Source organism: Nothobranchius furzeri, chromosome 9 (genome assembly GCF_043380555.1).
Source record: "Nothobranchius furzeri strain GRZ-AD chromosome 9, NfurGRZ-RIMD1, whole genome shotgun sequence".
Classification (NCBI taxonomy): domain Eukaryota; kingdom Metazoa; phylum Chordata; class Actinopteri; order Cyprinodontiformes; family Nothobranchiidae; genus Nothobranchius; species Nothobranchius furzeri.
The window spans coordinates 56,758,729-57,047,078 of NC_091749.1; the positions used below are offsets into that span (position 1 = coordinate 56,758,729).

The 288,350-nt window shown below is 41.7% G+C and overlaps 9 protein-coding genes and 1 long non-coding RNA gene across 14 annotated transcripts; 6 read left to right on the forward strand and 4 right to left on the reverse strand.

Moving 5' to 3' along the window:
• Positions 1 to 10,466: 10,466 nt before the first annotated feature.
• Positions 10,467 to 11,087, forward strand: LOC139071685 (uncharacterized). Its single transcript, XR_011521524.1, has 3 exons — positions 10,467 to 10,602; positions 10,787 to 10,880; positions 11,002 to 11,087. It is a non-coding gene; the product is annotated as an uncharacterized lncRNA (long non-coding RNA).
• Positions 11,088 to 93,397: 82,310 nt separating this feature from the next.
• On the forward strand, positions 93,398 to 221,355 carry LOC107395763 (chromodomain Y like 2). 2 transcript variants are annotated; one of them, XM_070554961.1, is made up of 8 exons: positions 93,398 to 93,760; positions 151,476 to 152,076; positions 198,728 to 198,945; positions 213,993 to 214,041; positions 214,126 to 214,165; positions 214,251 to 214,461; positions 214,541 to 214,684; positions 214,773 to 221,355. In XM_070554961.1, the coding sequence occupies exons 1-8, from the start codon at positions 93,737 to 93,739 to the stop codon at positions 214,929 to 214,931; spliced, it is 1,446 nt and encodes a 481-aa protein (XP_070411062.1). In that variant the 5' UTR covers positions 93,398 to 93,736; the 3' UTR covers positions 214,932 to 221,355. The 2 variants fall into 2 exon arrangements, with proteins under 2 accessions (XP_070411062.1, XP_070411061.1); XM_070554960.1 differs by having other exon boundaries at positions 213,993 to 214,165.
• Positions 108,804 to 113,012, forward strand: LOC129156210 (interaptin-like). The gene has a single exon (XM_054735809.2). The coding sequence runs from the start codon at positions 110,160 to 110,162 to the stop codon at positions 113,010 to 113,012; it is 2,853 nt and encodes a 950-aa protein (XP_054591784.2). The 5' UTR covers positions 108,804 to 110,159.
• Positions 185,788 to 188,602, reverse strand: LOC139071809 (uncharacterized). Its single transcript, XM_070554959.1, has 2 exons — positions 188,472 to 188,602; positions 185,788 to 188,411 (listed from the first exon to the last, which is right to left on the reverse strand). Exon 2 carries the CDS (start codon positions 188,008 to 188,010, stop codon positions 185,788 to 185,790), a length of 2,223 nt encoding a protein of 740 aa, XP_070411060.1. The 5' UTR covers positions 188,011 to 188,411; positions 188,472 to 188,602.
• Positions 221,356 to 223,198: 1,843 nt separating the features above from the next.
• Positions 223,199 to 224,734, reverse strand: cmc2 (C-x(9)-C motif containing 2). Of its 2 annotated transcripts, XM_015975211.3 has the most exons (5): positions 224,083 to 224,734; positions 223,898 to 223,939; positions 223,586 to 223,702; positions 223,430 to 223,501; positions 223,199 to 223,332 (listed from the first exon to the last, which is right to left on the reverse strand). In XM_015975211.3, the coding sequence occupies exons 3-5, from the start codon at positions 223,664 to 223,666 to the stop codon at positions 223,249 to 223,251; spliced, it is 237 nt and encodes a 78-aa protein (XP_015830697.1). In that variant the 5' UTR covers positions 223,667 to 223,702; positions 223,898 to 223,939; positions 224,083 to 224,734; the 3' UTR covers positions 223,199 to 223,248. The 2 variants fall into 2 exon arrangements, with proteins under 2 accessions (XP_015830697.1, XP_015830698.1); XM_015975212.3 differs by lacking the exon at positions 223,898 to 223,939.
• A 2,003-nt stretch (positions 224,735 to 226,737) lies between these two features.
• cenpn (centromere protein N) lies at positions 226,738 to 230,907 on the forward strand. Of its 2 annotated transcripts, XM_054734795.2 has the most exons (11): positions 226,799 to 226,817; positions 226,914 to 227,054; positions 227,250 to 227,295; positions 227,682 to 227,741; positions 228,752 to 228,825; positions 228,906 to 229,079; positions 229,178 to 229,279; positions 229,398 to 229,452; positions 229,526 to 229,626; positions 229,730 to 229,853; positions 230,552 to 230,907. In XM_054734795.2, exons 2-11 carry the CDS (start codon positions 226,941 to 226,943, stop codon positions 230,671 to 230,673), a joined length of 972 nt encoding a protein of 323 aa, XP_054590770.1. In that variant the 5' UTR covers positions 226,799 to 226,817; positions 226,914 to 226,940; the 3' UTR covers positions 230,674 to 230,907. The 2 variants fall into 2 exon arrangements, with proteins under 2 accessions (XP_015830704.1, XP_054590770.1); XM_015975218.3 differs by having other exon boundaries at positions 226,738 to 227,054.
• Positions 230,908 to 231,280: 373 nt separating this feature from the next.
• atmin (ATM interactor) lies at positions 231,281 to 241,831 on the forward strand. The gene is made up of 4 exons (XM_015975215.3): positions 231,281 to 231,938; positions 238,592 to 238,717; positions 239,218 to 239,417; positions 239,502 to 241,831. Exons 1-4 carry the CDS (start codon positions 231,426 to 231,428, stop codon positions 241,285 to 241,287), a joined length of 2,625 nt encoding a protein of 874 aa, XP_015830701.3. The 5' UTR covers positions 231,281 to 231,425; the 3' UTR covers positions 241,288 to 241,831.
• A 4,380-nt stretch (positions 241,832 to 246,211) lies between these two features.
• Positions 246,212 to 250,980, reverse strand: c9h16orf46 (chromosome 9 C16orf46 homolog). Of its 2 annotated transcripts, none has more exons than XM_070554540.1 (3): positions 250,868 to 250,980; positions 248,880 to 249,085; positions 246,212 to 246,987 (listed from the first exon to the last, which is right to left on the reverse strand). In XM_070554540.1, the coding sequence occupies exons 2-3, from the start codon at positions 249,069 to 249,071 to the stop codon at positions 246,256 to 246,258; spliced, it is 924 nt and encodes a 307-aa protein (XP_070410641.1). In that variant the 5' UTR covers positions 249,072 to 249,085; positions 250,868 to 250,980; the 3' UTR covers positions 246,212 to 246,255. The 2 variants fall into 2 exon arrangements, with proteins under 2 accessions (XP_070410641.1, XP_015830702.3); XM_015975216.3 differs by lacking the exon at positions 250,868 to 250,980 and adding an exon at positions 249,218 to 249,347.
• Positions 250,007 to 251,207, forward strand: LOC107395766 (protein phosphatase 1 regulatory subunit 3E). Its single transcript, XM_070554541.1, has one exon. It carries the CDS (start codon positions 250,142 to 250,144, stop codon positions 251,024 to 251,026), a length of 885 nt encoding a protein of 294 aa, XP_070410642.1. The 5' UTR covers positions 250,007 to 250,141; the 3' UTR covers positions 251,027 to 251,207.
• An 18,403-nt stretch (positions 251,208 to 269,610) lies between these two features.
• On the reverse strand, positions 269,611 to 277,706 carry LOC107394546 (interaptin-like). Its single transcript, XM_015973522.3, has one exon. It carries the CDS (start codon positions 275,549 to 275,551, stop codon positions 272,240 to 272,242), a length of 3,312 nt encoding a protein of 1,103 aa, XP_015829008.3. The 5' UTR covers positions 275,552 to 277,706; the 3' UTR covers positions 269,611 to 272,239.
• Positions 277,707 to 288,350: the final 10,644 nt, after the last annotated feature.

Sequence of the window (288,350 nt, forward strand, 5' to 3'; positions counted from 1 at the left end):
TAACGTGAAGAAAAATTGGAAACATTGGAACAGCATCAAATTTAATTGTGGCCATCATCAATCTACAATAACGTATGCTCCATTAGTTTTAATGAAGTCTGTCTACCCAACAATTTTCTCCTCGTTTTCAGTTGTATGACACAAACAACAAAAAAGCCACCAAAAATCTTCTAAGTCTGAAGCTTTTCTGTAATCAAAAGGTGGCCATTATGAAGCCCTCCTCTCTTCTTTTAGATTTGCAAATAATGCAGATTTTCTTTGCAATTCCACACACCACCTGCCTTCTCCAAGAATAGTCTAATGGCAGCCCTAATAATGTGTTATTTTACAATGCGTCTGCAGTGAAATGTAAGCCTTTAAATTTCAAACAATTATGCCGTTCTCATTATGCAGTTCAGCAGACATTTAACTGTAATATTCTAACTTTGTAAAGATGAAAATATACAGCTTTAGCATAGTTAAAAGGTATACACACGTGTTATTTTTCCCTTGTCTAACACAAAATAAAGCTGTGGAAAAGTTTGACTCAAACTGTAATTTCATAAATAAGCAGAAAAGTAGATTAAACAATGAGTTTCACTAAGTGAAGAGGAGATGCAGTATTAGAATGTATTTCTTTATTTTGTACACGTAAGGTGATTATGAATGAACGCTATTTGACATCATTATACAACAGAAATAAATGCATTTATTTACCTTTAAACATCTCCTTGAAACCATCACCTTATCGTGGTGGAGGAGTTTGAGTGCCCTAATGATCCTAGGAGCTATGTTGTCTGGGGTACTTTGTGCCCCTGGTAGGGTCTCCCATGACAAATTGGTCTTAGGTGAACGGTTCAGAAGATCTTTCATGGATGTACAATCAAAGAGTCGGAGTACCTGGCCTAGAGGGTTACCGGGGTCCCACCCTGGAGCAGGCCTGGGGTTGGGGCCCGTGAACGAGCGCCTGGTGGCCGGGCTTTCGCCCATGGGGCCCGGCCAGGCCCAGCTCGAACTGGATACATGGGCTCATCCAACTGTGGACCCACCACCTGCAGGAGGAACATGAAGGGTCCGGTGCAGTGTGGATCAGGTGGCAGACCGAGGCGGGAGCCTTGGCGGTCCGATCCCCGGACAAGGAAACTGGGTTTTGGGACATGGAACGTCACCTCGCTGTCAGGAAAGGAGCAGGAGCTCGTGGCATTGGCTGAGTGGTAGCGGCTAGATTTAGTCGGACTCACCTCGACACATAGCATTGACTCTGGAACCCAAGTCCTTGAGAGGAGTTGGACACTCCCCTTTGCTGGAGTTGCTCCGGGTGAGAGGCGGAGGGCTGGGGTTGGCTGTTTGTTAGCCCCAAGACTCTCTGCCTGTGTGCTGGGGTTTACCCCGGGGGACGAGAAGGTAGCTTCCCTGCGCCTTCGGGTAGGGGAATGGGTCCTGACTGTTGTTTGTGCTTGTGGGCCAAATATCAGCTCAGAGTACTCACCCTTTTTGGAGTCCCTGGGACGAGTGCTAGATAGTGCTCCATCAGGGGACTCCATTGCTCACATGGGCAATGACAGCATGACCTGGAGGGATGTGATTGGGAGGAATGGCCCGCCTGATCTGAACTCGAGTGGTGTTTCATTATTGGACTTATGTGCAAGCCGCAGTTTGGCCACAACGAACACCATGTTCAGACATAAGGATGTCCATCGGTACACTTGGTACCAGGGCAGCCTAGGTCACAGGTCGATGATAGACTTTGTAGTCCTATCATCTGACCTGCGGCCATATGTTTTGGACACCCGAGTGAAGAGAGGAGCGGAGCTGTCAACTGATCACCATCTGGTGGTGAGTTGGATCAGATGGCAGTGGAAGATGCTGCGTAGACCTGGCAGACCCAAACGCATAGTGAGCGCCTGCTGGGAACGCCTGGCAGAAGAACCTGTCAAGACGGTCTTCAACTCCCATCTCCAGCAGAGCTTTGACCACATCCCGAGAGCAGTGGGGGACATTGACTCCGAGTTGGCCTAGTTCCACTCTGCGATTGTTGAGGCGGCTGTTGCTAGCTGTGGTCGTAAGGTGGCTGGTGCCAGTCCAACCCCCGTACCCGTTGGTGGACCCCAGAGGTTTGGGGAGCCGTCAGGCTGAAGAAGAAGGCTTACAAGGCGTGGCTGGTCTGTGGGTCTCCGGAGGCAGCAGACAGGTACCGGACAGCCAAGAGGGGTGCAGCAATGGCAGTTGCCGAGGCAAAATCTCGGGCGTGGGAGGAGTTTGGTGAGGCCATGGAGAAAGACGATTGATTGGCTCCAAAGAGGTTCTGGCAAACTGTCCGGTGCCTCAGGAGAGGAAGGAAGCACCTCGCTCACATTACAGGTGTGTGCAAATGCATTGCAATTGCACACACCTGCTGCTATAAGTTTTGTATATTATTAGCGATATTTACCTGTTTAATATTATCTTATTGTTAGGGATGTTTTTTTGTTTTTGTTATTGTTGTGCATCTGCACTTTATGCTAATGTCTACACATGGGACAGTGTGAAACGTAATTTCAATTCCTTGTATGGCAAGCACATTCGAAGAAATTGACAAATAAAGTATTCTATTCTATTCTATTCTACAGTGGGGATGGTGAGCTGCTGACGTCAACTGGGGCTATAGTCGGACGGTGGAAGGAATACTTTGAGGAGCTCCTCAATCCCACCCATGCACATTCCGAGGAGGAACCAGAGCCAGGAGACGGGGATGGACTGTCCAATCTCGGGGGTAGAAGTTGCTGAGGTAGTCAAACAACTACACAGCGGCGCCCTGGGGGCGGATGAGATTCGTCCTGGGTATCTCAAGGCTATGGATGTTGTAGGGCTGTCGTGGTTGACACGTCTCTGCAACTTTGCGTGGTCATCGGGGGCAGTTCCTATGGAGTGGCAGACCAGGGTGGTGGTCTCCATCTTTAAGAAGGATGACCTGAGGGTGTGTTCCAACTATACGGGGATCACACTCCTCAGCCTCCCTGGAAAGGTCTACTCCAAGGTACTGGAGAGGAGGGTCCGATCGATAGTTGAATTATGACCGTGTCCCTGTGCACCCTGTGGGGGACGCTCCAGGAGTATGGGGTGAGTGGCCTTTTGTTAAGGGCCATTCAATCCCTTTACCATAGGAGTGTGAGTTTGGTCCGCATAGCCGGTGGTAAGTCGGACCTGTTCCAGGTGAGGGTTGGACTCCGCCAGGGCTGCCTTTTGTCGCCGGTTCTGTTCATTACCTTTATGGACAGAATTTCTAGGCGCAGCCGTGGTGTGGAGTGTGTCGAGTTTGGTGGCAGGAGAATCTCGTCTCTGCTTTTTGCGGATGATGTGGTCCTCCTAGCTTCATCCAGCTCTGACCTTCAGTTCTTACTGGGTAGGTTTGTGGCTGAGTGTGAAGCGGCTGGGATGAGGATCAGCACCTCCAAATCTGAGACCATGGTTCTCGACTGGAAAAGGGTGGCTTGCCAACGCCGGGTCGGGAGAGAGGTCCTACCTCAAGTGGAGGAGTTTAAGTATCTCGGGGTCTTGTTCACGAGTAAGGGTAGGAGGGATCGGGAGATCGACAGGTGGACTGGTTCAGCATCTGCAGTGATGCGGATGCTGAGCCGACATGTCGTGGTGAAGAGGGAGCTTAGCCAGAAAGCCGGGCTCTTGATTTACCGGTCGATCTACGTCCCAATCCTCACCTATGGTCATGAGCTTTGGGTAATGACCGAGAGAATGAGATTGCGGATACAAGCGGCCAAAATGAATTTCCTCCGTAGGATGGCCGGGCTCAGCCTTAGAGATAGGGTGAGGAGCTCGGACATTCGAGAGGGACTCGGAGTAGAACCGCTGCTCCTCCGGATCGAAAGGAGTCAGTTGAGGTAGTTTGAGCATCTGGTCAGGATGCCTCCTGGACGCCTCCCCGGGGAGGTGTTTCGGGCATGTCCTGCCGGCAGGAGGCCCCGGGGTCGACCCAGGACACGTTGGAGAGGTTACATCTCCAATTTTGTCCGGGAACGCCTTGAGGTCCTGCCGGAGGAGCTTGTGGAAGTGGCCGGGGAGAGGATGGTCTGGAGCTCCCTAGTTGGGATGCTGCCCCCGCGACCCGGACCCGGATGAGCGGAGGAAGACGACGACGACGACCTTTAAACATTTGTAATTGAAATGTGCCGTATTGACAGCAGCAAGTAAATGTGTGTGTGCGTGCGTACGTGTGTGCGTGTGTGTGTGTGTGTGTGTGTGTGTGTGTGTGTGTGTGTGTGTGTGTGTGCGTGCATGTGTGTATATGTGTGTGCATGTGTAACATCACAATATTTGCTTTTGTTGTGAATTTTACGTCATACTGTGAATCAACTTTGCTGCTGTGACAATTTTCCCACTGAGAGACAGTAAAAGGATATTCTATTCTATTCTATTCTATTCTAATATCAGCGACAGTTGCAGCCCATATAAATACTTGCTACACATGGTTATAGCTAAATATTATACAAATCTAATTATAAATAATTCCAGTTACCCTGCAATGGACTGGTACCCTGTCCGGGGTGTACCCCACCTGCATGCCTGGAAAAAGCTGGACATAGACACCAGCCTCCCCACGGCCCTGCGAGGATAAGCAGGTAAAGAAAATTGATGGATGGCATTACTTATCTATTATTTTCCCAAATGAAGCTTTTCAGAGATCTATTACAGGCAGGACATTAATTCTTAAAACATTTCTATAGTTATCAAATGCTCTCAGCGGCTATTCAACCCCTTCACTGTGGTTCTTTCTCTAAATAAACTCTGGCTTAGTTCCTATTTACAAACTGAATTTCACGCCAGCCTTTGAAGGTACTTTAAGATAGCCCTGATCACTCTGATTTCAAATTTTTAAGCTTTTTCCATGGAGAACAGTGAACAGGGGTATCAAAATATTTTGTGCCCCAGGCAACAATAAATTCTAGTCCAGCTCTGCTGACGAAATGTACACGTTCATGCACAAGAAGGGATATTACACTTTCAAACAGCCAAAGCACCCTATCACAGTCCCAGTATGTAATTATAAACGGATTAGACTGCATTCAAAGGACAAATGCAAAAACTTTTATTATTATACACTTTTCCTAGTATTACTGCCACATGAATGTTTGTCCTGATCTTATCACTGGTTATTTCAATTTGCAAATAAACAGAAAAGTGTGTAAAAGAAGGGGGGAAAGCCCTGAAATGGTGAAACAACACTTTGTGTTTCTAATCCATGGAGCTTCAAAGTGGTAAAGTCATAATGGGCTGCAGGCAATAAGAGCAAAAAAATAAAAAAGAAGCTGAGTGAATTAATCAGTCTGGCAAAGAGAGAGGAACCCTGTGTTCACCCTGTATGGTTTCCAGCGGTTCCCCCACCTTTCTGCCAGCTACATAATCACCGGAATCACTAATTAAGACATACCAGAACAGATTCTGTCTTTTGTTACAGACATCAGAAAAACCACTTAAAGGTACCGTATGCGGTGCAACTTTATCACATTTTAAATCCTTTTCTTAAGCCAGTATGTGTTAAAATGACCCTTTACAGGGTTAAGCCTAATTTATACTTCTATGTCTGCATCATTGTGGAGACACGCAATGCCAATATCCATCGGTGCAAGAGCTCTCCGACGGGCTCGCAATTTTACCTATCCGTCGAAAGAGACAGAGACTGCTTGTGATTGGTCTGGATGCTACTTCCTGTAAATCCTTCAACTGCACCGCCTTTGCCCCCTCAAAAAATAGATATCTAGCAGCAGACACAGAGCAGATTGAAGAACGCATCGTGGGATAAGTATGAAAATATGAACATTTATTCCTCCATGACTGAAGTAGTACAAATATATCCGGCAAATGTTTTATTGATGAACAGAAAAGACAAGAAACGTGGGTTTAGAGGTGCAGATTGCATGAAGAGGTGGACTGGGGACAATTCTTTTCATGTTCAAAAGTTTCTGAAATACATTAAAACAATGTTAACACAATTCTGGACTGGATACATGACGGTAATGGTGGCAGGATACTTCAGAATAGCTCTACGCCCTCTGTTGTCCTGGCAAGGAATTGTTTTGCAACACTCCCAGCTGGCTGAGAAGTCTGAGAGCAAAATGTCTCTATCAATGCGTATGTGTCTAAATTAGGCTTTAATGACATGTCACTCAGACCCCCACAGCCCTCTGTGGCCAGTATATTGCACTTGCAACTTCAGAATGGTGGTCTGCCTTCTGTTGGACTTAGTTAAGTGGAGCTTACATGCCTGGTGCCACAGTCTCCTTCCAGCCCATTTCCTGCATGTTGTTCATGATCACAGCTGATTTGTTTGTTTTAGTCATGAATGACTCATGTAGACACTAATGAAAGCTGAGGAGACATTTCAGCTGTTCGATTAAGGTGTTAAAAAGACAAACACACAGCAAGGAGATACATCTCACGTTTCGTTTGACTAACAAACACTAGGGGGTGCTAAAAGCAAGCCAACACCACAAAGTGTCTCTTCAACTAAAAGTGAAAATGGAGGATATCCCCAGTTTTTACAGGATAGATTATATATATATATTTTTACTCATTTTTTCATTGAACGAAGATGGTTTGTTTCAGTGATGAAAACGTACATTTTACAGTCTGTAAAACGAACTACAAATATCAAGTAACCATTTTTTACATAGTGACATTAAAAACATTTCACAGACCAAGTCTGGTCAGCTCATTTAACTTTTTTTTTTAAATTATAGAATATTTCCCTAATATTTATAGATTAAATTGACACTTTTTCCCCTTTTAATCAAGAAGATATACTGCTAAAAATAAAATACTTGAGCTTGAAGTGTTGGTGTTATTGGTACTGAGGAAGCTTTCTGGACCTTCCCAGAATGTGGAGGTTGGAAGAGCAGACCCTCGTCATCCGTCCAATATGGAATAGTCATACCAGAGACAGAAATAATAACTGCACCTCCTCAGAAATGGTGCCCCGTGCGCCCAAATGCAGAAAAATGACAGGAGGTGACGTTCCCTGCTGCATTACTTTTGAGTTACGGAGATGATTTGCAATTCAAAGAGTCTGAGGAGTGCTGACCACAACACTAACGCCTCCGCAGGCCCACTGAGGCAAATAAGACCGGGAGCAATTTGCAGCTCCCTTTTGCTTGGAAACACTTTTAGGCTAACTCATGTAAAATAAAAATATGATAAATACCCCAACTAATGAGGCCAAATTTTGTTTTGTGAACTAAAAACAAAGGTGGGGTAGAGAGTTCATTTAATGTCAAGGATACATTTTCCTATTGAAACAATGTTGGCCTTGAAAATGTTGCTAAGTGGTGGACATGTATAAATTAATGTTTTGCATATTTGCTTAACTGGATGAATCCCAAGTTAAGTTTTCTCATTATATTTAAATCATTTTAACAGCTCAAAGGGTGAACTGGTGATTAGGCATTTCTGCAAAAAAAAAAAGCATTAATAAAAATAAAAAAATAAAGCAAAACTTTTATCTGTTATCTTTCTTTGCTTAAGCCAGAGGAAAGTAGGGGTATGGTACTTTTCCATGCAGTCCAAAAGGCATGACCTTAAACTGGAGCTAACCCTACAGTCCAGCAATCGGAGGGTTGCAGGATTGATCCTGTTCTTGGAGGAGAGTGCTACTGTTGTGTCCTTGGGCAAGACACTTAATCCACCTTGCCTGCTGGTGGTGGTCGGAGGAACAGGTGGCGCCAGTGCCTCACCTCCGTCAGTGTGCCCCAGGGCAGCTGTGGCGGCATTGTAGCTCATCCCCATCAGTGTGTGAATGTGTGTGTGAATGGGTGAATCATACACTGTAGTGTAAAGTGCGTTGGAGCCCTCATCAACTCTAGGAGTCAATGTACTCTTTGCTTCTCCCAAGATCTCCCTCCCATCTGTGACTGTACAGTTGATGAGCACCAGATGGATGCTCTCGCTGGGGGAAACAGGACCCCCCCCCCCCCCCCCCCCCAAACACACACACACACACACACACCACCACCACACAAACACATCTTCCTATTAGAGTCTCATGTTCTGTTGTGTTGTCTGAAGTCTGTTGCATATATGTTTGAGGTGTTTTTTGCAGAGCAAAGCTGCCCTCCCGGTGGAGGGTAACTCTGAACCAATCCTCATGTAACCCTCTTATCTCTATTAAGGTAGCGCGACTCGGGTTGCAAATGACCACAGTCACCAATTATTTTCATGTGCCTTGCCCATGTATGTCTGATCTCTGAATTGTGTGTACTGAAACTCTAATTTCCCTCTGGGATTAATAAAGTATTGATTGATTGATTGATTGATTGATTGATTGATTGATTGATTGATTGATTGATTGATTGATTCTGAAAGGCGAAATACAATTATGTAGTGGTACCTGCCCATACCCTTTACAGAGATCTACTGTTAGATATCTAGCCTTCCCAAAGGCGCTCAACCATATCATCAATGAGGGGTGATGAGTATGATTCAAACAGTGATATTGCATTCAGACACCTGAAGTCTACGCAGAGCCACATTCTACCATCCTTCTCTGGCACCAGGACCGCTCCTATGGCATTTACACACTAGCATCAGCTCTACCCTGCCTGGACTGGGTTGGGAGTGTTCTCATTCAGACTTTCTAGTGATACCGTCAGGTCGATTTCCTCCTTCAGTGAAATGAACAGATGCTCAGATGTCCAGTAGCTAATTTTTCTCACAGTCTTCACATAGAAACAAGAAAACCTAAAGTTGGCATTAATTGGTGAAAGCTAGGCATGGTAAAAGGGGCTTAAATTACATGTTTACATCTTTAAAATGCTACGTGCATGACTGTTCTGTATTATTGTGTCCATCACAGCTTTGCAGAGATAATCTAAATTATTTAATGGGCATTTCAGTAAGAGACATTTTTGAGAAGAAAAATTAAAAAATGTATACCGTAAATCCTCTAATATTGGCCTGTATTCATTTAATGGCCGGGTATCATATTTTGGCCGGTGTCGGAGTCGGCGGAGGTGAATAATGGCCGGTATTTTATTGTGGCCGGGTGGAATGTGGTAACAAGCAAGTACGGGGGGCGGTTGTGTCATCCGTCTCACTTTTGATTTGCCAGTGACAGACCGCGATTTGGCAGGTGCGGAGACAAAAAGGAGGTGAAAATTTGATATCAAGTTCAAAGAGAACGTGCTCATTATGCTGCAGAACACTGGGGAGCAATAGGGGTTGTATGAACTAGTCGACTTCACTATAGTGACTTTTTATGCCTGTCATCGACTAGTCGCTGTCACGCGATAATGACCGGCAAGATGCAGCCCCCGGAAAAGACAGCAGCCTGCTGTCAGCAGGTGACAAGCTCCTGCGCGTCGGGAGGGGTGGGGGGGGGGGAGCAACGCCCTGTGCCAGAGCGTCGGTACTGACACCCGCTGTAGAACAGACATTTAACCAAATTGTGACCTTTTCCTTCTTGCAATTTAACCTTCCTCTCACCCCATCCTAACCTTAACCAGCTTGCGCATGCAAAGCTCTGATTGTTGACGCGCTCCAGACATCTGCGTCCTGAGCACGGCCATAGTAACATTATCAAATTAGGTGTCGCCACCTCAAAAACTAATTTAACACGCGATCGTTCATGTCGGCTCATTTCCTTTTATGTTTTCTGTCTTTTATTTGCGCCTGATGCGTTTCGCTGCTGTGGAGCAGGGCGCATCACCTTGTCCTCCGGTGACGCACCGATCACTGATACGGCCGGCAAGCAGCGAGCACTCCGCTGTTTTTGCGGTCGGTAGATCTTTTAGAACTGCAGTTCAAAGGTAACTCATAAGGTGAATATATATGAACCCAGGTAGCAGTTTTTCTTTAGGATTGAGAGGAGATGCAGGAAGATAATAAACAGATACAGGACAGAAAAATAGTTAAATAAAAACAAGTTTGTTTTTGTACCTGCTGGTAGCAACAATCAGACACCATTGAAGGTAATCAGAAGTGAGGAACAGAAAATGAAATAATTATTTTAATGTTTAGAGCAGCAGGAACTCTGAGAGGCTGCAGGCGCATCAGTGAGTTTGCGGCCGCTGCGCAGGGGGAGGGGGAGAGGGCTGAAGCAGAAACTACCGTTGTTAAAAGAAATGTGTTTAACTTTGAAAATGTGGGCGCAATTTTAATTGTCAAAAACTCCAGCGAACCATTAGTTCATTTTGCTCAAATAGAAATAGAGGCATGCCTCTAATTCTGGTCCTCCTTCCAATAAAGGCCTGGAGCTTGATGAGCTTGAGTCAAATACAGGCCCGGGCCTGTATTAGAGGATTTACAGTAAACTTACTGTACTTACTTAAATTTACTCGGCTTCATTTCTTTTCCTTTTTGACAATGGCTGTGTCTCAATTCAGGATCTGCATCCTACCTTGGCCGGATTCGTCGGCCGGTTACGTCACAGCGCCGCGACTCGGTCTGTCCCAATTCGAAGACTCCTTCAAATGCGGTCGACGAATGCGGCCTTCTTTTCGCCTGAATGAAGGATGGGTCGGGTGTATCCTTCAATAGGTAGCATTTCCCAAGATGCCTTGCGGGCCGGCCGGCAGAAAAACTTAAAAACAATGGCGGACAGTGAAGCGGGAGCTGTCGGAGAGGATTGCGCATATAAATGTAAGTATAAACTTGAAAACTGTCAGTTTAAGGACTTTTTGTGATACATGAACGTTATTTTAGTTAGAAATGTTACAGTAAAAGTGCTTGTATTGCGGTCTCGGCTCGTATGTTCGGCCGCGCTCGGTGTCGTACTTCTCCCGCTTCGTTTCCCCCCTGATTTTAATAGAAGTTTGTATTTTAGGACCAAAAGAGAAAACCAGGGAATTTATTAAGCTTAGGGCGGAGATGGACCACATGATCACCGGAGCAAAGTATTCGGCGGCTGTGGCATGGAGGTACAATAACATCTCATATTTTAAAAACTCGTTTGAGTATATTTTTTTCTGCGAAAACATGAAAGGAATAACCCATTGTCCTCTTTTCTCTTCCTGTTTCTTTTCTTACATGTTTGTTAAGACTATTCTGGAGAAAATGGGCATCCAGGGGAAGGTGCCAGCGATGAGCTTCTGGAGCTGATCTGGGAGGACATAAGGCTGCAGATGGAGGCAGAGCAGCAGAGGGCACAGGAGAGAAGGAAGAACTTTGACAGCTTTTTACTTTGCTAGAAAAAAATGGTTAATGAAGATTAAACATGTACATGTAAAAGAAATATCTAAATAAAATCAGTTCTGCATTAAACTCTTGAATTTTATTTTTGTTTACAAATGAGAATTGTTTACTAGAGGGTATCCGCTGGGTCTTGAAAAGTCTTAAAAGGTGATAAATCGGTTTTGGTCAAAGTAAGACCCTTAGAAAGTATTAAAAACTATTATCACATCTTTGCTCAGGCTCAGCTAGTCTAAAGTATTTTCTCTGAATTAGCTCTCCAACAGTCAAGGAAATGATTAACCCCCAGAGACCCACGGTTGTAATATTACAACATCAGATTTAAGTCTACAAAAATAAACCTTCCCCATTTTTTTTCTTTTTAAAACCACATTTACATTTCTAATAGGTCCTATTCAGTTCTGCAACACTATTGGCTGTTAAAATGTGTAAATAGGCCCGTTTATCTGGCCTCCTAGAACAACATGTGAAAGGTTAAAAAATATTTTGCAGTTGTTTTCTAAATTTGGGTTTCTGGGGGTTAAAAAGCTAAATAAAACGTCGAGCTCCATCGTTTAAGGTTCCTTCTGCCCAGCGGTTCCACGGTTGCTAGGCGACGGAACGTTCGCCGAGGGAGTTCATGAAGGCTAGGCCTGTCCAAATTCACAGCCGTTAACATCCGGTCTACCCGGCCGACGGAGGACGCAGCCCACGTCGGCCGGGTGGGCTGGGTCCTTCGAAGGATGCAGACCCTGAATTGAGACACAGCCAATATGGTGCATTTATCTACCACAACTGTGAAGACCAGGTTCTTTTTTTATTTTCTGTAGATTTATGTCCACCGAGATAAAGACTTACTTAGTTTCAGTGATTCTATTATCCTGTTGTAAAATATGAGTTTAATAAACACTTAAGCATATTACTGGACTAATAGTTGAATTGAAGTTAAAGGGTACAAGCCACATATTTAAGCAAATTGTACACTGAATGAAAAGCACTGACAAATGTGCAATATAAAAAATTACCTACAGTAAATAAGAAAGATGCGTAATATTTGCAACTTGCAACTTTTAATTGAATTCTCTTGGAATCAGTGAGTGGTGCAATGAGGAAAAAAGGCATGAAACTGGATAGTTTGTAGTTTGAAAGTTCAGAAATTTAAAATTAAGCTGCACAGTGGTGCAGTTTGTGGCTCTTTTGTTTCACTTCTAGAGGATCACCGTTTCTAATTTCTTTTGCTTAGCCTTTTTGCACAAAGTTAGCATTTTCCCCCCGAGCATGCGCTGGCTTTTCTGGGTTTTCTGGCTTCTTCCTGGTGTGGCCCTATTATGGACTGAAGACCTGTCCAGGGTGTCCCCCCTTTTGTCTGATAACTGCTGGCATAGGGTACCAGATCCCCAGTGAGGATGAAGTTGTTGAAAATGGATTGATGGATGAACATTAAAAAAAGATTTTATTTTTTTTATGTTACCCTAAAATTGCTGGCTGCATAAAAATAAACAAGTGAATCACAAAGGTGTAGATAATTATCACATCTAGCAACTTCCTGTTTATTACTATTTAGCAAAAATGTTTATTCAATATCATTGTGATTTCGTTTGACTATATTTTATTGACTATACTATATTTGAGGCAAACCATGTGAAGAGCCCCTGAAACATGGTGGAATTCAATTAAAACCTATGTTCTGCCTCACTAAACTGGAGGATTTCCAATAGTGCATTTTACACACCATAAACACTCCAGGAATCTTTAAACATTAAAAATAAAGAGGTGCTGCCAAGCCGTTTGGATTTATCGCTGAGCGTGTTTTGAAGTGTACAGAAAATAACAAGCTGTTTTGCATTTGAAAGCAACGAGACACTGAAATGTTCAGATTTATAGTTTCAGAACTCAAATGTTTTATTTTGTTTGTGTTTTTTATCAGGATATTTCACACTGGCTTCAGAAAAGCAGAACATGTTAAAAAGCTAACAGAGTAGGTGGAAGAAAATATATTGGAGTAAGGTGCACGCACACACACACACACACACACACATGCGCACATGCGCACACACATACCTAAACATAAAACAAAGTTAAATTGTATGATTTGAGCTACAATAATGATTGAAAAGAGGTATACTGAATAATTTTGTTTGCGTCAGAATATTTTATTAATAAATAATCATTGTCATCGAAGCAAATCCTGCTGCTGCTCTAGATCTGTGGTGAATTGTCAAAAGTTCTGTGCAACAACTTGAAAACAACAAAAGAAATTATGTTTTAGAGCAAAAGAAATTAAGTTAATTAAATACGTACATGCGTTGCACGGTGACTTAAATGACATTTTAAGTAAATGTATGAGTACTCTGTTATATTTTATACAAGTTGGCCTTTTCACTGTTGACAAAAAGTGCTATAGTATTATTAAATAGATTACAGAAATACAAACTTTACTGAAACTATAGTTTTATATAGAATGTGTTTCACTAAGTTCAATTTATGTTTACACCAGGGAATGTAAATATTCATAGTAACCTGGGTTACACCAATGGTTAGCTTCTACTAGTCGAGGCGTTGTCTGCTGTTACCTGGACACTAAATCAACAACAGCCTTCCTCATCGTGGGTCAAGATGGATGAGAATGTTACGTGACTGTGTGATGTAAATCTGTCAGGGTTTTCAAATCCTAGCGTTTCACCGTCTATTTTCTGTCAGAAAAACAGAGAGACCGATTAGAATCAGAAATGATAATTAAAAATGTTTTTTCACTGTTCCACACCTTTAAATTTTTATTTGATATTCATTAAAATTCTAAAATAAAGACACTAACTCTGTATCAGAAAAGCTCCTGCACTATCTACACCTACAATGTCTGTTTATCTGTTTGAGGACATTATGGAGACAAATGTGCATATATACCACCATACAATATCCAATCCTGTTAAAGCTAGCAGGGAAGACAGGTTCTTTATTCATAATTTCAATCTCTTAATCTTCACTCGGCAGTATAAGCCCGCACAACAATAAACTACATAAATGCCTTTGATAGGGTTTATGGTCAATGGACATGTGATGCTGAGAAGTGTGAATAGACTAAGTGAAAGATAAGCACTCAAAACATGCCAAATAATGTATTTGGTCAAAAGTTGAGAACAAGTTGTTCTTTCTGTGGATCAGACGTAATTCTTTCTGATCCATAGCAGGGTTGTGGTTTCAAACTGAGATTTCTTTTGGGTCAATTTCTAGAACATTCCTGTGCTAAATCTGACCCAATAAACAACCATCTTTGTTCTTAATTTTCTAATTAAATGAAATCTTTTAGAATTTAAGCAGGACTTTTTCAGAATCAGTTTTCCAAATGGATTTTAAATAAACTGCCTGTGCTTTAACTGTTTGCCATTTATTGTTAGCACACATCTACCACTGGCTTTCCCGTGTTTGCCTTGGAGTGAAACCTGCCTTTTCCCACATGGTTACAAGGCTCAGTGGAAGGATTTAAATCTGCTGACATCTAGGAATACCAGGCAGTCGTCATATTTACACCAAATGCCATTGGGTGGATTCAACCCTTTACAACAGGGGCTGAAGAAAGATAAAAAGGACGGACCCAATTTTGTCTGTCATGTTGCGTTAGGAGAGAAATTCTTCTAGTGAATGCACACATCTACACTTCCAAACAAGCCCTCCCTCTAAAAGAACTATTGCTCTGTGATAAACGGTCCTGTGTGTCTGTGGGACCACCTACCCTGCAGGAAAATCAGGTCATGCACCTGGAAATGGTCAGAGACACATGCACTAACAAACGCTGTGTGATTAAGGTTGGATATTACCCAGGACTTTGGCCCACAGCAGAGTCAGACAGAGATGAAAACAGGAAACACAGCGTGTTAGGAAAGGAGGGATGCCCTGCTCACCTCATTAGAAAAATAAAAAATACGTCCCCAGGTATGAATCAAGGTCAAATATATAATACTTTTGGCTACTTCAAAAGATTGAGATGCATTTGTAGCACTGTCAACTTTCTTTTGTCTACATCAGTTTACAAACTAATCTGAAGTTGTTTATGAAGGATCGCTTCATGTTGTTAGAGATGCCCCGATAAAACTTTTTCACTTCGGATACGATATTGCAGCCTTCAGTACTGACCGATACCGATATCAATCTGATACAATATCAGCACAAATCATACATACTTTTACCTATTTCGTAGTGTGGAAAGTATGAAAGGCTTGATCAAGTGATATTACTCAATCGGAGAACAAGGGCCAATAACAATAAGTACGAAAATAATTAAAATTTGCTTCTTAACTCATTCACTGCCAGCCGTTTCCTGATCAGGAAAGCCCTTTGCTGCCAGCTGTTTTCAGCATTGTCACTGTTTTTTTAAGAGTCACACACGCTAGGATGATGTCAACGCCAAAACTACCAAAACAACCAAAACAAATAGGAGATTCACCTCTTAAATCAGGAAGAATTTGCGCATTTCGAGCCTTATCTGTTCTTTCATAATCCATTGTTGCATTGTGATCGGCAGAAACTTTTCCGATTCGCTCCTCACTTCTTTTTACAGCAGCAGCCCAAAATGATCTCCTAACACATGAATTTTCTGCTTCCTGATTGGGTGACGTGTGACCTAAGCGGATGAAGATCGGCTTTAGAGCTGCGATGTTTGTTCTCACGGTGCGGGGGCTCGTTCGGACGCCCACACAGTAAAAAATGCAAAAGACTACTTTAGTCATCATTGGCGGCTAATGATTTAACCATTGGTTGCAAAAATGTGAACCTTAACAGACTGCTTATGTCGCAGATTTTTGATGCCATCCGATAAAATCCAATACACTGTTTTGGGGCCGACATTGAATTACTTCCGATATCGATACCGGAACGGGACACCCCTACATGTTGTACCAATGTTCCCAGGTCAGGGTCACTGAGGTAACAGGTCCCAAAGCTCAGGTTGTTAGGGATGGGGATGTTGGTTGAGGCCATCACCATTAAACAATTACTATTATGAAGGGTCATTTAGGTTTACACCTTGGTAGGCGCACAGGTCATAAGACCAGCCTGCTGTATACAGGCCCTCCAGGTTCACAGTCAAATACCCCTGCTGTAAAGGGTCATCTTAGCACATACTGGCTCAAGAAAACATCTCATATGACAGCTGGAACTTCAGCTGTTTACTACCTCACCTCTGTGTCATGTGCGTGTGTGTGTGTGTGTGTGTGTGTGTGTGTGTGTGTGTGTGTGTGTGTGTGTGTGTGTGTGTGTGTGTGTGTGTGTGTGTGTGTGTGTGTTATAAAGCTCCGGGAATTGACGTAATTTCTCCCGGTATGCAACATTTCAAATCAAAGCAGCGCCATCTTGGCAGGCAGAAGCCCGCAGCTGGGCTATTTGTTATTGTCAGAAAACTCAATCAAACGGGAAATATGGTAGACTCCTGTTGTGCCCCAGGATGCCAGAACAGACGCGGACAACATAAGGAATGAGCCACCTACAGGATTCCCCAAGATCTGAAACGGCGCAAATGTTGGATCATCGCAATGAAACGCGCTAGTGACTGGGCTAAAATGAAACTGTGGGATCCCGAGAGTAATGCGACCACTTCATATCAGGTACTTAAATCAACGTTTCCTCAACTGTGTATGGTATTTATTTTAAATGCTTTTATTACAATTCTTAGTGGGCTTCCTAAACTTATTTTGGCGTGGCTTTTTCTGTCTTATTACTCACAGCAAAAAGTAAACATCACGTAAAACATTGCCTTGTGATTTCTGCGTGCTGCCGTTTACGTGTCTCATGATCACAGCAATTAACCGGCTAAGCTGTATTTCATTTTTAAGCAATGGTTGATCAGTTGTCAGATCACACATAAAAAGCACTTTGGATTGCTATTATCTGACTCACTGAGATAGATCTCAGACAGATCCTGAGACGCTCCTGCCTGACATATTTATTTTATTCACGGAAAAAAATCAGACTAGTGATCAGACTCTTGGCGTTCAGTTTATACATTCAAACAGCACAGCACTCTATTTAAACTTCCTACATGTAAATCTATGTTATTTGTCCATCCATCCATCCATTTTCATCCGCTTATCCGGAGTCGGGTCGCGGGGGCAGTAGCCTAAGTTGAGAGGCCCAGACTTCCCTCTCCCCAGCCACTTGGACCAACTCCTCCAGGAAAATCCCAAGGCGTTCCCTGGCCAGGTCCGCTCCGACAGCTTCTGGCATTTTTAAAAAGTATCCCAGGGGCACGGTAAGGGTCGGAGATGTTTAATCTAATTAATTTCTGACTATATAAAACAATTTCTTCGGTTTTAAAGTGTGAAGTATACTCTGACGGGGTAAAATCCAAGCCGATCCGTTCATTTTGTTTACCTTTGTCTACTCTCTGAGAGTCACGTGACGTCCGGAGCTCTATTTGCCCTTATTCTGCTGGGTTAAAACAGCAGCCTGTTAATTAGTGTGAGCGCTGCTCCCACGTAGTGACTGGGGGGTGGTTTTGCATTGCAGAATGAAAAAAAAATGCTAAAAATAATGGATGCTCCTGCATCTCACACCCATATTGCCCATCCCCATGCCTATCCTGGGGGGCATGCCCCACTAATTGAGGACCACTGCTTTAAGCTCATTTCAGTCACTGACATCCAGGATTTTGTTCTTTCAGTCATTCTCTAAATCTCATGGCCATAACTAAAACTGAAACACAGACAGACCTGTAAATCAAAAGCTTTGCCTTACAGCTCCTTTTTTACCACTACAGACCAAAATCAATGGCCTTGTTACTGAAGATGAAACTCTTATCTGTCTGCCTTTTTCTTGCTCCACCCTGCCAATAGTTATGAACAAGACATCTGTTTGTGTGAAATCCCTGCTTTGACGTTATTCATTCAGGAATAAGTTTGCAAATGATTGTGGACCTCAGGACATAGTTGGGCTAGCACAGATTCAAGGATGGAACAGAGAGCAAAGGGTTCAGTTATTGGACCGCAGATTAAAACGAGCAGGTTGTTTGCTCTGTAAATCACATTATGCTCTATAACACCCTCCAACACTGTACCCACACCTCCTACTGTGACATATTAATTATAACTTCCTGTATACAGCCGATCCCAAGCCATGAATATGTAATGTCCAAGAATGAGTCGTACTCACATGGAAGACATGAAGTAGCGAATAAATACAACTAATCAATCAAACAGTGCCCAGTGAAAAATTAATGAACACCAAGATGTGACATTAGAGGGCTCGACTTAGCAAGCAGGAGTGGAAATTATAAGACTTAATAATATTACTATACTTTTTTATTAGCTTTCAGAGCAACCCAATCATGATGTCTAAGGCCCAAGCACCTGTAAGTGGTAGACTAAGACAAAGCATGTGTCAAAATAGGAGCAGAGATCGAGCAAGTATACAGTATCGTTATTGTGGAAACAAGGTGTTAACATGCAGCCTAACTATAATGCTCTCTCTCTCTCTCTCTCTCTCTCTCTCTCTCTCTCTCTCTCTCTCTCTCTCTCTCTCTCTCTCTCTCTCTCTCTCTATCTCTCTCTCTCTCTCTCTCTCTCAAGCCTTTACTGTCTTTCCTGAGTATGGTGAAAAATGCAGCAGGAGGTGGCAGGTCATTCATCTCTGATGTCTCGGTGGGTGGTGCTGGCTACAGGTTGACTAATGGTCCTGTTCAAATGCTTCAGATGTCTGAATAATGACAAGCTATAAAAGCTAAGCTGACTATAAAGTCAACTGGCTGTTTTCTAGTAGTGAGGGCTGTTTCGATTTTAAAATAAGAAAATCATAAAGGTATAGCAGTTGAGAGAAACTGAGGCTTGGTGCTAATCATTGCTAATTACAGAGAAAATGGAAGGACAAACCAGAAGGAATTAGAGACAGAAATGTCAAAGCAACACAATTCTAAAGGTAGAAAAATACATTTTGGATCTATCTTTGAGCTCCTGCTAATACAACTTCCCTACTTCCAGCCCCCACCCCCTCCTTTGTTACTGCTCCTTCTGCTCCTCATGTCTGTAAAGTCAGCATGACATTTTATGATGCCTGGATATTAAAACGCAGCTTCTATTATGTGTGAGAGGAAAGTGGAAACAGCCTTGCTCATGCTATGTAATTAGGGGAAGCAGGCCGAGGGTGTATTTATGAATACGGCAGGGGGTTGGGTGGGGGTGGGGTAGGGGGGCAAGAGAATTGGTGTGTAATGCCCTGCTGTCAGAAACAGTTTTCTCTTTAACTCTGCAGAAACAGGTTGGGGGGAAACCACCGTGAACCTCACTTAACACCCCATGATTCTTTAGATATAATTTGGGTCATTTGTCTTCAGCGATAAGTCCAACACCATAATGCCAATTACAGCAATGATGAAAGCAGGGCTAAACTGTTTTAGCAAATAGGTCCATGGCAGGAGAGATTTGATTACACCTGATGAGATGAACACAGGGGGGTGACACAAGTAAACAGTCAGTTTAGTGTTGTCAACAGGACCGTTACATCAGCGAAGTCTGATTCCTTACATAAAAATAGTTGTAAGTATACCATGTTATAGAATTCCTGCAGCAGTTTAACACAGTCTGATGTCAAAGCAAATGATAAAATGTAATACACAGCGCAATTGTCAGCACATGCACTTCATTTATTTTTTTCCTTCTGCTCTTGTATCTGAGCTTGATTTCAATCATACAGGCTATGACAAGTTCTCTGAAAATGTTTATTCGCTTCTTGGGTCATTTTGAATGAAGATGTTGAGAGTTCATATTGCTCCTGGGGCCTTTAAGTATTTGTTAAATTACTCTGAAATTTAGTTTGTAGAACTGACTTGACTTTTTGTAAAGGTACATGCCCCAAAAGCCAATCATTCTGCAATTATAACCATCTTTTTGTTATTACCATAAGAATTTAATGTTTCCAACTAGTACTGATCCACTGATCATTTACACAGAAAAATAAAAAACTAATTAAATCCATTCAAACTGAGTCAAGAAGACTGATCTGATCTCAATGATTTGACTGTAAATTAATTGAACTGACTAAGAAATGTTGAACTGCATGAAGCTTCATTTATTCTGGCACCATAAAAGTGTACACAATTAAACTTCATATTCTAAACTCCAAACTGGCATCTTTCAAAATACAGACAATGAAACCTTTATTTTCTCTGTCACTTTTCAAAATCATTCTTGAGATACTAGATTTGACTTTTTGTCCCAGCAGACACATGACTATAAACTCATTGTTTGTCCTGATCTGGCTGGAATGTATGCATCTGATATTTACTGAATATTTCCAGTCAATGCTTTGAACATAGTCTGTGCGTTTTCATGCACATCAGAAAACCGAAGTATTGCCCCAAAAAAGACTCACATAGTTTTTTTATGCATGTAAACACGTTAGTCTGGCTGATAGCGGAGTGGTACTAATCGAGCTGTCGAAGCACCCAGATGATGCAAATACATTCTGCATGCAAACAGGTTAGTCGAACTGAACTGGTTGGACGTTGTTTTCTGGAAGTGACGAGACTGATGACAAGATCCTCGTCACAAAGCAATGCACATAACATCATAAAACAGGGCATTACGTACCAAATAAGCTGTGCTGCAACATTGTTTTTATACATTCTTTCGGCCATCGTGCATATCCTGTTACAATTCCATCTGCTTCACTCCCGCCAGGCTCCGTTTACTGCTTGTGTTGCCATTAGCTAACCGGATGAATTCCGATATGAAGAAGCATCTGTCGCCACCTACTGTACCAGAGTGGAATTAACTTTATTTAGAAGCCTGTGTTCTAATGCGCATGTAAACTAGGATAAAGACTCCCAGCTTATTACAATAAGATCAATCTGGATGGACTTAGATGTTGGTCAGTGCGCATGTAACCACACTGAGTGTCATCCTTCCATTTTCATCCAATTTTTCAGCGTTGGGTTGCGGGGGCAGCAGCCTAAGCAGAGAGGCCTAGACTTCCCTCTCCCCAGCAACTTGTGCCAGCTCCTCTAGAGGAATCCCAAGGCGCCCCCTGGCCAGACAAGAAACATAGTCCCTCCAGCGTGTCCTGGGTCTTCCTTTAGATCTCCTCTCAGTTGGACGTGCCAGAAAAACCTCACCAGCAAGGCATCCAGGAGGCACCCTAAGCAGATGACCATGTCACCTCATCTGGCTCCTCTCAATGTGGAGAAGCAACGGATCTACTCTGAGCCCCTCCCAGATTATTGAACTTCTCACCTTATCTCTAAGGGAGAGCCCAGCCACCCTGTGGAGAAAACTCATTCTGCTTGAATCCACAATCTCTTTCTTTCAGTCACCACCCAAAGCTTGAAGGTGATGTAGATTTATCACTAAATTGACAACTTTGCCTTCTGGCTCAGCTCTCTCTTCACCATGACAGAACAGAACATAATGTCATTTCCACCTAAACCAAATTTACTGTAACATGAAAACAAAGTTTCTAAGTCGCAACTAATTCCCTCATTGTGATGCAGAGAAGAGACTTTCTTTTTAACAAAGAGAGGTAAATATTGATTAAACCTTCACTTTTCAGTCTTAATTTGTATTCCACACACAATTTAAATACCCACATTGTCTGAACTGCATCCACTGCTTTGTATAGTCAGGGTTGTGGCTGTGGCGCTGTGCAGCTGTACTGTATCTTGCCTTTCTCTTGCCCAAGAACATTACACAATATTTTCAGCTGCACCCTCAAGGCCCCCAGCTCAATAACAGTTTGAGGGAGGTGAGTGGAGGTGGTTCAGACACCTCAGAGCCTCAGGACCTGCTCAGGGCTCTCCCTGGGATCACAAAACAGCACAGGTCACTCTCAACTTTGTTGCTTTTTGTTTTGTCCACAGCTCAGGGACAAAATGAAGTCTTAACCTTGTAATCCATCTAGTGTGTCCCCCGGTAGCACTCCTGGATTTAAAGCTGGGAAATCACACTCCAGGTGTAAGAGGTGAGGTTGGTGGGGTGTGATTTTGAGACAAGCTGACAGAAGATGGCAATTGAGATCAAAGAACCACAAAACATGAAGAAAACATGTCAGTGTTTAGACTAGTTTAAACTGCAATGATGTTTCTAAGAAAAACTTAAAGTGTGCAGATACTTGAAACAAATACCAACAGTGGAGCTGGGTTTATTTAACACCATTTTATCTTTGATGGGTTTGTTTTGAAAGGTAAGGTGGGCTGTAAAGTGACAGGGGTCTTTCTGCCACCTGTCACTTTGCGGTTTTGAGGAAAAACAGCAATGTTCTTTCTCTCTAGAGCCAACTCTCCAACCCACTCGGTCAGCTGCACAATCAGCGCTCTGTTCGTGACTCTGGGTGGGTCCTGCTCCTTCTACCAACACTTCTGTGAAAACAACCCAATCTTAAATTCTCTCTCTGGATTACCCAAGTGTAAATACATTCTGCTAAACCCACTTCTTAAACCCACTGCCCACAACAGCGCAGTGGGACCTAGGTGAAACCCAACCCCATTCCTGCCACTTACCATTATATCCATGCCTGGCCGCCTAATTGAAAACACATGCAAGTGCGTGCTTATTGCAAACATGCATGTAAATTCAGGTCTGCGGAGGTGTAACTGCTGTGATGTTGGGTGTGACTGTGCACACAGATTTGAAAAACGTGTAAATGTTGGCAGGATTCAAGCCATTTCATGCACTCACTCCCCGGCCTTGATCTTTTCTTGCACCACTCAGACATATTTACATTAGCAACCACTCTACAGAAAAAAATAAATTCTAGCGTGCCATCGTCTGAAAAGTTCAACCAACTTAAATTAATACAGTCATTTCAAAACGTGTCAGTCATATCTGAACAAGCATCTGTCACCTATATGGCCTCATAAGATTTCTATTAACTGCACATCAGCTGCTCTATAGGAGGTTATGTTATTACAAAGGCTGCAGCCACGGGGAAAAAATTAAATCAGAACTTTGTCTTCTTCTACTTTTTAAATAATATTTAAATTAACTTTGAATATTCTTTGGCTTTGGACAACTACAAATTATTTCTAACGGGACAAAAGATCATTAGCAAGAATATAACTTTTGTTTCCATGTTACAATGACCAGGAAAACATAGTTTTTTTCCCATTTTGAATGGGATCCTAATTTGAAAACTGCCTTTTGCATTTACTCTGATTGTATTTGTCTGACACTTAAATTTACTACAACCACTTTGCACTTGATTAGAACTCCACTATGCTCTCCAACCATCACAACATGGCTAAATTATCATAACCTTGTTGATACACCACTACCATTACAATAAACCACAATGTTATAACAACAGAAGTTTTGCGCATGTTCAGAAAGGCACTTTGTCACAAATGTATTGGTGTGTAGAGCCCTACAGGCATTTTCACTTGGAGCTGATCGTATTTGCATCTAAAAACACTGAAAAAGACAATCAGCTTAACCCTGCTGAAAAAAAACAGCATATGTTGTGTTTTGGATGCTGGTATGGTGGTCCGGCATGGGATGCTGTTAACTGGATGCTGGGAATGCATGATGGACCAGCACGTCACCCCTCTGTTCATTGAGCTCCACTGGCTACCGCTAGCAGCACGCATCAAATTCAAATTGCTAACACTAGCATACAAAGTCCGAGATGGTACGGCTCCCATCGACCTGAATCCTCTGGCAAAGGCTTATGTCTCGGCCCGGCCACTTCGGTCATCACAGGATCGTCAGCTAGCAGTGCCTACACCACAAGGACAATCCAGACTCTTCTCATGCATTGTTCCACAAATGTGGAATGACCTACCAAGCACTACCAGAACAGGGATTTCCTTTTCTATTTTCAAGAAACTCCTGAAGACCCTGCTCTTCAGAGAGCATCTTCTAAACTAGCACCCTCCCTGCACCCATCCCCCCTCTCTACTGTCCACTCCTTGTTCCCTCCTCTCCATGATTCATCATGCTGCCTCACTGCCACCTACGACTGACTGGAAATTGTTTGTTGTTGTTGTTATTGTTGTTGTTAGCCTCAAGGGCAGCATGCCGATTATCACTTGTAAGTCACTTTGGACAAACGTGTCTGCTAAATACATAAACATAAAGGGAGATCCAGTACGTGTTGGAGGGACTATGTCTCTCACCTGGCCAGGGAACGCCTTGGGATTCCCCTGGAGGAGCTGGCCCAAGTGGCTGGGGAGAGGGAAGTCTGGGCCTCTCGACTTAGGCTACTGACCCTGCAACCTGACTCCAGATGAGCAGAAGAAAATGGATGGAAAGATGGCATGGAAAGGCTGCATTCACAAAAACAGGGCAGGCATGTCAGAAAAAAATGTTAATTGTCTTCACTTCCGGTAATGAGTATCAGACACTTTTATATCTACAAAAAATGGTTTTAAATGAAGTAGAATAGCTTTGTTGATATTTTACAAAACCGTGTGATTTCAGAGCCTTTCAACAGATAGTGTTGCACATCCTAAAGTTAACAAAAAGATCACCAAATGATTATCTTGCAGGAAAATGTGTGTGGCAAATGTTTCCCACTGTGCAGCATAGACATCTAAGTCTTATTTTTACCATAAATACATTATTATTTTAAACATGAAAAGATGTAGGGCTGCTGTAGAAAGAACAAAGTGCCTAATTTATTTTGAAAAACCAAGAAATGTTTTATCTAGTCAGGCAGAAGACCGGAGCAAATTTGTCAGACCTGTTGAACATTATTAGCATGTTTTCACCAACAGGCCAAGAAGGAAGAGAAAGAATGACAATGACGCTCCAAAAATAAAGCACAAAGTAGAAGCAGCTTTTGTTGATGAATCATGGCCCGAGGGTCAAACTTTCACTGTAAGATTAAACACAATTGAAATTAAAGCCAGAGGAAAGAAATTCACTGCATTATTTCCCTGTATAGTCACAAAGTTCATTGTCCTACTTGTGAATAACAGGGACTAATTGCCCATAAGTTATTGTATGTTGAGGCATAGAGGAATTTCCTAGTGTGTAATGATGGAACTGTGCAACTATGAGAAGAAAAGGTCTTTGTCTTCCACTAAGACATATATGTGAGCAGACATATGGTTCAGTGTATTCCACTTGATGTTGAAATATTATAAGTTGAACCTCAGTGGGGTTTTCCACGAAGAAGACGCTTGTCCTAACCTCAAACTATAGATCATCAGAGACAGAGCTTTCCCTCAGTGTGTGCATGCTCCTAAAATGGGCTTTCTCAGTCTGAAATTTAGTAAAAAGAGCTAAATCATATTACGTTCATGAAACATAAGAGTTTGTGTGTGGTTTAAAACCAATGCATGCACATGAGCTTAAGGGCAGGTCAATATCCTTTTCTTAGACCACACACGCACACGTGTATATATTTTATATATACTGACATCCATGCATGCTTAAACACACATTTGCCAACCTAAACACCCAAACAACACAAAATGAAATCCACAAGTCTAGAAACACAAGGCTGCAATTTTGCCATCTGCTCTCAGAGCAAACAAACCACATTTTATTTTCTGTCTGGAAGCTTCAGGTAAATGCACTCAGAAACTGTGTATTTGATGAACTTTGCTAAGTGACACAATAATTACATTTGCCAGAACACTTACACCCCCCCCCCCCACCCCCCACCCCCCACCCCCACTAGCCCAATGTCCTCAGGGGCGACCCAGCCAAATAAAAGGATCTGGTTTCTAATAGCGCTGACTTGTAATAAGGAGTCATGCTGAATCAAACCCTAATGGAATATAATCATTGATCTGGTACAGTGTTGCTCTGCTTGACATTCCCCGCTCAAAACATTGGTATTGTTTAGGGATGAGCGAGTCCACCACTATCTGCATCTGTTCAACCATCTAAATTATCTGTATCTGTACTCAGAGTGGGCGTGACATAACGCGGAAGTGGGCATGGTTTATCCGGAAGTGGGTGTGGTTTACATCAATACATTATCTTAAATCTGAAATTGATATAGATTGATCAGAAGTTGCTATGTGTATTTTTTATTTGAAAACTATTTACAGAGCAGCCTCAGAATTGAGATTAAATATTTTTGATCACAATAGTAAAGGAACTATTACAGAACAAGTTTTTCAATAAAATCAGAACATTAATATTTAAGTGCATGGATTAATACATCTGAACTCATGCAGTATGAACTAGGAAATATGAAATGCTAGAACCAGACACAACTTTATATATTTTCTTTTATTCGATTTAATTGATCTTTTCTTAATGTTCTTGGCATTTTTCCCCACACAAAGTTAAACAAAAAATGTTGATTAAGGTGTGTGTGTGTGTGTGTGTGTGTGTGTGTGTGTGTGCGTGTGCGTGTGCGTGTGTGTGTGTGTGTGTGTGTGTGTGTGTGTGTGTGTGTGTGTGCGCGTGCGTGCGTCGATGGGCCGGACGGACTGAGCTCCCGGCTGCAGAATTTGTGTGTAGGGAGGGGCGGGCGCTTTATGTGACTGGCCAATCACAGAGCGTGACGACAGTCAGTTACCCAATGAGGATTTTCCTTCAGCACGATCACAGATATTTACGAGTTTTACTCGTTTCATGCTCGTATTCATCAAAAATGCTTTATCCAGCTCATCCCTAGATTGTTGCTGCTGGAGGTAGGAATCTTGTTTACACTACCTTTTAGCTATGGTGTCTCTTTTCTGAGAAACACACCAGAGGAGTTTGTGTCACCAAAACATCTTAGACAGCAAACTAGACTGAGAATTGCAAAATATACACAGGATAAAGCTCTCACTGACAGGCCCTCGCACATAATAGCTCGATTGATCACTTCTGCTACAATTGCATCATTCAACCCATAACTCACAATAGAAGTACAATCATGAGATCCGGTGGTGCACTGTCTTAATTTTAAGACAATAAAGAAGGGTGATTTTTGAAAAAACATAAAAGCTCACCAACTGGCTTGTTTATTTATTTATTTATTTTTCCATTACAGTTTTGTTTCTTTTAGGTAATATCATTGTCAGGAGTGTTGTCCCAGTAGACAACATCCACACAGACTGAAATTATTGTTTATGATCACATCCCATCTCCAAAATCTTGTTACTGTCCTTGATATTAAATATCGTGCTTTGCATGAACTGAAATCATAGGTCATTTTGGTTTTTGTTAACATTATTGTTGTTGCAATTCAAATTCAAAGAAGCCTATTATACTATCAGGTATTAAGCTATTTTTATTACTATTAATTTTTATTTATATTTTTTCCAAACCTGCATCATCTTATTCAGGATTATTGGGACTTATCTGAATCCAGCCATTGGACCAGAGGTGGGGTTCGCTGTGAAAAGATCACTCATCACTTTTGCCCTTTGAAGCTGTCCTAGAATATGTTTTTTTTTTATTATTGGAAACTGGAAACACAATAGGGAGCCTAAGTCACGCCCATCTACTTCCAGACCATGGGTCCCCAGAAGAACGAAAATTTGAATGCAAGTCAACGGGGCTAAAAACGCAATTTTCTAATTCCGCTTGTTTTGTGCCATGGATTTCACATATATCCAAGAGTCGACCGGAAAGGGAGGACTTAGGCTCCCTATAACGCAAATTAAACTTGGTTGGGGCTCACAAAGGCTCAGGAGCCCTGGTAAATGTCCAAATACAACTCCAAACCAAAGCCCTAATAGTGAAAAAAAAAAAGGTTTTGTCAGACCACTCAGCCAAAACATGAGTAAGAGTGTTGCTCTTTTGCTGATTGGCCAGTTCACCCCATGGCTTTATGCCTGCCTTAGGCTAGTAATTTTGTATACTTGGTGTGTGTGTGTGTGTGTGTCCGGGGGGGGGGGGGGGGGGGGGGGATGTGAGTGGTGCTCCAACATTCTTGTTGTTTTTCTTCTCGTCCAATAAGGACATAAGCAGCAGTGGGTCAGGAGGTAAAGCGGGTTGTCCAATAATCATAGGGTTGTAGGTTTGATCCTGGCTCCTGGCAGAGAATGTTGCTGTTGTGTCCTTGGACAAGACACCTAACCCTCCTTGCCCACGGGTGATGGTCAGAGGGACCAATGGGGCCTGTGCTCAGCCACCTAGCGTTAGCAGCTCCGTTTAGCCTTTGCAGTATTTCTGCCTAGTTGATTTATGGTTAGCATTTCTGCAAACAGCGTTTATAAAGCTGAAACTGAAGTGGGTTAGAGCATGCAGACAGAAGGAGGTGTGTCTTACTTATTACATGATAGCCCAGCTTTTTAAAAACTGAGCAGTTTCTCCCTTGTCAGCTCTGACTTTTTGATATGCTTCATTTGACCACCCAAGCTGCCTTTATTCAACAACAACAAGGTAAATGTGGCTTTAAATTGTACGACCCCTGTGTAGTTAAACCTGTTGGCAGAATGATTAAGAATAAATATAAGACCTGGTTTTAAATAAAGATTAAAGAAAATCTAATCTCTAAATGTTGCATATAAATTACGTCATAAAGGTTTACCCAATAAGACGGTTCACTTAGACCACAGATATTTTGATTACGCTGCATACTCCTTTATATACTCAGAGGTTAGAGTGTGAGCACATGTCAAATAAATAAATAAATATGGTTTGGCTTATAATTCTTAGTATTGACATATTTGAAGAATCCTCCATCTTCTTATCTTTCACCTTGTTTTGTCTTCCTTCCTCCCCAGTAATAAGCACCCAAATGCATAAAAGAGGCTGCTTAAGTCCTTCCTGTTTATATTAATGTTTTATTTAGTGTTTTGTATTATCATAATCAAAGTTCCAATAAAAATAACAAAGTGGAATAAAATATACATATCAAGTGACAGCCTAGTTCTGTAACCTGTCCCGCATGGAATTTTGATGTTATGTTAACAAACAAATTAGCATTTAAATGAGTCCTGCATTTTATCCTTCAAGGTTATTTTGTTATGGATATTAAATTACAGTATGTGGAATTGCTTGAGTGTGCATGTGTGTAACTGTGTGTGGTCCTTAGGCTGCCAACCAACAAGTCCCCCTGAGAGGTGTTAGAGCAGGTTTGTTTAGGGTTGGCTTGGGAGAGATCAGCATGGAAATGTGCACCTTCCAAGATATAAGTGTGTGTGTGTGCATGCATGCGTGTTAGGCCCATGCATGCTTAAGGGGAAGCCATCCGGACGTTTCCTAACTGTAGAAAATGTAATTCCCATTTCTCCTAATGGGCAGAATCATTGCACCTAAACATTTCCTCAAAGCCATTGTGTGTATTGCTTCTTTCCATTTAAGGGTACAGTCAACGTCTTGTTCACACAGTCAGAATGGTTTGTCCATGTGCTGGCCGGGTCAGGACTGTTATTACGTTGGCTGAGCTCCTAGAGAAGCAGTAAAAGCAATGAAAGCATTTGAATTGTTATTGCAGTGGTGCTACAGTGTTTAAATAACAAGCAATACTCACAGCATGACAGCAGCCGCGGGCTGGAGGGCTCAATTGTCAGTTAATAAATGTAAATTACAAAAAATAGGTTTTTAAATGGGTTTAAACTCCTCATCACAAACCAAAACCTGTCAAACTGCACTTGATGTGTCAAAAGGAAAATTTAGTCTAAATTAGTTGGTTTTTGAGCAAGTGATGAGAACCTCCGATCTTGATCTCACAAACAGCTTGGGTTTCGCAGCTACTCCATGTAACAGTTATAAAATGCTAAGTAGCTAACATCTTATCTAACTAAACACAATATTGTGGGAAGGTTGTTTTTAAAGTCCTAAATCATTCAACATTTCTGCACAGCAAGCCTGATGCATTTTGATTTAATATTCTTGAAAGGTGTTTATACAAGCTGAACAAATTAATGATAAAGCGAGAACGGCTGTGTAGTCCTTCAGCCACCAGGTCTGTTTATTCTTGAGAAGACACTCAGAGCCATGACAATTTCATAAATTTAAATGAAAGAACTTACCAAACAAGATCAAGTGATATTACCAAGTTTAGCACCCTGACAAAATCTACCACCTCTGGATGTAATGCCTTTCACTTTGCAGCAGCACAATCCATACCAGAACACCCTCAAACTTACATCCTCGATCCCAATCTCCAAATCCAAGCAGACCATCCAAAATACAATAGTTGACTGTAGTTCCTGTTGGCAATACTGAAAATACACATATAAGCTATTTTACTTTTATTTTATATTTACCTCTATTAATGTAAATGTTTGTGCTTCGTTTTATATTGTATGCATTGTCTGTTTTACTTATTTATGCAGTCTGTTTGCCAGGTCTTGTTTGTAAATGAGAAGTGGTTCTCAAACAATTTACCTGGATAAGTAAACGGTAAATAAAAATAAATAAATGAAAGCAAAATGATCCTGTTTCTACTTGTATGCATTTATGTTAGTAGGTCAATGATACAGGCTAACATCCTGTTGAAAATATATGGACTACCGTAAATCATCTAATACAGGCCCAGGCCTGTATTTGACTCAAGCTCATCAAGCTCCAGGCCTTTATTGGAAGGAGGACCAGAATTAGAGGCAGGCCTCAATTTCTATTTGAGCAAAATGAACTAATGGTTCGCTGAAGTTTTTGACAATTAAAATTGCGCCCACATTTTCAAAGTTAAACACATTTCTTTTAACAACGGTAGTTTCTGCTTCAGCCCTCTCCCCCCTCCCCCTGCGCAGCAGCCGCAAACTCACTGATGCGCCTGCAGCCTCTCAGAGTTCCTGCTGCTCTAAACATTAAAATAATTATTTCATTTTCTGTTCCTCACTTCTGATTACCTTCAATGGTGTCTGTTTGTTGCAACCACCAGGTACAAAAACAAACTTGTTTTTATTTTACTATTTTTCTGTCCTGTATCTGTTTATTATCTTCCTGCATCTCCTCTCAATCCTAAAGAAAAACTGCTACCTGGGTTCATATATATTCACCTTATGAGTTACCTTTGAACTGCAGTTCTAAAAGATCTACCGATCGCTAAAACAGCGGAGTGCTCGCTGCTTGCCGGCCGTATCAGTGATCGGTTTGTCACCGGAGGACAAGGTGATGCGCCCCGCTCCACAACAGCGAAACGCATCAGGCGCAAATAAAAGACAGAAAACATAAAAGGAAATGAGCCGACATGAACGATTGCGTGTTAAATTAGTTTTTGAGGTGGCGACACCTGATTTGATAATGTTACTGTGGCCGTGCTCAGGACGCAGATGTCTGGAGCGCGTCAACAATCAGAGCTTTGCATGCGCAAGCTGGTTAAGGTTAGGATGGGGGTGAGGGGAATGTTAAATTGCAAGAGGGTAAACGTGACAATTTGGTTAAATGTCCGTTTTACGGCGGGTGTCAGTACCGACGCTCTGGCACAGCGCGGCTGCTGTCTTTTCCGAGGGCTGCATCTTGCCGGTCATTATCGCGTGACAGCGACTAGTCGATGACAGGCATAAAAAGTCACTATAGTGAAGTCGACTAGTTCATATAACCCCTATTGCTCCCCAGTGTTCTGCAGCATAATCAGCATGTTCTCTTTGAACTTGATATCAAATTTTCGCCTCCTTTTTGTCTCCGCACCTGCCAAATCGCGGTCTGTCACTGGCAAATCAAAAGTGAGACGGATGACACAACCTGTGGTACTTACTTGTTACCACATTCCACCCGGCCACAATAAAATACCGGCCATTATTCACCTCCGCCGACTCCGACACCGGCCAAAATATGAGACCCGGCCGTTAATTGAATACAGGCCAATATTAGAGGATTTACGGTACTCACAAAAAAAAATTTAAATAACTAGTTTTTAATGTCGTTGACCCAAAGCTGCATCTAGCTGCATGTTTAAAGTAGGAACACACACACACACACACACACACACACATTATATAATTAGTTTTATTATCATCTGCAAAGGCATTCTAATAACTTGAACTTTACTTATGAGATCCTATACAATCCTGATGGCACAATGGCTGCAGCTCAAACAAAAGTCACCAAGAACCAGTGGAATCACTTAGCCCGTCAGACCACCCAAACCCATCCATCAATTAATGTTATTACATTTTATCATTTCAGCTGCTCAGAGTTGGAGAGAAGTTAGTGGGAATGGATAAAACAAGAGTGTGATAAAAAATATATATATATAGCTGCAAAGAGGCAAAAAAGTCTACAGGTGGATGCAGAAAACTGTCATTTTCTCTCAGATTTTATTTATTTCACATTTTTTATTTAAGTCACTTTTCATTTTTTGTGAATTAATTTTCTGACTTTCTGTCCAAAGAAGAAAAGTTATAGAACATGGGTCATAAAGTACTACAGTAATAAAGTGCTACAAGCAGCCTAAATGAATAAGCAGAAAAACAAAGAAAATAAACAAAATACTTTGTGACTTGTGTTTCAAGCTTTGATGCTTACCTCATACTAATGGTGCATTCCCCTTGTATTCGGTTGCTGAGAAGTCTAAATTCTGAGTAGAAAATTTTAACTGGAACATCCCCAGAGTCGGATTTCCCACTTCGAGATTCAAATGTTTTTAATCCCACTTCAAGATTCAATATAGCCTCTGCTTGTAACACAAGTTGCTGTTGAGGAAACGTGTTTATTTTACAAGACACACCTGCAAGGTTGCAACTAAAATCAATGTTACATGGAGTTGAATTTTCTTCCTATATATATGGAAAGCACCACAAGTCACGTTGTTGGGAGCATAAAGATTAAAGAGTAAACTGCATTGATCGCTACTGACTATAGCACCTATAGGCAGCCACATTTGCAGGGTCTACTCTTTATAAAGCCTATGATGTGTTTAGCGAGGGCTTTAGCTCCACGGAAATCCAGAACACCGAACAGCGAGAGAGCGCCATTCATAAACCCATTCACAAACACCAGAGGAAGCAATCTCACTTTACCGTTCATCAGACAAAATCCAAGCAAGTTCAGTTCACGTTCACAAAAATGTGAAAGAGTTCAAGAATGATCATTTAATGAACTTGTTCAGGGACAACACTGGAAGAGGGCTGCTACAAATTTGTTGTTCAAAACCACATAAAAATTGAGATCATGAAAATCTCTTTTTTTCTTACCGAAACCTACTTTTGATTATGGGTGGATGTAAAAGCAGTAAAAAAAAAAACCTCCGTTTTCCAGAGTTCCCTGAAATGTTTCACAACTGTTTGTAGATTGGAACAACTTCAATGCACTTCTGTTTTTCATAGATTGATAAAGACTTACAAGGAAAGTCAGCTACCTGCTAGCAAACCATCTAATCAAACTTGTCCATTAGAGATTTTTTTAGAAAGTGCTGGGTCACACTCATACTGCAAAATTTCAATCTGCAAATTATAACATGGTGAGTTCACACTTAATCTCTGAGGCAAACTAATCTCCCCTTCAGTACAGATCCTTCATGAACCTGTTCAAAAACATGTTGCTTTTAATCTACCCCTTGCTCAGCTCAGCAGTTATAATAAAATGTGGATTAACTCGTAAGAAGGGCAATGTGTGGAGTTTGTTTCTCCTGATTCTCATACCTGAGCATCTTCTGTCTTCAACAATAAATATGTATGCTAATACTGTTCCCATAGTCTTTTTTGAAACACCTTCCTGTAATATTATGAGCACATAAAACCTATTATAACACATACAAAGGCTGTGTGCTGAAACACTCTCTAAGCACACAGTGATAAGCTTAGTTTCTTCACCATTCTGATCTCCACAAACCCATGCAAGTTTCCTTCAGATATTGAGACAAATTGATATTTTCTGACTTGAACTTATGCAGACAGATCTAAAAAAGAGGTTTCCTGTTACTTTTATTTAAAATGTGAGCTTTTTTAAGCTTCCGTCTTTAGGAGTTCAAGAAAAAAGCTAGGTGGAGATGTAAATTATGTCATGTGTACAATGTTTCTTTAGAAACATTGACATGCTCTTTGCTTACACAATTTAATGTTTTTTTTTTCTTGTGGTGAACTAAGTATTTCTGTGGTCCACCCACGCCCCTTTAATCTTTAGGTGGTGTCTAGTGATTTGATACAGCAAAGAGTTTAATTGATCAAGGCCATGTGGGGATAGTTACAGTTGGGGCGACTCCTTCATGCCGGCTGCCTATTAATTCATCTGAAATTGTAGCTATGCTAGATCGCCATTCAGACATTCCGAGAAACACTGATCCATCAATGGGATGTCAACTTGGAAGCATGCACTCAGACCCCCAGGAAACCATTTCCTGGAGCCTACCTCCGCCCATTACCCCAGCCAGACATTTATTTATTCAGCATCGACCACCTGTGCAGTTTGGGTCATTTAAAAACAGAAAAACTGTATTTGGAAATTAGCAGGACAGACTTGGTTTCAAATAAGGCTTGAAGTGGAATGTCTGATATGTTTTTGTGGGTTGGTGGCAGAAAAGAGAAATTAAAAAATGAAGAGGGAATCTCTTTGGAACTCAACAGTTTTAGTAATGTTATTGTTTTTGAATGAAAAATCAGCCACCAGCCAATAAAATAATTATATTGGAGCACATATTAATAGGTAGATTTAATGGAAGGGGTCTGTTTCTAACCCATCAAAATAAATGTAGCAACAAAACACAGATAGATTTACACATCTTCTGAGACCAACAACTAAGCCATTAAAACTATAAAACCAGCAAATTCAAAAAGTACCATTAAGTTATTGCAGCAGTTGCAGCTATGGAAGCATTGATCAATCATAACATTTACAGTCAGAGATAAATATGATTATATATATATCCGAAATGTTTTAAACTTATTTTACTTCATTTAGTAAAATAAGCTCTTTTAAACTTAAATGTACTCTATTACGCAGACCAGACTGTAGCTGCACAAAAAGGAAAACAGAAAAACAATGATTTGCCATTTTGAAGACGATGCCATGAAATTTAACAGCTTTTATTTGTATGATTTTCTTTCCAAGTTTTTAATTTTACAATTTATCATGTAAGCAGAGGGGAGCCCATCTCGAAGGGCTAAGGTCCAGGGACAGGCTGCCAGTCATCAAGAATCTGGATAAGTCAACACGTATTTTAGAATATGGAAAAGTTCCATAGGAAGGAGAAAGTTGAGCTGCTGATTAGTGTAAGGCTAAAAAAAATAAACATTTAATACCAAGTTGACTATCTTAATCACGTTTCATATAGCACCACATCACAACAAGTGTCGTCTCAAGCCGCTTCACAAAGTAAATATTCCAATACAGTTCAGGTCATAAAGCCAATCGGTAAAAAGTTTCCTATATAAGAAACCCAGCAAAATGCATCGAGTCACTGACAGGCATCAGTGACTTTACAGTAATTCTCATACTAAGCAAGGGTGTAGCAACACTGGAGAGGATTGCAGTGGTCTCTAGCCTAAATGAATGCCTTTTGTGTTGATTTCATTGGGGGTAAAGCTCCTGCGCTCCTGTTTCAGAAGGTAGAAGTTAATCAGAACACAGGTGAGCAGAAGACAACAGGACTTAAGAGTCGTATTTCCTGAAATCTGAACATCTTGCCTCTTATTGGCTAAAAAAAGTTACCACTGATTTCATTTGCTTCGCAATGTTGATGTTTTATCTCCACCAATAACTCAAGCTGGAAGGAGTTCTGCCATGTTGTTGAATTGATAGCCTCTACTAGCCAGGATGTGTTCTGCTCTCTCCTGGATGCCAAATCAACAACAGTTGTCATTAATTTTCAATGTGACATAGATCTGGCTGGCTTTTCTAATCTGAGCACTTCCCTGACTATTTTCTATCTGCGGTTAATGCAGGAAATAAGAGGGGAAGACAATTTTCACTTTAGTCCTGCACGTGATTGTTACGGTCAGAGGTGAGTGAACACACCTAACATGCTTTCTGAGTATTTACAGATGGGCGGACCCGGAGTGCGGCCAGCTGTCTGCACCCAAGCGGCTGGCTTCTTAAGGAGCAGGGAGACACACCGCAGCGCTGGATGATTACTCAACCTTGGTAGTGTTACCTGAGTGTCACGAGCCCGTATTCTCCAGTACGACCAGATTGTCTTCCGAGTAACCTCACATGCCTTCTCCCTCTCCTTACAGATCCCAGTCTCCACCTACAGAACCTACCATAACTCTAGACTCACACCTGTCTCTCAGCTCCCCAGCCATGTCTGACCGACTGGCTCTCCTCCACCCTCTGCATCCTCCCGGACTCCGTGGATCTCCTGAGTTTCTTCCTGCCCCGCTCTGCTCCTGCCACTCACCTACCAACCGGACATTCCTCCTTCCCGAGTCCTGAACCTCACTCCTAAGAAGTATTGGACTACTGAGACTGGACAGAGTTTCCAGATATTCACTTCACCTTTTGATGGTGCTCTTTTAGTTTACCTTAGATATTGTTCACTCGCCGTAATCCCTGTGTTCTGAGTTGATCCAGAATGTCCTGGGTCAGATGGCTAAAACCCAACATGACAGTGATAATGAAGTGACTGAGCATATTTAAAAATAACAAGTGAAAAACAGTTTCTGAATTTATTTTTATTTATTTATAGGCTGTTTAGAAACTGAGCAAGCAGGGTCTGGGGATTTTAGGTAGGGCCCTACAATCTCTGGTGCTGAGGTACCCGAGGTGGTCAAAAAGCTCCTCAATGATTGAGATCATCCAGAGTTCCTTAAGGCTCTGGATGTTGTAGGGCTGTGTTGGCTGACACCGCTCTGTGGACATTGGGGGCAGTTCCACTAGATTGGCAGACTGGGGTGGTGGTCCCCCTATTTACAGTTAAAAGGGGGTCCACAAGATGTGTTCCAACTACAGGGGGATCACACTCCTGAGCCTACCTGATAAGGTCTTTTCCGGGGTTCTGGAGAGGAGGGTCCAGCGGATTGTCAAACCTCTGATTCAAGAGGAGCAATGTGGTTTTCATCCTGGCTGTGCTGGACCAGCTCTATAACACTAGGGGAGTCGTGGAGGGTGCACGGGAGTTTGCCCAACCAATCTACATGTGTTTTGTGGATTTGGAGAAGGCATTCGACCTCATCCCTCGGAGAGCCCTCTGGCGGGTACTTTGAGAGTATGGGGTACAAGACCCTCTGATACAGGCTATTAGGCCCCTGTATGACTGGTGTCCGAGCTTGGTCCACATTGTCAGCTGTAAGTCAGGCTCGTTCCCAGTGAGAGTTGGACTCCGCCAAGGCTGCCCTTGGTCACCAATTCGGTTCAAAATCTTTGTGGACAGAATTTCTAGGTGCAGCCAAGGTGTTGAGGGACCTGTTTTGGTGGTCAAAGAATTGAGTCTGCTTTTTGCAGATGATGTGGTCCTGCTGGCTTCATCAGAACATGATCTCCGGCTTTCACTGGAGTGGTCCACAGCCGAGTGTGAAGCAGCTGGGGTGAAAATCATCTCCTCTAAATCTGAGACCATGGTCTTGTGTCGGAACAGGGTAGAATGCCTTCTCGAGGTCAGGGAGGAGGTCCTACCCTAAGTGAAGGAGTTTAAGTATCTCAGGGTCTTGTTCACAAGTGAGGGAAAGCTGGAGCACAAGATTGATAGACAAATTGGTGATATGTCTGCAATGATGTGGGTGTTGTACGTACCAATCTGTTGTGGTGAAGAGAGAGAGAGCTGAGCCAGAAGGCAAAGCTCTTGATTTAACAATCGATCTACGTTCCTACCCTCACCTATGGTCACGAGCTTTGGGTAGTGACAGAAAGAACGAGATTGCGGATACAAGCAGCCAACATGAGTTTTCTCTGCTGGGTGGCTGGTCTCTCCCTTAGAGATAGGGTGATGAGCTCGGTCATCCAGGAGGGGCTCGGAGTAGACCCGCTGCTCCTCCACATCAAGAGGAGCCAGTTGAGGTGGCTCGGGCATCTAGTTAGGATTCCTCCTGGATGCCTCCCTGGTGAGGTTTTCCGGGCATGTCCAACTGGGAGAAGACCTAAAGGAAGACCCAGGGCACACTGGAGAGACTTTGTCTCACTGCTAGACAGGGAATGTCTTAGGATTCCCCCGGAGGAGCTGGTCCAAGTGGCTTGGGAAAGGGAAGTCTGGGCCTCCCTGTTAAAGCAACCGCCCTTGAGACCCGACCCCAGATAAGTGGCGAAAATGGATGGATGGATAGGCACATGTCTAACATGCTCTTGAATGACTTACTCTGAATCTGATCAGAAGTTTATCAGGTTTTTTTTTGTAGAGATTATCTTCTTTTTTCCAGCCTGCTTTTGTTCCTTTTACCTTTAAAATCTAATCCTCTTCTCCACCCACGTCCTGCACAAATACAAACACCAACACACACACACAGTCAGCCACACACACACCATGAAAGTCTGGCTTATGGTTTTTGAACTCATCATTACAAGCTCCAGCTTAGGGATCTGCAGCCTGACAGCCTTGTTGATAGATTGTAATCGTATGTTCACAATTGATTGACTGCACCTTGGTCATTATAATATGCATTTGTTAGAGGTTATAGGTAAAGGAAGAGCCAATAATGACTTCCCTCCTTGTCCTTTGGTATATGACCCTGTGACGGACACTCACCCATGCTATCCATGCTAAAGGAAGGAAGGATATGTTTGTGTTCCACCAGAGATTCTGCTTACCAAGCAAAAGAAAGATCTGTCCCCCCTTTTAATCAAATTTCAGTTATTTCACTGCAAAGGAAGAAACATGCCCATTTTGTGGCAGGTTTTCTCTGTTTTCTTTAAATCCCGTATTTTTTTCCCTCCTGCACCACCAGGTAATTAATCATCCATACATGTTTTAAAACATCAGCGACTCTCCTCGTCTGTTCTCTTACTCAGTACTTTGCCTCTGTTGTGCCGGTTCGTGAGTGATTACCACCAAACTAAATATATTACATATTCAAAAGTGTGGAAAAAACACATATGGCCTATTCTTTGAAGCTGTGTTTTAATTTGAGCATAAGTGGGGGAAAACACAAGCTCAGTGAGAGCGACTTCCAAAGTGCAGGTACGGCTAACAAAGTTGCAGGAAAAGAAAGAGGAATAATGCAGAAAGTGGTCTACAGCTTTTATGTTTTTTAATAATAAAAATGCAAAAATGAGGAAAAGATGCTTGTTAAACTGTTGCCATTATCAGCCATAAACTCACTGTCAGGAAAACGTCTTGTTTGTGTTTACCTAATAATTTGTACCAGTTTAAGTGTTTGTGATGTTTATCAGATGGGATTCAAAAGCAAATCTTGCACCTTTATTTTTTATTTTTGCACTGTTTTCCATCTTCCTGGATAATCAGGCTGAAACAAGTCAGTGTAATTCATTATGCACCAAGCCTGCAGCTCTCGCCCAACAGCTGTTGGCTTCTACCTGTCTGAAACAGTTGCTGCCATTGTGTGGGACAGTGACAAAAAGCTTTGAGGTTTTATAGTAAAAATGTCAAACTTAAAGCAGAATTCAACTCAGGATTCAAACTTGAAGGTAGAATCATTGTTATTCTACAAATAACATGTCAACTAAAGTTCCTTATCTCTAATTTGGTTTTGTTGTTTCATAGTGAAAAGGTGGTGAAGATAATAAAAAAAATTTATTGTAATTTTCACAATTACATTTTATGTGAGCAAACATATATATTCTGAACTGAACTATGCAAAGAACAAAAAGAGAGAATGACCCTTAAAGATGTTTTCATGCTGTTTACACCAGAATGGCATTTAGTGAACAACCTAAAGGTACCATTTTTGGACCCTTAGCTACATCTTTGGAGCACCAACATTATATTAAAACACTTCCCTTGCATTTTTTACAGACAAAAACCATTACAATCTTTAAAAATGCTGATTGTCCCACCAGTAATCTCGCATGATCCTATGTGATACTGCCACCAACATAATTAAGATTTTTTTCTAATGTTTTTTTGGTGGTGTGCATACTTTAAAGGGATGGTCCATGCATGTGTTATTGTTTTTGATCTAGTGTCATGGCAGAATCACAGCTTTACTTTCAGACCTGACATTGTTATGAAGTATTTTGTTTTCTAGAAATTATGCAGTGTTTAAAAGGACAGTTTCTGAATGGACCAAAACATTTTTTTTTAGAAAAACTGCTTTAGTCAAAGTCTTAACAAAAAAGGCAGTAGTTTGCATAGATTAATTGAATCACTTTTCTAGTAAAACTAGTTTTTAAATTCCATGTGGTGTTGTATGTAGACATTGAAACTAAGAAACTCTTGGTTTGTGGGTTGTTAACATGCACCTTACTCCAAATGTAAATAAACAAATTAGAAGAACAAGATATACAATACGAACCAGAAACACACAAAAAAATTGAAACTGCTCCCGAGAATCACATATATGAAGTTGGTGTGGGAGTTTAATGTGTTAATTATGATTGATTATTTAATTAATTAGAAAAAAACATGTTAAAAATGTACCCCTTTGAGGTTGAACGTTCCCCAATTGTGGGCCAGAAAAGTTTAGCATCAGAATTTATGCCCTATATATCACAATCATCAAGCTGCATATATAACAGGACTGCAGACCATATAATACGTGCTTCAAACACAACTAAAACTACAATTAAATGAATCATAACAAATCACTCTTTATGAAGAAAAGAAAGGATGCAAGAGATCTACTATTTTTTACTATTCTGTATTCTAGTTGATAGAAAGCAGGCAGGTTGTACTTTTATCCATATGAACTTTATAACAGCAGGAGGGACATAGCCTAGTGAACTAGACCAAATTCTTGCTTTGCAAAGTTTGGTCTAGGCATGCTCCATTGGAACCTCCGCAGCTCCTACCAGGACTCTGGCTAGCCAATCACAGCTCTCTAGAGGGGTTTCAAACACATAAAAAGCTGTGATTGGTCCATAATGGTGGGCCAACCATAGTGCTCTATCTGCTTAGTGAACAAATCACAGAGCTTTATCCTCTTTGTGGGCCAATCAGAGCACTCTATATGCCTGGTGGGTGGGATGATGCAACAGATTGAAACAAGAGGATGTCACATTCATTGTCCAGTGGAATGCGGAGATCATTTGAAAGACAACGGTAGAACCCGCCCCACAATCGAGAGCCGTCAATGGAGCGTGGCCAGGCTAGGAGGGACAAGCATACACGTAGCATTCATCAGCAGAACTCCCCCTGAACTCTACACTACACCTCTATATATTAGCAGGGCTCTGCTGCCACCTAGTGTTCAGATCAGTACACAACATTTGCAATGTTCCATGTCCGTTTACACATCCTAACAAGCCCCACAATTGTTACCTTTAAAATGAGACTAAAGTAATTAAATAGACATTGTAGTTACAGATAAATACTCACTAAAGTGTGGGTTACCTGTGCCTCACTGACATTTTTTTTTATTTTAAAAATCGCTTGAGCGCAAATTTTCTTGGATGATTAAAATGTGATTAATTAAGTTTAAGTACAAATCTTCTAATTAAGTAGATTATTGCATGAATCCTGTACTACTCCTAATATGAAGAAATGCTTTGTATTACAGTTTGGCTTTCCGTGAGCAAGTTGTCCAGTGAAACACTCAATAAAAGTGGTTACAATTTACGTTTTGACTGTCAAGGACTCCCATGCAGACCTGTGTCAAAACCAATCTAAACTCAACCTCCTATGTGTCTCTGATAGACAAGAAAAAACAAATATGTGTCATCTTTGTAGTTTGATGTACTTTAAATATGAAGTTGTGTTATGAATGTATTTTTTACAATTTTTTTCACCAAGGCAGAGTCCGTGTTTTCTTTTCTGTTTGTGTTTCACTGGTATTTTCACAAAAATATTTTCATCTTTTGAACATGCACGACAGTTACAGCTATGACAGGAAAGTGAGGCACAATAAATCAAATCTCCTGAGATTCACCGAAGCTGTGCTCCTCTCGTATAACAGAAATGCTCCCTACAGCAGATTGTATAACAAGCGCATACGGAGGAGACACATGGCTCCTTCTTACTGATACTCGCCTACTTTGCACACAAAGTTCCTGTCAATACCACCATAATTCTTCTGTTTCATTGAGCACAAGCTTGTGGAGCAGAGTGGATCTAAATCAAGCTTCTAAAAGCTGCAGATGAGTCTGAGATGTTTCCTGGGTTATCTGACAAAGACAGAGGACAAAGTGAGAGACAGATCAGTTTCACCTCCATCTACTTCCCTTCTTCCTCCCTAAGCTAACGCCTTCCCATCTCTCCACTCGTTATCCGGAGATACAGGACCCATACCCAATGCACAGCCGGAAGAGACCTGGACGGTCTTCCTTCTAGAAATAGAGAAGGGTCATTAAAAAAAAAAAAAAACTTTTGCAGACATCACCATATCAGAAGGACATGGGGAGGAAGTGAGAAGAATGAAGACCTAAAGAAAACAGTTTAAACATGGATTTTGTTTTGCAACTGGCTCTTATAGTCTTTGTATCTTTATTGTTGATTGTATGCTACAGGTACCATTAAACTGGCAAATGTTTGTTGACTTTGTGCAAAAGTCAAGCAAAACCAGCAATGAAAATACAGTCAGACATATTATATAGGCATGGACTGATTGGACATTATTGTTTTAAGCTTTGGCCTCCTGCTCTTCTTTATGGGTCTCGGAGGATGGCGGGCACTGAGTGCTAATTGGTTCCAAAGCGAACCATAAAACAGATTCCACCAACGACTGTCCGCCTTCATCACCACAGGACCGTAACGAGTGTTTTGCAAACAACACAGTGGGGCTGATAAGAAGCCAGGTGGGTAATTGATGTGGTTACTAAGTGGCTGATTTGCATTATTTACGCATATCTAACTAAGCAAGGGAAGAGATATGGGTAAATTAGGCAGAGTTGGAAAAAACCACAGGCATAAATGATGACAAATTCTCAAATTCGTGTCTGCAACTTTAGCCGGGATGTAATGTTTCATGATTGTTAAAACATGTAACATATTTGCACGTCACATCTTTTTGCTCTAAATTTGAGAATTGTTGTGTTCACTGTTGATTACTAATGCTTTAAAAGAAAATCTGAATTTTCTGACGTCTTAAGCAGAGGTTGGACAGAATTATTCACAGTGTTGTTGTTATTAAAAGCAGCACCGATTAAAGGCCCATCACTGACCTGAGCAAGACACTTGCGATCTGAAAGAGAAATCTGATTCTAGTCAGGAAACAGGACTTTGGTTTTAATGTTATTGTTTTTTTTTTATTGAAGACAATGGTGAAAAGTTCTTTATGAACCCAAATATTTTTTCTCTAATTTAAATCTCAAGGTTTTTCGACATGTTCAAATGCCAACTTTCTTTTTTCCTCTTATTGAAAGTAATAACGTTTTTATCAAATAAAAAGTATTATAGTGAATCTGCAAACAAGCTACATTTTGAACGCAAACATGGCCACAGAACACTCACCCCTCCCCTCGAGTATCTTCTCTGATACGCTTCAGCCATAACCGGAAACCCACATTGCTGGAGGACACGAGAAAGTGCTAAACAGTCGTTAGTTTTCTACGTCCAAACGACTTTTATTGTCTTTGACTTCAAATGGTGCTTTTCTTTTTTGAGACTCTGGTAGATTGTTCTAAAGTTGAAGTGGTAGCAGCTGGCTGTTTCTCCTCTGATATTATTGAGCCACGAGCCTCTCACACCAGTGGTGTTTTGTTGCTAAGTACTTGAGTGTGTAATGAGTGGAGGACCCAGGGAAGTGTGGCGCTTCTGCAAGATCAACAACCGGATGGTCCAAAATGTGTTAGACAAATGCAAGAGAACCACTTTCTTAATTTATATATATATACATTTTTGCATTTTTATTTTAATCTCCACAACATATTTATAGCTACAACATCCTATGTTGGAACGTTGCTAAGAGACATGAAAAAAAAAACTTGTTAGGCTAATAAGGTTTCCAAATTTGCAATTACAGCCTAAAAAGCATCTCTGGTGGATTCTTCAAACATCTGTACATTCATTCTGTGTGTTTTGTCCAACTGCATTGCGGTTCTTTTTTAAACACAGCAAAAGTGTTATTTTCACTTTGTTTTTGCTGACATTTTGACTATTACTGTAGCCTTCCTCAGAGTTTTGCCACCATTGGTGGCGTCACATCCTTCTCCGTTTATCAGCGAGCAGCAGAGGACGACATCGCCCTCTGCTGCCTGCTCTCTCCTCGTTGATGACACAGTCCTATGCGTGATCCAATGTGTAGATCCCATCGTCTCTGGTGGATTCTATCTCACAAATAACCATTACATTATTTTTCAGGCCAAAGCGTTAGTTATTGCAGACTTTACAATCCTAAATGCCACCAGCTATGTTCAGGAGCCACAATATGTGCAAGCAAACAGAGCTATTGCTTGTTTGGGCTGAGCTAATCAACACTAACAGTAGAAATAAAAGTAGGTGACGTTTTGATGTCAGTAGTTAAAATAGATATGTGACTTAAGTCAGTGTAGAACTGATATGATCATACCTACCTGAATAATCTGGCCATACTGGGACAGCTGGACGTACACATGTTCACACATTAATTAGAAATGGTCTGACGTTCCTCCTGGGTGACTGTCAGCGATCAGATCTCAAATGTATGGAGGAAACCAAAAAGCCTACATAACCATCAGCTGCACTGTTTCTGCAAATCCACAAATAAGGTTAAAGACACAGACTTGCTTCAGGTTCACCTGAATTCATAGCTGAGTTATTTATAAACATTTCAACAAGCTCATTTATGTAACGGTAGCAATATGAGAGAAGTGAAGAGACATAAAAAATGATTTGTAATCTGACAGAGCTCAGTGTCAGCGTAACTCTGTTGTTAAGTACACACACAAAGAGAGAGAGAGGCTTTAAACCCCTTAGATGTTGATGGCTCACTAGTGGACCATTAGCTGTTTTTCATGCACCTTTGCAGTCTTCACAAAATAAAAATAATTGTTATTTATCTGATGCAAGGTATTTTGCCACAATATTAGTGCAGTGGTTAAAACAGCAACCAACATAAAGGTAAACTTTAGACGATAATTGAATTTACCTTAATTACAGCTTTTACATAATTTTTATTATCGATAGTCACAAACAGGCCGTTCAAAAGGTTTCAGACATCAAATGGTTTGTTGTGTGTTCCTTCCTTTTGCTGTTGCAATCTTTTCTTTATTATTAATAGACACCTTTTAAAAACAGCAAAAATAAATATATAATTAGATATTTTATCTGGAATACTAGAAAACAAGAAAACATTTCATCTGTTGACTTTGATGAACCTTGTCAGGTCATTGGATGGTTTGTGGCTCAGGAGCGTTTTATTTCATTTGCTTAACTTGGTGAGAGTGGATCAAGAATAAAAACTGTGAATGTGTCCGTAGCATTGATATTTAAGTGTTTCATCGGTCTGTTCTGAGTCTGGTGTGTGTTTAGGGCTGTTTGTTAGGGTTATGGTCATGTTAGGATTGGAGTAGCAACTGATCAGTACCTGCATCATTTAGAAGAGGTCATTCATGTAGCACTTTTCACAGACACAAGTCACAAAATCCTTCACAAACAAAAAACAAACATGTACAACATAATTATAGTGACACATAAATTACTAAAGCTAGAAAATAACAGCATTACAATAAACTATCAATGATCCATAAAAGTCGTAGGTGGTGGGGAGGGATTGTGGAAAAGAGAGCCAAAACTAGAACTAGGAGGCTAAACGTGAGTGGCAACCCGTTTGGGGAGGCTGTGGGTGGCCAGTCGGGGGCAAAACTTGTTTTTATTACTGTAGTTGCACATTTTTATTCATGCAATAAGTTGTTAATTGTCTCATTAGTCGGTTTTGCAGATATCATTAAATAAATATCATAGGATGTCTTGAAAATGTTGAGAATAACTTATTTCATTGTGGATTTCAGACACGTGAAACCTGAAATTAAAACTCTATAAAAACTGTGGATAAAGACACTGACACTTTGAGTTGTGGTCCAGTGACGTGAGTTTTATTTAAGAACAAACAAAAATGTCTCATATGGTCCCTCTGTTCGAACGCACTCAGAATTAATCTGGGGTATGCTAATGTTTCCTGACTGAAGGGGAAGGATCTGATTTGTGACGTTTTGCAGACTGAACCATGCACACAGATTTTTCCAAAATGTTCTGACTCAGTTTTTACAACTATTCGTCTCAACCTGTTTACTGTCATGGCTCAGAGGTTGGCATGCTGATGTCTGCTCTCAGTCAGGAATACATCTACCCCTTTTATGCTCCAACAAACAGAGGCCACAGGAAAACGCTGGACAGCCACTGCAGACCAAACCAAACGAAAAATAACAACACTCGTTAGAAGTAAAAACCCATGTACTTTAAACACAATGTCTTCAGTCAGAGCTCATAATGGGGTTGCAAAAATGTTGAAGGCAGCAGCCTGGAAAAGCAGAAGATCAACAAAAAAAGAGACTGAGATAGAAAGCAATTCAAGGAAGAAATAGTAAAGAGCCGTGCTGTCAGCTCCACTTCTGGTGTGAAGAATTGCTGTGTCTCTCTGTGCCAGATGCTGGCTGGTATCACTGTGTGTGGCTGCAGGAAAAGGTGCTTACCCAAAGAGAAGATCTTGTCCAAGCACAAGAATCTCCCTGGTACTCTTAAGTTAACAGCAGAGCGCTGAGCCTCGCATTAACCGATGAAGCTGAATAAAACCAAGGCAGTTTATCGGTATAGCAGCCATTCGACTTGTCACACTTTGCCGTGCCTCTTCTCTACGACACGATGAATTCTCAACAGCCCACACAAGTCTTATCCTTTTAAGTTAAAAGGGAAATTTCTACAGAGGAGCAGGAATATGACTATAGTGTCTTAGGTTAGGGTATTTCACACATTCTCACTCCCAGCGCATCAAAAACAAACGCTTGGTCAGCCACCCTCCACGTCAGACCCCTGACGCCAAAAGTGCCCTTTTTCATTACGTATGTGCGAAAAGGGGTTTTTCCCTTTTCTAACTGCAGATCCCAATGCAGCGTAATACTGACTTGATGAGATCCGCTGATGCGGCACCGAACCAGCTCGTTCAACCGCACCTAAACCTTAAATGCGGCTGCATTGGGATGCAACGGTAGCGGACATCCCATCACGTCGGTTTTACGCTGCATTGGGATCTGCAGTCAAATAAGGGAAAACCCCTTTTCACACATAAGTAACGAAAAAGGGCACTTTTGGCGTCAGGGGTCTGACGTGGAGGGTGGCTGACCAAGCGTTTGTTTTTGACGTGCTGGGAGTGAGAATGTGTTGGGTATTTATATGGAGATCAAGTTGGGGAATTGTTTGATATTAAAGTTGGGGCACATAGTTTAAACTATTGAAGTAACTTCAAAAATGTGACTATCTGACCTTGTTCTTTGACATAAATATTGCCCTTAAGTCCCACCCGCTGGCCTCAACAGCTAAACAGATCATTTAAGCGAGCCTAGAACGCTGACAAATAGATTTGGGTATCCGCAAGAGCAGGGGCGTGTCCAGGGCGTGGCCTGGGGTAGCATATGCCACCCTTGGAATCCGATTGGCCACCCCAGGCACCACCACACTAAATTACCTTTAAATAGGCTTGTCATTGTCCAAAAAAGGCTTGGAGGTAAAACAAAAATAGCATAACCATTGGTGCCACCCATGCACAAAGTTGTGCCTCACCTGGGCCACCCCATTTTAAAAGATCTGGACATGCCACTGCGCAAGAGGGAGTTGTTAATCAACGAGAAAACTACCCAGTCCCCAGCATGTGCTATGAGGTGATGCACCTTTTTATAGTTATTTTTTAATAATATTTAAATATTTTTGTTTTGTTGTTGTGAAGAACTGCTTAATGTTTTATTACCATAAATCCTCTAATACAGGCCCGGGCCTGTATTTGACTCAAGCCCATCATGCTCCAGGCCTTTATTGGAAGGAGGGCCAGAATTAGAGGCAGGCCTCTATTTCTATTTGAGCAAAATGAACTAATGGTTCGCTGGAGTTTTTGACAATTAAAATTGCGCCCACATTTTCAAAGTTAAACACATTTCTTTTAACAACGGTAGTTTCTGCTTCAGCCATCTCCCCCCTCCCCCTGCGCAGAGGCCACAAACTCACTGATGCGCCTGCAGCCTCTCAGAGTTCCTGCTGCTCTAAATATTAAAATAATTATTTCCTTTTCTGTTCCTCACTTCTGATTAATCAATCAATCAATCAATCAAAGCTTTATTTATAAAGCGCCTTCCGCAACCCTGTCAGGAAGCCCAAGGCGCTGCTTGATCAGCAGATTACCTTCAGGTGCAAATAAAAGACAGAAAACATAAAAGGAAATGAGCCGACATGAACGATCGCGTGTTAAATTAGTTTTTGAGGTGGCGACACCTGATTTGATAATGTTACTGGCCGTGCTCAGGACGCAGATCTACCGACCGCAAAAACAGCGGAGTGCTTGCCGGCCGCATCAGTGATCGGTGCGTCACCGGATGACAAGGTGATGCGCCCCGCTCCACAGTGAAACGCATCAGGCGCAAATAAAAGACAGAAAACATTAAAGGAAACTAACCGACATGAACGATCGCATGTTAAAATAGTTTTTGAGGTGGCGACACCTGATTTGATAATGTTACTGGCCGTGCTCAGGACGCAGATCTACCGACCGCAAAAACAGCGGAGTGCTCCCTGCTTGGCGGCCGCATCAGTGATCGGTGTGTCACCGGAGGACAAGGTGATGCGCCCTGCTCCACAGCAGCGAAACACATCAGGCGCAAATAAAAGACAGAAAACATTAAAGGAAATGAACCGACATGAATGATGGAGTGTCAGTACCGACGCTCTGGCACAGCGCGCAGGAGCTTGTCACCTGCTGATAGCAGGCTGCTGTCTTTTCCGAGGGCTGCATCTTGCCGGTCATTATCATGTGACAGCGACTAGTCAATGTCAGGCATAAAAAGTCACTATAGTGAAGTCGACTAGTTCATACAACCCCTATTGCTCCCCAGTGTTCTGCAGCGCACGTTCTCTTTGAACTTGATATCAAATTTTCGACTCCTCTTCGTCTCCGCACGGTTAAAGTTACCCTCGCGGTCTATCACTGGCAAATCAAAAGTGAGACGATGACACAACCGCCCCCCGTACTTGCTTGTTACCACATTCCACCCGGCCACAATAAGAGACCGGCCATTATTCACCTCCGCCGACTCCGATACCGGCCAAAATATGAGACCCGGCCGTTAATTGAATACAGGCCTGTATTAGAGGATTTACGGTATCTTGAGAGTAACTACATAAAAAAATTCTTCTCAGTCAGTTTAGCACACCAAGGAGGAAGAAGAAGCCGAAGATTTGCAATGCAGGAACTAAAACGAGTACTGAAGTTACTGATTCCTCTCAAATTCTAAACAATTTAAAAGTTCCTCTGCAAAAGTCACCCTGCGTGGTATGAAGCGTGGCTTTGAGCTCCTTCCAGATAGGGAGGAGCAACAGGGGCAGGAGCTACAGCTGTTCAAATTTCAAAATCTCCTCCTCCACTTCTTGATGAGGTCACATTACCGACCACAGCTTTAAAACATAAATGGTTTTTATGCAGAAACTTTGGAATCGATGCCTGTACATCACAAATATGCAATTTTAAAAACGCATTCAACTTTTTGATCAAGTTCGCATGTCCTGGTCAATGCTCCTAGGGCTCGTTATGCTGTGTTTGTCGCCGGGATCTGTCAGGAGTTAAAGAGCAGAAAGAGTGATCCCTGCTGTAGCTGCTGCTCCCCTGTGGCAGATTTCACACCAAACACACAAAAGTCAGAGACAGATTATTTTCAGCAGACTTCTCCTCTCCAAGGAGCGATATGTTTGTGTTACAGCAGCGGTAGTCACATGGATTAAAGCTCTGCTGCAGCGTGGGGAGTTTTGCGCCATAAAAACAAAAAGACATTCCAAAGTGCTTTAAAAGATGATCTGTTAAAATAAATGAATAATTATGCTTTCTTCTTTTATCAAGCATGAGTTTTACATAGAAGACAAATCAGAGGAGGTTAAAACCCCAGAATGTTGTATAATAGATGAAGTGGTCTCATGGTGGTGCATTAAACACAGCTGCAGCTTCAGAGGCTTGGTCATTTTAAGTCCTCACATGTGTTGTTTATTTAAATATCCTTTTGATTCCTTCTCCACTCTGAAACACTAATATGCTAAAGTGTATTGGTTAGGTTACGTTATGACTCTGCACAACACTCAAGATCATGTAAATATTTAAGCCAATAACCGACAAGCTGTCCTGAAATGATCAGCTGCCCTGCAAACGTTCCTTCAAAAAGAAGCCTCCTTCAGTGTCTCCTCTCGTTAACTGAAAATCGATACATCTTCTTGCTTTTTCTTTTTCTATCAGGCCATGAGAAGAAACTGCATCAGTAGTGGGGTGGGCAAAGCACTGAGTATGATGGTCGTGCCTAACAAGGTCATAATACACTGCAAAATGGCTCTATCTGCTGGGGAAAGAGTTCTCTCAGCAGCCCTCCAGGCCATCGCCTCAGGTCTCAGGTCTATTTCACAAAATATTCTCAAGAGTGTCAGAATCAAAAGGTTTGATCACTGAACTTGATTGTTTTTTAAGGTTTGCTAACAGGCACATCATCTTTTTTTTCTCATTGAAATGACCCCCATTTACAATCATAAACAGGTGTAGTTTATCATTAACATTACAGCATCAACATGCATGGTGCATGCATCTGGCGTGGTGCGCAAGAATCAGTTAAGAACCAGAAACTCCCTGATTTGGTCAGAAACGCTGCATCAGCATCTCTTAACACCCCCCCAAAAAAAGTTTAGATAAAAACAGGAAACTTCTCCTTTATTACATTTTATTCTATTCCCTTTTTTCCAGCGAGTGGGTCTCTGAGGACTTCTAGCATCGATTGGTGATTTAATGAAAGTGTCTGTTCTTCTTCCTCGTTCCTCACTCCTCTAAGTCACTCTGGTTAAAACGTCTCTGTAAATCAGATTTCTGTTAAAAGCTGCAAATAGAATCAGAGGTTTTTTTGCCAGGATTCGCTCTGTGATGTTGTGGCTTTTACTCTGTCATTTGTTTTGAACAATATTCCCAAGTGGTGAGGTGGTGGGCTTCACTTTGAGGTTCTGCTTAATTAAGCTCTTGTGGAAAAAATCCAAAATTATAAGTAGAAATTTGATCAAATGAAAAATGTTGAGAAAGCTTTAGAGTTTGTTATTTCTGATTATTTTAAAGGTATTTGATGGATGGCTGAAAATCCTAATCATTTTCATTAGTGTGATGTCTGATGTGATTTATGTTTTGTTTTTTATCAAGAGAGAGAAATAAGGAACCAACTTTCGTCAAGCTTTCTGACAGGTCTATTGTTCTTTGACCTTTATGTCCTTCCCCCCAAACCACCCTTCGTCAAACTTCGTCATTTCAGATGCTGAAGGACTGTTGCGTCAATATCAAAGAACTGTGAGAGAGGCCAAAAGAAAACACTTATCGGACATTATTTTGTCTAACTGCCACAACCCGCGTGTTTTATTTAAAACTATTAACTCTGTTTTTAGTGCACCATATGCTGACTGTATCGAGCCCTCATTAGAAGCCTGTGAAAATTTGTTACTCTTCTTTATTGAGAAGGTCTCCTTCACAAGGGCTCAAATCTGTCGTGCTCATGACCCCTCAGTCGTTGTTTCCTGCTCTGCTGTCTTTGACAGGTTTGAGCCTGTGACTCTGTCATGTCTACAGGAGACTGTTGGTCATCTTAAGCCTGCAAGGTCTCCAAATGATGCTGTTCCTCCTCGACTTTTAAAAGAGGTGTTACCTACAGTTGGTCCTTTGGTTCTTGAGCTGGTAAACCATAGTCTGATGTCAGACGTTGTCCCTAAAGATTTTAAACATGCAGTAGTCAAACCTCTGATTAAAAAACCTGCTCTTGATCCGCAGGATCTTGCGAATTACAGGCCTATCTCCGAACTACCTTTTCTTTCTAAAATTCTTGAAAAGGTAGATTATAGCCAAATATTGGCCTTCCTGGAAAAGCAAAATGTAGAGGTTTTCCAATCTGGTTTTAAACCCTTTCACAGTACTGAATCAGCCCTTTTAAACGTTTTTAATGACATATTTTTAGCAATGGATGCTCGGGACTGTGTTGTTCTTGTGCTTTTAGATTTGACAGCTGCTTTTGATACTGTGGATCATGCTGTTTTATTCTCTCGTTTAGAGCACTGGGTGGGCATTAGCGGCACAGCTCTGGAGTGGTTCAGGTCCTATTTAGCGGGGCGAACATTTTGTGTCAGTCTCGGTGACTATGTGTCGTCCTCCGCTCCTCTCTTGTGTGGTGTCCCGCAGGGCTCAGTTCTAGGCCCCCTCCTCTTCTCTTTGTATCTTCTTCCTCTCGGTTCTATATTGAGAAAGCATGGCATTGCCTTCCACTTGTATGCTGACGACAGTCAGATCGATGTCCCTCTAAAGAAAAAAGGCAGAAACCTCATACAGCCATTACTTCAGTGTCTTGACGACATAAAGGCTTGGATGTCTGTGAAATTTTTAAAATTCAATGATAAAAAGACTGAGGTGATGATTTTTGGTAGTCCTACTGAGACCCCCAATGTGTTTGTAGATTCCTTGGCCCAGTTTGTTAAACCAACTGTCGCCAACCTGGGGGTCAAAGTGGACTGTGATCTCAAGTTTGAACATCAGATTAAGGCGGTGGTAAAATCTGGCTTCTTTCACCTCAGGCAGCTGGCAAAAATAAAGCCAATTCTTTCACAGCAGCACTTTGAGACAGTGATCCACGCCTTTGTAACCACTCGGCTGGATTACTGTAACGCACTCTACATTGGGGTCAGTGCATCATGTATTAGTCACCTACAGAGGGTGCAAAATGCCGCAGCTCGTCTTTTAACTGGCACTCGAAAGTTTGAGCACATTTCCCCTGTTTTAGCTTCACTTCACTGGCTGCCCATTTCTTTTAGGATTCATTTTAAAAATTCTTTTATTTGCTTTTAAAGGTCTTCATGGCCTCGCCCCCTCTTATCTCTCTGATCTGATACAACCTTACACTCCCTCCCGCTCTCTCAGGTCTGCTGATCAGCTGCTCCTGATTGTACCCAGGACTGAGCGTAAACTTAGAGAAGATCACGCTTTTGCTGTTGCAGCTCCAAAACTGTGGAACGAACTTCCTTTAGAGATAAGACAGGCCGGTTCCTTATCTGTTTTTAAGGCACTCCTGAAAACCCACCTCTTTACCCTGGCTTTTGATACCTTGTGAGATGTTGGTTTCTATTTTTTTTTTATTTTATTTTAGCTGTTTTAGGTGATTCAATGCGGTTTCATCAAGTTTTATCTAGTTTTTATTTTTTAATGTACGGCTATTTTAATTTTATGTATCATGTGTTTTATTTATCTTTGCTCTTTTCTGTTTAGTCAATTGTTTTAATGTATTTTCTGTACAGCACTTTGTTCCTGTGCTGGGTCTTTTAAAGTGCTTTATAAATAAAACTGGATTGGGATTGGAAACTTGACAGGTGTATTGTTTTATGACCTTTTGTGATATGATCTTTAATGACCCTATATGTCAAGAAATGAATTGACGACTGTTGTGTAACAATGCATTAAGTTATTGTTTGTAGTCCCTTTTTGTCAAGATGTATGTTAATGAATTGATAACTGTTTGTGTTAGCCCCACAGTTCCCACAACCCCTCCCTTTCATATGTGAGACCCCTTTTGTCAAGATGTATATTGATGATCTGCTTTGATCTGCACTACTTTATGTCAAGTTAGCCTTGATAATTCTTCTGTGTTAACCCCACAGTTCCCACGGCCCCTCCCTTTTATACATAATACCCCACATCTCTTCCTCCCACCCTGCTTGCCTTTTTAAAAGCTCGGATCCATCCCAAAGGTGAGATGTGACACTTCTGAGATGACATAATTGGCCCGAGGAAGGACAGATGTCAAATATAGAAGCAAAAGAGGATGATGGTCTCACACTTTTTTTTTTTACCGTGTCTGGCTGTGAAGCAAGCAGAATTGATGTCTGATGTTTTTGAATGCTTTGTAATTCCGACCAGACACAGAGACAGAGGTGAAAGAGAAAGGAAAAGAAAAGGTGGTGGTGGTGTGTGTGTGTGTGTGTGTGTGTGTGGGGGGGGGGTCCACAAAAATAAACAATAATGAACAAGAGTCTGCTTCTAGACCTGCAGAAAGACAAAAAAAAGCAAAAGGGCAAAAAAATGGGACACATCAACAATACAACAAGATCAAGCTATCACTGCGTCAACCTGATGAAGAAATATATAATCAACATTGCTTAACTGAAGAATCACGATATTAAATCACAGTGCATTAAGTGCCTACCATAGTCTTAAGACCTGTGTTTAACATGCCCAAACCCATACTTTTGAGAGCACCATGTGAGCACCTGTGTGTGTACACGCGCTTGTTTATGTAAGGTTTCTCTATAGGAGCGTCCAACAGAGAGTGTGAGGGACCACAGATCTGCCCCCCAAAGATGCGCAGGAGACGGGGGGGGAGCTCCAAGTCTCAGAAATCCAGGCGCTGCCCCAGAACACAGGAACCCCAAGGAGACTGCAACCAGAAAGGCCCCCGCCCCCCTCGAGAGGCACAGAGGATCGCCCCGGGGGGCCACAACCAGCAGCCGGCAGAGTCCCGGGAGACATCAGTGGCAAGCCCTCAGGTCCGCCCGCAGCCTCCCACCCCCTAGCCGGCCGAGCCCGGGACCCAGCGACCCGGGACCCAGGGGCGACCACCCCCGCCGGGGACCCAGCAGAGCCCAGGGACCCAGACCCACCAGGCAGCCACTGGGATCTATCATGCAGATGCCAAAATCTTAAATCCCCAGACCCGGTTGCCACGAACACTCAGGCAGACCATAGCACAACCCCTCACACCAGGTGTGGCAGGGGGAGGGGGGGCGAAGATCTATATCATCAAAAGAAGTTCCAGGAGAGGGGAGGAGTCGAAGGCCCCACCTGACATATACAGTTATACACATACACAGTCACACACTCCCTCCCTCATGCTCACACATACACATACAACCAAAGACTTACAAAAATGCACGCCGGACACCCACTCATGCTCCCCATATACACCCTATTCACTCTGGTCCCGGTACTGCTGCACATTGGGTACAACCATCACCGGTAACCAGAGTTTGACCCTTTCTGCTGGGGTACTGATGAGCAGGCTCCCCCGCCCAACGCTGAGCACAGCTACCCACCACCCCAGACCCCAACCAGACGGCCAGATCTCCCTCCTAGCCTCCAGCCCCAGGAAGCCAAGCAACAACAGAGGTGGCTAAGACCCCTAGTCTCCCTCCGCCTGCTCCAATATAGTGTTGTGTGATGAAGAGAGTAACACTAGTTTTGTCATTGTTCTTGTTCATTGATTTTGTCATTGGTCAAGACCAAGCCCCCACAATGCGGCTCAGAAAGTGGTCTCAACCCGGAAGTAGCAAAAATTGCGGTTCCATCCTCATCCGCTGGGGGCTGGTATCAGAAGCGAGCAAATCCTCATGGACTCCCATGTTAAAAATACCAATTTCACAGCAGAAATAAACATGTTTACAGCCTGGTACCAGAACATGTTTTTTGTTTAAATGATCTAGTTTACACTCATGACAACTCTGAGGGGGGTGAATTTTTTTCTCACTCTTCTGTTTAAGTGTATTAAAAGCCTAAAATTCTGTATTAAAAAAAAAAGAGCTGGGATCCATTTCAGCGGACAGACTGAGAACGTATCAGAATGGTGAAAGGCCAAAGAAATACCTCTAAGAAAATGGTGAAGAAGAATAGAGGGAGTATGACTGAATCATCATCTTTTTAATAAAAACTTTATTAAACACTTTATTATGATGACTTACTGGGTCTCTGTGTGGCAGCGGCGGGGGGGGGGGGGGGAAGGAGAGTGCGGTGCAGAGTCTTCGTCGCTGGTTATCGGTGGCTGTTCTGGATGGAGAAAAAGAGAGAGAGTATGAATGAATCATCATCTTTTATTAAAAACTTTATTCTGATGACTTACCAGGTCACTGTGTAGCAGCGGCGGGACGGCGTGTAGCTGAGTCTTGATCGCTGGTAGCAGGCGGCTGATCTGGCTGCGACGCCACCCCCTCCTCACAGCCATCTCAAGGTGTGGGTGGGATAAAGTCTTGACTTGTGGCGTATTGCTGCGATGGGCGTTCCTGATCGTGTGTGTTCCCTTCTGAATCAATGATATTTCTCAGCTGAAAGGGATATATTACGTTATTAAATTACGTATAAAAAATCACTTACTGAGTTCGCTCAAAGCTCTGTCGAGCTGGCTAAATGCATCTTGCGGGGTTGGTGGTGGTGGTGGTGTGTGTTCTAATTGAGAAAGAGGGATTTCGCCATCCCATTCACTCTCCGATGAAAGGACAATTGCGGCAAAAAAAATGTGATGTTGGTAGATTGATAAAACATTGGAAAGTGGAGTTTGAGTAAATTCTAGCACTTACCTGTGCTCTTGATACAATGGACCCGATAGGGTTTTTCCCCATTACAGTTATACGTCTTTTTTTTAACCTTGAATGGAAACGACGCGATTGGTCGATGGTGATGTTTAAAATACTGTGGCGACCCTGCCACTGATAGGCCGGCAAGGCCGCATTGCACTCTGGGGGGAGGGTAAATTGGGTTTGCTTATTCCGCTTGTGGTGTTTTGGGGGTTATATTGTTCGGGGTTATGTTAGTGTTGTTTTTTTCAGTTCTGTGTTCCCGCTGTGTTGTTCTTATCCGGTGCCTGTTGGCACTGTGAGTTAAATGTATGTGTGGGGGGATGTAAAGGGGAGCCATCCGGCTATTAAAAATGTTCTATGTCTGCTACCTGTCGACTCTTCTTTGCTGCTTCACACACACCCCGCTAGAGGGCGGCGCAGACCGCTACATTGGTGTCAGAAGTGGGATTAGCGATGTCAAGAAAGACAGAAAAATGCAGCAACTCGTCGAGGAGATCGAGCAACTTGACAGAGAGAACAGCAAGCTGGAAGAGCAACTACGGCTGACCACTAGAGCGAGAACACCGTGCCAGCCGGATGGAACCAGCGATCCATGGTTAGCCCAGCATCCGCGAGAGATGCGCTCAGTGGAAGCGCCCACAATCCAAGCACCAATGGCGCTGAGAGACAGCGGCAATCGAACGCCGGTAAAACTCCCAAGATTCAGCGGCGCCACACCCCTTGCACCCTTTCTCACTCAAGTAGAGCTGGCGGCTTTACATGAAGGATGGAGCCAACAAGAGACAGCAGTTCAGGTGGTGCTGGCCTTGGAAGGATGAGCACTTCAGGTCCTGGTGGACCTAGCATTGGAAGAGTGACGCGATTGGCAAGCTATCACGGCTGCACTGAACAGACGCTTTGGGAAGCAAGCCTCAGGAGAGCAAAGCCGAGAACAACTGAGCGGCAGACGACGTGGCCACGGAGAAAGCTTGGGAGCTTATGTGGCTGATCTACAACTGCATGCTCGGTGGGGCTATCCTGATTTCCCGGCTGCCGCCAGAGAGGAGTTAAGCCTGCACACATTCCTACGAGGGCTAACACCGGAAACATTACGTCAACACATCAGATTGTCCTTCCCCATCACCTTGGCTGAAGTGCTTAGGAGAGCTGAACAAGCGGAGGAGGTGATGCCTGTTGGACAGTGTGGGCGATCGCCACTGGCGAGAGCAGCTGAACAAGAGGAGGTGCTGGAGGAGGGGAGAGAAGTCAACCAGTCCCGGCCGGAGCAGACCCCAAGACAGAGACCAGCCACCGGCCTCTGCTACTGCTGTTGGGAACCGGGACATCCAGCCAGAGACTGCCCAGCCCCAAGTCCTTGGCCCAGGTCTGGGTCGCGGAGGTCGCAAGCTGTGGGAAACGCCAGCGGGTTGGGACAGTAAGGGGACTCCCACCTCGCGCAACGTCACCCCTTGGAGTTAACCTGCCATCCGTCGGCCGCTGCGGGCCTCTTCATGGGCTATATTTGGACTGTATTGTCGGAGGACAACGATGCTGAGCCTTGGTGGATACCAGGTCCACCATCTGTTTGGTCCGGAAGAGATTCCTGCCAGAGACTGACGGTTCCCTCCTGGTAGGCTGGAGTCCCACCGAAACCGCATTTCTGACCGTGACTGGTGAAAAAACCACAATGACGGGAAAATGACTGTTATTGATGGTGGTCGGAACTCATCGAGCTGACCAGGAGTTCTGGATCATTTTCATTCGAGTTGATTGCATCATCGGGCTGGATTTATTAGCGCGCTGGGGCACATGTGTTGATGTCCAATGAACTGCTTTGTGCCTAGATGCCGAGAGGATTCCTCTCCGGGAGGGGAGGGACCCTCATGAGAAGCGACGAGGAGCAAGAGTCGCCCAGTCGCTCGAAGACGACTGTGAAAGCCTGGAGGTTGGACAGAAGCCAGTTCCTGCTACTGTGGCCCTGTCACCTGAGGCCATGCTTGCTATGGAGGCATTGGAACAATGCAGTGGGGAACACCTCAGCTCGGAGCAACAAGAGCGGTTAGGCCAATTACTGCGAGAGGTTGGGGACATCTTTGCTGCTCGAGAAGAGGATTGCACCCGGACTAGCTTGGTCCAACACTGCATCGACACAGGAGACGCCGCTCGTGTACGGCTCCGCCCTCATCGCCTGCCATTAGCCAAACGCCGAGCAGCAGAAGAATTAATAAGAGACATGGCAGCTAACTGGGTCATTGAGCCATCAGAGAGCACCTGGGCTGCGTCCGTTGTCATGGTGAAGAAGAAGGGGGGTGGATGGCGACCCTGTGTGGATTACTGGAGGCTTAATGCTTTGACGTGCAAAGACTCATACCCCCTGCCCCGCATTGACGACGCATTAGATCATGTAGCTGGATCGTGCTGGTTCAGCTCCTTGGATCTACGCAGTGGATATTGGCAGGTGGAGCTGGCGCCAGAGGCTAAACCCAAAATGGCATTCACGATTGGACAGGGCCTGTGGCAGTTTTGAGTGATGCCGTTTGGGTTATGAAACGCCCCGGCTACTTTTGAAAGACTGATGGAACAAGTTCTGCAGAAGATTTCTCACAGCCGCTGTGTTGTTTATCTGGATGATTTGCTAGTGCATGCAAAAGACTTTGAGCACGCTGTTCGCAACCTGAGGGAGGTTTTTGTCTCCATTCGCCAGGCTGGGCTGCGATTAAATACTGCTAAGTGCAAGCTGCTCACTCGCCAGACCCATTTCTTCGGCCATGTTGTCAGTGAGCAGGTAGTAACAACAGACACTGCTAAGGTTGTTACTGTGAAGGAATGACCTGTGTCAAGAAGCGTCTCTGAGCTGTGGAGCTTCCTGTGTTTGGCCTCCTACTACCGTCGCTTTGTGAAAGGATTTGCTACTGTGGCTAGCCCTCTGCATTGGTTAGTCGAGAAGGGCAGGCGGTTTGAATGGAGTGAGGAGTGCACTGCAACTTTCCACCAGCTCCAGACGGTGTTGGTTGACGCGTCGGTTCTGGCGTATCCGGACCCCGCTCAACCGTTTGATGTGGATACAGATGCTAGCAACGTCGGAGTGGGAGCTGTGATCTCCCAAACAATCAAATCAAATCAAAGGTACAGAAACAAGTGAAGATGGAGAAAGAGTTGTGTCTTATTACAGCCGCAGTCTCAGTCAGAGCGAGAGGAACTACTGCGTCACCAGGCGGGAGCTGCTAGCGGTGCTTTTGGCTGTGAGACACTTCCAGCCATACCTGCTGGGTACCAAGTTCAAGCTTCGGACTGATCATGCTAGCCTCACCTGGCTATTGAACTTTTAACAGCTGGAGGGACAGGTGGCTCGGTGGCTGGAGATTCGGCAGGAGTATGACTTTGAGATCCAGAAAGTGAAACAGGTGGAAGTCAAATGTGGAAATCGAAGAAAGTGCTCATTTTAATTTAGCACATGCAAGCAGCCGGCACGACGAAGAATTTTTTTTCAAATCCATACCCCCTCATCATGGTAACTACAAGTATGAGTTCATATGTTGCCGCATTTAAGTTGAAGGCCATCGATCTGGCAGTAAAGGAGGGAAATAGTGCTGCCGCACGTAAGCTTGGCATGAATGAATCCATGGTTCGGCGCTGGAGACGGCAGCGGGAAGAACTCATTCAAGCCAGCTTCACCCAGGGATGATGACAGCAACACGGACAGTGACACTGACATCGCTACAGAAAAGGTATGTGACAAAGCTCATCTGAGGCTGTTCAACTCCGACACTGAAGAAGATGACTTTAATGGCTTTAGTGCGCAAGAGGAAGATGAGAGCTGTTCATCGTGCTGCAGGTGATGGCGGGTGGGGGGGGGGGGGGGGGTCACCTACCTCTTATCTGTCAGTTGAACGTCCAACTGGTCAGTGAGCGATTGTCATGAAAACTTTTCTGTTGACCGTCGTTATCATCGTTACCGTCGTTACTTTAAACCATTTAATATAACAGAAGCCAATTGATTTATCCCAAACTATGTATTTTAACCACTAATAAAAAACCAATAAGACGATTCAGAATGGTTTGTTGGAGGACGCGTCACAGCCTGGCCAGCTCACCCACAGCAGCGTTTTCAATGGATGGAAGCCGTTACATGAGCGAATGACTTTTTCTGGTAGGCAAGTGTGTTTTATTTACTAACCAGGTATGTTTTGTGTGCAGTTTTTATTTTCTAATCATCCAGGGCTTATTAATGCTGTGTCAGTGCTGTTCTTTTCTTCTGAACATGCATGCAAATTGCCAGTAATAACGTGTCAGTTCTGTTTTTATTTTATAACCATCCAGAAATATGAATGCTATCAGTGCTGTTTTCTTTTCTAAACATGCAGACACGTTAACCCACATTTAAAATGTGTTTTGTTGAATTAAAACAACAGCGAAAAACCTCCGTGTAGCGTCTTTCTGTTTAATTATCTTATGTAATGGCCATACATGCGCTGTGTGCCAGAGACCTGCATGTGGCTGCTGTGCCACGGCTTGTATTTCAGTGCGGCGTGTGTGTAGAAAACCTTTTTTTTTTTGTTGGTGCGGCTTATATTGAGGTGCGCTCTATAATCCGGAAATTACGGTAATAACCAACAAACATGCAGAAACATAGAAGTGTTGTCCCTTTATCGCCATACTGATATTTCTTATGTTTTAATTAGAGGCTGACTGATATGGTTTTTTAAGGCCGATGCTGATTTTTAAAGAAATTAGTTGCCGATGGTCGATATCTAAAGCTCATTATTAAGGCCGATATACATATGTTTTAGCAGCACTGTTACGTCCCCGACAGGAGCTGTTAAAATGTGAAGGAGGGGGTAACATAAGAATTGCGACAGTGGATTTAAAATGGGTTTAATTGTGATAAAAGGTTGTAAAAACAAATGCAAACAGATGGCGAGCATTATTAAGATAATGCTAAACAAAAATACTCTCAAAAAGGTTAACATTAAAAGAGCAGTTACCAACATTAAAAACACCTGGTTAAAACGTATTAAAAGTTCCACCAAAACAGAAGGTGTTTCTAAATCCACAAAGGTAATAAAAGTTCTAAAACAATTCATTGACATAAAACACCTGGTTAAAACTTATGTTAAAAGTTTTACCGGAACAGAAGGTGTTTTAAAACCAAAGTCAATAAAATTGTATCACAGAGTTAACCTTTAAAACATGTTTAGCCGTGACAAGCACATTATTGTGAAAGACAACTGAACTCTCACTGTGTGCAATATACATTAAATAAGTCAATACATCTCTTAATATTTATTGAACTTCAAATATAAAGCAAACTCAAAACAGTTTTAAAAATTGGCATGTTGGGGTCCTTGGGGTCCTTTCTACAGTCTACTAGTAGTGGTAGTTGGCCAATCAGGTGCCTGAATTTATCTTTTTCTTTATCTGCTTTTTAAAATTATTTCAGCCGATAAAGAAAACACTGAATATATATCGATCGGCCTCTAGTTTTAATATGTTTAAGCAGAGTATTTTTTTCTTTTAACTACCTTGATTTACAGGCCAGACAACTCAAACATATTTTCCAGGAAGAAAGGCTAAATGTCTTCGCTGGAAATCCTTAGAAATATTCAAGAGAATTAAAAGGAGGCGTAACATCCAGCTGGACACCTAAACTTAAAGAGTTGAAGCTATAACAAACTGTTGTTATTGTCTTTTATGTATTGCCCCCTCCAAATATACAAAGAGACGTTTTCCTTTTTAATATAATAAAATATTTCTCTGATTTATTTTTTCCAGGCATTGATTTGTGAAGCTTCGTGTTCAAATGCTTATTTCATTAGTTTTGCATTTCAACAAATCTTGATGATGATAAAGCATCACAATCCCCCACATGACCATACGAGGAAGAAGGCAACATTTAGGCTACTTCATATATACAAATGAAAATGTATTTATTAAACAAGTCATGTGGTCTGATTAGATTAAAACAGAACTTCTTTTTGCTTCATTGAGGTAATTTAAGTTTAGAAAAGGGAAAAGAAAAAAGTTCATCCATCCTTTAAAATGAGAGGATCAGCCTTGCTTGTGTTTTGAATGACAGCTAATAGCTCACAGCAGCAACTAAAAGATTAAAGCATGCGCAACGCAATGATGATTTTTCTACATATAGGTTTATAATATTAATTTATAAAACTGCATCTTCTCGTCTTTGTAAGCCCATTTTTTATTTAGTTCAGATGACATTGTTTTATAATAGCACAGCTTTGTTTATCAAACATTGTCTTCTTAGTTGCTCATCAACTTGCTGAAAACACCACTAAAGTAGTGATGCGCCAAACTTAAGGCCATTTAGGATATTTACGTTTTTGATTTTTTTGATGACATTCAGTTTCTAAGTGCAATTACACATTATAAAAGTGTCTGGCAGATGACTGTGATGTAAAGCACCTGCTCTCAGTTGGAGTCAGCCAGTCTGTGCTTGCATCACATCCAGAGAAATAAAAAGTTTTCACTGCGTCTCATTTTTGGACTGTACCCATGCAAATGTAATGCATAAATGAATTCTGCAGATTCTCACCACACTGAGGCAGCCTTTGAGTAGGAAAAAAAGTATGCACAACATATCTGCACATAATTATCAGACATTTTTGGGTAAGCATGCAAAATTATTTAATTATGTGTTGTGAAAAATAGAAAGACAATGCTGGCTTCTAAAAACCTGATTAGTTATGTTTGCTAAAGGATTCTTTAGGAGACTTTTTTTTCTTTGAACAGGATGAAAAGCTCTTGGACCGCCATGAGAGCTAATCATCACATTGTTCCTGATGAATAGCCAGCCAAAATGATTATGCACTTTACAAAAAGTCTTAATTAGCAAAATCTCTTCCTCAATCAAGTATCTAAATTACATTTGTACAGTCCAGTGATTACTGACCAAAAGCAGGATTCTTGAGCTGTAAAGAATAAGCTGGCCCATAAATGGTCCCACTGAATGGGTGACCACTTACTGAATGAATCATGTCTTAATAATTAAATTGTACGGCATACCAAGAGTGTTAACTTTAGTGAATGCACATTGAGCAGTTCTGACTTCTCAAAAGGCTTTTAAAGAAATTAAGTGATGGGCTAAGACAATAATTTCTCTTTTCTGGACCATTGATTGTTCCTTCTCTCTCTTTTTTCTTTTGGCTTCTCTGGACACATTTTCCTCCACTTCTTGATTTACGTCCCAGGACCCATGCCTTATTCCTACAACCTGAGACGAGTAAAGGGTTTGAGATGCATGAGGCTCGGCATTTATGGTTCTTGCTTTAGAAAGCTGCTGGTGAAATTTATTGATCTTTTATCTCTTTGGATTTTCTTTCACTTTGCTGCTGAAACAAGCTCTTTGCTCAATATCCTATGATCTTTAAAAAACAACTTATAATTACAATTAGGCAACCAAGGCAAGCATGTCTTAACATCACCATTAAGTGAAAAGAAGTCATTAGAGAACAACCCACTCTCAAAAATTAAAGCCTTCCATCCATCCATCCATTTTCTGCACCCGCCTTGTCCACGCAGGGTCGCGGGAAAAATTAAAGCCTTGTTTCAGTTAAATACAGCAACAGGAATGTAGCATCAATCAGGACTGACTTATTAGCTACAAGATATTTAGGACTGAATCTCATATAACCCGTCTGTTTCAATGGGAACTAGTTTTGGCTTGCTTTTAGCACCACCCAGTGTCTGTTTGTAGAACTGAGACCAAAACCTTCTCCTCACTGTACGGTCATCTTTTTAACACCTTCATCTTACAGCCGAAATGTCTTTACAGGAGTGATTCATCATTAAATTAAACACATCAGCTGTGTTCATGATCTAAAACATGCAGGAAACGTGCTGGAAGCAGACAGCAGCACCAGGCATCTCAATTAGTCCCAGCAGGGCTGAGCTGCCTTTCATTAACCCTGTAAAGGGTCATTTTAGCACATAGTGGCTCAACAAAATGATTTAAAATTATAAAAAAAAGTTGCAAAGTATCCCTTTAACATAAATCTGGATCTGGACGGATATAGTGCACCTATCTATCAAATCCTGCAAAGTTCACCTTTAATTTGAATTATCTATTTCTGTCCATGATATTACTTATGTCCTCTAATGGCTGTGCTTAACCTTTAAAGTGACAAGCTGGTCCAAAAAGCTTAATAATGCAACCAGAATGCGGAGACCTGAGTGCCCTCTTCGTTGCTGTGGCAGAAGGAACATTTGTTCAACATACTGAGAATGTTAAATCTGGAAATATTTTTCACACCCTGACAAGGCATTTATCTTTGCTTGTGTTTCTTTTTTAATCTCACTGGAATAACAAAGGCAATTTGCAAGGTTTTAGCAATTAATCAAATGGTTACGCAGAGATTTGCAGGCGACATGTAAAATTTAAAGGCCAAATACTCCATGTTGTCTTTGATCAAGAAGCTGCAAATTATGTGTTTTTATTTTTCTGAGCAACAAAGAAGTGTGTATATTTATTAAATTAATCAACAAGGTCTTTCTTATTTTGCAATCAAAAACATTTTACAGATATCAACCTTTTTTTAATCAATAAGTATAACTGTAAGCCTCTGCTATTCATCAACTCCAAACCATCACTCCTACTGACTGATAGATCTCCCATGCAGTCTGGTTTCTAAGATTACTCATAAAGACCGATTATGGCAAAATCAGAACTTTCCCCTCCTGAAACTTCCACACATCATCAGAAAAATGGCTTTCTCGAGTCAAACGGCCCTATGATGTACGAGCATTTCCCTCAGCAAGGCCGGGGTATTGTGTGTGCCATGAAGCTTATTTTATAGGGTCCATGATCGATGTTGTTTAGAGCGATTTAAGCGCCCCTTATGCTGGTGTCAGCATCTGACCCCTCCACAGTGATAAAGCTATCAGAAGGAGAGAGAAGAGGCAGAAGTGAAATACGGAGGGAGGGACATGCGTGCCAGATAAACTCCTGCATACTGGGCACCAATCCAGCTCTGGGAGGGAAATGCCTTCACTCTTATCTGCATAAATAAAAGGGTATAGAGGCAAAGGTTTCAGTCAAATTACCTGTTTAGTCCATAAGGAGTCCAACTTTAAAAAAGAAAACTTTATTTAAATCAATCAAAACTTAGAATGAGCAGATAAAAGGTGGAAGTTCTCCCACAGCCTGCTGGGTTCAGTTCATTTAGTCTCCATCATTAACCTCACAATTAAACGTTGTCATTTCTATCAGCCTACCAGCATAGAAAAGAAAAACCTGTGAAAAATCACAGAAAGTATTCCTCATCCTAGATGTAACTCTCTGAAAAATCTTTGTAAACCCAGCAGACATGAGCCCACGTCTCCCTTCACAATAAACACAGAACCTCAGATGAGTAGTTGAGGTTGTCATGTGGAACTGAGACCTATCGGTAGTAATCAGGAAGCGCGACAGCCTCGTCCCCTCCAAGAGCTGCTCACCTTTGCCCTCTTCTTGTTCTGCCTCCATGAGCTCCATGTTTTATTCCCCATTTCTGTCTGCTCACATTTGCCTCGTCATTTTTCACCACGCTGACCGATTACACCGGCTACACTGTTGAGACAATCTCCACTTACAGTTCCCATGTCCTCTGTGGCTTTATGACATTATTACATCTTTATCACCACCATCAATAGCTCTGGTCCCATGGTGGGATGCTTCAACACCCAGTTCAGGACAGAGACAACGACTGGAAGCTTAGCCCACACACACACACACACACACACACACACACACACACACACACACACACACACACACACACACACACACACACACACACACAAAACAACAGAAGTTCTATAACAATGTAGTCGATGATTTCTTTATAGATTGTTAGAAAAGTTTAATTTTTTTTAATACTATCAGGCTGCAGAGACTTAATTAAATGCTTTTAAATAAAGGTAAATTTCCCTTTTACCAACTCACATTAGATGTGTACTTGTGATTAGGATTCTAGAATATTTGAACCTCCACATGTTCCTTTTGGTATTGAGAAAGAGAAACCTTAACAACATGATGCTGGGGAATGTGAAATATGTATATTGCAATCCAAATAATTACTTGTTTTAATGCCAGAATAAACAAAGATTTTTGCAACAAGTTAAAGACTGACTGTGGAACTTTTTGGAGTATTTTATGATTTGATGATTCTGTTTCTTCATTTGTTGGCTTCAATGAATTTTAGAATTTGGAAATCAATCTTATCGTTTCAAAATTAAAAGAAAGAAATTACTGTGCGCTAGCATTTTTATGCTTAGTGGATGAGGATGTTTTAACAGAATTGAGAAAAGTATAGAAATGTAAAGAGATTAATTATTTATATGTAAAATATATATGGTATTTAAAATGCATGTTAGCCTTGTTGTTTTTCAAAAAGAAAGCTATTTTTATACACCTTAATGCTTTATTCAGTTCTTTCCATCCAACTAAACGTGTCCGTTTAAGACCTTAAATATTTTATCTCAATCTGAGCAATTATTTTTAACTTACATATGATAGGAGCAAAAACTATAAGACTTTAAATGTAAATAGATGTCAACTACAATTTTCTTGGTAAAACAAAACTGAGTGAAATACAGCAGACCAAGTCTCTGCCTGATTCATAAATCTCGCAGAATATTAAAGTCTTTCTTAATATGCAGACTTCAAAGTAGAAAATGAGCAGGTAGCAAAGAGAGGTGGGTCATTTCAGCTCAGGCATCTGTTTTTATTATTATTATTGTTGTTGTCATTTTCTCACAGAAACTAAAATTGGATTTTTTTAATTCAAAATGTAAAAGTTTGTATTTCCCTGAAAAAAGATAATCACATTTAGGCTGCAGCCTTTGTTGTTAAAGCTACTTCTAAAAATTTTTGGGGCAGTTTTCCAGTGATTTATTCTCCACTTACCTGAAACTATCATTCTGTTTGTGTGCATTTAATCACATTGGTGTCATTATTAGAGTTGAGTCACGCCTGCTCCCCTCTCGCTGGTTGGGAGGGTCACTGTATTTATCTGTGAGTGAGCAAACAACAGCATGAACACTAGCAGCAGCTTGTCTGAAACGGTAAATTTTAACATGAGAGAGGCGTAATCTGTCTCACAACACACCGCTTTAGGGTCAGAGGAGCAGTGCAATGGTGGCAATTACTATTGACATCACGCTAATTGTAGCTGAATAATTAATCCTTGCTGGTTTGGAGTACAGGGACGTAAAAAGGTGAAGTGGATGTTGACTAATTAGAATTGGGATGCTTTTCTTTATTGTGCAAGTATCTATTTCCTTTATTATAGTTAGAACTATTGTTTTAGAAGAATGCAACAGCTCTAAAAGACCACATTTTATATAAAGAAATTTTAAAGTTAATTTTAACATCCTGACACATTGAAGCAAATATGAATGCATTAATTATATCCAAAATGACTGCAACATCTGATGTGTGAGTTTAGTAACAGTTAAACCAGCTCTTGGTTTCACAACACTTGTCTGCCCTCTGTTGGTCAGAGCAGTAAAGTGCCTTTTCTCTCTACAGTTTTCATAAATGATAGGAAAACTTTGATATTAATTTGAACAAATCTCATGAAAACAAAATGTTTTCATACTGTACACTTCAAATAGACTCGGATTGCAAACACGTTTAGTTTTAAGATCCGAATTATTCAGAAAATTTGTGAATTGAAAACAATACATTTCCTAATCATATAATTATATTTGAGAAACTTGAGTATTAATCCAGAATCTCACTGAGGTTTGACTGCTGGTGTCCATCCAGAGATAAAGGTTTTCAAGAAAATTCACACATTTTCACCTGGAATTGCATTAAATTTGCACTGTTTGTTAGACGATTTTCTTTTTGTCATTTTGTTTGTTTTTTATGGCCATACAATTTCCTTTCAAACCAACTGTGACACAAGATGATTGAGGTGCATTTTGTTTTGCCACAGGTTGCAGGTGAAAATCCATTTCTTTCAGTAGTTCAAATTAGACAATCAAGGGCTCAGAAGTCCTTTGCAGGCGTTTTGGATTCATTAGCTGATTAGATTGTGACACTTTGAATCTAGAATATTGAACCTTTTATTAATATTCTAACTGAGATTTTGAAGTTGGGGTTTCCAAGCTGTAAGCCATAATCGTCATAATTAACAAATAAAGGCTTGAAACATCTGGCTTTGCATGTATTTATTTATCTCATATATTAGTTTCACCTTTTAAGGTGAATTTTTTAAAGTGAATTTTGAACCATATTCTCATTTTTCAAGTTTCACCTGTAGACAAAGTGTCTTTACTCCAATTGTTTGCCATTTATTTTCATTTTTTCTGCAATTTGATACTGAAACTCAAATGATACTGATACTTTTTCAGATAATAGGAAATAAATAGATTTTCTGAAGAGCTGTGACTCTCACAAGGAAACCAAAAACTCGGAGGCATTTTGAAATCTCACGTTAAAGCCGTCAGCAAAATGACTGCAGACGTTTTAGTCGCAAAAAAAATTGCTCATACAGATCCATTAATGAGGGCTGCATTCCACTTCTGCAGCTGGAAATGTTGATTGTTTGGTTAAAAAATAAAATAAAAATAAAGCAGAACTTCCTCCGAATTCAATACTTCTCCCTTTATGTCCCATTTTTCCATTTTGAAGTCAAAATGTCTCTGGTAAAATGATCCTTTTTGGTCACACTTTAGTGACCATTAACTGTTTCATCAAAATAACAAAACATAAAATAACTATCTGCTTAAAATGAGTGCTTGTCCAGTGCTGTCCCAATGAGGATGATTTTTGGCCAATTTTCCACAATTGAGGACATTTTATTCTGAAATGCTGTCAACAGCTTGTATGTTTTTAACAGGTGGACAATAAAAATAATAAAACAAGCAGCAACATTTTCTTTATATGCTTCACTTAGGTTTACGCTGATGCTATCGTTGTGGTTTTACTTATCCAGCTTTTTAAAAAATCTTAACACATAAACTGTTGTCAGAAACCAACATCTGTCCTACATTCATGGACATCTTACACAGTTACAATTTCCCAACCGCAAAAGGCACACTGACATGATACCAGCGTAAAAAAATAAGACTGAAATCACATCTCGTGTTTCTCTTCTCTGTCTCGATCATTCCTTGTTTTTAGCATTTTTCTGCCTTATCCCCCACCTGTTTGGTAAATGTGTAAAGTTTTTATAATGCATTTTAAAAAGTCATTTTCTCTCTTTTACTTTAAGAGAGGCCAAAATTTTCAACCTTTATTCGACCACAATACCCCTTGAAGATCCTGTTGGTGAGACTTGAGACAATGATGCCATCCAGTGACTAAAATAGGAACATGTTCTCATCATCCAGGTGTTTGAATAGTTTGTTTTTTCATTAATTTACGTTTTTCTTAACTTCATTATTTTTGAGTATTTATTTATTCTAAATTGTGTTAAAATAGCCGTTACATGTTTTGACCTAGATTAAAGCAGTTTGTGCCTCAAAGGACGAACTCTTTGTTCCAGTTTCCTCACTGGTCACATTTTGCTCTGAGCTACCCTCCCTTGTGACCAAATTAAATAGAGGAAAACCATTTTCAAAGCAAAAACAAATATAATTTGATAAACACAGAATTTTCAAATCTCTTCTTGTAAGTTTCTTTCAAAAAAAAATTTCTGTAGTTAAAACGGTTATTTTTTTATTTTTATTTTTTGCCGATTTGATGGACTAAATGTGTGGATGTGAGAGGGTCACATGTAAGCACCTATTTCACTTTCAAAGTAAAAGAAACACACACTGCACAGATATTTTATTTTGAGAAGTCATTTGCCACATGCATCATTCAATTAAAATTCAAATAAAACTTTCTAACTTCAGCAAGTTATGTAACAGAACAATTTAACGTTTCTACGTACTCTAAAGCAAACCACAAAATAAAATGTAATCTGCTGCAGAGAGAATGCATCAGAGTAAGAAAAAAGCACATTGAATTTCATATTTTGCCGGGGCACAGCTGTGACAGGTGTAGATCTAGAAGCTTATGTGAGAACAGAAGGTGAAGCAGACTGTAGAGCTGCCATGACAGCAAAGGAAATTTGCAAAGTGTACTTTGTGATGCCGGAGTAGAACCGAAGGAGCTTTCCGAGGATGTCAAGAGAATACCCTAATATATTTTGGGGCAGCAGTAGCTCAGGAGGTAGAGCAGGCCTTATGATCAGAGGGTCATGGGTTCAGTTCCAGCGCCCGCCAGGGGTATTCTGCTGTTGTGTCCTTGGGCAAGACACTTCACCCAACTTGCCTGTGTTAGTGGTGGTCAGAGGGGCCGACGGTGCCAAATGGCAGCCTCGCCTCTGTCAGACCGCCCCAGAGCAGCTGTGGCTACAAAGTAGCTTGCCATCACTAGCACTGTGTGAATGTGAGAGTGCATGACAGCATCTTTGAGTGTCCTAAACAAGTGCTATATAAGTTTGATTTATTATTATTTTACAACTTTAACTATTTGAATTAATGTCCATTTTATAAAGTTAGTACGATTATCATACATTACAGCTTTTTAAGCATTTGCAGTCACTCTTTCAGATGTTTGTAGTTGTAATGGAAACTCCACTAAATCTTCAGACAAGTTCCTTTCGACATCAAACATAAACATTGTCAAAATTACTTAATGTTTCCTCCATTTTAAGGGTAGGAAAGTGTTTCTGAAGCCATTTTTTAAATTTCCTTCAATGAATTATCTGATTTTATAAGCATCACAAAAGTCCCAGTCGGGTTATATTAATCTGTTAGTCATCAGGCTGCATTACCGTCTCCCCAGATTTTACAGAATCACATCTGTAGCAGTATGAGACATCTTTCAGTAAATGTCTGATTAGATTTTTTTGGCACTTATTTAGTGATTTTTATCCTCAGGTTTGACTGGAGTTCATCATATGATCATATGCAACCATCACATAGTATCCACAAATTGTTTTTATACATATAAATGTTTCTGTAAAGATGTTAATGTCTGTTAATTTATTTTTCAACCATACCAAATTATATTTTACTTTTCAATATTTGCTTAAATGGCCTGTTACTTTTAAATTATGTTTCTGAATGGCCCAAGTTTATTTTTTAACTTTAGATTTCCATTTTTTCACATTAACCGGGAATTCTGAAGGTCAATAAAGTTCTTCCTAGAGTATTGGTTTATTTTTTCCTTCATTTGATATTTACTTCAGAGATTTTATTTTACTAACATGGCTAATGACTTATTAAAACACACAAAGCCCTATTTACAGGTTTTAATGTCAGAGGTAGGCAACCCTAATCCTAAAGAGTCTCTATCCAGTTTGTTTTAGTTGTTTTCCTGCTTCAGCACAGTTGATTCACCTGTTCAGCAACGCATCAACCTCTGCAGAAGCCTCTTAATCACCTGCTGATTAAAATCAGGTGTGCTGAAGCAGACACCGTGATGATAGCTGCTCTCTAGGACCAGAGCTGCCTACCACAATAGTTTTCCATGGCTCCCTTCAGCCTCTCTTTTTGTCTGTCACTCACACCTGCCGTCCATCTATAACCATTCACCTGCATTCAATCAGTAATCATCCTCTTTAGTTTATAACTACTCCCCAATGGTTCAGTTCATTGTCACATTCAACTTTTGCCCTGCTCCACGTTACTCTAGCGTCTTGTTTTTGCAACTGTCATGCCAGGGCTCCTTTGCTTTTCGTAAATTTATGCAGTTCTTCCTCATAAACATGAGAATTCACCCAAGTTAAACTCAGTTTGATCAGACTATTTCCTTTTTACAGCAAAAACTTAATGAGTCCTACAAAATAACCATGATTATGCACTGCTGCAAAAAATAATTATAAGGAACACTTACAAACTTTATAAAAAAATAATTGCATTTTGCTAATGGATTGTGCTTGCAGAGTGATCATGTTCTGAAGTATACGATTTGTAGCATTACAGGAAAAAAATAATATATATATATATATATATATATATCTGTCCTGACACTATTAGTCTGAGATGTTTTCTCAATGAGAGCACAAAACTGACATATATTTCCTTACCTGTTGATATTTCCTCGGGATCTTGTTACATCTACTGATAATGCACAGCAGAAACACCCGACCTCAAGTTTTAGGGGACTGAAAACTCTGCTCAGTAGGCAATGTGATGTCTTGTTACCTGTAGGGAATGCTTAGCAACATGAACAATAATCTGCAGGGGCACAGCTGTGACAGGTGTAGATCTATAAGCTTATGTAAGAACAGAAGGTGAAGCAGACTGTAGAGCTGCCATGACAGCAAAGGAAACTTGCAAAGTGTACTTTGTGATGCCGGAGTAGAACCGAAGGAGCTTTCCGAGAATGTCAAGAGAATATCCTAACATCTAAATACCCTCATGTGTTTTCTTGAGTTTCAATTATGAAGAATTGAAATATTCAATATTAAGTGATTGCTTTAAAATGGTGTATTTATATTTGAAAGTTTGGCCAATATTAAATAACTAATCTAAAACAAGGTGGTCCAAATAATTAATTACAATTTTGATGCAGTAAAGGCTTATTGTGAAAGATTTATTTTTTCTTTTTTAGCCAAATTTATTTTGGTCAACATTTGCATCTGGGTATTTTGTCCATACCTTCATGGATAACCATGAGAAGATATTTTTCAAAGCTTAACATGGTTATATTGGTACACTGCCCAGCCAACAAAGGTTGCCATTTGGATTTAACTAAGCAAATAGGTATGAGCCTCCTATTGGATGATTACTGCATGGGTGATTATCTTTTAGCTGACAACAAGCTTTTCAACCCCAACTGGTGCAATGAGTTGCTTCTCATTTCTTAAACAACCATGTGGAAAGCATCATTTGGTAGTTGTGGAAAAGATGTTAGTCTCTTTGAGAAAGGTCAGATCACTAGCATGCATCAGGCAGAGTAAAAATCTAAGGAGATTGTAGAAACCACTAAAATTGGGTTAAGAACTTCCAATGCATTATTAAAAACTGGTCTGAGTCCAGATGGACCCTGTTCCAGAGTGATGGATGCATCAGAGTAAGAAGAGAGGCAGATGAAGTGATGCACCCATCATGCTTAGTGCCTACTGTAAAAGCCTGTGGGGGCAGTGGTATGATCTGGGACTGTTGCAGTTGGTCAGGTCTAGGTTCAGCATCAGGGTGTTCTCCAAGAATGAGATCAGCTGACTACCTGAATGTACTGAATAACCAGATTATTCTTCCCTGATGACGCGTATATTCCGAGATGACAATGCCAGGTATCATCGGGCTCAAATTGTGAAAAAAAAGGGAGCATGAGACATCATTTTCACACATGGTTTGGCCACCGCAGAGTCCAGACCTTAACCCTATTGAGAATCTTCGGGATGTGCTGCAGAAGGCTTTTTGCAGTGGTCAGAATCTACCATCATCATTGCAAGATCTCGCTGAGAAACTAAATGGGATAGAAATAAATCTTGTGGCATTGGAGAAGCTTACAATGCTACAACGAATGTGTGTTGTAATAAAAGCTAAAGGCAGTCCAATGAAATACTGATGTGTGACCTTTTTGTTGGGGGGGCAACTTTTTTTGGTAGGGCAGTGTAGACAAATGGTCCACATACTGAAAATAGAATAATAAAAATAATCCACTGAGAATTATTAAAACTAAACCCTAAAAGGGAAGGAAGCTGAAAATCTCATGAACAATGCTGGCCCTGAGAATCTAGCAATATAGGGTTAGTTACTTTAGTTACTTAAAACACACAGGTCACTGTCAGACTGTGATTGACTGGCTCTCTGTCCAGGGTGTACCCCGCCTGATTGCCCATTGACCGCTGGAGATAGGCACCAGCCCTGCCCCGTGACCCTACATGGACAAGCGGGTTCAGAAAATGGATGGATAGAAGTCACTGTCAGAAAACCAATGGAAAGGACAAAACACCAAAAGCTATCGCCTCATGCTCCCTATTGGAAACTCACTTACATGCAAATAAACCCCAAAGTTAAAAAAAACACCTAATTATTCCCTGCAGCAGGTTTCTTAAAACTCAGATAAGTATTGTACCTTCCGGGGGCAGCAAGTCACACAAGCTATAAAGTGAACTAAAAACCCTAAATATGAAGCTTCATCTTTAAAACCTTTAAGCCTTTGCTAATATAGTAAGTAGATGAGTAATAATGGATAAAAGAAAACATGAAACAATAACAGGCCAACCTCTGCTACGCCTAGAGCAGTCAATAAATGTGTCCACGTTTGATTCACCTTACCACACTGATGCATCTCCACTACGGTCTCAACTCCAATATCACGTTCAACCAGTGAAACATTGAGCTTTCAGTTCTCCTCTACTGATAAATCTGCCCGTAATGAGCCAGCTGGTGCTCGGCTGCACTACGTGTCTTCCTTATATGTGTCTACTTTCGAAGAAGTAACATGACCCAGTTACATATGCCTGGCTGACAACATCGGGAAACCATGGCAACTAAGACTGAAGTTAATGAGCTGTGAGTGACATAAGCATACAACAAATTTTTCATTGCCTTCCAGTGGCACAGCGTTGTTAACGTAGTGAACTGTGTGGTGGAACCGCAGAGCGATTGTAATGGACATGGAAATGAATAAATAAAAAACAAATAACTTTAAAAAGAAGTAGTTAGATGGAGGCAAAGAGGAAGATGACAACAATCATTGATGCCTTCCAAAATAGCTGCAAGTTGGTGTCCTGGGACCACTGAGATAGTAAATGATAAATGGTCTGTATTACGTAGGACAAAAAGTATTTGGTCAGCCACCAATTGTGCAAATTCTCCCACTTAAAAATGTGAGAGAGGCCTGTAATTTTCATCATAGGCATACCTTGTGATATTTTGGGGCTGTCGCTGGGCACTGCAGACGTTCAACTTTCTCCAAAGAGTTTCTATGAGATCTGTTTCTATGAGGGTTGAGATCTGGAGACTGGCTAGGCTACTCCAGGACCTTGAAATGCTTCTTATGAAGCTACTCCTTTGTTACCTGGGTTGTGTGTTTGGGATCATTATCATGCTGAAAGACCGAGCCACGTTTCATCTTCAGTGCCCTTGCTGATGGAAGGAGGTTTTGAGTGAAAACCTCCTTCCATCAGCATGGCCCCATTCATTCTTTCCTTTACACCGTTCAGTCAGCCTGGTCTCTGCAAAAAACAGTCCCAACACATGATGTTTCAACCCCCATGCTTTACAGTAGGTCTGGTGCATTCTTTTCTCAAACACGGCAAGTAGTGTGTTTAACAAAAACTTAAATTTTGGCTTCATCTGACCACATGACATTCTCCCAATTCTCTTCTGGATCATCCAAATGCTCTCTTGCAAACTTCAGGTGGGCCTGCACATGTACTTGCTTAAGCAGGGGGACACATCTGCCTCTGCAGGATTTGAATTCATGATGGCGTAGTGTGTTACTGATGGTAGCCTTTGGAACTTTGGTCCCAGCCCTCTGCAGGTCATTCACCAGGTCCCCCCGTGTAGTTCTGGGATGTTTGCTCATTGTTCTTGTGATTATTTTGACCCCATGGGGTGAGATCTTGCATGGAGCCCCTGATCAAGGGAGATTATCTGTGGTCTTGTATGTCTTCCACTGTGTAATAATTGCTTCACACCAAGCTGCCTACATATTGCAGATTCAGTCTTCCGAGCCTAGTGAAGGTCTACAATTTTTTTCCTATTATCCTTTGACAGCTCTTTTGTCTTGGCCACAGTGGATTTGGAGAGTTACTGTTTGAGATTGTGGACAGGTGTCTTTAATACTGATAACGAGTTCCAATAGGTGCCAATAAAACAGGTAACAAGTGGAGGACAAAGGAGCCTCTTACAGAAGAAGTTACAGGTCTGTGAGTCCCAGAAATATTGAGACAAGCTCAGATGTCTGAATCAGGAAAGAAAAGTTAGCTGGAAGAGAAAGTAGCTTTATACGGCAGGCGGTGGACTCTTGCTTTTTGGACATCTCACTATCTAGTAACTGATAATGTATCCACTTCTGTATTTATGGCAGAAAGCAACGCCTCTCGTACAGGAATGCGCTCCTTTAGCCAACAGAGTTAACACATTTTTTCACAATTAATATGCCCATGTTACATTGTGTATTTATTTATACAACGTTTTTACAATTATTTAGGGGACTGTAAAAGGAAGCGTTACCATTTTTTTAACACCTACTTGTCCATGAGAAAGCCATCTGTACATAAGCAGTAGTCTAACGCTTGATTGCCGGTGCTCAGTTCATATTGCATAAACCTCTATGGAACGGGGGGTGGACTTGGCAAAAAAAAAAAAAAGACGTATTGCTTACATAATATCACAGTGCATGTTGAGACAAACCCTTTTTTACGGATTTCTTAAAAATCATACATAATTGTTGAAAGGGGAAACCTCGGCATAGGTACCCTAAGTCTCCTTCCTTTCTGGTTGGCTCATGAGTCCTCAGAAGAACGAAAAAATGAATAAAATTAAAGTCAACGGGGCTAAAAGAGTTATTTTCTAATCCGCTTTGCCTCATGCCCTAGATCACATATATGTTGTGCTGCAATTTGAATGAAAAGTAATGATGTGTATTTTGACCTCGTGAGTCAAGTACTTTGAGATTTATCAACTTGTAAAAGTTTGTAATTAGCATGACTACCAATCAGATGTCAGCACGTCGCACATACAACGTCACCACATAATCTCCTCTACTGTAGCGTAGCTGCTACTTGCCAAATGGCCAGATTTATGGTGGTTCTTTCCTCCTGAAGAACTGGACATATTTTCACACAAAACCTAAAATAACATTTCCCCACATTTGAAAATAAGCACGTTCTTGGCATCAAAATGCATCTATCACATCATGGACATCAGATGTGAAATCCAGGGCAAATAACAAACGGAATATAAAAATGGCGATTTTAGCCTCATTGACTTGCTTTCATTTTTTGTTCTTCTGGGGACCCATGGTCCAGAACTAGATGGGTGTGACTTAGGCTCCCTATTGCAGCTTTAAAGGAAGTAAAACACCACAAATGACTCATTCTTCACTTCCCACATACATTTCACTGTAATATTGAGTTGTTGGTAATAGAAAAGGTAGCTCGAGATAATTTTAGAGTTGACCATTTGCTTCTAATTCACTGTTAGCATTGTTAGCTCAATGTTAGCATCTCCTTTTTCACCCAATATTAGCGTGAAACAAAAGGATGTGGTGGGTTCTTTGGGGTTTTAAAGGAGACACATGAAATGTGTTTCGATGTTACCCCTTCCAACACGATTGAGTCATTAGACTGTTTTGTCATTATTTCACTGTAGAATTCACATTGCTCCTTTAACTCCTTTAGAAGTGCAGTTATTGGTCTTTGGAACCAAAAACATAAGTTGGTTCCTATAATTTAAAGTTTTAAAGAAATGAGTGGGCGAATGTGTTTATGAATATTATACATTACAGAATGTAATTTCTCTTTTTCCAACTGTACTTGTCTTTTTTTTAACAATATGATAGTTTTAACTTAAACTTTATGAATTTTTGACTCCTTGATATAGGATTCACAAAAGAAAAAAACAAACAAAACATTCTGAAGATTAATTATATAGAAAAAAACATTTTATGACAAAATATCCATACTTGAGTTCAACTAAGCATTTGAAGGAATCTTCAGTTCCTGCCTTTTCACCGATATACCAATTTAGTCTAACTCTTACCTCAGATCCATCATATGTTGACATTTTGATTGAGGAGAAGTAGCTGAAGAGTATGATGTATAATATGTGAATGGTATGTAAAGATTGTGTCAATAAAAAAAGTAAAAAGCAATACTGATGACTTACCTAACCTATTAGTACCTACAATGTTTGTTTGTAGCAGCCATTTCTCTAATTCAGGGATTCCCAAAGTGTGGTGCGTGCACCCCTGGGGGTGCGCGAGCTGCCGCTAGGGGGTGCGCAAGGTGAAAAGTGTAATGGCTGGGAGCTCAGAGAAGTCTGTCATATGTCACCTTTAGCGTAGCCAGAAACTCATTTGTGGGTGGGCCTAAGAAAAAGTAAGTGGGCCCAATAAATGTAATTGAAAACAAGTATATTTTGCGTGCGCGCCTGTGTGTGTCCTCCGCATGTGCCCTAGCTTCATAATAACAATGTGCCGAGCTTCAGCACTCAGTATTTGATCATTTTTAACGGTGTTGGAGGAATCTGAAGATGGTGAGTCATTCTGGCAGATTGTAATTAACACCCTGTCTCATGCAGGTGTTCTGACATTGTAAACCTCACACACAGAACATTGTGGATGTAACAAAATAAATCAAGAAATGATTCCCATCTGAGCATTTTAGCATTATTATATTATTATATTAGCACCAGGCGCATTGCCAGATTTTCAAAAGTGTGGGGGATGTTGTCTGTGCCTAAAATAATTTGATGTTATTCATCTTGTTAGTTTAATTTCCATAATAGCGGAGCAGGTGCGAATTTTAGACGCGTCAAGCATGTCTCCATTTTAAACATGTTTAAACTGTTCAGAATACAAATCCATGCTCTGTCTCGTTAGATTGGTGTAACTAAAGTTTGTACTGAATGAAACTTTACATTAAACCATGTCGAAAAGAAAAGGATCCGATTAAATCGTTTCCCCCTCATTTACAGTCAGTTAAGTGCAGTGCGCGTGGCTCCGGGGTTAATCAAGTTTAATTGTTTCTCTTTGCAACAATCTTCACAAGAAGGCAAAACAGTTAAATGGCAGGTTACAGATATTTCCATTTGACTGTTTATTTTGACGGATAACTCAAGGATGTCGGTTGTTTTGAAATAATTACCCCGACGCACACTGATGCGCACACAGAGGAGCTGACATTTTAATCGTTACGTACATCGTGGAGGTAACTAAATCAGTCAAGAAATGATTCCCATCAGAACGTCAGAGCTTTATACTGGACACTGTGCTCAGCGCGGATCGGAGCGCACACGGTGGACAGTGAGCTAAAGATCTAGAGGGGAGCGCAGTGCAGAACCACGGCGCATGCATTAAGATTTCCTCCCACTGAAACGGTCTGGAAACCCGGTCTCTCTGAGGGATGTGTCACTTGGAAAAATGTTCGCTGATTATGAAACTTTGGCTGAATAGGGCTTGTTCCCGTCTCTACTATGGAGACGCATGACGCATCCAGTCTGAGGCAGAATAGCCTCTTCAGCTCAGAAAGCACCTGTAGAGACATTTGATCACGCACAAAGTTTATGTGGAGCAGAAGCGGTCGGGCCACAGCAGGTGAAATGTTCCTAGCCTGCATGAAGTGAAACTGTTTAATTGTAACATTAATATGTTACTGGACACGATAAGCGCACGCTGCGCAAACTCCGACGCGTCGTCAGACTGAAGGCAGAAATGAGCGCTGCTTCCTCCGTGATAAAAACTTTTAAGAGGTTTTATAACAACATTTTTCATTCAAGGCCAAATTAAGATATTAGCTTCTACTTTGGGATGACATATCAAGCCTGGTTTATGCTTCTCCATCAGCTCTGCAAGGGACAGACACGCACGGATTGACGGAATCGTTTTGCTCTTTTACTTCTCCGTCTCCTGGAGAGTGTTGCAAAGCAATTCCCCCGCAGGACAACAGAGGGCGTAGCGCTGTTCTGTGGTATCCTGTCATGTATCAGTCCAAGATAGTGTGTTTATATTGTGTTTTTTGTGTATATAAGAGACTTTTAACACGGACATATTTGTCTCTCATTCTCCCACCGCTTCATGCGCTCCCCACGTCTGAACCCACATTTCCTGTCATTTCCGTCCACAAATAAAACGCTTGCTGCGCATCTTTTCACTCCTCCAGTCACGGGAGGATGAAACGTTCATATTTTTAGAGTTTTTTCGCGAGGTATTCTTCAAGCTTCTCCGTGTCTGCCGCTAGTTATCCTCGGCTCGCTTTGCAATGGTGGCGTTGTAAACAACAGCGGCGTCCTGACCAATCACGAGCTTGCGTAATCCACCTCGTTCGACGGATGTTTAAAAAAGTGGGCTCGACTCCGTACGTACTTGCGTGCCTGCTGGAGCCCTACGCTAGGACGGATAATGGCGTTGCGTGTCTCAGCACTGACGCAGACGGAGAAGCATAAATCAGGCTTCAAAGTCGGGTCCGTTCCAGCCAGTGACTCCGAACCTGACCACAACTCATGTTATTGCAGCATTTGTTATTCCAGTCCGCGTGGCAGCGGATCGCAGATTCAGCCACACCATAAAACAGCAATAAGTCTGTCTGAGGCAAAAGTGAACCTCATGGCTAAAGCTTTTCCCTTATAGACATTTGATTACGCACAAGTAGGTGATCAGCTCAGGTTTATGCAGAGCAAAGGGAAGGAGAAACGTTCCTACTTTAAAAAAAACATTAAATTGCATTGTTTATGTGCTACCTGGGCACTCTAAATATTTATTTAAAATTAAATCAAAGGAAATTGTAATGGTATTGAATGTTTATTAATTACTATTTAAAAAATGAAAGTGATGGGGAAAAAGGTCGATCATATTTTTTAACCCTGTCTGTTTAGCTTGACATCATGCCCTGATGTGGGGGGCTGGGGGGGGGGGGGGGTCGACATGGTCGGGACATAGAAGGGGGTGCGCGGCTAAATAAGTTTGGGAACCACTGCTCTAATTAATGCCCTAATGTTGTGATTTCTCAAAAATATGGCAATAAAACCCTTCTGATTAGGATTACAATACTACATTTTGATGCCAATTTCAACCAATAATAACAGTGGACTGACAATATTGGACTTGGCAATTAGAAATGTTGAATTAGCTACGAAAAGTACAAGAAGCTGCTGATATTCTGACAGTCATCTCTGACAGCACAAAATTTAGGTTGTTAGTTTAATCTGAATTCAATGTTTCAGTTGGAAGACAAACATTTTGTGCTGCCTTAACAAGTGAATTTCCCCACTGTGGGATCAATAAAGTCAATTCTATTTTATTTTTCAGAGTGTTGCAAATAGGATTCATTTGACATTTAAAAGATATGAAATATTGTTCCATTTTTGGTTCTTTTTTAAACACAGATAAGGTTTTTCTTTACCTTGCTGATGGTTTCATTTGCGGCTGCAAACATGTTCAGAGCTGACACTGATGGTGGCGTCACTTCCTACTGTTTATTCGCGGGCAGCAGAGGACGTTGTCGCCCTCTGCTGCCCACTCTCCCCTCTCCAATGATGCAGTCCCATGCGCGATCCAATGAGTAAACTCCATTGTCTCCTTATCTCTATAGCTTCTTTATCCATCTTTTGTAGTTTTGTTGTTCAATGTTTATGATCCTTGTGTTGTCCCAGTCCATTACATGGTTTTCTCTAGTGCAGTGATCTGTTACAGCTGACTTCTTTATTGTGCTTTCTACTTCTTGATTTGCTGCTCGTGTGTCTTCAACTTGTTTCTTTCTCGCACTCCTTTCTATGTTCTATTGTTTGTGTGTTGAGTTGGCGTCCGGTTTCTCCAATGTACATTTTATTGCAGAGTTTGCATGGGATTTCGTAAATGACTCCACATTTATGTCCTGCTGGTATTTTGTCTTTTGGGTGTACTAGTCTGTTTCTAACAGTTGTGTATGGTTTTTTTTTTTGGTGTGTTTATATTGTTTTTTTTTTCATTGTTGCTCTTATTTTTTCTGTTATGCCTTTGATGTATGGTAAATGTATCACTGGTTTTGGTTCTTGTCTTTCTGGGTTTCTGGTTCTTTGCTTTGGTTGTTCTTTTCTTTCTGTTGTTGTTTGTTGTTTTCCTTCGTTTATTGCCCATGTCGGGTATCCGCAGGTCTTTAAAGCATGTTGTATGTGTTTGTCCTCTTGTTTACGGTCTCTTTCTTCTGTTATCATCATTGCTCGGTGATATAATGTTCTGATTACTGACATTTTGTGTATGGTGGGGTGTTCTGATGTCCATAATAAATATTGGTCTGTGTGTGTTGGTTTCCTATATGTGTTAATGTTTAGGGTTCCGTCGGTCTGCCTGGTTATTTTCATGTCCATAAATGCTATACTGCCTTCTGTTTCTGACTCATATGTGAACTTTATGTTGCCTGTGTCGTCAATGTTATTCAAGTGTTGTGTTAGTGTTTCTGTTTGTCCTTTTGGTATGATTTCCAGTATGTCAACTACGTAGCATTTCCATAAAATTTTTTTTTTGCAGTTTGGGGGCAGTGGCTATGGCTTTTTGTTCTAGGTCTTCCAAGAAAAACTCGCACAGGGTGGCTGATAAAGGGTTACCCATGGCGAAGCCTTCCAGTTGTTTGTATATTGTGTTGTCGTATGTGAAGTAAGTGGAGTTAGCTACCAGTCCTATCAGTTGTGCTATTTCATCTGCTGTGAGGTTTGTTCTTTTGTGTAAAGTTTTGTCCTGTCTGATTCTGTTAAGTACTATGTCTATGGTTGTTTTGGGTTGGTGTTTTAGTGAACAGAGATGTGACGTCATGTGAGATGAGTATGTCGTTATCTTCTATTGTAGTCTTTTTTTAGTTCTTTTGCCAGTTGTATGCTATTTTTGCAGTGATCTGTGTTACCTAATAACGGGCTGATGATTTTTCTGATTTCCTTTGCAATGTTGTATGTTGGTGTACCTATGCTGTCTACTATTGGTCTAAGTGGTGTGCTTTGTTTGTGTATTTTTGGAGTTCCATAGATTCTTGGTATTATGTTTGCTGTAGGAATCCAGTATTTGTACATTTTTTCTGTTATTTTGCCTTTTTCTTGTAGTGGCTTCAGTAATTTTTTTATGTTTTTCTTAACGTTTTCTGTTGGCTCTTTAAGTATTTTGTATGTATTTTTGTCCTCTAGCATCTGCTGTTTGTATTTTTCTTTGTCCATTACTAATGTGGTTCTTCCTTTGTCTGCCGGTAGAATAATTATCTGTTCATTTTTGCATAATACTGTCATGGCTGATTGTTCTTCTTTTGTAATATTGCTGTGTTGAATTTTGCTATTTTTTAATATCCCAACTACATTATTTCTGAGTTCTGCTTTCTTTCCCTCATCTGTGATCTGTTGACATGCTAGTTCTGTTGCTACAATAAATTCTTCATATGGTATTTTCTTTAGTGTTACTGCAAATTTTAAACCCTTTTTTAATATGCTTTCTTCTGCTTCTGTTAGTTTGTATTGTGAAAGGTTACATACCCATGAGCTTTGTGTGGTGTTATCTTGTATTTATTTTCTCTTTTTCTTGTTGATGAGTTTGTATAACTACTTTATGTGTCTTTCTTTTACTTCTGTGAACTGGTATTGAGTATTCATTAGATACCTGCGTGATGATATTGATTCAGTTTTTTCTAGTCTGGCAAGCCATGGCGTACTCACCGCTACAGATGTCGGTCAACGAGGCAGTCCACCAAACTCCGTCAAAGAAGATGCAAAACAGATCCTTTTCCTAAATAAATGTTAGCACTTCTATCTGATCTAGACTCAAACAAAAGCTAAAGTCATAATAGTCCGAACTTGATGCCAAAGCTGTTTCAAACAAGCGGCTGCCTGCCGACTAGTCACGTTTGTTTTTTTCCAATAACATCCAGCCTACTTAGTGTTGCGATTGGCCCATGAAATCTATAGAGCACTATGACTGGACCACTACTGACTGGCAGCCATCTTGATTTGTAGTTTACCTGGCTGATACCTGTGACTGTACCGTTTTGAGCGGCAGAAAATGTTTGTTTACTAGGACAGCCCGCCTACCTCGCTAAAAGAGCGCTGTGATTGGCCCAACAAACCATTAAAGCACTGTGATTGGAATGCCACGGATGTCAGTCAACGGGGTAGTCCGCCGTTTACTTTTAAAAAAGTAAAACAGCGCGCCAGCACGAGACAAGCACAGAACAGCAGAGAGCACTGTTGTGGCTGCGTGATGGCAGACCGAAAAAGGAGAGCCGTTTGGATTTTTTTTTACACAGCTTTATACATTTCAAATAGAAAAAATATCTTGAGTTTGTTAACCATTTTTAAACCATTTTGAGTTTCCTAATAAAAATTTTATTTGCCTGAAAATGTTTCCTGTATATTATTATCATTGTACACATGATTTATTAAAGGCAAACTTAAAAAATAATTACGTAATGAATACATGTATTCATCATCAATATGAGAATCATGTCTGAAAACTCAAGTTTTATTGATCTTATTTATCTTAATAAATCCCACAAAAGTAGATAGTACTAGACTAGTTGTAAAAAGTATCGGTATTGGTATCGGTATCGGCAATACTGGCCCCTGTATTTACTTGGTATCGGATCAATACCAAATTTTGCAGTATCGTACAGCATAAATCTTCAGAGGGGAGAGTGGGCAGCAGAGGGCGACAACATCCTCTGCTGCCCACCGATAAACGGAGTAGGAAGTGTCACCACCATCAGCGTCAGCTCTGAAGATGTTTGCAGCCGCAAAAAAAACATCAGCAAGGTAAAGAAAACCCTTATCTGTGTTTAAAAAATAACCAAAAATGGAATTAGAAGACAAACACAGCAAGAACATACAAAAGATGAAATACTGTTGTCCTATTTAAATGAAACATGCCTCACAAAAGTTCTTTATATTCAGTCCTAGTCTAAAAAAACCAAAACAGCTTTTCCTTTGTTCTTCTGACTGTTGTTTCACACTGCTGAGTTGTGTTGGCCTGCAGTTGTTTTTGCATTTGTGGCTGCGGGTGTGGCACTCCTCCCCCTTGACTGCGTCAGTCTACACACCTAAGACACTAGATTTGTATCCATTCTCTGACCCAGATTGTTGGGTCAGCTTTTGTTGTTGCAGTGTGTGTGTGTGTGTGTGTTCCTTTATCTATGTATTTTTTTTTTACTTGAATGACGCACAAAACCAGAATCAATTTAAATCAAGAAGACAAATAGGCTACATTTATTACAAATAATGTGACTATGATATGCTATTCATTTCCCCCCCTTTTTATTACATTTTTTTGTATCTTTTAGTAATTTTTTTCTTGTGAAGCGCCTCATGATTTTTATCTTCAGAGGCGCTATGTAAAAAAATATCTTCTCCTTTTGCTTCTTTTTATTTCCTCCTCTTCTACTTCTTATTCACAAAAATATTGAGTTCGGTTCAGTTCATAACATTAAACATTCCTTTGATTTGATCCAGTGTGCTAACTGCCCTTGGGCAAGCCACTTTACCCCCACTGTCCTCTTCACAGTCTTGAAGTCATATTAATGCATTGTTTAGTGTAAATATATAATTTTAAAAAAGCACCATGAGTGTGTGTGCATGTCATTGGGTGAACGACAGAAACACTGTAAAGTGCGTTGCAGATCACAAAGTGAGCACCAAAGCTAATTTTCTTGTATCCCACCTTGTAAAGAGAAGTCCGGGTATTCCACTGTTGAAATCCTAAAGCAAAAAGATTATTTGATTATTCACCTAATGGATTAATCCAGTTTCTTCTTGTGGCCGAAGCTAATTGTATACTTTACTCCTTGTCTTCCTCTTGAATTGTTAATGGCACGTATTTGTAAAGCGCCTCTTCTCTCAGTCCAGCATCCCTATCCTCATCCTTCCACATTCACCCTCTTCTCTGTTCTCATGCTTAGGCCATTCATCAGCAGCTTCCTCAGCTTTCATCTATCAGCTGTGCTTCATTTCCAGGTAACATTTCTCCATTCCCCAGCCACCACCAGCCCTCATCCCTTGGCTTTAATATTATCAGAATAAAATATTAACATATTTTTGTGTCTTTCTTTTTTTAAATAAAGATGGTAACTAGAGTAATTAAAATGTTTTCCTTTTATACTTTTGTTTGTGTTGAGGGTAAATATTCTACTGAAGGCGCCATTGCTCCTAATAAAACTAATTTGTGACATTAGGCTTTTCATCTCTTTCTAGAATTTTCCTTTTAATGCAATTTCACTGCGCCTAAGGCAGATTCAAAGCATCCTGTAAGAGCTGAAACATAATGGAGCCACTTGCACGTATCTGTCATTCAAGAGCCTTTTTCACCCATATAATGTTGTTTACTAATAAGGTATAGCCATAATAAAACACTCTGATGGAGGAGGGGGGCTGACTCATTAAACATGTTTTTTTTTACTTATTTTTTTTCTTTTAAAAAATGCCTTACTACCACTACCACTGAGCCCATTTTCTTTTAGAAAGAAATTCATGACACACCGTTGCAGCATTTCAGATGTCAGTTTGAATGCTTCAACATTTACTTGGATATAAACTCTCCTTGTTGTTGGCCTCAGTTCATTTCTTTTGTATTTTTACAATTAAAACAGCCACACATTCTCATCCATACACACCAACCCCTGCAGCAAATCTCAAGTTATGTATTTGAGCAGATTGTTTAGTTACCCACTGTAGCTGGAGGCTTTCAAACCAAATGTCTAGTTCCTGGTGGTTTCTTGTGATTTTTCACTGTTTCGAATATTTCTTTTATGGATATTTAGGTTCTCCCACATGCACCTGCTGTAGAACTTTCTACAAGTCAGCCCCCATCATGTCCACCGACTCTCCCTAACTTCTGAGAAAAAGGCTTGTCCACTCCCTGTTGCCATTCCAAGCTCAACATCCCACTTGCACACCAACAGGTTCACTGACTTCATGCTGTTTAGTCAGTGCAGCTTGCCTCAAGCTACTGAGACTCCCCTGCTCCTCAGGCACCTTCATACTCTAAATTCACCTACAGATGATTCTGTTTTCGCAGTAAATATTTTGGAATACATCAGTGCATCATTTGCATGTGCATGTTGTCTTTTGCTCATTGTTTAATTGACACTTACACGTTACAAGTTTAATAAAAATCAAATAAATATTTAATTTGATTTTCATTTAAAACAGAGCTACAAAGAGCCGCCAAAGTACATACTGGGCTTTGTCTGTGTTCACCTTCTGTCCTGAATGATTTGATGCTGGTGACATGGTGACTTCTCAGATTTCCCTCGTGATTATTAGATACATCTGAATGCTTGTAATGTAATGTTTCAGGTTGTAAAGTGATTTCTGTGCTTTGTGTTAATGATGCAGTCAGGACACTAAGATTGTTTGGAGACAGTTTTTACTTTGTGTTTGACTAAATAAGTAATGCAATTCTGATGTTTTATTACCTCAAGTTGTAATGCTTATTTGTTGTACTTTTCCCTAAATTCTGACAGTGTTATATTTTGTTGCTTTTTCTGCTGTGGTGCATAAAATATTTGATTTAGAACCTAAGCGCCTCGTGGAGCCAAGTTATTATTTTTAAAGTGACTAATATAATATGTAATTTAGTGATGATTGATTCAAATTTTATGTTAATTTTATGTGATGCAGGGGAATGTTCTGGGATTGTTCTGTTCTGGTTCAATGAGCTTCTTTCTGTTATCACAACAAACTTTGCAAATATTCTCATAACTGGTGACTTCAATATGCATGTTGATGATGCTAGTGACAAATCTGCAGAAAAACTCTTTGGGATGCTTGAAGTATTTGATCTTCAATTAGATTATTTGATCTGGGAAGAACTCTCGACTTTATCATAACCAAAGATTTGGATGTGTCGAACATTGTTGTTAGGAAGTGGGTCCATCTGACTGTTATAACTCTTGTTGATGGTGAGTGTGAAGGGGTGTTCACATAAGTCCCTGGCATGGGGTTGGAAGTTATGAACAAAATGTGTTTTATTACCAGGACAGGGTTTAGCAGGAAGAGGGCTGCTTATCTAATAAAGTATCAAAGTTTAAACAACAAAGGTACGGTACGTAGATGACATACTGGAAATCATACCAAAAGGACAAACAGAAACACTAACACAACACTTGAATAACATTGACGACACAGGCAACATAAAGTTCACATGAGTCAGAAACAGAAGGCAATATAGCATTTATGGACATGAAAATAACCAGGCAGACAGACGGGACCCTAAACATAAACACATATAGGAAACCAACACACACAGACCAATATTTATTATGGACATCAGAACACCCCACCATACACAAAATGTCAGTAATCAGAACATTATATCACCGAGCAAACATGATAACAGAAGATCATTTACTTATACTTGGAGATTTTAATATTCATGTCTGTTGTCCTGAGAAGTTCCTGGTGGCTGATTTTTGTAATTTAATTGACTCCTGTGGACTGACTCAGTTGGTTGACTTCCTCACTCATGGGGGGTCTCACATATTGGATTTAGTTTTTTTCTTTTGGTGTTAATGTAACAGAGGTTCGACCTGATGTTTTTTCTCTGTCTGATCATGTTCCTGTTTTGTTTTCTGTGGATGTGGCCTGGCCTGTGCCTCCTAGGCAGGTGGGGATTTGCCGTGCTCGCCGCATTTCCCCTTCCTCAATTGTTGAGTTTTCTGCATAAGTTTCAGATTTTTTGTTTTGCTATGAGGATTCTTCTGATCCTGAGATCCTCCTATCCCTCTTTTCTGCCTCTTGCACTTCCGTGCTCGATCAGATTGCCCCTTCATCTTCGCCGGCTGGCCAAACTAAAATCAGTCCTAAACAAAAAAGATCTTCAGTCAGTTGTTCATGCTTTTGTAAGTCTGGACTATGCCAATTCTCTTTTATATGGTATTCCCTCCTCTTCAGTGGTATGCCTCCAATTGGTACAGAATGCTGCCGCAAGGTTTCTTACGGGCATTGACCGACGGCAGCATATCACCCGTTTTGGCAAATTTACACTGGCTTCCAGTTGGGTTTCAGATTAAGTTCAAAATTCTCCTGCTGGTTTACAAATCTGTTCATGAAAAGGCCCCCTCCTATTTGGCACATCTTTTGAGTCCCTATGTTCCAGCGCGAACCCTGAGGTCCTCTGACCAGCACCTTCTGCTTGTCCCTCCTGCCCGCTATATGGCCCGTGGTGAACGGGCTTTTTCAGTTTGTGCGCCTAATCTTTGGAACCAACTCCCCCTGACGGTTTGACTTGCCCCCTCCCTTCCCACTTTTAAAGAACGTTTGAAGACATATTTCTATTCCCTGGCCTTCCTGGCTGAGAATGTTAAACCCTTGTGCTTTCCTGTTTTTTTATTTATTTTTTTTTACTAGTTTTTATTTGTTTTATCTATTTTGGTGATGTATTGTCTTGTATAGCACTTTGGTTGGCGTTGTCGTCGTTTAAATGTGCTTTATAAATAAAGGTTGATGATGATGATGAAGAAAGAGACCGTAAACAAGAGGACAAACACATACAACACGCTTTAAAGACCTGCGGATACCCAACATGGGCAATAAACGAAGGAAAACAACAAACGACAACAGAAAGAAAAGAACAACAAAAGCAAAGAACCAGAAACCCAGAAAGACAAGAACCAAAACCAGTGATAACCGTACAATACATCAAAAGCATACCAGAAAAAGTAAGAGCAACAATGAAAAAACTAAACATGAACACACCAACAAAACCATACACAACAGTTAGAAACAGCCTAGTACACCCAAAAGACAAAATACCAGCAGGACATAAATGTGGAGTCAGTTATGAAATCCCATGCAAACTCTGCAATAAAATATACATAGGAGAAACCGGACGCCAACTCAACATACGAACAATAGAACATAGAAAGGAGCGTGAGAAAGAAACACGTCGAAAACACACAAGAGCAGCAAAAGAAGAAGCAGAAAGTACAATTAAGTCATCGGCCGTAACAGATCACTGCACAAGAGAAACCCATATAATGGACTGGGACAAGACAAGGATCATAAACACCGATCAACAGAAATTCAAAAGATGGATAAAGGAAGCTATAGAGATAAGGAGACGTGGATGTGGAACTATTACCAGAGATGAAGGAGTTTACTTATTGGATCGTGCATGGGACTGCATCATCGGAGAGGGGAGAGCAGGCAGCAGAGGGTGACAACGTCCTCTGCAGCCCGCGGATAAACGGAGTAGGAAGTGACGCCACCATCAGCGTCAGCTCTGAGGATGTTTGCAGCTGCAAACGAAACGTCAGCAAGGTAAAGAAAATACCTTATCTGTGTTTAAAAAAAGAACCAAAAATGGAATTAGAAGACAAACACTGCAAGAACGTACAAAAGAAACTTGCTAGATAGTTTCCAGTCAGGCTTTAGACAACACCAAAACACTGAAACTGCACTGATAAAGGTATTTTATGATACTCGTCTAAATACAGGTTCAGGCAAAACATCTGTTCTGTTGATGCTCGATCTCAGGGCAGCTTTTGATACTGTGGATCACAACATCCTTCTTGATAGGTTCATAACCTGGGTGGGGCTTTCAGGCACAGTCCATAGTTGGTTCCAATCTTATCTTGAAGACAAGGGTTATGCTCTATTGGTGATCAGAAATCAAAGCTGATCACCAAGACATGTGGGGTCCCCCAAGGCTCAATTCTTGGACCACTGCTCTTTAATTTACATGCTCCCTCTGGGTCAGGTCATAAGCAATAACAACATTATCTATCAAAGTTATGCAGATGGCACCCAGATCTATCTAGCTCTATCAGCTAATGACTGTGGTCCCATAGACTCACTCTGTCAGAGTTTGGAGCAAGTCAATGACTGGATGCAGTCAAATTTCCTCCAGGTAAACAAAGACAAGACTGAAGTTATTGTCTTTGTAAATAAGAAGGATAAGATGGAGGTTTTTGGTCAACTTGGGTCCAGAGGAATGTAGACAAAGACCCAGGTTAGACATCTTAGTGTCATAATTGATTCGGACCTGAGCTTCACTGGTCACAACTATACTCACCTAAAGGATTATTAGGAACACCTGTTCAACTCCTCCTTAACCCTCCTACTGTCCTAATGGGTGACCCCGCGAGGAAAGGTTACCATTGAGCAGGATTGATGGTTTATCCCTTGAGGTCCATGTGGTAGGGGTGATGTGGTGCCCACTCTTCACCCCTGCCACATGGACCTCAAGGGATAAACCATCAACCCTGCTCAATGGGCAACTTTCCTCATGGGGTCACACCCATTAGGACAGTGGGAGGGTTAAGGCAATTATCTAATCAATCAATCAATCAATCAATCAATCAATCACATGGCAGTTGCTTCAGTGCATTTAGGGGTGTGGTCCTGGTCAAGGCAATCTCCTGAACTCCAAACTGAATGTCAGATGCCAACTGGGCATCGTTTAAATGCCACGGGCTACCTGAGCATTGTTTCTGACCATGTCCATCCCTTCATGACCACCATCCTATCCTCTCATGGCTACTTCCAGCAGGATAATGCACCATGTTACAAATCTCAAATAATTTCAAATTGGTTTCTTGAACATGACAATGAGTTCACTGTACTACAATGGCCCCCACAGTCACCAGATCTCAACCAGATAGAGCATCTTTGGGATGTGGTGAAATGGGAGCTTCGTGCCCTGGATGTACATCCCACAAATCTCCATCCACTGCAAAATGCTATTCTATCAATATGGGCCAACCTTTCTAAATAATGCTTTCAACACCTTGTTGAATCAATGCCACATAGAATTAAGGAAGTTCTGAAGGCGAAAGGGGGTCAAACACCGTATTAGTATGGTGTTCCTAATAATCCTTTAGGTGAGTGTAGATCACTGTTTTATCATCTTCTTCAAATAGCACGACCCAGGGGTCTCGTGCCCAGACAGAACCTAGAGAAACTCATTCATGTGTTCATCTCCAGCAGGTTGGACTATTGCAAAAGTCTTCTAACTGGTCTTCTAGATTATTATGTAGAATGGTTTATCTTTCATAAAAGAGCCAACAACCATTACGCTACACCAAAAAAGCTGTAAAACAACTGCAGCTTATTCAGAATGCTGCTAGAGTCTTAACAAGAACCAAAATAATCGAGCACATCACCCCTGTTCTTAAATCTCTACACTGGTTAGCAGTAAATTACAGAATAAGCTTTAAAGTGCTTTTATTAGTCTCTAAATCTATCAGTGGCTTAGAGCCAAAATACATGTTGGATCTCTTTCCAGTATATATACACTACAGGGCCCTCAAATCCCAGAGGAACAGTCAGTCGGTAGTACCCCACAGGTCAGAACCAAACAAGGTGAAGCTGCTTTTAGCAACTATGCTGCAGAATCAGCTTCCTCATGACCTCAAATGTGTCCCAACTCTAATAACTTTGAAATCAAAATTAAAAACCTTCACATATTCATTAGCCTTTGAACAAACATTTCATATTCTGCACTTACTGCACTATAACTGCTACCCTTTTGACTACGCCTTTTATCTGTTTTTGAATCTGAAATTAATATCTACACTTCTTTGTTTGATTTATTGTGTTTGCTGTTCTTGCTTCTGTAAAGCACTTTGAATTGCCTTTGTGTGTGAATTGTGCTATGCAAATAAAGCTGCCTTTCCTTGCCTTCCCTAAAATTTGGTTGATATGTTCTTGACAAACAAGTAAATATGAATGCTTTTTCAGTTTCTTTTGCAGTACAAGAAAGTAATGTAATGGTATAAAGGTTTAAAAAGTATAACAAAAATATGAGATTAAACGTAAAAGTCAAGAGTCGTTAATGGAACATTTACAAAAAACAAAGTGTTGATGTGCATCCACAATTGTATATCTATTTTATTGGTCATCTTTTATTTCTTTTCATTATTTTCAACAAAAGTTATTCTTATTTGGAATGATTAAAAAACTTTGCTTGTTTGTAAATCTGCTTTGAAGCTAATTGACAATTCTTTGTTGAGAGAAATCCTCATAGTGTGTAAAATAACCATCATAAATACAAATCTAAGGTATATTTTACTTGGTGCATTATTAAGTATTAATAAACAAAGTGTTCCTGGTATTGGATATTAATTGTCCTTAATGTTAGGAAAACTGGCCAGGAGGTGTCTGCTTTGTAATGCATTACATATATGGTTAAAGCAGTTGTTAATACCTTATTCAACAGTTTACTAATGCTTAATAATGCACTATGTAACGTTAATAAAGTTGTAAAGCGTTGCCAAATCATATTATCTAAAGTCTAAAATGATTTTTATTTGCAATATTCCAGCACTCTGTGTTGCAGCTTCCAGTTGGCCATCATTAATCATGGCTGACATTGTTTTCACTTTAGTGAATGTAAATTAAAGCCCTATCTTGGCTGTAAAGCGGGCAAGTAGGGTGAATATAACAGGGATCTGACTCAGTGACTCCAGAACATCTAACGTATCACGCTTAGTTGGATTGCAACAGATCTCAGAGGAGCTGGGTGCACGCAGACCACCAGGCTGAACATTTTTAAACCAGCCCTAATTTTCAGTCCTCCACTTTAGTCTGGGTAAACAGCACCGCCCCGATGGTTTGTTTTAAGTGTGGAACGATCCATCGCGCAGCGCCGGGCTCGATTGACACTGTCTGCTGATCTGCTACTGCGGATTGCTCAGAATAACAAGGCTGCTCGCTAATTCCCGTCTATCGGGGCTTTCACCGAAACACCGAGGAGAGTACAGGGTCCAAAAAAACCCCAACAGGGCAGGCAAGAACGCCGCGCCGCCGCGGTCCGCACCTCAGAATGGCTTCAGGAGACCTTTACGAGGTAGGCTCAAAGCACGTCCACGGAAAACGCATGTATTATTGACGAATAATGGAATTAGGAAGTAAAGGGAAGGGCGTCGCGTATGCAAAAAGCGGCGTCCTAAGCCCTTTAACAGGCGAAACTAACCGCTCTCAAGCTTCCCGGGGACAAGGCTGCTTCATTTCTGCTCGTACTTGAAGTCCCTTCTGATACACTTTGACACAATTCCTCTCGCTTCTTGTAAATAAGATGTAACGTAGGAGGGCTGAACTCGCCGAGTAGAAAGTCGTGGTAAAGTGACAGCAGCGCTGAGCTGAGCGGACGGTCATGGTGAATAGCTACAGACGGAGTGATGGGCTCCAAGGTGCGCGTGCATGCCAAGAAATGTTCAATCATCACGGTGTTTAGAGCGTTTGGTGTGTTTACTGTTCCGATCGGTTCTTGAAACCAGTTTTTCTTTTACATTCGAGTGAAAAGTGGCGTGTGTGGTGCGTCTTTCACCAGCTGTGAGAGGAAAAAGTTGCCCCAAATTGGTGTTGGGAAGGTCACGCTGCCCTCGTGCGCAACATCACTCTGGAAACTGTGTCAGATAAAAATAAATAAATAAAAGTCTGGTCCCTTATTGGTGCCAGTGGCTTTTGTTGTTACTTATAGTGTCATGTCTCGCTGTTTAGAGAGATGTGGGAGATTTGAGTGTCTGATGACTAAATGCATTTAAAAAGGCATGGTTTTCTTGTGTGTGTGTGTGTGTGTGTGTGTGTGTGTGTGTGTGTGTGTGTGTGTGTGTGTGTGTGTTGGCAAAGTTGACGTTTCTCTAAATGTAGATAACATGATCTGTTCACAGCACTGACAGAGAGGAGATGGGTTAAGAGAGGCACCAGAGGATGATACAAAGTTCTGTGATAAATATTTGTCTACTGATATTTTTTGCCACATTTCAATGTTTCAGATCAGCCAATAAAAATCAATATCAGACAAATGTAACTTGAGTAGATACAAAATGATGTTTGTAGGATTTATAATTCAGTTGAATAGAACCTGATTGACAACCTTAAGCAGGTAAAACAATCTAGAAGTAACACATCATGCCCATCAAGAAGTACAACAAGAGATCCCAGAATATCTCAAGCATTGTAGGTCTTACTGGGGGTTCATATCAGAGTTTGCCAAACATCAATATGAATGGAGACAAATATTAATTCAGGCTAAAACATCTGCTAAACATTAAAGATCACAAAGTTCTAGCACATTTACGAAATAAATAAATAGATAAATAAATAAAAATAAGTGTTGAATACTGAGACAAAAGTGGAAATAATTGAAAGGTGTGTGTCCATTTCATCTGGTGTGAAACAAACACTGCTTTTCAGGAAAAGAACATCATTCCAACAGCCAAACATGGTGGTGGTAGAGTGATGGTCTGAGGCTGCCTTTCCACTTCAGGACCTGCATGACTTGCCGTAAACAATAGAACCATAAATTCTGATTGGAGTTTTTGAGACAAAGGATGTTAAAACCATGTATTAAGTTTAAGGGTGAACTACTTTTTAACATTGAGCTATATTGTTTTGAATAGATTTTTAACATAATAAAATTGTTCAAAACTGCATTTCATATGTGTTTAAGTTATTTTTGTCTGATAATAAATTACATTTGTTGATCTGAAATACTTTAAGAGTTGCAAAAAAAAAAAAAACCAAAGCAGAAGAAATTTGTTAGGGGGAAAGTTCTTTTTCACCGGAGGTGGGGGAAGCAGAGGAGTTAAGTGCCCACCCTGTAATCTGAGGGTCGCAGTTTTGAACCTCTTCTGTTGCAGTTGTGTCCTTGGGCAAGTCGCTTAACCTTCCATGCCTGCTGCTGGTGGTCGGAGGGACCGGTGGCGCCAGTGCTTGGTAGCCTCACTTCTGTCAGTTAGCCACAGGACAGCTGTAGCAACAATGTAGCTCACCACCACCAGTGTGTTAATGTGTGTGTGTGGGTGAATGTCTGTTTTTTCTGAAAGCACCTTGGGGGGTTGTAGAACCCTAGAAGGGTCTTTATCAAATATAGGCTGTTACCATATACTTTATTATGTATAGATTGTTTTTCATTTTGTCTATGTCATCACATTGAAGCTGTCTGACTCCCATTTCTGTGGACATCTTGCTTTTATTCTAATTCCAAATTTGTATTAAGAAAATGACAAATGAAAGCTGCATTTAGCACTTGATGAAAATAATGATTATTTTAGTTGGCATACATTTAATGCACTTTTATAAATCCATTTATACCTTCACTCCTGTTCTGACTATAAAAGTTTCCATTTCATCTCTCACATTGGCTTCATTATTAATGTTCTACTGAGAAATGAGAGCTGTTTGTGAAATGACACATTCAAGTCATTGGTTATTACTGTTGTTGCAGTTAAACCCTCATTTTTACATAATGCTTTATGTCCGTGACATATTACTGAGTAAGGCTACTTATATTTTTAGGTCTAAGGCTCAGAACGAGAACATCTCTAGGTCTGAGAGTGACATGTTTGCGTACTGTTTACTTTAAAAATGCAGTATAAACACAAACAGTAACTTATGTGAAAAGTGAATCATTTCTGATTAAGGCGCTGGTTTATACCTTTATAACATTTTTGTATTATTTTAAAAGCATATGTAAATCTTGCCCATGGACACAAATGTTTGAATTGCTACTAAAGTCACAGCAAATCAGTTGTCAATTATTGTGTTTAGTGAATAGATTCATAAAGCTAACTTCTTTCTGCTGTGTAGCTCTTTTTTTGTTTGGTTATCTCATTTATTTCTAATGACCTTCGGGATGTGCATGGCATTGTTTTCTCAGCAGTAACTTAGCCATCAGATTGCACATTTCTTGTTAGTACAGCTTTTAAAATTTAATTTATGTTTAATATTTTGACAACTATATAAAATATTTTGTTTTTCTTTTAGATTTACTGCTTTACTCTGAAAACATGCTTGTTTTACGCACAGGGGAGGAAGAACCCAAGTTTGAATGCAGGTTTTTAAAAATTAACTGCTTACTCTTGCTTCAAGCTTCAAGCGCTTTTGGGCCAAGTAGTTTTGGAGATTCTTTTAGGAGAGCATCCACAGGAGAATTCAACCAAAGCATAGCATTGTTTTTGTCTAGGTATGTGCTTTTGCCACCAGAAAGAATGCTGAACTGACACAATAGTCTGCAGTAGTGAAGTGAGGTTTGTGTGCTGTGTTGCATTCACAAAAATGATTAAATCATGCTTTTTTTCAAACCATTTACAAGTACTTACATTTGAGTACTTGCCAATACTGAGTAATGAGTACTACTAAATCCTAATAAACATCTTACACTTGTCTTTTCTTGCTTCTCCAGAAAAAAACATTTTTAAAGGTCTACTTTGCAACTTTTTCATATTTTAAATAATTTTCTTGAGCCGGTATGTGCTAAAATTACCCTTTACAGCACGTGTCAGACACAAGACCCGCGGGCCTCATCTGGCCCGTGGAGCATTTTTATGTGACCCGCGAGGAGCATTTTTATGTGACCCGCGAGATAAATATCAAAAATATATTAAAAATGACCTGCTAGCCGATTTTACCACAAAGACTACAACTCGCATGATGCTTTGTGGTGTTAGCCCGGAGCTAAAGTGCCCCCTCCTTTGTGTTTTTTCCAGCGTCTGCTGCCGGTGTCTGCAGTTCTGTTTAGTCTAGTCTTAGCCCTTAAGTTAGCTGCTATTGGAAGAGTGATCTCAGCATCAGCCAATCATGAAGAGCTTAAATGTACGCCCACCACTGGTGGGCACCCCCGTGGGTATATAAGTGGAGCGACTCCATTGTTCGCCTCCACTATCTCTTCAAGCCAAGCTTAAGAGCTATCTTTTAAGAGCACTATCCTAGAGCAAATTATCCTCACCAACCATGTCCAGCGATGTCAGGACCTGCCCGACCTGCCAGACAGGCTCCATCTCCAGCAGCGACCTTCACACAAAATGTGAGGACTGTCTCGGGGCTCACCACGCTGGCCTGGCCTTGACCCCTCAGGTCTCGTGCCCGTGTTGTGCCTGCTCTGCCCGTAGCTGAGAAAATCCACCGGGTCGAGTTCACCCCCGCCGCCGCCGAGGAATTTCCGGTGGCTGAGACGTACTCGTTGGGCAAAGCCTTACAGTTCTTCAATGTCTGTCAGGAGCCGGCTGGCTCCAACTGACTGGAAGATGACTACGACCATGAAGAATACGAGGAGGCTGGCTGCCATAGCCCTTCTTCCCTCCTGGAAAACACGGAGGTCGACGAGCCTCCCTCAGCAGGTTCCTCTGCTCCAGTTCCTTCACGCCCCTCCCTGCCAGCAGTCAGAGCACTTCTCCAGGAGCTACCTGCCATCATCTCCGTGGCTGCGGTCCGCAAGGGGCTAGCCGTCCAAGAACCGGCTCCGCCTGAAGCTGATGGTTTGGGGCCACACAGATGATGTGTCCAGACCCCATATGGCTGCGCTTCCCCGCTGCCATGAGCTGCTGGTCCGCCGCCTTCTCCAAGCCTGCTAAGCTCAAAGCGCCAGTCTCCACACATGCGCCCATATCCAAAGTCGAGGGCTTCTCCGACCAGGGCTGTCCAACCATTCCTCCACTGGAGCCAGACCTGGCTTTGTTGTTTGGCACCAAGAACCACCTCGCTGGCCAGCGAGCAGTTTCCACTTCAAAACATGACCAGCTCCTGGCACGGCTCACCGACCGCGCACACCAGTGCGCTTTCCAGACCAGCTCTGCAGGAAATAACATCACCCTTCTTGCCTTTGGCGTCTCCAAAATGGTGGAAGAGCTTGACGCTCCTGACGAGTGAAAAAACATATTTAGCAAGACTGCTGATGCCATTCTCAATCTGTGCGCTGCTGCACTCACCAGTTCTGCTCGCATTGCTGCCTGGCAGACCCTCATCCAGCGGGCCTTGTGGCTCAAGGCCCTGCCCTCCATTCCTGAACACCTGCACAGAGAAATGCTGGAAGGCCCCATCACCTCTGACGTTCTGTTTGGTCCACATCTTAAGAGCACCATCGAGAGAGCTCAAAAGACTGCTGAACTGTCAGCCACGGTGCAAGACCTGGTCCGCCCCTGGTCCACCTCTCATTCCGGCCGCTCCTCCAGAGGATTGGATGAACACCAGGGCCAGCGGGGTAATTTCAAACGCCCAGCTGCACCGTCCGTCTGAGGTGGAGCCGAAGCGGGACCAGAAGCCTGACAACCAACGGTTCCGAAAGAACCAGCAGACGTCATCCTGGCTTTCTCAGTCACAAGAACCTTTCCCAAAGCAACCAAGAAAATGACTCTTTGGGGGGAATGTGTGTGTTATTGACCGTAATGTTAACTCTGTGGCTGATGTTGGTTTTGAAATAAAACCCAAACAAAGTTACATTGAGAGCAAAATCCTACAGTCCTCTGCAGAATCTTCTGCTGAATCCTCACACATGTTCCCCACACCAAACACTGCGAAACACCTGTATTTTCACGCAGCCAATCACATGACACACCAACAGCTGGCTGTAAAGGTGTGTTCCATTTGAGCGCCAGCCCTAGCTTCCAGCCAGGCCCAACACACCTCGCTCCCCCCACAACGTAGGGTGGGACGGGATGTTATGATGCTATCGCGAGCACGTGTGACGTTACTGTGCGCGGCCCCATCCACTGGCACATCATCATTCCTGTGCACAGGCCCGACTCCCAATCGTCCTTTATCTTTGGACACCACGCTCCGCGGTGCGAACCAGCCTCCTCCAGCTGTTTCACACTCGCCGTTTCAAGCACAGCCCTCCATGGGTCACTCCCAGTTCTCCTCTGGTGCGAGCGATGGCGTTAAGGGCACGAACCCAGTCCTCAGATATAGTTCACGTGACCTCGAACACGCGCCCACTGTTGAAACACGCACAAGAATGGCGTCGTCTTTGTCACATGAGCAAATGGATATCGGACACCATTCATTACGGTCACACACTCCATTTTCAGTCTGCTCCTCCTCCCTTCAACGGGATTGGGGAGACAGAATTCACATCACAGGAACAATCTCAGGCCCTAGAGCTGGAGCTATGGGATCTTCTGTCCAAAGAAGCTATTTCCCAAGTTCCTCGCGGGCAAAAACACTCAGGCTTGTACTCCCACTACTTCGTAGTACCGAAAACGTCGGGAGGAATGAGACCAATGCTCGACCTTTCCCTGTTCAACTGCTCCATAGCAGTGATGCATTTCCACATGTTAACAATGAGGCAAGTCCTAGAATACGTGCGCTCCGGGGACTGGTTCACGTCAATAGACCTGAAAGACACATACTTCCACATCCCAGTAATTCCCAAACACCGGAAGTTCCTGCACTTTTCATTCAAGGGAGTTCAATACCAGTTCAGTCGTCTCCCTTTCGGCTACTCGCTAGCCCCACACATCTTCTTCAAATGTCTGGAGACGGCTCTTCAGCCATTGCGCACGGTGGGAATGAGGGTTTTATCTTACCTGGACGATCTGCTCCTATTCACCTGGTCCAAGGATGAGGCGTCAGAGCAAACCAGGAAGTTAATAGAGCACCTGTCAACCCGGGGGTTTTCCATAAACTGGGAAAAAAGCTCCAACCTTCCATCCCAGTCGATTGTGTTTCTCGGGGTGGAGCTGAACGCCTCCCTAATGAGAGCACGTCTATCTCAGGCAAGAGCGGCAGATCTCACCACTGCGATCTCCCGCATGCAACCCCGCAAAATCGTGAGAGCCCTATTAGTTATGAAACTTCTGGGCATGATGGGTGCAGCCCACGCTGTGGTGCCGTTAGGATTACTACACACGAGACGCCTGCAGCATTGGTTCATCCGCCTCCAGGTGCACCCGATACATCAGAAGAGACATATGTTGAGGATTGCCCCTTCAGTGTGCGGGGCTCTATCACACTGGGGGAGTCCCTGCATCCTCTCACACGGGATCCCCATCGGATGTCCTACGTCACACGTCTCTGTATTTACGGATGCGTCACTGTCGGGATGGGGGGGGGGGGGGGGGTACATGCTTATCCCATATGGTGGCCGATCCCTGGCCCTCCCACACGCATGAGCACATAAATGTGTTGGAGCTTATGACTGAGGAATGTGATCAGACACTTTGCTGCCCTTCTCGAAGGCTGTCATGTCGAAGTTCACACAGACAACCAGGTGGCGGCAGCCTACATAAATCGCCAAGGGGGAGTTTGATCCCTCCCACTATTGTGCGTAGCCACAGATTTACTGTGTTTGGCACATGTCCACCTGCTGTCCATCAAAGCCACCTACATTCCAGGTGTACTGAATGTGGCAGCAGACATTTTGTTAAAAGGGCTCACCGCAACTCCGACTGGCGTCTGCATCCCGCACTGACATCACAGATCTGGATAGAGCTCACACCAGCTCTGGCCTCAGACGCTCCTGTATGCATTTCCGCCAGTCCCACTGATTCCCCAACTCCTGGACCAAGTTTGGTCGGAACAGCTCTAGGTGATTCTGGTAGCTCCCAGACACTTGTCCGCATCATGGTTTCCAGACCTACAAGTGCTGGTGTCCGGCTCCCTGTGGATGCTCCCGTGGAGGGAGGACGCTCTCCTCCAGGTAGGGAGGAATAATCACACATCCTCCAGAAATAGGACAACGGCTGTGGGTCTGGCCGCTGAGCGGTCACACTTAGAAGTTTCTGGGCTGCCGCGTGATGTGGTCAACACGATTCAGAGTGTGCACGCGCCCTCGACCGTTGCATCTTATGCTGCTAAATGGGCAGCTTTCCAAAATGGTGCACAGAGCGGAATGTTCAAGCGCTCTCCTGTCAGCTGGCGGGTGTCCTATTGTTTCTGCAGATACTGATGGACAGAGGCCTCGCATTCAGCACTATTAAAACATATGCTGCAGCTATCTCATCCTGTCACCAAGGTTTTGGAGATAGATCTGTTTTTAGTCATCCCATCACAAAAAGTTTTCCAAAAGGTTTCAGAACGAAGAGACCTGTGTCCCGCCCACTATTTCCCCAGTGGGACCTGACGGTGGTTCTGCACGGCTTATCTGAAGCCCCATTTGAGCCCTTGGACCAGGTCTCACTCAAGTTCCTGTCACTCAAAACTGCTTTGCTGCTGGCACTGGCATCGGTCAAGAGAGTGAGCGACCTAACCACCCCCTCAGTGGCATGTCTCAGGATCGGGAACCCAGCCTTTGTGCCCCAAAACATTAATACTTCCTTCAAATCCAGGTCAATTTCATTGGCTGGACTTTTTTCCCCCTCCCCATAATTCTGACAAGGAGGCAGCTTCCCACCTTCTCTGCCCGTTGCTCGCGCTCGCACGATACGTGTCACGCACTTCAGGGATTCGTCGCACACAGAGCCTGTTTGTACACTACAGAGACTCTTCCCTTGGGCAAGCGCTGTCGACCCAGCGTCTTTCACACTGGCTATGTGACACCATTTCACTTGCTTACACATCAGGGCGGGATCCTCCTGAGACACTCAGGGCTCATTCAGCCAGAGGTATTTCCTCTTCTATGGCGCTCCACAGTGGTGTGTCGATGGAAGACATCTGTCTAGCTGCTTCATGGGCTTGCACCTTGACTCGTTATTATCTACGAGATGTTTCTTCAGGATCCATCACTCATTCAGTGCTTGGACCCCAACAGGTGGAGTGAAAACATTACGGCCTCACTTCAACCCTACTACAATAATACATATCCAGATGGATATGCTCACAATCACTACCTATGTTCCCCTCATAACGGATCCCTCTTGTCACCTGGGCTCCTTATTGCCTTATCAACCCTCATATATGAGCCGGTGATTACATCAATGGATCATTAAATCCAGTGGCGCATTTAGCAATTTGGGGGCCCAAGGCAAACACAGACATGGGGCCCCTTAATTTTCGACAATCTTACCTTTAACTGGATTTGCAAAACTCTCCCCTCTTCTGACATGAGTTCTTTTCCCGTTTTATTAGTCCTCCTCTTTTTTCCTGTATTTCCCTCCCTTTGAGCGCTTTCAATATTTGCTCTGCTTTCTTTTTCCTGTCAGTGCTCCTGTGCTTTTGCTTTTGTTTTGTTTTTTAATTACCATTTTGGTCTATATTTTCCTCCCTTTAAACATTTTCCATTGTCTTTCCTTTCTAATTTCCGTCTGGGATTAATAAAGTATCTTTGATTGATTGATTTGATTCCTTTTGATGTTTACATCAAAAAACGACGTCACTTTCAGAAGTGAAAATATAAGCTTTTTTTAAAGCAAGCTGCTTCTTTCTCTTATTGGAGCAACTAGGATAACTCCATTTCATGCTTAATGTTTTGGCTATCACTTTGAGTTTGTTAAGAACGCTCCCGCCTCTCTTCTTATTCTTATTTGTGGCCACATGGCACTTGGCAAACAACAATTTGGTGCATTACCGCCTCCAACTGGATTGAAGTGGAATGACTACCAATCAGTTCCTGTTTGTGCATCGCCGTCTTAATAACCCTCTTATGACCATAATTATAACAGGGCCGCCTGGTATTTTTTCTTATGGCTGTAAAATTGTAATAAAAAGTGCAACGTGTGTGTTTTTTCTCCTTTTTTTCAGAACAACCTCAGCTTTCAGTGTATGGTTTGTATTTAGAATTTATTTCTGTTAAAGCCTTTAAAAAATCAGCTTAAAAAAGAAAAAGCAAAATAACGCATTAGAATTTTTTACATTTATTACTGAACAGGAACTTCAAAATGACTTGGGCAAACAATTTGGAATGAACAATTTCAACTTTAAACTGCATCTATTCTTAAAGGCAGGGTACATACGTTTTAAATGTGAAATAACTTTAAAAATGTTTAATTTTGACCATCTGACCCAGTTTTATTTTAAAAAAGTAAATAATCTTTAATATTTAAATTTTCTCCTAAGTCCCTCCCCTGCCCTGTAGAGCTCAGCCAATATTTCTGCAAGCCTAACGCGTTGACCAATAGCGCTGCATTACCACCAGGGGTAGCTGTCAATCATCGAGAACGAGCATTAGATCTCAGCGTGCACAACAGTGTTATTTAAAACATTCCATATCCCCATAATATTATTTTTATTATTTTCTAATTGATTTTCATAATCATCTTTCTTACAGCTTCTCATCATATTAACTAAGTTTTTTTTTATGTTTTATATTTTCAGCTTCCTTTGTTCTATGTTTTATAAAATCCCTAAATAATGTATTCTTTTTCTGACATGCATTTTGTAAACCTCTAGTCATCCATGCTTTCGCTCTACATTTATAATGTTCTTTATATTGTATAATTGGACCATATTTATTATACATTGATTTAAAGATGGGCAGAAATGCTTCATATGCTATATTTATGGGGAGAAAAAAGTTTCAAAAGATGTGTGCGTGTGTGTCTACATTTGTGTGTGAGTGTATCTAGATTTGTGTGTGTAACTCTTGATTTGTAACTTGTGTTTACATTTTCATGTGTAACTTCAGTTCTTACACATCTAAATCATTGAATACACAAATAAAATCACCTTGTACACATGGACAAAACTACATTACACACAGATCAGTTTACAACTACAAAAATCCTTTTGACGCTATTTTCTCACCTGACTGATTTGTGCGTACATGGTGAGTTTGAATGCTGGGTGGAAACTGGGAAATTTGAATTTCCTTTGGAATTAGTCAAAATTTGTGTTGACGGGACAAATATGCTTTTCTGTGGAAAAATATAATATCTCAGGATCCTGTAGTTATAAAAGATATACCTACATTTAATTTGTTATCATCTAAAACTGTTTATACATCCCAGATGAGACCTGATCCTCATGCCACCAAAACGGATGCCCTGCACACCTTGGCTGTGCCTAGAAATCCTGTCCATAAAGGTTATGAACAGAATCGGTGAAAAGGGGTAGCCTTGGTGGAGTCCAACTCTCACTGGGGATGAGATGCGGACCAAACTCTGACACCGATCACACAGGGACTTAACAGCCCGTATCAGAGGGCCTGGTACCCCATACTCCCGTAGTACCCCCCACAGGGCCCCCCGAGGGACACGGTCAAATGCCTTCTCCAAATCCACAAAACACATGTAGACTGGTTGGGTAAATTCCCACGCACTCCCCAAGACCCCCCTAAGGGTATAGAGCTGGTCCAGTGTTCCACGGCCAGGGCAAAAACCACATTGCTCCTCCTGAATCGGAGGTTCAACAATCAGACGGACCCTCCTCTCCAGAACCCCTGAATAGACCTTACCAGGAAGGCTCAGGAGTGTGATCCCCCTGTAGTTGTCACACACTCTGCGGTCCCACTTTTTAAATAAGGGAACCACCACCCCGGTCTTCCAGTCCAGTGGGACTGCCCCCGATGTCCACGCGATATTGCAGAGCCGCGTCAGCCAACACAGCCCCACAACATCCAGAGCCTTAAAGAACTCCGGGCAGATCTCATCCACCCCTGGAGCCTTGCCACAGAGGAGCTTTTTTACCACCTCAGTAACCTCAGCACTGAGGTGGTTAAAACCTTCATAACTATTTATAACTTGCTTTATATTTTGAAGACGTTGCAGACCCCTGCAGTTCCATGAAGCAAAATTAAAGTTTACTCCTTGGGACAGAACTTGTGGAGAAAAAAATTATTTGGTTGCGTTGTGAACTGGAACAATCCTTACATATAGGGCTAACATACAGTGATGCTGGAACAAGCATCCAACCATTGACATATATACTGGACAATTTGTTTCCATAGGCTCGAATTATAAGTTTTTGTGCCAAAATGGGAGGTGGCCACCACCGCCATTTTGACCATGTCACAGGTTCCATCAAGCCCAGACAATTCCAAAAAAGGGAAAAGAGGTGGAGCTGAGGGTGGGGCTGTGAGGCTGGGATCAAATGACGGCACCCGTCGAACTCAAGCGATGTAGCCACAAGCTAACACAAAGCTAACGCGGTGGTGGGAGCTAAGCTAATGGAGGTAGCTACCTAGCTACAACCGGAGTTAACTGTGCACAACACCGGAGCTTCTGAGTCAGAGATATGCCGGGCTGACTGCTGGGTAAAACTGGGTGGAACACAGAGGTCTCCCGAGAGCTCCACAAGCCGGCAGCCGCGCAGCAGACAGGCGCTGCTGCGGTCAGAGATGCGCCGAGCTGCCATTGGGGAGAACCGAGTGGAAAACATCAGTTTGATGCTATACATCTTCGTCTCCCCTCCCCCTGCCACACCTGATGTGGAGTGTGGTGCCTTGGTCTGTCTGAGTGTTCGCGGCTCCCGGGTCAGGGGGTTTAAGATTTTTGGCGTCTGCCTGATCAATCCCGGTGGCTGCCTGGTCAGATCGGGGTCTCTGGGCTCTGCTGGGTCCCCGGCGGGGGTGGTTGCCCCTGGATCCCGGGTTGCTGGGTCCCGGGCTCGGCCGGCTGGGGGGTGTGAGGCTGCGGGCGGGCCTGTGGACTTGTCGCTGATATCTCCCGGGACTCTGCCGGCTGCTGGTTGTGGCCCCCCGAGGCGATCCTCTGCGCCTCTCGCAGGGGGCAGGGGCTTTTCTGGGCGCGGCCTCCTTGGGGTCTCTGTGCTCTGGGGCAGCTCCTGGATCTCTGGGACTTGCTCCCTCCATCTCCTATGCATCTTTGGGGGGCAGATCTGTGGCCCCTCACAATTTCTTTTAGACGCTCCTAGAGAGAAACCTTTCATATACAAGCGCGTGTACACACAGGTGCTCACATGGTGCTCTCATAAGTATGGACTTGGGCACATTCAACACATGTCTTAAGGCTGTGTTTGGCACTAAATGCACTGTGATTTATTATCATGTGATTGTTCAGTAAAACAATGCTGATTTTACATTTCTTCATCAAGTTGACGCAGTGATAGCTTGCTCCTGTTGTATTGTTGTGTGTCCCTTTTCTGCAGGTCTAGAAGCAGAGTCTTGTTCATCATTGATTGTTTTCGTGGACCCCCCCATCTCTTCCTTTCACTTTCATCTCTGTCTCCGTGTCCGGTCGAAATTACAAAGCATTCAAAAAACAATAACAATAAAGTTTTAAGTATCAGGCGTGACAAAAACAGAACACGAGAAAAAAAAAAAAAGGAAAACATCGGTTTCCATCCGAGAGCTCCACAAGCCGGCCGCCCACGCAGCAGACAGGCGCTGCTGCGGTCAGAGATGCGCCGAGCTGCAGCTGAGGGGAGGGGACCATACCGATAGTCGGAACCCAGCTCTACCAGCATGTTATATTTCAACCCATTTTGTAAAATGCAGCGTTATGTTAAATGTACTGGGTTTTACACTATTACATTTAAATTTCATGGTTAAACAGTACATGTTAACATCTAAGCTCAGCTAGTGCAAGAGCGCCAGTGACCTAAAATACATAAATATAATTTTACTTACCGAACTAAATGAAGTGGAGACTTCTTGGATGCTCTATTAGTGCAATTAATACCACAGCAAGTCATTTTGTCCAACAATTGCACAAATAATATCCAAAAAGAACGCATAAAGGGCACAACGAATGGTCTAAGTTGAGAGACTAAAAATTGCGCAACAGTTTTCAGGCGAGGCCGAGGCTCAGGCTGAGGCATTTCCTCGGAGCTAGCTTTGCGGTCACGTGGATCTGATGATCATTAATTATGCAGAATTTTAGGCATTTAATACACTTAAACAGAAGAGTGACAAAAAATTCACCCCCCTCAGAGTTGTCATGAGTGTAAACTGGATCTATTAAACCTAAAACATGTTTTGGAACCAGGCTGTAAACATGTTTATTTCTGCTGTGAAATTGGTATTTTTTAACATGGGAGTCAATGAGGATTTGCTCGCTCCTGACACCAGCCCCCAGCGGATGAGGGTGGAACTGCAGTTTTTGTCACTTCCGTGTTGGCTTCATTTTCATACCAGTATTATGGGGGCTTGCATCCAACATTCAAAAATAACACAACCCCCCTCCCTCTTTCCCTCTGCCCACAATGGTGGGTATCCCTCCCCTAACTGTTAGACCTCCGTTATCGCTGAGACCGATCCACACTTGTGGGGATCAATCTTACCACTCTTTTGGTTCTTAACCTACTTCAATCCTTTAACTTGCTTTCTAGTAGTCAAAGTGTCAATCGATTGATACAAAACATTTATTAATAGAAAGCGGAAAAGAAAAAAGAAAAAACAACAACATAATCAAAAAGGCCACTCGATTTGTTATCTTCTTTTGCATCCTACAAATCAATAAACTACTAACTTATAGGATTCCAACCTTACATTCCAACCATACTTCCGCACCCTCTGGTAGGTTCATGAGCCGTAGGTCATTCATACGTGACCTGGTTTCTAGATCCACAAATTTGTTCTCCATGGTTTAGTTTTTAGCTTGTACTAATTTTAGCTTGCAGGCTAACCAGCTCATCCTCCGCACTGGAGATGCGTTCTTCAGCTTGCGACATACGTTCTCCGCAGTCGTTAATATCTTTCTTCACCTCTTGTAATGTTGTTGCCATATTATCCAGCCTTGATGCGAAGCCCATTTCCATTGAGTGTATCTTTGCCAGTATCTGGTCAGCTTTGGTACCCACGGGTTCATTTTCGTTGTCAGTCTGCGTAGCCATGGCCTGGTTAGCTTTAGTTGCATCACCTCGAAGACTACAGTCAAACAGGCTCGCTTTTTTAGTTGTTCCTCCTTTTCCCTTCTGTGACAATCGCATTAGGCGTTGTTCCGCAAAAACGTCCTGATTTTTAAGTTAGTAGTGAGCAGGAGAACGTTAGAATCAACTTAGCAGCAGAGCAAAAAAAAACACGTCCTCCTACATGGCCGCAATAACCGGATCCCTCAGCTTTTGTTTTTTACTATGAACTTTTACTATAATTGATCTTTTTTTTTTTTATCTGTCCTGAAAATAAAGTCATACAAATAAAAATACAACATTCATCATTTTATATTCAGATTGACAGTAAATAATTAAACACCCCTTATTTTAAATAATGAAACACATTATGGCAAATCTGTTTAATTAAAATGAATAAAACTAAATGCAGCAATTTACTATTTAATTAATTAATTAATTAATTGGTGTGTGTGTGTGTGTGTGTGTGTGTGTGTGTGTGTGTGTGTGTGTGTGTGTGTGTGTGTGTGGTCCATTTTGTATAAAGAAAAAAGCAGCTTAGTTTCCTCCACTTCATCACAAAAGAACAAAAGCAATGGTTCAAACATTTTATGGCCAAAATACTTTTAAATAATTGAGTTTTTCAGCTGACAACCAAAAACAAAGAATATGACTAAAATATTGTATATTTTTAAAAATAATAATCAGTGTTATTTTGTAAATGTCCCAGTCTCTAAGTGACCCAGACCTGGAGGATCTTCTACAACACAACCAGGAATCAGATGTATTAAATATGCACAAACATCCATATGATAAATGTTCTGTTGATGGTACAAAGCATCAGGCATAAGGACCACAACACCACAACATCAACAGGTCACCAGGGGGCATGTTTAATTGTAATCAGAACTATAACAACAAAGAAAAAAGATTCAATTCAATTAAAAAATACTTTTTTAATCCCAGAGGGAAATTGATTGCTGTAGTAGCTCAGAATAATAATAATAATCAAGTCATCAAAGAGTTGTTGTACATTACAACGGCTGTTGGCAGGAAGGATCTCCAGTAGCGGTCAGTGTTGCAGCGAAACTGAAGAAGCCTCTGACTGAAGACACTCTTCCGTTGTCGGACAGTCTTGTGAAGAGAATGCTCAGGGTTGTCCATCATTTTCTTGATTCTCTGGAGAATCCTCCTTTGCATTATCTCCTCCAGTGGTTCCGAAACAGCCGAAACTCTGGCTGAGTCCTTGAAATGGCTTGGAGTTCCTCCATCTTGTTGGCCAGTGATCTCACATTGCCCATTATGATCGATGGCAGAGATGGTTTGAATTTCCTCTTTCTCTGTCTCCGTTTTGCTCCCGCTCTGCATCCACGCTTTTTACGTTTTAGCTCATTTGGGATTTGAGGCTTCAGTTGAGGTATTATTTCAGCCTTTCCAATGTTAATCAGCTGCTCTTGATGTTAAACCAGCTTGTTGCCATGGTTACGCATCATAACAAATGTTCAAAAAGTGAAAAAAGCTAAAAAATAGCAGTATAAATCCTCCAAGCTTCACAGCACCAGAAACAGAAAAGTAAAGTGTCCAACAAATACAGTTTTTCTTGAGAAACTAGAAGAAAAAATGTCCAAGAAAAGGCATAACTTACATATATTCAACAGAGCTACTCCAACATGCAGCCGCCCAGAGCAGCGCAGTTCCGGGGAAAAAAAAAAAAATGATAATAATAATGGTCAGGGAAACGGAATCTGGCAGCATCAGCTTCCTTTGATGATGTCATAAAGGGGACAGTCCTATATAAAGGGCAAACATAAAGCAGGCACACAGAAAGCTTCATTTGCAGATTGGTTTTAGACCTGAACAGACCTACAATGGCTACTGGTGGACCACACGAGGGAAACATGGAGGTATTTTCAGACATATATGAAGCTGAATTAGACCAAAGGTATGAGCTTTTACAAAGAGAATTACGAGATCTGGAAGTCAAAAAACTAGTTTTTGGTAACCAGGAACGCGACTTTGAACAAAGGGTGGATGCGTTTGAGAAAAACATAGCTCGCATCAGGGAAAGTCTCCAAGAGGAAAAACAGAAATTGGAAACAAAAACGCAGGATCTAGAGAAAAGAGAATGCCACTTTGAGGATCAACAAAAGAAACTAACGAATCATGTTGATGAACTAAAGATGAACTCTCAGAAAGGAAGAGATAATTTTGTTTCAACTCAGTTACTCGACGAACACAGAGTAAAGATTGAGCTGGAAAACAGGGAACTGCAGAAACAAAGACAAGAAATTCAAGATGAGTGGAATAAGATTAAAGAAACTCAAATTGCAAATTGTGAGATGGCCAAAAACTTGAATAAGACACAAGAGAAAGTCGGAGATTTATGGAAAGCTTTACAGGTAAGCAAAGAGAGATCAACAGAAGAAATTAATAACTTGAAAAGAGATCTGGAAAGACAGAAATTAGAGTTTATCGAATCTAAGGAACAAACAGAAAGGGAGTTAACTGCAGAAAAGCAGGCTCTCCGCGATGAGAAGGAGCGTTTAAACGCTGGTAAAATTACTCTACAGAACCAGATTGTTGAGTTTCAGACTGAATCAGAGCAGATCCGACAGATTCTGCTCAAAGACAAACTAGATGTTCAACTTCTGAGAGAAAATCTGCAGGAGGACAAATTGGAGGTAATGAAAACAGCAGAAGGGTTCCAGAAAGATTTCAACGAAAGTTTACAGGATTTGAAGGAGAATCTGGAAATTCTGAGTCTTGAGAAGAGAAGTCTGGAGGAAGAGAAACAACGTTTCCTGATGACCAAGTCAGAATCAGAGAAGGAACAAGGGAGGATTTACAAAATCCTCGAGGAAGAATTAGACAATTTGCATTTGGGAAAACAAAGTCTGGAAACACAAGTGATGGACTTTAGGGAAGAAATTGCTGCAGCAGGTAAGATCTTAAAAGAGAAGGAAACTGCTCTAGAAGAAGGGCTGGAGGGTCTGAGACTCCAGAGAGAAACTCTGGAGGAAGAAAAGACAAATTTCCAGTTAACAAAGTTCAGATCGGAAGAGGAGAATAAGGGAATACAGGCTTACCTCCAACAAGAGCTGAAAAAATTACGAGTTGGGCAACAGAGTCTAGACAAACAGATGATGGAGTCTGAACAGAGAGAAGTAAATTCAGAGCAGATCATTCAAGACATTCGACGGGTTCTTCAAGAAGAGAGAGACTGTTTAGTAACGCTCCGACAAAACCTGGAGGAAGAGAAACAACGTTTCCTGATAACTAAGTCAGAATCAGAGAAGGAACAAGGGAGGATTTACAAAATCCTCGAGGAAGAATTAGAAAATTTGCGTTTGGGAAAACAAAGTCTGGAAACACAAGTGACGGACTTTAGGGAAGAAATTGCTGCAGCAGGTAAGGTCTTAAAAGAGAAGGAAACTGCTCTAGAAGAAGGGCTGGAGGGTCTGAGACTTCAGAGAGAAACTCTGGAGGAAGAAAAGACAAATTTCCAGTTAACAAAGTTCAGATCGGAAGAGGGGAATAAGGAAATACAGGCAAAAGAGCTGGAAATATTCCAAATCAGGCAACAAACTCTCATCAAACAGATGACAGACTCTGAAGAGAGAAACATAAACTCAGAGCAGGTCATTCAAGACATTCAACGGCTTCTTCAGGAAGAGAGAGACTGTTTAGTAACGCTCCCACAAAACCTGGAGCAAGATATACTAGAGTTTATGGAAAAAAGCGAAGCAGAAACTCACCTTTTAAAGGAGAAACAACAAGCTCTGGAAGAAGGGGTTGAACTTTCGACTCAAGATGCAATTAGTTCTTTGGAAGCGAGAATGGACGAAATTGACAGACATATTGGACAATGTTTCCAGCTTCTTCAAGAGGAAGAGGGGCATTTAGGACAGATTGGGCAGGAGCTGGAAGCAGCATTTTTAAATGTCGAAGACGAGCTGCCACCTGTGGAGGACGAGTCAGACAGTCCCACAGCTGCGTCTGAAGATCTGGGGGAACTGAGTTTAGAAAAAACTGTGACTACCCAGGTACCCAGTGACGGGAACCCAACTCTTCATAGTCCTCATGATGATGATGATGTCAGGGAACTGAGTTTAGAAAAAACAAAGACAAATTCAGAAGAGGAGCATAAAGAAAAGTATGAATGCTTCCTAGATGAGTTCCAGTATTTAGAAGCTGGGAATCAGAGTTTAGAAGAACAGAAGATGGACTCTCAAGAGAACGAAAAAGATTCAGCCCAGATTCATCAGGAGGCGCAAACTCTGGCTGACCATGTCTTGGGAACTGGATACCTGTTAGGTACCCAGTACCTTGGTACCCAGCAATGGGTTAGAGGGCACTTGTTACTTGGTACCCGATACAGGGGCCCTGGCTACGCAGTATGTCCTCATAATGATGAAACACAAACGATTGAACTAAGGGAAGAAATGCAGAAAGCATCTTTAAACGTCGAAGACGAGCAGCCACCTGTGGAGGACGAGTCAGACAGTCCCACAGCTGTGTCTGAAGATCTGGGGGAACTGAATTTAGAAAAAACAGTGACTACCCAGGTATCCAGTGACGGGAACCCAACTGTTCCCAGTCTTCATGATGATAACGATGAGCTTCCAGAGAACCCCGGGCCTGCCCATGAGAGCGCTGAAGAAGACTGGGAAGCTGAAGAGCCAACGCCTTCTACATCTGGCCTAGGATCCAGCTGGGACTAATCCGACTTCTACTAGAGACGTCTTCTTCCAGAACACCAATGAAGATCAGAAAAGCATATAAAAGTGAAGTAGGGAGCTTGGCATGGGTTTAGATTTTTTAAAACTAGGAAACAGAGAATTTGAATCAGGAAAACGTAAAATTTTCAGAGAGAAGAAACTGAATGGGTGAGAGAGTAGATGCTGCAAACCTGCAGGAACAGGATTGCAGGCAGAGGAAATAATACGAGCAGCCAATCTAAATTTAGTAAGTAGTAACACACAGTAACACGAGGGATTAAACAAAGGCTCAAAGTTTAGAAGAGCAGAAAATTAACCTGTAGTTCTTCAAGAGCTTCTGCAGGAGGAAATAGGAATGGGTTAAAGATTTTAGCTCTAACAATTACGCTTATCAGAGCTTCTAGTTTCCGTAGACTAAGAGTCAATACCTTAGATGGGTTGGCTCTTGATTTAAAATGCCACTACATTAGAGAGTTTTTACACTATGTGTCTAGGATGTAGCTTCTTCCACCACCAGGTACTAAAATACAAACGAAGAAAAAAAAACGCAGCACAGGTGACATCTCAACCGATCAAATCATTTCTGTGTCTTCCGTGTGCTGCGTGGGGGTTTTCTCTGGGTGCTCCAGTTCACCCCCAACACAAAATCCTAAAATCCTGACACGTTAAGCCTAATTTATACTTCTCCGTCATCACCACGAGGGAGAGGCACGCTCGCACGGACGGAGACAATTTGCCCTCAGACTTCTCCGTCTCCTGCGGAGTGTTGCAAAGCAATTCCCCGCTAGGACATTTAACCCTCTCAGGCTTAAAATAAGTGGGGCCGACTGGAGCTATCCGAGCAGGGCCGACCAGGTCCAGATGGGAATGGCCCATAAGAGTCAATACCTTAGATGGGTTGGCTCTTGATTTAAAATGCCACTACATTAGAGATTTTTTGCACTATGTATCTAGGATGTAGCTCCTTCCACCACCAGGTACTAAAATACAAACAAAAGAATTACCAAAAAAAAAAAAAACGCAGCACAGGTGACATCTCAACCGATCTAATCATTCCTGTGTCTCCATGTGCTGCGTGGGGGTTTTCTCTGGGTGCTCCAGTTCACCCCCAGCCCCAAATCCTAAACTCCTGACACATTAAGCCTAATTTATACTTCTCCGTCATCGCCACGAGGGAGAGGCATGCTCGCACAGATGGAGACAATTTGCCCTCAGACTTCTCCGTCTCCTGGGGAGTGTTGCAAAGCAATTCCCCGCTAGGACATTTAACCGTCTCACCCCCAAATTCCACTACCTCCGCTCCACTGCGCTCTGCTCCGACACGAACGCCGGAGCAAAATCGGTCCCGTTGTAGTCAATCAAAGCAATTCCACTACTGCGGCCGTGCTCCGGCAGTGCGGCGCCGTGCGCCGCCCTCTGTTCCGGCGTCCGGCAAAAATAGAATCGATCCTATTTTCGCCGGACGCCGGAGCACCTCCGCAGTAAATGGACAGAAATCACAACCGTCCAACAGGAAAAGGAGCGGGCACAACTTCCGTTTTTCACAATACATCGATAAACAAAAGGCGTTTTTTGTTTCATATGCACAGGTTTAACAACTTTTAACAACTATCAGTGGCGGCTGAAGTTTAAATGCACAAAAGTAAGCCATAAATACAGTTTCCACTATCAAAGTAGTCACACTTTGTTGATCCAAACACTGCTGATCTCTCAACACAAATGATAGGCAGATTAAACAGTTCATTTCGATGCTTCTCCCACACAACAGGTGTTTGGATCTAACTTCCGCGTTTCTTGCTCGGACTGTATCGCAAGATCTCGAAAATCCCGCGCATGCTTATTTGCCCACCTCAGGTCTCCGCACCGGAGTGGAGCCGTTGTAGAGCGGGTAGCAGTAAAAATTGAGTTCGGAAGCGAGCGGCAGCGGAGGGCGGGGGCGGACCGGAGCGGAGCGGAGGTAGTGGAATTTGGGGGTCAGGCTCAAAATAAGTTTTGATAAAAGGACCCACACCTTAAGCCGGGCGTACACTGTGCGACTTTTTCACTTTTTTGAGCCGATTTTCCAGTCGTGCGAGAATCCACGAGATCGGGGCGAGTTTTGCGCCGCGCGGTCGTGTAGTGTACAGGGGGTTACGAGAGGCGATTAACACCACGTGACCAGCTGCCGATCAGCAGTCGTGAGGTTGCACGGACTTCTGGTGTGTTTAATATTTCACTCGTCCCTCGTGAGGGTATCGCACTGTTGAACCAGCGCTGCGAGCAGCTACGATCCAAAAAGTATCAGAACCGCTCACGGCGCATGCGCGCGCAATCCTGCATCAACGCCGGTCGCTCGCTATTTCCCTAATAACACACGCGGTTCGTTTTTGTTTCTACACGTTTTTTTTACTCACAAAGATTGTCAAGAAAGCGTGTTTGTCGTGTTCATGTAAAATTAAACTGATCACAAAACACAGATTTACTCTCTTTATTTCGTTTTCCTCATCCAAGCCCCATATATCCCTGCGTGTCCTCCTGCAGCAAGGAGGCAAGACAGGCAAGACAAGACAAAAAAGTCTGACGTGTTGAGTAAAAACTGCTATTTTTAGCACATTTTTAGGGCCGACGTGTTGCTACCAGACGTACAGTGTGAGCAGTCAGGTCGCATGCGAGAACTGGGTCGTACAGTGTGAGCGCATGACTCGTGAGATCTGCTCTGCGAGGAAGTCGTACAGTGTGAGCTGAAGCTGAACGCTGCGAGTGAAAAAGTCGCACAGTGTACGCCCGGCTTAAGTCCTTCAGGGGTACTTCTGAGTTAAAAATGCTCACGAAACACGTATGTGGAGTAACCAGGTACGTAGGCTTAAACTTTGCAAATCTTCAACGCCTGCCTCCAGAGGGTTTAAACACGATGAAAATATACTTTATATCAAACATCTCACATCAGTCCAGTTAATTTAATAGGTTTTAAAGATCATTGTCACGGTTCTGTCATGGATCTGTATTTCTCTACATGGACTCATCATGTTTTGCTCCACTGAGCTTGTTGCAGGTGGGCGTGTCGGAGAGTCTCAGCTGTGGCTGATTTTCCCATCAGCAATTCAATTCAGTTCAACTCAAGTTTATTTATAAAGCGCCAAATCACGACAAGAGTCGTCTCAAGGCACTTCACACAGTAAACATTCCAATACAGGTCAGGGGTCTCATTTGTCAAACATTGCGTAGAATCCTTACTAAAACCGTACTTAAGCTCAGCAAAAAAAAAAAAAAGTACTTACCCCAAGTAGGTTTGTGATCTATCAACCATGGAGTACGCACAGCTGCACGCAATCTCCGCTTCATAAATCAGAGACTAAAGAGAATGTTTCTCAGCTGTATTTTAGTCACATCCTGCACTCACCACGCCCACTTACTGCCATAAATAGTCAATGCAAAGTGCCTTGTGGATCTCATGCATATACATAAGCCAGCTGTTGCAGCGTTCCGCCAATGACGATGGCGACCGTAGATCAAGGCAGATCAAGGAGGCACAATTTCACAGAAGCAGAAATTGAGGTACTTGTGGGTGAGGTGGAGAAATGAAAGGAAGTGCTTTTGCAAAACAAATAAGAGAAAATCCACAGAGTGGCACAGTGTTGCTGAAGCCTTCAATGCTGTGAATTCTTCAGAGAGATCTGTGGTGGATATAAAAAAATGGTCCAATCGGGATTAGATCCCCAGACTCCTGAGTGAAAGTCACACACGCTAACCAGTCAGCCAAACACAGATTTCCCCTGTTCAACTAGCCAAGGCGCATGATCAATTGGGTCACAGTGACAGGACACGCACTGTCACAGACGCATGACATTCTGTCTCAATCTGCCCCCCTGCTGATATTCTGCATTCCGTATTCTGCGCTTCAGGCTGTGTGTGTGCACGCGTGCATGTTTGTGTGTGTGTGTGTGTGTGTTTGTGTGTGTGTGTGTGTGTGCATGTGGCCCCCCCACATGCACACACACACACACACGCACGCGGGGGGGTCTTGTCTGTGTGAAAACGAAGCTGTAAAAGAGATAATGCTGCTGGATTTCATAATTGTATCTTCTCAGCAGCAGCACTGCAGGTGCTGCCCATGTCCAACATGTGCATAAGCCAGGTCCTTAGTCAGCTTAAATTTGCACACATTTTTCCGCTACGTTTTCTTTGATAAATCCTAAAGTTTGCGTGGAAAGTTGCTTACACAGTTTTCCAACCCCGTTTTGTGCGTAAGCAAGCTTGTTAAATGAGGCCCCAGTTCATTAAGCCAATCAGTAAAAAGTTTCCTATACATACCAAGTAATGTTTCTATAGTTACATTGTGATTTCTTAGTAAATGTGCGTAATCACCACTCTGGCACAGGTAGAGGGTCTTAAATGCATTTTAATGAGTACTTAGAGATTGTTCTGTTTTTCTGGCACCAGATGACGGTTGTTTCATGCAGTGGCGGATTTAGCAATTTGGGGGCCCAAGGCGAAAGCAGACATGGGGCCCCTTACACAAAATTTTCGACAATCTTACCTTTAACTGGATTTGCGAAACTCTCCCCTCTTCTGACATGAGTTATTTCCCCTTTTTATTAGTCCTCCTCTTTTTTCCTGTATTTCCCTCCCTTTGAGCGCTTTCAATATTTGCTCTGCTTTCTTTTTCCTGTCAGTGCTCCTGTGCTTTTGCCTTTGTTTTTTTTTTCTATTTTCCATTTTGGTCTGTGTTTTCCTCCCTTTAAACATTTTCCATTGTCTTTCCTTTCAGCTTCCTTTTGATGTTTACATCAAAAAACGACGTCACTTTCAGAAGTGAAAATAAAAGCTTTTATGAAGCATGCTGCTTCTTTCTCTTATTGGAGCCATTAGGATAACTCAGTTTCATGCTTAATGTTTTGGCTATCGCTTTGGGTTTGTTACGAATGCTCCCGCCTTTCTTCTTATTATTATTTGTGGTCTTATGGCACTTGGCAAACAACAATTTGGTGCATTACCGCCACCAACTGGATTGGAGTGGAATGACTATCAATCACTTCCTGTTTGTGCATCGGTGTCTTAATAACCCTCTTACGACCATAATTATAACAGGGCCGCCTGGTGTTTTTTTTATCTAATGGCTTTAAAATTGTAATAAAAAGTGCAAAGTGTGTGTAACTGTTCGCCTTTTTTCAGAACAACCTCAGCTTTCAGTGTATGGTTTGTATTTAGAATTTATTTGTATTAAAGCCTTTAAAAATCAGCTTAAAGGTGAAAAAAGCAAAAAATGATTGAATTTTTTACATTTATTACTGAACAAGAACTTCAGAATTACTGGGCAAACAATTTGGAATGAACACTTTAAACTTTGAACTGTAATGCATCTATTCTTAAAAAAGTTTGAACCTTGGTATCTTTTTTAGCAGTTTTTAAGACCATTTATTTTTGTAAACTTTCAGACGTTTTTATTTGATGTGGTAGACATTGAAGCAGTTTCTCTCCAGCTGCAGGCAGAGTCCTGCACACCTCACACTGCCATGGGGTGCTTCACTTGCACACCGTGCACTGCTATACCAGAAACTTTTGTTTTAGCAAAAATAATTATTTATTGTAAAAATATAAATAATGCTTGAATGAAGCTGAATCTTACAATTGGCAAATAGTTGAGGGTTGTTCAAATAAAAAAAATAAAGACTGAGCAAACATTCATACCTTGGTTCACTGGATATCTGTCCTTCTTTGTGGTCACTATCTTCAGATATAAGCCTTCTGGGACACCTAATAGATCATGTTGTTTTTCTTTGAGGCATTTCCATAATTTCATGCCGGCTTTTTATGCAAGTTAGCTTCCCCATTCCGTTATTCACTTTCACCGCTGAGCTGTGCTCCTTTTCAATCAGGCTGTACAGCAGGATTTCCCCTTGTAGCGATATTTTCCATAACTCTTATTGCTTCATGCTATAAATCAATGGAAAGCTGCATTTATGTACTTTTAGGAATCGTTGGAATATTTTGAATCTGATCGGCCATTCAAAAGTTTTAAAATGAAGCATTTTGGATGACAAACTCTGCACGTCTCTGAATCTGTGTTGTGATTTGTTGCGCTCAAGACAGGCAATGCCGGTGGCTACCGTAATGTATTGTACATGCCCAAAAAGGACCATTTTTAATCTTTTCAGCACTTTTGGAATTTTAATGATATCTTGAACGGTTCTGGAATTATGGTAAGGAGAACTGTGCATGTCCAAACCCGTCGGCCGCGAACTTGGTAATAAGAATATTGTGGCATTAACAGAGGGGTGCCGGTGGTCATGCCCCCCCCCCCCCCCCCCCCCCACACACACACACACACACAAGGGGGCCCCAGGCGGCCGCGGACCTTTGTCTAATGGTAAAACCACCACTGATTAAATCCATCCTCTTATGGATGATCATTTTAGTGGGAACCCCACTCTTCTTTCTGGCTGCCTCAGCCTTCTAGGCTGAGTGACCTTCTCTAAGAAGAGAAATGTTGGATGTGTCCATTTGGTTTGAGCTAACCGGTGTGGCATAAACTCATCCAGCTGCGCATTATTCCAATAGCAGCTAGCTTAAGGGCTAAGACTTGACGAAATAGAACGTTGCATACGCATTGTGACCCCAGATTCTATGAGTCTAGTCGCATCCCTTAAGCCAGTGGCCCCACTGGTTCTGATAGGATCAAGAGTCATTGGAGGCGATCAGTGGAGTCGCTCCACTTATATACCCATGGGGGTGCCCACCATTTAAGCTCTTCATGACTGGCTGATGCTGAGATCACCATTTCCAATAGCAGCTAGCTTAAGGGCTGCAACTAGACTCATAGAATCTGAGGTTACAATACGTAACCAACGCTCCGCTGTCTCGGACAAACTAAACACTCCTCTCACTCAGCGCCAAGTTTACTCAGCTATTTGCCGACGTTGAAGCCCAGAAACGGAGATTTTAACCGCTCAGTAATGTGTTCGTTCACAACTGACAGAGAAAGTTTTCCAACTAACTTCCAGACAGAGCTGATATAACTCCAGTGAGCAGCGACACGCTCAAATCAGCATGACTCTGTGGCTGCTGTAGTTTTTATTTTTCCTCCCCGACACACAACAACGTGGTCAAGCTGCTCAGACGCTCTCCATGTTCAGCGGAACAAACCTATGTGAGCACCTGTTGTCATCTAATGTTGTCATTATTATGATGAAGATGAACAAAACAACAGGAGTTTCCTCAGCTCAGAGCTCAACCCAGGTATCTGGCTGGAACAGGTGAGCATCACAGTAAATCAGTGGAGCAAACTGAGCTTTAAAATCTTGGTTTTATCTTCTAGTTAAGAAGATGCTCTCTGAAGAGCATGGTCTTCAGGAGTTTCAATTTTCAAGAAACTCCTAAGACCCTGTGTAACTACAGGGGTCCAAAAAAGAATGGCCACGCATCATACTGATGTCTTCGGATGTTTATTTTGCTCTCTCTCTCTCTCTCTCTCTTGTCTTCAGACACCGTGAAAACTGAAGAAACACAAAGTTTACACCATAACTGTTTTAACTTATCAGTCTCTCATATCATTGTCCATAAACAGTCTCGAGCAAGCAGAACAGAAAGAAAATGCGCAATAATGAATCACAAAAATGTCCTCTCATTACCAGTGTAGAACACATATGCAACATTATACAAACATTATAAATGAAACCATACCGTGTGCGCCTCTTGGACCACATGCAGAGTGACATTAACGTCGAGGCTGTAGACGCATCTGTAGCTATGTATCCATGCTATGGTTGCTATGGTAGCGCTGTCAAACAAACTCTGATCATGTGACCATTACAAACTCTACCTCATACAAACTTTACAGCAAGTTACATATTTAACAAACCCATATTTTGTAATCACATATTTTAGACATGTTTTTAAATCAGTGTTACACTTTTATCATCTTATCTAGTAATTAAATGAACCAAATTAAGCATCTCTCTATCACAGAAACATTTGAAATAAACAACTTTATTTTAACTGTCTCAGGGACAGTTACACCCTGCTCTTCAGAGAGCATCTTCTTAACTAGCACCTTGCCTGCACCTGTCCCCCATCTCTACTGTCCACTCCTTGATCCCTACTCTCCATGACTGATGTCAATGTTGTTGTTGTTATTGTTGTTGTTAGCCTCAAGGGCAAAATGCCGATTATCACTTGTAAGTCACTTTGGACAAAAGCGTCTGCTAAATACATAAACATAAACATCTTCTTTTTCTGCTTCAAAACATGAAAGCTAACAGGTGAGCTATTGCATTTTCATTTAAGATAAAATTATATTTTTATTTTGTTGTTGGCCCGTGAGAAAAGACTTAACTTACAGTAAAACAGGAACTGGAAAGGCTGCAGATAGATGAATAGAATAGAAAATCCCTTTATTGTTCCTCAGTGGGGAAAGCTAGATGTCACAGCAGCGATGACACTTATTACAGGAGAAAAAAAGGAGAATAAAAAATTTGAAATATGAATAAAAAACAAGAAAACATAAATCCTGAATTGATTTTAAAAATGCTGAATATACCACAAGTAATGAATACCACTGATGCGTTTTATTTCAAATTAACTTGCTCGTGTGTTATTTGGTTATTCCACATTTGGTGTTAATGCAAAAATACGTTTGTTTCCAAATTAAAAGGTTCAAAACTGCATATATGTTGATAAAGAAAATGTGCAAATTTGCCGTCACTTTTTCAAAAAATATTAAGTTTGGCCCGCAACTTAGTCCCAGATTTTCATTTCGGCCCAGTGTGAATTTGAGTTTGACACCCCTGCTTTACAGGGTTAATGGTCAGATCCCACCACCCGCCAGAATGCTGCACTTGCAAGTAACTAGGGTTGCAACAACGAATCGATAAAAATCGCTGAAGAAATGCATTGGCAATGCATTTTTTCATCGATTCTTTGTGTTGTGCAACTTTTTTTTTGTGTTGTGCAAACTTTGTGTAACAGTCAATGTGTGCAGCTCATCTGTATGCGGCAACAGAGCAGACCAAGGCTGATCAGAACAAGAGAAACATATGTCGCACGTGTAATGAAAACATCTCAGTGTGCGATAAACTATTTTTAGACGTAGCACTCGTGCGACATCTAAGTTACTTTTTTCCCTCACAACTTATGAACTAGAACATCAATTTGTGAAGGGCTAGAAATGAAAATATTGACCTCTGTTATTTTCCTCTGAAATGCTGAAGATAGTAAAGATGGAACAGTTGATTTAAAAGATGCGACAGCGCTGTCAGATGGAGACCGACTATAGTGAATTTTACTTTCATGTCTCGAGAACTCAGTTATAAAAAACTCTAAGGTAATCAAAAAGTGGTCCGAGAGGACTGGATTATGTGGAAATATCATTATTTCCTCACACTCTATGCCATAAATCAGCACAAGGTCTAATGTATGATGGCAGGAGTGGGTGGAGCTATGTATTCTTTGGGTAAAACCAATTGAGTCTAAGATATTACAAAAGGCTACATTGACATTTTTCAATGTCCACATGAATGTTAAAATCCCCCCACTATAATGGCCTTATCAGCACTTAGCATCAAATCAGATAAAAAATCAGATCTGATCCAAAAAGTCAGAGTAAGGGCCTGGTGGATGATACAAAACTACAAACATGAGTGGTTCTACAGTTTTGCAATCTGGGTTAGGAAAACTAAGAATAAGATGTTCAAAAGAACTGTAACTATTAATTGGTAAGGGATTGATTAATAGGTCTGAATGAAAAATGGTTGCTACTTCTCCTCCTCGCTCTGTACTTCAAGAAATATGGAGTCGTCGTCGTCTTCCTCCGCTTATTCGGTCGCGGGGGCAGCATCCCAACTAGGGAGCTCCAGACCGTCTTCTCACCAGCCACCTCCACCAGCTCCTCCGGCAGGACCCCAAGGCGTTCCCAGACCAGATTGGAGATGTAAACTCTCCAACGTGTCCTGGGTCGACTCGGGGGCTTCCTGCCGGCAGGACATGCTCGAAACATCTCCCCAGGGAGGCGTCCAGGAGGCATCCTGATCAGATGCCCAAACCACCTCAACTGACTCATTTCGATCCGAAGGAGCAGCGGTTCTACTCCGAGTCCCTCCCGAATGTCCGAGCTCCTCACCCTATCTCCAAGGCTGAGCCCGGCCACCCTACGGAGGAAACTTATTTCGGCCGCTTGTATTCGCAATCTCGTTCTTTTGGTCATTACCCAAAGCTCATGACCATAGGTGAGGATTGGGAAGTAGATCGACCGGTAAATCGAGAGCCTGGCTTTCTGGCCCAGCTCCCTCTTCACCACGACAGATCGGCTCAGCGTCCGCATCACTGCAGACGCTGAACCAATCCGCCTGTCGATCTCCCGATCCCTCCTACCCTCACTCGTGAACAAGACCCCGAGATACTTAAGCTCTTCCGCTTGAGGTAGGACCTCTCTCCAGACCCGGAGTTGGCAAGCCACCCTTTCTCGGTCGAGAATCATGGCCTCAGATTTGGAGGTGCTGATCCTCATCCCAGCCGCTTCACACTCGGCCGCGAACCTACCCAGCAAGAGCTGAAGGTCAGAGCTGGATGAAGCTAGGAGGCCCACATCATCCACAAAAAGCAGGGACGAGATTCTCTTGCCACCAAACTCGACACACTGCTGTGCCTAGAAATTCTGTCCATAAAGGTAATGAACAGAACCGGTGACAAAAGGCAGCCCTGATGGAGTCCAACCCTCACCTGGAACAGGTCCGACTTACTACCGGCTATGCGGACCAAACTCACGCTCCTATGGTAAAGGGATTGAATGGCCCTTAACAAAAGGCCACTCACCCCATACTCCTGGAGCGTCCCCCACAGGGTGCACAGGGACACGGTCATAAGCCTTCTCCAAATCCACAAAACACATGTGGATTGGTTGGGCAAACTCCAATGCCTCCTCCATCACCCTTGCAAGGGTATAGAGCTGGTCCACAGTTCCACGGCCAGGACGAAAACCTCATTGCTCCTCCTCAATTTGAGATTCAACTATCGATCGGACCCTCCTCTCCAGTACCTTGGAGAAGACCTTTCCAGGGAGGCTGAGGACTGTGATCCCCCTATAGTTGGAACACACCCTCTGGTCACCCTTCTTAAAGATGGGGACCACCACCCCGTTCTGCCACTCCACAGGAACTGCCCCCGATGACCATGCAATGTTGCAGAGACGTGTCTACCACGACAGCCCTACCACATCCATAGCCTTGAGATACCCAGGTCGAATCTCATCCACCCCCGGGGCTCCGCCGCTGTGTAGTTGTTTCACTACCTCAGCAACTTCTACTCCAGAGATTGGACAGTCCATCCCCAGGTCTCCTGGCTCTGGCTCCTCCTCGGAATGCACGTAGTTGGGATTGAGGAGCTCCTCAAAGTATTCCTTCCACCACCCGACTATAGCCCCAGTTGACGTCAGCAGCTCCCCATCCCCACTGTAAACAGTGTGAGCGAGATGCTGCCTCCCTCTCCTGAGGCACCGGACAGTGTGCCAGAACCCCTTTGGCGCCGATCGATAGTCTTTCTCTATGGCCTCACTAAATTCCTCCCACGCCCGAGATTTTACCTCGGCAACTGCCACTGTTGCACCCCGCTTGGCTATCTGGTACCCGTCTGCTGCGTCCGGAGACCCACAGACCAGCCACGCCCTGTAGGCCTCCTTCTTCAGCCTGACGGCTCCCCGAACCTCTGGTGTCCACCAGCGGGTACGGGGGTTGCCACCACAACTGGCACCGGCCACCTTGCAACCACAGCTAGCAACAGCCTCCTCAACAATCGCAGAGTGGAACAAGGCCCACTCGGAGTCGATGTCCACCACTGTGCAATATGGTGATTTAAATTATTAGAAGGAGCTGACTCATTTAAAGTAACATAGCCCTCTTGCTGCAGCCAGAGTTCTGGGAAATAGAGCAAAGAAATCTGAATATCACAAGTCAGGTCATTAATTAACAAAGTCTTAGAAAAAATAGACCTAATGTTCAATTACCCACATTTAATTTTTCTAATTTTCTGCTCAGTTGAATTTGGTCTAATATTTATGAGATTTCCATGATTTGCTTTATTAAGCCTGATATTTAATCTGTGTGATTTTGGCCGTCGGCTGGACACTGTCTCAATGGGGTAGTGGGTGGGTAACAGTACAGAAGCTGCAGAGGGGTGTGTTAACTATGACTCTGCTTCCTGGTCTGGACCCTGGGTGGTCACGGAGGACTAATAGAATTGGCCATGTTCCTAGAAAGAAGAGCTGCTCCATCCAAAGAGGAATGAATGCTGTATCTTCGCATCAGACCAGGTTTTCCCCAAAACATTGTCCCAATTATCAATGTAGCCCATGTTGTTTTTTGACATATTCAGTTTCCATTTTAAACAGAATTCAAACTCAAAGAGGCTAATGATGAACAATGGTTTGCTCATTAAAGAGGAGAACCAAATGTGCCTGGAATAGTTGTGTCTTGAGCACATATAAATATTTTAACACTTAGGATTTTTTTCATTCAAGATTTCTGCATTTTCCATGATGAGGCCAAAAATACCTGCAACCAGAACATTTCCAGGTCTTCCACATATTTCTAACTATTTCTACTACACATCTGGGCTGCATGGTGGCACAGTTGATAGCACTGTTGCCTCGCAGCACGAAGGTTGCAGGTTCGAAACTCGGCTGCGGCCTTTCTGTGTGGAGTTGCATGTTCTCCCCATGCATGCGTGGGTTTCCTCCGGGTACTCCGGTTTCCCCCACAGATCACAACATGCCCTATAGGTTATAAATTGTAAGTCGCTTTGGATAAAAGCGTCTGTCAAATAAATAAACATAAACATCTGATTCAGAATAAAAAAAAGTGCCCTGGCGATCCTACAATCCACATATCACAGGTTTGTAGATTTTACGAAATCCAACACAGTCCAAATTCTGTTCAAATTAAATATTTAGCTGATGCTCACCAGTAAAAATAAATAAATAAATAAAAGATTTTCTGTGTTTTCATAGACCTGCTCTGTTTTTTTTTTTTTTTTTTTTAACTCTAATGGAAAGTTTGTTGCCGGAAACTAAAGGGCTGCCCTGGGATTGAAATTGGTCAGAACCAGGTGTAAAATTTATTAGAGCAGGCAGTTTTAATCCTGCTGCAGAAGACATAGAGGGTAAAATAATGAACAGCTGTTGTGGCTCTGATATTTAGGCAACTTCAACCGAGACCTTATGGAGTTGGTAAAATATGCGGACAAAACTAATATTGTGTGAGAAATCAAACTATATCAAGGAGATGCAAGAAAATAGTAGATTAATGACCTGACAAATGATCTGGGTTTCATGTGTAAGCAGCTCATCATGTAATAGATACATTTTCCTGCATTTTAATGTAACAGAAAAGAACAATAAATTATGCTAAAAATGCATTAACAGTGGAGTGCTAGTATGGTATAATTTTGTTAAATCTTGCTTTTCTGTTCATTCCTGCTAAAGTTTGACAGTTTGCATTGAAGTTACATTTAGCTAAAAAATTAAGTATGTTTGCAGTAAAACTTTTTGATCAAACATTACAACAGCAACACAAAAGTACAACTTGTAAGGATTATGCATCTGGCATTAGCAACACATCTTAACGTTTTGTTAGAGCAATTTTTTGGTATTCACTCATTTTGTGAGCCTTAATTGCTGTCAGGTGTGTATCAGCCACAGTATAATTGGAACCTGATTGCCAGCTCTTGGATAGCATTAGTATGCACTATAGCAAGGGTGGGCGATGTTTGTCCTCAAGGGCCACCATCCAGCAGGTTTTAATTGTATACCTGCTCCAACACGCCTGATTCCTAGATGAGTCACCTGGTCAGCAGCTCTTCAGGCTCTGCATTAACCTGTTAATCACCAGCAGATACAAACCATGTGTGTTTAAGCAGAGAAACAACTAAAACCATCTGGATAGTGGCCCTTGAGAGCCAGAATTGCCCACCCTTGCACTAGAGTGACCAACATCACCACAATAGTTGGCCTTCAATAACTCTTATTTTAACAATGTGATACCCTTCATGAACAAAATGTGACGATGCTGGTGACCAGTAGGAGGAGCCTCCTTTCTACCGAACGTGAAAGCACCGTAAAACGTACTTTGTTGCAATTAGCCACTGTCATAGTGGATGGGTTCCTTTCCATGGGCTGCAAAGTATAACATTTTGAATGCATTTCAGAAGGGAAGGGGCACTTTCATTACATTTGGGGTCTTATTTTTAATGAGATATGCTTCCAAAACACATCAAACTCTGCACTTTTCTGCACTGAAATGTTTGATGTTTTTCCTGGGATCTGCTTTAGCCACTCCTCCAGTTTGGGGGTTACTGCCCCAAGCACCCCGACGACCACGGGCAACACCGATGTCTTCACTCTCTAGACTTTCTCAAGGTTTTCTTTGAGGCCGTGGTACTTCTCTAGTTTCTCATATTCCTTTTTCTTGATGTTGCCATCCCTTGGTATTTCAACATCAACCTCAATGGCTGTCCTCTGTTGTTTGTGCACTACCACAATGTCCGGTTGGTTTGCCATCCCCATTTTGTCAGTGTGGATCTGAAAGTCCCACAGGATCTTGGCTCGCTTGTTCTCTACCATCTTAGGGGGTGTTTCCCACTTTGACCTTGGGGCTCCCAGTCCATACACTGCATAGATGTTTCTGTACGCGATGCCATCCACTTTATTGTGGCGTTCCATGTAATCTTTCCCTGCCAGCATATTACACCCTGCAGTTATGAGGTGGATTGTTTCAGAGGCCTCATTGCTTAGCCTACACCTTGGGTCTTGTCTGGTGTGGTAGATCTTGGCCTCTGTTGCTCTGGTGTTCAGGGCCTTTTCCTGTGCAGCCATGATGAGTGTCTCTGTGTTGTCCTTCAGACCAGCTCTTTCTAGCCATTGGTAGGATTTCTTGATATCAGCAACTTCACTTATCTATCAGTGGTATATCCCATGTAGGGGTTTTGTCCTTTCTCAATGGTATTTCCAGCACCTCCTCCTCTGTTTGCCATTGTCTGAGACATTCACTGAATATTTCATCTGTTAGGGCCATGTCCTTGATGTACTTATGGATCTTAGATGTTTCATCCTGGACAGTGGCTCTCACACTCACTAGTCCTCAGCCTCCTACCTTACGGCTAGTGTACAGTCTCAGGGTGCTGGACAAGGGATGGAACCCTCCATGCATGGTTAGGACCTTCTGTGACTAAACATCTATGGCTTGTATTTCTTCTTTAACCACCTTATTATTCCTGCAGGATATCTGATTTCTAGCAAGGCATAGCTGTTTATTGCCTGGATCTTTTTCTTGCCATGGAGCTGACTTCTTAGGACTTGCCTTACTTGTGTAACGGAACGAAATGACGGTTTTCCACCTAAAAGTCATTTTCCCCCTCTCTTCAGCAAGAACTAATCTGCATGAGATATTGTCCAAGGTCTCTTGCATCTGCTTCTAAACTGTTTTCCTTTCCAGCCCAAGAGAAGAATGAAGACAAAGGACTCTTTCTTTTTAATAAATCCAAGAACTCTATTTTTAATATGCTAATCAAACAAAGTGTTACTCAATAATAAAATGTGAACCAATTTGTGAAATGAAAATATTAATTACTTGATATTATAATCCTTCAGAATATAACAAGTAATATAACTTTAAATGTTTCCACTAGAGACTGATCACACGTAAGGTTAAGCCACATCACACATTGCTTTTACTGATCCAATCAGAATCTTCCAGATCTGACTGAGGCGTGGTTGTGGTAAATCTGTCATATTTTCATTCGACCGTAAATCAAAACATCCGAGTTATAAAACTATGCCCACGTCATCTTTAACTCGAGTTAAAAGCGTTCTCGAGAAGTTGTCGGAGTGGCCAATCCGTAACTTTCCTCTTCAGCCGAAAAAAACAACGACAAGCTGGATCAAATCTGTTGCTGTTCCAACTGCTGCAACGGATAAAATCTGTTGCAGTTCCAACTGCTGCAACGGATAAAATCTGTTGCAGTTCCAACTGCTGCAACGGTTCCTTTCAGAATAAAAGCTGAACCATCACTACCCCGTTTTGGGTCTCGCTAGATGCCAATAAACTGTTGTGACCCGGAAGTATCTCAAAGAATGGTCTGGTCGGCAACCGCTACTTTTCCTACCGGCTTCGGTTCCAGAGAGGGTCAAGCTAGACCTCGACATTCCTGATCTAATGGGGACTTCCGAAAGGGTACGTAGGCTGACAGAATGGCGTCTCAATGTGTGTTATGAATCTCCAAATCAAAGCTTAGCGTGAAGACATCACCTTCACTCCCATCAGAACTAATCGTTTCTCCAGATTTGCTGGTTCTGAACAACATTCCACACGACACCATTCTCCGTCTCACCTCACCTTAGTGACACCATACATTTAGTGTTTAAAGTTAGTCTAGTTTTAATTTGTTTAGTAATAAATCTTTAAACTTTTACAACTTGACTCTCTTTCGTTTGTCTCTGAGTTAATACAAAGTTGTTACATAATCCCTGCAATAAAAAGTTCCAATCTTCCGGTTAAAATTACCCAAAGATCCATAAGATTTCATATTTACTATGGAATCTCATGTCTTATGGCTCATTAAATAGATGGAAATTAACCCTTTACACTCGCTGTAGGTATTTGGCTGTGGCTCTTTTCCTTGTGGCTTCATCAAGATTGCCATTTGCTTGTGGGATACCAAGGTACTTGCAGCTGTTCTTAATGTCTGCTTTTGTTCCTTTTGGAAGTGAGATCCCTTCTGTGTGGACTACCTTCCCTTTCTTTGTCACAATTTGACCACACTTCTCAAGTCCAAATGACATTCTGATATCAGTGCTGGAGATCCTGGTGGTGTGGAGTGAGTCAATGTCTCGCTCTCTTGGCATACAGCTTTGTCATCCATGTAGAGAAGGTGGCTGATTGAGGTTCCATTCTTGAGTCGGACTCGGTATCCAGTATCGGATCCGGTAGCCAGTCTTGATTATGGGCTTAAAACAAGTGTGTAGTTTGCAAAACATGCATCACAAATTTATTTTAGCAACCAAACAAACCTTCATCAGGAAAACCTGGTTTGGTGGCTATATATTTTCATCTTACATTTTACCTAATTTTTGTCTTTGGTGTATTCTTACTGTGTCTAGTTTCTAATTACATTTTTGGTTCTTTTTAAAACACAGGAAAGGTTTCTCTTTACCTTGCTAATGTTTCATTTGCCGACTGCAAAACATCCTCAGAGCTGACGCTGATGGTGGCGTCACTTCCTACTCCATTTATCCACTGGCAGCAGAGGACGTTGTCGCCCTTTGCTGCCCGCTTTACCCTCTCCAATGATGCAGTCCCATGCACGATCCAATGTGTAGACCCCATCGTCTCTGTTCATAGTCGCGCATCCACGTCTACTTATCTCTATAGCTTCTTTTATCTATCTTTTGTATTTCTGTTGTTCTGTGTTTATGATCCTTGTGTTGTCCCAGTCCATTATATGGTTTTCTCTTGTACAGTGATTTGTTACGGCTGACTTCTTTATTGTGCTTTCTGCTTCTTGTTTTGCTGCTCTTGTGTGTTTTCGACTTGTTTCTTTCTCACACTCCTTTCTATGTTCTATTGTTCGTGTGTTGAGTTGGCGTCTGGTTTCTCCTATGTATGTTTTATTGCAGAGTTTGCATGGGATTTCGTAAACAACTCCACATTTAAGTCCAGCTGGTATCTTGCCTTTTGGGTGTACTAGTCTGTTTCTAACAGTTGTGTATGGTTTTGTTGGTGTGTTTATGTTGTGTTTTTTCATTGTTGCTCTTATTTTTTCTGTTATGCCTTTGATGTATGGTAGGGTTATCACTGGTTTTGGTTCTTGTCTTTCTGGGTTTCTGGTTCTTTGCTTAGGTTGTTCTTTTCTTTCTGTTGTTGTTTGTTGTTTTCCTTCATTTATTGCCCATGTCAGGTATCCGCAGGTCTTTAAAGCGTGTTGTATGTGTTTGTCCTCTTGTTTGCGGTCTCTTTCTTCTGTTACCATGTTTGCTCAGTGATATAATGTTCTGATTACTGACATTTTGTGTATGGTGGGGTGTTCTGATGTCCGTAATAAATATGTCTCTGTGTGTTGGTTTTCTATGGGTGTGTCCGAATCCACGGGAAGGATGCTTATGAGTACGGGTCCTCGCCGGTCTAGCAAGGCCGGGTCCTTTTAAGACCGCTAAAACCGGAAGTCAGCGGCTCTGAATTCGGACAGTCTAGCCTTCACCTCTACGGTGGCCCGTAGGTCCCGTCACAGCCGTGGCGGCAGCTACACGCAAAGGAAAAATGCTAAAGCTAGCAAAAATGGAGCAAGGAGCTACAGCAGCTTCATGTCCATCAGCAGCGTTTGTTCACAAACGTTTTCAGGTAAAGTAATTTTGTTTATTCTAGAAGCTTTCAGGATTTACATGTTGACTTTAGATGGTTTCATGTATGTTTTAAGCTACAGAATGAACTTGTTAAACATACACAACACATTTCTACAGAGTTTTAACGTGTAGGTAATTAATATAAACCAAATGCATTATAAATGTTGAATGTAGGATGTTTTCTAATGTAAATTGGACCTTAGAACTAATTTTGCATCAAATGGGGGTAAAATGCTTTAAAAACAGGCTTTTTAATAAAGAGCATTGAAGTGTTTTCAATGTGCATTTGTTTATTCAACTTAAGCCTAATAATGATTAGATCTGCCTTAAAAATGTAAATTCTCTGTATTTTTATTTAACTATTCCCTGCTGCTTTTCTTTAAACTGAACAGAACCAGTGTACTGCAGGTTATGTTTTGTTTTACATTTTTCTATTAAAAAAACTCTTATTTATTCTATTACAGGTCAGCATGCACTGTGCTGCACATCTGCATCGGTGCTGGTGAAGTTGTGGGTCTGGAGGATGAGCCTGAGGAAGATGTGTGTGGAGGAGGTCAGTGGTGCTCTGTCCTAGAGGAGGTACCAGCAGACCATCACTATTGTTAAACGGCAAGTCATTCACAGAGATGTAACAGCCGTCGTCTGAGCCAGCCCAGCAGTCCCTGTAGATGGACAATGGAGTGGACAGTGAGAGGAAGCATCCCAAAGCTCTCTGCAGACCGTCCTGTATGATGTTCCTCTGACCAGAAACGTCCAGCCACGGGTCTGCTCCAGCCCTCCATCCACGTCTGGATCCTCCTGCAGCAGATCCAGCTGCACTGTTAAAGACTTCCTGCTCACTCAGTTTAAATAAATGATCCAGGAAGAGTCACTCAGGTTAATCCTGCTTTAACTGTACAAAACTGGTCCATACTGGTTTTGATCTGTAAATAAGTTTAAGCTATTATAAATAATCTTGTCTCCTTACCATCTTTTCATTTTCTGTTCATGTAACATGTTCAAAAACATCTGTAATAATAAAACTGGTGATAAAATCAATGACCAGAAAGTTATTAGTATTTGTTTTAATAAATGTGTTCATAAATGATAAATGAGAAAATCAGAGACCACAGGTGACAAAAAGGCAATAAACACATTTTTACATTTATCCACATGAGAAGATAAAAATTATATTCTTCACACAAACTTTTTACTTCATGAAAACGTGTCAGCTGTGTAAATCCCTGAATGTAAAACTACTTTTCACAGAAGAACTTCTGTGGTCGTGTGTGTAAACAGCTTCACTCTTCACCTCTAAGCTTAATAAAAACGCTTCTTTGCTCCGTTGTCCATAAAACAAATGACAAGTTTAATTTGACACACACACACACACACACACACACACACACACACACACACACACACACACACACACACACAGGAATAACTGGGACCCACGATACAAACTCATTCTGGCTGATTTCTGCCTAAAATGTAATTTAAAAAACAAATACACAAACGAAAAATGTCTATAAACTGAACCGCTTTAAGCTTTTAAGGTTTCGACGGCTAGTTTTTAACAAACTTACGTTTAAAACTTCGTAGCTCTCCCCATTTTCTCTGCCTGATGAAAATCCACAGCCGGCGCGCAAAGCATGCTGGGATAGCCTTGTTCTGTGAGGATACAACAGACCCGTCCTCAAAATGTGGGCGGAGCGAGGACGCGTTTGAGGACGTGAGAATGAGTATTCTTGGAATTCGGACAGTATGCGTCGCTGCGCTGTGACGTCACCGCACTCTTACAAGCATCCTTCCCGTGGATTCGGACACCCCCCCTATGTGTTTATGTTTAGGGTCCCGTCGGTCTGCCTGGTTATTTTCATGTCCATAAATGCTATACTGCCTTCTCTTTCTGACTCATATGTGAACTTTATGTTGCCTGTGTCGTCAATGTTATTCAAGTGTTGTGTTAGTGTTTCTGTTTGTCCTTTTGGTATGATTTCCAGTATGTCATTTACGTAGTGTTTCCATAATTTTATTTTGCAGTTGGGGGGGGGGGGGCAGTGGCTATGGCTTTTTGTTCTAGGTCTTCCATGAAAAACTCTCACAGGGTGGCTGATAACGGGTTACCCATGGCGAAGCCTTCCAGTTGTTTGTATATTGTGTCATCGTATGTGAAGTAAGTGGAGTTAGCTACCAGTCCTATCTTTTGTGCTATGTCATCTGCTGTGAGGTTTGTTCTTTTGTGTAAAGTTTTGTCCTGTCTGATCCTGTTAACTACTATGTTTATGGTTTTTTGGATTGATGTTTTTGTGAACAGGGATGTGACGTCATGTGAGATGAGCATGTTGTTATTTTCTATTGTAATCTTTCTTAGTTCTTTTGCCAATTCTATACTATTTTTGCGGTGTTGATCTGTGTTACCTAATAACGGGCTGATGATTTTGCTGATTTCTTTTGCCATGTTGTATGTTGGTGTACCTATGCTGTCTACTATTGGTCTAAGTGGTGTGCTTTGTTTGTGTATTTTTGGAGTTCCATAGATTCTTGGTATTATGTTTGCTGTAGCAATCCAGTGTTTGTACATTTTGTCTGTTATTTTGCCTTTTTCTTGTAAAGGCTTCAGTAATTTTTTCATGTTTTTCTTAATGTTTTCTGTTGGCTTTTTAAAAGTATTTTTTATGTATTTTTGTCCTCTAGCATCCGTTTCATCTGTTGTTTATATTTTTCTTTATCCAGTACCACTGTGGTTCTTCCTTTGTCTGCCGGTAGAATAATTATCTGTTCATTTTTGGATAATGCTGTCATGGCTGATTATTCTTCTTTTGTAATATCGCTGTGTTGAATTTTGCTGTTTTTTAATATCCCAACTACATTATTTCTGAGTTCTGCTTTCTTTCCCTCATTTGTGATCTGTTGACATGCTAGTTCTGTTGCTACAATAAATTCTTCATATGGTATTTTCTTTGGTGTTACTGCAAAGTTTAAACCCTTTTTTAATATGCTTTCTTCTGCTTCTGTTAGTTTGTATTGTGAAAGGTTACATACCCATGAGCTTTGTGTGGTGTTATCTTGTATTTCTTTTCTCTTTCTTGTTGATGAGTTTGTTTAACATCTTTATGTGTCTTTTACTTCTGTGAACTTTTTTTCCATCATGTGTCCTTTAATTTATTCCTCCGCTTTTTCCTCAAGCTTGTAATTCCTTTTTAAGTCCATGTGTCTTCTTTTCAGTTCGTTATCCACTTGATTCTATTTGGTTGCAACGTTTCTTATCCTTTCTCTGAGTAGTACTCTCTGTGTTCTTTCCATTATGTTCTGTGTTGTCTTGGTGCAGATCGGTGTTTTCAGCTGTAGGCTTGTTGGTGTGATGTTTTCGTCCCAACATCTTAAAAAGTGGTTCCTTAGACATGCGCATTTTTGATGTAAACGTTCCAAATGGTGGAAGTCCTTTGTTCCTTGTCCGTATTTTTCTTTAAACATCTTTGGTGTAAACTTACTGTGTCTAGTTTATAATTCCATTTTTGGTTCTTTTTTAAACACAGGAAAGGTTTCTCTTTACCTTGCTAACATTTCATTTGCCGACTGCAAAACATCCTCAAAGCTGATGCTGATGGTGGCGTGACTTCCTACTCTGTTTATTCGCGGGGAGCAGAGGACGTTGTCGCCCTCTGCTGCCCGCTCTCAATTTTTGTGTTTGTCCTGAGCAGACAGAGAATCAAAAAGCCTCCTCTCGGCACATTTGTAAAAATTAAAATATTCCTAGACTTCAAACTCTCCTTCTCGGCAGCTGAATTTTTTCTGATGCACTTTTGCTTGCACTCAGGACTTTCAAGAGCTTGCCCTGACTTTTGCATGTTGGCGCAAACTGGTTTGGCAATCCAATCCAATATAAACTAGAACATTTCAAGGTGTATTTATTAGGTTATCTTTTTACCAGAAAGAATAGGAGATAGTATGTAATGGAAAGCTAAAACAAATGATTTGTACACAACTGTAATAAACCTAATAAAGGACTAGTTTCAGACTTTTTTTATTGAATAACTATACCAGAAAAGATATTCCAGTTTAGCTGTCCCCCAATTGATAACATAATAGTTCCTTTAAAGCAGTTATCATTTATTTGTCTGAAGTGTCCCTTTCATAGTTTATAAAGATCACGGGCCTAACTGTAATGAAAAGGTTTAGACAGTAATAGACTCATACAGTTTCTTATTACTGAGACATAAAATGTTTTGCCAAAAACAAATTATTAGTCAGTCACAGCACAAGATGAAAAAAAATTGACTCAATTTTTTAAGGTCCGTGATTTCATTTAGATACTGTATGTAACCTGCCCAGACTTCCCTCTCCCCAGCCACTTGGGCCAGCTCCTCAGGGGGAATCCCAAGGCGTTCCCTGGCCAGGTGAGAGACATAGTCCCTCCACCATGTCCTGGGTCTACCTTTAGGTCTCCTCCCAGTTGGACGTGCCCGGAAAACCTCACCAGGGAAGCATCCAGGAGGCATCCTGAACAGATGCCCGAGCCACCTGAACTGGCTCCTCTCGATGTGGAGGAGCAGCTGGTCTACTCCAAGCCCCTCCCGAATGGCCAAGCTTCTCACCGTATCGCTAAGGGAGAGCCCAGCCGCTCTTCGGAGAAAACTCATTTCGGCCGCTTGTATCCGCGATCTCGTTCTTTGGGTCACTACCCAACGCTCATGACCATAGGTGCGGGTAGGAACGTAGATCGACCGGTAAATCGAGAGCTTCGCCTTCTGACTCAGCTCTTTCTTCACCACGACAAACCGGTACAATGCCCACATCACTGCAGATGCAACACCAATCCGCCTATCAATCTCACGCTCCAATTTTCCCTCACTCGTGAACAAGACCCCGAGATACTTAAACTCCTCCACTTGGGGCAGGACCTCATCCCTGACCCGGAGAAGGCATTCTACCCTTTTCAAATCAAGACCATGGTCTCAGATTTAGAGGAGCTGATTCTCATCCCAGCTGCTTCACACTCTGCTGCGAACCGCTCCAGCGAAAGCTGAAGATCACGTTCTGATGAAGCCAACGGGACCACATCATCTGCAAAAAGCAGAGACCTGATCCTCAGGCCACCAAAAGGTGTGGTTGCCCTCCACACCTTGGCTGTGCCTAGAATTCCTGTCCATAAAGGTTATGAACAGAATCGGTGACAAAGGGCAGTCCAAATCTCACTGGGAACGAGCCCTACTTACTGCCAGCAATGCGGACCAAGCTCTGACACCGGTCACACAGGGACCTAACAGCCCGTGTCAGCGGGTCTGGTACCCCATACTCCCGTAGTACCCCCCACAGGGCCCCCGGAGGGACGCAGCCAAACGCCTTCTCCAAATCCACAAAACACATGTAGACTGGTTGGGCAAATTCCACGCACCCTCCAGGATCCCCCTAAGGGAATAGAGCTGGTCCAGTGTTCCACGTCCAGGACGAAAACCACATTGCTCCTCCTGAATCTGAGGTTCAACAATCCGATGTCCCTCCTCTCCAGAACCCGTGAATAGGCCTTACCAGGAAGGCTCAGGAGTGTGATCCCCCTGTAGTTGGAACACACCCTGCGGCCCCCCTTTTTAAATGAGGGGACCACCTCCCCGGTCTGCCAGTCCAGTGGGACTGCCCATGACAATCCATGACTGGCACAGAAGTTCAATAACAAAACACCACTCGATTTCAGATCAGGGGGCCGTTCCTCCCAACCATACCTCTCCAGGTCTCACTGTCGTTGCCCACGTGAGCGTTAAAGTCCCCCAGCAGAACGAGGGAGTCACCGGAAGGAGTGCTTTCCAGCACCTTCTCCAAGGTCTCCAAAACGGGTGGGTAGTCTGAACTGTAGTTTGATGCATAAGCACAGACCACAGTCAGAACCCGTCCACCCACATGTAGGCGGAGGGAGGCTTCCCTCTCATTCACTGGGGTAAACTTCCACTCTCATGGCAGACATATTTTTACAACCATACAAGCTGAGGAGGAGTAAAATCAATCTAGCTTTGATAAATTGTCACAGTTATTTGCACGGCAATCCCTGCTGTCTCTGGAGAAACTTCACAACTATGTGAAAATTTAGATGGGTACTGCCAGTGATCCTCACCTCTCCGTCACTGTGACTCTGCACATAGTGTCCATTGACGTAGTTACTCTTGTTACTCCTGTAACTACTGTTAGGAGTTTAAGTTCCTCACCTCAACATTGCAGTAATGACTTTGTGTGTATTCAATACAAAATAACTCTAGCAGGTTTCTGCAATGCCATGCCTAGTACCCTTAACCCTTGCCCCAAGAAGAAGATATGTAATGAGCTGCCACAGTTAAGATTTGGGATTTCAGTCACACCACAAAACTCCTAAATAGAAAAACTATAAAACTATTATTTAATTGTCTCGCTGTACAATCCAATGTGCATACAGTTGTTTGCTAATTTACTAGTTGCACCTGATCAGTTTCTCTTGATCACAAATCATCATCATTATCATCATCATCATCATCATCTTTATTTATAAAGTGCTTTCCATCAATGAAAGATTGAACCAAAGCGGTGTACACACAACAAAGATAAAAAAAGAAAAACAACAGCAACCATGCAGTGATTAAGATAAAACAAAATGGATTAAAGCAATAAGGATATTAGTTAAAAGACAAGATAAGAACGATTAAAAGACTAGTTGAATGTCATTGTGTAAAAATGGGTCAAATAACTTATTAGCAAATCTCATGTCGGCAAGTCAATGAAATTTTTTATCTAGGTGTGATGAGGATGTCTGGCTGAACTTCAACCATCTCTCATCACTGAAACTGATTTTTAAAAATGAGAAACTATCAAGTGAGCAGCAGGTTTGTGGAATATTGTGATTTCAGATGCAAATGAGAATGCTTTAAGATGATAGAAAGTCAACAGTAGCTCTAATAGTTTTCACAGAGGTCTTTAGCAAGAATGCTTGATATTAACTGTTTTACCGATGTTGTCAACTCTGAATTTTTATACCAATATAAACCAATACCGATATGCTGTGTTCCCCTCTCATGAAAAAAGAAATACTAAAATATTTTAAGTCACTAACATCACATATCTCCTATCATGGCTGGTTAAACCGTAAAAACTTTCCATGCAAAATTACAACTACTTCCATTTAAAGTCTCTTTCCGGAGTATTTCTCTTACCCGATGGCACCATCTAGTGGCTGACAAGCATATCGCACAAAAAGTCTGTCGCTCTGTTTTTTTAAAATGGCAATTTCACGTTTCTTGTTTATAAATGTGCTTCTGTAGCTGACAAACAGAGCTAAAACACGATGTTTTACAGGTATTATTCTCATGTCATGCTGTGTTTTCATATATTTATATTTTAAAGACTTTCTTGTTCGTGAAAAGTTAATCAAGTCCACATCAGCCGAGGTGTTCCTGAAATTTGAAGTGTCTAAGCGGTAGTCTAACGCTATTGGTTAGTTCTGGTCGGTGCTCAGTTTCCTATTGCACAGAGCTCTGCGGGGCAGGGGGCGTGTGTAGCAAAAAAAAAAAAGAAAGACATTGCTTTCATTGTATCACAGTACATGACAAAATAATCACTTTTACGGATTTCTGAAAAACCGTTCATAATTCCTGAAAGAGGAAAACTCCCGAAAGCTACTTTAAGTTAGCAAATGGAAAAGTGCCAGATTTATTTTGTCTTCAACAGCAGTTAAATCTCATTCTCCCTAGGTGTGACACTAAGATGTGTAAGCTTTTAAAGCCTTGTAATGTAAACCTTGGGCAAAGATTATTTTGTTGTGTGTGTTTTAGTCATCTGTCACTACACAGTGCAAATTTCTACATCACAAGTTTTGCCAATGCCAAATAAAGTAAAATATCTCAGAGACAGGAGAAACAGCTGAAGAGTTAAATGTGTAAAATGTGTATGGTATGTAAAGGTTGTCATTAACTCATTAACTGCCATTGATGACAAAAGTTGTCATTTTAAATCCAACCGTTCACTGCCATTGACTACTAAAGTTGTCACTTGCATTTTTGCATCGTAACAAACCCCTGCACCATGAGAACAAATATCCTAGCTCTAAAGCTGATCTTCATCCATGTAAGTCACACATCACGTGACCAGGAAGCGGAAAATCCATGTGTTAGGAGATCGTTTTGGGCCGCTGGTGTAAAAACAATGAGGCCTGAACCGGAAAACTTCTGCCGATCACAATTTGACAACGGATTATGAAAGAATGGATAATGCTCGAAACACGCAGATTCTTCCTGATGTAAGAGGTGAGTCTACCCATTGTTTTGGTAGTTTTGGAGTTGACATCATCACAGAGCGCAACGTTCTGTGACTCTTCAACAAAACTGTGAAAACGCTAAAAAATGCTGGCAGTGAAGGGCTTCTCTGATCAGGAAATGGCTGGCAGTTAACGAGTTAAAAGGCTGAAATCCAATAATCTATTTTCCTATATTAAATTTTTATGCCGATATCAAATAAAAATAATGATGGACCGATAATATTGAACATCTCCAATCTATAGAATACTATGTGAACAAAAAACACATTGAACCTTGAAGCAGACTATACAGTGGGACAAAAAAGTTGTGCCACTTAAAATGTTCAGAGGTCTGTAATTTTCATAACTCTTCAATGGTGAGAGACAGAATGTAAAAGGAAACTAGGAAACCTCACAGTATATTTTTTAAAAGAATTTATTTGTATAATGGTGTATAATTGCATACCTCATCTTTTTAGTGGGAAAACTTGCAGTCGGTGGCTGCCAATACTTTTTTGCCCCACTGTAGCAGCGGAAGACCACACTAGGTGCTCCTCTCTGCTAAAAACAGAGAGATTTGAATTCACATCACCTATGGGTGACTCAGAAGATGTCTTTAGTTTAGCTTCAACATTCAGAATGTCAAGTCAGAATTTCATGCAAAAACATGAACACATGAATCTGTTCTGCTTTCTATAAACAATTCAGGCTGTTGGTAGCTTAATGTGTGGGAGACTTTATTTATCATAATTTGGGGCCTGGTTTAGACAGTGTAGCATACCCAAGCATTGTTGCAGACCATGTATAACCACAGTGAACCCATCTTCTTAAAGCTACTTCAGCAAGATAATGCATGTTACAAAGCTCAGAATGTTTTTTTGCCACCAGTCCAGAAACTTTGGGACGTGGTGGAAATGGATATTTACATTATTATGTGCAGCCAATAAAACTTCAAGAACTGTGGGGTGCTAGCAGATCATTATGGAGCAGAAACTCTGGGAAATGTTTCCAATGCATTGGTAAATCTATGCCATGAAGAAGTAACTGTTGCTACAACAATAGCCTTCCACGTTGTGAGCCAAGATGAGTGAGTTCAAGTGACCTAGTGCGGTCAGAGTTTTTAAATCCATTTCAACGTCTATTTTCTATGAGAATCAAATGCAGGACATGGGTGTTGGAGACTATTTTTATGTTGAGCCTGCATGAAAAACTCAGATTGACTGATTATAATCAGAAATAATTAAAAAAAAATTTTCTGTGTTCCTTTAAATGGTGCACAAAACATGAAAAACAGGCTTTATGATGTCAGGTGGCTCAATAAAGTCTTGAACTCCTCCCAGAGATAATAGGACCATGATGATGGCTATAAAATGTCTTTAAACCCACACTTACACTACCTCTGCACATTTTAAAATACAAAGGGTAACTAATATGGCATTTGAAACAGTTTCCGATCAAAATAGGTGGACTGCTAGATGGTTTAAAAACAAGTTCTTTCTATTAAGAAGTGTGGGTATAAAAATATTACATAAATAAGCACCTGCTTCAGCTAGTCTAAGGCAAAAGAGAACTGCAGGGATTACTTCATCATACAAATCAGTAAATTAATTTGTACCTGTCTTTTATGTCTACTTAATTACTGTGTAAAGCTTTTAATCATTAACCTTGATGACTTAAATATGGTAGTCAACTTACAAAGTACTTAGAGCTCTGCCATGGTTTTAGAATAAAAGATTCATCAAAATTAGTTTTCTAATGGAATCATTTTCAATACAAATGATGCACTTCATATCCAAGTGTCTGAACTGTCAACCCCAAACCCACCAAAGATGGTATGTTCCATCCAGGTTAAGGATGACTCACTACTTTAAATGAAGAAGTTCAAATGTCTTTCCGTGATGGAGGGTATGACTCATGGCTTCATCAGTCAGTCACAAGGGTGCTGTGCCAGTCTATGGTTAATCAACAGATAACTCGTAGTTCAGTTGCATTTAAATTCATGCTATAATGCAGAATTAAAGCAATCAGAAAATGCAAAAGGAAAATAAATATATTGTATTTGTCAATTGAATCCAGTTATAAGATAACCAGATGCAGTATTGTACATAATGCCATTTGGTAAATAGTTGTCCTAAACCAGCTGATTTTTATTAATCTTCACTTTAAAGCGCTTCTTCAAACTTGCGGTGATGATGGAATTGTCAAATAGCACTTTAATGCTTTTAGAGTAGTTGTCTATATTTTCTAACTTTGCTTTCATTTTGTGCAAGCTAAAATGAAGATGAAATTCAGCTCTTCACTTTCTTAGACTGAGTGATCACTGCAGAAATTACTAGGAAATACAAATGATGAAAGTTTCACATGGAGGATGGGATATCTGGGATTTTACTATTGAAGCATTGTGTAAACAGTGGTTTCTTTGATTGGATTTGGAGGATAGTTGTGACCCATATGTTAATTATTTACAGCTCTCACTTCTAAGCATGAATTTTGAAACCCGCTTGGACTCCATACGCAATTTACCATGCTGTCTTCTTCTGCCCGTTTTTGCATTGCCTGTTTCAGGCTGTGTGTGTTGCTGTGTATGAAGTGTGACATTATCTGGAACCCTAGGCTGCATAGTCATTTTTCTTTCTCGACACTCCTGCAGCTCGCCCATCAAAGGCTGTTTACTTTTCTTAGTGTGCTCAGAATATCTGAGAGGATGATGAGCACTAATTAAAAGCTGTACTGACACCTCTGATGAAACCTCAATCATTTACAGAAGTTATATCAGCAAAACCTTGCATAAAGCTTTTTGTTTTGTGGTTGACAGCTAAAGATTCAGTATGTATAATACTTTGCAAATAAACAAGGATTTAACACTGAACCAAACTTAAATTGCCATTCCCCACCAATTGGTTATTGCTTAGGCAGGACTGGGTGATAGCGTCAACATCTAAAGCAGATGTTGCCAAATCCATTTCTCTTCCCCGCAACTTCTTCTGCTTATCCAGTAAAGCTGAAATGTTTCTAAGCCAGCTACAATTTATAAAATATTCAACAGATTGTGTGCTCTGACACCTTCTTCTGAAGGAACATGTCTTAACGGAAGTCTTCTCAGATACTAAAACCATACTGACTCCTTTTGTTGATTGGGAAAAGTTGCCCAACTCTGATTTCCTCCTGAACAGGCAAACTCTTCTCACTTCTTACCCCAAAATTCCACTATCTCCGCTCCGCTCCGGCATGAACTCCGCAGTAAAAATAGTCCCGTTGTAGTCAATCATAGCTGTTCCACTACTGCGGCCGTGTGGCGCAGTGCGCCGCCCGCCATCCGGCAAAAATAGAATCTGGCAAAAATAGGATTGATTCTATTTTTGCCAGATGCCGAAGCACCCCCGCAGTCAATGGACAGGAATCACAACCGCCCAACAGGAAAGGGAGCAAGCACAGCTTCCGTTATTTCACAATAAATCGATAACAAAAGGCGTTTTTTTGTTTCATATGCACAGGTTTAACAACTTTTAACAACTATCAATGGCGGTTGAACTTTAAATGCACAAAAATAAGCCATAAACACAGTTTCCACTATCAAAGCAGTCACCCTTTGTTGATCCAAACACTGCTGATCTCTCAACACAAAGGATGGGCAGTTTAAACAGTTCATTTCAATGCTTCTCCCCCACAACGGGTGTTTGGATCTAACTTCCGTATTTATTGCTCGGACTGTATCGCAAGATCTCGAAAATCCCGCGCATGCCTGTTTGCGCACCTCAGGTCTCCGCACCGGAGCGGAGCCGTTGTAGAGCAGGTACAGTATAATTTGAGTTCGGAAGCGAGCGGCAGCGGAAAGCGGGGGTGGAGATAGTGGAATTTTGGGGTTATAAGGGTGAGTCCAGCAACACTGCAGAAGCTCATGTCAGCCTACCTTTGTAATGTAATTCCTCCAGTAATTGTTCATAACCATAGATGAGGGCTGGAAAGTCTTGACTGGTAAGTCAACACACTGACTCAACGTTTAGCTCAGCTCTACCTTGACAGATTCATGTACAGCATCTATGTTCCTGTACATGCCAGCCTAAATTTATCAATCTTCTGAATTATTTCACTCCCACTTCTGAACTAGACCCTAAAATAGTTGTATCCCTCCATTTGAGGTAGAAGCTCACTCACACCCTGGATTCACTGTTTTCCAGTTTAGGACTTTAATCTCAGGGACTTGGTTTTGCTTATGCTTAATCCCAACTGTTTTACATTTGAGTGTAAACTGTACCTGTCTCCACTTGATGAGGCCAACGAGACCCCATCATCTGCAAAAATCAGAGATTAATTGATAATCTACTAGAATTAGTGACTCGCTTGACTTTGGCAGCACCCAGAGAAGCTGTCCATAAAAAATATGAACAGATTGTACTACAAAGGGAAGCCCTGGCAGAGTCCAACACAACACCTCTCTTCACTTCATGTGTTCCCCATCGAGTTTGGGGGTTACTGCCAAGATAGGCACCAACCACCATATGGCTGAAACTTCATGCAGCTGCATTATTAATGACACCCTGGAATACTGCCCATTTAGACTCCATGTTGCTACCTTTATTTGGAAAACTGAAATAACTCAGACAGCGGTAGGAGTTGAAGGTGTCCTAAAATGGCACCTCATCCACCTGTTCCCTGCACACCCTCTCTAGATCTGTAGGTCATCCACCTGTTCCCTGTACACCCTCTCTAGATCTGTAGGTGAAACACATCTATCAGTCAACCTACCCTACATGAAAACCATATTGTGTTCGTTTATGTAAAATAAATTTGCAACAGAGGGTGTACTTTTTCATCACCAAATATTTTATCACTACTTCATGCAACTTTAAATTAAGGCCCGCTTATGGAGCTAGGATTGGGACAATATTCAACGTAACTTGTACATAGTTTTGTAACTTCGAACATGTTTCATCACATGTAACTTTGGATTCGTAACTTGTAACTTTAGTTTTCTAACTTGTAATTCTCAATTTGTACTTGTATTTCGTGTTTTGTAACAGGAAATTTTCATTTTGTACATGTATTTTTTATTTTGTAAAATCAAACTTTTATTTTGTAGGGTTAGGGTTAGGGTTTCGTTTTGTAACTAGCAGACTTCCAAATTGAAAAAATCAAGGTACAAGTTTGAAATCAAAACTCTCAAAACACATATTTCATTCTACAGGTACAAACCTCAAATCTACAGTGTTACAGATCTTTTTATCTCGATTCTAGCGTCAGTGGGAGGAACTTGGGTGGAACCAATGAGAGCACGAGTCTTAGCTACCAATCACGTTTCTCAAATTCCTGTCCAATCATTGGAAGAGGAGGGCAGGGTTCTGTCAGAGCTGTAGAGAGAGTTACGAAACGGAATGCGGGAGTCACGTGGTTCATGTAGCTTCGAATAGTTCCAAACAGACCCCGCTGCTGTATTGACTGCAGTTCATTTTTGGTGTTTCGGAAGGATTCTCTCCGGTAAGTTGATGAAATGTCATCATTTTGTTGCATTGTGAAGCGTTAGCTAACCGCTTCGTACCAAAATAAGCCAACTGTGATATTTTATGTTGCCTGTTTTAGCTAGATAACCTTTAATGAGCTAACTGTGTGCAGCTTGTTGATTGTGAGCAGGAGGATGAGCTGTAGACGGGTTTCTTTCAGCTTGTTTGATTCTACGTTTTAAAAATATTCCCCACAGTTTGAAATAGGTTATAAACTTTTTACATTATTAGTTTTATTTGGGATTTTTTGTACAATACGTTGCTGGTTGCTGTATCAACACGAACATGCATCAGAAATGGAAGCACAAATGGAGAGACCAATAATAAAGAAAATGTGATTGTGAAGACAAGTAATTATTTAATATTTTTCAGTTAATAACACTGACTACAACAAACTGGTGAAGCATGAGACAAACAGGATTACGAACGTAAGAAGATATGTTGTTCTGTTTTGTGGACTCAAGTAACAAGAATAAAATTACGATATTTCAAGAATAGTAGTCGAACAATAACTTTTAAAAATTAGACATTTTCCATAAAACTGCTCATTTCCACTTGCTTTATAATATTAGCATTTGCAATTTTGTTATTAAGAAAATAAGAATTAACAATAATACAATTATCAATAAATAAATGTCAAAGAGTTACTAAAACAAAAATCTTATTTAACCATTAAAGGTTAAACTGTGTTTTGTGTCCATCTTCATGTTTTCATAGTGGCTGAGCGGAGAGCTGACCAGGAACAACGGTGTTGGCAAATCCCAGTTTGGTCTGTGATGGAGTGATGCACGCCTGGAGTGATTGCCATCTCATCCACAGTAAGCACACACTCTCATTCCATTTCTGTCAGATTTTTAACCTTCAAACTGAGCATGTCACACACCTCTCCTAACACACCTGGTTCCAGTTAATGGGCTGCATTTGTCTGTGCAGGGTTCTAACATCAGGCAGAGGGATACTCATGTCCTGAAGAAACCTGTAGCCTGTTGAACCCACTGAAAAACAGAGCTGTACGGCCTTTTTGATTGTCTGTTTACTCCATTTAATGCCTCTTGTGTTTTTCATGCCTTTTTGACTTTCTGTTTCCCCCCTTAGGTTTTCCAGCTGGGTTCCCTGGTTGCATAGCCTGTTCCTTTCTCCTCCTGGCCCTGACGCCGGCTCCTCATGGCTTCCTGGGATGTCCCTCTCTCCTGATACCATCTCATGTCCCCTCTCACTTTCCCTCATCTCATTTGCCTCACTGCTGCTGCTGCTGCTTTCCTCATTCTCTGAAATTATAATGGCACTGTTAGAATAAAGAATAATTTTAAAATAAAATAAATAAAAATGTCTTCATATTTCAAAAGATTTGTACCACAGTTTATTTGAGTACAACATGTGTGGTCACTGGTCAGTGGATCAACATGCTGTGGTTCTGCTGTACTTCTCACTGCGGGGTCCTTCCTCCTCCTTGGTTCAGGGCGATGAACAAACACAGCATCAGCCCTGAGTCTCACCTTGCCTTGCCTAAGCTTAGTAAACTGTCCCTCCTCAAAATGTGCCTGTAGAGTGGTGTATTACTGTAGTTTATTTCCTGCCACATTTAACAGTTTAATTGCAGCCTTGTGCAGTTGAGAGCAGAACATGTAGAGCCTTGATAGAAAACATTTGAGAGTGCACATTAAACTCACTGCACACAGCTTTTTGTTATTGTGATCTCTTGTCATGGTGAGGTTGCTCCTGCTGACTTGAGCCAACCATTTTCTTCTTCTTTGGGGAAGCCATAATTCTGATTCCTCCCTCAGACTGATTGCTATATGCAGGGCAGCCAACCATGTAAGATATTCAACCTAGAAAGGGATTATTAAAATACTATTTTTGTACATATAGAAATATTGAACTAAACCAAAAATATAGAGATGTAAAATTTCATTTTAAAATTTTATCCAACCCTAAAATTAGTCATTTCAAATTTTAACCCACAGACACATTTTATTTTAATAATAATCAAAATAAAGTTATTCAAAAGAGTTTCATTAGGTCTTGAGTACATTGCTCATAATTAATGATTTAGCTTATTTGTGCATGTGTAATGACTAAACATAATGTTGGTAAAATGCTTTATTAAAAATGCTATTATACATGTTGTACAAGTTTGGTGTTCATTTTTTCACAGTTAGCACTTTTTTATCTACTGTGATGAACCATACAGTTTTATTGAAAATTTATTTTTAATTAGTTGCTATAGAAACCAGATCAACTGGGTTATAGATGTATGTACTGTCTTCACATAAAATATAAAGTAATGATTGTAAAATGTATTCCACTGAACATAATAGATCATCATTCAAAGCATAAACAGCTATATATTTTCTTCAAGGTAAGCTGGAGCAGAATTCTAGCTTTCAATAAACACTTTAAAATGGATATTACAACTCGAGTTTAGGGCTTCTTATAGGACTTAGTTATTAAATATGCTTATATTAGAGCAGTGTGTTGCATTACTACATCAAATTTATTGCTATTGTATATTATAGTAATGTATGTGGTCTAAATGTGTTCTACAGTGTGTCAGAACTGTCGTTTTCCTGTAATGTAGAACAGTCACAGGTGTTTGTCTTCCTACAAATGCTCGGAAAAATATAAACTGGCTACTTTGTGAAGGAGTTAGGACATAATATATATATAATATTATTCAATAATTACCACAAATCGCCAGGGGAAATGTGATTATATTAAATTTGTGATTTGTCCCACCATACGTCATTCAAACTGACTTACGGCGCTGTGGGATGTTTGGAACTGAGAGCGAGTTGGCGAGTTCAAAGAGTGTCGTAACTCTCTCTTTCTACAGCTCTGACAGAACCCTGCCCTCCTCTCCCAATGATTGGACAGGAATTCGAGAAACGTGATTGGTAGCTAAGACTCATGCTCTCATTGGTTCCACCCAAGTTCCTCCCACTGACGCTAGAATCGAGACAAAAAGATCTGTAACACTGTAGATTTGAGGTTTGTACCTGTAGAATGAAATGTGTGTTTTGAGAGCTTTGATTTCAAACTTGTACCTTGATTTTTTCAATTTGGAAGTCTGCTAGTTACAAAACGAAAGTTTCATGTTTCTGAATGAATGTTTGATCTTACAAAATGAGTAGTAAATGTACAAAAGAAAAGTTTGATTTTACAAAATAAAAAATACATGTACAAAATACAATGTTCCTGTTACAAAACAAGAAATACAAGTACGAATTGAGAATTACAAGTTAGAAAACTAAAGTTACAAGTTACGAATCCAAAGTTACATGTGATGAAACATGTTCAAAGTTACAAAACTTGGTACAAGTTACGCTGAATATTGTCCCAATCCTAGCTCCATACCCGCTAATGGGAAACTCAAATCAACATGTAGGTACGGTTCTGACACCATTTTGAAAATAAAAGTGGGGTGCCCTTGCTTTGTTATTAAACTGATCATCATATTGCCCAGAAGTGCTTAATCATCACCTTTTCAAATCAAGCTGAATGCAATCAAATAAAGCTGCGTCCTCATCTGATACACTCTTTAGTCAAGTGATTAGTCACACATTGTGCTAATTTAGTAGCCAACATCCATTAAAAGTTTTCTAATGTTCATCTACAAACAGCTTACTTTTCACAGCAGCACAAACACTTAAGAGAATAATTAGAAGAAAAATTATAACAAAAGTACATGTATACACACATAGGCAGTAAGTTAGTATTGGAACCTTCGACCAAAAAAAAACACAAATTAAAAATTAAAAATTTGGGTTCCAACACTATGTAGCATAGTGTAAGAAACAGACATACTATGTAAATCCAGTATTGCACAAGTATTGAACACGTACTGAGTATTGCATTGATGTTATTGTGTACCAGGATAATGCCAGTACAGCTAGCATAGTGGCCTATAAATTAGGTTCATGGGGGCAAGTGTTTCCTCACTCTAGCAAACCAAATTCAGTGATTGAAATAACTTCTAAATAGGTCATGAATTCTGTTGTAAATATAGTCAACAATTCATATTTTTGTTTCTTTAGGCATATTTGTAATTTGAGCTTTGTGTGTGTGCGCGTGCGTGCCTGTGTGTTATGTGTCACATTTGGATTAACTGTATGTAAAGTTCTCATAATACATATTTTAGGCTTTCGTGTTCTCTGTTGGTCTGAGATAAACAGCCCTTTACTAGAGTCTTTGTCAGGTTAGCAGACTGCAGTTCTAAGGGCTCCACGGTCACTTATCTTTCCTCCACAGAGTTGGCCCTTATCATTAAGTTGACAGATGTCAAATTATGCTTGTTTAAAGATTTTGAGACTTTTCAAATTGCTCAAAATACTGCATAGTAAAAGAATAGGTAAATCATCTGTTAGGTTTTAATCTTTCTGTTACATGATGATTGAAGTGGACATGATAGAAATATTGGAGGACAGCATCATGTGTTACAGTTAGACTTGACTGCAGGGAGACATTGTTGACTGGAGACTGTGGACAGAGCAACAACTATTTCAGGTTTCTTAGTTCTGTATTTATGAGCATTAAAGGAAGTCATACCTGTCCACTGTGAGTTCTTTACATAAAAAAATTCTGAAATTATTATTTTCAGTTTTTTCATTTCGTTTTTATGTTGTTTTTTTTAAACTAATTTCTAATGTGATATTTGTTGATCAACAATAATAATGTAAATGTAGTTGTAACAGCATTCTTATATCAAGTCACAACACTGTTACAATACGAGAATTCTACATTCTGGCATTCATGTGGATGTAATATTGACAGTTCCCACCCACATAAACATTTTTAGACTAATCACTCCTCTCTCATAGCAGCAGCAACACGTCCACAGTAGCAGCCCATTCTCAGCTGGACTGTTGTGGGCATGCAAAGACTGCTTAGTAAGGTAGAAATAAAAATGGCCAGGAGTTTGAAGCTATTCATCCAGCCTCCTATCCTGTCAAACCATCCTATATATGTGAATATATAGTCTGGCCATGACCCATAGAATCAGTCGTGGGGCGAAATTTATGGTTGTCTTTCAAACTGTCTCTGCATGCTATTGGACAACAAACAACATGACATATTCACCACTATAGATGTCAGTCAACAAGGTACTAGGGGCTGAATGACTTAATTTATTTTAAAGTCGACAGTCAAGTAATTAAAATCTAGTTGACTTTGACTAGTCGTTGATGACATCATACACATGAAGCGGCTAAAACTGACGAAGGGTGACCAAGCCTTTTTTATTTTGCGACGCACGCGATAAAACAGAGATTTTACCGAATTGTGGCCTTTACCCTCTTGCTGTATAACCTTCCCCTCACCCCCACCCAGTGCTTAATTTGTAAATCAAACATTCCCAGAACGCAAATACTGACGTCAACCTAAAGTTCACTAAAGGCAAAACAGATGCCGGGACACGCACGGGGAGGGTGGGGGGGCGGGTGTTTGCTGGAGCTTTTGACAATTAAAATTGTGACCAAATATTCAGTTAAACATATTTCTTTTAACAATGGTAGTTTCTGCATCTTTACTGTTCCCCTGCTTCAGCCCTCTCATCTCTCGTCTTTTCTGAGGACTCAATCTTGTTGGTCATTATCAGGTGACAGCGACTAGTCTATGAAAGGCATAAAAAGTCACTACAGAGCAGTGAAGTCGACTAGTCGACTAGTTGATACAACCCCTACAAGGCTGTACGCCATACACTGCTGAACGCCATACACTGTTGAAGGAGATGCAAATACATCTTTGTTTCTAAATAAAGGACTTATGTACCTCTGTCTGCGTTTATCACAAAAAAAAGCCCAAGTCTAAATAGAACAAAGTTGATGCCAAAGCCGTTTCAAACAAGCCATCGCCATCTTTGTTTATTCGCTTAGTCCCACCCACCAAACCAATAGAACGCTGTGATTGGCCCATTAAACCAATAGAGTGTTATGATTGGCAAGATACAGGCCTGTTGAGATTCCATAACAAGACCAACCTGCAAAGCAAAAGCAGTGTGCTTCTGTTATGGTCTGTCTAAATTTCTAGGCTACTAGCCTCCCACTTCTTCACACAAGCTCTATATATTTCTGCTGCTGGCACCTTTAATGTATAAAACTCGTTGAGAATCTCTAATATTCATTATCCACATTTTTATTTGTTGGAGCTGATCAGATGGCAAAGAAGGAACCATTGCAATTGCATGAGAGTATCCATCATACCATATTATGTTGTACACATATCTGTCTTTGGTGTCCGATAAAGTTTCTGTCCCATTTTATTTCTATGCATGTCATCTTTTCTGAGCTGAAATTTGAAATCTGAAATTGGTATATTAACTTTTTGAAGTTATTAAAAATGCTTTCTTTATTGCTTCCCTCCTTGTGTTTGGCCCTCAGGTGGAGCGGATCGTGGACAAGAGGCGGAACAAGAAGGGTAAGTGGGAGTATCTAATTAGATGGAAAGGTTATGGAAGTAAGGAGGACACCTGGGAACCAGAAACTCACCTGTTGCATTGCGAAGAATTCATTGACCAGTTTAACAGCTTGAGGCAGCATTCACACAAGCGATCTAAGGTCCAGAAACATCGTGGGGAGCCACTTATCAACAGCCAACCCTCAACAACAGAAAATTCCAGAGCTCGGTCTGAGGCACGAAAGAAGAAAAGGACTTGTGGCCCACCTGTAGGGGTGAGAGTAGGATCTGTTCTGGGGATTGGAGGGTTAGTGTCCAACCCGAAACAGAAGAAAGTGGGTGTTGGAGCAGGAAAGCACACTTTAGGAGAAAGAATGGGCAAAGCCATGACATACAAGCCTCATCTATCAAGTGGATCTCACTTTGTTCCCCCGTTGAGGGTTCCTCATAATGGACTTCATAATGGAGAGATGGAGCCTCTCATGTACAGTACTGCTGCAAGGTCACATAGACTGCCTTCAGATCGGGCGGAAGCCGAACTTGTACACACAGAAACAACTGGACCACAGTTAACAGATGACCTAGGTAAGTTATCCTACACATACAGGTCATTGTTTTACTGATTCTATGTTTTTTCAACAGCCTACTTCAAGTCACACTCAGACCAGTTTGTATCAAGTCTTTAAATTCCAGAACATAATTTGTTTTGAATAATTTTTCCTCAGTTGGGTTTTTCATTTTTCAGGTTGCACATTTCTGCCATCTTAAATGACTAGATGTAATTTTAAATATTCCTTGAATGATTCAAAACCATGATTCACCCTCCACCGCCCTTTACAGTTGGAATCAGGTTAATGTAGGCTCAAGGTACCATGTTCCTCTAAAAGTATCGTACATTTTCACCAAATTTTCTTTACACACAATCATTTCTGAAGTATGGTGAAATATCCTCACCACATTACAATACTCTTGACAGCAAACTCTTTTGTGAGAATCACTAATATGGTTAGTATCAAGGTTTTATGATTTTTTTATTTTTATTTATTCACATTCTAACAAAGACTTTAGTTATTGAAGTTAAGGGTAAAGTTAAGAACACAGAGGTTTACTCTTTTGTTAGTCAGTACCTCAAAGAAGCTAAATATCTAGTTATTTACAAGTAATCAAGGCAAAAATTGATCATTTGAAAAGGACTGACAGTTTTCTCTTTCAGTTGTAACGGTTCTAATTTGACAGTTACCAATACATGGGTAATTAAGTGCGTTTAAATGCATGTTATTTGCACATGTTTTTACATGTATTTTAGAAACCTATGCTGCCCCTTATGCTTACTGATACCAACTTTGAATTTCATTCTTTACACACAGTCCACAGTTTGAACCATTACAGTTAATCATTACCTATGTTTTGAACAAGTCATCTTGATATGCTCAAATAAATAAGTATATTTTACTAACCATACAATTGATTAGCATTGGTGGTGGCGGAGTTGGTTTGTTCTTTCTGTCTAGAACACCATGTCTTAGAACATTTGACCTCTTTATTTTAAGGAAAGTACAGTGGGGGGGGAAACATCTAAAAGAAAGAAAAGGTAATCAAAAAGTATCAAGAAGTAGTGCTACTGAACAACCTTAGTTTATTTTACCGTGCCGTGTCAGAGCTGAAATAATAATTTTATTTGGTGTTTTGTTGATGCTGTCCTGTCAGACAAAACAGTTTTGTTAGGTTGTGATTTGGAAACAACCCAGACTCATAAAACACAGTTATCTTTGGTGCCCTATCAAAGAGGACTTTGAGGGCTGTGAAGGCACCACACCCATTAGGACAAAAATGAAAGCTATAACTTTCCACCACCTTTGTACACATTTTCCAGAACACTGGATGCTCATATGGGTTTTTATATTAATTTTTGTTAAATTTCTGGAGTTTCCATTTTTATTCTTCAACCTGAGAAACCTCACAAGAGATAGGCTACATAGTTAGATTTATAAATGCATGGGTTGTATAAACCCAGTCAGCTGTTAATGCATTTCTAAAATGTATTGAATTAAAAAAGACACCCATTTTGATACTTTGTTTAATAGGAAAATGATTTTAATGGTACATTGGGGTTGTGCCTTGGTCTGCCTGAGTGTTCGTGGCAACCGGGTCTGGGGGTTTAAGATTTTGGCATCTGCCTGATAGATCCCGGTGGCTGCCTGGTGGGGTCTGGGTCCCTGGGCTCTGCTGGGTCCCAGGCTCGGCCGGCTAGGGGGTGGGAGGCTGCGAGCGGGCCTGTGGGCTTGCCGCTGATGTCTCCCGGGACTCTGCCGGCTGCTGGTTGTGGCCCCCCGGGGCGATCCTCTGTGCCTCTCAAGGGGGGCAGGGGCCTTTCTGGTTGCAGTGTCCTTGGGGTTCCTGTGTTCTGGGGCAGCGCCTGGATCTCTGGGACTTGGAGCTCCCCCCGTCTCCTGCGCATCTTTGGGGGCGGATATGTGGTCCCTCACACTCTCTGTTGGACGCTCCTATAGAGAAACCTTACATAAACAAGCGCGTGTACACACACAGGTGCTCACATGGTGCTCTCAAAAGTATGGGCTTGGGCACGTTAAACACAGGTCTTAAGACTATTGTGGGCACTTAATGCACTGTGATTTATTATCGTGATTCTTCAGTTGAGCAATGTTGATTTTATATTTTTTCATCAAGTTGACGCAGTGATAACTAGATCTTGTTGTATTGTTGTTGTGTCCCTTTTTTTTTGTCCTTTTGCTTTTTTTTGTTTTGTTTTTATTTGCAGGTCTAGAAGCAGACTCTTGTTCATTGTTTATTTTTGTGGACCCCCCCCCCCCCCCCTCTCTCTCTCTCTCTCTCTCCCCACCTTTTCTTTTCCTTTCTCTTTCACCTCTGTCTCCGTGTCTGGTCGGAATTACAAAGCATTCAAAAACAATAACAATAAAGTTTTAAGTATCAGGCGTGACATTAAAAGCAGACGCTTTGATGCTCCACCTGAGAGTAAATCTGTAAGGCTTGTTACCACCATTCAGACATCAATTCTGCTTGCTTCACAGCCAGACAGGACACGGTTAAAAAAAAAAGAATTAAAAAAGACACCCATTTTGATACTTTGTTTAATAGGAAAATGATTTTAATGGTACATTCAATAAGCCAATATTCTTACAATTCATCAAACAAGAAGGATGACTTCTATTAAAAGCATTGTATGTCACCTGCTGTTAGCATGTGCACACCAATGCTAACTTGAACACATTACAATCTGTGAGTTGTTCACTCATGTACAAATGTAACTTTACTGGTGAAGTATTGAGTCAGCCCCATGGCAATCACTCTGACAGCTATTACGAGTCCTAATCTCCTAATCCTCAGAAGACTGCTCCACTCAGCTCAATCAGCAATGTCAGTTCTGTTCAATAAGTCACTACAGTAAGAGAAGGGTGCCACACTGTAAATATTTGGTTGACAGCTGTTATTGATGGGATGTGTCAAATCTTATTAAACATCACATGGATGGATTGTACCTGGAGTTAGAACCTGCATTGTTATCTTTAGCACTACATACCTTATTATTTATTACAAGGACAGAGTATTTTTCAATTCATTCTGGTCTTGCAAAATTCTATACAAAAAAGGTATGTTCATGGGACAGGTTCATGAAAGTATTCTTATAGTTGTTTAAATAAGGCCAACCCAAATGGTTTTCTCCAGAATATTACAAAAGTTACACTACCTTTCCAAGTTTGTTAAATATAACTATAATTACCTTTAAAAACTCAATGTTTTTCCCAAAAGTATTTGTTTTTTCTTGTTTTTAATTTTCTTTACAATCCATAAAATGTTGTTAAGGAGGAATAAAGTCATGACCAGTAGTTGCCAAGGCCCAAGTTCAAGCCCAATGAAATCTAAATGTTTCTGGGATTCTTTCACTTTTCACTTGAACACTCATAAACAGTTTGGTTTAAGCAATAAAACATAGCAGTTTTATATTCTGGAGTGAGAAATGCGTTTGTTGGTCATGTGTGAAATATAAATTTAAATGGCCAAGTTTTAAACAGAAAATTTGACTGAATCACATTTGTAAGGCCTACAAATAATTATCAAAGGTAAAACCTGTAAAATTTTCTCGACCGGAAAAGGGTGGCTTGCCACCTCCGGGTCGGGGGAGAGGTCCTACCTCAAGTGGAGGAGTTTAAGTATCTCGGGGTCTTGTTCACGAGTGAGGGTAGGAGGGATCGGGAGATCGACAGGCGGATTGGTTCGGCGTCTGCAGTGATGCGGACGCTGAGCCGATCTGTCGTGGGGAAGAGGGAGCTGAGCCAGAAAGCCAGGCTCTCGATTTACCGGTCGATCTACGTCCCAATCCTCACCTATGGTCATGAGCTTTGGGTAATGACCGAAAGAACGAGATCGCGGATACAAGCGGACGAAATGAGTTTCCTCCGTAGGGTGGCCGGGCTCAGCCTTAGAGACAGGGTGAGGAGCTCGGACATTCGGGAGGGACTCGGAGTAGAACCGCTGCTCCTCCGGATCGAAAGGAGTCAGTTGAGGTGGTTTGGGCATCTGGTCAGGATGCCTCCTGGACGCCTCCCCGGGGAGGTGTTTCGGGCATGTCCTGCCGGCAGAAGGCCCCCGGGTCGACCCAGGACACGTTGGAGAGGTTACATCTCAAATCTGGTCCGGGAACGCCATGGGGTCCTGCCGGAGGAGCTGGTGGACAAGGCCGGGGAGAGGACGGCCTGGAGCTCCCTAGTTGGGATGCTGCCCCCGCGACCCGGACCCGGATAAGCGGAGGAAGACGACGACGAAAACCTGTAAAATTCTTAAAAAGAAAATTTAATTGAAATTGTTAATGTAGAAGTAATACTTTTTTCAGCTATATAATAATTTTATAATGAATACAGTCAAATTCTGCTAAATTCTAATAGCTTTTCTCAAATGGGTAAAGGTTCTCCTGAAAAATAATTACCCACTAAGTGCACTTCTCAAAAAAACAAAGGGAGCACGAAAATAAAACATCCTTGAGCTGAATGAATGAAATATTCGTATTAAATGTTTTGTTCTTTACACAGTTTAATGTGCTGACAACAAAATCACACAAAAATTATCAATGGAAGTCACCCATCGAGGTCTTGATTTGGAGTTGCAACCAAAATTAAAGTGAAAGAACACACTGCAGGCTCATCCAGCTTTGATTTAATGTCCTTAAAACAAGTCAAAGTGAGGCTTAGTAGTGTGTGCGGCCTCCACGGGAACGGGCAAGCCAGTCCATAGCCTCATTGCCTTCATCTTATAGGAACTGGTGACACACTCAGCCACATGAACTCCAGTATTGTCTTGCATTAGGTGGAATCCAGGGCCAACCGCACCAGCATATGGTCTCAAAGGATTTGAGGATCTCATCTCGGTGACTAATGGTCAGGCTACCTCGGGCACGCACACATAAGGCTGTGCAGCCTCTCAGAGAAACGTCACTCCACAACATTGCTGATCCGTGGGTCAGTAATGGTGTGAATGGATGATTTGCACAGCTTCTCCAGATTCTGTCACATCTGTCACATGTGCTCAGTGAACTTTTTTTTTTATCTTTTATTCCATTCAAAATGTATAAAATAAACACAAACAAATACAACATACCGGTGCATTAACATATTGAAGAAAAAAAAAACATTTGAATGAAAAGGAGCAGATAGAAGAAAAAATCTTATAATTTCTGCCCCTTTTACGAAATAAAATTATCCATCAAACAAACACAATATAACCTCAGTCACTTTCTAATATTTTCATGTCTAATCTTTGACATTATAATTCACCTTTTCATAATTACTAAATACATTAGATTTTATACATTTTTTAAATATAGCAAGTGACGTTGATTCTTTAAATTCCCTGTTAATGGCATTCCACAATCTTACACCATTTACAGAAATGTTACATTCCTTCACTTTGGTTCTGAACCTGGGTTTCTTAAAGACATCAGTTCCTTTTAACATGCACCCACTTACTCTCTTATGAAACAGTTTCTGAATATTAGTTGATAGATTACTCATATTCGCTCTGTATATTATTTGCAATATTTTCCACTCTACCAAGTCAGGAAATTTCAGTATTTTGTATCTAATGAATAATTGATTAGTGTGATCTCTATAGTTACTGTTATTAATGATTCTCAATGCTCTTTTTTGCAAAATGAACAACGGTTGTGTAAAAGTTTTGCAAGTGGCTCCCCAAATTTCTAAACAATGAAATAAATATGGTTCAATCAGTGAGTGATACAATGATAATAACCCCGACAAATTTAGTAGAAACTTGACTCTATATAATACACCTATGGCTTTGGCGATTTTCCCCTTTATATAAACTACATGTGATTTCCACGTGAGACTGTCATCGAACATGACTCCAAGAAATTTGGTTTCTTTTACTCTTTGAATTTCTATTCCATCTATCATTAAAAATGCATCACAGCTTCTTCTGTTATTAAACAGTATAAAGTTTGTTTTGTTTGTGACAGTCTGTTTATATCAAACCATTTTTTTAACTTTAATCAATTGTTTATCACTACACAGTCAAGTGTAGTGAGGACAAAAGAGACATGCTGACTTGATTGATGAACAAAGAAAACCAGTTTAATTTCCTCTGGTCAAAAAAAATCTGAAAATCCAGCAGTCTTAAAAATGGCCACCCATCCACCTCTCTTCCAGTCTCAGTCACTTTCAGAGAGAGCCTCTTGCCACACCCAGCAGTCCACTTATATACCCTCCAACCCCCCCCCCCCCCCCCCCCCCCCCCCACACACACACACACACACACACACACACAATTCAGGTCAGCCAATCACCTCAGCCTTTCACAGAAGAAAAGAAAATGTTAAAATTCATACCACCTTCAGCTATTTTCAGTAATTAGATAGTCTACATGTAAATCACATCAAATTTACAAATAATTCATTCTGTGCTTTTTTTTTTAAAAGTTCTCCACTCAGGCATTTTACTATAAAAAGGCAGCATTAGAGGTGGGCTTCCTCTTTAGCTGGTTCAAGATGGCTGCCACAGAGGACACCTCCTGAGGGTAACAAACTACTTACTTACTTTCATCTGTGAAGAGCACAAGGTGCCAGTGGCAAATTTGCCACTGCCAATGCTGCCAATGCTTGGTGTTCTCTGGCAAATGCCAAACGTCCTGCAAGGTGTTTGACTGTAAGCCCAACCCCACCTGTGGACATCAGGCCTTTATACCACACTCATGGAGTCTGTTTTTGACCTTTTGGGCAGACACATGCACATTTCTGACCCTCTGGAGATCATTTTGCAGGCCTTTGGCAGTGCTCCTCCTGATCCTCCTTGCACAAAGGCAGAGGTAGTGGTCCTGCTACTGGGTTGTTGCCCCCCTACGGCCTCCTCCATGTCTTGTGATGGACTAGCCTGTCTCCTGGTAGCACCTTCATGCTCTGGAAACTATGCTAACAGACATAGCAAACCTTCTTGCCACAGCTCACATTGATGTGCCATCCTGGATTAGCTGCACCACCTGAGCAACTTGTTTGGGTTGTAGACTCCGTTTCATGCTACCACCAGAGTGAAAACACTGCCAGCATTCAAACGTGACCAAAACATCAGCCAGAAAGCATAGGAACTGGTCTGCTGTCACCACCTGCAGAACCACTCATTTATTGGAGGTGTCTTGCTAATTGCCTATAATTTTTACTTATTTATTTTGTTTGCACAACAGCATGTGCAATTGATTGTTAATCAGTGTTGCTTTCTTTGTTTTTTTTTTTGTTTTGTTTTGTTTTGTTTTGTTTTGTTACCGTGTCCTGTCTGGCTGTGAAGCAAACAGAATTGATGTCTGAATGCTCGTAACAAGCCTTACAGATTTACTCTCAGGTGGAGCATCAAAGCATCTGCTTTTAATGTCATGCCTGATACTTAAAACTTTATTGTTATTGTTTTGAATGCTTTGTAATTCCGACCAGATACGGAGTCAGAGGTGAAAGAGAAAGGAAAAGACAAAAGGTGGGGAGAGAGGGGGGAAGGGTCTGCTTCTAGACCTGCAGAAAGAGACAAGAAAAAAAAGAAAAAAAATGGGACACAACAACAATACAACAAGATCAAGTTATCACTGCGTCAACTTGATGAAGAAATATATAATCAACATTGTTTAACTGAACAGTCACACAATAATAAATCACAGTGCATTAAGTGCCCACCATAAAGACCTTAGAAAGGGGGCAGCCTTCTTTATCAGCTTGTTTAAACATTAACAATCACTGGCTCTGGTGCTGATACCCCAACAGGTGACAGCAAGAGAGACCACCCTCTTGTAGATTCTCAGCTTCCTCAAGAAGTCCAGTCTGCTCTTTCCTTTCTTCTTTACAGCTTAACTACATTGTCCAGTCTACTGTCCAAGAGAACATTGGGGTATCAACATTCCTCCACCTTCTCAATGTCTTCTCCCAACCAGAAAGGCCCCCGCCCCCCTCGAGAGGCACAGAGGATCGCCCCGGGAGGCCACAACCAGCAGCTGACAGAGTCCTGGGAGATATCGGCGGCAAGCCCACAGGCCCGCCCGCAGCCTCCCACCCCCTAGCCGGCCGAGCCCGGGACCCAGGGGCGACCACCCCCGCCAGGGACCCAGCAGAGCCCAGGGACCCAGACCCCACCAGGCCGCCACCGGGATTGATCAGGCAGATGCAAAAAATCTTAAACCCCCTGACCCGGGAGCCACGAACACTCAGGCAGACCAAGGCACCACACCCCACACCAGGTGTGGCAGGGGGAGGGGGGATGAAGATCTAAATCATCAAAAGAAGTCCCAGGAGAGGGGAGGAGTCAAAGGCCCCACCTGACATATACAGTCATACACAAACACAGTCACACACTCCCTCCCTCATGCTCACACATGCACATACAACCAAAGACTTACAAAAATGCACGCCGGACACCCACTCATGCTCCCCATACACACCCTATTCACTCCGGTACTGCTGCACATGGGGTACAACCGTCACCGGTTACCAGAGTTTGACCCTTTCTGCTGGGGTGCTGATGAGCAGGCTCCCCCGCCCAACGCTGAGCACAGCTACCCACCACCCCAGACCCTAACCAGACAGCCAAATCTCCCTCCTAGCCTCCAGCCCCAGGAAGCCAAGCAACAACAGAGGTGTGCTAAGACCCCTAGTCTCCCTCCACCTTCTCCAATATAGTGTTGTGTATTAATGAGGTGTATTCCATGGCTGTGGTGAGCGGGCAGTGCGGGCATTGTCTGGCCTATGCCAGCTGATGCCACCACACCACCACACTTGCACCCACAGCCCTCTGTGTCTAAGTGCAGTTTAAAATTGGAAGTGGGCACCAGAACTCGAGAGGAGGCTGAAAAATCGCCCTGTCAAGTGTCGTTGAATGTGCTCACTCCCAAGGCCCTAAGTGTGTGTTTGCAAGGAATGTCTTTGGAGGAAGTGTCTAAGGTGCAAATAAAATTGGGGGGCAGGTTGCCACAGGAATGCGGAAATGGGGTCCATACCCGCACTCCCTGACTTGTCCACCCCCCCAAGGTCCTATGTGCATGTTTGTGTGATGATGTGAGGGAGCAGGAGGAGAGAAATATGTGGGAATGGGGGGGAATGGCTGGTTGGGCTTAGCCCTCCAGGGAGCCAGCTCCCCCACTGGTCCCAATAGGCACCTCTGTTGTCAAAATGCCACCCAGGGCATGGAGACCCCAGCCCATCCTGCCAGGGCCCAAAACAGTAGCATTACAGAGCCTCATGGAGTCCGAGGGCACCAATCCAGCAGAATATATATGCCCATCCCTGCATTTGCACAACTTCCAGAATATATAAGACAAAGGACATCCAGGTAAGGTTGGGTCCTCCCCCTCCTGGACCTCCCCCTCCCCTGTGATGATACAGCAGAGGAGTCAAGGTCTACCCGAGGCCCCTGAACCCGGGCCAGGCACTGCTGCAAGTTCCTGCCTTCTTCCCGGCAGCATACCTGTCAGGACCCTACCCCCAAGGCCCCGCCCAGATCCCCACACGGGGCCGGCCACCCCAACCCCCAGAGCCCCCAGGCCCCCACCCAGACCCGCCCAGGGGCAATGCAGCTGCCAGGCAGTGACACATGGCCGCCGCCAAGACCTCCAAGGGGCCCCACTCACAACCGCCATTAGTCCACCACCCGAGGCAACCCAAGCACCTCCAGAGGAGGGCAACGGTCCCCCAGTACCAGACATTCCCAGTGAACCCACCCCGTGGGAACATCCGGATACTCCAAACTCAGACCCTCCACCCCCCCCCACCCACATCATCCCGCAGGACAACATCAACGGTCCCCCATCACTGCTATGTGATGAAACCGATCAAAGGAGCCCAGAGAGATTGATTTGAAGTGGAAGCAGAGGCTAAATCAAGTGTAATATGATCTAACAAAAGATTTCTATACTGGTTAATGCAGAGAGTTTCCCTATTTTTCCAATTCAAGAGGATAGTTTTCTTAGTGATGCATATGGCAGTCAGAACCACATGAACCAAAGATGTTTCAGTCGGGAAATCGTCCAGGTTTCCCAGTAAACAAAGAGAGGGGTTGGTTGGGATATGACATTTCAGAGACTTTGACAGGTCTTCACGTACTCTATCCCAAAAGTCCTGGACAGGTGCATGAATGTAATTGTCAGGAATGTTGTTTGTGCAGTGTGTACAGGTGTCAGACGACACAAACCCCATCTTGAATATCTGATGGCCTGTATAGTCTACTCTGTGTAGAATTTTGTACTGAATTAATTGTAAATTGGAGTGTCTGATCATTTTAAAAGTTGTTAAACAAGTTTGGGACCAGAAGTTCTGGACAAAGCTGACTGATAGATCCACCTCCCATTTTTCAATAGGGATTGCAATTTTATCGTCTATTTTGGACAGTGTCTTATATACTTTAGACAGTAGTTTGGGGGATTTGAGATTATAGAAGTCTAATACCCTTGGTGGTGTTTGTAATTCTATTTTATTGAGCTTAAATTTTTGTTTGACTACAGATTTAATTTGGTGGTATTCTAAAAAGCTATTGTTATCTATTCCAAATTGGAGTCTATTCTATTAAATGGGATGAAGTCCAATCCTTCATATATGTGTTCCAGGTTTAGGATTCCTTTATTTTTCCAGTCCGGAAGGTTCATCATTTTATTATTTTGCAAAATATCAGGATTATTCCAGATAGGTGTACATCTGCATGGTACTAGTGAAGACTCTGTCATTTTAAGATACTCCCACCATGCTGTCAGAGAGGTGCTGATCAGTGGCGGTTCTACATCGAATTACTCCCCGGGCGAGGCCCCCTTTGAGCGCCCCCCCCCAACCGCCCCCCCCCCCCCACCACCACCACCACACCACCCCACCTGCACGAACACACGCATGTTTTCTACAAACAGGCATGTTTATTAGAACGACTATTGAACATTCATTTTTCTAAGTTGCACATATTTACATTAATTACTATGAAGTTGTCAGAATGTAAAGCAATATACATTATATACTGTATCAAAATATATAGAATATATACAAAAACAAACAATAACTAAATATTAAGAATATATGAACATAATAGATAATAAATATTCTAAATAGCAAAAATATTTCACACATAACAAACCAAAGATAATCACTACAGCATTGCACTTAGAACAGAAAACACAAACTAAAATTAAAACCTAACCTTGATGCAACGTCATCAATAATGTCATCATATGAAATCTGCTCCCCTACTGAGTGATTGATACTAATCAGAGCCAGGTTAGTGAGCCGCCCCTGAAACATAGGTGACCTCAGGTATGTTGGGGTTATTAGGAGCGAACAATTCGTAAGCTTTAACTTACTTTTGGATTCTTCAATAAATTCTGTAAATATGGAACTATTTACTGATTTATTAATTAATTAAGATATTCTTAGATATCTTCGGGGCACCACCCTTTAATTAGAAAGGGAAATGAATCCAAAACTCTTATCAGTCTTTCTTGAAATTCGTAGAATCCTCGGAGCAGAGACTTCTCTTCGACACAACAAAGCTACTGGACACAAAAATCTGAATTTTATAACATTTAATTAACAATTTGTCAAATGAATAAACAGTGGAATAGATGAATAATAACCATTTGATATGATTGAAGATGGATGTGTTTGCATGTGATGGAGGATGTATGAATGGGGTCCTTTGTTCTCACAAAGGAGTAGTGTGTGTGTGTGTGTGTGTGTGTGTGTGTGTATGGATTCAAAATGGAGTCTTGAATACAAGATGGCTGACCCCTTTGTCTGGCTAAAGTGTGGGTGGCAACTTGCACTTTAACTTCCAAAGCACTAAGAATCAGTAGTAACTTAACCTTAAATCACTCAAAACATTTCAAAAGATCATGAAACAACACAAAAGATTAATCACGAATAATATCTTTTAGTTTAACCACGTGGCCAAGCAGAAAACATTTAAAGATACCAAACAATGATCAATAAGCAGTTTATTCTTTCAAAATGACCCGACTGACGTGTTTGGGACGAAAGAGGAAAGCACGAAGCTACTTTTTAAGCAATAGACGCGGTTTATTGCTTATTCGAGACTATAGAGGAAACGGGAGAAGGAAAGAATGAGAGAAAGAGATGAGTTTCTGATCACCAGAACAGTGAAGCGTCCCTCACTGTTTCGATTTGACGGTTCTCCGTGTTTCTCCGCAGCTTTCGGCGTCGTCCGTCGGTTTGATGCTTTCTCCGTTGTTTGGCGTTCACGAGTGTTTCTCCACGGGCTGGACAGAGACAGCAAAGTTTCTTTCTGTGCTGAGTTATAACTTACAGCGTGCTTGATGGAGTTGTTGCTTTCCTCCGCAGTTCTGTGTCCTCAAACATCAGCTGGAGGGGAGCAGAAACGAGCAGATCTGATGGGCTTGCAGTTTAGTTTCCAGCAGTTCCGTGGGCTCCACTTGTGCACTTAGAGCTTCCGCGTGCTCAAGGGAGTCAGAGCGTTGACAAGCGTGTCCTTACCGCCAGGTATCCTGGGCAAAAGAACGAGGTTTCTTTGTCTCTGCTGAAGATTTATGGTCTTAGTTCGCGGGAAAAGCTCCACGGCTTCCCGCACATGCGCAGAACGTGTTTCTGGTACTAGGCGGTGACGTCATCACAATGCTTCTGTGTGCAAAGCATCATGGGAAATGAAGTTTCTTGGCGCTGATGTGATTATTTGCTTTTCAGAGCAATTTAAGCACAGTCATTTTGGAGAAAATCACTGCATAGTAATTTCCTCATGAGGTCAGACCCTCAACAGGTATGACTTGATCAAGTTTTGAAAAGCTCCTCTCAGCTGGAGCCACAGTGACTGGCAGAGCAGTCCAAAAGTTGGGGGAGATCTCCAATAGATCTTCATCATGATCCATAATATTTTAGAATTGCCCCTGAAATTGTAATTTAAACTGACATAAAAAACTGTAGACTACCAAAAATGCCAACTTTTACAGAACAAATCATGTAAAATAATCAGTGCTGCCATCTGCAATAAATAAACAGGATAGTTAGTGGTGACTGGGGAGTTCTCTTCTGCTTGTAGAATTGTTTTATTTATTATTATGTGAACATGATCAACATGTGTGTGTTGTTGTTCAGGCAGGCCACAGGCTGCAGTGAGCATTTAACAAATCCTAGTCTGAATCAGTAAAAAACGATTCAAGGACTTTTTTCGAACCATTTGAATATTCGTTTCAATATTTAAGCCCTATTAGCTCTGTTAGCAATTAGTTGACCGCATTTAACCGTTAAACATGCATCATGCAACATGCATCATGAGAGCATACCTTTATCTTTCTCCTCTTTTTTCTTTTTTTCCCCCTGAATGGGGCACCTGGTGGTTTTAGCCTTTTTATGTTCATCTCTTCTGTTTGACTCCTGACTCAGTAAGTTTCCTTTAGTCAGGACTAAACAATTTGACCTTGATGGGGGGGTGACCACAAAATCATTTTGTTTTTCCTTTTTTCATTCGGCCATTTCACACAATTCAGAGAAACCTGAAAGAATGATAGGCCTGTGTTTATGATAGTATGAATGAAATATGGAAGAACGTTAAGATGTGATTGACTTTAGCCATGTTAATACAGTTGATTCAGCCCCTGCACGCTCATTTTGCGCTCATTTCATTTGGGAAAGACGCAGAGGTGAATTCCCCCGCCGCACCCCTCCCCTTCCTGTTCTTCATAGACACACGGTGCACGTGAACGTTCTCAGTCAGCAGGAGCGCCTGCAGCTGCAGGGGGCGCCAACTTGCTGTTTCCAATCCAGACACTGTCATATGACAGATAATAGAAAACCTCGGTGCGGCGCAGATTTCCTTTTTTTTTTTTTTTTTTTTTACTCAGCGCTTGTGCGCCCCTTTTGTGTCATGAAAAAATGCCGCCCCGGGCAATTGCCCTGTCTGCCCGTGCCTAAAACCGCTACTGGTGCTGATACTAATACTTTTGAAGCCTTCATATTTTCTTATGCTTGAGCTACTAAATGGTAAATCTGAAAGCTCTATCGCAGTGGTTCCCAAACTTATTTAGCCGCGCACCTCCTTCTATGTCCCGACCATGTCGACACACCCCCCAGCCCCCAGTCACGGGTTTGGCTATATATATATATATATATATATATATATCTCAGACGTCAAGCTAAACAGACAGGGTTAAAAAAATATGATCGACCTTTTTCCCCATCACTTTCATTTTTTAAATAGTAATTAATAAACATTCAATACCATTACAATTTCCTTTGATTTGATTTTAAAAAAATATATTTTTTTAAATATTTAGAGTGCCCAGGTAGCACATAAACAATGCAATTTAACGTTTTTTTAAAGTAGGAACGTTTCTCCTTCCTTCTGCTCTGCGTAAACCTGAGCTGATCACCTACTTGTGCGTAATCAAATGTCTATGGGGAAAATATGGAAAGCTATAGCCATGCGTTTCACTTTTGCCTCAGACCGACTTATTGCTGTTTTATGGTGTGGCTGAATCTGCGATCCGCTGCCACATGGACTGGAATAGAAATGCTGCAGAGTTGTGATCAGGTTCGGAGTCACTGGCTGGAGCAGACCCGACTTTAAGACGTCATCCCAAAATAGAAGCTAATATCTTAATTTGGCCTTGAATGAAAAATTTTGTTGTAAAACCTCAAAAGTTTTTATCACAGAGGAGGCAGCGCTCAGGCGTGCCGGAGTTTGTGCAGCGTGCGCTTATTGAATCTGTGTGTGTGTGTGTGTGTGTGTGTGTGTGTGTGTGTGTGTGTGTGTGTGTGTGTGTGTGTGTGTGTGTGTGTGTGTGTGTGTGTGTGTGTATTTTCCACATCAAACACTGGTCTAACCAACCAGACCAGTGTGTTCAGTTACATATTATTGTTAGAATTAAACAGTTTCACTTCATGTAGGCTAGGAATATTTCACCTGCCGTGGCCCGACCGCTTCTGCTCCACATAAACTTTGTGCGTGATCAAATGTCTCTACGGGTGCTTTCTGAGCTGAAGAGTCTATTCTGCCTCAGACTGGATGCGTCATGCATCTCCATATTAGAGACGGGAACAAGCCCTATTCAGCCAAAGTTTCATAATCAGAGAACATTTTTCCAAGTGACACATCCCTCAGAGAGACCGGGTTTCCAGTCCGTTTCAGTGGGAGGAAATCTTAACGCATGCGCCGTGGTTCTGCACTGCGCTCCCCTCTAGATCTTCAGCTCACTGTCCACCGTGTGCACTCCGAGCCGTGCTGAGCACAGTGTCCAGTATAAAGCTCTGATGTTCTGATGGGAATCATTTCTTGATTGATTTAGTTACCTCCGCGATGTACGTTAACGATTAAAATGTCAGCTCATCTGTGTGCGCATCAGTGTGCGTCGGGGTAATTCTTTCAAAACAACCAACATCCTTGAGTTTATTCGTCAAAATAAACAGTCAAGTGGAAATATCTGTAACCTGCCATTCAACTGTTTTGCCTTCTTGTGAAGATTGTTGCAAAGAGAAACAATTAAACTTGATTAACCCCAGAGCCACGCACACTGCACTGTACTTCCTGACTGTAAATGAGGGGGAGACGATTTAATCGGATCCTTTTCTTTTCAACATGGTTTAATGTAATGTTTCATTCAGTACAAACTTTAGTTACACCAATCTAACGAGACAGAGCCTGGATTTGTATTCTGAACAGTTTAAACATGTTTAAAACGGAGACATGCGTGACGCGTCTAAAATTCGCACCTGCTCCGCTATTATGGAAATTAAACTAACAAGATGAATAACATCAAATTATTTTAGGCACAGACAACATCCCCCACAATTTTGAAAATCTTGCAATGCGCCTGGTGCTAATATAATAATGCTAAAATGCTCAGATGGGAATCATTTCTTGATTTATTTTGTTACATCCACAATGTTCTGGGTGTGAGGTTTACAATGTCAGAACACCTGCATGAGACAGGGTGTTAATTACAATCTGCCAGAATGAACCACCACCTTCAGATTTCTCCAACATCGTTAAAAATGATCAAATACAGAACATATCGGCGTGCGCAGGCCAGAGTGCTGAAGCTCGGCGCATTGTTATGAAGCTAGGGCACATGTGGAGGACACACGCGCGCGCGCGCAAAAATATACTTGTTTTCAATTACATTTATTGTGCCCACTTACTTATTCTTTGGCCCACCCACAAATGAGTTTCTGGCTACGCTAATGGTGACATATGACAGACTTCTCTGAGCTCCGCAGCCATTACACTTTTCACCTCGCGCACCCCCTAGCGGCAGCACCACACTTTGGGAATCCCTGCTCTATCGTATTGCAAAGTGTCTGTTCTATGTCTAACCAAGACTCATCTAGTGGGTTATCTTGCAACCATCTTGGTGTATATTGCAGCCTGCTGGCTAATAAATATTAATACAAGTTGGGTAGATCCAGTCCTCCTCTGTCTTTGGTCTTCTGAAGCATTTTTAAGCTAATTTGTGGAGGTTTATCCTGCCAAAGGAATTTGGTAATTGAGGAGTCCAGAGATCTAAACCAGTCAGCTGGTGGTTTGTTTGGGATAATTGAAAATAAGTAATTTATTCTGGGTAAGACCATCGTTTTAATTGTAGCAACTCTCCCCATGAGTGATATCGGTAAGGATTTCCATCTTGCAAGATCATCTTCCACTTTCTTTAAAAGTGGGATGTAGTTTAGTTTGGTTAGATCTGCTAACTTGGGAGAGACATTAATTCCCAGGTATGTGATATTCCCTGACTCCTTTGTGTATTAAGTAAATTTTCAAAAGAGAAATTAATTGGTAGAACTGTGGATTTTAACCAGTTTATAGAGTAATCTGAAACTCTTGAAAAAGAGTATCAGTTCTATTGAATGAGTGAGAGATGATTGAGAATTCCAGAGAAAGAGTAAAACATCATCTGCATAAAGACTGATCTTATGTTCTATTGTTTTACACTTTATCCCTTTAATACCTGTTGTTTGCCTAATTGCTGCTGCTAGTGGTTCAATAAAGATAGCAAACAGTGATGGGGATGGTGGGCATCCCTGCCTGGTCCCCCTCTGAAGACAGAAGCTATTTGATATTTGGCCGTTCGTCCTGACACGTGCAGTTGGTGAACTGTATAATGTTTGTAGCATGTTTATGAAGAAGTTCCCAAACCCAAATTTATGTAAAGTTGCAAATAAGAACTTCCAGTTAACTCTATCAAAAGCCTTTTCTGCATCTAGAGATAATATACTAGTTTCTATGTTTCTACTGTAAGAGAAATCTATCAAATTATGTAATCTATGTGAGTCAGTGGATGACTGTCTACCCTTGATGAAACCAGTTAGGTCAGGGTGTATTATGAAGGGGGTTACCGTTTCTAATCTTTTTACCAAGGCTTTACAAATTATTTCGAGATCAACATTAATAAGGGAAATTGGGCGATAGCTGGTAGGAAATGCAGGGTCTTTGCCTGGTTTTAACAAGAGACTAATATTGGCTGAGTTCATGCTTGGCTGTAATCTGCCACTCTTTTCGATTTCCCTCACCATTCTGAAAAATGTTGGAGCCAGAATGATCCAGAATTCTTTGTAGAACTCTGCTGGAAACCCGTCTGGACCTGGAGCTTTCCAATTAGTCATTGATTTAAGGGCTTCCTGGAGCTCCGCTGATGTTAGTGGAAAGTCCAGGACTGTAACTTGGCTGTCTGATAATTTAGGAAGTGTTATCCTGTCAAGGAACTCATTGATCTCGTTATCTGATGGGTTCATCTGCAGTGTTGGGAGTAATGCGGTACAGAATTAATTAATTACTGTAATGCATTGCTTTTTGTTGTAATGTGGTAATGTAAGGCATTACAGGGAAAGAAATGGTAATATTTACTCGTTACAATTGTCAGTAACGCAGTAATTACAATGCATTTTAAACCCAGAATCAAGATGCGTTTCTTAAAAATTCAAATTGCGGGAAACCCGAAGAAAGATCCAGTATCTACATATATTACGTCATTTATGGACTCCGCTTTGCAGGCAGAGAGGACGCAGCGGTACCGGCTCAAATACTCCAGCGGCGTCCTCCACACGGCCGCAGTAACATTCACAAAATCGCTCCACTGAAACAAAATAATTCACCTGCGATCGTTCATATCAGCGCATGTTCTCTGGTATTCTGTACTTTTCTGACGTGCTTTGCCTCATCTGAGTTAATCTGGGCCCCGGTGATTTTAACTCATTGCTGCTGGAGCGCCGCACATGTGAAGATCCCTTTGGCTGATAGTTAGAAAGTAGGAAGTCTAGGAAACAGTTTTTCTGGAAGACGGAGAGAACATGCAGCATGCAGGTAGGTTAGAGAGAGAAAGGGCAGAAATTATTCAAATAAAATCAAGAAAACAAAACAAAGTGCTTGAAAAGACAAAAAGTAGGTAGATTTATCCCCAATACACATTTTCACCAGTGAAAAGCAATAATAAATAAGCATTTAATATTTATACATGTGATAGAATCAGATCACCCCAGAAGTCAGTCCCACATCCAGGGCCGTATCAAGGCATTTGGGGACCAAGGCTAAATAGACTTGGAGCCCCCACCACCTCACTCCCTGCTCAGTTAATCTAAGATGGCAGCGTGCTGAGAGTACAGATTGTTGTTGCTTTTATTACATAAACAATCCTTCTAAAGAACTGTTTTTAACAGCAGTCCTAGCTCAGACACCATATCACCTTCCACCGGATGTGTCATGAGTTCACCAGGCATCAGATTACCAAACTCATACTGAAGTTGTTTTGTTGAAAGTAACTTAGAGTAATGCAAAAGTAGTGTAATGCCTTACATTTTAAAATCAGTAATATTGTAATGTAATGAATTACTTTAAAATGAGGGTAACAAGTAATAAATAATGTATTACAGTTTTGAAGTAACTTGCCCAACACTGTTCATCTGTGGTGAGTACAAAGTTTGGTAAAATTCTCTGAAAGTGTTGTTTATGCTTTCAGGGTCATAAACTATATTCCCGGTTGAGTCATTAACAGCAGATATGGTAGTTTTCTCTTTATTAATTTTTAACTGGCTAGCCAAAAATTTACCTGATTTATTACTATGTTCAAAGTTTTCTATTCATAGTCTTTGTGCTAAAAATTGTGTTTTTTTGTCAATAATTCCATGAAGTTCTAATTTAGCTTTACGTAATTTGCTCAGTAACTCTTCTTCTGTGAATGCCTCTAAAGACTTAATGATTTCCTCTAACTCCTGAATACGTTTGTTTTCTGTTTTTTTCTTATGTGATGAGAAAGAGATTATTTTACCTCTCATCACTGCCTTTCCTGCCTCCCAGAGAACAAATGCTGATGTTCCAGGCAGGTCATTATGTTCTAAATATAAAGCCCACTCCTTTTTAAAAAAATCTATAAAACCTTCATCTTTAAGCAGTGATGTATTAAACCTCCGGTTTTTGCTTGGTGGGATTGTCTTCTTATTTACTAGGGTTAAAGAACCCGGAGCATGGTCGCTGACAACTATGGGGTGTATCTCAGTGTCTGAAATGTCAGCCAAGAATGAGCTGCTGACTAGAAAATAATCAAAACGTGAATGAGAGTGATGGATGTGCGAAAAAAGTATATTCTCTACGGTTAGGATGAAGAGATCGCCATGCATAACAAAGCCCATAATCACTCATGTACTGTTTAACTATATTAGTGGATTGCCAGTTGCGCTGAGTCCCAGCTGTACTGAGCCTGTCTGTTAAAGAGTTCATCCAAAAATTAAAATCGCCTCCAAGTATAAGTGGACAGTCCAGGTGTTCGGAGAGTACAGTAGAGCCCTGCACTGAAGCCCTAGGCCCTCGGGTCGGCCCGGCCCGACGGCCCGAGGGCCGGGCTTCGGGCCAACAACTGTGCAATTACCTCGGACACGGGCCGGGCCAGGCGCCTTTATTTTTAATCGAAATCATTAAAAAAAATTAAAACACTTACACGCAAAAGTAGACTCCTGCGCGGGACTGTTTTCTTCATCCCGCTCCTGCCCGCTCCCCCTAAATTTCTGACCATTACAGCCTGCAACCGCAACGTGTGTGTTACATTCCCGCCCGCACCTGCAGCGTGCATGTCTACTCCCGCCCGCAACCGCAAAACTCGGAGAAATTATTACCTCACAATAAAAGAGATGTATTGAGTTTGCGTCCTCAACATGTCATTTTATAGGTTATCCGCTTTCACCGCAGCGCTGCGCTCCGTTTCAATCAGGCTGTACAGCAGAATTTCCCCTAGCGATATTTTCTCTAACTCTGATTGCTTCATGCTATAGATCGTTGGAAAGCTGCTTTAATGTACTTTTAGGAACCGTTGGAATTATTTGAATCTGATCAGCCATTCAAAAGTTATAAAACAGAGCATTTTGGATGACAAACTCGCACGTCTCTGAATCTGTGTTGTGATTCTTTGCGCTCAAGACAGGCGATCCCAGTGGCTACCGTAATGTATTGTATATGCACGGAAAGCCCCATTTTTAATCTTTTCAGCACTTTTGGAATTTTAATGATATCTTGAACTAGAGCAGGGATCGGCAACCCGCGGCTCTTCCATCCGTCTGATGCAGCTCTCTGTGCTTGTAAAATAATGAATGGATATTTAAATAAAATGCTTTATATTTTACTGAATTAATTTTATATCTGTAAGTCAATTCTATGTGAAGATTGTCTGCGTAAACCTGAACAGGTCCAACCCGGTCTTACTGTGAGACCGGGTTGGGTCACGCTTGTCCGTAATCATAGGCGCTTATGAGCTGAAGAGGATGTGAGATTCTGGGCTTCTCCTCAGACGGCTCCTGGATGTGTCGCACATTGGAGACAGGAACAAGCGCTATTCAGCCAAAGTTTCATAATCAGGGAACATTTTCTAAGTGACAAGTCTCTCTGAGTGACAGGGTTTGGAAAACGCTCGCTTCAGTGGGAGGAAGCTTCCCGCATGCGCTTCTGCGACGCTCGGATCCTGCACGTCTTTTAACACATTGGTCAAGATTGACGCACTTTGTTTTCATTTAGTTGGTTAAAAAAAAGTCGGGCTTGGGCTCGGGCCGGGCCAGAGAATCCTGAAAACCTTTTCGGGCCGGGTCGGGCTGGGGCTCCACCCCCCCGGGCCGGGCCGGACACGGGCTCAGATTTTAGGCCCGTGCAGGGCTCTAGAGTACAGAGTAAAAATTATGAAAGAATCAAGGGTCATCAATATTTGGACAGTATATGCTGACAATACATAAGCTTTGATTCTGTACGGAGATTTTTAACATTAGAAATCTACCCTCTGGATCAAAGACTGTGTCCAATACTGTGAAATTGATGTTTTTGTGTATTAAAATAGCTACACCTCTTTGCCTAGAGTTATAGCAGGCAGAGAACATGCTGGGAAACTCAGGCGTTTTAAGTTAATCTGCGGATGTGGCAGATCTATGAGTCTCTTGTAATAATATCACGTCTGCTTGCACTCTCTTTAGCTGATCAAAAATCTTTATTCTTTTCTCTATGAAGCCAGCTCCATGTACGTTCCATGAGACAAACTTTAGTGTGCCCATAGATGTGTGTGTGTGAGTAGCTAAAATATGACGCCTTCATGTGAATACAGTGTTTCCCCTAGGAATTTTTCCAGCTGTGGTGGAGGTGGTGTTGGCGGGGGGGGGGGGATTATGACACGTCTCACCTTTATGTTAATATTGTTTTATTTGATGCACTCCACTTTGAACTGCACCAATCCAGCGACTGCTTTATTGTAATAACTAGTATTAAAGGTGAGTACACCAATATTTGCACAAGAATAATTTCTGTTTTAAACTCTCAGTGACACACTTTGCAGGGTGGATTTGGCATTTAATTTTTCTTGGCGTCTGGAAAGACATCTTCTTTTGCCCCCTTTATTTGACTTTCTGCCCCCTTTATTTTGGTCCAAGATCATTACTGGGCTGGCCCTATTAAAAACCTTCTACACCCCTGCTTAGTAGACTTCATGAAGTATTTTTAAGCCAGTATAAAAATGACTGAAACACAAATTTACATATTTGGCATTATTGACCAATATTTTTTATTTAATTTATTTGTTAAGAACATCAAGATGCATTACAGTGAACATTATAATAAGCTGGGCGGACACTGTGCGGCTTTTTCACTCGTAACACAGCTTCAGCTCAAACTGTACGACTTCAGCGCAGGGCAGATCTCACGAGTCATGTGCTCACTGTACGTCTGGTAGCAACACGTCGGACCTAAAAATATGCTAAAAATAGCAGTTTTACTCAACACGTCAGACTTTTTTGTCTTGTTTTGCCTGTTGTCCTTCGGGAGTGCTGCAGGAGGACACACAGGGATTTATGGGGGTTGGATGAGGAAACGAAATAAAGAAAGTAAATCTGTGTTTTGTGATCAGTTTAATTTGACATGAACACGACAAACACGCTTTCTTGACAATCATTGTGAGTAAAAAAAACATGTAGAAATAAAAATGAACAACGTGTGTTATTGGGGAAATAGCGGGTGAGCGGAGTTGATGCAGGATGTGAGCGGTTCTGGTACTTTTTGGGTCGCAGCTGCTCGCTGCGCCGCTTCAACCCTCATGAGGAACGAGATAAATATTAAACACTCCAGAAGTCCGTGCGAGCTCACGATTGCTGATCGGTAGCTGGTCACATGGTGTTAATCGCCTCTCGTAACCCCCGTACACTACACGACGTTCAGCGCAAAACTCGCCCCGATCTTGTGGATTCTCGCACGAGTGGAAAATCTGCTCAAAAAAGTGAAAAAGTCGCACAGTGCACACCCGGCTTACTGTCTGTGTGTGTGCGTTGATGCCTGGGCCGAGCTGACGGAGCTCCCGGCTGCAGTTTTGTGTGTAGGGAGGGGCGGGCGCTCTATCTGACTGGCCAATCACAGAGCGTGAAGACAGTCAGTTACCCAATGAGGATTTCATTCAGCACGATTACAGTTATTTACGAGTTTTACACTCGTTTCATGCTCGTATTCGTCAAAAATGCTTTATCCGTACGCTCATAGCTGTAACCACCCTGCCGTGCCTCCTCCTCCTTGCTACCTGCCGGCTGTGATCACAAGCAACAACACAGTAGTTCCCGCTGCTTCTTCGGGAAACGGCGCAAAAAAAAAAACATCAATAAAACTTGGGATGTTGTAGGCGTGGCGGTGGGATTTCAGCCGTGGCGGCCTGCCACGGCTACGCCTGTGTAAGGGAAACCCTGGAATAAGATGGAATAAGTATCTAAATGTATAAAATAGTATGTTAATAAATAACAAAAAAGTAAATAATAATAATAATAATAAAGATCCAACAGTGTTTGTGGTTGTATTATTTGACGCATAAATTATGATACTGTGCTGTGGATTAAATATATATATGTGTGTGTGTGTGTGTGTGTGTGTGTGTGTGTGTGTGTGTGTGTGTGTGTGTGTGTGTGTGTGTGTGTGTGTGTGTGTGTGTGTGTGTGTGTCGAGTCTGACGCAGTGTTGGAAAGTTGTGTGGTTGTGCCATACAGGTGTAAAGGTACAGAAGCAGGTAAAGAGGAAAGGAAATACAGATACAGGTTAAAAAAGAAGAAATAACTAAAAAGAAAAGGTGATAGGGGTGTGAGGTGGTGATGAACAGGTGATCTCATCATCTACAAAACGGATTTAGCAGCTGTTTAATCCTGACGTGCTCAAACCCAGTGAATCCTGATAAGAATAGTAAATGTCTGACCTGATGTTGGGCTAATACAGCCAGTCAGTCACTCCTCGCTCCTTGTAAAGTTTATTGTCCACATAAAGCTTATCCACCGAGATGACAGCCCTCTTCTCATCCTGGATAAACTTTTTGCGCAGCAGAAAGAGGACTCGGCACCGATCCAGGATTTCCTTAGGGAACTGGTCATTTACGCTGAAGTCTTTTCCTTTGAGCTCTCTTCCGTGGCTTTTAACAAGATCCTTCTGCTTAAAATGTTCAAATTTAGCCACGATGGGACAAGGTCTTCTGTTGTCCACTCTTTTAGCTCCAAGGCGGTGTATCCGGTGAAAGGTGATGTTTTTTTATCGTTTCTTCGGGTATCTTCATTTGGGTCTGGAGAAAGTTCTTGATTGTATGCTCGCAGTTCTCCGCTCCTCCCGTCTGCTCCGGCAGGCCTGCAAACACCAAATTATCCCTCATGCTATGGGCCTGAAGGTCCAAAACTGTCTCCTTCAGAATCTTGTTGTCCTGGGTGATCCGCGTCATTCCCTCTTCCAGGGAAGAAACGGACTCCCACAGAGACGCATTCTCAGCGGCGAGCCACTCCACCTGCTCCTGGCTGAACTCCAGAGACTGACAGAGGTTCTGAAACTCCTGGTGTAGAACCTCAAGCAGATGAAGATGCCCCTCAAATCCCAGAAGCCGTTTATCTATAGAATCCAATAATTCTAAATCCCAGTATGTCCTTACGGGGAGATGAGGCCTCAGGCGAGTCCTGAGGACGGCTCCTCTTGGTCCCAGGTGTTTCGGGCTCAGCTGCTGATTTCTTGGGACCCATAACGAAAAACTCAAAAACTCTGTCAATATAGTTCTGTAAACTTTCTAAATTTTCTTCACTTACCTCCAGGTTGAGTGAGTTACAATTACCAGATTATTTTTTGAGTTGTCAGTAGATAAATTAGGCGAAAATGCGTCTTAAGTGTGGATGTTTGTTAACGAGCTGCCATCTGCTTCAAACGCTGCCGTGTATCCGGTGCGCTGCCGTCAGCGTCAGTGCATGCTCCAACCTCCTCAGTGTTGCTTTGTAAGTGGACAGCTTGATTTCACAGCAGTACGATTGACTTCGAGTTACATTTTTTAAGTGTTCCCTTTATTTTTTTTAGCAGTGTAATTAAACCTAGAAGTCCATACAATCCAGTGTATTTTTTTTTTATTTTCATTGATGAGAAAAGAAAAAAAATCAAGATTATTAATGTTGAACTCTTAAGTGTTAATTAGTTTGTTCTTGTTAAAAAGGCTCTTGGTGAGTGTAAACTTTTTCTACACTGATATTGGACTTCACAGTAGCAAGTACACATCTTCTAATTGCCCACAGTTTTAAAGAAGTCCCATCATGTGAATAAAATTCTGTCAGTTAGCAGTTTCTGGCTCAGAGAAACCACACTGTCTTTCCTCAATTATTCGGTTTGAAACAATGATCTTCCTCTTTACATAGCAGAACTGAGCCATCATTTATTATGTATAGCTGCATTTTAAGGAGTGACCACTCTGGGTCTGTCTTTGGTATTTAAGAATGCAGATTATAAAGTAAAACTCAGTTCAGTTTATTTATATAATGCCAATTATCAGAATTTCATGGGCATTGTTGGGGTTATTAGGAGCGAACAATTAGTAAGCTTCAACTTACTTTTGGATTCTTCAATAAATTCTGTAAATATGGGAATATTTACTGATTTATTAATTAATTAAGATATTCTTAGATATACGGGGCACCATTCCCCTTTTTCCGGGGAAAAATTGAATCCAAAACTCTTATCAGTCTTTCTTGAAGTTCGTAGAATCCTTGGAGCAGAGACTTCTCTTCGACACAACAAAGCTACTGGACACAAAAATCTGAATTTTATAACATTTAATTAACAATTTGTCAAATGAATAAACAGTGGAATAGATGAATAATAACCGTGTGATATGATTGAAGATGGATGTGTTTGCATGTGATGGAGGATGTATGAATGGGGTCCTTTGTTCTCACAAAGGAGTAGTGTGTATGTGTGTGTGTGTGTGTGTGTGCGTGTGTATGGATTCAAAATGGAGTCTTGAATACAAGATGGCTGACCCCTTTGTCTGGCTAAAGTGTGGGTGGCAACTTGCACTTTAACTTCCAAAGCACTTAGAATCAGTAGTAACTTAACCTTAAATCACTCAAAACATTTCAAAAGATCATGAAACAACACAAAAGATTAATCACAAATTAATATCTTTTAGTTTCAGCCTGGCCATGACAGAAACCATTTTAAGATACCAAACAATGATCAATAAGCAGTTTATTCTTTCAAAATGACCCGACGGACGTGTTTGGGACGAAAGAGGAAAACACGAAGCTACTTTTTAAGCAATAGACGCGGTTTATTGCTTATTTGAGACTATAGAGGAAACGGGAGAAGAAAAGGAGAGAAAAAAATGAGTTTCCTGATCACCAAAGCAGCAAGGCGTCCCCCGCTGTTATGACTTGACGGTTCTCCGTTTTTCTCCGCAGTTTCCGGCGTCATCCGTCGGTTTGATGCTTTCTCCGTTGTTTGGCGTTCACGAGTGTTTCTCCACGGGCTGGACAGAGACAGCAAAGTTTCTTTCTGTGCTGAGTTATAACTTACAGCGTTTCTGAGAGCTGGATGGAGTTGTTGTTTCCCTCCGCAGTTCTGTGTCCTCAAACATCAGCTGGAGGGGAGCAGAAACGAGCAGATCTGATGGGCTTGCAGTTTAGTTTCCAGCAGTTCCGTGGCTCAACTTGGCTCTTAGAGCTTCCGCGTGCTCAAAGAAGTCGGAGCGTTCGACAAGCGTGTCCTAACCGCCAGGTATCCTGGGCAAAAGAACGAGGTTTCTTTGTCTCATTCATGATTTATAGTCTTTGAAGTCGCGGGAAAGCTCCAAGCTCCCGCCTCCCGCACATGCGCAGAACGTGTTTCTGGTATTAGGCGGTGACATCATCCCAATGCTTCCGTGTGCAAAGCATCATGGGAAATGAAGTTTCTTGGCGCTGATGTGATTATTTGCTTTTCAGAGCAATTTAAGCACAGTCATTTTGGAGAAAATCACTGCATAGTAATTTCCTCATGAGGTCAGACCCTCAACATTCCCCCTTTTGGTTTCGGGGATCGCGCCCAAAGCTCGATCGTCGGAAGCACAGATGGGTTTGTTCCTCATGAACGTAGGTCGACTTGATTGTCGGAAGCACAGGTGGGTTTGTTCCTTAGGACGTTGGTCTCCTTGGACGCCTTTGTCTTTGGTCTTTGTCTTGGATCCTGGCGCCTTTGGTCTTTATCTTTGTCAGGCACAAAGAGGATAGGAAACGGGATAGTCCCCAACGCGCATAACGAGAAGAAGCCACTCACGCAGGTGGTACGCAGTGATGATGTCGTCCATGCGAGAGGTAGTAGTGTAGAAGGAGGAAGGTCGGTGGGCGGTTAACTCCACGAGTGGACACAAAGGCATCTCACCGCCGGCCATACAGTTCAGTTTATGGATCACGCGGTGATGTACGAGGTCCATAGTTCGCAAACGCGCATTGACCTATGTGGTCCCAAGATTCCCCCCTTTTTGGTCCAAAGGGTGGATCAGGACAGTCTTTGGGCTAAAACAAGGACCATAAAACTAAGAGGTACTACAATGTGCTGGTGCGTCAGACAGAGTCATTGACAGACTGAGCTGGGCCGGCACATAACCACTAGTTAATATGTGACCAAGTAAGAAACAAAAATACAGAAAACCCAAAAAAAAAAAACATATAACATCCAAGAAAATTCATAGCAACCTTGAGGTCTCATAAAATACATTCTTAGGTCATACATTCAGTGTGTAGCTTATAAAGAATGTGACATAATGCAACACTCAGATAAAAATGGGAGGTAGACTAAAGTGAGAACTACTCTTAGGGTTACAAAATAATAAAGAAAATGTTGCTCACCCCCTTTAGACAGGTGTGGTACATTCACGCTTGGAGTCTCCCCGAACGCGGTTACGAGGCACACCGTAGGTGAGCAAGTGCATCTTATCTTGGACTTTCTTAACACGCCTGTAGGCGGAATAAGCAATCACGGCCGTGATGAGCCATCCCATCCCCAGGGCGACCAATGTGCAGATTAAGGTTGTATAATCTGTGTCAATGTAGCGTTTTGGGCGTCAAAGTAAGTTCACGCGGGTTTTGTGTGAACTTAGCAAATTTGGTTCCTTCAATCAGTAATTGTTGGTCAATTTCTAAATCGAAGGCAAAGTTACAACCCTGGAAAGCGTCCATGATCTCAAACTCTGAGTCATGCTGTTCGAGGTTGAGGTGATGGAGTGTCAGGTTTCTAGTTCAAAGTGGAAATGCCTACCGTCCTTTCAAATACCAATGTTCAGCATCGACCTAAACCTATAGATGTGAGGTGTCACAATTATGGGAACGTTTAACAGGAAACCGAGTTCTAATTTTTTTTTTTCCAACGTGAATGGGCATTGCACTACTTAGGCTGTACGCTAGGTGGATTTGTGAAAGGTGCACAGTAGAGGGGTAGCAGCTGTCAAGCTAACTTTGAGCAGGTCCAGTGGTACCAAGTACGGGGAAATACGACTTTCAACCAAGCTGTCCAGCGTGGAACTTACTTCCCTGAGCAGGTCCTACATCAAATCTCTCACCACTCGTGTGTACACAATATCCTGAGGTATGGTTTCAGACAAAGTCTTGATTGCACGTAGAGATTCATTAATCAGAGCCTAGAATAGGTACCAGAGCACCCTGTAAGGTTTTAGTAGGTACATCCTGTTAGCGGTCTAGGAAGGAGTTTCTCTTGGTTAGTGAAAGTGACGGCGGGGGGGGGGGCCTGGTTCTTTGTCGGTTAGTACATGTTAGTGGGTTAAACGTGCACTTCCCCCCCTTTTTCATTTCCATGCATAGAACTATGTAGCGACTACGTCTACCTCCTGCGGGGAGTCTGGTCTCTGTACCCGCGGGGATGGTTTGACGTAGGGTTTGATTTGGTTTGCATGCACCCATTTGTAGACAGGCTCCTGTCTCGCTTTGGTGATGCATAACCTGTATGCAACTGGAGAGAGTTTTGCCACGATCTCAAATGGTCCTGACCAGCAGGGCAGGAACTTCTTAGCTTTGCGTGCCGGTTGGGCGAACCGAAAGTAGAATACTTTGTCACCCACCTCGTATTCGCGGCTGGTTGTCTTTTGGTCGTAGTAGGCTTTAGCGCCTTCTACGTTGGTCTCCAGTTTCTTCTGAGCGTGCGCGAACGTAGCTCTGAGGTGTGTTTTCAAGTCTGCCACATACTGATGAGCGGTATAGGCAGTGGCAACACTGACATCCTCTGGGTGATACAGGAGGTGCAGTGGTAGAGTCATCAGTCTGCCGGTCATCATCTCAAAGGACGTAACCCCAGTGGATCGCTGTGGAGTGGACCGTATGGCCATCAGGACCAGAGGGAGCTTGACGTCCCAGTCCTTCCCAGTGGAGCAGACGTACTTTTTGAGCATAGAGACGACCGTGCGGTTCATCCGTTCGACCTGTCCGGATGACTGTGGGTGATAGGGAAGGTGGAATCTCACTTCCACTCCCAGAAGTTCAAACAGGGACGTCATTACACTGGATGTGAAATGAGTTCCTCGGTCAGAGTCAATGCAGAGTGGAAGTCCCCATCGACTGAAAACGTGGTTAATCAGCAGTACAGCGGTTGTGACGGCTGTATCGTTTGGCGCTGGAAGGCATTCCACCCACTTTGTGAAACTGCAAGTTACAGTTAGCATATATTTGTTTCCTCTTGCCGATTTGGGAACCGGTCCAACCCAGTCGATCTGCAGGTGGGACCAAGGGAAGGTTATTCCCCTGCGTTGCAGTGGTGCTCTAGCAAGCGGCTGGGAGGGTTGAAACTGGGCACAGACGAGGCAGCCTTGGACATAGCTGTGTACGTCCTTGGACATCGACGGCCAATATGCTACTTCTGTCAGTGACGCGAGGGTAGCTTTTGCTCCGCGGTGACCTCCAACCGGAGTGTCGTGGGCGTAGGCAAGCATCACTCCTCTGTGGTCGAGTGGAACAACCCAGCGCGGCGGGCTGTGATCGTCACGCATGTAAACTAACAAATCGTTTTGTAGTTTCAGGTGCGTGAGTTGACGATGCAGGTTTACCAAATCTTGGCTTGCACCAATAGGTGGTGATGGTTGTTCAGGCATCGGGCCCTTTTGGAGAAGCTCGCGGATGAGCTTCAGGTCAGGATCTTGTTCCTGCATGGTGACTAGGTCCACGTCCTGTGGTTGTCTGCCTAGAAACACTGGTACCTCAACGGTCCGAGGTTCGTCTGCCTGTTTAGCATGGCGACGAGTAATCGCGCAGACCTTGTGAACGGCCTTGGGTGGAAGCCACTCGTCTTTGAATTCCCAGCAGGTTCCCTGGTCAGCACCGAGCTTAGCAAGGCGGTCAGCTTCGTCATTACCATCTTTCTCTGGACCTAGGGTCCTGGAGTGACCTTTGACCTTTTTCCAGTAGACCATTATGCCTTTCTCAGTGGTGAGCAGATCACACGCTAGGAATAACTCCGAGTGTTTCACGTCTCTGTTCCTGGCGTTTTTCATGTGGTTCTCCTTCCACATGGGGAAGTGAGAAATGAAGCTGTGTCTAGCGTAGTTTGAATCTGAGCAAAGGACGATTTGAGTGATGTCCAAGGCTGCCGCCTGCTGGAGGGTTATCAACACTGCAGCAATTTCGGCGTACTGACTAGACTTTTGGCCCAACCGGTAGTGATTTGGTTGCTTAGTGTCACAGTCCACCCAAACGACTCCAACCCCGGCACGGAGCTGGCCTTCGTGAAGGTAGGCGCATCCGTCAGTGTAAACTTTCGGAAGCCCTTGGCAAACATTCTCATCAAAGTAGCGATGATTGGATGCGGTTGGGTAGACTGCGGCAGGTGTGTCCAGGGGGCCCATGACGGAGTCAGAGTCACAGTGCTGGCAGCCTGCTAGCCCTTGTCCTAGCGCTAGCTTGGTGTTCTGACCATACTTGACCTCAATGTTATATCCTTGGAGCACCATCATCCACGTCGCAATGCGGCTGTTTGACACTCTTCCTTCGCGCAGACGCTGGCTGTTTAGGAAGGTAACAGGCTGATGACACGTTTCAATGATCACTTTCTGTCCACCGATGTAACTACGAAAGTGTTCGACAGCCCAGACTGTAGAGAGGAGAGCTCTCTCGCAGTCTGAGAACTGGAGTTCCACCTTGCTCAGAGGCTTGCTGGCGTATGCCACAACTCTCATGTCCTGATCGTGTTTCTGCTTCAAAGCAGCGCTCAGGCAGTGAGAGGAGAAAGTAGCCTCTATGTAGAACTCTTTATCCTTGTCTGGGTAAGCCAGACAGGGTGCGGACGCCAACTTCTGTTTTAGGAACTGGAAGGAGTGTTCTTGGGGTCTGTCCCACACGAAAGGTGTGTCGTTCCGAAGCAGCTCAGTGAGGGGCCTCGCTATTTCAGCGTACTCCTCAATGAACTGCCTGGAGTAGTTGCAGACTCCGAGGAAGCTCCTGAGTTCGGTCAGATTAGCTGGGGCTTTGATGTCCTGAATGGCTCTAATGCGTCCCGCTTGGGGCTCGACTCCATTAGGGCCAACCAGCAGTCCAACATACTCCACTTTGGTTCGACACCACTGTCCCTTGAGAATCGCCAATTTAGCTCCGGCGTCAGCGAGCTGTTGCAGCACGTGACGGAGTTCGGCCAGGTGCTCCTCGAAGGTTCGACTCCTCATCAAGATGTCATCGACATATATGAGGTTCCCTCTGGAAGCAGCATCTGACATGGCTTTGTGGAGGAAGATGTTGAACTCGGCAGGTGAGTTAGAGTAGCCAAAGGGGCAGCGGTTCCAAGTATATTGGCGATTTCCAAAGGAGAAAGCCAGTTTATACTGGTCCGCCGGCTCAACCTTCATGGTCCAGAAGCCGTTGGCTACGTCAACCGTAGAGAAGAAACGAGCATCTCTGACTCTGGCTAGCTCCTGATCTAAATGGATCATAGGCCACCTGGAGAGAGGTACTTGTTTGTTCAGTGCACGATAGTCTATGGTGAGACGCCATTTCCCAGTCGGTTTCAGAACCGGCCAGATGGGAGAGTTGTAAGTGGAGTTACACTCTCTGATGATGTTTTTCTCCTTCAGCTGATCGAGGATCTCCTGGATCGACTCATAAGCAGTGAGGGGAATCTTGTACTGACGTACAAAAGTAGGAGGGGCATTCGGGTTCGTTGGAATGCGAACCGTATGCAGGTTTGTGAGTCCACAGTCCAGGGAGTCCCTGGATAAGATGGACTGAAACTCATAGAACAGGCTTCTAAGCTCTGCTCTCTGCTCCTCTGACTCCAGCGCATCCGCTTTGTCAAGCTGCTGGCTGACTTCGGCCTCGAAGCCGTCATAAGGTTCAGAGGAGGAGGGTCTCTGGTGTTCCGGGCTTTCAACCGGTGACTCAGAGGGTTGAGTATTTATTGCAAAAACCGTTAGACACTGACCGCCGTCAGTATCTAAGGTTGCACTGCAAATGGGTTCCTCAGGAAGGGCTTCATGCCGCTTGATGGTAATCATTTGTGAAGGGAAAGTACTGAATGTGTCTGCACCAACCTGTCTGTCATTCAAGAACAACGGAAGTTGTCCGATCACGGGGACTGAAAGTTCGAAGTCATGGAATGAGCTATCTATCAGCATGCCCAAGGGCTTTCCTGCCGGCATGTGGATAGGACTCTGGGTCGGATTTTCGACCAACAAGTACGCAGAACGATTGTTCAGCTCCAAGAGTGGCGTGCCACAGACGGCTAAGTTGAGCTCCAAGAAGTGTGGTGATGGCTGGAAGAAGGCCTGTGTGCCTGGCAGCTTCTGATGCTTCATCAGAGTCAGACGAACGGGCACTCCTTTGACCTGTGGGGGCAGAACCGTGCTGGCCTCAACCACTGCACGGCAGGCCTGTGGAATGGTCTGACCGGACAGCAAGTGTTCAGGGCCTTCTGAGCCAGGCTCAGAGGATGGTGTGGCCCGGGCCCAAAGGACTTGATTGCAAGTGTCCAGCTGGGCACCGAGTCGAACCAGCAGATCTGCTCCGATGAGTGCAGGTGGATCAAGCTGTGGTATGATGCTGAATGTATGTGTGAGCTGTCTTGCTCCAAGCTGGATAGTCAGAGAGCAGACCTCTGGCGCTTTCAGGAGCCTCTGCGGCCAAGTAGGTGACAAGAGCCGATGGCTACGTGTCACACTGACCAGAAGGGGGTCCTTCTGACGCAGGTGTTCAAACATCTGCTGGCTGATGGCTGACTTTTCCGACCAAAGAGCAAGGCGAGCATCTGAGATGTGGGTGCAGTTGATGGTAAGACCACCAACTATGTGTGGTGCATATGGCTGCAGGCTGACGTTCTTCAGCGAGCAGAGAAAAGATGAATGTGTGCAGAGAGGAGTTCCAGGAGCGGTTTCGTGCCTTTGCAGGCGGACATCGTCTGTGGGAGCCGTAGGGAGGGGCATGACCTTGGAACAAGGGTTTTGCGGCTCACTTATGCTGACCTCAAGAATGGAGGATGGTCGGCTGCTATCTGGGTTCCAGGGCTTAGGTGTGTCCACCTGGGCCCACAGTTGACCCTTCTGGCAGTCGATGAGGGGAGCTAGACGTTCAAGCAGGTCCTGACCAATGAGAAGTGGTTCAGTGTCTAGCTGGCAGACATAAAACGGGTGAACCAGAGTCATGTCTTGGAAGGTGATGTCCAGCCACGCCCGGTGAGTGATACACTCCCGGGTCTGGGTGTAGCTGGTGATTTTCAGGTCACAGGGCTCTACCTGGACTGGTTTCCCGAACGACCGCATGGTGTCAGACACGCGATGGAACAATGTGGAGCACATCAGGGTGATTTCTGAGCCGGTATCCAGCAGAGCATCAACCTGTATGCACCCACCTACGTTGGTGCTACAGTACAAACGGCGAGCATGATCATGGTTTGTTAAGTCACCAAGGAACTTCAGAAATTTAGTATCTGGTTTCTCTGGGGGGTAGATTTCAGGAGACTCCTGTGGTCTACCAGTAGTGTTTCCCCAACTGATCAGGTAAGTCCTGGCCACGCTGGGGGGTTGAGCCACGCCTAGTCATGCGGACGTTGGCTCTGAGTCTGGCTTCTTAGAAGCAGACTTTGGTGCAGGGGTCTCATCTGCAGATCTCAGCTGTTCCTTCTGTTTAGCTAGGAACTGCTGAAACATCTCCTGGAGGTCGGCTTTGGTCAAGTACTCACCTGCGGACTTGTGTTCGGGACCTACCTGTGGGCGGCGCTCCTTAAACCTTCCACTGTTCCGACCTGCTTGCCGTTGGTTTTGGTTGGGCCACTTCCTGTCTGATTGTCCAGACCTAGGCGGCCAATCAGCACCCCCCTTCCCCTGTTGAGGAGATTGGGACTGCTCTCGCGGTTTAACAGGTCTAGGTTTAGCAGATTTTGGCTTAGTGGGTGGAATTTCTGTGCCTTCGAGCTCCAAACGCGGCTCGGCGTCGGGAGCTAGGTGCATGACGCGGTGATGTGCGTCAGGCTTTTGGGGCTTTCCGCCGGCTTCCCAAGCCTGTTGAGCGTATCTCCTAATCTCCTGAGTTGTCAGTTTTTTCATCCGACAATACATTGAGACTTCGGAGCGAACACACTCGTGCAGGTTGTGAATGAACAGGGATCTGAAGGCAGGGTCTTCCTCGAGCCCAGGGCCGTTTCGACCTTGGAAATAAGCACTTTTGAGTCGGCGATAATACTCTCTGGGGGGTTCGTTCCTCCCGTGTTTGATGGAGAAGGCCCCCATTGTAGCTGACGCAGAGTCTGCATACGTGGCGTATTCATCTCTCAACGCTCGGCAGAGCGAGGAGTACCGATCTCGAATGTCAGATGGTAGAGTTTCCATGAAACCGTGCACCGTTCTAGATGTGGTTTTCCAAATTAGCTTGAGCTTTTCCCTTGAAGAGGGTGCTGGAAGATCAAGCAGACAACGTTCTATCTCCCTGAGATAATCGTCGACGTTGGATTCATTGGTGTTAGGATCAAAGCGTTCTATGTCTTTAGCTAGCGATTCAATTTGACGTACACGGAGCCCTGACTCACGGTACGGCGCGTCATCCTCTGACTCTGACCCACGGTCTGTCTCAGAGGGCGCTGGATATCGCTGGTGTGCTCTGGGCTCCCAATGTTGACTCCTGGGGCCCAAATCGGGGTCCGGCATGTTGTGGCGGGCTGCTGGCACGTCACGTGGGTGTCCTGGGAGATCCTCCTCCCGGGGCACGTCTGCGTAGTGCAGCCTGCGTCTTTCAACTGGGGCATCTGCGTAATACGCTTTGTCCGGGTACGGACTGGCGTATGATGCTTTGTCCTGCAGCTGGTTATCGGCATGCCGAATACCGGAGTAGCTAGGATGGGTGGATGGTGGAGGTGCAGCTTGGGGTGCATAACCCCAATCGGCACCTTGCACCCTTCGTGGACTGGGGGAGCGGTCTAAATAGAGGTGCCGCTCAGCTGGTCGACTTCTCACTGATTGAGAAGGCCGTGAAGATGAGGGTGGTGGTCCAACCTGGGGTTCGAGGGCGAACTGCCCTCGGCCCCTAGATGGTCCTGAATGCCCTATAGTGTGTGTAGGGAACGGGGCCGAAGGTTGGGACAGATAAGCTTCATCTCTCCCCTGCGGCGTGCGTCCGTCCAGAGAGTCCCACACCACATACTGTTGATTATCGTATGGAGCCGTATCAGGAGGTAGCCTACCTTTACGGCGGGACGGCGGTCCCTCGCTACCTTGGGTGGAGGAAACCAATTGGTCTTTGGCGATCGTCCTGGGCGGACCCTGGTTGGCTTTGCCGGCTTGCTTTCGTACCGGTGTGGGAGAGCACTCTGGCTCAGCCTCAGAGTCACGGTGTTCCCCCCCTTCCCACTGTCTGTTGTCATCAGCAGAAGGGGGCGGAGTCTTCTCCCCATCTTCCCCAGAATCGGTGCTGGCTTCCTCCTCGTCATCCTTCTGCCTTCCATTTTGCTGCCTTTCAGCTAGCATGCTCTGGAGCTTCATGATCTCTCGATCATGTTGGAGTTCTCTCTGATAGAGGATCAAGGCTAACTTAGCTAAGTGAACCTGGATTGGTTTTGTACCATCCGGGTTTTCTATTTGATCAATTACAGCTTCTAGCTCGTCGCTACGCTGTTCTTCAGTGAAATCCCTAGAAGGGTAGTCGGGTTCTCGAGCAACCGCGACCAGTTTGGACAATATTTGTCCAGAAAGTAGGCCAGGTTCATAGTCGTGGGCCGCAGCGCCACCTGGTTGCCGGGAGTTGGTCAGTTCACTACTCTGTCCCTCCATTTTAACAACCGAACCAAAAATAGCCTAGTAGAGCTTCTGCAGATAGCTCAAGCTGCACCTTTTGGGCAGCAACTGCTAGCTTTGTAGCAGAAAAACACTAAATTAACCTTTGTGCGCACAGGTTTTAGCGTTTTAAGATTGCACGGAATGCCGTGACTGATGCTTAAAATACTATTCCTTTCAGTATTTTAGCAAAAGCTGGTGCGTTGCCGTAGCAACGTCTTACAACACTTGCAGTGTTAAATATGCTAGTTATTCCTTCAGAATATTAGCAAACAAGGTGTTATCAGTCTTTGAGTGAAGGTTTCAGTTAGTTACAATAGCCACTGTGAGTTAAAGTCGCTAAATTAGCAGTTAATTTTAGCCTAAAAGGGTTAGTCAGAATTACTTACACGCTGCACCTTTAATGAGGAACTGAATTTTAACCTAAAAGGTTAGCCAGAATTAATTACACGTTGCACCTTTAAGGAAAAACTGAATTTTAACCTAAAAGGTTAGCCAGAATTAATTACACGTTGCACCTTTAAGGAAAAGCTGAATTTTAACCTAAAAGGTTAACCAGAATTAATTTACACGTTGCACCTTTAAAGAAGCACTGAGTTACTGGTGAGAGTTCGATGCAGCTTCCTGCTCAGCGAAATCAGCACCACCCTGTTGCTGGTTCAAGGCTGAACAACGGATTATTTTTAATTCAAGCTCTTTGGATTTATTTGTTTGTTTGTGCCGGATAGAAATCTCTGTGTATCCAAGCCTCACACGGCCGCACCAATAAAATGTTGGGGTTATTAGGAGCGAACAATTAGTAAGCTTCAACTTACTTTTGGATTCTTCAATAAATTCTGTAAATATGGGAATATTTACTGATTTATTAATTAATTAAGATATTCTTAGATATACGGGGCACCATTCCCCTTTTTCCGGGGAAAAATTGAATCCAAAACTCTTATCAGTCTTTCTTGAAGTTCGTAGAATCCTTGGAGCAGAGACTTCTCTTCGACACAACAAAGCTACTGGACACAAAAATCTGAATTTTATAACATTTAATTAACAATTTGTCAAATGAATAAACAGTGGAATAGATGAATAATAACCGTGTGATATGATTGAAGATGGATGTGTTTGCATGTGATGGAGGATGTATGAATGGGGTCCTTTGTTCTCACAAAGGAGTAGTGTGTATGTGTGTGTGTGTGTGTGTGTGCGTGTGTATGGATTCAAAATGGAGTCTTGAATACAAGATGGCTGACCCCTTTGTCTGGCTAAAGTGTGGGTGGCAACTTGCACTTTAACTTCCAAAGCACTTAGAATCAGTAGTAACTTAACCTTAAATCACTCAAAACATTTCAAAAGATCATGAAACAACACAAAAGATTAATCACAAATTAATATCTTTTAGTTTCAGCCTGGCCATGACAGAAACCATTTTAAGATACCAAACAATGATCAATAAGCAGTTTATTCTTTCAAAATGACCCGACGGACGTGTTTGGGACGAAAGAGGAAAACACGAAGCTACTTTTTAAGCAATAGACGCGGTTTATTGCTTATTTGAGACTATAGAGGAAACGGGAGAAGAAAAGGAGAGAAAAAAATGAGTTTCCTGATCACCAAAGCAGCAAGGCGTCCCCCGCTGTTATGACTTGACGGTTCTCCGTTTTTCTCCGCAGTTTCCGGCGTCATCCGTCGGTTTGATGCTTTCTCCGTTGTTTGGCGTTCACGAGTGTTTCTCCACGGGCTGGACAGAGACAGCAAAGTTTCTTTCTGTGCTGAGTTATAACTTACAGCGTTTCTGAGAGCTGGATGGAGTTGTTGTTTCCCTCCGCAGTTCTGTGTCCTCAAACATCAGCTGGAGGGGAGCAGAAACGAGCAGATCTGATGGGCTTGCAGTTTAGTTTCCAGCAGTTCCGTGGCTCAACTTGGCTCTTAGAGCTTCCGCGTGCTCAAAGAAGTCGGAGCGTTCGACAAGCGTGTCCTAACCGCCAGGTATCCTGGGCAAAAGAACGAGGTTTCTTTGTCTCATTCATGATTTATAGTCTTTGAAGTCGCGGGAAAGCTCCAAGCTCCCGCCTCCCGCACATGCGCAGAACGTGTTTCTGGTATTAGGCGGTGACATCATCCCAATGCTTCCGTGTGCAAAGCATCATGGGAAATGAAGTTTCTTGGCGCTGATGTGATTATTTGCTTTTCAGAGCAATTTAAGCACAGTCATTTTGGAGAAAATCACTGCATAGTAATTTCCTCATGAGGTCAGACCCTCAACAGCATATAAAAATAATTTGCTCCCTACCACTTCCCATGACTCTTGTTTCTACTCTGATCATTGCAGCCGAGGGTTCTAGAACAATTGTGAACACTAATGGACTTAACACCCACTCAAATTATCAGCTGAGGACCTATGTTTTATAAACACCTGGTCGTTATTAATAATTTCAGGTAAAAGCTGATCTAGTTGTGATGCTACAGTTTTAGATAATATTTGCAATGAACATTTATAAGACTTGTAGATCTGGTATTGGTTGGATCTGTTGTCCTGTTTTGGAATAAATGATTTAACAACATTATTGATCAACCAGGGATGGGCGAAGGATATCAATTAATCTCTTGGAAAATCTGCTGGGATGCAATCTGCCAGGTAACTTCCCATTCTTCCCTTAGTTGCTGTTCGAACTTCAATTTCAGCTACGGGGGAATCTAAACTATCCTTGTCCTTTAAGAATTTTGGGGGTAGCTCTACCTTCTGAAAGAGTTTGTCTTCATTCTTAGTGAAAGTGTAAAATTTTTCAGAAGTCTTTGAAGATCTTGTCTATTTTCTCTGCTGACCTGTGTAATGTGCCATCTACCCTAATTTTTTTTTTTATTTATTTATTTTTGTATTTTCAGCACTTTCATAACATTTAGTTTTCAGTCTATTACTTGAGTATGCTGCCTTTCTATTATATACTTGGTGGACCTCAGATTTTGGTTCACAATTTCCTCAGGTTATGTGGATTATATTGATCCGCTCCCCAATTTCCCTTTCCAATATTTGCAGTCTTCCTATATTAGCCTTGTTTCCACATACTGTAAGTTTTACATTTCCCTAATAAATGCCTTTAGTGCATCCCACATGCCAGCTATTCTTTCTGTTCACATGTAGAAATACCCCTGATTCGTCCCAAAGGTTTCTGACTAACTGTTAACCCACATTTGACCTCCACCTCCCAGCTGGAATTTGACTGGTGTGTGGTCTGTTATTGTGATGACTCCTATATTGCAGTCAAATTGACAAGTGACCCTCCATTCAAAGACAGGTCGATACATGAATAAGAGGGTGGAAACAACATGTAAATTTGCTGTATGCTGGGTGTGAGTCAATTATCTATCAATCCTAGTTTTCCTGTAAAGAGGTTATATCTCCTCTGATTCGGTCTGCTCGAGTCGGGTTTGCAAAGCACTTACTGTGTTTTTGAGTTTGGTCTTTTGCCACTTTGTTTTTGAGTGGTGCTCATTGTTGCAACTTCAGTGAGAACGTACAAGTACAGCAATAGAAATAATTCACCAACTGAAATTTCATATGAATAAGATACAACAATGATAAACACATTCTGAACTATTTTTTATTAGGATTCATCTACAAGATGAAAATATTTGGCTAATTTACATCAGTGGTCTGCAACCCCAGGCCATGTAATGAGTTTTATAAAGAAAAGTAAGAGCTGTAAAAAGTGTACAAAACCACTGCACCCCCTGATAAATCATAATTAAAAAAAAACAACATTAATCAGTCCAAATTCATAAAATGTGTTAAAATGCTGTAAGGTCAAATTAAGTCAATCCATGCTAGGTTTTTATTTTTATAGTTAAAGGAAACTTGTACTGATCATAAGTGTAATTGTTAGAGGGCCAAAATCATACACCCACATCCAGAAGCTCTTGGACCTCTTCAGATTTCTCTCCTGACTAATGTTTCTGCGTCTTTAGATTTTGAGCCTGAAGATATTCTATCCCTTCCTGCTGAAATGAGTTGTTATCTGAAAGTTCAGATTTGCTGCTTGTATTATTTCCTCAGCCTGCATTGCTTGTTTCTGCAGCATTTGTTCCATCTGTTCTCTCACATTTTGAGTTTCTTGATTAGATTCTTCCTCAAAATAATGCTCTGATTTTCTCTCTCGAGTTTTAAAAAAATTCAAACCCCTCAACCAAAGCTCTTTGCCTCTCTTTTAAAAGATGATTTTTCTTCTTCCATTATCTCCATAAACTCTTATTTTCCCTCCCTCTAGGTTTTTAGAATCTGTAGGATTATTTCAGGGTGGCATAGGATTATATCAGATTTTCACACCACTTCTTCAAATCCCATTGGCTCATTTAAATTGTGATTTTGGACTTCCATTATTTCCATAAACTTCATTTTCTCTTTAGTTCATTCCCAAATCGTCTCTCTCCTGAAGAACCTGTTCGATAACCTGAACAATCTGATCAGTATCTTTCTCCTTTTCTTCAAAGTCCATCATCTGGTTTTTCAGATTCTCTTCCCTGCTTCTAAATAGTCTGGCCATTCTTGGATAAGTCCTTATGCTCCTCTTTGGATTTTGTCTTTTTTATTTGGCTTTTTCATTTCTCTTCATTCAGATTTGTTGTCTCAAGTATCAAATATTCAAACCCCTTATCATTTTTACATTTGTTTTATGTGTTTCTATTGTTTCCATAAACTTCCTTTTATTTTCCTCCAGTCTGCTTAAGAAGTTGTATATGTTGTTTCTCTTTTAGCAAAATCTGTCAGCCTTTTTTAATTCCCTGCTTTGATCTTGTCTTTATCTGTTCAAACTCAGATTTCTGGTTTTCTAGGGTTAGGGTTGTCTTTTTCAACTTTTAAATGTTTGTCTCATTTTGTAGAGTCTGTTTTTCTCCGTTATTTTCCTTTTGATTGGTTCTTTGACTTATTAAACTCTAGTATCGGTCTTTCCAGATCCTTTTTCATTAGCAATTTAGTTTCTTAAATTTTATTCCAGTCATCTCTAATTTCTTTATGCAGTTCTCTTTCCATCACAACCCTAACTCTTTGTTCCTCAAATCTGAGAAATGTTCATCGAGTTTTAATTTGTAAAATTTCCCTTTGTTTCTGGAAATTCTTTTTGATTTTATCCCTTATTCTTTCTTGGTTTTCCTCAAACTGCATTTCTCTTTTCTCCAGATCTTGTTTTTTAACATCCAAGTGCTGTTTTCCCTCCTGGAAACTCTGTTTGATTTTTAATTTGTAGCATTCAAATGTTTTCCCTTTTTTCTCAATGGTGGTTCTTGAATTGTTATTTTTCATCTTCTACATGTTGTAGCTCTTTTTGTATACGGTTGTTTCTTTCTTTTAAATCATTCTCATTTCTGTTTGCATCAAACTTCATGTTCTGCACATGTAACTTACCTGGAGCCATTGCGCGTTTGTCCGGTTGCAACGATTAAAAATGTTGGCGGTATGATTACAGTCTGAGAAATTATCACAGTTTCACAATTTCTGTGATATATTTTACATGAATTGATTTCCGATCTGCAAAACAAGATGGATTAAAAAATGGGTCCATGCTTCTTAATTACATTCTAACATTGTGGAGATTAAAAAAAATACTTAAAAAAATAAATAATGAAGTGGTTTTCTCTCGAATGTCTTAACCTCAGCCAATAACATGACGGATCAAAACCAACAAATGGACCATCCGATTTTCTATCTCACTGAACAAACTCACTTCCACAGTTCCCTGGGTCCTCCATTCAGTACACACTTGCATATTTAGCAGCAGAACACCACTAGTGTGAGGTTCTCTGCTCAATAACATCAGAGAAGGAGAAACAGCCAGCTGCTACCACTTGCAACTTTAGGACAAGATATTCTTCTGAGCGTTTAATTCTGTTAGCTCGACAAAAGCTCTAGAAAATGGTTCAATAAAAGCATCATATAATAAAAAAGTGAACTTTTTTCCCCCAGAAAAATTTCCTATGAAAATCTAATTATTTATTTATTTATTTATTATTTTTTTTGCAAGGAGTGTAATGGAATTTATTTTTACTCATATTGATACTCTGTATTGGCAAGTACTCAAAATTAAGTAACTTACTTTTTACTGGCAGACATTGGAGTGCCTCACGCAAAATATTTTTGAACCATGTAGGACAATGTCCTTACGGGCTTCAGATATGTATCTACTTAAAGTGACGGTGTGTATTGACCCCGGCGATAGAGCTGCACATGGTAAATGGCCTGTATTTGCATAGCACCTTCTTAGGGTTCTACAACCTCCCAAGGTGCTTCACAACACCATCAGTCATTCACACATTCACACACACATTCACACGCTGATGGGGATGAACTACGATGTAGCCACAGCTACCGAACACTGGCGCTACTGGTCCCTCCGACCACCACCAGCAGGCAAGGCAGGTTAAGCGTTTTGCCCAAGGATACAACAGCAGCATTCTCTGGTCAAAGCCGGGATCGAACCTGCAACCTTCCGATTACTGGACAACCTGCACTACCTCCTGAGCTACTGCTAAATATTTGCAAGCAAGTGGTATTTTTGTGTTTGAATAAGACCAGGGTATCAATTTCAATCCTGGAGGGCCTGTATCCAGAGCATTTTTGTGGTTTCTCTGATCCAACACACTTGATTCAGTGGTTGAATCACCTGTGCAGCAGCTCATCAGGCTCTGCAGAAGCCTGTTAATTACCTGGTGATGCTAAAAACTACACATTGTCTCTTTAAAGCTGTTATAACAAATTTGGAAAATAAATTAACTTAGAACATTTTTCATGCTTCTTAACAGTTTAACATAGTATCACTGTAAATATATTGTGGAGGTAAAATTTAAAAAACTAAAACATAACCGTGGTTCTCTTGCAGTTGTCCAAAGATACCCATCAATAACACTTTTGGAACCAAAAACAACTATTGGACCATCCGGTTGTCAGTCTTGCCAAGCCATCGCACTTTCCTGGGTGCTCCATTCATTAATTCACACTTGCCCATTTAGCAGCAGAACACCAGTGGTGTGAGAAGTTTGTGGCTCAAAAATATCAAAGAAGGAGAAACAGCCATCTGCTATTATTTCAACTTCATGACTAACTACCAGAGATCCCAAAAAACACCATTTGAAGTCACAGATAACAAAAGACGTTTGAACTAGAAAACAGCAATTTAAAGAAGATACCTGAGGGGAGAGGTGACTGTGACCATGTCTGCATTCAAAATCTAGCTTGTTCTGTAGATTTGCAATAGCAGCTTTAACAGGCAGCCAACGTAGGGAAGCTAAAACAGGAGATATGTGGTTTCTCTTGATTAACTGAAGATTTTAACTACATTTTGTGGACGCCCTGCTAGTAAAGAATTACAGTAATCCTTTCTTGAAGTAAATAGATGCATGGACTAGCAAAGGTGGTCAACTTTTTCATGAGAGCATTGAGGAACCACATTGATCCCAGATCACACACTGAACTTTGTTCCAGTTGTTGATTGTGATGTCTGTAGGTGTTGATACATCTTTCCAATATACCAGATCATGGAGCACATTTGTTTGTTGTCAGACATCACCAACAACATTTTTGAACTACCAGCAAAGGAAACTTTTAAATGCATACAACAGATGATTATTTCAGATCAAACACAGACCCACGTCCAAGAACCAAATACAACAAAGGGCTAAGCAGGTTTCAGCTTTTTTTTTTTTAGCTCTTTTGTCAAATCAGTATTCCACATTACCTGTTCAACACTAGTAATGCTAAATTCATTTAGGATTCAATCTCAAGCCTGAAAAACAGTAGCAAAAGTGATTTGTCTTTTTTATTATAGAGGAACATATGGTGCCTATTGAGGCAATACATTAGAACAGCTGTTGTCTCATTCTGACTGTTGTCTGTGTTGCACTTTTATCATTACTTATTTTAGTTTTTCATAGTTACACACTCCAAAGTTAATATATAAGCCCTCTATGCCTCTGTGTCCTCTGCCTTTAGCTTCTGGATCCATTTGTAAACTAATGCAGAACAAAAATCAATTCTTTGAGCTTTGTATTTCCTCGTAACTTTCATCCTTCAGATTGTTGGCTGTGAAAGCATCAAACCACAGGTTGTGGTGAGAAAGCTGAGGTTTGTGAGTGACTCCTACAGCATATCAGGAGGTTCTAAGATAAGACGCAGAACTTCCCCCATTTTTTCCTTTTAACTGATCAAAGTCTCTAGCTGAAGTTGTGTTTTACCAGAAATCAATTTTAACTAAATCAATGTATCCAATGGATATTGGTTCTTAAAATATCCCTTTACTTTGATGATGCTGTTCGTAAAAATGCTTGAAAATTAGGCCGACTAGTTTCCAAAGTAAAGGCCTGATGGGACAAGGTAATTCAGCCTCTGTATGTTTTTTTAGTTTGAATATTAATGCAATCAAGCTGAAATGCGTGCAACCTCATAGTGAAAGCTCTGCCGTTGTGAAGTGTGAATGTCCCCAGATGATGCAGACACTCAGCATAGTACATCCAGTAATGACTTGGATGACTCTACTTTTTAGGCCCAATTATAATTTTTATTTATATACATACAATAAATGTGAAAAAAGTAATTGTAAGTTTTGAAATCAAAACTTTAGTGCAAGAGGATTGATCTTTTTCTTAAATGTGAACACTGAAAACCTTTTTAATCATTTTTTTGTGATCATAAGATTCAAGATTTTAAGATTCAAGGTCATTTTATTGTCATTACACAGGTGTACAACAATTTTGACTTTGGGCTCACTACCACAGAGGTAGTAAAATATAAGTAAAATAAAATAAGATTAAAATAGATGTCACACACACGCTCTCACTCACACACACACACACACACACACACACACACACACACACACACACACACACACACACACACACGTCTAAAACTATAACCTGAAATAAAAAGTGAACACAATATAAATGTAAACAGTCATGTGCTGAGGTATCAAGATTAACTAGCATAATGTAAATGTGCTGTAGTGCACAAACTGTCCAGCAGGATCATGTGACCTCCTAGCAGCAACATTCAGTTCAGTAATGGCTCTTGCATAAAAGCTGCTTAACAGCCTGGTGGTGCGTCTTTCCATTGCCCTATATTGTTTACCAGACTGAAGAAATTTGAAGAGATGGTTAGCAGGGTGGGTTGAGTCATTCTGGATGCTTGTGGTTTTTTTGAAGGCAGCGAGTGGTGAACATGTCATCCAGGGCAGGCAGGTGTGTGTTTGTTATTTTCGCTGCAGTTTTGACTACCCTCTGCAGGGCCTTCCTGTCAGCTGCAGAGCTGCTGCTGTACCACACCAGGATGCTGTCAGGACACTCTCTATGGGGCAGTGATAAAACCACACCAGCAGTTTTTGTGGCAGGTTGATCTTCCTGAGAGCCCTCGGGAAGTATAGCCGTTGTTGTGCCTTCTCTATCAGACATTTGGTGTTGTGTGTCTGTGTGAGGTGCTCTGATTTGTTTGTGCCCAGGAACTTGAACTCTGACACGCTCTCCACCTGCTTATTGTGAGTGACTGGTGCTCCACATTTTTCCTTCTTGGGTCATTGATGATTTCTTAGGTTTTGTCGGTGTTCAGGGTCAGGTTGTTAGCTGTACACCAGCTACTGCAAATCTTTCCTGTACACAGACTCATTTCCCTGGCTGATTAGGCCCACCACGATTGTATCGTCAGCAAATATAATGATAGCATTGGTGTTGTGGGTGGGCTTACAGTCAAGTGCGTACAGGGAGTACAGGGAGAGACTCCTCACGCAGCTCCTGTGCTAGGTCACTCCGAGTTTTCATGCAGGCTGAACATGAAAATAGTCTTTTGCATTACCTTCTGATAGGAAATAGACTGTGAAACGCTAGAATTTGAAAAGCCTGACAGGTCTAACTCACACTGCCACTTAACATCCATGGAGTCATCCATCTTGACTCACAATGGGGAGAGCTGTTGTTGGTTTAGCGTCCAGGAAACAGCAGAGAACATCAAAGTTGCAAATCATACTGAGTCAGAGTCATGTTGCTGTTGTCCAATCAGAGGCGAGATGTCCAAATATTGGGAAATAAAACTCCAAAACCTGCCGTCTGAATCTACTTTCTCCTCCAGGTAACTTATACTCCCTGATTCAGGCATACCTGAGCTTTGTTTTCCCCAAATACGACTTACAAGGCATTCTTTCCTTCTAGAGACCACTGTAGATGTATTGAATAAATGAGTGTTCAAAACCTTTAATAACATTTTAAGCCGTTGATTTATTGACAGTGCACTGTGATTTAAAAAGCACATTGTTTGATAAAAACCTACTGAGTGGTAAAGTTTCAGACAGTTTTCTCACAGGAGGGGAAAGAAGGCTTTCCTAGCTATTTATCTACTATACTGTATGTTAAACCGAAGCTGTATATTACAGGCCCGTAGAAAAACAAGCCACTCTCTCACTTCAAAATATTAACACATTTCTTATCAATTATGTCTCTGCAGAACATTTTTAATTGAAAAAGGAAAATCAGGTGTGCAAAACTACTTTTTTTCTTTAAGATAAAAAACTACATTTAAATTGTTTTTATTTCCAGCCACTCAAACCAAATTCTGGCCAATTTGCAAAAAGAAAACAAAATCTGTATTTCTAGAAATTTGGAAAACTCTTAATGGCCAGTTGCATTTAACTTCCTTGATGAAATAGAGAAACAAAGTTGACCTACTGTCCTGTTGTCCCTCCTCTGTCAGGCTCCCCTCTCGCCAACGGAAAGCTGCATCTTCACAGCTCAGTAAAGCGGAAGCTGGCTGACGAGAAGGGTTATGTGTTTGACAAGCGGCTCAGGTACAACGTGCGACAGAACGAGAGCAACTGTCGATTCAGAGACATCGTGGTCAGAAAGGAAGAAGGCTTCACTCATGTTCTGCTCTCCAGCCAAACCACAGACAACAACGCTCTTACGCCAGAGGTGAGAGCAAACACATCCATTTCCTCTGTATGTATGTCTGTTAAGTAATTTTGTTTGATCTGGGAAGACATGATTCACCAAGGCCCCACTGAGATGATTCTTCCTGCTTAACAGTCACCATAAAGCTTCATTTGGAAAGATTTGTATTTCCACTTACTGCTGTAGCGAGACTTAAGAGTTATTCAGCATCTGCTCTGAGTGAGCCATTCAGGAGCCGGAGTGGAAGAAGCTGTAGTTAAATGTGACAGCTACCCAAAGTGGCACTGTCAGCTGAATGAATGTAACGTGGAGTACAGCTGAGAGATTGACAGTTTCTTTCAAGCTGTCTCTTACCAGAGTTGGGCTCTACAACATTGGGTATACAGTACATTTAATCCAGTGCTCTTCCATCTGTTGTTGCTGCAGCCAAATTCTTGTTGAACTAGTGGAAGATCAGGCTGCAGCTTCAGAGGAACCAAACACCCCGGAGTGATTTTCACTGATTCTGCTGCAAGAGGTGGCAGTGTTTCCAGGAAACACTCAATAATGTCACTTATGTACCTTTTAAAAATGCAATTGATACCCCATAGCACAAAAAGTTTTTGGTATTTTATTTTATTTTTTTGATGCTTTGCACACGCACTGAGCAGGATCTCACTATTTTTAGACACCGTTCTGATTAGGTCTGATATACCAGCTGTGTCCTCTCTACAGGCATTTAGGATGCAAAATCTGAGCCAAGCTGAGTTCTCTGGCTTTCGCTGCATACTTTTCATAACCTCTTCGACAATTTGTTGGCCACCTGCTGACTCTCCGTCAGTTCAACTCTCTCAGTAAAAGTAGCATCCGGCAGCAAACTAGATCCAGAATTCTCAATTTACTCTTTGACTTTATTTGACATTAATATAAAAAATCATTTCAAAAGTGTTTTCAGAGCTTTGTTAAGGATTTATTGAGCTGACTTCTTGCAGAAACAAACCAGCTTGAGATTGGTTGCTCTTTTAACACATCAATTTGCATCAAACTGGGTAAATCTAGTTACATTTCATGGAGATGTATTATGTCATTTTTTAAAGCTATTTTTGATTTGGGACAAACTAAACACTGCATGAATGAAATTAAAAAGATAAATTTAACTGATTTTTTAGTTAAAATTATAATTTCACAGTTGTTCAACACTTACTTTACCTCTTTTGAAGCAAATTCCTTACATTTATTATTTCTAAGAGCCTGGGTTGGCCAGAGATAATGGTATGGATCCCTGCCATCCACCACTGGCTCAACTCTAAGTAAACAGGATTTTCTGCTACTCAGATGTTAGAGCCTCAGATCTCCCACCGAGGGCAGTTCTCTCTTTGATGCTGCATTGTGAGCAAGGCAGACTGTACCTCACAGGCGCTGAAGTGGCCTAAACTGTGTGTACATGCGTGTGTGTGTGTGTGTGTGTGTGTGTGTGTGTGTGTGTGTGTGTGTGTGTGTGTGTGTGTGTGTGTGTGTGTGTGTGTGTGTGTGTGTGTGTGTGTGTGTGTGTGTGTGTGTGTGCGTGTGTACTTTTGTGTGCGACAGTAAGCCTGAAAGATGTGGGCTTATCAAACAGCTTGGATACCTGCTTTTGTGTCTCTCAGGCTTTGAAGCTGCAGAAACAAGAGAGGCTGGATGTGAGCTAACTGAAAGGCTGCAGCCCAAGAAGATCTTTCAAAAAATATCCCACTACATTTTTGCTTTTTTCTAAATGCTGTAACAAGTTGAAAAAAAGCTCCTCGTCCTACAAGTGGTGCTTGTTCTTTTTCCTTCCTGGTATTTTTTTTTCTTCTAATTAATCATGAGTGATTTTTAACTCCAACGAGCTGATTATAAGAAAGTTAGAACCTAACAGGCATAATAATTATATAACGCTGGTTTGTGATTAAAGAGACGATTTGTAGCTTTTACCGTTAATCTCTGGACATGTCCATCGAAATGTTGCTGAGAACGAATTAAATAATGTCCAGTTGTTGAAAATATTGGTGGGTTCGTGACATTAAACCATAAAAATCGGTTCTAAAGTAAATGGAAGCGGGTCTCTGGGCAACGCCATATTTCCTTCTACGGGAGCCCATGAAGACAAAATGCATTTACTGATTTGAAACAGATGGTAACAAAACCTTCACCATTCATAAACATTGTTGTTTTACACATTCACATCTTCACTCGTTGCCAGTGATGAAAGGCAGTCTGATGTGCTTGTCATGTTGCTGGAGGTTGCGCTCCCAGGGATTTTTGACCCTAATGGCCATCCGTCGGTTACATTGTCGGTTGGTAAGGTTTTACTCGAACACAAAAATACTGCTTACCTTCAGTGATTTAGGTTTATACTGCCCCCATGGCCGGGAAACATACACATTGTCATTTTAATAATCTGTGGCTACATCTTTGTATTGAGATCTCACCGCATGCCTGCTTCACTAAAAGTGTACTGTGGCTGTTTTTTGTTTCAACTTTTCTACATTGTTTACCTCCATAATCTGCTCATACTCACAAATAAATCTGCATTAATATTATGCTGACACAAACATATCCATCGGCTTTAGCCACTTTAAAGATGTGGAATAATGAAAAATGATTATTTCTGCTTATAATCAGTCTCTCTGAGTTTTTCAGGCAGGCTACACATATCTCCTGCATTAGCTTATGATAGAAAATAATTGGTGAAATGCTAGAATTTGAAAGGCCTGACCGACAGTTTGGCGTCGGTAACATCTCTGCTAGCAGATACTAACTGTTAGCGTTAGCAACTCAACCACACAACAGAAGCTCCTCCAGGCTTGTGTTATTTGTGGAAGTAAAGCATCCATGTTGCAGAGCTAACAGATTCAATGGCAGAGTTGTGTTGCTGTTACCCAATCAGAGGCAAGAAATTTTCAGGAAATAAGACTCCAAATATTGCTGTGCTGCTGCAGCAGACTTGTCCGTGCGGATCCAGGTGCTTCTGGGCTTTTTTTGCCCTGAGTATGACTCACAAGGAATAAATAAATATGCATAATTTCACAATAACGTATTACACTCACTTGTAATAAATAAAATAAAAGCTCTGTTGTCCAGAAGATTTGATGGGGCTTTCCACCTCAGTGGGCACAAATTTCTCAGCAAAGCTAACAAACTAATACCTCACCATAGTGTATTGACAAGAGTATTTCATAGTTTATCAGTCCCAAAAGAAAGTAAAAGTGAATTAAACTCAACAAACGAGGCATGTTTGAGTTCCTCTTACTTAGCCAGCGGATAATGCCCACAGGCACAGAACATCACCTCATAAAATCACTGCAGAGGTGTTTTTTTTACTTAGTTTTTATTACGATCTCTTGAATTCAGAAAAAAAGGTTTTATATATATATAATTATGTTGTTACTTTAGAAAAACAGACCTTTTTCATTTTTTCAAGTGAATGTAATAAGCTTTACATGCAAATTATTTTGTTCTTAACTCCTGTAGAAAATGTGCTGTCCAGTACAAATATCTGAGACATTAGATTTTGTATTTCCATCCTTTCTAAAGCTCTGTACCATCAGGCTGATGTCTAACATAAACCAAGGATTGGTTCTTTTCCTTAATTATGTTAATGATTTGCTCCTGGGCTTGGATGCAGTGTTGTGATTCATAAAACACTGTAAAGTCTCTTGGAACATTGCATTTGTAATAACAGTATTTTGCTTTTGATGTATATCCTTGAGTTTTTGTGTTGTGGGCTGTGAAGATGACACCCTGCCTTGTACTTTTATCTTTGTGTCAGTCCACTTGTCGCAAGCAGCACCGAGAGATCAAGCCAGAATGAAATACAAATAAATCGCAGACATCAAGTGAGTTGTTCTTTATGCTCTTGGAACTGAAATGAGGGACATGTAGGCATGAAATTGGTACAGTGAAATAGTTTCTGCCCGTGTCACCATACGGTATGTGTTTATCAGAACACATCTAAAATATCTGCCACAGACGTTTTGTTGTTTTTAGATGTACTCTGGGTTTTGTTTGTGTCAAATCAGAAAAATTATCATTTTGTTGAACATGAGGTGTGATTTTGATATCGTGCATGTGCTTCAGTTGTCATATAAAATAGATATTTTTCCCATATTTTGCATATAAGTAAAGGAACTCAGAAAACCCTTTTTACATATATGTTCTTTTGGCTACTTCTCCAAAGCACAGCCTGAGTGTACGGAGGCCTGTTATAGAACCATATGGAGTCATGCTCGATTTTGTTTTGGTTTTGTTGTTGATTTTTGGCCCTTAGTCAAACTGGAGTGTTTCTGGGGGCCGTCATTCTACCTAATCACTTAGAAAAGCTCTTTGGTTATTTTGGCAATCAATTTGGCTGCTTCCTAGATTTCTTCTAATATGCTAAAGGTTTCCTGGTCATCAGTAACAAGCAGGTTGTTCACTGTCTTGCTTCTCCCAGTTCAAGGCCTTGAAATGTTTACATTTGCAACGTGATAAAGAGGGTTTATCTTCTTTTGAATGTGATAGAGCACAGTCTAATGTGAGTGGGCTGTCTCAGAGCCCCTCCAGGTTGAATATTTTTCTGGCTTGTGAGATTATCTTTAATGTGTGTTATAACTGGCTTGTGGATGTACAACAGAAAAAAAACTACTGAAATTGCAAATCCAAGAATGCACTATAATAAGCAGCATTGTTACAGGCCTAGCTTTCCCCTCCCCTCAGCTACAGCAGCCCTTAATTGTCTCGTGCATCGTGTGCAGACAATAATAACAAGTGAGATAGTGTGCTTCAACGACATTGAAGACAGAACTTTGTGCCATACCACTTTGCAGTTTACTGATGTTGAAGCTGAGAAAATTCAAGGTTGACTTTCTAAGTATTTTTTCAACATGCAAACTGTTCAAATTATCTCTATGTAAACCAGAAGATGCATTTGAGCACCGTCTCTTTGAGGATCACCTAAGCATCTCACAGGAGTTGTTCAGTCAGTAGTGCAGTCTAGCTTCATTCCAGATAGTGATGAACTTGAGCCAATAAAAGGGAGAGGATGCTCGCTGCAGAACCACAAAGGCAGAGCTGCACCAGAATCAGCCCTGCCCATTCCATCTGAGAAAGTCCAATTTCTTCATTAGTTTAGAACAGGGGTGTCAAACTCAAATTCACACTGGGCTGAAATGAAAATCTGGGACTAAGTTGCGGGCCAAACTTAATATTTTTTGAAAAAGTGACGGCAAATTTGTAAATTTTCTTTATCAACATATATGCAATTTTGAACCTTTTAATTTGGAAACAAACTTATTTTTGAATTAACACTTGATGTGGAATAACCAAATTACACACAAGCAAGTCAATTTTAAATAAAACTCATCAGTGGTATTCATTACTTTTGGTATATTCAGCATTTTTAAAATCTATTCAGGATTTATGTTTTCTTGTTTATTCATTTTTCTTATTTTTCTTCTCTTTTTTTTTCTCCTGTAATAAGTGTCATCACTGCTGTGACGTCTAGCTTTCCCCACTGAGGAACAATAAAGGGATTTTCTATTCTATTCATCTATCTGCAGCCTATCCACTTACTGTTTACTGTAGGTTAAGTCTTTTCTGACGGGCCAACAACAAAATAAAAGTATAATTTTATCTTAAATGAAAATGCAATATCTCACCTGTTAGCTTTCATGTTTAGGAGCAGAAAAAGAGGATAAAACCAAAATATTTAATTCTCAGTTTGCTCCACTGATTTACTGTGATGCTCACCTGTTCCAGCCAGATACCTGGGTTGAGTTCTGAGCTGAGGGTTGAGCTCTGAGCTGAGGAGACTCCTGTTGTTTTGTTCATCTTCATCATAATAATGACAACATTAGATGACAACAGGTGCTCACATAGGTTTTTGCCGCTGAACATGGAGAGCGTCTGAGCAGCTTGACCACGTTTTTGTGAGTCGGGGAGGGAAAATAAAAACTACAGCAGCCACAGAGTCATGCTGATTTGAGCGTGTCCCTGCTCGCTGGAGTTATATCAGCTCTGTCTAGGGATGGGTACCTTTGACATTTGAATCGATCCGGTACTAATTCCCAGTACCTACGAATCGATACCGGTAGTTAACTGTACCAATTTTCGATACTTTTGAGTGTTTATTATTTTAATTCTCTTTTATAATTAAATATATATTTTTCTCAATATATAACAATATTTGATATATATCACAATAAATAACATTCAACTATTTGTATTAACATTGTCCTTGTAGTTTTATAAGCTGATAACTAAACTAAAGCAAACATCTTTACTGTGAACTAAATTTACTGCGTATCTTCATTCCTTTTGCCGTCTTTTTTCATTTGATTTTTCCTACTGGGAAGTTAGAAGAAAGTGAACGCACCATTAGCTGATAACAATGTTGGAAATGGAAGCTAACATATCAAGCTAACCTTATCTTTAACAGTTTATTTAGCTGCTGGAGCAGATTTAAACGATGATGCCTCACACTTAGATTGTTGTCGCTGGTTTCATCTTCACCCAATCACCCGTCGCATTTAGTAAAGTGAAGCCAAACTTTAGAGCACGTTCATGTTCTAGTCGGAAATTCAGACTTCCGAGGAGAAAACGAACGCACCATTAGCGAAACGGAAGCTAACATATCAAGGTAACGTTATCTTAAACATTTTATTTACCTACCGGAGCAGATTAAGATGAGGATGTCTCACTTAGATCATTGTCTGTCGCTGGTTTCATCATCACCCAGTTACCCATCACATTTAGTGAAGTGGACCCAAGCGTTAGCGTGCGTTCTTTCTACCCGTGCTGCTCTGTTTACAACTCGCTCACAGGGACCGACGACATAACGCTCTTGCGCATGCGCAGCTGTCTTGGCAAGTTCTCGTTATGGACGGGTACCAAAACGAAGCATTGTTTGAAACGACGTGAATCGGTGATCGGTCGGTACTATGGAATTCTTTACCCATCCCTAGCTCTGTCTGGAAGTTAGTTGGAAAACTTTCTCTTTCAGTCGTGAACACATTACTGAGCAGTTAAAAACTCTGCAAACTACTTATGAAATTACTTCTATTGGGACACTGTCGGAAAACCCATATATACCATCTACAAAGACACACTACATGTCACATGATATATAAATGCTAGGCACCGACTGTTCTGTAACAGATGTAGTGGTGAAGTGGCTATGGTGTCAGACTGGCATTTGGTTTTGCACAGGTTTGCCTCCCGGTAGCGGTGTTAACTTGTTTTTCTTATTTTCTAGCTACACTTGCCAGTATTATGTTTTCAACCCTTTATTGGTGTCATGGGCTGTGCTGAGCTAACCTCTGTCTGGTCTGAGTCTTTCTGTTTGCAGGTGGGCGTGTCCCTGAGAGCAGCTACTGTGAATCTTCTCATCAGAGGTCAGGGGATTTAAGGAGCAGCGTGACAACTCACCAGTGCCGGATGATTACTCAGTATTGGATAGTATCTCGCCTGTACTCTGCCTATCTCTGACTTGTTGTCTCCTGTGTTCCCTGCTTGCCTCATACTTTCCTGCCCTGTTCCTCTGACTCCCCCCCCCCCCCGTACCTCTCGTTCATTTGACTGCACTCCTCTTCAAGAAAGAAACTCCCGGAATCACCCTGCCTGCCAGCCACACCGCTCACCCTGACCACCTGCTCTCCAACGCTCACCTGCCCCACTTGGATACTTTGGATTCCTGCGCTCAGCTCCCAGCCATCATCTCTGCCCCTCACAACCATCTCGCTCAGCCAGACCTGACTCGCCCTCCTCTCACCCCGTTTATTTGTATTTTCCTGCAACTACTCATCATTGTCTCTGCTACAGAACGCTATTGGACCCTCCCGAACCCCAGACATTCACCTGCACTTCTACCAAACAAAATAAAGACTTTTTTACTCACCTTTGCCTCCGTGGTGATTCTACATGTCGTGGGTCAAAAAACTACACCCCAACATGACATTTGGTAAACTGTTTAAGGTCTAATCAGTTTGTTTTATACATGTTTATTTTATTTAGCCGGTTTGCGTCCATGTGTGAGCAGAGAATGAACTAAAATTCATCTCAACTCAACTTAAGCTTTATTCTAAAGTGCCTTACAGGCACAGGGTGACACCAAAGTGCTGCACAGACAGACATGTATTAGTAATACCAGGCAAGGATTAAAACAAGAATAAGAACAAATACTAAAAAAGAAATTAAAAGAAATAAAAACAGCATACAAACTGATCTAATAAAAGAAAGTACAAGCAGACTAACGGCCACGGGTAAAAGCCAGATCAAACAAAAACGTCATTAGCCTGATCTTAATAACTGTCACCGATGGTGAAGCAGCTAAAAGGTAACTCATTCCAGAGTTTCGAGCCTGTCACCCCGTCTCCTCTCATCTTTAAACGAGTCCTAGGAACTGTGAGAAGGAGACTATTGGGTCATTGAGTGAAGTGCCTGTGCTGGTGTATATGGATGTATCAGGGTCTGCAAATGTGTAAAAGCCAGTCCATTTAATGATTTAAAAACCAATAAAAGGACTTTAAAACGAATCTGGACACAGGCAGTCAGTAAGGATTCCAAGACCGGGGAGAAATGGTCAAATTTCTTTTTTCCCACCAAAAAATTTTCTGCCGCATTTTGCACCAGTGCAAAAAGCTGTTTAGGAATGACCAAATTCAAAGAACTTTTAGAAACATAAAATATTTTGCAGAAATTATCAATAAAACTAAAATATAAATAAAGTCTGTTTCAGCTGGCTAAATAAATTACTGCCAACCCTACCTAGGGTGGAACTGCCGTCAGCACAGGGCAAAACAAAACAGTCAAAGAAACATGCCACCAGACTATCATATAAATATAATTTTTGCCTAAAGGGCTGCTGTAGACGCGTTTTGTCGGGCGGCCGTAAGGAGAGATTCGCTGAAAGCAACCTTTTCATTTCAGATTTTTTCATGTAGCAAATTATATTTATTGTGCTTAATTGGAACATAGAACATAGTATTAACAATTGTAAACTAGTAACAGCCATAATTCCATCGCCCCTTTGTGTGTGCTGTAGCCAGGTGTAATTGGGCCTTAGTTTGCAATAAAGTTAATAAAAAAAAAAAACAGAAGAAGTCAGTGGGTTGGGCTGAGTTTGCATGAATGGGCGGGCCTGACTCTGGTGCAGCTTCACCTTTGTGGTTCCGCAGCGAGCACTACTAAAAAAAGATGTTCGGTATGTGGCTCAGGTTTTCATCAATGAATTAGATCCTCTTGGTCTACATATATACATCCCTGAGTTTTATTATCCACTTAGTTGTTGCATGTTGTTTCTCAGCTGGTGCCACTATTTAAAGTAACAGAGAGCAGTTTCCGGCTCATCCACTCTACTGGTTTCAAGTGGAATTACAACTACTGTAAACAACCCATTCAGCTGCCCGCTGTAGCTAGCTCTACCAACAAACTAAGACTAACATGGGCCAAAGCCACAAATCGAAATGATCCACACTGTTGGACAAACAATATTATTACTTATAATTTCAGTATAGCAACAAAGCCAGGTCACTATCAGTCTGTGATTTAATAGCCTTTTTCAGCTTCCTCAAACTAGTGTAAGCCACGCCGATGTTTACTCCAGTTTCAGCTCTTTGTTTCACCTCCAAAGACATTACTAGCTAACTTTTACTTCCAGGCTCTGCCATGATGGCAACAGAAAGCAAACTTCTTATTTTTCTTCTTCTTGTGCTCTTTATCCACAATCAGCAAACTGAAAAAGCTAATGGCACAGAAAATGGCTAACAGCTGTAATACAGGTATAAGAGTGCCCCCTAGAACACCTACCCACGCCACAAAACTGTCAAGTGCATTATCTGGCCAGCAGAGGGCTGAAGAGTGATGTAAAATATGAAACCGGTCAAGTTTCAAACCCAACTGTCACTCAAATCTATGTTAAAGCTCTAGCTTACAGTTTAAATAAATATTTAGTGTTACTTTGATATCAAGATGTCTGTTGATTGCACACAAGTGTCACTTTGAAGCAGCTCTCTTCTGTTGCCAAGCGGAACTAGCATCTGTTCATCTTTGCCTCATTTTTGAGAATCAGATTTTAATTAGTTTCACTGAACTAACATCATTTTTACACACACACACACACACACACAGCTGTTTTGCCCTCACTCCAGAAGACATTGCATTAAGTGAAATGATGATCTTGTAGAACTCCACTGACTAACAATCCCAGTTACATCTCTAACCTGATTTTTTTTTTTGGCTAATCTGCACCTTCATTGAGGAAAGGCAGCTTTTTTCTCTTAAGCAAGGAAAACATTTGCTATAGTGTGTCTGTATAAAATGATTTATCTCCCAAAAAACACAAGTAAAACAAATGCACACTCAGATGGTGCGTTAAAATGAAACCAAGGACAGATTATGTGCTTGGCGAGATGTGGAGAATTAAATTCGCTTTGAGGTTGGATGATTAATATGGGTCAGGGGTGATAATCTGATTAAAATGCAGCCACAGCGTGTGCTGATTGACTATAGATGATGATGTGGATGGGAGCTGAGGTTTCCCAGGAACAGACAGGGTCAACTCAATTCACTGAATTAGCCTTTAACACTTTCCTGGGTCCAGTTTTAAAATGCGTTACATTGCAAGCATTCTGCAAGGAATATCTAGTCAATTCTGAAGTGTGTTTCTGTGTTAGAATTATAATAAATGACTATCTTACCTGCTCTAGACACGTAGCTTCCTGAACAGTTTGTTCTGGGTAAGAGTTTAGGACTGATGAGCTAACGGCTTTTCTGAGTTCAGCCAAGACCTAATGCTACCATTTAAACTGTCTCATAACGGTCTATGCAATGTTTTTATAAACCTTTGCACCGCAGCCAGGTTGGCTTTTAAATAATTGCTTGAGTGAAATTCTGGGGGTGATCATGAGTATCAATAACACCACCACATGTGATGCATCCAAGTTTGTCAGGAAATGTTTAACCCTTCTGCTGAAGTATTCCTGTGATGCAAAGGTGAGGATGAAGTGAAAGGTTTGTGAAAGAATGTTCGCATGAAACACAATCAGTATGGACTAAATGGATCCAACTCCAATAAAAGACATTTTAAAGTGGCAGTGTGTAGTTTCCTGGTGCAACAGGGCAGTACATAGATTTCAGGGTAGTTTTACAACATGTTCACCGTGACTGTTGCTAGTTTAAAAAAAAACGTTACATTAAATGTTGTTACATGTGGAGCAGGAAGCTTGCAACTTCAGCGTGACTAATACGACTTTGATGGTCTTTCAGTAAATTCCATCAAAAGAAGTAATGCATATTGTAGTTGTCTGGCTCTGTAAATTCTGAATCTGCTCGGGGTCCTGCGTCTGCCGATTATGTCATCATACTACATCAATACCGTAATATCTATTTTTTTAATTCTGTTCTTTCACAAATGTTTTGGAAAGAATTTAGCAGTTGTGTCATCATATCCATGTTTCTTACTGCCTAACTGTTTTTGAACGCGGTAACGTTGTAAAGTCGTATATCCAGCCCATCATCTAGTGTGTAGTCATCGACTGGCACTGGACCCCAAGCCGGCCAGAAGGAAACATGGCGTCTAATATGACCCCCCCACCACCACCACCCACCACACCTACCACCCCCCAAAAGATGATAGACCCGCACACTATGTACTGTGGACCTGATTTTTTATGGTTATAAGTTACGAAGCCGCCAATATCTTTCAACAACTGGACATCATTTTATTCATTTTCAACAACATTTTGTTGGGTTTTTTTCCCAGACATTAACAGTAAAAACACATTTTCTCTAAAACAAAAGCAAACCACTTTGATCTTGGCTACATGCACACTTACGAGGAAGTTAACTATTTATCAGAACAGAGGCTGTTCAGTAAGCCATCCACAACATGTAGATTTTCCACAACATTTAAGAAGTTTATCTTTCTAATTTAAACAACCATATTCATATTTTTACAAATGTTAAATGTTGTGAATTTAATTAGTTTTGTTTCATGAAGAGATGCATTGCAGAGTGGAAGATGCATAGTCAAGTCTAGTTTTTCTGCCAGTTGCCATGCTGTCTGTGGGGAAAAAGGACCAAAAAATAGCTCAAGATGTGCATAGAGTTAGCATGTAAATATTTCACTCACACTCTTGCTCAGATATGAATTTTAGGGAGCTGAAGGATCGATTTTCTATCGGTCTGAAACCTTCCATGAAACAAAAATCCCAATTTTTCCATTTCTGGTGAGAAGACATCATTAAGAGAACTGAAATGTTGAATCCAGACAGAGCTAATATAGACGTGCATTTCCTGTTCAAGAGGAAGAACTGTAATGGTCGATAGTTTTCATGTTCTGTCATCTGTCAAGTTGTCTGGTCCAGCTGGAGGCAAAAAGTTTAATCATCTTGATCTGTTGTTCTAGAGCAGGGATTCCCAAAGTGTGGTGCGAGCTGCCGCTAGGGGGTGCGCGAGGTGAAAAGTGTAATGGCTGCGGAGCTCAGAGAAGTCTGTCATATGTCACCATTAGCATAGAAACTCATTTGTGGGCGGGCCAAAGAAAAAGTAAGTGGGCACAATAAATGTAATTGAAAACAAGTATATTTTTGCGCGCGTATGTCCTCCACATATGCCCTAGCTTCATAATAACAATGCGCCGAGCTTCAGCACTCTGGCCTGCGCACGCCGATATGTTCCGTATTTGATCATTTTTAACGATGTTGGAGAAATCTGAAGGTGGGGAGTCATTCTGGCAGATTGTAATTAACACCTATCTCATGCAGGTGTTCTGACATTGTAAACCTCACACACAGAACATTGTGGATGTAACAAAATAACAAGAAATGATTCCCATTCAGGCTATTGACAGCGCGCTGAAGATCTGAAGTTCAGAGTGCGTCTGTCAGAGGTCAGACGTGTTCCAGCAGAACCACGGCTCACGGGTGCACAAGTGAGCACATCTGGGCTGGGCAGAAGGAATTTTACAACATTGGTTTAAATAGCGCGAGACGCGGTGACTTGAGCGGCTGTGCCGCGCGTGCGCTCACACACACACACACACACACACACAGATTCAATAAGCGCACACGCTGCTTTAACTCCGGCGAGCCGTCAGACTGAAGGCAGAAATGAACGCTGCCTCCACCGTGATAAAAACTTTTAAGAGGTTATTTTTCATTCAAGGTCAAATTAAGATATTAGCTTGTGGGATGAGTCAGGTCCGCTCCAGCCAGTGACTCCTAATGAACCTGACCACAAGTCCTGTTACTGCAGCATTTGTTATTCCGGTCCGCATGACAGCGGATCACAGATTCAGCCACACCATAAAACAGCAATGAGTCGGTCTGAGGTAAAAGTGAACATCATGGCTATATCTTGTCCCCTATTGACATTTGATTATGCACAAGTAGGTGACCAGCTCAGGTTTACGCAGAGCAGAAGGAAGGAGAGCGCTCTGGCCGCACAGGTTAAACGTTCCTACTTTAAGAAAACCGTTAAATTGCATTGTTTATGTGCTACCTGGGCACTCTAAATATTTATTTAAAATGAAATCAAAGGAAATTGTAATGGTATCGAATGCTTATTATTTACTATTTAAAAAATGAAAGTGATGGGGAATTTTTTTAACCCTCTCTGTTTAGCTTGACATCTGATATATATATATATATAGAGAGAGAGAGAGAGAGAGAGAGAGAGAGAGAGAGAGAGAGAGAGAGAGAGAGAGAGAGAGAGAGAGAGAGAGAGAGAGAGAGAGAGAGAGAGAGAGAGAGAGAGAGACATGCCCCGATGTGGGGGCTGGGGGGTGGGTGCGTCGACATGGTCGGGACATAGAAGGGGGTGCGCGGCTAAATAAGTTTGGGAACCACTGTTCTAGAGCTCTAACCTGATATCACATCATGCCACATTCATAAGAATGTAAAGAACAAAAGCCAAAGGGTTCAGATGAAGGTGACTGGACTTCTTTGGTCACTCAAGAAACCAGAGAAGCCCAGTTGCCTTCATTTGAACCCGCTGGCTTACCATGACCTGGATGACTGAGAACCTTCACCAGCTTAAAGAACAAAAGAACCTAGAACAACTTCCAAAGAAAGAAATCATCATTTGAAATCTGCATTTTGGATTAGTCCCTACTGCACACTGGAAGCAAAAGCGGCACGGAACAGAAGCAAAACGACACCGCTTCAAATAGAATTCATTATAGTCTACGGAGTGTAACAAACCAGCCACGACGCGTCCCAGAAGCTGCACGCCGCACCTATAAAGATAGGGTCGGGTTCTATTTGTCCCGCGAGTCGCTTCTGGGATGTGTCAATTACCGCAGTTAACATAGGGCTACACAGGAAATTACACACAGTTTCAGTGTAAAATCCCCGATAATTTTCAAAATAAAATTATTGCAGATATGCAATTTCATATATATGAAGCTTACGTGTGACCTAACGGCTTATTTACTCACAGCATCATTCCAGAAGTACAGCGATGTGTTTTCACGGCTTTCATCCTGGTGGTGGAGAGGAACAACTGCATGTCATCAAACAGCAATAGCAAATGGGATTTCCTTCTTTTTGGTTTAATGGCAGATTGCATAAACAACTACAACCTTTGAAATCTCGAGAGATCATGTAATCTCGCATGGAGGTTTGCGGAAGTCTCAAGGGATTTTGTGATCTCGCGATCTTGTTTCCCTTATTGCTCCTTCCTGTCTATATAAGCCCTGTCTTGTCTCTGTGTTGTGTCAGTCCATTGTGTTGTTGTCAGCGTTGTTACTCGTGCTCCGTGTGAGCTTTATGTCTCCAGGTTTTTGGTGCTCTAAGAGAGCTTTCGGTGTCCTTTGTTCAGGACTTTTTGATTCCTGACTGGTGCTCTGAGCTTTAGGTGTCCTGTGTTCCAGGACTTTTGGATTTTTGGCTTGCTGCCTTTTTGGATTTACTTTTGTTTTTCATTCTGCAATAAAAGGATTATTTACTTTACATCATCTCCTGCCTCTTGTCGTCTGGGTAATCTGCACTTTGGGTCCTAACCATCCCTGCAACGTGACAGTCAACAGCCCAACATTTTCAGAGGGAAGGCTTTGAATTGTTCATTAATCCTTGGTTGTTTTTTTTTTCTAGATTATGAAGGAAGTTTGTCGAGCTTTGGGTAATGCAGCTGCTGATGATAGTAAGTTATTACTGCTCAGCTCTGTGGGGACAGTTTTCTGTAGTGGCCTGGAGCCGTCCTACCTAATAGGCCGTCTGTCTACAGACCGCAGGAAAGAGAGCAGTCGCATTGCAGAGGCTGTACGGTAAGATGTCTGTCCACTGACTTTTTCATTACAACATGCAGCTAATCTGGTAAAAAGTGCAGAGTTCTTCTCTTCACCCCTTCAGGGACTTTGTGTTAGCATTTATCCACTTCAAGAAACCCATTGTGGTGGCGATAAATGGGCCTGCCTTGGGTTTGGGGGCTTCTATCCTCCCTCTGTGTGATGTCGTTTGGGCAAGTGAGCGGGCCTGGTTCCAAACGCCATGTGCAGCTCTCCACCTCACACCCTCTGGATGCTCCTCTTACACCTTCCCACAGATCCTGGGTGTAGCTCTGGTGCGTCGCAGAAAATATTCCCATTTCTTTTAAGTCTACCTCCTGAATAATTTATCATCAACACTTCCCTCTGTTGCAGGCCAACGAGATGTTGTTTTGTGGAAGAAAACTGACAGCTCAGGAAGCTTGCAGTCGAGGTCTGATTTCACAGGTCTTCTGGCCGACAACGTTTAACCAAGAGGTGATGCTACGTGTAAAGGAAATGGCATCTTGCAGTGCTGTGGTAGGTCCTGATTTGAACAACTTTTAGGGCAAATTTGTTTGTTATTCATAACTAAATAAGCCTTTCTATTCTTTTGTTTGTTCTAAAGGTTTTAGAAGAGTCCAAATGTTTGGTTAGGAGCATCCTCATACCAATTCTAGAAGAAGTGAATGAGAAAGAGTGTCAGATGCTGAAGCAGCTGTGGTGTTCAACCAAAGGACTGGAAGCACTCTTCAGTTACCTGCAGAATAAAACCCATGAAAAGTAACTGGAGCTGCATGCAGAAGCACATCCAGGACGACGATGCTGTGACTTTATTCTTCAGTGAAGGTCTATTTTATTCTTTTTCCCTCAGCTTAGAAGATCTTGGAGTTCTGTCGGAGTAGAACACAATTATTTCCTACTCTTTTGTAACAGAGGTGTTTTTTTTTTTTTTTACTCTCCGGATGTCTATTTTTTGTGGTTATATAAATTAAGTTCGAACATATAGATTAAAACCAGTGAATGCCAGAATGGTTCTGCACTAGCTTAAAGTCAGTTAAGTGTGTGTGTGTGTGTGTGTGTGTGTGTGTGTGTGTGTGTGTGTGTGTGTGTGTGTGTGTGTGTGTGTGTGTGTGTGTGTGTGTGTGTGTGTGTGTGTGTGTGTTTGACAAACGAAAGTGCTGCATGAGGAGAACATTCACTCCCTCAATGAACACCTGCTAGAAATGTTCATACAGTAAATAATCAAAAGCATTGGAACTCTCCATCAAATACATGCATTCAGACATTCAAATAAGTAACAGTTGAATTACTTCCTTGTGGAGCAACTGGATGGCCTGCAGTCTTGACCTCAACCCAATAGAAAGCCCTCGGGATGATTTAGAGCAGGAACTCTGAGCTTCGTCTTCTCATACAAAATCAAAGCTTGTTGTTATGAATGAGCCTCTAAAAGAATAGTCAATAATTCCAATAATGACGTGACTAAACATTGTGGAAAGCCTTCACCAGAAGAATTGAAGTTAGTCTTGCTGCAGCGGGTGGGCAACTTATGTATTGAACACTACATATTAAAGGGATACTAAGCAGTTTTGCTTGCTTTTAGCACTCCCTAGTGCCCATTATTAATTATCTGTGGTCAAAGCAAAAGTAAAAAGTACCTCCTTGCTGTGCGTTTGTCTTTTTAACACCTTAATTTTACAGCTGAAATGTCTCCTCAGTTCATCACTAAATCAAACAAATCAGCAAGAAAATGATTTAAAAATATAAAGAAGTTGAATAGTATTAGGGCTGAGCGGTTCTGGAAAGTAATCTAATTGCGATTATTTTTTCCTTCAATATTGCAATTGCAATTTAATTCACGATAATTTTCTCAAGGGGCTTTTGTCATATTTTTCAACTAGCAGAAGCAAAAAAACTATTTAACTTGTACTGAATTTAAACAGGTTTATGAATCTACACATTTATCTACATATCATATTAACAAGTTTATTAGTCTACAAATACATAAACACTCACAAGTAAAGACAACATTTTGTATTTGAAGGCACAATGCTTTGCACCCAGGAGCATATCCCCTAAAGGAGCATAGGTATTAGCATCAACTGTAAAAATGTATTTGCAGGAAAGAAGTGTGTCCCATTTATTGAGGTATTTTGTGTTTAGAGTTTTTGACGTCTTGTCCATGCAGAGCTTCCATAGTTCAGTTACATCCATAGCTGCTAGCCAAAACTCAGTGGAATTAAAGTCTCTTGTGGATTTCTAGCTTTAGTAAAATATCTGCCTGTACTTATTTGATTGATGGCAGTTTTTACTTTTTATTAGACTTCAAATGTAAACATTTGGCATCTTCCTAATTCGTAATTTGTAAGAATGCAATCGGCGATATTAGCATTAGCATCTCTATGGGTTTTTCCATGTATATTAGCATTGTGCTAACTACTTGCTGCCAGTCAAATCGCAGCCTTTGCGATTAGAAAATCTCCCCTTTTGTCACATCGCAATTTAATTGCATATGCAATTAATTGTTCAGCCCTACATAGTATCCCTTTAAGATTGACGTTAGGTGTGTATTGGCAAGAATTTGGCAAAACAATATATCAAAATAAACGGGAGCCAAGTATTGCAACGCTAATAGCCAAAACAAATTGCAGTTTTTAAATAAAACGCGTCTCCCCCCCCCACCCACCCACCCCCACCCCCATAGTATTATTGCAATCCCCTAAATCTACCCAAAAATATGCCCATCAGTGAAACTGAATCAAGTGTAAAGGTGTGGAACACCTAAAAATTAGTGGTGGGCATAGATTATTATTTTTTTAATCTAAATTAATCTCACTGTAATCTTGGAATTAATCTAGATTAATCTAGATTAAAATGGCTCATTCAAATTCTGCCAAAGGCATATGTGTGTGCTACCTAGATAATGAATAACAGCAAGTCTTTGAGAATGGAGGCGTATTTCTTGTTTCAATAATGCATCACAGACTGATAAAGCAGTTTTACTACGATAACTGATGATGAAAATAAATAATGATCAATAAGAATTTGTGTTTAATAGCTGTTTATTCAGTTCAACAAATTCTGCACTGTAGGTCTACAGAATAGGTCATGATTAACTATTTACAGTCAGTAGCATTTGGTCAATCAGTCCAAGCTCTATTTCTCCTTCTTCCACCAGTCACTCAAGCAGACCAATTTGTTCACATTGTCTGGTGACAAACTAGTTCTTCTCTTCTGCACAATATGGCCTGCTAAAGAAAAAAAGTATATAGATATACACACACACACACACACACACACACAAACACACACACACAAACTATCTGGCCTAGGGAGGGGGTTAAATTTCTGGGGTGCCCTTCCAATGCCCCCCTTTAGTTTGCATGTAGGATCACCTCTGGTGAATAGGAGCGAGAGCTGGAAATGATGCCACAGCTCACCTGTATGAGCAGAAGCCAACTGTTGCTGTTGTTGTTTCTGAAAACGGCAAGGGGAGTTATCCTAGCTCAACTTTTCTAAACAAATATAAAAATTTATGAGTAAAACGTTTATTATTACAGGTGAATTTGAGTCGAAGCCACATGAACAACGACCTGTAGAAACAATTTATCACTTTATCACAATAAACAGCTGCTAAAAGAGATAAACTTAGTTGGAAACCGCACCTGTCTGAGAAAGTCTTGTCTCGGTTTTCTCACATCCAAGCGCTGCTTTGGCCGCGGACGGTGAAGTGTGGCCTGGGGAAAGCCCAGCTGGAAATGTCGGAGGTAAACAAAACAAAATAAAAAGAATGAAAGTCGGATTTAAGGATTAAACTCTGGTGAAAGTACATAAATTATTTACTTGTCCTGCGCGATGAGAAGGGAGAAGCGCTGCTGATGGCGAAGGTGCGACTGTTCGGCTGCATGGGGAACATTAAACTCCGCGAGCCTGGCGTCCGTCCATACGTACGATGATCCGCGCCGAGTATACATCCGCGCCAACCAGGTATCCATCCGCGCAATGTGAAAGTCATCATAGTTTACTTAGTATAGACCCAGATCCCAACCCAACTTTTTAGAATAGATTAACGGCATCATTTTTTTTATTGCGCGATAAGAGTCTGGCTTTGCCGCAGCGCGTTAACGCCGATAACGGCCCACCCCTACTAAAAATACATTTTTAAAATCTTATTTCTGATTATATTCAGTCAGTCCTGAGTTTTTTATGCAGGCTGAACAGGAAAATAGTCCCCTACACCAATCAGCTGCATTAGCTTCTGATAGAAAATAGATGGTGAAAACCTAAGATTTGAAAAGCCTGGCAGTTCTACATCACACTGTCACTTAACATTTATGGATTCACCCATCTTGACTCACAACAGGAAAGGCTGTGGTTAGTTTTACATCCAAGAAACAGCAGAGGACATTTCAGTTAGTAGAAGCTAACCATTAGCATTAGCAACTCCTCCACACAGCAGAACTCCTTCAGGCTTGTGTTATTTGTGGAGATGAAACATCAACATTGCTAAGCAAACAGAGTCTGTGGTAGAGTTGCGTTGCTGTTAGCCAGTCAGAGGCGAGATGTCCAAATATCAGGAAATAAACTCCAAATCTTGTCATCAGAGCTGTTGTGGAAGGCCTAGCTCAAATCTAATGTAGCTCACTTCTAGTTCCTGAAACTGGTGCACTGGAGCTTTGTTTCCCCAGAGTACAACACACAAGTTGTTCATTCCTACTAGAGACCACTGCAAATGTATTGATTAAACGAGTGATCCACACCTTTAAATCTGTTTGTAGAGTTTGGAGAAATTCATGATAATCCATCCTAATGCATGCACTTCTCTTCACCTGCGACAGAACAGGCAAGGGCACAATGGTCTTCAGTTGGGTCACTTTGGGTAAAATACTGCACACCAACATTATCCCAAAGCCTTTTTTAAAAAGTCATCAATAGACACTGAATGGTCAATGGTCTGTATTTGATATAGTGCCTTCTAGAGTTCTACAGTCCCCCAACATACAAGTCATCCACTCACACACATTTATTCACACACCGGAGGTCATGAGCCACAATGTAGCCACAGCTGCCCTGAAGCTCACTGACAGCGGCGAGGCTGCAGAACACAAGCGCCACCGGTCCCTCCGTCTACTACCAGCAAGAAGGAGAGGGAAGTGTCTTGCCCAAGGACACAATAGCCCCTTCCACACTAGCGCTGGCTTCACACACGAATGTAATGGGGACATGACTGAGCATATGGGCGGTCTCCAAAATTGGTGAGAAGATATCAGTGATGTCATGAGTGCATGTGGGCGGGGAAAAGGATGCGCGGAGAAGTCCACGGTAAACACAAATGGCAGCTGTGAGCTTTTAAATACTGATACTGATATTCTGCTCTGCTGTATCTGTCCTCCCACGGGGCAGCTCAAGCCTCGCAGTGCTGTGTGTGTGTGTGTGTGTGTGTGTGTGTGTGTGTGTGTGTGTGTGTGTGTGTGTGTGTGTGTGTGTGTGTGTGTGTGTGTGTGTGTGTGTGTGTGTGTGTGCTCTCACAGTAGAGAGTCATTTCCTTCCCAGTAAACAGTAATGAATCGTGCATGCGGGTAGCTCCCACTGATTCTATCTGCCAATCAGAGGGTCCCCCTAATGGTAGGCGTGAATTTGAGCCGACCAGTGGCAGTGGGTGTGTTGGTCCAGTTTGGCTCCAAGCAAACCACCTCGAGAATAGGGGTCTGCGTGTGAATTAAATCTAGGCTACGTGGATGTGGACATTCCATAGCCTCTCTGGGTCGAGCAGAGCTGTGGAAGGCCTAAATGACTAAAACAGTCTGAGCAGGGATCGAATCTGCAACCCTTTGGTTACGGGGTTAGCACTTTATTCTTCTACCACCATCGCCCCTAAAAGTCTTAGGTGAATCCTTACCCTAAAGTTCAATGAAAAAAGTTTTTTTTTTCATCTTTAGATGAAAAAACACAGAAATCTTAGCCCTACATACTGTAACGGTCCGTTTGTGTAAAAGTGCAGTTGTCAGTGAAGATCGTCTTTGTGTGAAACATGGTTAGTTGCAGAACGTCATTAGGACGATTGTGTTGTTTCCTGACACTTCCGTGTAAACTTTTGAGATCTTGTAAATAAGATTAGACAAGATTCTATTAGCCTGGTCCTCAAATGTAAAGCAAATAAAATATAAATGTTTGTGTCACTAAATTGTCCTGCCTGCATGTGACGATTCAAGATTTCAGGAAGTTGTATATTTTGCGATGTGTATTATAGTTAGGGATCTATTTTGTTTTACCAAAGTGTATGTAGGTCTACCTTTTGTAACTAACTGCATGTAACATATATTGTTAAAGAAAAATGCGTTGCCCGTCTGAATACTTGGTACTTTAGAAAACGTTTCGTACCAATGTTGTAAGTAAAGTCAGAAATGTTGCTGTTTATTTTTATATTTAGTTTAAGTGTTTGATGGTTCAATGCCCAGTGGTGTCTTTTTGCTTCAGGATCCCTGCTTTATAAGTTGTTTTTTTTAATACACCCCTTCCGCAATTAAAATTAGAAAAAAAAAATTCTAATAGGCAAAAATAATCTGGATTGCAGAAATAAAAATTTATCATAAACACAAATTGTTTGAATATTTACCGTTTCTGCTTCATCTGATGGTTTTATTGTAAAACATCAGAAGTAGATTTGAACATAATTATTACAAATATTGTATTTTAGAATTTTGTTTAAGTTTATGGGTTTGCATATGTGGATAAAATGTTTTATTAAAAAAACGTGTGTGTTTTGTTTAATGATTTGAAATAGTTTAATGGCCTTATGAAGTTGTTTTTTTTTTTTTTTGTAGAATAGTGAAAAATCAGATCTGTATGTGACTACTGTGAAGGATCAGTGAGAGAAAATCACATTGATCCTCCAACAAAAAGGGTTTAGTGTATTTATTCCTGTATTTATTATGTCTTTAAGATGAATCACCTGAAATATAGAAAATAATCATTTGAACTGTTTGTAAGATATTGTTTCCCGTCTCATCTTCAACTACTTAAACCCTTTGTCCCGTTATTTATTGGGGAAAAACTCTGAACATGTTTCTGTTGCTTTATATCAGCATTCCTGCTTTTTTTAGCCAACATTGTCTGAAAGCACACTTTGATGTGCCTTTAAAACCTGTCCAAAACTAACTCGTATTGTGATGGTTAGAGTGAGCTGCTCCAATAAAGAACCAGTACTTTTACTGTGTTTTTCTTTGCATTTTCACACCTCAAATTAGGATTTGCTTCATTTTGCACTGACAATCCTGGACTAGGTCACAGGGTCTATGGTTTGAGAAGGTGTTTAGGATGTCTTCGGGGGGTCTGTTACAGGTCAGCTCGGTGATATCAGCTTTCCAACAAGTCCGGAGTCAGCGCTGCAGCCTCCTCCCAGTAGATTATATCTGTAGCACCCACTCACAAAGGCAGCCTCACCAAAAACCTAAACTACCTCTAATGGTTCCCTTTGATCCAGAGGCGAGGCAACTCATCATCAGCCTCTCCCGGGAAACTGTTCTTCCTTTTAGCCGTCAGACTGAACTCAGAAACCCATTTCTGGAAGAATTTTTACCACTTTAGCTCTTTTTTTTTTTTGTTTTTTGTTTTTTTTGCACAAGTCCATTTGTCTGGTGTTGAACAACACTGACTGGAAACCACTGCTCCTGCCTTGGACTCTACTCTCTCTGCACCATAACACACCAACACAGCATCCACATTTAGGCTGGAGCTACTTTTTCATGCTGGATGGGGTTGGAGTGCCCCAGTGATCCAAAAACCTGAAGTAGGATGCCTCCTGCAGATTTTTTAGGCTAATTGTCCATAAACGTGACTAAGCATGTGGAACATAAACATCTATACACCTGTATAAAATACTTGCTGGTCTGGCTCTTTGCCTTTGAGGTTTGGCTGGGCAAAGCCTGAACTTGGGATCGCTCCCCTGCAGGATGTGGTGTAAGGTTTCAGTGCAATACAGATTGGGAAGTGGTGCATGTCCTGGCTACTGAAATGTATCACTTTAGATTTTTGTGCTTTTAGAACACCTACTTCCACTCAATAAGACCTGAAAAATATATATTTACAAAATTACTCTCATCTGTTTATTTCCTCTTTATAACAAATAGTGGACACATTCATTCACTTAAACCTCTAAACCTTCCAGAGCAGCGTGACCCGAGTAGGACTGGGAAACACAATTATTATTATTCCTATTAACAATTTCATCTTCCCCCACCAGGCTGGTGTCAGAAATGTCATAGAACACTAAATAAAACGAATAGGTCAACATATAACAAACTTATAGAAATAGCTGTTTCGTAAGTTTTAGAGAGAATTTTACTTCACTTACATATAAAAATTCCATCTTTTGTCAAAAAAAAGAAAGAGGCAAAAATAAATAAAAATACCCAAAAACTGAATATTTTAATGATCCTGCTCAATGATGCCCGTTGAACAAAAACAAACGTGCATCTTTTTCATGAAGAGTTGACTGATACCACAATACTCCAGACAGGATAAAAGGGTTCTGCCCACAACTAAACTGATCTGAACACTAATAGTTGTTGGAAGACATCTGTGAATGTAATTTTAATCGTCCTCACCGTCATGCCAGCACTGCAACTTTTATTCAGTGCAAGTAAACAGAAAATGTGTAGCAAATAATGATATGAATAGGCTTTATCCGTCCCTGCTGGTATATTATCTTACAATAAGAGTAACCTCCCACTGATGATTCATCTATCCATCTCAATCAGGGCACTCAAGAGAGCAATAAGCTCTGCTAAGTCAATCTATCATTTCTTTTCTAAGCAAATCTGCACCTGAGCCCGTTACAAATATTTGAATATCTTTAAAATGATCCTCAGTAAAACATTTCCCTTTTGCCAGCTCTGCAGTTCTCTTGTGAGTATTACTACAACTGATGATGCAGCTGTAACTAAAATAACAAAGAAGTCATTTAGCATCAACCAATCTAAACATATCACGTTGTAAATGCTGATATAAACCAAAAACCCCTTATTTGTGGCGACAGAGAAACAGCAGCCGAGCTTTTGTGTACAGTCTCATGTTTATTTGATGCACCGTTTTCTAAAATTATTTTAAACTGGCTCTTTGGGTCCTTCTTTCAGCTTCTTTTTCATTTCTTGTGCATGCTGTTTGCTGCGTTCCCGCTTGGCCAGTCTCTGATGAATAAAAAAGACAAACAAACAAAAAGAGTCTAAGATAATAAAACAAATAGGAAGTATTTGTGGCAAAGAACAAAAATAGTAAGTGGCAAACCTCTTTCTTCAGGCAGTGACGCATTGCTCGGTCTGCATCATTACATGTGCCAAAGAACTTCAAGAAATTGTGCTGATGGAGACATAAAAGAAGGATGAATGCATTCCCTGTTGTTCATGCAAGTCAAACATAAAACTCAAATGTACAGAGACACACCTCCTTGTGGCACTGCTTTAGGAGACTTATTAGTTCGTTGCACTCATCTGTGTGCAGGTGAGGAGACAGGTCGTTGTGCATTACGAGTTAAGGGCTTATTCAACCACTGCAGATTTACTGAAAAGCCACAAACAAGAGGAACACTGAGTGTGCACATGAGCCAACTAAATACATTCAAACTGGAATCGTTAATACATTTATCCTGATTAAATTCTAATAAATGTAAATATATGTTCACTATTATTTTATGTACAGTGTGTTAGAAGTCTTCTAAAGAAAACTACCCCCACCCACCCCCATCCTTCTCCTTACTGTTCTGTAATTGTGATGATGGATTTTCCAGTAGAAACTTACCTGTTGACAAATAGGAGAGTAAAAAGCAACTGTATCAACGTGACATTTAAAGACTAGAACAAGAGTTGAATCATCGTCCCTGGTATCTAATTACAGGTTATACACAGTACACCGCTAATTAAGGGTTACTGACGGTTACTTACCAGTGAAAAGAATGTGTCATCTGGAGGTTTTGCACACACCTTGAATAAATGTCACGTTAGCTAAATGCTACTAGCTCTCAGCTGACGTATCTCGTAAACACTCAAATGCACAACCACCATTAAACTATTTGTACTATTTTAAAATAACCCCTCCAGCTGGGGTATGTTTTCTGATTTAGCTACTAGATCAATACAAACCCAGCGTTAAGTAACAGAACCCTGTAGGACAAGAAGCTACCGGACATGCCGCTTTCATAACTTTTCCGAATTACCGTCATCACTTGATTGACAAACTTAACAGCCAATCAGCGTCCAACTTTTAATCAGGCAACCAATAGTTATCCGTTTCTTTATAAAAGGCGGCGCTTAACTTACCGGAAGCATAGGATAGAAACAAGACAGGTAGCTGCTTTCAACATCCGCTTTTGTTTAGTTTCTCGTTTCAATTTTTGTTTAATTTTTATTCAAATTTACAGTTACGGTACGCACTAGCTATATTTACTGTACGCGTGTTTATTCAAAGTGCCATACCCAGCTAGCTTTCAGCGCTACAAACTCAAGTTTTCAATTTACTTTTTGTGAATGAGGAGGGATATTGATCCCCTCCAGTGGCGACAAGTTAGAACTACACTTTAGTTCTGCTAAACTTGGCGAACATATCTGCCTCCTTATCCCAACGAAGCAGGAAAAAAATGATGCACCCCCTTTGCGTGTGAGGAGAAGGAGAGTAGAGGTAACCACAGTTATACAGTAACTTAGTAGAAACACCTCTCGTTAATGTTTTTCTAAATAAAAGCTATGGCATTTTTGGTGCGAGCAACAGAGAGATCGCCTTTTCCCCGTATAATTTAGGTTAAAATTGTATTTATGTAACACGAATCAGAATGCTACACCCAGCTAGTAAAGTGCTACAACAGAGTTTAAATGTCTTAATGTGAACTGAACGAGGAGGGAAATTGGCGCCGTCCAGTGGGTATAAAATGGAACTACACTCCAATTCTCTTGTCTCTAATCTTAGTTTAGTTTAGTTTAATTTTATTTGTCATATGCAAGTTAGCACAGGGTCAACATTGCAATGAAATGTGTTTGAGAAGCAGCAGTCTCTCAGCAGCATAATACAATAGAAAAAAGAAGAAGGTATAATACAGTAAAAGCAAAATATTAGAGAGTCATGCTAAAAGTAAAAGCTTACTAAATAGACAAGTAAGTATAGATGACTAAATATAAATATATCTTTAAAAAAGTGAGTAGTAACATTGAAATGAAGTAACCAGTGCAGATTAAATTGTACTAGTGGAGCTGCAGGGTAACATCTGTATCCTGTGTTGTGTGTGTTTAAGTGTAATGGTTGAGGTGTCGTATGGCTTGGTGGTAGAAACTGTTTTTAAGTCTCGTAGTCCGAGCAGGCAGACTCCTGTAAGGCCTGCCAGATGGTAACGAGGAGAACAGCTGATGCGCTGGGTGGCTGTGGTCCTTGATGATGCTGTGTGCTTTCCGGAGGCATCGCTGGAGATAAATGTCCTGAATGGCAGGAAGCCTTGTGCCAGTGATGTTCTCTGCTGCTTTCACCACCCTCTGTAGAGATTTGCGGCTGCTGGCAGAGCAGCTTCCATACCAAACTGTGATGCAGCTCGACAGCAAACTCTCAATAGCACACCTGTAGAATTTTGAGATGATACTAGTGTTCATGCCAAACTTCCTTAGCCTCCTCAGGAAGTAAAGCCGCTGGCGAGCTTTCCTGAGGTGTGGAGGGTCCAGGAGAAGTCCTAAGTGATGTTGACTCCAAGAAACTTGAAGCTGCTGACCCTTTCGACCATGACGCCGTTGATGGCGATGGGTTGGTTTATTGGGTTGGGTTTATTGATACTAGTGGAACCATATCATTTCTTTTTGGTTCACCACCTACAATGTATATAATATCCAGTAGTGCAAATGTGTATTAATTAATCAATAAAAACAGAACCAACATGAGGAGGCTCGCTGCGCGAGACTCATCACTTTTGTTATTGGGGAAGAGCCAATTGTTTCTAGCTTTGCTTTAATATGTGAAAATGTAGGTTAAAAAAGACCCCAGAAATTGTAAATTAAAAAATAGATAAAAATTCAAAGACAGAGTACATGCTTGATCATATAACAGCTGGTTTAATTTGTTCTGTTCAAGCAACTAAATAAATAAATAGCATGCTGATTGTTGTGGTTTAAATGACACAATATAAATCAAGAACATTACTTACAGTTTACAAATAACAAATGAATATAGAACAAACACGTTTTTCAAATTATTCTTATTCACGCTGAAGCTTTAGAAATCTTGTAAATGTTCGAGAAATCCAAAAATAAATAAATAAACCATCAATATTACTTTCATCAATCACAAGAAAACAACTAACATACATATATTCAAATGAGTTCATTAGATTTAATGATATGTACAGTTTAGGTAGAGTAAGTAAACTATACTTAGTATGATGGTAAATAAACCACGATGTTTTGAGCAAGTGCCTGGGGGGGGGGGGGGGGCGTCAGAGTAAATAAAGTAGTTGACAATTAACTTTGTGGCATTGTCATGTAATACCACTCCTACACAGCAGAGGGCGAAGTTGGAAGACTCGTAGGCTTGTTCTCGGTATCTGATTGGTTGATTCATGCTGTGTCACGCACAAGCGGGTTGTTTGGATTTTCACTGCTAGATTGTTTTGCTCCTTTCGTTCCCCTGCTAACACAAGTCGTTCGTGGTCCGTGTTAAACTTGAAGACAATTCAATAATAAATCGTATACGTTTGTTTACATTTGAAGAGAATATGGAGAAGTCAACGAAATGTTTTCTACAGCAACTCGTTCGACGTACACCGACTCGGATGCTAAAAGCTACACTGGAAAAGTGGGACCGGCTGACCCCACATCAGCGGCAGTCTGTGGATTTCACCCTGCCGAAATGGGTCATAACCCAAACGTTAGTCACTATTTGTGAGGTTTGTATTTTATTTATTATTATACCTATATTATTATATATGTTAATAAATAAAACTATTGCATGAAGTGAGTGGAGCATGAATCTCCTGTCAGTCCCAACAAAAATGAGATGCTGCTTTAAGCTCATATAAGAGGAACATCAGTGCCAAATTATTGTTGCTATGGATGTTTAATCTGGGATGTTTTCTTCACAGGAAAACGGGCTGACAATGAAACACATCACAGAACTTGAGATGATGCGTAAGCCATCTATGTTTGTTTGTAATGCATTTTTATAGATAGTAAATAAATAGCAAAATCATGAGAAAGCCCTTCACTCAGTCATATCACCAGCTAATTTCACACTTGAGTTCATAAACACACCAGGAGCTATTTCAAGGCATTTTCTGCACAGAAACATATTACAAGCAGGATAAAATAAACACAAAAATACAGTCATGTACACGTTTTATTTGCATACATAATGGTACCAGATGGAACCTGAGGAGGAGAATGAGTGTGCTGTAGTAAAGTATCCAACATAAGAGTAGAATGTTTAAAAAAGACAAAAATTTGAGTACTGTGGTGAAGTCGCGTCATATATACAAATAAACCCATCTCATTTTACTTTGGTTTCATTGATTTAGATGTTATTGAGAACCCAAACCAGGGAACGTGGTACTCATTCCAGCTCTTGGACCCTGAAGGTATGTCAAAATAAAAATATTCATCTTTTCACTCAAACAAATGTAAATCCTTGTCTGTTTTTATACAGTAATGTAGAACATTACTTTTTTCTATTTAAAGTAGGGATGTCCCTTTCTGATATCGGATATCGGCCCAAAAACACTATCGGATTATATCGGACTACATCAAAAATCTCCAATATTAGCAGCACGTTCTGCTTTAAGTCCCATTCCAGCAATTCTGTCCAGTGGCGCCCAGATCCAGCATGCTAAGTCCACGTGACCAGAACAGTGTGTGCTAGCGAAGCAGCAAGGAACAATGTCGGCCATGTGGCTGTATTTTTTGTTAAAGTCCGACAAAGACATTTTGGTTCAGTGCAACACTTATCATGCACAAGTTTCCTGTGGTGGAACAAAACCGGGGAAGATCAATGCATCCAACCTCATTGTGCATTTGAAACAGGATCACAAAACGTTGCATGAGGATTTTCACAGTGTGTGAAATTGATACTTCAGACACTCAACTTGTAGCAGTTGTTCAGTGAACAATAATGTGTTTTTTTCCTTTTGTCCCTAACCTGAGCTGTTAACATTTATGCAACCAAAGGTTAATGAAAAATGGGGCAGTTTTTATACTTACTGTTGCTGGCTTTTGTTTTCTGTTTGACTAATATCACTTGATCAAGCCTTTTATACATTCCAAACTATGGAATAGGTAAAAGTATGTATGATCTATGCTGAGATATCGGACTGATATCGGTATCGGTCAATACTGAAGGCTACCGACGTCGGTATCATAAGTGAAAAAAGTTGTATCCGGACATCCCTAATTTAAAGCCAGTTATTTATTTCCTTTTGTATTGATATGAATAAACTCCAATTATTTAATATTTTCATTGTTTTTTTTTGTTTTGTTTTTCTCCCTGATTCTAATCATCATGCGATTACAAATCCCAGTAGATGTTAGATTGTGATTAACCAGTTAAACGAAGTGGAGTGAGCGTTAACCTGTGTGTGTTTATTATTCCTAGATGACGCTCATTCTGTGGAGCTGATGCTGTTCAAGGAGCAATTTAAAACTCACCTCCGTGAGCTCATGAGAAACGTACGCCTGGCGTTCCTTTTGTTGATGGGGCTGCACATTTAAATGTAATGTTGAAAACTTTGGTTTATTTTGCTCTACAGGTGTCCATAAAGATAAAGAAGCACACCGACGAAGCTGTTTGGATTCGGATCGCTTGGGGAAGCGGCTTCTCTCGACCCAACCACCTGAAACCAACATATGTGGTTCACTATCTTCAGTCTCCTTATGTTTTTGTGAGGAATCTGACTTCAAAGCTAAAGCCTCTGCTGATGCAGGTGAGGAGTGGCTCTGGTTTAAATAATAGTTCATGTTTAGTGCAATTGTCGGGCTTTTTTTTTTCTCCATCTTCATAAGATTGTGGTGTTTGTTGCAGTCCTTGACACTCTCCACTAGACATCAAGCTATTAAGGATGCTAACCTAAGTGGACCAAAGCTGATGGCCATCAGGGATCTGCTGATGAAGCAATATCAACAAGTAGGCTTAGAGCCTTTTAAAGTTGGATGAAAGAGGACATGAGAGTCATTTTTCTGTCAAATGAGAAGACTTGATTTGGACGTACAAATTTTGTTTTGTGTTTTTGTCTGCTCTTTAGTCATTTCCTACAAACGATGCCAGCCCCCTTGCTAAGGAAAACCAACCTGGCCCAAGTATGTTCAGCAAGTGATTCCATCTCCCAAGAGTTTGGTTCAGGTCTGCATTATGACTCTGTCTTTGATTTAGTTGTGAACGAACAAGCTGAGGCAAGGGCAAGCAGACGTCGGATGGCCAGTGAAGCCTTTGGCAAAGGGGCGGTACCTCAGCTACAGTCTGCAGTTTATAAGGTACACCAGTAAACCAGAGTTAACGTTGCTGTATTTAAAACGCAACAGAAAGTAAACATTCTTTTTTTGTTGTCTTCTGAATTTCATTCATTACTTTCTTCAGCTGGAAACAAAATACAGAGACCCTAGCAACAGGACCATGACAGAGCGGGACGAGCCCTTCAGATGTGTTGTTAAATATTCAAGCAGCAACATCCTGGAGTCATTCAGACACTGTGCTTCTGCAGGTACTCCAGTTAATAATGCACCGCTGTTAACAAACTATATATGTATACTAGGAGGGATTTTCTAAATCACAACTCTTTCTTTATATGGTCAGAATTCTTTTTACTAAAGGCAGTTCCATAATTACCTGCCTGCTCGCTATTGCAAATACAGTCCATCCATCTTCTACACCCGCTTGTCCGCACAGGGTCGTTGGGGGCTGGTGCCTATCTCCAGCAGTCTCTGGGCAAACAGGCGGGGTACACCCTGGACAGGTTGCCTGTCCATCACAGGGCAAACACACACACACACACACATGGACAATTAAGAGAAAACAATCAACTTCATGTTTTTGGACTGTGGGCGGGAGTACCCTGAGGGAACCCACAAATGCACATGGAGAACATGCAAACTCCATGCAGAAAGACCACATGCTGGGATTTGAACCCAGGACCTTCTTGCTGCAAGGCAACAGCACAAGACACTGCGCCTCAGTGCAGCCCTCTAACTACAGTCATGAACAGTTTATCTTTTATTTCTTTGAAAGGAGACATAAAACAGTTATGTTTTTGTGGTGTGTGTGTGTGTGTGTGTGTGTGTGTGTGTGTGTGTGTTCCTACCCTTTTCTCTGAGAAACTGATATTCATTTTCTGTTTGCAATATATGTATTTTTTTCTTCTATTCTTCTATGTAATTTGGTTTATCATCTCCTACTTTTCAGGAATTGCCTCGACCCCTGTCACACCCCTGCTGTCGTCTATTCTCTTAAAAGGAAGGAATTACTTTGTCATCACCGACAACGCTCCTGCTGCCGCTTCACAAACACGCCAAGCCGATCTGTGATTGATCTCTGAGGAGAAGTGCTCATCAAATGACTCTTGGCGTTTCACTTGCTACTTGTACCATACTGTGGCAATGGTTTGCTAATATCTTGTCAACTTTTGGGGCAAACTGTTTTTTTTTTATTTTATTTTGAATTTTGTCATTTTATCTCTCCAGATAAAGGGATGCTCCTGGGCACCTGCTAGCACCTTTTTTCGTCATGATTATTAAATGTCTCCCTAAATGAAACAAAGACTAATGTGGTGTCTGGTAGCTGAGAGTGCTGTTTTATAGATGAATATGTTGTATGTGTTTAATGTCAAACAGAATTTAACCTACATTTGCTTCTATGTTCAATCAAAATTAAGATAATTTACCGTTTTCAGATTTAGGATTTATTGTCATTTCTAACACGTTAATTAAAAGAATTGCACCGGTCAAAACAAGATGTTGGAATAAAACAGTCAATGTCTGCCTGCTTTTCTACAAAGAATTTTCACATTTATTGCCTGGAATAAATTATTCTGTTCTAGCTGGAACAAATTTATATTGGCAAATGCTTATTTGGGTGGTATTTCAACCGTTTTATATTTTGTTAAAAATATAAGTGACAACAGGAGGATGGGAGACAAGAAGGTATCCTCTCATGTTAAAAAAGCAGGGTCTATGAGGAATAGATGGTCCCATTGGAAAGTGGGAATAGTTATGAGCAGACAGGAACCTGGTCAATGTGCTATTTTTATAGGTATGCATCCCATAGGCTCTGAGTGTCGATGAGAAAAAAACTATTCAAACGTCTGCATAGGGTGGGACATAAAATTTTAAGATTTATTAATTTTCAGGTATGCAGCAAGGCAAGTTTGGCAACAGGAACAGAACAAAAGCTGCAGTTGACAAAAGTAACCAGCAGGTGGCGACAGGAACTAAAACTACCAATTATTCTAAAAGAAGAAGAAAGAAGCCTTTCAGCCAAAGCTGAGAGACGCAATGTTCCTGGTCGTTTGTCGCTGCTGTTTCTGCTGTTTTCTGCCAAACCCAGAGTGGACTGTCAACGCAGAGACATGGCCGCTTCTCCGGCGAACATAAATAACGGCAGCACGACGACAGACATCCTAAAATGTCACAGAGAGTCTCGGTCGCAGTGTCAGGAAATTATAAAGCCCACCATCATGGAGCTGACCAAAGAAGTGAGGACGAACATCCTCTGCACCGTGGAAGGATGTGGCAAGATTCTTCCCAACACACCTGCCTTGAACATGCATCTGGTTAAATCGCACAGAATAAAGGTAATTATTAGTAAAGCTATGTGTGTGTTGTTTAACGTGTGTGGCTAACTGCGACCTTAACTCCGCTAACTCTAGAACACCCTAAAAGTGGAAAACGCAAGTCATCCAGCTTAAGTCATAGTTGTAATCTATAAATTAACGTTTGGTAAAAGTTCACTTTATTTTGTGTAAAACGTTTAATAATAGCTGTTTAATATCCCAACGCTTAGCTAGAGCAAAACTAGCTTAATTAAAAGTCACGTGACTATTGTGACCCAATTAAGTGTCTCTCGATACAAACATCCTTTTTTTTTACATTTGTTCTAAATGGGGGCTTGTGTGGTCATTTCTTTGAAAGACATTATTAGAGACTTTATTATATAATATAAACACTGTGATTTGCTAAATGTTCAAAACTGGAATTTCATTGCCACCACATCAAAAATCTTTTAGCTAATAAAAATGATCAGTTATCAGTTAATCCAAAATCATTTAGTCGAAAACATGCTGCAGCTCACAAAGTCACTTAACCTGTAGCTGTGCTGGTTAATGCCAGGTCAACTTATCTGATTTATATTTCAATATATATATATATATATATATATATATATATATATATATATATATATATATATATATATATATATATTAGGGTTTGTTGTCACAGTGTGAAATTTAACCTCACAGTTATTGTGACCAAAATTGTCACGGTTTTCAGTATTATCGCAGTATTTTTATAAACTTGTTACATTTTCAGACAACTAAATAATCCCTATATCAGGAAAATATCATCCTCGGTTTCCTTCCAGTGAGCTTTGCAGATTTGGGAAAATGTCATCAGGCAGTAATCATTGTTAAATTCATAATTATTCTCGGAGAGACCAACTCTTATCTGCCCCTGGGAGCTCCGTAATGCATAGCGTCATTTCAATATGGGGGTGTTCGTGACACAGTTTATATGCAGGTAGCGGCGCTGCGGCTGCTTTATATAGCGACTCGTTGCATTCTCCCTCAACCCAAATCCTCGGATCACGCATTTTAGCTAAAACGCAAATGTTAACTTGCCTTGCGTTGACTGTAGAGTTGTGGGTGATGGTCACACAGATGTGTCATGAGATTTAGCACACTGCTGCTAACCACTAATACATTCTTTCTCTCCTGATAATAACTTTTTGTTTTCATTGACTTTTTGATGTGCTACTACTAGTTTATCCGTTTAATTATAGATCCACTAGGATAAATACAATAAAGTTTATCTTTCACCAAATACAATATTTACTAAGACATCACAATATAACTATAGACACATTACTTGTCTGTGTGTGTGTGTGTGTGTGTGTGTGTGTGTGTGTGTGTGTGTGTGTGTGTGTGTGTGTGTGTGTGTGTGTGTGTGTGTGTGTGTGTGTGTGTGTGTGTGTGCTCTGTCTTCTCGATCCCCAGTGAGTCGTGGAGGACGGCTGCTTATACTGAGCCAGGATTCTCTGGGGGTTTCTTCCTGTTAAAAGGGAGTTTTCCTCTCCACTGTCGCTGCATGCTTGCTTAGTATGAGGATTGCTGTATAGTCACTGACACTAGTCAGTGACTTGATGCAATTTGCTGGGTTCCTTATATAGGAAACATTATTTCTGATTGGCTTAATGAACTGTGAATTGGAATGTTTATTATGTGAAGTGCCTTGAGACGCCTCTTGTCGTGATTTGGCGCTATATAAATAAACTTGAATTGAATTTGAAGCGTTGCTGCCTTTCACAGACACTTTTTCTGCACGTGCTGCAAACAGGATAGCCGTCTTCAACTGTCCCTCGGCACTCTTCAAATATCCAAAAAATGCCCATACTTCCCACTTTGTCTTCTTTGAGGGATAATAAATGTCCTACGCACTGCCGTCTCCTCCTTTGGCCATTATTTCAGCTTTAGCTTCAAGAAAGTTTTGGTTATAAACAAAAAAGTGCGCATGTGCCGCCGGCAACTTCAGCAGATGACACGGTGTCTGGTAAGGGTCACGGCGCCTACACCGCAGCCACGGTAATCCCACCAAGATAATATATATTTTTTAAAACAAGACGGTTATTATTATTGTCAACTTTTTTACCGCTACACCGGTTACCGTGACAACCCTAATATATATGCTACAGCCTATAAGTAATAAGATATCCTGCAGGAATACTAAGCTGGCCAAAGGAAGAAATAGAGACCCCAGATGTAAGACTGAAGCTTCTTGCCATGTATGGAGGGTTCCATATCCCAAATCCAGCATCCTGAGACTGTACACTAGCCATAAGGTAGGAGGCTGACCACGAGTGAGTGTGAGAGCCACTGTCCAGGATGAAACATCCAAGATCCATAAGTACATCAAGGACGAGGCCCCAAAAGATGACGTGTTCAGTGAATGTCTCGGACAATGACAAAGAGGAGGAGATTATGTAAATACCATCAGGGGAGGACAAACCCCTCCATGGGATGTATCACAGACAGATAACTGAAGTGGCTGATGTCAAGAAATCCTACCAATGGCTAGAAAGAGCTGGTCTGAAGGATAGCACTGAGGCACTCATCATGGCTGCACAGGAACAGGCCCTGACTTAGGACATTGAAGTGTTTATATATCAGGGATTTTGTCCATAAACTCTCTTAAAAGTGTACGTGGCGTATTAATAGCAGCATATTTTTGCCACCCTGTCACTCGCGCATGCAGTCAAAGATGAAAGCAGATGTCAACAAAGATCCTCTTATTGCGCGGAGTTCTGCAGGGCAGGGGGCGTGCTTAGAAAAAAAATACGTATTGCTTACATCATATCACAGTACATGATAAGACAACCACTTTTTTCATAAAAATCATACATAATTTCTGAAAGGGGAAAACTCCGGAAAGCTACTTTAATTAAAAGAATATGTCAAATAACTGATTACCAGCGCTTATACTACTAAAGAGCAAAAATGTAGCATTACAATTTAAATTTCATTGGTTAAATAGTTCAAAGCTCAAAGCCTTTACTGCCATTGCATAGTTGACAGCAACAAAATTGTAGCCTGGCCAGCCAGCCCCATGCTCCCTTATGGGAAGTACTAGTTCTCTGTGTAGAATTAAACAATGGATGAGTCTGGCAGGCCAGGCTAACGAAGTTGTGGCACTTCAAGGTACAAAAAAGCCAAATGAAACAAAAGTATGTCTAAAAATACGTCTTCATATCTAAATAAAGGAACAGAAGGAAGCATAACCACTGAACACCAAGTCCAAATCTCAGAAATACAACAATGGTACTTTTGAAATGTATAAATACTAGTAATGAAGAACGTGAAAAGAAATCTCTTAGTTACAGCAAAGGCAAGTCAAGCTTTTGACCCAGAGTCTACCTCAGACCTCGGTGGACTGGCCTTTTCTGTGGGAGGCTGTAATTCACTGTTCCCATTCCATGAATGAAGTTCTCTGCTGGCAAAGTCCGTCTTCTGTCCTGCAGCAGACTAAGCTCTTTGTTTGAGATAGGTGAAAGTGAGAATTTGAATTAGCTCTCTTTGTCAATATGGGAAAGAGAGGATTGTTTACAGACCCCATAAACTTGTTTTATTTAAAGCAAAATAACATTAATGTTGTGCTTTCAATCAAGCTCAATCAAGCTTTGTGTTTAAATGAGTCTTAATCACTTATGTTACCCAAATAAATTAATCTAGATTTTTTATATATAATCTATATAATCTATATATTGCAGACTATGTCTTAAAGTAAATACAGCGAGCTGCAAGGATATTATTTGAGTTAAAACATCCAGATGATTCAATCACTGAATCATTTGGTTGGTGGAATGACAGTTAGCTGTGTGCTAATGAGATTCTCGTGATAAAGTTTTTAATTCCTAAAAGTTGTCAGTCTATGTTTTGAATTATTCGTGGAATTGCTGTAAGTCTGAACACTCCATCTGTTATTTGATGTTTTAATGCTATCAGAGTTTTACTGCTTCTCTGCACACCAGCAGGTTAAAGTGTTATTTTGGATTATTTTTTTCATCATGTAGCCATTTCTCTTGAATCGACATATTTAATTTCAGTTTATGCAAACCGCTGGTCTGTTTTCGCTGTCTCTCTTAGCTTAGTCTTTGTGTCTACACACTTCACCAGCAAGAAGCTGCGGGGTATAGAGACCCATCACTCATTCACTTATCGCTGCATCAGACCATTTCTCAGAGAGAAGCAGTGCTGTCAGCAGCTGTGGAGGGGCTCTTCTCTAACAAGGACAATGAATCTAAGCTTCCCCTCTCAGCTACTTGTTGATGACAAATAATGACCTGTCATGAAGTACTCAGCCTGCAAATGCATGATGGCATAGATGAGGCGATCTACATCAACATATGTTTTATAGATGGTTACTAACCTTTTCACACACTCCTTTTTTTACGTCCCTCAGCTCGTCTAAGAGATGATGTGGTTAGGGAGCGTAAAGAAATGCGGTTGTAAACAGGAACAAACCAGGATTTACTCTCTTAAAGGAGATTATTTAACTAAAAGTCACTGCTTTATGCAGGTAAAATGATACAAAACAGGAGACACCCAAAACTGGGGAATTAACTACAATAATATTAAACACAAAGCGCCGGGGATTAAAAACCGGGTAAGGAATGAGCAGGATTAACACAAAAAGCTCCACCAAAACGGTGAGCCAGATCTCTCTTTAACGAGGATGCTGAAGAAACACAAACGAGCTCTAGAAACTAGGAAGTATTTACCGATACCACTCAGGTAAGCAAAGCAAGACTTTAACGTCAGTTCGAGGAGGGAAAGAGGAGAGCAAACACTGCTGCTTGTTCTCTTCTGAAGCCCCCCCCCTATCATCAGACGCACCCTTTTAACGGGGAGCCTCACTGATTGAAATCAAAGTCACCTGGCAAAGCTAGAGCCAGGAGAGCAGGTAGGAACGCTGAGGGCACCTAGTGGCCACAAAACAGACAGCGTCTGTTACACTCCTACGGGTGTTTACATGATCATGTATGTTCACTCTGTTGTCGTGCAATGCATTCAGGGGAGCTGTGGTTTCCTAAAATAAGTCCTGTTGACTTGTGTTTAGGGCTGACGACAATCAATTAATCGTACGATAGATGAAAATGAGCTCAATAATATTTCCAACATTGACATATCGGTCTTTGTCAGACACGTGGCCTGCATGTCAACCACACCCCCTTAGCGCAACTTTAGGTGTATGACTCGCGTTGTTGGGGAAAGTCGCAGCTGAAGTTGAAGCAGAACAAGAGTCAAAAGGATGGATTAAAAGAACAAGGAAGCATCCCTTACAGGAATAAAATTGTGCAGGAGGCTAGAGATCTGTATTTTCAGAAATTGTCTACAATCAATAACGTACATCTCTACGACCTCAAAGGAAACAAACGGAGCTCAGACGTTTCATTACTGCCAAAAATATATCACTTGAGTAAACGTAGTACTACTTCAACATATTTATAATTACATGAAAGTAAAAAGTAGCCATCCAAAGACATTACTTTACTAACACAGGTGCTGCGCCAGGTTTTAATTTCTGGATGGGCGTTAATTAATTAATTAATTTTGGAGACATGGGGTCTATTTTATTGTTTTTGGTGCAATAGTTTCTAACAAATAGTGACCGTCTTTTTTTAATTATTATTATTATTTTATTTAGTAGTTCTGGTTCTGAACATTGCAATATTAAATAAAGGTTTGTTGCATTATTATGATATATTAACATTACATAAGTGGTTATTTTGGTCTAATTATGGTATAATGTCCACAATATCGTTAATCGTCAACTTGTTGGACAGTAAACCATTTAGCAAAATTTGTTATTGTCCCAGTCCTATTTTATTTTATTTTATTTTATTTTATTAAAGTGTCCGTGTCACAGACTGTGGTTTTCATGAAGTATTTTATTTTTATTTTTACTAATTAAGAGAAGAGGCTGATTTGCTTCCTCAAACACTGCATCAGCCCAAGCAGAATGCTTTTTTCAGATTCTTCTATTTTAGGAGCCATTGGTCGAGCAGGGCTTTGTTTTGTGCGTCAGTGTAATCGGTATACCAGAAAATCATGCACCGACAAAGGTTCCACCTTGCTTGAAATTCAAGCTGTAATTAAATGCATTAATATTTCTTAATGCGTTATGTTTTTCTAATTAAATAATCAAAATTAAAGCGTTGAATTCTCACCCCTAATAAAAATACAATGGGATGTGTATTTAATGAATGACACATTATAAGGACCTTCCAGCTGTTACTGTAATAAATATGTTTGTGTTGTAAGAGACTATATTCATACTAGTTCACAGGGCAGCTAATGTTAATGAATGTGAGACAGCTGGAGGAAGGGTTGGTAACCAAAATGCAAGAAAAATTAGGCTCTTTATTCAAACAAATTGTGAGATTCAATAAAGAAATATTGTGACTAATTTAGATTTACTTTTGTCTTTTTTTGTACTCATTATTTAATGAGGGTTAGGGTCTGCCACACGACTCTGGCATGTGTAAAACTTGCTGCAAAAACTCCATAAGCATGAATTTGGTTTGAGTTTAAGGGATAATTTGAGTTTCTTCTCGCAGTTTTATGTCTCAGCTAATCCCGATCATTGACAGCCCTGTGAGATACTGGCTTCAGTATCTTAACATTTAACATGTCTTCTTGTCTTTTTTTATTCATGCTGCCATGGATACCATCAGGATGGGATGGTCAATCCCACAGTCAGAAAGGAAATGAAGGGCACTCAGAAACTTTACTGCTGTCCTATTGAGGGCTGTCCAAGGGGGCTCAACAGACCTTTCTCCCAGTTCTCTCTGGTTAAACAAGTAAGCAATGATTCACGCATCTGTTTTTACTTCTTACAAGACTTTTAACTCCTCACACACATTAGCTTCCTTTGATGTGTTTGGATTGCAAAAAAGTGTCTAGTTACTTTACTTTTCAGTTATGTATTTTATGTTAAAGGTTTGACTTCTAAATTGCAGATTAGAGCTAATTAAACACATGGATAGCGGTAGCTTGTCCTCATGCTGCTAAAGCATTTCTGATTGAGGAGACGATGCTTGCAGCAGGTCCTCTGGGTTGCAGGTTGGTTCTTTCAGAACTAGGTGGGTTTTACACCTTTTAGAGTAACCAGGAAGGGTTGATGCCATCAGGCAGCGCTGTTACCAAGAGGGAGCATTTTCTCAGCGACAGTGCGTAGGTGGGAGGGCCCTGCATTAACATTCTGACCCAAGGTTTTCCATCATATCACCGTTATCGTTTTTGCTCTTCTCTGTACCTGTTGGGTTTTATTTCCATGGCCTTTTACTTTGCATCGTTGTAGCACTACATGAAGATGCATGCAGAGAAAAAGCACAAGTGCTCTAAATGCAGCAATGGCTACAGCACAGAGTGGGACCTGAAGAGGCACATAGAGGACTGTGGGAAGACTTACCAGTGTACTTGTGGCTGCCCCTATGCAAGCAGAGCTGCACTGCTGTCACATAACTACAGAACAGGTCACGAAATCCCAAAAGAATACAGGCACGTAGACCAAATGCTTCATTGAAATCTTGCATTTTCTTTATTATGATCTGTAGAATTAACTTGTTGGTCTTTTTCTTTCAGACTTCCTCCAGTCAAAAAGCGAAAGATGGAAAAGCATACAGGTGGTTCTGAAAAAGTCCGAGTTAATGACTCAGCTGTGCAGATCATGCCTTCTACTAAGGAGTTGACAGAAACTTCTCCACCTCTTGATTTGGCTGCAAACATCCTAGATCCAGCTAACCAGATTTCCAGCCCCCATAGGAGCCTTCAGAAGTTGCTCCTACCAAAACCCAAAATTGCCTTGGTCAGTGTTCCTGTCATGCAGCTGGCCCATCTGCCTGTTCTTCTTCCATCTACAGAAAGTGGGACTCTGAGGTCGGTGGTTCTTGCAGTAGACAACCATGGCTCTTTCAGTACATTCCAGCTCCTTCCACAGACAATGGGAGCACTGGTTCCCCAGCTGGATGGGAAAGGCTTGGTTTTCGAGAACAGCAAGTCAACTTCCCGTTCTACCCTGGATGGCATCAGCACAGGGGTGCAGGTCAATCTGGACCCTGTTGGTTTAGATGACTCAGCCAGCAGTGTGACGGGGCAGCGAGGAAGGAGCACCTCTACCAACATCCAGACTGATAAATCCTATTTGTCAAAGCTGCCCATCGGGATGGGAGTTGGGGAGGGAGCAGGGTTGTGTTCCATGGGCGAGGCCTCAGTTTCATCCTGCTCCCAAACAGACATCAGTGTGAGTGCCCAAGTCCTCCTGCCAGTCAGTGTGGAGACCCAGACATTCTTTTCCCGAGCCAAATCCACATCATCTGTTGGAGCTCAGACAGAGAGCCAGGGCCTGAGCCAAATCACGTCCCTCTCCTCATCTGTGCTCCCGTTTCAAACCAGACAGACGCAGACAATCGTTGCTCTGCCACAGTTGGAGGATAAGGCTCCTGACCAGGCTGTTATGTGTTCAGATCTATTTGTTAATGAGTCTCTAAGCACTTCAACACAAACAGCCCAGGACATTATTAACAGCCCTAGTGCTGCAGGAAGAAATCTGTATGAAGACTCAAAGTCGGTGGCGGGTATGTGTTTTGGGGTGCAGACACATGAGCTGGGTGCTAACAACATGGCCGATAACCAGACCCAAACGATAACGCTGTTAAATGACCTTGAGAACATTCTGGCTGGCGGCATGTCGGGTCACCAGGTTCTCGCGGAGGTTTCTGCTGGTTGTGGGTCCGGTCCTGGCTCTGTTCAGGAGCAGCACAATGGAATTGACTTTGACTTTGAGGAGTTCCTCAACACCGTTCACATTCAGACACAAACGGAGGAGAGTGAACTTGGTGTGCTAGGTGGTGACACTCCGCTGGAGTCGCTGGACATTCAGACGCAGACAGATTTCCTCCTTATGGATGAGCTGGACCAAAATGAGGGACAAAGTCGACCCCAAGCCAGTGACCTTGAGCTGTTTGACACCCAGACTCAGACCGATCTCAATTTCCTGCTGAATGCTGGCAGCAACATGCCCCTAAGCAGTATCCTTCGACATTCAACCTTTTCAATCAGCACCGAGTCGTCAGATACCGAAACACAGACGGATCTCCCTTCCTTTACTACAGCTCCATCCTCACTTTCTAATGGAGGTCAAGGTGAGGCAGTGAGGTTGTTGAACAGCACAGAAACCCAGACTGTGACCAGCCAAGCAGAAGGCCTGGGGCAACTCTTTCTGACCAGCAATGAAACCCAGACCGTTATGAACGACTTCCTGTCAGCAGACCTGGCGTGGAATATGGAGTCACACTTTAGCTCTGTGGAGACTCAGACCTGTGAGGAGCTTTGTGCTCTCTTTCATCACCCCGACAAACCCGACAGCTGAAACTCTTCCTGAAGTAGGGTTGACCATTCCAGTGGGACGTCCGTGTCCACAGCTTTTCCAGGTGTTGATCCTGACAGCTTTGCTGCACTTTATGAGCTCCATGGGCATGGTTCATTAGCTCCTGTGACAGTTTACATATTTATTTGCACACAAAGTCACGTTATATGTATCTTGTCAGAAATGCCATGTGTATATTTGAGCATAGGACCACTGTGGGTAGTTTGTGCTGCTTGGTCCGTCCAAGTGTGTCTAGGCAGAAAACCTTTCTGAATTTATTACATCTCAGCTGTACAATATGCAGTATTGTAAAGTTTGTTTACATGTAAAATGGGCACGGAGGCCTTTTTAGGTCAATGGCACAACACAAGCATCTGATCGGCTGCCTCTTCAGCGTCGCTGTGTCCGTTTAAAGACGCTGAACTGCAACCATCAAAGCTTATATGACCAGTGAAAGTCGTTTTTGGTTTTCAAAGCCTTTCAAGAGTTGAGATACGGTTGTAAAAATTTAGAAAAACTAAAATGTTGCACAAGTAAAATCTTTGATGTCTTTGTTGGTTTTTGCACAGCTTTCATTTAGGTGATTGTGATGTCTCATATGAAAAATGTTTTCTGGGTTGGTTTTTGTTTCTACATGAAACCAAGTCCGTAAGCGGGCTCGACTGTCTAACTTATTTATTAGCTGCGTGTAAGTGTGTACAATAGCAGCAACCTGTTCTGAATGGATCTGATGATGTCATTGTGTAGCAACAGCGAGTTAGTTGGGATGAGTTGTGTTACTGTTCAAACCAGTCATGTGGAGCATCCCATTTTCTCTCCTAACGTTGTCACACAGTGTTTTAACTTGGCTTTTCTCCTCTCTGAGCGGCTAAACTCAGCATTTTTGGTGAAACCGTTACCTCACCTGCACCACTTAATCAGCTACGTTCTACGAGGAAACATAGAGCCTTGTTTTTAGCTTGTTTGGTTGTATTGGTGCCTTGTTCCAGGTGTTAATATCAGCTCTGGTTTAAATAGGTCACTGCTTCCATAAATAATTTCAGAAAGTGATCAAACATAGTAGGACTGTCAGAAGCTGTGGGGTCTTTATGTTGCATGTTTAATCCATAGTGTTTTCAACATTGTCGCATGATCATCAGTAATATTCTGAGTATTTTTTCATATTTTCTATGGAAATATGTATGTCTTGTCATTGAATGATTGCTGTGCAGTGTATTATTATTATTAGGATGAATATCTTTCATTCCATTTCTTTGGAACATGTTGTTTTCTTATTCTGACTTCTATTTCCCTGTGAAAATATTTTGACACAATTTTTTTTTTGATCTTCACGCTTTGTTCTTCATTTCAGAAGATTTAGAAATGATATTGCTGCTTCCTGCAGATGTCGTAGGATGGCAAATGTCTTCAAAATCTATTTTGTGAAGGCTTTTGGTCTATATTGCAACGTTTTCTTCTCCCTTTCTGGGAGTGCATGCACAACATTTGTTTAGCAGAACTGAGTTTCTGTTGCCTACACGTGTAGAATAAATGGTTGCCTTGATTGTTTCTTGAAGCTACACTACAGATGTCAATAAAAAGCTATGAAGTACTGTTTTTTTATCTTTTAATATTTAAATAATAGTTGCATTCTGCTAAAAAGAAGAAAAGACTCCTGGAGATAGGCACCAGCTGTCTACGGTCCTGTATGGATAAGCGAGTATTGAAAATGGATGGCTGGATAGAGAAGAAAAGTCCACACTTCAAGGTTTTTGAAGATTAAAACTAAATAGAAAAACGTGACTTCTTTAATGTTTACACCTTTTTGTGCTAAAATTAGATAAAACATAAAATGTAGGCATCGCAGATGCATGTCAGACACTTATTTCAAATTACTTTTACACTAATAATATATTTATAAAATCTAAACAATATAATCCCATTTGCATATCATTGCACTGAGTGCACTTCAAAAAATGTGTGGTGGGTTTATAAATATCAGTAAGGGCTGCATGACCTGGATCCAATTCCCACCAGGAGACGTCTGATAGAAGTGGAGTACCGGTACATATAAAGTGGATGAAGTGCTGGGAGGCATTTAAATGAATCCATCAGACAGTAACGCAGGAACAGCCACACTCCTTATGAGGTAGCTGCATTGTTAGGTAACAGGACCAGATGCAAAACCACTTGTGGGAAGGAGGTCAGGACAATCTTAAGGTCAAATGAAAGGTTGCAGAGCCTCACATTTGAATGGCTTGTTCAATTGGAAATGATTTTTAGTGTTAGGATTCACTAAACTGCAGTTCTAAGCCTCCAACGTCTTCATGCTGGGTTGATGGTGTGTTGACTCATTAAAGTTTCAGCACCTCCTTAGATTTTTAGAGCAAAAAATGGACTTTGTTACATAAAATTTAAGAAATTAACCACGTAACATTTTTGTCTTTTTAACTAGTGACGTTGCACCATTATTCATGCATGCACATCCCTGAGATCATCATGTTTCTTCTTTGTTTTACAAACACGACTTGGCTCAAACAAATGGCATTTATTTTGATCAGTTGCCAAAATTCACCAGGCTTGTTTTAAAAAGCAGTACACAATAAAACATGAAAATGTTTTTTTTCCGACTCCACTTCCAGTAATACAGAACGTTTTACAGCACATTTGATAAACATCACCAAACACAGGATCCACAACTACTTCTAAAGTTTTTCACAGCAACAACATTTTTAAATGTCCTTTTTGGCACCTTTAGCGCTTTGTGGCATGGTGTGGAAACAATCATCTGACCTTGAACGTGAACAGGACAAAGGAGATGATTTTAGACTTCAGAAGAAACAGGGTTGAGTCAAACACTGTTTCCATCATGGGAGAAGAAGTGGAGGTGGTTGAGGAATACAAATACCTTGGACTTCACCTGGACAACAGACTGGACTGGAGAAAGAACAGCGAAGCCGTTCACAAGAAGGGACACAGCAGACTGCACTTTTTTGAGGACGTTTAGGTCCTTCAATGTCTGTAGCAAGATGTTGCAGATCTTCTACAAGTCTGTCGTTGAGAGTGTAATCTCTTCAGCCATCGTCTGTTGGGGTAGCAGCATCAGAAGCAGGGACCTGAAAAGGCTCAACAGCCTAATAAAGAAGGGTGGTTCTGTTCTGGGACAACTGTGGAACCTCTGGAGGAGATAATGCAAAGAAGGATTCTCTAGAGAGTCAAGAAAATGATGGACAACCCTGAGCATTCTCTTCACAAGACTGTCCGACAACGGAAGAGTGTCTTCAGTCAGAGGCTTCTTCAGTTTCGCTGCAACACTGATCGCTACTGGAGATCCTTCCTGCCAACAGCCATTGTAATATACAACAACTCTTTTACAACTTGATTATTATTATTATTCTAAGCTACTACAGCAATCAATTTCCCTCTGGGATTAATAAAGTATTTTTGAATTGAATTGAATTATGAACATTTCTCTCAGTTATTAGTTTATCTCATTTATCTCCAACTTTGCGATCTTTTTACACTTTTAAAGGTAAGCAGCTTTTTGAAGAATTTAGATTATGATTTTAAAATCATTTGATCATTTTTAGAACTTCATCTTGTTAAAATGTACATAATCTCACCCTGCTAAATCTGGAAGCTGGTAAATACGATCTGGATGTCTTGGGATGCATAATACACAATATTTGTTTAAATGTTGAAAAAGCTGGAAAAGAAAACAAGGATTGGCCAAAAAAATGCATTGATTACATATACATTTTGCATAAAATTGTGTTACATAAATTCAATGAAAGATCCACTTTAAAGAGCAAGTCACCCCCAAATCAACTTTCTGAGAAACTACATAAATGCATGTCTAATCGTGTTGCAGACACGTGCAGTCAATAGTTTTGCCCTTTAGTGCATTTTAGTTAAAATTTTTGCCGAAAACTGTCAGTGTAGTGCCGTTGTCAGGTCAAAACTCTGCACTGCAGTTGAATTTGAATCTGCCATTGCTATTGGCTGAGAGGTACCCTAGAACGTTAGCTGGTACGATATAATGTCACAATGTCATTGTGAGCCTGTGTGTGTGTGCATTTGTTAGCGGCTCCGCCCTCTTGGTCTGCTAGGCAACAGCATTTGTTTCATTTTTCAAACAGGAAGTGGGAGTGGAGTAATACTCTGGTAGGGGGTGACTTGCTCTTTAAGTAAAAGTAACCTGTTCTTATGTTTATTTGATTTGAGTTTAACTATTAATAAATAACGGTTGTGCTTTCATAAATATTAGTTAAATCTTACACAACATTTTTTGTTGGTAATTCCTAGGGCCGAGAATCCATTTAATTTTTTTTGGGTGTGTGTTTTTTCCGTTTCCGCCCAAATGAAGTGAAAACGGCCCACTGGGGATGTGCTGCCCCCTAGCAAATTCTTTAACCCTCTCAGGCTCAGTATAAGTTTTGATAAAAGGATGACCAACTAAGTCCTTCAGCGGTACTTCTGAGTGAAAAAATGCTCTTGAAATACGTATGTTGAGTAACCAGGTAGGTTTTAACGTTGCAAATCTGCAACGCCTGCGTCCAGAGGGTTAAAAGTCCTAAAATGGGATTCGAACTAAACATGCTTAGTTTAGGTTTACACTTTTTATATTTGACTTTAATTCAACTGTTTAGATAAACAACAGTTGTGGTTTTATACATTTTAGTTGAATCTTCTATAAAGGTATTTTGGGCCAAGAATTCTTTTTTGAGTGCACGCTGAAGCTTTCAGGCAGCTCCTGTTTGAAGTGCAGCAGCTTTAGTTCTAGAAACGAGAACCGGAGCGCTTCACTGAACCTGCCTGCATAGAATCCCGTTAAGCGTGTAAAAAGCAGCTGAAGTACAGGTGAATTCCATTTTCACAAGCCAAAATAAAAGCTCAGTATGAAGCAAGAATAAAGGAACTATAAAACAAACCTCTAAACATGGTCTCTGCATTTCAAATCCTGATGTTTTATTTGGTTAAACATTTATCTCCTCATGAGAGCAGGTACCGGGGGGGCATATGGGGTTGCACCACTGCTTGTGAGTATCTCGTGGGGTGCACTGCCTCAGGATGTAATTGATTCCTCGTGGGGTTGGAAACATTCAGAGTGGAAATCATCTGAGGGTTGTGCTGCCATGAGTGGCTCTTAGAGGTAAGAAGACTGTCCACTCCTGTCCCTCTTTGTCCCCTTCTGTTATCAAGCATGAACATGTTTTCTCCATGATTTTTGTTATTTTGAGTCTGCCTGCATCTGCAGAAATTGCAGCTGACCTTGGGAATGATCTGTGGAGGCATAGGAGGTGGAAAAACTATGTTTTTAATAGGAACCAGTTTGTTAATGGGTTTATGGCTGGGCTTCTGAGGCATAGTATGTCTGTTCTCATGCATGGTGTACTGGGGGGAGAAATGGTAAGGCCACACATGTTTGTCTCCAAACGGCCGCTCCGCTTTTTCCTTAAACAGGAATTCTGTTGTGCCTCTTGAAGTGGAACACAATTCGGTTGGATCCAAAGAGTTGATCTGTTTGTTTGGTGACACAGATTTGTTACAATCAGCCAGGTCAACGTGAGACTTCCTGTGCAGCTCCGAAGTGCTGGTGGAGATGTCCGCTTTGGAAGGTGTCTGGTCGGCCGACAAAAGGGTCGGGTGGTCAGCCTCCTTGTGCTTTAGTTTGCTGTGGATCTGCAGAATGCAGCTGGGTGCAGCTCTAGACCAGCCTGTGACCTGTAGAGTCAAAGCAAACTTTAAATTTAATACAGTAATTACTGTAATGAGTAAAGAGTAAGAATCACTGAGCCTCACATGTGTAATTATTGTCACATGGAATTAAAGTGCTATAAGTGCCACACTCTGTCCTGTCTCCCCTTTCTGTTCAGTCCTGTGTCCATGTTAATTGCTCCCACCTACCTCTCGTCTCCCAATCACGCAAGGTCCCAGCTCCTCCTGTATTTAAACCCTGTCAGTCCTTTTTGTCTTGCCGGTTCATTGTTTCTATGTCCAGCATGTTCTATATTAAAACTTTGCTAAACCATAAAAAAAAAGAAGAAGAAGAAGAAGAAGAGACGAAAGGCAGGAGCAATTAACATGGACACAGGACTCAACAGAATGGGGAGACAGGACAGAATGTGACAATAAGATTCAATTATGATTACAAATAGGTCTGACCTGTTCTAGTCTAATACCGTGAGCGTTTATTATAAAACATTTCGTCCATTGAGATCAACAGGTGGATTGGTGATGCATCCATGGACGTAATTTTCATTTTAGAAGTGGGGGGGGGGGGGGGGGGACACGGGTAATGGGGGTGGGTGGGTGGGGGGGTGCATCTTTACAGTATGCTCTAATGGGAAACCGGCTTCAACACAAACGGTTGTTTTCTGCTTGGTCCTAGAGCTCAACCAGTGTCAATTTAATATAGCGTAATATTGTTTTTGGATGGTAAAAAGTGCAGGGGTCAAAACTTGACATTGGAAAAAGTGTGTGTGTGTGTGGGTGGGTGGGGGGTGGGGCATATCTCCCCCCCCCCATCCCCCCCCAAAAAAAATACGTCCATGGATGCATCTGCAGTGATGTGGGCATTGTATCACTTTGTTATGGTGAAGAGACAGTTGAACCGGTCAATCCTGTCAATTCCTACCCTCACCTATGGTCATGAGCTTTGAGTAGTGACCGAAAGAAACATCAAGATCTCGGATAGAAGCGGCCAAATTGAGGTTCCTCTGCAGGGTTTCTGGCCTCTCCTAAAAAGATAAGGTGAGGAGCTTGATCATCCAGGATGGGCTTTGTGTAGATCTGCTGCTCCTCCACATCGAGAGGAGTCAGTTGAGGTGGCTCGGGCATCTGGTTAGGATGCCTCCTGGATGCCTCCCTGGTGAGGTTTTTTAAACACATCCAAGCAGGAGGAGACCTAAAGGAAGACCCAGGACACGCTGGAGGGATTATGTTTCTCGGCTGGCCAGGGAACACCTTGGGATTCCCCCGGAGGAGCTGGCCCAAGTGGCTGGGGAGAGGGAAGTCTGGGCCTCTCTGCTCAGGCTGCTGCCATCGTGACCCAAACCCGGATAAGCGACCGGAAATGGATGGATGCTGAATGCAGTTCATTATAAATGCTATCTCATGAACTTCTATTCACTATTTCTGCATTAATAAAACCTAAAACCAGATGAAAAAATATAATTAAATAAATGTGTGATTGACTATTAAGACACAACGATCCTATCTAGAAGTTTATAAAGTATGTGATCCTAAATCTGTAAAAAGAAAAAAAGAAATTAAAGTAGAACTTACAATCTGTTTAATTCATACAGAAATATTTTTATTTCCTAGGTTAGTAGTCTCTAAGAAAATTCCTCCAAGCAGATGGATTTTTGCTTGCATTTGTTTTTAAAAAGCATCAGATTTAATGTTTTTGCAAAACCCAGACATGTAACAAGAGATCATGTCCTTAGAGTCTTTAAACAGTTTGTTAAATATGAAATTTTCCACATTTTACTGCTTATAATAAATATCAAAGTACTTTGTGAACATTCACTATAAGCAGCAGAGTCAACACAAATATTTGCTTTTGAGTAAAGAAATAGCTTCATATTGATGTTTAAATGAGAAGGTTCACTTACAGCTTCCTCCCAACCAGAGTAATCGTGATCCTCAAATGGTTCCTGTTCTTTTCTAAAGTTGACCTCACTGATGTCCAGGAGGGCATCAACATGTCTCCTCCCTGTCTCTCCTGCTGTGTCCTCCTCCTGGGCTGACAGCTTGCTGTCCTCTCTGTTCACCGCAGTCTGATCTCCTTCTTGCTGGGTCGACATGTTGTTCAGTCAGCCTGTGGTGAAAAAAACGAAATGATCTGCAAGTTAAAGTCAAACCAGCTGTTTTAAAAACAACAAAACAGCGTAACACACCAAAACAATGTGTCACGAATATGTGCTCAAGTAACAAAATGATGCTGTCGTACTTTCATCTGTGATGTAGTGCTTTTTATCCTTTGCTTTTAGATTTTTGTTCCTGAGGAGGTTTTGAATGCCTTCACATAGTAGCTACGCAGTTCTGACGCCGTCGTCATGGTAACAGCTCCACAGGAAGGGTGTGACGTAGAGGAAATGGGAGGGCACTGAGGGCACGCACTTCTGATGCAGACACCCTCGTGTGTGTGTGTGTGTGTGTGTGTGTGTGTGTGTGTGTGTGTGTGTTGTTTTTGTAATGGCTGGTCAATAACCTAAAATGCACACGGTCACCCGCAGCATGTTGATAACAGAGGGATAAAAACATTCTTAGAAATAAAAATACGCACGAATAAACGCGCATCAAACAAAAATAGCTAAAAGTGAAAATTGCGTTTCAAAAGATATCTCTATATCACATAATTAATTATGGCCTGTTTGGTGAGTTACATGATCTGCTTTCGTTGCGTTAAATCTATGAAGGGGAAGTTTTCGGGTTTGTTTCCCTAAAAGGAAGAAATCGCTGTGGTTAGACGCAACGTTGAGTTCTGCACGTACGCAAGAGACGTCAAATGCTCCTGCGCGTGAGAGATGGAAGCCTACGTGATGATGCGTGTGTACTACTTAAAAATATGTATTTATTCTCTCTTTCTTTCATTCACTTTAATCTGAGCAGAAAGTGAGTTTAGTATTCTGTGACCTATCCGCAGCAACAACCTTGCTCTCATCCGCTGTACAAGAACAGCTCCTTTTATTGGTCCAGAGCGGTGGTGTGTCAGCTTGTGACGCAACAACAGCGCCAATCCTGGAGAGAGACACTGCCACCTGAGCTCTTCGAGACCTGACTCTCAGGTCTTTCTCATCACGACCACCTCGGCTCTGCAGTGCAGGAGCTGTGGTGTTTTGACAAAACGGAGTCGGTGTGTCCTGCCGCGGCCATGCTTCCCCCAAAGAACTGCCTTCCGAGGAACTACAGCTGCATAGCCGGTCTGTTCGGGAGTCTCACGGCGGCAAACCCGAGGCTGGAAGATGGGGAAGATCTGGAAATGATGAACGGCTCTTGTGAACCCATGGAGAACCCGGTAGTGGACGAAAGGCCCAGAGGCAGAGAGATTTTTCTGAAGACGCCACAAAGCCCAAACCTTCGCCGAAGGTGCAAATCGCTGCCTACACCTATAGAAAGAGCCAAGTTAGAGATTGTGCGCAGCAGAAGTCCAACCAGCCAGAAAAAGGTCCGGTTCGCCGACTCGCTGGGCCTGGAGCTGATCTCGGTGAAGCATTTCGATGATGCAGATGATCCAGAGGTGCCGGAGCGCATCCTGGCGAAACTACCCAAAGGAACTCTCCACCAGATGGACACAAAGTTCCCCCGGGCTCCGTCGCAGTCTGTGTTCATGGAACTGCAGTTCACTAACCCAGGCACGATGCCCGGCTTCCAGCAGAAAGTCAGAGAGGTGAAGGTGCTGCTTGAGACTGTGGAGACGGACGACTTCAGCCTCTCCGGGTTCGTGCGCGTCTTGAACATGGCTTTCGAGAAGAGCGTGTCTTTGCGCTATTCTCTAAACAACTGGATCACATTCATGGACAGCTTGGCCACCTACGTCCCCGACTCGAGCGACGGCGTCACCGATAAGTTCCGTTTCAAAATCGTCATGCCCACCTACCTGGACAACGGCGGCACTTTGCAGTTCGCCATTAAATACTGCGTCGGTGGCCGGGAATTCTGGGACAATAACAACGGGAACAACTACAAAGTGCGACGCCACCAGCTGAAGATGTCGCCACCTCGGGAATGGGAAAACGGTTGGATTCATTTCATCTGAAGGTGCGCGTTTGCAGTGGCGCATTCCGTGCGCTATTTGCGCGTAATGATCCCCGGGGTACCTTACTTCTGACTGCAGCCTGTTACATTTTTGGATATATGATTTCTGCCATTGCCAGCTATCCACACGCTGCGACAGAAATGACTGAGCCATGGTTTTATTTTCTCCAAACGTCTGCCGTGTTGCCAGAGCCTGACAGGGTCCCGGGGTCGGTGGGATGTGGTCAAATGTCAGGGCTCGGTACCCTTTGGTGACAGGAGGTATGCTCACGTTATGTAATCTGCCACGGAAAACGCGCTGGGCTCCCCCACTCATTTCAGGAGACGATGTAGCTACACTTGAGTTGATGGCGTGGTGTTTCTCCGTCGCATTGTTTTGCATGTGCGCATCCACGTTGATTTAGGACAGGCGTCGCTGTTTAGCTGCGCTCGCAGTCCTCCAACGATTCCCTCCAGTCACGCGCTGAAACAGAAGACATACATCTAAAATAAATCATATCTTATATAAATATGAATAAAAACGTTATTTTATATACAGATAAAGGCGTATATTTCCTATGTGATTTCATTGAAATGCCTTATAAGCCATGATGGAAGTTTATAGCTGTATTTAGTTTTTGTTAGAACATCATCATCAAACTTACATGGTAGAAATAATACTTAGTAATCTAAATTAGCTGTTTTTTCTTCCATTCTTGCAAAACTCCTGCAACATTATCCCCCAAAACATTACTTTCCCTTTCCAGAGGATAAATTATAACATTAAATCTCATATTCATATGTCACGAAGGTGGTATTTGTGAAGACTGGGACCCATCGCTTCTAAAATGCCTTCATATTTGTTTCCATAAACCTCCAACATGGCTGCTGTTCTCACAAAGGAATGCAGTAGCTATTTGAGTTTTACCTCACTTTTTTCTTCTTCAGGTCTATTGTAATAGAACAGATACTATCTATAGTGTTATTTTTACATTCAGATGAAAACTTACTATTGTACATTCACAGATTTTAAACAAAACTTATTTAATAGGTTCTGATTGCACTGTGTATCTGCAGTTCTGTCTACAAAGTAGCTGTCAGAGATGACTGCGTTTAAACTGCTGTAAAGGTACTCGATAGTCACCGCTTTGCCACTTCCGTGCTGCTCCTTGCACTCCACACAGATGACCAAAAATGTGAGCAACGTCACAGTGTGAAAAATGATGTTCTTGATCTGCGATCCGTCTTGGTTCTTTTATTTTTACACCGTATTCAGTCGCTTTTAGTGGTGGTCTGTATTTAATCTGCTCCCATGGGCACATTTTATCTTCAAAGGGAAACTTCAGATTGTTTAAAGTGTGTTTTGGTACGCAGATAAAACAATATCTGTCATTGATAGCTCTTTGAACAACCTCAGTTTGGAGAAATGGAGATTAGTTCAGACTGAGCAAATGACTAATCTAGTGGCTGTTCCAAAACAACCCCAATCTCACTATTTTTTGTACCAAATGTAGCATTTCTGGCTGGAATTTCATTGTAAATTTACCAGGAATTTAAAAATAAATAATATTTATAAAAATGTAAAGGATCAAAAATAAAATTAGCATGAAGTACTTAATTTTTTTAAGGCTTGGAGTTGTTTTATGAGACTTTGTAACTAATGTTTAACCTTTAGCTTGTCTGTGAAATCACAACTAATCTCTGTTTCTGCAAACGGATGCTGCTGATAAAGAAGTTTCCAAACAGGAACGTTCCTAACATAATGATCTGAACTACTCCTTAATGATGGAAAAGCTTCTAGAAGTACGTGAATGTCGATGCGGTTCCTGCTTTCTACTCTTAACGTCGGTATTTGGGAGGAAGCCGAGAGCTGAAATGTCAGAAATCTGAGGAACAACAGGCTGCGTGCTTTTAAATTCCAGCACTCTGACTGTAATCTGAACGCACCCTTCGCCTTTGTTTACATCAGCGCAGCCTCAGAGGGAAGCTCTCCATTTAATGAGGTTGGTATGATGGAGACGATTCCTGTCAACCACTTAAGTTTTGGAGCAGTTCCATGTTGAATCCATCACGGGTGTTTGTCTCCAGCTTTGACACTTGTCAGGGTTGTTAGGCTAAAGCTGATTTGTTTTGATGAAGTGAGAGATATGGTATTTATTATCTGCAAACACACAGCTAATCTTATTTTTATGTCCAGAGCTGCTTTTATCTCACCTGCTTATTCAAGTCATTGTGAACATATGAGGTCCAAGTAGCAGAGCCCATTGGCATATGTGGATATTTACATACTGTTCAAGTAAATGTATATTTGGTTCAAATATAAGTACAGTGCAATACTAGAAAGTGTTTAATATCAAAGAATAGATCATGGATTTAAAGAAATAATCTCTGCAAATAGAAAGTGTTTTTTTACAGAATATTTTAGAATAAATATTTAGTTTGGGGATTTCTTGACACAAACTTATTTGGTTCCACTGTGTAATTATAATAAATGTGTAGAGATGAGAAGATGAGGTTGAATACTACTCAGCTGTGCTGTTGTTGGTGCAAAGAAATCATAACGATCTTAAAGGGCCAGCGTCCTGGTTAGAATCTCTTCTGTGTGTGTGTTTGTGTAAACTGTGCATCAAAACACTGAATTGTAGATATGTCTGTAAATCTGTTCCATCCTGAATGTCTTCCTGTAACTGTTCTGTGTTCTCTGTGTTTTGAAGCATCTGAAAGTAGTATTGATATCAGTGGTTAAAGGTTGTTTTCTCATGATCTTGTAAAGTTATAAAAAGCCTTTAGAATCATTTAACCTGAGGTTAATGTTAGATATATATGACAAGTTATGTTGTTCAGTTTTGAGATGTTTTGGCTAAATATAATATGCCTGATGTTTAATCTGAAATGTACAAAAAAACAAGTGAGCGGCGTACCTGGAAGCTCTGTTTTGGGCGTGCACGGGCATCTGTCAGTTCACTTTGGGACATTTAGGAGACGTAAAAGGAGGTAAGCGAGGAATGATGTGATTGTAATGTGGAGCATGTGTACTCTGAATAGTTGCTGAGGGACATATCAGGGCGAAATAAGCAACACTTTGGTGTTTAATAGCTTTTTTGCATGATTGACTTATGATTGTGGTAAATAGTCAGAGCAGGTCTGCAGTGAGAGGAAGATACGGGGTGTGATTTATGACATGCAAGCTCCTGCTGTGAGTAGTTTCTAGGCAAAATGCTTTCCAGCATTTGTACTACTGTTGTCTTTCATCACAGACAGCTCACCTGATTACTTCATGAGCGTTTATAATCAATCACTGGTGCTTTATGTCTTTAGTTTGCTTTCTTTAACTTTTTCGACCGACCTTATTTTTGTGTGGTAGCATCTGGCACTGTGACATGTCGTTTATGTGTCCTTTTGTTTCTCTTAACGATGACCTTTTGCACGAGCAGCTGAAACATTTATTTTTTTCTCTTTCACTTTTATTGTAACTGATATTTTGTTTAAAAAAATACTCAATAAAATAATTTATGATGGAAATCAGTGGCTCAGTGATGTGCATGTGTGTACTTGTGGGTTTTTTCCTGAATAGATGGTCAGTCCGACATTTTATTCTTGAAGACCTCCTGCTGGTTGCCATTCTTGGAGCAGATCACTGCAGTGGGCTGCAGCTGCTGCCATTAAGAGCCTGCCTGAGGACATGCCCTTGAATTGATTGCCGCCTGACACCACTCCTCTGTTTACATACGGAGGGGCGGGTGGAAAGCAGAAAAAGATGCAGCAAGACCTGAGGAATTCAAAAGAAAACATAAATAGTTGAAGAAAATGTGTATAATTAATGTACATTTTATTATTATTTTATTGTAACATTATCATTGTTCTTTGCCTGCAAACAGATAAACTTTTGGACATCTCACCTCTGGATAGCAGCAACACGACCACTGACCTCAATCCCACCTGGGAGGTGGAACCAGAGCCGGGAGACCTGGGGATGAACTGTCCAATCTCGGGGCAGAAGTTGCTGAGGTAGTCAAACAACTACACAGCGGCGGAGCCCCGGGGGCGGATGAGATTCGTCCTGGGTATCTCAAGGCTATGGATGTTGTAGGGTTGTCGTGGTTGACACGCCTCTGCAACATTGCGTGGTCATTGGGGGAAGTTCCTGTGGAGTGGCAGACCGGGGTGGTGGTCCCCATCTTTAACTCATTCACTGCCATTGACGACTAAAGTCGTAATTTTAGATCCAACCGTTCACTGCCAATGACGACTAAAGTCGTCATTTGCATTTTTTTACTGTTTGAACATTGGAACGAGCCCCCGCGCTGAGAGAACAAACATCTCAGCCCTGCAGCCGATCTTCATCCACATACGTCACAGATCACATGATCAGGAAGCAGACCATCCATGTGTTTGGAGATCGTTTTGGGCCGTTCCTGTAAAAAAAAGTGAGGCGCGAACTGGAAAAGCGTCTGCCGATCACATTTCGACAATGGATTATGAAAGAACGGATAACGCTCGAAACACACGGCTTCTTCCTGATGTAAGAGGTGAGTCTCCTCTTTGTTTAGGTTGTTTTGGCATCGACATCATGCTAGGGCGCAACGTTCTGTGACTCTTAAAAAAACAGTAAAAACGGTGAGAAACGCTGGCAGCGAAGGCCGTTAACGATCAGGAAACGGATGGCAGTGAATGAGTTAAGAAGGGTGACCTGAGGGTGTGTTCCAACTATAGGAGGATCACACTCAGCCTCCCTGGAAAGGTCTACTCCAAGGTACTGGAGAGGAGGGTCCGATCAATAGTTGAATCTCAGATTGAGGAGGAGCAATGTGGTTTTCGTCCTGGCCGTGGAACTGTGGACCAGCTCTATACCCTTAAAAGGGTGATGGAGGGGGCTGATCTTCAGCTCTTGCTGGGTAGGTTCGCGGCTGAGTGTGAAGCAGCTGGGATGAGGATCAGCACCTCCAAATCTGAGACCATGGTTCTCGACTGGAAAAGGGTGGCTTGCCAACTCCGGGTCGGGAGAGAGGTCCTACCTCAAGTGGAGGAGTTTAAGTATCTCTGGGTCTTGTTCACGAGTGAGGGTAGGGGGGATCGGGACATCGACAGGTGAATTGGTTTGGCGTCTGCAGTGATGAGGACAATGAGCCGATCTGTCGTGGTGAAGAGGGAGCTGAGCCGGAAAGCCAGGCTCTCGATTTACCGGTCGATCTACGTCCCAATCCTCACCTATGGTCATGAGCTTTGGGTAATGACCGAAAGAACGAGATCGCGGATACAAGTGGCCGAAAGGTGTTTCTTCCGTAGGGTGGCCGGGCTCAGCCTTAGAGATAGGGTGAGGAGCTCGGACATTCGGGAGGGACTCGGAGTAGAACCGCTGCTCCTCCGGATCAAAAGGAGCCAGTTGAGGTGGTTTGGACATCTGGTCAGGATGCCTCCTGGACGCCTCCCTGGGGAGGTGTTTCGGGCATGTCCTGCCGGCAGAAGGCCCCCGGGTCGACCCAGGACACGTTGGAGAGGTTACATCTCCAATTTGGTCCGGGAATGCCTTGGGGTCCTGCCGGAGGAGCTGGTGGAGAAGGCCGGGGAGAGGACGGTCTGGAGCTCCCTAGTTGGGATGCTGCCCCCGCGACCCGGACCCGGATAAGCGGAGGAGGAAGACGACGACGAAGACCACTGACCCGCAATATTGATGTTTTATCTGCTGGAGGAGCTTCTGCTGTGTGGTGAAGGCTACTTTCTGCTAGCCAAGATGTTCTCTGCTGTTTGCTGGACGTTAATCCAACAACAGCCGTCCCTGTCGTGAGTCAAGATGGGCGAGTCCATGAATGTTCTGTGACAGTGTGACGTAGATCTGTCAGAATATTCAGATCCTAGAGTTTCGCCGCCTGTTTTCTAATAGAAGCTAATGCAGCAGATAGGCGTAGGAGACTATTTCCATGTCCAGCCTGCATGAAAAGCTCTGATCAATTATAATCAGGAATAATAATAAAATATGGGTTTTCAGTGTTCCACATCTTTAAAACTGTTTTCTAACATTTGCTCCTGTTACATGCAGCCATTATTTTTGTGCGGTCGCACCCTCTTGAGCGCTTTGGGGTTAATGTGGAGTTCATTGTCTTGGCCAGGGACAAGCTGACATGTGGATGGATGGGAATTGAAGTTCTGACCTTGGAGCAGGATGACGGCCACTGATTCTCTATTGCCTCGTATAACGAGAATATAAAGATATGACGTGAAACATTCACATTCTCACATATTATAGATGCGGCTTACAGTGGTGTGAATCTTTATCGGAGTGCTGATTGCTGCTTAAGGTGTAAAGGACATGAAACGTCTATTTAATAAAACTCAGGTTTGTTTATATTGGAAGAAAAAAGTCAGTAGAATAACAAAAAAAAGTGTTTTATTTATTTTTACATATTCTAACACTGATTTGAATAAAAGTGATTTTAATAAAAAAAGAAAAGAAACTTAAAATGCATTTGACAAGCCTCAATGATAGATTCTTCCAGATTTTTAAATATTGTTTTTTGTGTCCAACATGGTCTCTGCAATTCTTTAACAAGGTGTGATCAATTCATTAGCATAAATAATTAAATAAAATAATTTAATTCAGCAACAGCTTCTTGAATCTGTAGCTGAGGCCATTAATTCTCTCATTTAGCAAATTAAAGGGATGATAATGGCTCTGCTTGTTTTTAACTGATTTAATTAAGTCTAGTAATGATTGGTTTTTAAGACCATCATTATTTTATTAATAAGTTGTTCTTTTGATCAGGCTGTTGGTGTCAGAGTTAGATGATAAGTAACTGACAGATTGTGATCAGTGTGTTTATATAAATGAAAAAAGAAAAAAACTGTGTTGAAGCCTTTTTGAGACTTTCAAAATGCTCCTGGAGTTGTCTCTGTGCTGTCAGCAGTGTGGATCCATATGGCCGGTCTGTGAGAGCTTGCTGTGAGACTAATTTGATTCTATGATTAGAGCTACTCAGCAGCTTGCTTCATGTGGAAAATCACAAAACACTTCATTCCACAAAGAATATTGAAGGAAGATTCGTTCAGTTTCTGTGAGAAGTGAAGCAGGAAATTAAGACATGGACGGTTTGATCTGATTGTGTTGGGACTCATTTGTTACTGTCTGAAATGTGTTTAACTCTGTAGGACACATTAGTAACGTTCAAATCAACCAAGCATTTCACAGACAAGTGTGGTGACTTGCATTTCTGTCTTGCACAACTGTAATCAGGCAACATTGCCATGACAGCAGTTATGTAACCCCCCATGTTCATGTGACAACGCTCTGTTTGTCCTGTCCCTCAGGCCTTTGGCTCCGTTAGGCTACAAACCCAAAGCCATTTTTTTTATACCGTGTCTCTCATCTCATCCAAAGTGTCCTCCAGCTCCAATAAAGCAAACCATACCAGCACACACAAACAAGTTTTATAGTTTCCATATAAATTACTTATGTGAGCCATTCAGACAAGTGCTCCACCACAAGATGCTGATTCAGGAGCAGCAGCGGCAGCCAGGGCTGCACCACCGGGTCAAGCCATAACCTGGTCTCAGTGAGCAGTGGACCTGAATAATTGATTTGGAAAACGATCCTTTACTGCCACGGAAAATTCATTATGTTGTTTTGAAGTTGCAATGGTGGTTTCCCCGAAGCCATATATCTGCACCTCACAACACACAGATGCATTTAGAGTCATTCTCAAAGTGATAACAATCCTTTAAACCATTTTTCTATATGTATCAAAAGTGCTTAGGAGATGGTTTAATGTCATGTGAGTTTTTAACGTTTTGCAATAACACTAAAAGATACGTAAGAGCCTTCATACATGGGCTCTTCAGGGAGCTACTTAATGAGTTAAAACAAGAGACTTGGCTTGTTTCTCCACACACCACATTTAGAGATAGTCCAGGAAACAAGACGGAGGAAAACAATGGCCCTGAGCCACATCTGCATACCATTGGGACCTGTGATTTTGATCTATTTTAGCCTGTTTTTACCATCTTTTATATATATTTTATCAGTGTTTTATTACTTACTCTTTTAATTAAATAACACATATTTTCTTACATATTTATTTGAACTTGTAATAATTATTAGTTTTAACTAGTCTTAATACTTTGTGGTACAATATTTTATAAATTTAATTATATGATTCTACCTGGTTATCTTTTATCACTGTGTTTAATTTAGATTTGTATTTATCCGCTGTTTATGTTTAATTTGTTTCTTAACTTATCTTAGTCTCATTAGTAAACTAGTGTTTCCTCTGTGGGGGCCGGCTGCCCCGGGGGCAGCGGTGGGCTGTGGCGGCCGGGGGTGCTTCCCATGTCTACTCTTGCCAAGGCTACTGCTGCATCGTGGTGCTCCCGGTGCAGTTGGCTCCTTTGATGGCGTCTTCATCTTCTTTGTATCTACTACATCTGCACTCAGCCAGCTGCCCTTTCTCTATTACGTGTGTGTGTGTGTGTGTGTGTAGGTGTGTGTGTGTAGGTGTGTGTGTGTGTGTGTGTGTGTGTGTGTGCGTGCGCGCGCGGGACTTTGCATCTGCTTGGGATGGGATTGAGGGTGGGAGGAGGGAGATGCAAAGGGGATCTCTTATGTGAATCTGTGTGGTAGGGGTGGGAAACCAACTGCTGTCTGGTTGTTTTTAATAATGTAAAGCGCTTTGAGCTGCATTTGCACGAAAAGTGCTTCATTAATAAATTTTGATTTGATTTGTTGTTCAGAGAAGTCCTTTTTTATATGGATAAAGCTTGTTGAAGCTGTATTATCAACAATCAAGATGCAACTGCAAGCTAATGCAGGAAAAACACCGGCTGGGAACATGTGTAAACATGCTTTACTCCAGCAGGAAATGGTTGCTACATCCTTTGTGTGATGCGCATGTGGAGCAGGATGACGGAGATGGGAGGGGACAGGTGTTTTGGAAAATTCCTCATCCATTTTAGGCTTCAATTATTAGTTAGAAACATCTTCAGAGGGTCAAACATAAGATGATAAACAGTGTGTTTTTGGTTTTGTGGTCAGAATTCAGTTATTTTAATTGTTCATCCATTCATCAACATCTGTTCTGTCTGTTTTACTTTTTATGGCCCGTTTTATTTGCATGTTTCATCATTTCTCTCAGCAACTTTAAATTTCTTGGATTGCAGCAGAACTGATGTTAGATACACTGTTGCCTTGTAGCTGAACAGTCGCTGGTTGGAACACCACCTGTGTAGGACTTCAGCTTGGACTTTGCGTGTGTAACCCAGGTTATCTTCCAGGGTTATTGAGCCTAAATTCCTTTAAAAGATTCTCCATTGTTAGGAACCGTTTTTCGGTAGTATAAAAAATTACGAGGGTTACATGAACGCAGCATGGAGCCGAGCTACTCAGCTGCGCAGCCCTCCCCACACCGGAGGAAAAAAAAACGTTTTTGTCCGTTAGGCTGAACAGGTGAGCAGAGGTTCAGCTAACTTCCGTCAGCGAAGTAATAGATGACTGGAAACTTCTAGGAATATAAGGTTCATCACTTGAGAAGGGTTTAAGATTATTTGTGAGAAGTTTTTATTGAAGCAAAAGTGTTTTATGATTATAGAGTGTGTTCGCTACTGAAGGAGGAGCCGTTAGAAGTAGACCTCGATTTGTTTTTTGAAGAAACCCTTTGGTGAGTTCATCTAATGTTTCATGGACTGAATGTATTTGTAGATGTGAAACGAAGTAGAAAAAAACGTTGATGTAAGCTATGCTAAGCTATGTTCTGTGAAATATATGTATGTTTTTGAGCATTTGTGACGGTCTCGTGTAGCCGCATTTTTAAGCCACCCGGCTAGCTGTTAGCTCAGTTTCTGTGAGTAGATATGTTAAACTGTTGAGAAAATGAATTGTACACGAATTTCCTGTGAAGATAAGGTGATTTGTTTTGCTTTTATATTTAGCTTGTTAATGAAATCTACTTCTCCAAGTATAGTTATTTTGTGAGTTTGGAAGATAATAGAAAAAAGAGAGTGACATTATTATAATTTTGTTGCATATGTTTTATGCAGGCTTGTTGATTGAGGTTTAAATCACCCTTTCCTGCCTGGAAAGCCAACACATTTAAAGACTCAGATGCACTGCTTTGGTCCACTGGAGAGGTATTAATACTCATGGGTGCCACATCCATGGCAGGATGTCTTCATCATATCCTGTCTCATCAAAGATATGGTAGGATCATTTAAGACCTACACGATTCAAAGGACTAAGGTTTTTTTCCCCTTCCTGAGTGAGGGTTTGGACACTTTTTTTTGGCAACTTTTCAACATTTTACTGGACTAATTATCAATTTGCCCAAAAGCAAGAAGACTGTGTGACATAGTCCTGAACACTTTGTTAAAGGACAATTGGTTTTATTTATTTATTTATTTATTTATTTATTTATTTATTTATTTATTTATTTATTTATTTATCCATCTATTTATTGATTGTTCAATTTTTATCATTCCTCTAAGAGCCCTCTAGGAGAGGGAATTTAGCATTTATTTCCTTTATGATGAATTTTACAAACTGTTACATACTTCAATATATTTAATTTATTGAATTGATTGTTGTGTGTGTGGTTTGTGGGTTGGAGGTTTCAAACCTCAGGTAATGAGATACTACTGCTAAGAACCCAGCAATAGAGTTCAAAGGAACAAAAAGCAAGAAACCTTAGTAAATAAGACACATTTGATCCTGTAGCTCCCACAACACTTAAACCTTGAAGTATTCCACGCTGATATATTTGAATACACAAACTCAGTTTTTTCAGGGAGCCACAGGTTACACGTGCATGCATCCATGCATGCAGGGGTTTTGCTCCAGCTTCCTCCCTCAATCCAAAAACATGCATGTTAGGTTAAACATCACCAGCTCAGTGGCCAAGTGGAAGAGTGTCCCTGGGCCTGGGATATCAGAGTTCAAATACCGGTAGGGTCATACCAAAGACTTTATAAAAATGGGACCCAAGTCCTCCCTGCTTGACATTCAGCTTTAAGGGGTTGGATTGGGGGGTTAAATCATCCCCATGGGGATGGGTCAAAAGCGGAGGACAATTTTCACCACACCAGTGTGTGACAACTATGGGACTTTAATCTTTTTAATCTTTAAATAGGAACTCTAATTTGCCCTTAAGTGTGAGTGAGCGTGTTTGTCTTGGGTGGCTCATACCCCTTCTTCAATGACTGCAGGACCCTAATATGGATGAAGGGGTTAAGATGAATGAGTGATTTTATTTTCATTCATTCAAATTGGCTTGATATTCTGGATTTGCATTGGGCTTTTTAAAATTGTATTTACACTGAAAATGTCCAAATGTTTACCCTTTTCAACGGTTCCGTTTTTTAACCCTCTGGAGGCAGGCGTTGCAGATTTACAACAGTTAAAACCTACCTACCTGGTTACTCCACATACGTATTTCATGAGCATTTTCAAACTCAGAAGTACCCCTGAAGGACTTAGTTGTTTGTCCTTTTATCAAAACTTATTTTGAGCCTGAGAAAGTTAAATTATCATTCGTTAATCTCAGTTCTTTAAGATATGTGCAAGTTTCTAATTTGTCTTCCTCTGTGTTTCTTCTTGCTTTCTGTCTAATTCTAACAATTCCTTTTGCCCCTCTGGACTCTTCAGCTGCTCCAATAATTCAATGAGCATCCAGATTACCGCAGACACAATACATTCTTGTACCGACAACTAAAAAAAATAATTAAAAAAAACAGGCCATGGGCAGACATAAATATTCCTCTTATCCTATCTGTCACTACCCACTCAAGAGCAAATTAAATTATACTGGAAACAATCTAAAACATGAAAAGGTGAATCTAACAGGTCTGAAAACACATTGAGTTAAAGGCATGGAAGGCCTGCGTGTTAGGGTGAGATAAATGGATCAGCCCTGAGCTGACACATCTGCCATTGCTGCTTTAAAATCACCCTTCTTATCGAGAGATACGTTAGGACGCAGGCATGGCTTTCTCTTTAGGAAAAACATTTCTGGCACAAAATTGTCGTTCATTATGTGAAACGTCTTGACAACCATTCAGTGTTTTTCACACCAGAGGTTGCTTTGATGGTTTTAATGATATGTTGATGAATTTTAGAATTACACAACATGATGGGTTTCCTTTCATGACCTTAGAAGGCAGCTTGGCTAGTTGCTTTGATCTGATCAATATTCTCAGCTTTATTCTCATTATTGCTGCTCTCATCCAACCATCGTCCCCCTTTCTACCACAGCATTTATCATTCGCCCTGAAGAGGTGCTAATCCTGACACAAATCCTGTTCCACAACATGTTTTCCATTTTGTCCCTGAAGTGTTAGATAGATCTGGTGAAATGACAGCGAAACCCATCAAAACAAAGGCACTAACAATCTTCTGATGACCTGTGAGGTAATAAATATCCATAATAAACTTGATTTAACAATAGTCCCTGAACTGATGGAACTACACACATGGATGGATGCTATTGTGTAAAACCAGCTTGTACAACTCCTAACTTTCACCTTTGATGACATACATGATGAAAAGTAGTGAACGCTGACGTTTCCGTGAGTCTGACTGGTGTACAAATCACCAAGTTGGGAAATACATTACACAGTGTTGCATCCAGGCCAGCCGACAGGCATCAAAATCTGATCAGCAGCTTATTACCCCTCTTTGGGTTGAATGGATGGTGTGTGTGTGTGTGTGTGTGTGTGTGGGGGGGGGGGGGGGGGGGGGGTTGTTATTATTATTATTAACCACTATTTTAGTCAAAATTAGAAAAGAAACAAATAATGCTTTGATGTTACTGAAGTATGACATCTGGTTTAAATAGGGCCTATTTAAAGCATTTGGGAAACTTAATATATCAAAATGTAATCCATATTTTAATGAGGGCCCAGTTCTGGGCCCCTTTCCTACCCGACCCAAGCCTGGAACAACAGATCCGTTTGGGCCCAGTTGTATCTGCTGCTTGACTTTTTCAATGATTTGGCACAGATTAATGCATTAGCCAAGAAGGATCATTTATAAATATTTCTAGTGGTAGAGAATCGGGACTAGGAGTTCGGGGTTCAGATCTGGTCGGGTCATACCAAAGACTTTAAAAATGGCACCCAGTGCCTCCTTGCTTGACACTCAGCTGTAAAGGGTTAGATTGGTTGGTAAAGGGTTGGTGTTAAACCACAACCTCATGGCGTTTTATTCATAACCTAACCCATCTGAACTCAGCCTAGTGTTTACGTATGTTATTTAGGTTGTGTGTGTGTGTGTGTGTGTGTGTGTGTGTGTGTGTGTGTGTGTGTGTGTGTGTGTGTGTGTTTGGCAAATGGGTTGTGGTATGGGGGTGTAACTGTCATAATAATGTTTGTGGGGAAGGGATGGGAATATGGGTTATACAGTATGGGGTCATTTTACTTTGAGCTGCATTTTCTTTTGTATGAAAAAGTGCTAAAGAAAGTTTGATTGATTTATTGAAATAGTTCCCGAGCGCAGCCACAGCTGCAGCTCACCGCCCCCCATGGGGACAGGTCAAACGCGGAGATAAATTCCACCAGTGTGTGGTGACTAATGGGACTTTAATGACATTTGTAATTTTCTGCCAAAAAATGAATGAGATTGTTGTGAAGAGCTTTATTAACATATTATTGCAGGGTAAAACATTAAATAAGCAGCTGAATGAATAAACACCGATTTGATCAGTGCAGGCTTTGGTGTGAACTTTGACCCCGGTGGTGAGATGGCTCAGCAGAACTGCATGGCTGCGGAGCAGTTTAATAAGTGTGTAAGTCATATGTAATCATGTCATGTAGCCTCTGTGATCTTTATCGTATTTGTACTAGAAGTAATTTTACTTCTGTAATACTTTGGTGTGATTAACATTCAGGCTGAACACTGATGGCCCTTTTCAAGGTTCTCTGAGTGTAAACCATGTTAGGATGTAATTAGAAACATTACACTACATATGTGCAAGGTCACCATTACTAATGCTTAACAGTGCTGTGATAAGACGTGTCTGCTGTGTGTCTGCAGCAGAAACCAAATAGCTTTCTCCAGCTTTGTGTTGATGGATGCTGGGTGACTTTAGCTGCTTATCTTCACCTCCTCACTGCTGTCAACCCCTGTGGGAATGCTGGGAGCACTTTGTCACGGGGAGTGATGTCAGCGACTGCCATCCCAGCTCTCATACCTAAATAAAACCCTCGTCTGCTGCTCGGAAGCAGGAAGCAGCACGTGAGTGATTCAGCAGAAAACGTGACCGTGTCAGGACAGATATTTGTTAAGGGGAATTTTTCCTCGCAGCTGGGTACTGCACGGAGATTTGGGATGCACGCAGCCGCAACCATTCACGGAAATGAGAGTTGATGTACATGGACGAATATCTCTCTCTGTCTGTGCGTGTGTGTGCGTGTGTGCGTGATTGTGTGTGTGTGTCCCGGAGGACAGGAGAACACGCAGCAAATTTATTAAATAATTTGGTTCTGTACTTTTCTCTTCAGCAAAGGTTTATGATGGGTCAGTTCTCCTGCATGCTCAGATAATTCCATTCCCTTACTTGAAAAATTGTTTCAAAATGAAAGTTGAAGCCACAACTTTTTATAATAATAATAATAAATTGAACTTATATAGCGCTTTTCTAGACACCCAAAGACACTTTCACATTCACACACTGCTAGTGATGGTAAGCTACTTGTAGCCACAGCCGCCCTGGGGAGGTCTGACAGAGGCGAGGCTGCCATTTGGCGCCGTCGGCCCCTCTGACCACCACTAACACAGGCAAGTTGGGTGAAGTGTCTTGCCCAAGGACACAACAGCAGGATACCCCTGGCGGGAGCTGGAATCGAACCCATGACCCTCCGATCATGAGGCAACCCGCTCTACCACCTGAGCTACTGCTGCCCCAGCTGTGAATTCAATGCCGTTCGGCGAGTCTCAAATAAAAATTTGGGCATCTTACTGTAAAAAAGAAAAATAATTATTGTAAAATCGAAATTCTGAAGCAACTATGTTCACATCAAGAATCGACCCTGGGTCTTCTGCACAAAAGCCCAACAATTTACTAGGCGAGCTAAATCGCCAGTGGCAACTTCTTCATCTGTAACATTTATATCCTTGATGACAGCTGAAACAACTTTCAAAGAACGGTTCGGAGGGCTATGCCTGAGCGTGAACGCGCATGAAGCAGCCTGCGCGACCCGAGCAGCTCTTTTTCTGCGATTTTACAGAAAAATAGGCAATCACAATAAAGATGCCAGGGCTCATTCTACAGGACCAGGGCATTGCAGGAGAATGTATTAAGAAGAAATTTCTTATTTCTATACATGTTTTGGCTGTCAAACTTCCATAATGCCCCTTTAAATTTCGAAAAGTGCTGAAAAGATTAAAAATGGGGCTTTTCGTTCATATACAATGCATTACGGTAGCCAACGGCATTCCCTGTCTTGAGCACAACGAATCACAACACAGATTCAGAGACGTGCTGAGTTTGTCATCCAAAATGCTCCGTTTTATAAATATTCAATGGCTGATCAGATTCAACATATTCCAACGGTTCCTAAAAGTACATAAAAGCAGCTTTCCAACTATCTATAGCATGAAGCAATCAGAGTTATGAAAAATATCGCTACAAGGGGAAATCCTGCTGTACAGCCTGATTGAAACGGAGCACAGCTCAGCGGTGAAAGTGGATAACGGAACGGGGAAGCTAATTAGCATAAAAAGCCAGCATGAAATTATGGAAATGCCTCAAAGAAAAACAACACGATCTATTAGGTGTCCCAGAAGGCTTATATCTGAAGACAGTGACCACGAAGAAGGACAGATCTCCAGTGAACCAGGGTATGAATGTTTGCTCAGTCTTTATTTATTTATTTTTTTTTTTTTGAACAACCCTCAACTATTTGCTAATTGTAAGATTCAGCTTCATTCTAGCATTATTTATATTTTTACAATAAATAATTATTTTTGCTAAAACAAAAGTTTTTGGTATAGTAGTGTACGGTGGCAGTGTGAGGTGTGCAGGACTCTGCCTGCAGCTGGAGAGAAACTGTTTCAAGGTCTACCACATCAAATAAAAACGTCTGAAAGTTTACAAAAATAAATGGTCTTAAAAACTGCTACAAAAAAAGATACCAAGGTTCAAACTTTTTTAAGAATAGATGCAGTACAGTTCAAAGTTTAAAGTGTTCATTCCAAATTGTTTGCCCAGTAATTTTGAAGTTCCTGTTCAGTAATAAATGTAAAAAATTCTAATCATTTTTTGCTTTTTTCACCTTTAAGCTGATTTTTAAAGGCTTTAATACAAATAAATTCTAAATACAAACCATACACTGAAAGCTGAGGTTGTTCTGAAAAAAGGAGAAGAGTTACACACACTTTGCAATTTTTATTACAATTTTAAAGCCATAAGATTAAAAAAATACCAGACGGCCCTGTTATAATTATGGTCATAAGAGGGTTATTAAGACACCGATGCACAAACAGGAAGTGATTGGTAGTCATTCCACTCCAATCCAGTTGGTGGCGGTAATGCACCAAATTGTTGTTTGCCAAGTGCCATAAGACCACAAATAATAAGAAGAGAGGCGGGAGCATTCTTAACAAACTCAAAGCGATAGCCAAAACATTAAACATGAAACTGAGTTATCCTAATGGCTCCAATAAGAGAAAGAAGCAGCATGCTTCATAAAAGCTTTTATGTTCACTTCTGAAAGTGACATAGTTTTTCGATGTAATCATCAAAAGGAAGCAGAAAGGAAAGACAATGGAAAATGTTTAAAGGGAGGAAAACACAGACCAAAATGGAAAATAGAAAAAAAAAACAAAGGCAAAAGCACAGGAGCACTGACAGGAAAAAGAAAGCAGAGCAAATATTGAAAGCGCTCAAAGGGAGGGAAATACAGGAAAAAAGAGGAGGACTAATAAAAAGGGGAAATAACTCATGTCAGAAGAGGGGAGAGTTTCGCAAATCCAGTTAAAGGTAAGATTGTCAAAAATTTTGTGTAAGGGGCCCCATGTCTGTGTTCGCCTTGGGCCCCCAAATTGCTAAATCTGTCACTGCATGAAACAACCGTCATCTGGTGCCAGAAAAATAGAACAATCTCTAAGTACTCATTAAAATGCATTTAAGACCCTCTACCTGTGCCAGAGTGGTGATTAAGCACATTTACTAAGAAATCACAATGTAACTATAGAAACATTACTTGGTATGTATAGGAAACTTTTTACTGATTGGCTTAATGAACGGGGGCCTCATTTATCAAGCTTGCTTACGCACAAAACGGGGTTGGAAAACTGCGTAAGCAACTTTCCACACAAACTTTAGGATTTATGAAAGAAAACGTAGCGGAAAAATGTGCGCAACTTTAAGCTGACTAAGGACCTGGCTTATGCACATGTTGGACATGGGCAGCACCTGCAGTGCTGCTGCTGAGAAGATACAATTATGAAATCCAGCAACATTATCTCTTTTACCGCTTCGTTTTCTCACAGACAAGACCCCCCCCCCCCCCCCCCCCCCCCCCACACACACACACACACGCACGCGCACACACAGCCTGATGCGCAGAATACGGAATGCAGAATATCAGCAGGGGGGCAGATTGAGACAGAATGTCATGCGTCTGTGACAGTGCGTGTCCTGTCACTGTGACCTGATTGATCATGCGCCCTGGCTGACTGGTTAGACTGTGTGACTTTCACTCAGGAGTCTGGGGATCAAATCCTGATTGGACCATTTTTTTTATATCCGCCACAGAGCTCTCTGAAGAATTCACAACATTGAAGGCTTCAGCAACACTGTGCCACTCTGTGGATTTTCTCTTATTTGTTTTGCAAAAGCACTTCCTTTCATTTCTCCACCTCACCCACAAGTACCTCAATTTCTGCTTCTGTGAAATTGCGCCTCCTTGATCTGCCTTGATCTACGGTCACCATCGTCATTGGCGGAACGCTGCAACAGCTGGCTTATGTATATGCATGAGATCCACAAGGCACTTTGCATTGACTATTTATGGCAGTAAGTGGGCGTGGTGAGGGCAGGATGTGACTAAAATGCAGCTGAGAAACATTCTCTTTAGTCTCTGATTTATGAAGCGGAGATTGCGTGCAGCTCTGCGTACTCCATGTTTGATAGATCACAAACTTACTTGGGGTAAGTACTTTTTTTTTGCTGAGCTTAAGTACGGTTTTAGTAAGGATTCTACGCAATGTTTGACAAATGAGACCCCTGACCTGTATTGGAATGTTTACTGTGGGAAGTGCCTTGAGACGACTCTTGTCGTGATTTGGCGCTTTATAAATAAACTTGAATTAAACTGAATTGAATTGCTGATGGGAAAATCAGCCACAGCTGAGACTCTCCGACACGCCCACCTGCAACAAGCTCAGTGGAGCAAAACATGATGAGTTAATTGTAGAGAAATACAGATCCATGACAGAACTGTGACAATGATCTTTAAAACCTATTAAATTAACTGGATTGATGTGAGATGTTTGATAGAAAGTATATTTTCATCGTGTTTAAACCCTCTGGAGGCAGGCGTTGAAGATTTGCAACGTTTAAGCCTACGTACCTGGTTACTCCACATACGTGTTTCGTGAGCATTTTTAACTCAGAAGTACCCCTGAAGGATTTAGTTGTTCGTCCTTTTATCAAAACTTATTTTGAGCCTGAGAGGGTTAAATGTCCTAGCGGGGAATTGCTTTGCAACACTCCCCTGGAGACGAAGAAGTCTGAGGGCAAATTTTCTCCGTCCTTGCGAGCGTGCCTCTCCCTCGTGGCGATGACGGAGAAGTATAAATTAGGCTTAACGTGTCAGGATTTTAGGATTTTGGGTTGGGGGTGAACTGGAGCACCCAGAGAAAACCCCCACGCATCACACGGAGACACAGAAATGGTTAGATCGGTTGAGATGTCACCTGTGCTGCATTTTTTTTGTGGTAATTTTTTCGTTTGTATTTTAGTATCTGGTGGTGGAAGAAGCTACATCCTAGACACATAGTGTAAAAATTCTCTAATGTAGTGTAGGGCTGGGGGTAAACGATTATTTTTAAAACGATTATTCTGACGATTATTTTATCGAATAGTCGACTATTCTAATGACTATTTAGAAAAATAATAGAAAATTAATCTAATGATTATTTTTCTATTGCACAATTAACAAAAACCAGAAAATCTCAAATAAATTCCTCAAAAAAATTGATAAATTCTTACTGTAAGAGAATAAACACTACAGGCCTTCCATTCTGTATAACACTGCTTTTATTGTGTTGCGGTTGGTTATGTTCTGGTGACGTGTAGAACTTGGGAGTGCAGGCTGCTGCCTGAGAGGTGGTAGAAGATGGAGTGTCTCCATGCTGCTTTGTTTTGGTCACTTGTGTGCTTGAGGCGAGTGGTGTTACGGGTTAAACCAAACTCAGGTGATATTTTACACTAAACCGAAAACCCACAACACTCTAAATGTAATAAAAGGGAGATCTACACCACTAAAAAGATGAACTCTAAACCAAAACGTAACAGCTTATCCCAACGCTTAATGAAGGGAGAAGCGCTCCCGGTGATTTTCTACATCTGCGATAGACACGAAGCAGCGCATCTGACCCCGGAAGTTGTTGTCCGTTGCCAGGAGACGAAGGGGCAAAACAGGAAAATAATCTAGTAGTGGACGGACGTTGTTCCGGGTCTTCGGTATTTGGCGGAGATGTTAGTGAAGGCGGAGAAGAGGGCGAACTAGAGGAAAAACAGGCAGATTCCTCCTCTATTTACAAACTCCTGGGGATGCAACAAGTGGGCGCGGTGCGTCGACTTCCGGATCTGACGTCGACAAATTTTTAGAATCGAGCCGTCGATTTCGTCGAGGCTTCGCTACAGCCCTAATGTAGTGGCATTTTAAATCAAGAGCCAACCCATCTAAGGTATTGACTCTTATGGGCCATTCCCATCTGTACCTGGTCGGCCTTGCTCGGATAGCTCCAGTCGGCCCCACTTATTTTGAGCCTGAGAGGGTTAAATGTCCTAGCGGGGAATTGCTTTGCAACACTCCCCAGGAGACGGAGAAGTCTGAGGGCAAATTGTCTCCGTCCGTGCGAGCGTGCCTCTCCCTCGTGGCGATGACGGAGAAGTATAAATTAGGCTTAACGTGTCAGGATTTTAGGATTTGGGGTTGGGGGTGAACTGGAGCACCCAGAGAAAACCCCCACGCAGCACATGGAAGACACAGAAATGATTAGATCGGTTGAGATGTCACCTGTGCTGTGTTTTTTTTGGTAATTTTTTCGTTTGTATTTTAGTACCTGGTGGTGGAAAAAGCTACATCCTAGACACATAGTGTAAAAATTCTCTAATGTAGTGGCATTTTAAATCAACAGCCAACCCATCTAAGGTATTGACTCTTGTGGGCCATTCCCATCTGTACCTGGTCGGCCTTGCTCGGATAGCTCCAGTCGGCCCCACTTATTTTCAGGGTTAAATGTCCTAGCGGGGAATTGCTTTGCAACACTCCCCAGGAGACGGAGAAGTCTGAGGGCAAATTGTCTCCGTCCGTGCGAGCATACCTCTCCCTAGTGGCGATGACGGAGAAGTATAAATTAGGCTTAACGTGTCAGGATTTTAGGATTTTGTGTTGGGGGTGAACTGGAGCACCCAGAGAAAACCCCCACGCAGCACACGGAAGACACAGAAATGATTTGATCGGTTGAGATGTCACCTGTGCTGCGTTTTTTTTTCTTCGTTTGTATTTTAGTACCTGGTGGTGGAAGAAGCTACATCCTAGACACATAGTGTAAAAACTCTCTAATGTAGTGGCATTTTAAATCAAGAGCCAACCCATCTAAGGTATTGACTCTTAGTCTACGGAAACTAGAAGCTCTGATAATCGTAATTGTTAGAGCTAAAATCTTTAACCCATTCCTATTTCCTCCTGCAGAAGCTCTTGAAGAACTACAGGTTAATATTCTGCTCTTCTAAACTTTGAGCCTTTGTTTAATCCCTCGTGTTACTGTGTGTTACTACTTACTAAATTTAGATTGGCTGCTCGTATTATTTCCTCTGCTTGCAATCCTGTTCCTGCAGGTTTGCAGCATCTACTCTCTCACCCATTCAGTTTCTTCTCTCTGAAAATTTTACGTTTTCCTGATTCAAATTCTCTGTTTCCTAGTTTAAAAAAATCTAAACCCATGCCAAGCTCCCTACTTCACTTTTATATGCTTTTCTGATCTTCATTGGTGTTCTGGAAGAAGACGTCTCTAGTAGAAGTCGGATTAGTCCCAGCTGGATCCTAGGCCAGATGTAGAAGGCGTTGGCTCTTCAGCTTCCCAGTCTTCTTCAGCGCTCTCATGGGCAGGCCCGGGGTTCTCTGGAAGCTCGTCATTATCATCATGAAGACTGGGAACAGTTGGGTTCCCGTCACTGGTTACCTGGGTAGTCACTGTTTTTTCTAAATTCAGCTCCCCCAGATCTTCAGACACAGCTGTGGGACTGTCTGACTCGTCCTCCACAGGTGGCTGCTCGTCTTCGACGTTTAAAGATGCTTTCTGCATTTCTTCCCTTAGTTCAATCGTTTGTGTTTCATCATTATGAGGACCTACTGCGTAGCCAGGGCCCCTGTATCGGGTACCAAGTAACAAGTGCCCTCTAACCCATTGCTGGGTACCAAGGTACTGGGTACCTAACAGGTATCCAGTTCCCAAGACATGGTCAGCCAGAGTTTGCGCCTCCTGATGAATCTGGGCTGAATCTTTTTCGTTCTCTTGAGAGTCCATCTTCTGTTCTTCTAAACTCTGATTCCCAGCTTCTAAATACTGGAACTCATCTAGGAAGCATTCATACTTTTCTTTATGCTCCTCTTCTGAATTTGTCTTTGTTTTTTCTAAACTCAGTTCCCTGACATCATCATCATCATGAGGACTGTGAAGAGTTGGGTTCCCGTCACTGGGTACCTGGGTAGTCACAGTTTTTTCTAAACTCAGTTCCCCCAGATCTTCAGACGCAGCTGTGGGACTGTCTGACTCGTCCTCCACAGGTGGCAGCTCGTCTTCGACATTTAAAAATGCTGCTTCCAGCTCCTGCCCAATCTGTCCTAAATGCCCCTCTTCCTCTTGAAGAAGCTGGAAACATTGTCCAACATGTCTGTCAATTTCGTCCATTCTCGCTTCTAAAGAATTAATTACATCTTGAGTCGAAAGTTCAACCCCTTCTTCCAGAGCTTGTTGTTTCTCCTTTAAAAGGTGAGTTTCTGCTTCCCTTTTTTCCATAAACTCTAGTATATCTTGCTCCAGGTTTTGTGGGAGCGTTACTAAACAGTCTCTCTCTTCCTGAAGAAGCCGTTGAATGTCTTGAATGACCTGCTCTGAGTTTATGTTTCTCTCTTCAGAGTCTGTCATCTGTTTGATGAGAGTTTGTTGCCTGATTTGGAATATTTCCAGCTCTTTTGCCTGTATTTCCTTATTCCCCTCTTCCGATCTGAACTTTGTTAACTGGAAATTTGTCTTTTCTTCCTCCAGAGTTTCTCTCTGAAGTCTCAGACCCTCCAGCCCTTCTTCTAGAGCAGTTTCCTTCTCTTTTAAGATCTTACCTGCTGCAGCAATTTCTTCCCTAAAGTCCGTCACTTGTGTTTCCAGACTTTGTTTTCCCAAACACAAATTTTCTAATTCTTCCTGGAGGAATTTGTGAATCCTCCCTTGTTCCTTCTCTGATTCTGACTTAGTTATCAGGAAACGTTGTTTCTCTTCCTCCAGGTTTTGTCGGAGCGTTACTAAACAGTCTCTCTCTTCCTGAAGAACCCGTTGAATGTCTTGAATGACCTGCTCTGAGTTTATGTTTCTCTCTTCAGAGTCCGTCATCTGTTTGATGAGAGTTTGTTGCCTAATTTGGAATATTTCCAGCTCTTTTGCCTGTATTTCCTTATTCTCCTCTTCCGATCTGAACTTTGTTAACTGGAAATTTGTCTTTTCTTCCTCCAGAGTTTCTCTCTGAAGTCTCAGACCCTCCAGCCCTTCTTCTAGAGCAGTTTCCTTCTCTTTTAAGATCTTACCTGCTGCAGCAATTTCTTCCCTAAAGTCCATCACTTGTGTTTCCAGACTTTGTTTTCCCAAATGCAAATTGTCTAATTCTTCCTCGAGGATTTTGTAAATCCTCCCTTGTTCCTTCTCTGATTCTGACTTAGTTATCAGGAAACGTTGTTTCTCTTCCTCCAGGTTTTGTCGGAGCGTTACTAAACAGTCTCTCTCTTCCTGAAGAACCCGTTGAATGTCTTGAATGATCTGCTCTGAATTTACATCTCTCTGTTCAGACTCCATCATCTGTTTGTCTAGACTCTGTTGCCCAACTCGTAATTTTTTCAGCTCTTGTTGGAGGTAAGCCTGTATTCCCTTATTCTCCTCTTCCGATCTGAACTTTGTTAACTGGAAATTTGTCTTTTCTTCCTCCAGAGTTTCTCTCTGGAGTCTCAGACCCTCCAGCCCTTCTTCTAGAGCAGTTTCCTTCTCTTTTAAGATCTTACCTGCTGCAGCAATTTCTTCCCTAAAGTCTATCACTTGTGTTTCCAGACTTTGTTTTCCCAAATGCAAATTGTCTAATTCTTCCTCGAGGATTTTGTAAATCCTCCCTTGTTCCTTCTCTGATTCTGACTTGGTCATCAGGAAACGTTGTTTCTCTTCCTCCAGACTTCTCTTCTCAAGACTCAGAATTTCCAGATTCTCCTTCAAATCCTGTAAACTTTCGTTGAAATCTTTCTGGAACCCTTCTGCTGTTTTCATTACCTCCAATTTGTCCTCCTGCAGATTTTCTCTCAGAAGTTGAACATCTAGTTTGTCTTTGAGCAGAATCTGTCGGATCTGCTCTGATTCAGTCTGAAACTCAACAATCTGGTTCTGTAGAGTAATTTTACCAGCGTTTAAACGCTCCTTCTCATCGCGGAGAGCCTGCTTTTCTGCAGTTAACTCCCTTTCTGTTTGTTCCTTAGATTCGATAAACTCTAATTTCTGTCTTTCCAGATTTCTTTTCAAGTTATTAATTTCTTCTGTTGATCTCTCTTTGCTTACCTGTAAAGCTTTCCATAAATCTCCGACTTTCTCTTGTGTCTTATTCAAGTTTTTGGCCATCTCACAATTTGCAATTTGAGTTTCTTTAATCTTATTCCACTCATCTTGAATTTCTTGTCTTTGTTTCTGCAGTTCCCTGTTTTCCAGCTCAATCTTTACTCTGTGTTCGTCGAGTAACTGAGTTGAAACAAAATTATCTCTTCCTTTCTGAGAGTTCGTCGTTAGTTCATCAACATGATTCGTTAGTTTCTTTTGTTGATCCTCAAAGTGGCATTCTCTTTTCTCCAGATCCTGCGTTTTTGTTTCCAATTTCTGTTTTTCCTCTTGGAGACTTTCCCTGATGCGAGCTATGTTTTTCTCAAACGCATCCACCCTTTGTTCAAAGTCGCGTTCCTGGTTACCAAAAACTAGTTTTTTGACTTCCAGATCTCGTAATTCTCTTTGTAAAAGCTCATACCTTTGGTCTAATTCAGCTTTATATATGTCTGAAAATACCTCCATGTTTCCCTCGTGTGGTCCACCAGTAGCCATTGTAGGTCTGTTCAGGTCTAAAACCAATCTGCAAATGAAGCTGTCTGTGTGCCTGCTTTATGTTTGCCCTTTATATAGGACTGTCCCCTTTATGACATCATCAAAGGAAGCTGATGCTGCCAGATTCCGTTTCCCTGACCATTATTATTATCATTATTTTTTTTTTCCCGGAACTGCGCTGCTCTGGGCGGCTGCATGTTGGAGTAGCTCTGTTGAATATATGTAAGTTATGCCTTTTCTTGGACATTTTTTCTTCTAGTTTCTCAAGAAAAACTGTATTTGTTGGACACTTTACTTTTCTGTTTCTGGTGCTGTGAAGCTTGGAGGATTTTTACTGCTATTTTTTTAGCTTTTTTCACTTTTTGAACATTTGTTATGATGCGTAACCATGGCAACAAGCTGGTTTAACATCAAGAGCAGCTGATTAACATTGGAAAGGCTGAAATAATACCTCAACTGAAGCCTCAAATCCCAAATGAGCTAAAACGTAAAAAGCGTGGATGCAGAGCGGGAGCAAAACGGAGACCGAGAAAGAGGAAATTCAAACCATCTCTGCCATCGATCATAATGGGCAATGTGAGATCACTGGCCAACAAGATGGAGGAACTCCAGTTCAGTTTCAGTTCAGTTTTAGTTTATTTGTCATATGCAAGTTAGCACAGGGTCAACATTGCAATGAAACGTGTATGACGAGCAGCGGTCTCTCAGCAACATGATACAGGAGAAAATATAATAAAATATAATAAAATAAAGCAAAAAAATATAGTAAGGAGCAAAATATTAGAGAGACATGGTAAAAGGGAAAAGATGACTAAATATATATGTGTCAATAAAGAAAATCCTGAAAAGAAATATGACGGGAGGGCAGATGGGATATTGCACAGGAATGAGCTGCAGAAAATTACAGTATTGCACTTTAGATATAAATTACAGTATTGCAGGATATAAATTATGCAGGATATAGATTACAGTGTTGCACTTTGGATATAAATTACAATAACAATAAAGTGAAGTGACCAGTACGGATTAAATATAGTACTTGTGAAGCTGCAGGGTAGCTTCTGGGTCCTGTGTTGTGTGTGTTTAGGTGTTGTGGTTGAGGTGTCGTATGGCTTGATGATAGAGCCAAGCCCTTTCAAGGACTCAGCCAGAGTTTCGGCTGTTTCGGAACCACTGGAGGAGATAATGCAAAGGAGGATTCTCCAGAGAATCAAGAAAATGATGGACAACCCTGAGCATTCTCTTCACAAGACTGTCCGACAACGGAAGAGTGTCTTCAGTCAGAGGCTTTTTCAGTTTCGCTGCAACACTGACCGCTACTGGAGATCCTTCCTGCCAACAGCCGTTGTAATATACAACAACTCTTTGATGACTTGATTATTATTATTATTCTGAGCTACTACAGCAATCAATTTCCCTCTGGGATTAATAAAGTATTTTTTAATTGAATTGAATCTTTTTTCTTTGTTGTTATAGTTCTGATTACAATTAAACATGCCCCCTGGTGACCTGTTGATGTTGTGGTGTTGTGGTCCTTATGCCTGATGCTTTGTACCATCAACAGAACATTTATCGTATGGATGTTTGTGCATATTTAATACATCTGATTCCTGGTTGTGTTGTAGAAGATCCTCCAGGTCTGGGTCACTTAGAGACTGGGACATTTACAAAATAACACTGATTATTATTTTTAAAAATATACAATATTTTAGTCATATTCTTTGTTTTTGGTTGTCAGCTGAAAAACTCAATTATTTAAAAGTATTTTGGCCATAAAATGTTTGAACCATTGCTTTTGTTCTTTTGTGATGAAGTGGAGGAAACTAAGCTGCTTTTTTCTTTATACAAAATGGACCACACACACATTAATTAATGCTGCATTTAGTTTTATTCATTTTAATTAAACAGATTTTCCATAATGTGTTTCATTATCTAAAAATAAGTGGCGTTTAATTATTTACTGTCAATCTGAATATAAAATGATAAAGGTTGTATTTTTATTTGTATGACTTTATTTTCAGGACAGATAAAAAAAATGATCATTTATAGTAAAAGTTCATAGTAAAAAACAAAAGCTGAGGGATCCGGTTATTGCGGCCATGTAGGAGGACGTGTTTTTTTTTTTTTTTTTTTTTTTTTGCTCTGCTGCTAAGTTGATTCTAACGTTCTCCTGCTCACTAATAATTTAAAATTCAGGAAGTTTTTGCGGAACAACGCCTAATGCGATTAAGTCACAGAAGGGAAAAGGAGGAACAACTAAACAAGCGAGCCTGTTTGACTGTAGTCTTCGAGGTGAAGCAACTAAAGCTAACCAGGCCATGGCTACGCAGTCTGACAACGAAAATGAACCCGTGGGTACCAAAGCTGACCAGACACTGGCAAAGATACACTCAATGGAAACGGGCTTCGCATGAAGGCTGGATAATATGGCAACAACATTACAAGAGGTGAGGAAAGATATTAACGACTGCGGAGAACGTATGTCGCAAGCTGAGGAACGCATCTCCACTGCAGAGGATGAGCTGGTTAGCCTGCAAGCTAAAATTAGTACAAGCTAAAAACTAAACCATGGAGAACAAATTTGTGGATCTAGAAACCAGGTCACATATGAATGACCTACGGCTCATGAACCTACCAGAGGGTGCGGAAGTATGGTTGGAATGTAAGGTTGGAATCCTATAAGTTAGTAGTTTATTGATTTGTAGGATGCAAAAGAAAACCAATCGAGTGGCCTTTTTGTTGATGTTGTTGTTTTTCTTTTTTCTTTTCCTCTTTCTATTGATGAATGTTTTGTATAAATCGACTGACACTTTGACTACTAGAGAGCAAGTTAAAGGATTATATATGTACAAAAGGGGACTGCATAATGTGACTGAGTTATCTCAAGAGTGCCTATAACATGTTATATTATTAGTAAAAATGGGAAATAGAGTTACATATAATGGGCGTTAATTAAAAGGAGCAGGAGTTTTGACTAACTATTAGCTACGGTTTAGCAGCAGCAGTGTTTTTTTGAAGTAGGTTAAGAACCAAAAGAGTGGTAAGATTGATCCCCACAAGTGTGGATCGGTCTCAGCGATAACGGAGGTCCAACAGTTAGGGGAGGGATACCCACCATTGTGGGCAGAGGGAAAGAGGGAGGGGGGTTATGTTATTTTTGAATGTTGGACGCAAGCCCCCATAATACTGGTATGAAAATGAAGCCAACACGGATGTGACAAAAAATGCAGTTCCACCCTCATCCGCTGGGGGCTGGTGTCAGAAGCGAGCAAATCCTCATTGACTCCCATGTTAAAAATACCAAATTCACAGTAGAAATAAACATGTTTACAGCCTGGTTCAAAAACATGTTTTAGGTTTAATAGATCCAGTTTACACTCATGACAACTCTGAGGGGGGTGAATTTTGTGTCACTCTTCTGTTTAAGTGTATTAAATGCCTAAAATTCTGAATAATTAATGATCATCAGACCTACGTGACCGCAGAGCTAGCTCCGAGGAAATGCCTCAGCCTCGCCTGAGAACTGTTGCGCAATTTTTAGTCTCTCAACTTAGACCATTCGTTGTGCCCTTTATGCGTTCTTTTTGGATATTGTTTGTGCAGTTGTTGGACAAAATGACTTGCTGTGGAATTAATTGCACTAATAGAGCATCCAAGAAGTCTCCACTTCATTTTTTTCAGTAAGTAAAATTATATTTATGTATTTTAGGTCACTGGCGCTCTTGCACTAGCTGAGCTTAGATTTTAACATGTACTGTTTAACCATGAAATTTAAATGTAATAGTGTAAAACCCAGTACGTTTAACATAACGCTGCATTTTTGAAAATGGGTTGAAATATAACATGCTGGTGGAGCTGGGTTCCGACTATCGGTATGGTCCCCTCCCCTCAGCTGCAGCTCGGCGCATCTCTGACCGCAGCAGCGCCTGTCTGCTGCGTGGGCTGCCGGCTTGTGGATATTGTGATTTGAAGGATCACACGGTGTTACTGTGTGAAGGGGCAGCTGTTAAGGGCAGACCATTATAAACTTCCCAACGCTACATGGAGCTCTCGGATGGAAACCGACAATTTCCTTTTTTTTTTTTTTTTTTTCTCGTGTTCTGTTTCTGTCACGCCTGATACTTAAAACTTTATTGTTATTGTTTTTTGAATGCTTTGTAATTCCAACCAGACACGGAGACAGAGGTGAAAGAGAAAGGAAGAGATGGGGGGGTGTCCACGAAAACAATCAATGATGAACAAGACTCTGCTTCTAGACCTGCAGAGAAGGGACACACAACAATACAGCAGGAGCAAGCTATCACTGCGTCAACTTGATGAAGGAATGTAAAATCAGCATTGTTTTACTGAACAATCACATGATAACAAATCACAGTGCATTTAGTGCCAACCACAGCCTTAAGCCATGTGTTGAATGTGCCCAAGTCCATACTTATGAGAGCACCATGTGAGCACCTGTGTGTACACGCGCTTGTATATGAAAGGTTTCTCTCTAGGAGCGTCCAAAAGAAAGTGCGAGCGGCCACAGATCTGCCCCCCAAAGATGCATAGGAGATGGAGGGAGCTCCAAGTCCCAGAGATCCAGGAGCTGCCCCAGAGCACAGGGACCCCAAGGAGACCACGACCAGAAAAGCCCCTGCCCCCCTCAAGAGGCGCAGAGGATTGCCTCGGGGGGCCACAACCAGCAGCCGGCAGAGTCCCAGGAGATATCAGCGGCAAGCCCACAGGCCCGCCCGCAGCCTCTTACCCCCCAGCTGGCCGAGCCCGGGACCCAGCAACCCGGGACCCAGCAACCCGGGATCAAGGGGCAACCACCCCCGCCGTGGACCCAGCAGAGCCCAGGGACCCCGATCTGACCAGGCAGCCACTGAGATTGATCAGGCAGACGCCAAAAATCTTAAACCCCCTGACCCGGGAGGCGCGAACACTCAGACAGACCAAGGCACCACACTCCACACCAGGTGTGGCAGAGGGAGGGGAGATGAAGATGTATAGCATCAAACTGATGTTTTCCACCTGGTTCTCCCCAACGGCAGCTCGGCGCATCTCTGACCGCAGCGGCGCCTGTCTGCTGCGCGGCTGCCGGCTTGTGGAGCTCTCGGGAGACCTCTTTTTTCCACCCGGTTTTACCCAGCAGTCAGCCCGGCATATCTCTGACTCAGAAGCTCCGGTGTTGTGCACAGTTAACTCCGGTTGTAGCTAGGTAGCTACCTCCATTAGCTTAGCTCCCACCACCGCGTTAGCTTTGTGTTAGCTTGTGGCTACATCGCTTGAGTTCGACGGGTGCCGTCATTTGATCCCAGCCTCACAGCCCCACCCTCAGCTCCACCTCTTTTCCCTTTTTTGGAATTGTCTGGGCTTGATGGAACCTGTGAAATGGTCAAAATGGCGGTGGTGGCCACCTCCCATTTTGGCACAAAAACTTATAATTCGAGCCTATGGAAACAAATTGTCCAGTATATATGTCAATGGTTGGATGCTTGTTCCAGCATCACTGTATGTTAGCCCTATATGTAAGGATTGTTCCAGTTCACAACGCAACCAAATAATTTTTTTCTCCACAAGTTCTGTCCCAAGGAGTAAACTTTAATTTTGCTTCATGGAACTGTAGGGGTCTGCAACGTCTTCAAAATATAAAGCAAGTTATAAATAGTTATGAAGGTTTTAACCAGCTCAGTGCTGAGGTTACTGAGGTGGTAAAAAAGCTCCTCTGTGGCAAGGCTCCAGGGGTGGATGAGATCCGCCCGGAGTTCCTTAAGGCTCTGGATGTTGTGGGGCTGTGTTGGCTGACGCGGCTCTGCAATATCGCGTGGACATCGGGGGCAGTCCCACTGGACTGGAAGACTGGGGTGGTGGTTCCCTTATTTAAAAAGTGGGACCGCAGGGTATGTTCTAACTACGGGGGATCACACTCCTGAGCCTTCCTGGTAAGGTCTATTCAGGGGTTCTGGAGAGGAGGGTCCGTCTGATTTTTGAACCTCAGATTCAGGAGGAGCAATGTGGTTTTTGTCCTGGCCGTGGAACACTGGATCAGCTCTATACCCTTAGGGGGGTCTTGGAGAGTGCGTGGGAATTTACCCAACCAGTCTACATGTGTTTTGTCGATTTGGAGAAGGCATTTGACCGCATCCCTCGGGGGGCCCTGTGGGGGGGTACTACAGGAGTATGGGGTACCAGGCCCTCTGATACGGGCTGTTAAGTCCCTGTGTGACCGGTGTCAGAGCTTGGTCCGCATCTCGTCCCCACTGAGAGTTGGACTCCACCAAGGCTACCCCTTTTCACCGATTCTGTTCATAACCTTTATGGACAGGATTTCTATGCACAGCCAAGGTGTGGAGGGCATCCGTTTTGGTGGCCTGAGGATCAGGTCTCATCTGGGATGAATAAACAGTTTTAGATGATAACAAATTAAATGTAGGTCTATCTTTCATAACTACAGGATCCTGAGATATTATATTTTTCCACAGAAAAGCATATTTGTCCCGTCAACACAAATTTTGACTAATTCCAAAGGAAATTCAAATTTCCCAGTTTCCACCCAGCATTCAAACTCACCATGTACGCACAAATCAGTCAGGTGAGAAAATATCGTCAAAAGGATTTTTGTACTTGTAAACTGATCTGTGTGTAATGTAGTTTTGTCCATGTGTACAAGGTGATTTTATTTGTGTATTCAATGATTTAGATGTGTAAGAACTGAAGTTACACATGAAAATGTAAACACAAGTTACAAATCAAGAGTTACACACACAAATCTAGATAAGAAGAAGAAGAAGAAGAAAATATCATTTATATAGCGCCTCTCAAGATAAAAATCACGAGGCGCTTCACAAAAACAAAAACAAAAAATATAAAAAAATTGTAAAAATATAAAAAAGCATTTAGAAAATGTTTAAAAATATATTTAAAATGAGCATGAATAAGCAATTGCGATTTAAAAGAAAAAATGTTAAGAAAGAGAGAGAGTGAATAGGAAAGAGGGAAATCAGTGGATCCTGAGGAAGGTGGAATAGGTGGGGAGAGCAGAATAAAGAGAGAGTGGTTGAAGAAGGTCATAGAAAAGCCAGCTTGAACAAGTGAGTCTTCAGCTGCTTTTTGAAGAAGACCACTGAGTCCACTGATCTCAGGCTCAGGGAGAGAGAGTTCCAGAGTCTGGGGGCCACAGCAGCAAATGATCTGTCACCTTTGGTCTTTAGCCTGGTGCTGCACAACCAGTAGGCTTTGATCACTGGACCTCAGGGACCTGCTGGGGGTGTAGGGACATAGATGATCACCAATGTAAGATGGTGCTTGTCCATGTAAGGCCCTATAGACCAGAACCAGGATCTTGAAATGAACCCTGAAGTTGACTGGCAGCCAGTGAAGCTGGAGGAGAAGCGGGGTGATGTGGGTGTGTTTGGAGGACTTGGTCAGAAGCCGAGCACAGGCATTCTGAACCACCTGCAGACGGTTCAGGGAGGTTCTGCTCAGACACGTGAAAAGAGAGTTACAGTAGTGTAAGCGTGAGGAGATGAAGTTGTGGATAACTGTCTCAAGTTAAGAGCGGGACAGAACGGGACTCAGCTTAGCAATGTTCCTGAGATGGAAGAAGGAAGAGCGAACAAGAGAACTGACATGAGAATCCAGGGTGAGAGCTGGGTGAAAGGTCACGCCAAGATTCCTGATGGAAGGTTTGGTGTGGGAAGCAAGCTGACCAAGAGAGTCTCTGACTTTGGGAACCAGCTTGTCTGGGGCACAGATGAGGATCTCAGTCTGATCTTCATTCAGCTGAAGAAAGCTCCCAGCCATCTAGGTTTTGATAGAGTCTAAGCAGGAGTGTAACAGCTGCAGCTTAGACATCTCATGGGGCTTAAAGGAGATGTGTAGTTGGATGTCATCTGCATAAAGATGGTAGGAGATTCCTTTGAAGGAGCTCAGGATGTGCTGAAGAGGAAGCAGATAGAGGAGGAAGAGTAGAGGCCCCAGCACAGAAGCTTGTGGGACACCATGGGTAAGAGAGGTGGTGGAGGACCTAAACTTGTAGACGGCCACAGAAAAGGAGCACTCAGAAAAATAAGAGGAGAACCACTCCAGTGCTGTTCCTGATAGGCCTACCCAGTCTCTCATCCTCTCCAGTAGCAGGTGATGGTCAACAGTGTCAAAGGCTGCAGTCAGGTCCAGCAGGACCAGAACAGAACAGTCCCCTGCATCACTGTGAGTCAGAAGGTCATTAGAGACCCTAAAAAGAGCTGTTTCAGTAAAATGAGCTCTACGAAAACTTGACTGGAAGCAATCATAGATGTTATGAGCAGCTGTGAGTTGTTTAGCCACAACCTTTTCCAAGATCTTGGAAAAGAGATACACTCACACACAAATGTAGACACACACGCACACATCTTTTGAAACTTTTTTCTCCCCATAAATATAGCATATGAAGCATTTCTGCCCATCTTTAAATCAGTGTATAATAAATATGGTCCAATTATACAATATAAAGAACATTATAAATGTAGAGCGAAAGCATGGATGACTAAAGGTTTACAAAATGCATGTCAGAAAAAGAATACATTATTTAGGGATTTTATAAAACATAGAACAAAGGATGCTGAAAATATAAAACATATAAAAATAAATTAGTTAATATGATGAGAAGCTGTAAGAAAGATGATTATGAAAATCAATTAGAAAATAATAAAAATAATATTATGGGATATGGAATGTTTTAAATAAAATTATTAGCAATAGGCCCAAAAGTAAAAATTACCCACTATATTTTATGGAAAATGAGGTCATTATGCACAACATGAAGGATGTGGCACAGGAGTTTAATGATTACTTTGTAAATGTGGGACCAAAACTGGCTGAAACAATTTGTACTCCTCAGTTAGAGGAGGGAGGGGGAGGAGCTGAGGACTTAATAGAAATCAACCCAGCTTCTCTGTTTTTGACACCGGTAACAGAGAAGGAAGTTATTGAAATAGTTAGTGGTTGTCAAAGCAAAACATCTACAGACTGGAATGATATGTTTATGTTTATTTATTTATTTGGCAGATGCTTTTATCCAAAGACTTACAATTTATAACCTATAGGGCATGTTGTGATTTGTGGGGGAAACCGGAGTACCCGGAGGAAACCCACGCATGCATGGATTGAACACACAACTCCACGCAGAAAGGCTGCAGCCGAGTTTCGAACCTGCAACCTTTGTGCTGCAAAGCAACAGTGCTAACTGCATCACCGACATGTCTTTGATAAAGAAGGTTATAGGGGTTATTGTGCAGCCACTGACTTATATTTGTAATCTGTCCTTCACAGCTGGTTTATTTCACGTAAAATGAAAACGGCTAAGGTAATTCCATTATACAAAGAGGGAGTCAATAAGCAGTTCACTAATTATAGAACAGTTTCGTTATTATTGGGGCAGCAGTAGCTCAGGTGGAGCGGGTTGCCCCATGATCGGAGGGTCATGGGGTCGATTCCAGCTCCTGCCAGGGGTATTCTGCTGTTGTGTCCTTTTGCAAGACACTTCACCCAACTTACCTGTGTTGGTGTTGGTCAGAGGGGCCGACGGCACCAAATGGCAGCCTCGCCTCTGTCAGACCGCCCCTGGGCGGCTGTGGCTACAAAGTAGCTTACCATCACTAGCCGTGTGTGAAAGCATCTTTTAGTGTCGTGAAAAGCACTATATAAGTTCAATGCATTATTAATATTATTATTATTATTATTATTATTATTATTATTGCAAATTTCAAATATTTTAGAAAAGGTATTTGTCAATAGACTGGACAAATACATTGAAAATCATAATCTGTTATCAAATAGTCAGTATGGGTTCAGAACAAATAGATCTACATCAATAGCATTAATGGAAATTGTTGAAGAAATCACTAGTTCTATAGACACTGTAAGAGGGAACATGCAGCTGGAGTATTTGTAGATTTAAATAAAGCCTTTGATACAATTGATCCTACAGTATTAATTAATAAACTTCAAAAATATGACACGCATGACAGCCAGATGCCGTAAAGCAGCCTCCGCCTCCCAGACAAACAGAAGAAGACAACGCCGCATGGCTACATTGCAATTTCCCACGCGAGTTGTCTCCGATCCAAGTTTTGTCTGCCAAATAAATAAACAAAAACATAAACAGCGAATTTGGGAGGCGCTTCACAGCCCAACTTAATTAGCATACCAAGTCTGACACGTAGATGTATATTCACGCTTACGTGCTTAAAGGAAAACTCCCGTTTGTCTCAACCCGGACTTAATTTCTAGCATGCAGTACGTTTGTTTACTCATGCTGACAACTTTGGTGCTACTTAGATTCCCCGGGGTATTTAGATCCATCGGCGAATCGCCATCAGTGTATATCCATATAACGGGTGCGGACGGGCACCCATGGTGCAGCCTGGAAATAAGACATTATCTGCACCAAAACATCTCAATGTCGAAAGGTTTTGTTAGGAATCATTAACATGATTCCCCTGTTCGTTTGGAGCGAGTCTGGGATTTCTAGGCGTGAACAGACTAGCCGCGGCTAATCCAACCGGCGCTTTTAATGACGTCACTGCCGTGCGCCAATCTGTTTTTATTAAGATTACCGGTAGATGTACCTTTGTCCTACTGTGGAGAAATTCATTTTCTCCCTTTACTGACCAACAGAGTTGTTCAAAAGTACAGAACAAAACATATGGCATTACATCTTATGACATAAATGCACCTTAAACAGAGTTTAAGCAGCAAAACATCACTCTGCAAATAGTGTATATATAGTGAGACAATTCATGATTTTAAAGTGTTAACTTTCGCCAGGTTTGTATGCACATTTTAAAAAATGCGGATACTTGAAAGGTTTAAGCACTTCATACACTTAATTCTTAACATTTAATTTTTGCAATATAAATTGAGGAATGTTATTTTCTGAATAAACTTGTTCAATAAATTGGTGTTTTTAAATAGTATCGAAATCGAGTATCGAGTTTTTCCCCCCCCAGTATCGAATTGAGTTTGAAATTTTAGTATCGTGACAACCCTATTAGGGGAGTTGTTCTCAGTTGGGTTAGAAGTTATTTAACCAATAGAAATCAATTTGTTTAAATAAATATTTATAAGTCAGAACTGCTTAGTATCAATTGTGGGGTGCCACGGGGTCAGTTTTGGGTCCAAAGTTATTTATTTTATATATTAATGATTTGTGTGAGGTTTCCAGAGCATTAAAATGTGTTTTATTTGCAGATTTTTTGCTTCAGGAGAGAATTTGCAAGATCTTTGTAAGTTGGTAACAACAGAAATGGCTAAACTGAAACTATGGTTTGATTTGAATAATCATTAAACTTAAACAAAACTAAAGTTATGTTGTTTGGAAAACGTAAAATAAACACACACATGGCAATAACTATAAATGACATTATTATAGAAAGAGTGTACGAAAATACATTTCTGGGTGTAATCCTTGACCACAAATTATGTTGGAAACCTCGCATAAAATATGTTAAAGGAAAGGTAGCACGGAGTATTGGGGTGTTGGGGAAAGTAAGACATTTTGTGATTCGAAAGGCGTTGTATACACCGTACTGCACACTGACAGTACCATACCTAACTTACTGTGTTGAAGTGTGGAGAAACATCTATAAAACCACCCTATATGCACTTTGTACGTTACAAAAACGAGCCATAAGGTTGGTCAGTCATGTGGGATATAATGAACACACAAATAGCTTATTTATAAAATTACAAACTTTAAAGTTCAAAATTTGATTGAATTTAGGACTGCATTATTTATGTACAAAGTAAATAAAAAATGCTGCCTGAAAATATTCAAAAACAGTTTGCAGAAAGACAAGGTAGATATAAGTTGAGAAGCGAATTAAATTTGAAGCAGCACTATGCTTGAACAAAATTGAAAAGTATGTGTATTTCAATTGGTGTAGTTATTTTATGGAATAGTCTTGAGGAAAGAATCAAAAAAGTTTAAACATAATGCAATTTTAGAAATTATATAAAGAATGCATTTTTTCCAGATATAGAGAATCACTATTTTGTGTAATGTACTGTAGTGATAATATGTATTAACGTTACTGTAACTGATGTTGATACTTTTGAGTTGTTGGGGTCTAGGGGTCCTCCCTAGATTTATTTCAGGGATGCAGAATTTCATCTATCAGCTAATAAATGATTTATGACTCTGAACAGGTGTCCTCAAAAACATGATGTTCTAAAAAACATAGAATCTATGTTTAGAATATAAATTCACCTTTAATTTACCCCAAACCCAAGTCATCAGGACGAGGGCTGAAATACCATCCAACCATAGAAGAAGCCTGCTTTGTGTTTAACATACATTGCATGTATTGGGTCATGAAGGCTGCCAGGCTGATCAGGAGGGAGGCGCAGATGTACAGAAGGTATGTTAGTTGTGTTCTATAACAGGACTTGGAAACCCTAAACGGTGCATGAAACCAGTGGCGGTTTCACCATTAGGCATACGTCGGCGGCCGCCTGGGGCCCCCTTGTGTTGGGGGGCCCCCTAGCCCTGACCGCCGGCACCCCTCTGTTAATGCCACAATATTCTTATTACCAACCTGTCGCCGCCGACAGGATAGGACATGCGCACTTCTCATTACCATAATTCCTGAACCGTTCCAAGATATCATTAAAGGGGCTTTAGGGAGTTTTGAATTTTTATGCTCGCGATTGCCCCCTCTGGCCAAAAGCGTAACGACAGCCTCAATAGGAGGCTCATGCATGAGGCGCGCATGCTGTACGTGCACACTCCTTAATGAAAATAACAGCTGAGACGAAGCTCTGTGAAGATGATCCC

Coding starts and splice junctions, on each gene's coding strand:
- LOC107395763 (XM_070554960.1), top strand. CDS start 93,737: ATGGCTTCAGGAGACCTTTACGAG. Junction 93,761..151,475: donor CTTCAGGAGACCTTTACGAG/GTAGGCTCAAAG, acceptor TTTGGCCCTCAG/GTGGAGCGGATCGTGGACAA. Junction 214,462..214,540: donor AGATCCTGGGTGTAGCTCTG/GTGCGTCGCAGA, acceptor CCTCTGTTGCAG/GCCAACGAGATGTTGTTTTG.
- LOC129156210 (XM_054735809.2), top strand. CDS start 110,160: ATGGCTACTGGTGGACCACACGAGGGAAACATGGAGGTATTTTCAGAC.
- LOC139071809 (XM_070554959.1), bottom strand. CDS start 188,010: ATGGAGGGACAGAGTAGTGAACTGACCAACTCCCGGCAACCAGGTGGC.
- cmc2 (XM_015975212.3), bottom strand. CDS start 223,666: ATGCACAACGACCTGTCTCCTCACCTGCACACAGATGAGTGCAACGAA. Junction 223,502..223,585: donor TAAAGCAGTGCCACAAGGAG/GTGTGTCTCTGT, acceptor TGTCTCCATCAG/CACAATTTCTTGAAGTTCTT. Junction 223,333..223,429: donor GTCACTGCCTGAAGAAAGAG/GTTTGCCACTTA, acceptor TTTATTCATCAG/AGACTGGCCAAGCGGGAACG.
- cenpn (XM_015975218.3), top strand. CDS start 226,884: ATGGAGAAGTCAACGAAATGTTTTCTACAGCAACTCGTTCGACGTACA. Junction 227,296..227,681: donor CACAGAACTTGAGATGATGC/GTAAGCCATCTA, acceptor TCATTGATTTAG/ATGTTATTGAGAACCCAAAC. Junction 229,453..229,525: donor GGAAAACCAACCTGGCCCAA/GTATGTTCAGCA, acceptor TCTTTGATTTAG/TTGTGAACGAACAAGCTGAG.
- atmin (XM_015975215.3), top strand. CDS start 231,426: ATGAGAAAAAAACTATTCAAACGTCTGCATAGGGTGGGACATAAAATT. Junction 238,718..239,217: donor AGTTCTCTCTGGTTAAACAA/GTAAGCAATGAT, acceptor GCATCGTTGTAG/CACTACATGAAGATGCATGC. Junction 239,418..239,501: donor GAAATCCCAAAAGAATACAG/GCACGTAGACCA, acceptor TTTTTCTTTCAG/ACTTCCTCCAGTCAAAAAGC.
- c9h16orf46 (XM_070554540.1), bottom strand. CDS start 249,071: ATGTCGACCCAGCAAGAAGGAGATCAGACTGCGGTGAACAGAGAGGAC. Junction 246,988..248,879: donor ACTCTGGTTGGGAGGAAGCT/GTAAGTGAACCT, acceptor TTGACTCTACAG/GTCACAGGCTGGTCTAGAGC.
- LOC107395766 (XM_070554541.1), top strand. CDS start 250,142: ATGCTTCCCCCAAAGAACTGCCTTCCGAGGAACTACAGCTGCATAGCC.
- LOC107394546 (XM_015973522.3), bottom strand. CDS start 275,551: ATGGCTACTGGTGGACCACACGAGGGAAACATGGAGGTATTTTCAGAC.